Below are 223,146 nucleotides of genomic sequence, written 5' to 3'. Positions count from 1 at the left end.
ACACAGAGATGAACCCATACAGATAGACAGTGGACTCCATAGCTCTAGGCCAGATATAGCTACAGATACAAGCATGTAATCTGTGACAAAAGATGCCAAAATCACACATTAGAGAAATGACAACCTTTTAAACAAATGATGCTTGGAAAACTGGTTATCTATATGTAGAATTAAACTAGATCCTTATCTCTTAACCTACACAAAAGTCAACTGAGGGGCTGAGGATATAGCTCAGTTGGTAGAGTGCTTGCCTTGCATGCACAAGGCCCTGGGTTCAATTCCCAATTCCACCAAAAAAAAAAAAAAAAAAAAGTCAATTGAAAATGCATCAAAGACTTAGGACTTAGACCAGAAACTATGCAACTCCTAGAGAAAAAATATTGGATCAGCATTTCAACACATAGGTACAGGTAGCAACTATTTCAAAAGGACTTCTAAAGTTCAGAAATAATACCAAGAATTAATAAATGGGGTGGCATCTAATTAAAACATCTCCATAGCAAAGCAATCAATTAAGACTATGAAGACAGAACCTACAGAATGGGAGAAAATCTTGACTAGCTACTCTTCTGGCAGAGGATTAATAACCAGAATAGATAAAGAACTCAAAAAAGTTACCAACAGAAAAATCAAATATCCCAATCAATAAGTAAGCAAATGCTCAGATACTAAAATAAGAAATGAAAATGGTCAAATATATGAAAAAATATTCAACATCTTTAGCAATAAGGGAAATGCAAATAAAAACTGAGGTTTCATTTTACTCTTGTCAGGATAGTAATTATCAACAACACAAATAATAATAAATGCTGGTAAGGATGTCGGGGAGAAAGTTAACACTCATACATTGTTGATGGGACTGCAAATTATTATAGTCCCTCTGGAAAGCAGTATGGAGATTCTTCAAAAGACTAGGAATGGAACCACCATATGACCCAAATATTCCACTTTTGGTATTTATCCCAAAGAATTAAAGTCATCAATAGTGATACATTTATACCCATGTTTATAGCACCTATTTTGGAAATTCACAATAGCCAAATTATGGAACCAGTCTAGGTGGTTGGGAACCAGTAAATGGGTAAAGAAAATGTATATATACACAGTGGAGTTTCAATCAGCCATAAAGCCATAAAGAAGAATGAAATTATGCCATTTGCAGAAAAATGGACCAAACTTGAGAACATCATGCTAATCAAAATAAAGCAAACTAGAAAGGTCATATATTTTCTCTTAAATGTGGAAGCAAGAGAGAGAAAAAAGGGGGAAAAGAGGTGGTGGTTGGGATCTCATGAAAATACAAGGCTATCAGTAGAATAGAGGAAGGGGATCGGGGGATGGAAAAGGAGAGGGAAAGGGGAAATACTGGAGATTGATATTGACCAAATTATATTGTTATATTGTGTATGTGTGAATGTGTAACAACAGATCCCACCATTACTTATATTATAATGCACCAATAAAAATACAAACAAAAATTTTTCATTAAAAAATTTTATTGTGCGGGCTGGGGCTGTGGCTTAGTGGTAGCACACTTGCCTGGCATGTGTGAGGCACTGGGTTTGATTGTCAGCACTGCATATAAATAAATAAAGGTCTATCAACAACTAAAAAAAATTTATTGTGTTAAGCATGAGATCTACCCTCTTAACAGTTTTTTAAATGTACAATACATTATTGTTGACTGAAGTTACTATTGTTTTTGAAGCTAAAATATTAATGATATGCACCTAGTAGTTACAGGGTAGGGAGAATAATTGGAAAAATATAGAGCTTTTACAAATTTCCTATAATGGATGGGCTGTTTCCTATCTGGGTCCAATTTCAGAATGTAAACAAAAACTGCTATTACAATTCTAAAGTATTAATAATACAATATGTATGGAGTTTCAGTGTTTCCCCTGTCATTTTACCAGAAAAAAAAATTGAGTCAATAATACAGTTATTTCTCTTATTAAATGAAGCCAAGGAGAGATCACGTAGAAATTCTCTACCCAAACCGGAAAACACAAAGAAAATAATAAATGTGTTTTAGGGACAACTGAACTTGACTATTTTTAATCTTTGATTATTCTTACCAAAAATAACCATCCAGACTTTATTCATTTCACTGGACTTCAGGAAGAGAAGTTTAGTAAACACACATTCTTTCCTTCTCTTTCCCAGAAGCCCTGGTAGTTTCTTTTAAAGCTAATTCTTGGGTAAGTCCTTTTGATCTCACTGCTATCACTTAGAGAATTATAATGTAGTTTTACAATTCTGGCTCGAATGAGGAATGAGTGACCTTCAAAATAGAAGGTGTTAGATTTATGTTAATAATTTGAGTTTAATGATGGGAAACTCCTTACATGTTGCAAAAGCAAAAAAGAAAAAAGAAAAAAAAAACCCTCTTAAGATCTTTACTGTCGGAAGAAAATAACCAACTGCTCTTTAAATTACGGGGTTGGCCCTGTGTTTTGAAAGTTCCCATGTCAGTGGATCTCTTAATGAGATGTCTGTGCATCCAGGGGGAAGGCCGATAAGAACTAAGGGCTTCTCATCTCCTCCCTATTCATCTCATCTTTCCTTACTTGGTTAACCATCCAGCAGCTTCCAAAGACAAATTTAGGACCCCTTCCCTTGTCCACTGGTCCACTGGGCAAAGCACTTCCGAAAGCTGTTCTGAAAATTTTCTCAAGGTTTGTCTGTCTTTTCTCAAGGGATGCAATGTGGAATTCACCTTGTGTGTTTGTTTCTCCTTTTACTTTCAGGTACATCCTCACTTCCCCTCTTATGTTCATTTCTTCATCATTATCTGCAAGATTTTGGCTTCTTTTTTCCTCTTTGGTTTCTATTTCCAAACACAAAATTGGATTTACCTGTCTGAATACCAGTATGTAAGCACTGACGACATGACAATTCTATCATTACTAACCCTGAAGTTATTTTTTTTGGGGGGTAGACATGGAATAGAGATGCACTAAATATAATTATTATTATTTTTAACATTTTTTATCTACCTTCTAGTAGTGATTCTTCCTGCTAATTAGGGAGTCATAAAAACACAAGAAAAATACATGTAATTCAGATGTTCCTTATCTGTGAATCCATAAGGACAGACACTATTTTGAACAATGACCAAGCATAGTGCAAAATTTAATTCTTTGGTTAGAATAATTCACACTGTACCTGTCTCTTTTTTTCACTTCTCTCTAGCTTCCAGGTCCATCCTGCTTTATAATCTTTGTCCCAAGCATCAATCAGCACCCTCCTTTCCTCCTTTACAACACAGAGTAACCCTTTTGGCCCAATTTATCCTAATTTCTTTCCACCCTACCCAGTTCATTTGTTGCAAGAAACTTGGGCCTAAAGTACACTTCCTTTGAACCAAGGCATTTTCTAACAAAGCCAATCTCTCCTTGTAGAATAATGGCCCTCAATAGGGGGTGATTTTTGCCCCCCAAGGAACATTTGGCAACATCTGGAGAAAGTTTTGGTTGCACATCTATGGGGGCACTATTAGCATCTAGTTGGGAGAGGCCAGGACAGTCCCAACATGACAAAGATTTATCCCACCAAATTAATCAATTGTATTTCTGTTGAAAAGTTGAGTTATAAAGAAATTGTTGTATTAGCTGCAATAGTCAATGATGTTTACTACTTTGCTACCATCAATGCTTTACTCTGTACAGTGAGTTTAATTCATTCCCTCTCTCTTTCTCTCTCCCTCCCACTCCAATCAATACACAATTACTGAACACCATATAAGTGACAGGAACCAAGCCATGAGCTTGATTCAATGAGGAAAACAGATAATATAAATACCTTGGGAAACGGGCTAGAATTGCATAAAGAAGATATACTTAACCTAGCTCAGAATATCTGCCAATTTTGTTGTTGTTGTTTTTAAACATTTTTTAGTTGTAAATGGACACAATACTTTTATTTTACTTATTTATTTTTATGTGGTGCTGAGGTTGTAAATTCTGTTTCAAAATCAATTCAGTTACTTCAATGTTGCAAGTTTGTAACTCAGAAGACCCAAATATAATACTTCGCCTCCTAAAATCAGTCATCAGAGTGTTTTATCCTTCTGGGAAGATTTATATAGATCTATAATGAAAGGCACCTGCCTACAGTGCTGAGGATCAGCCCCAGTGCCTCACACGTGCTAGGCAAGCACACTACCACTGAGATGCAAACCCAGCCCTATCAAGGTTTTCTTGAAGAATTCTGGATTGAGCCTGGAAGAATAGGCAGGTGAAAGCCAGGCAAAGAGAGGGAGAGAAACACATTTCTGAAAAAAGAGAAGTATCAGTCAAGATGTGGTTAGAGATGTGGGCAGAAGCAGATCATGAAGGCCACCACTTACTGTGCAGACATCCATCCCAGGTCTTAAGAATAAGCTGTGAGTCTTATATGGAAGGGTTAATTGGTGGGGCAGGGAGTGTTGGTGGAATAATAAAATTTACATATGAGGAAGGTCATATGATTTCTCAAATCTACCTGAGAACTAATGATGGCCTGAACTAAGGAAGTAGAAAAGGTGATGGAAAATAACATCAATTGGAGAAATAATTAAGACAGAATTGATGGGACTTGGAATGAGGTGGACATGTGGGTGAGAGATGAAGTCCAGCATGAATCTAAAATTTTAGATATGATGCCATTTACCATGTCAGGGAAGGGGGAGGAAGTTTAAACTTGTAAGATGAAATACAAAGTCAAATTTGGAGATATCTTTATGTGTCATATAAGTTTTATTATTTATAAAACTAATACACACATTTGCAAAAAATCTTGGAAAATATGTATACACTTGTAAAAAAATCTCCATTCAGAAATAGCCACCATTAAAAATTTCCAATTTGTTTTATGTGGCAAAAATTATAAATTTAAAAAATACTATCCCAAAATGAAGGTGCCTCATATACGTCTTAAATAGTTTGTAATATATTTTAATTAATTAATTTGAGAAGGGATCTCACTGTGTTAACCAGGTTGGCTTTGAACTTGTGGGCTCAGGTGACCTTCCTGCCCCAGCCTCACAAACATGTGGCACTACAGCTGTGTGCCATTGTGCGTGACTCTTTGCAATATATTAAATTAATTTACTCATTGCAGTGTTGGGGGATCAAGCCTAGGGTCTTGTGCATGTTAGGCAAGTTCTGTACCACTGAGCTGCATCCCCAGTCCTCCAATGTATTTTAAATCTCTGTCATTGATTATCCTTTTACATTTAAAAAAAATGATTGAGAGTATCTTACTCAATGGAAGAACCATAGTTTACACAACTATCTCTTGTTGGAGGTTTTAATTGCTTAGGATTCTCATTTTTAACAAATCATGCTTGATTTCATCACAGTTTGAATATTCCAGAAACTAAAGCAAATAGTGTTTGAAATGCATGTTAATTAGAGATGCTCCCATGTGAAGGGCAGAGTGAAGAAGCAGAGACAGGCAAGGACGAGGCTGAACAGAAGCTTCAACAGATTGCAGGACCACTGAGAAGGCCCAAGTCACTGGGTGGAATGGCTGGGCTTTTATACCACAGGTCACTCATTGTCAGAGGATAGTTGCTCTGGGAGGGTCATATCCTTAAGGGAGGCTGCTTCTGATGCTAAGGTCAACTTTGAAGGGGCTGACCATTGTGGGTGTCCACTGACCACATTCCCCAATGCTGGGCAGAAGTCTTCTGATGAATAAATTTGGATGACAACTGTATTGTTTTACGTCTTTAAAAATGAAAAGGTACCTCAAATTATTTTGGAAAATATTGGTTTTTGATGTTTTATCATAGTGAATTTTATTTCAAACTCCATAGGCACATGCCTTTCATTATAGATCTATATAAATCTTCCCAGAAGGATAAAACACTCTAATGACTGATTTTAGGAGGCAAAGTGTTATATTTGAATCTTCTGAGTTACAAACTTGCAACATTGAAGTGACTGAATTGATTTTGAAACAGAATTTACAACCCTCTATAGCCCTTTCCACTTAAGTAGTTGAACAAAAAAATGAAATTTATTTGTTAGGAAAAATTTGATATACTACTGTTAGAGAAAGAGACCAAAGGGAAATCAAAATCTTTTATTGAATGCCTCCTCCACAATAAGCAATACCCTGGACCTTTACATCCGCCATCACATTTAAATCTCACAACAATTATTTGAAATAGTTATTATCACCCCACTTTTCTGGTGACTTGGTGACGTAACATGTTCAGACATAACAATTCTCAAGCCTATGTACTTAACATGTTGGGATGCTTCCCTGAGACTACATGTCAAGCCATATAACAATGCTTCAATTAGTATAATATATGTATTTATTTACTTTTTAAAAATTGTGTTATACTTTTATTTTATTTATTTGGTTTTTGGTGCTAAGGATTGAACCCAGTGCCTCACCCATGCTAGGCAAATGTTCTACAACTGAGCTACAACCATAGTCCCAATATATGTATTTATTAACTATAGTAACATTAAGCTTCATGAAGTTTGTAGAATGTCTTTCTACTGGGATGGAAATGTGTAGGACTTGTGTCCATAATTTTTAAATTTTTGTATCACTTGTAACTTCTAGCACTTCACATAAGGTATACACTAAATATTTAGCAAATAGTGATAGCTAAAAAAGAAGAAATATATTCCTGGGTTCTTTTATTATTCCATCTTCTTCTTGGGTTTGGCCTGATCAGAGTCTAGGTAGGATGCAGAGATGTTTCAATCAGTGGCCTCCACTTCAGCAGGAATGACTGTATTCCTGAAGCTCATAAAGTCTTATAAACAGACACACTGATTACATATGGTACCAAAAAAAAAAAAAAAAAAAAGTTGAACAAAAACAAATCTACCAAGTAAACAGAAACCATTAGCCTTATACAGATGGTCTTCATTCAGAAGAGTAAATGGGTTCAATTCCAGCTTTAGATCTAACTTCCAGAGGACAGGAAATATAAAGGAAGGAGAAAAATGTTGAAGACACCACAAAGGAGCCATAGTACAAATTTCTTCAACAAGACAGTCATTCAAAACAAATCAAATGCAATATATGGTCATTGATTGGATCCTGGTCTGAGTAAGTCAGCTGTAAAACTTATTTTGGAATGAGTTGGGAAAATTCAAGCCTGGATTGGGTATGATTTCGCAATTATTGTTAGCTTTAGCTAGGTGTAAATTTGGTATTATGGTAATGAAGTGTCTTTTTAAAGACAAGATGCATTTTGAAACTTTTAGGGGTGAAAAATGATATCTAACTTTAACACTTTTCTGTAGAAAAGGTGATGAAGTAAATAAGGCAGAGCGCAAACCTTTGTTAAATACAGATGCAAGGTTTTAGGTATTCATTATACCAGTCCCTCTGCTCTATCTTTGACGTTTTTCATCACAAAAAGTAAACACCCAACGAAGAAAACCAATAAGAATAAAGGGTTGCTTCCTTTTTAGGAGAGAGGAACCAATCTTTATCTTCCTCCAAAGGTCAAGACATCAACTGGATGGCCTGGATAGGGCTTCTGGAGCCTGGAACCCAGGGAGTCTACACAGATGAGCTAGTGGCTTTTGGATCTGATTTAGCCACAGGCAAGGAAAGGACCCTGGTTAATCAACCCGTGCACCTTTCACTCTCTGGACCTGACCACCTACGAGGGTCGCTGCGGATTCTAAACAATCTGTCACTCGGCTGCCTATCCTCCTGAGTGTACCCACATCAAGAAATGTGGTAGTATTGACGCTCCACCTGTGAGCGTGGTCAAACGGCCTGAATTCGGGTGAGTGGGCGGGACAGGGGGGAAATGCAAAGCTTTCTGCTAGCTCGAACCCTTGATGGCCAGCAGCAGGTCCCTTCTACCTTTACCCACCTGGAAGCAGGGTGGAGAAGAGTAGGCCTTGAGCGGTAGTGTGGGGTGTTGGGGGAATACTCTGCGCGTGCCAAGGCCACTACCCTCACCTGCCGCCAGGAGGGCCCCGGTGGCCTGGAGGGGCGGAGAGCTTGGGGGCGGGGCCGCGGGCTCGGCGGGAGCTGCGCGCCACCCGCCCCAGCTGCAGGTGAGGATGGCCAGGCCAGGCTCAGCTGCTACAAGTCCCAGAGGCCTCGGGGGAGTTTTTTGGCCGGGAAAGGTGCAATTGTGTGCAGCTATTCCTGGTATGTCAGCGGGCTCTGTGGCCGCGAGCCTAGGGCGCCGCTTTCAGGGGCCCCAGGAGAGGGAAGGCGGACAGAGGCAGGAAGGATGCGGGCGCGTGGGCTTATCCCTTCTGCGCGGAGTAGCTGTCCGAACCCCCAGCTCCGGAGCCGAGGGTCCCCCCCCCCCCCCCACGGCCCCTTGGCGGGAGGTGGCATCTCCCAGCCCAGACTGTCTGACCACAGAGGCGGCCGCGGCCGGGAACTCCCAGGAGCCGCGGGGGTGGGGGGGACGGAAGCGGCGACCCGGCAAGCCGGGGGTGGGCGTTGGGGTGGGGCGGGGCGGGGCCACTGCGAGGAGGGCGGCGGCTTCGCTGCGACTTTTGAAGTCTAAACTGTGGACTGGGCTGGTGCTGCTTGTGGTCCGCTTCTTACGCTCCTGCGCCTGCTCGGGTCCCCTTGGACTTTTGCGACAGCAACGTCTACAAGTTCTTGTAGATTTCGAAAACTTAAAACTACAAAGTCGAACAAAGGGGCAAAGAACCGGGAGTTTCGCAGCCGGAGCGGAGGCTGGGACGCCAGTTCGCGTCCCCTCCCAGACGCTGGGCCGAGACACGTGAGGGCACCCCAGCCACTCCACGCACCCACTGAGTCTCTCCCTCTTTTGCCCTAGCCATGGAAGGGATGGAGGATGCAGAGGCCGACTGCTCTGTAGCGTTCGCGGAGGCTCAGAGATGGGTGGAGGTGAGTGACTTTGAATGCTCTTCTTTGCAAATGAGTTTGCCATCCCCTGTTCTGCGTCGCGCGGCGACCGCCGCTCTTATGTGCATTGGCCTCCTCCAGTGACTTAGCTGGAGCGAAGAAGTGGCAGTTTGGGGGACTTGTTAAGTTTTGCCTGTCTTGCCTCTTACTGCCTAATTTAGGTTGGCGCTGCCCTACCCTGGCACTCTCGCTGACGTCCCCAGAACTCCTCGGCGCGCGCCCACCCGGTTTGGGGACTGCCCATCCCAGAGGACCAGCCTACATCGGCTCCGGCTGGCGGGGGATGTCTCTGCAGGCACAGCCCAGAGCGCGGGGCGCTGAGCTGGGCCAGGTCCTCTGGTACATTTATTTGGGGGTGCTTGAATAGGGATGCGCGACACATACCTGGACAGCCAGTGTAGTGTGTGTGTGTGTGTGTGTGTGTGTGTGTGTGTGTGTAGGAAGGGCAAGTGGAGGAGAAAGAGCTCACCTGGAGGGATACTTTCTCTGGGCAGAATCCAGCCCTGGAGTGCAGTTGGGGCACGTAGTATTTTCCGCGGGGATGATATTCTGAGGTCCCAAGATATAGTGAGGTCATTCACTGAAGGGATGTTGCTTTTCCAGCTGCGCCTCTCAGACAAGTAGACAGGATTTTCTGTTCCATTCTTTCTTGCTGAAAAGGAGATCATCTCCAGGCCACGTGTATCTGTAGAAGTGACCGCGACTCTTAGCTCTTATTCTCCTGGATGAAAGTGTTTGATTTTGGGGGGTCCTGGGGATGGAACCCAGGGCCGTACTCATCTGCGCTTCACCACAGAACTACACCCCCAACCCCAATTTGACTTTTAAAATGGGACAAAAGAAAAGAAGTCTTTCAAGCCAAGTCCATCAGGTACAAGCACTTGTTAGAAAATTGCTGCATTTTGCAGTCATTTTGGAGATATTGATACCACGTGCCCGTTTATTCAAGGTATTTAAAATTACATTTCAATTTAAAGATTATTTCATGAGAAAAACAATATATTCAAGGATACCAGAGTAAATAGTATTTTTAAATAAAATCTTCCCTTAAAGAAACACACATATGTAGGAAAAACAGAAAGAATAAACTTTAAATATCACATTTCTGACACTAACTAAAGGAATGTGAAACGTGAGTAGCATTGCCCACTAAGACAATGGCTAGGTCTAAGAAATCAGCTTTTGGTAACTTTTTGGACTGAAACCTTGAACTGGTCTGAAGGTGACTTAGGTGTGAGGGGAGGGCACTGGATGTTGACAGAAGAATAAACACTGCGACTTTGAATTGAAATGAGAGTGGAAAAATTCCAGCAATGTAGTTAAGTATCTTCCCTCATTCATAAACTTTGAAAAGTCAAGTCATCCAACTGTAATTTTCCATCAGTGGTGTTTGTTCCACATAATTTTAGGAAACAAATTAAACTCAGCATTTTCTATTTGAATGTTCAGGATAGAAGGAGGATGAAGGGAAGAAATATGGGGACATTCTGTGTGGAGTTTGGTCTGCTTTATGAAATCTGTGAATGTGGATCATTTCATACCCTTTTCTTTTTAGTATTTAGGTTTTAGAAAACTGAGAATTCCTTGTTTGTCCTTGCTTGCTCCTAATGTGTAGGGTTTCTGTGAGAAATTTGTATTCATTAAACCCCTGGAAAGCATAGTGTGATTCAAGATAATCATTGAGCTTGGAAATGTGCTCATCTTTCCACTCCCATCTTTTGTATCCTATACAAAGGTATTTATCAGCAATGATTTCATAACTCTGTATTGTGTTTGGCTCTATATTAGAAGAAGGCTGAGTCTTTCTAAAGGTATTGCCACATCTTTGTGGTATAATTAATGAAATTAAGTGATTATTTTCTCATGCTACTTGAACAACTGCAGAAGGATTATTGAAGGTACGTGAATAATTTACATATTCACATATTTCTTGAGAATCTTCTTGGGCACTTGAAGTGACAGCAATGGGCCAACTGTGAGGGTTATTCTATTTCTCCAGTTTGTGCCCACATTTCTTTCTCTTGTTAGCTATGTCTTTACAACCAAAGCACATATTTTAAAATATTGTTCTTGCCAAAAAAGGCAGAATGAATAACTTTCTCATTGCTACAACCTATTAATTTTCAGAACCCCTAATTTGAAGATGAAATGTTGATTCCAAAGTATTTTTAAAAGTATTTTGGCAAGTGAGGAAGATTATAGAGTGAATCTTTCTCCTGATTGCAAAGGCTCTTGCTCCATTTTACCCTGTCACTTTCCTCTGCATATACTGCAGCATAAGAGGGTCATTCACATGCATGCGTGTATGTACACACACACACACACACACACACACACATAATATATACTATGTGTGCTACATATAATATCTACTGCCTTTATTTTCAACTACAGTTTTAAATATCCCAAGGTCAAGAGATTCCAATAACTTTGTAAAACTTTGCATGATGACCAGATTCCATGTCATTATGTCCTTACCACTTCCATTTTTCTACTCTGATTTTATTTATTTTACTATTATTATTATTATTATTATTTTTTATTGCTGGAGATTGAACCCAGGACCTCCACATACTGGGCAAGTATTCTACCCCTGAGCTACATACATCCCCAGCCCTTTTTAAATTATATAATAATAAAATGTATATTATTTTATATAGTATAAGTTGTCCAGTCTGGCCTTGAAATTGAGATCCTCTTGCTTCAGCCTCCTGAGTAGCTGGGTTTACAGGCATGGGCCTCTACACTCTGCCTTCCACCTGTCATCTTAAAGAGCTAGTATGTTGTTTTTGTAATGAGTTAAAGTTCTTAAAATTAATTTCTTGGAGATAGGGAAAATATATAAATAAATATATATATATATATATATATATATATATATATATATATATATTCATACATAAGCATATACACACAACACACACATACACAAAATTGTATGGCTGCTCAGGGGCTAATTTTGCAGCCAGAACAAATGCAGGAATGCTGCCTTTTATGATAACTCAGCATAATGATACTGGATTATTATCTGGTTGGAAATGATGTTTGGAATATTAATAATGTAGCAGGGCTGGTTTATGATTAAACATCAGTTTAAAACCAAGTTATGTAATGGTTTGAGGGGAAAGGCCAAGGGGAAGCTTGATTCTAGCAAGGTCAAGAGTGGGTGATGAAGTGGTAGAAAATACAGCCTGGACTCTTCTAATTTTAGTTCTTGTCTGCAGCACCTTTTAATCTTCTCTACCTAATAGTTGCCTTTGTCTCTTTGTTTTGAGACATTGAAAAGTCTTATAGTAAACAGACAAAATACTGATGAGATTAAAAACTGGATAGGGGGCTGGGGTTGTGGCTCAGTGGTAGAGCACTTGTCTAGCATGTGTGAGGCACTGGGTTCAATTCTCAGCACCACATAGGGTAAATAAATAAATAAAATATAGGCATTGTGTAAAACAAAACAAAACAAAAAACCAAACTGGGTATGGTTGATCACCAGTTTCTAGTTTGTAAGTTAATGTTGCTATCTAGGTTGGAGTTTAAACACAATAGTCATTTTTACGACTGGAGCAGAACAGGCTAGCTTAATTCACCTCCTTCCTGCTCACCTGTCCTTCTTGTTATCTCTGGGTTTCACTGTTTCAGTATCACTGTCATCCTGTAAAGGACCTAAGAGATGCCAAGGTGAGCTCATTGTCAAGTCTGGTACCAAAATATGAGTCCTAATTCTGTTTACTTCCAATTGGTCTGGTTCCCCATCTGCCCCAATTTATAACCTTCAGGGATGTGCAGATCATTCTCTTTTGACTTGTTTTGTTTGCCTTTGGTGCTAAAGAATTTAAGGAATGTAGTGAATGAATTCTTAGGTTTTAAAGCATTGTATTTTCTGGGTCCCCTAGAATCCTTGTAAATGGTTTCTCTCTTTCTCCATGAACTGCATCCTTTCTAATGGTGGTTGCCAGACTCTGGTGTAAAAGAGTAAAAGTGTAAAAGGTGTACAGGAATGCTCAGTGCAGATTAGCATTCATTGTCTGTAGGCTAAATGAAGTTGTCACAAATATGTAGTATAGCTTTTCAAATGTAGATGGAGTGGCAAAAACATTTATTTGAAAATGTTACTAAATTCCTAGAAGTATTTTTGGTAATTATATGTAACTTTAATTGTTAAGTTGAATTAAGTTTGCCCTAAAAGTTTCTCAGTACATAGTGCATTGTAACCTAACTAGATGTATAAACAAATTGTAACCTAAACTTGTAACAAATAGCTGAGTCTCAGCCAATCACAAGCTTCCTACTGTTCCAACCATGTTCAAATAAGACAGCTGTAACCAATCAGGCTCCTCAGCATCTCACTTCTGTTTCTGTATGTTACTTCGTTTTCTTTGGCTAAATGTAATCTGCCTCTGTGGTGGGTAGAACATTCTGAACCCATTTTTGGTCCAGACTATTGCACAAATGAAGCTTGTTAATGTCTGCAAAACTAGATTTGTTTTAATTTTGTCTTTTAACACAATCAACAGATATTAAACTTGAAGATGCTATAATGGTAAAAATTTGTTATAAAATCCTAATGGGACCTAAAAGTGTAGCTTAATGGTAGAATGGTTGCATAGCATGTGTAAGCATGAGTTTTATCCCCAGCTTGAAGGTGTGGGGGAATCATAGTGTTAGAAAATAATTCTTTTACCAGTTCTTGAAGCCAAAACCATTTTTTTTTTTTTTGAGTCCAGAGTGTTAACCATTACACCATGGAACACTTCTTCAAAATAATTATTCAAAATATAAACCTGAATTTGATAGTTCTTTGTTTCCTGAGCAGCCATGAAAGCATTTTATTTTTATTTTTATTAAATTTTTGGTGAAAAGACTTTTTTTGATACTTAACTTTATTTTGGGTCAAAATTATCTTAATGTGAAAAGATGCTTCTGGGAGAATGTATGGTGAAGAGATTTTGAAGTTCTCAATCCTTAGTGTAGCATCATGGTCCTTTACAATCTGGTCCTATATATCTATCTGTAGTTTTGATTATTTTCTCCATACTTGTGCAGGTGCCAGATAATGTAGTGATGAAGAACACAGTTTTGAAATCACTGTTCACATTCTGTGTCTGCTACTTAAATTCTGTAGTCCTCAGTTTTCTTCTCCCAACCTCTTATAGTGGTTATGCAGTTAAATAAAATGCTGACTACAAAGCAGTTAGTGCCCCCTAATTGTTGCTCCTGTTGCCCATACATAGAATGCAGCACCACCCTCAGTGCTGCAACAGGTTGTTGAGTATGGTATATCTCATTAATTCCCTATTTATTATGGGAACTCCTCTCATTCTTCCACACTTGGGCTAAAATCAACCCAATGTGAAGTCTTTTCTGGACAGTCAAACCTCTACCCTCATCCATTCCTTCCTGTTCTCTGTTGCTCACAGAGATCTCTCTTTTTGCACTTGGTGGTATAATTCTTCCTATTCCCCCTCCCTCTACCCCGCATGAGACTAGTAGCTTAGGGCACAAATAGTATCCTTTGCTTGAATATTTGGCATGTGCCTGGCAAATGCTTGCTGAGTCAAAGTGAAATCTTAAGGCCATAACCTTAACACAATTTAAAACTAGGGTTTTGAGGGCCAGAACTCATTTCTTCTCCCAGTGGAAACTTGCATCAGGGTTTAATGGAGAGTATGTTCCAGTTATTTGGTTGGGTCCTGCTACAAGACATGTCTTTATCAGAGTTCTAGTGTGGAATTTGACATTTAGTCAGTATTTCCTTTTCTGTCCCAGTGCAGTTCTTCAGTCACATCACTGTACCTCTGATTTATACTTGATGGGTTCCCTTATGGGGATTTGCATTTAAAAAAAATTCCATTATTTGCCGACAGTGTGCCAGGCACTTTCAATTGCCAAATGCTTAGCCCCTTACCTGGACCTTCAGAGAGAGGCGCATCCCATGAGGAGCAGACATAGAAATAAACCCAACAATACCTCCAGGTAATTGCTCTAATGAGAGTTGCTCAGTGTGTAGGGGTGGTCTTGAGGAAGTGGTCTGAGTCTGCCTAATGAGTCTGAGAAGGCAGCATTTGAGATGAGGCTGCAGGGAGTTGAACATATTTGTCTAATGGGCAGGGGCATGGCAGCTTTTTAACTTGCTGTGAGATCTTGAGGTTGTATACAACATAACTTCCAGGAGTAGCTCAGAATGGTTTATTCTTACTTAGGAAATGTTTACATGCAGTGAAGTACACAGACTTTAAGTGTATAGTTGCAAGAGTTATGTCAAATATATCTATCCATGAAACCAGCACACCAATCAAGATGTAGATTTGTGAGTGTGTGTGTGTGTGTGTGTGAGAGAGAGAGAGAGATAGATAGATAGATAGATTCAGGAATGTTTCCTTCCAGAAAGGCCCATCCATCTCCATCCATTCCATTTAACAACCACTCTTCTGATTTCTAGCAGAATATATATATCTCCTCTATTTGGGAAATAAGAAAGGATCTAGGAAAGGGAGGGGAGGCAAGGGAGTTCCTAAAGTCCCCTTGGGAAGGAACTGATTCATACAAATAGGAACCATGGCAGCAATGTTGCTAGAACAGCCTGACTCCAGGAAGTATAAGCAGATATGTCGAGGTATTTCCTGAGGAACTGGGAGGGATCCAGCACAATGCCAGTCATTATGGATCCTTTCAATGTATTGATGCCTTGAAAGCTAGAAATGGACTTCTTTCGTAAAGTAAGGGAACAGCTAATTTATCCCTTTAATAAAAAAGTATCATTGAACTAGTTGGAGATGTGGATGCCCTGTGTCCAAGGGAATGAATGAATTATGATTGTTCATACACATCAACATGTTACCCTCTGGCAACTTGGAGCCAATTTGCAACCATGAGCAGGAGTTGAGAGCACCAATATTTTTCTCATTCTGGCCAGAATTAAAAATTCTCGTTTGTGTTTTCTCCTAAATAAGTACATGAAAGAGGCATGTTGTTTCACTTTTTCTCAGAATATTAATGATATTAAACATTTATGTAACAGATGACTCATTGAGTTTCCTCCAGTGAGAAGGAAGGTGAAGCGGAGACAAGGAGGGTTCTGTTCCTTCAGTGAAGTCACAGGAGGCTAACTAAGTCACAAGTGGCCACTGTGAGGAAGCAGAGCTTGGTGTTTCTTCAGCCATTAGTAAAGCCCAGGAAGCCTGGAAGCTTCTCCTAGCTGAGAGAGCAATCCCTGTGTGCGTGGCAGGGAGTGTGCTGGGTTATCCAGTCTGCTTTGGTTCTCATCCTTCTGTGCAGGGCTCCAGCTCTTCCTCTGGATGCCAGGAGTGCTGTGGGTAGTAAGGGCCTGCTGTTTTGTTAACTGGCTCCTTTCACCTCCTCCATTTAAAAACTGCTTCTTGCCAGGCATGCTGGTGCACGCCTATAATCCCAGCAGCTTGGGAGACTGAGGCAGGAGGACTGCAAAGTCAAAGCCATCTTCAGCAAAAGCAAGGTGCCAAGGAACTCAGTGAGACCCTGTCTCCAAATAAAATACAAAAGAGGACTGGGGATATGGCTCAGTGGTCAAGGGCCCCTGATCAATCCCCATACCAAAACCAAACAAACAAACAAATAAAACCTGCTTCTGAACATGACAGCATTTGAGTTATAGAAAATCACTAGCTTTGTGAATGCTAGCTATGAAAAAAAAAAAAGCAACAATATCTATAAATTTGCCCAACCCTTTTAAGTTTGGAGAAGAGGCATTTGTGGTGAACTGTTCTTCTAGTTACCAAGTACAACTGAGTTGTTGATATTATTCCATTACCCTCTAGTTTCTGACAGACAGATCTCAAATGCTTGTTGAATGAATGCATGTTTGTGTCCAGTCAAAAGGCTGGCTTATTTAATGGTCATCTGCAGATCTCCATGAGCCATGTAACTATCAAAAATGTGTTGGAGCCTGAGGAAATAATAAATTATGCATACCTGTGCTCACTCTTTAGTTTACAAAGGTAATTATTGGGTGTGTTTCTTTAAAAACACGTTTGATGTACTCAAAGCTCTTAATAAGGATAATGACTGTCATATCTTTACAACTTTGAAACAGAGGTTTAATATACTCAGTCTGCTGCTTTGCTCTTAACAGATGGTCATTAGTAAATCCTAGAAGTGAATCACAACAGCTGTGTAAATAGCCTTTCCAAAGATTGTAAAATATCCCCAATGGCATGCTCAAAGACTGGTTCTAGTTCCCGGGTACTTAAGTATATTTGATAATGATTCACAGTGCTAGACATTATGTCTGTCTTCAAGCCTGAGGAGGATGGTCTCATGAAGACAGGTTGGAAAAATCTTGTCTGTGTTCATGGTAAAGAATTGGTGATAACTAATTTTGACTCAATGCATTGAAGATCCTTCTATAAATCAAGAACTCTGTCCTATACCAGAGTGAGCTAACTTGAATCCTAAGTTATCCTTCAGTGACAATCTTACCAGAAAAGGTGAATAACTGACAATTAAAGGAACTAGTATTTTTGAGTTTCTACCATGGGTAAGACCTTTGGCCAGTGCATTATACCCATATAGTATTATAATGAAGGACAAGTATTGCCTGAGGATGTTTTTCTCAGATGTGGATAATGGGGGGTCAGGGGAAATAATTTACTTGCGGAAATTCTAGAACTAGCAAGTGGTGGTTGGAAATTCAAATTCAGGCAATTTGACTCCACAGCCTGTCCTCCTAACCCCTCAGCTGCTGGAGAGTGACACTGGCCAGTATGTGATGGTAAAGGGTATCTTAGTCTGGAAAAGAGTGTGTTCCCACCCTTCATTGCATCTAAAGCTGTAAGCGTTTTTTTTTTTTTTTGGGGGGGGGTACTAGTGAGTGAACCCAAGGGTGATTAACCACTGAGCCACATCCCCAGCCCTTTTTAATATTCGTTTTGAGATAGGGTCTTGCTAAGTTTCTCAGACTGGCCTCAAACTTGTGATCCTCCTGCCTCAGTTTTGAGTTGCTGGGATTACAGGCATGCTCATAAAAGCTATAAGGTTTTATGTGTTACAAACCCCATTCAACAGCACAGGTTCTATCTTATGATACTAGTGTGGAGAAAGTACATGATAATCAAATGTTATGTGTTCCAGAATTGCTGATGGACACTCTTGAGCAATTACAGATTCATCTAAGTGAATTGGTTAGTGCCCAGTAAGCCATTTAAAGTATTACACAAGAGGAACAATTTTATATGGTGGCCTTGAGTTATACTTTGAGTTAGAATGGGAGATAGATTGTGTCTAACTAGTTAAAAAATATATATGTATATATGTATATATATTATATATATAAAATATTTATATATATATATATATATAAAATATTATGTGGTGCTGATGATTGAACCTAGTACCTCAAGCATGCTAGGTAGGCTCTCTACCATTGAAATATAACCCTAGCCCCTAACTGTTTTTTTTTTCTATAAAACAATTAATGAAAATATCAGGTTCTTAAGTGGACTCTAGTTGGGTAGTTCATACATACCCAAAGTTGTGCAGACTCATTGTATAATGCTTTGTGATATAGGTCATGTTTTTGATGATATATTCTAGTTTGTGTTCTAGACTTGTAAACATTGAACCTGAGACAGTGATAGAAGATTATGCCTTCCTGACCAGAATGGGATGTGATCCAGATGTGGGAAGTGGGAAAGAACTACCTGAACTATTCATTGTATCATTGTTTCACAACACTTAGCAGAAGTGTTATTGTCAACCTCATTATAAACTTTGATTCTGGAAATGGTTTTTCTCATGAGTTTGAAGTATTGTTTTCCATCCAGTGAAAGGGAAATAAGCAAACATGTTGTCTTTGCTTCTTTGGCAGGAATCAATTTGGAATTGACCTTATTGACTGAAGAAAATATTGACAGTCTATCAAAAGCACCAGACACATCGGCTGGTCAAAACTTCCCTCTTAAAACATTCTCTTCCATTGTCCTTTGCACTCTTCTCCTTTTCCCCTTAACATTTCTTGTCCTTTGTGGGATCCTCTTCATTATTGTCATCAGTAAAGGCAAGAACATTCAAGGGTTCATCCTCCCCTGTGTCCTGTCTTCTGGCCATAGTCTCCCCCTGGCAGGTGTTACCAAGTCCATAGTTTCATAGTTCCTCTCTGTGCTGAAGACTTACCTATTTATATTCCTGACCTTGACCTTGTCCCTAACCTCAGGATTTGTATATCTAATTGGCTACTCAAGATTTTTCACATAAGCCAGACAGGCTCATCACACTTACTGTCTTCAAAACAAGACTCTGAGTTCCTTCCCTCCCATTACCTGTCTGTTCCCATGTCCTAGCAAAAGACTCTGCCTTTTGCCCACCAGTTGCTCAGCCCCCAGTGTTAAAGTCATTATTACTTTTGTTTTTATTTAAGAAATCACACCACTCATTCAGTCTTCTAGTGTGTGAAGAAACCAACTGGTGATATCTCCAGATACCTCCAGAGTCTGACCCCTTCTTGCCATATCCACCATCACCACTCCCACTTTTGCAATAGAGGGATTCCTGGTTTTAAAACAGCATCCAGATTCTCTTTAAGAAGGTACCTGTGAGATTGTATGTCCAATTCTGCCATCTCCCCAGGCAGTGGTTTTTCCATTACATTAACTGGAAAATTTAAACAGCAGTGTGTAGGCCCGTCATGTCCTCTTCCTTGCCACCTGTCTCGTTTCTGCCCCTGCTCTTCATCTTGCCTGCCATGTCCTGTCATGCTGGCTTCCTGCTGTCCCTCATGTGTACCAAGATGGCTTTTACTTTAGGGACTTTGTGCTACTGTTCTTCTCATGAAGACATGTTAAGGCACTGGATTAAGGGATGTGTCCTCACCCTGACCCTTCCCCTGTCAAATAGCCCCTGTCAAGCCATAGTCTCATACTGACGACATTCAGCATTACTGGCCTTTACAGGATATATAGATGCATACATAATGTGTGTGTGTATTTGTGTGTGTATGTGTGTGTGTATGTATGTGTTTGGTTGTTTGTCCCACTTGAACACAGGTACCTTATTTGCAAGGACAGTTTGTTTTCAGGCCTTGGAGAATGCCAGGCATTTAGTAGGTACTCAGTAAGTATCTACTGGGTAAGTAAACGGATGAATGAACAAATATCTTTATTTTATGTACTTGAAATCTTTTTAGCCCCGTGACATGACTTGCTTCCTGGATATGCTTCACTCAACAAGAGAAGTTGGTTTTGTTGTATTAGGCTCCCCCCCTCCTTCACTTTCTTCAGATTCAGTTCAAGATTGAGCAAGTTCCAAGCATGTTGTTTCATAAAGCAAGTTTAAACCATGAGATATTGACTTTGTTCCGTCAGTTCCACCTGCAGGAAAACAAGTATCTTAAGGTAAACATTCAAGAATGTTGGAGGTGAGGGTGAGCCTTCTTAACCAAGTACCCTGTGCCGGGGGCAATGCACCATCAGGAGACTTCAGGAAGTCACAGCTCACTGATGCTTTGTGTCCTGCAGTTTGAGCATGGGTCCTACCCATCACTCGTCCGAGACAGAAGCAGAAAATAGCTTTACAAATAAAAGAAAATAATAAAAAATTAGAGAACAGAAAGTTATTTTCCAACTCAGACAGGAGAGGCCCATCTTATCTTTCAGAGTGCTGCACTTTATACCTGTCTTTTCGGAATCTTTCTGTAATAGCATGTAAAACTGAGGGTGGAGGCTTTTAGTAGCTTGCTCAGAAGTGTGGGGAAACAGGAAATTGGACTGGATGATGCTCCCTGGCTGAATTTGTATTTAGTCGACTTCTCTTCACTTGCCTTTTCATTATTCCCCCATGCTTACACATAAATTGATATTATTATTATTATTATTATTATTATCATCATCATCATCATCATCAACAGAAGAGAGAGGGGTAGAGAGTTAAGTTTCTTCCTAATGCCACACAGCTGGTACTGGTAGAACCAGTATTTGAACATAGATTTGTCAATAGAAAAACTCGAGCTGTCAACCACTTGTGTTTCTCTTCCTCTTTTGACTCTACCTGCTGGATGGGCCCATATATAACTTATTGTGCTATTAGCTGCCTCATATATCTGTCATTGTCTTGCATATTTTTCTTATTTCATAATTGGAGCTAAATTAAAAAGCATAGAAAAAGCTGGGTGTGGTGGTGCACACTTGTAATTCCAGCAACTTGGGAGGCTGAGGCAGGGGGATTGCAAGTTCAGTTGCCTCAGCAATTTAGGAAGGCCCTAAGCAACTTAGTGAGACCTTGTCTCAAAAAATAAAAAGGACTGAGGATGTGGATCAGTGGTACCGTGCTGTGGGTTCAGTCCCCAGTACCAAAAGACAACAACAATAAGACAACAACAACAAAACATGGAAATGCTTTGACTTAAAAAAAAAAAAAAAGAAATGCTTTGACTTAATATGGGGTGTATTATAAATTGACACAGAAGTTGAAGTAGGTGCTATTAAGTAACTTCTTGATGTTGGGATAGGACAGGGGCTTTGAGACAGTGTGTGCAGTGAGGAAGGGCATGGAGGACACTTGCCATCGTGGTTCTTTCTGGGACTCATCCTGACAGGAGACAGTCACAGGGCAGCATAGGGAGAATGTGAATGTGTTGGATGAAAATATGCAGGAAGTTTGAGGGTGGGAAAAACATTTGGGGGGTGCTAGGGAAGATTCTTCTTGACCAGATGCCTGAAGACATTTGAGCTGGGTAGGGATGGGACTAGCCTGAGTGGGAGCCATTGGATATTTGTTTGGCAGGACAGTGGTGCTAGGAATCTTCTTAGTGAGGAAGATGCTGTTCTGAAGACAGAATTACAAGACAAAATTGTGGATAAAGACTTAGAATTCTGTGTGTGTGTGTGTGTGTGTGTGTAAATGCTGCATCAGGTGGTATCAGAATCCATGGAACAGAATGTCAGTGGATGGGCAAGACTGTATTGCATTGAGGATCAAGGACTAAGCCTTGGGAAATGCCTTCTGTTAAAAGAACAGGAAAAGGAAGGGGAGTTGGTGGCCAAAAACTGGGCAGAAAACCAGGAATCTGTTAGGGATCCTAAGGAAAGCATTGGCCTCATGAAAGATAAGAAGAAAGGCAGAGGGTTATCAGCAATGTTCAGGGCTAGAAAAAGTGATCAAGGAAAAAGCAAAAGGGAACAAGACTATTAAATTTTGCAAGAAAGTAATCTCTCACTTATTGAAAGTGTATCTTTGGAGTATGGCTAGGAACCAAACCAAGTTCAGAAAATCCTTGTGGAGCATCATGATCTAGGGGCAGGTATTTTATGAAAGAAGAGACAGGAAGAGCTAAGACATCAGTATTCTCTCCAACAATCTTAGTTTGTGTTAACAAAATCATTCCCTACCCTCAGACTACCTTATTGGATATGTTAGAGGTACAAACCCTTCATATTTAAGGGAATTATATTGTAAGGCAGCAGATCTAAAAGAATTTTCATGGTCTACTGCATAAGGTATTAAAGTTGAAGCACACTGTTCTATTGAAGTGACCTTGTTACATTGAAGAGTATGTGGAAGTCTCTTTATAATCTTTTTCTGACATTATTTCTCTTTTCCTAAACAGGGGAACATATCCTTCTCTTCCTGAGGATTTGCAATTTAGAACAATTTGATGAACATATTTTGTTTTCAAAATTTCGAATCGGTGTATGTGAATGGTTTTGGTTTAGTGACTTTTAAAGGCCTAAAATCATATTAATCAAATGTAACAAAGAAAGGAAATGAAACCTTTCTAACTTTTAAATATAGATCCACATAGTTGCCTTGTAACTGAAAATATACCCTTTTGGCATGTTATGTCCTTGTTTCTTTTCTGAGTTCTAGCATACTACAGGGGCAAGATTGGCATGGACCCCAGAGCAAAATATGTGACCATGGATAAGACAGGTAGCATCCCTAAGCCCAAGTTCCCACAGCCATAAAATGGGAATTGCAAGATGGTAATAAGGTTAAGGTGGGGGAAAAAAAGCAGGTGAAATACAGGTAGGCACTAAATAGATGGTAAGTGCCATTATTATTATTATTCTACTTAAATCTGGATAAAATAAAAAATAGTTCATTAAATGATTTTTTTTCCTTTCCTAGAATGGTTACTTTTCAAGTGTGTTTGTGTGTCTCATAAGGCATTTAAGTAACTTTGTTTATTCTAACCTTAGATTTGTAAGTATAGGTTTTCATTAAGTACTGTATTTTTTTGTTATTATTATTATTTTGTGGTCCTGGGGATTGAACATAGGGGCATTCTACCACTGAGCCATATTCCCAGCCCCCCTTTTAGTCTTTATTTTATTTATTTTTATGTGGTGCTGAGGATCAAACCCAGGGCCTCATATGTGCTAGGAGAGCACTTTGCTGCTGAGCCACCATCCCAGACCTTTTATATTCTATTTTGAGATAGGGTCTTGCTAAATTGTTAAGGCTGGCCTTGAAGTTGCAATCCTTCTGTCTCAGCCTCCCGAGGTGCTTGGGTTACAGGTGTGCACCACTCACTGTACCTAGCTCTTATCTTATATTTTCTAAAGTTGTGATAAAAATTCCTTTCATCTATGAGAATTTGAGGTCAGAATGGACATATGCCTTGAGAGTAGTGGATTTTCCTTCTTGATGGTACTTCTGCCATCTTCCTCTCCTTAGAGATCCTTCTTTGCTAAAGATTCTTTTATTGCCATTGGACTTACAAGAAGAGACCTTATGCTAGTTGATTTGCCTTATATACTTTACACTGCAAGAAAAGAATTTTCTTACTACACTGCTGAAAACATTATCATATATTCTTGTACTCATGTTCCCTTTATTTTAACTGCTATCTATTTGAAGTTTCACATGGGAGTTGGGTATATAGATTCCATGTATTAAGTTTCCCCTTTTCAAATAAATTGTTTTTTAAGGCTTTATACATTTCTATACAGACATTTATATGTCTTTGTTCTTTATGAGTATTTTTTTAATTTAAATTACTTTTCATGTTTTTTGGTCTATGTCTTTGAGTCATCTTATTAGTAACTTTTCTGTTGTATTCAGTTTGGAAGAGGTATCTGTAAGATCTTTCCATGAAGGGACATTTTATGATGTCTTATTAATGAGCTGTTTTAGAAAATAGAAGTGTTTATAATCCATGAAGAAAGGAAGCATTTTTAGATATTTTATTCAAAGGATTAAGTTTATACAACTGCCTGTTTTTAAGCCAATTTGCAAACATTTTTAGAATTGGAAAATGCTTGTAAGACCTGAAAGGTATAACTTGCCAAGTAGCTGATACTTTTGAAATTTGGCCTTAGTTCTGGTTTAAAAAAAAAATGTGGTTGACAGCCACACTACAATTTAAAGTAATCCTTTTTGTGGAAGGAAATGAATCTACTTGGCTTAATAAATTCCAGATGAGTTTCTGGCTCCTTGATTATTGCCAAGTTATTTAAAATTCAGGTTTTATTATTCAGTTTAGTTATGGCATCCCTCTCTGCACTTGTGATGGCTAGCACTATGTTAAACTACTTGGTAAGACTGAGCACTTTGGGGGAAAAATTGCTTTTTGGTTGGGTCACTTTGAGACACAAGCTTATGATGTGGCCAGTGCCTCAGCATTTGGCATGCTCTGGGATGTAGAAGTGTCAAGCATCCTTGGCTTGGGACTAGTCCAGGCTTTAAAGGCAAGTGACATAAAGAACTTTCTTAGAAGCCCACCCAGGTATTTCTACTTACTTCTCCTTGATTAGCTCTGTCTCCAAGGGAGTCTGGAAAATGTTTTTTTGCTGGGTACATCATTGCTTCTAACAGTACAGAGCTTCATTATTAAGGAAGGAGGGATTGACAATGTTGGGTTAATGATTAGTGTCTACCATGCTCATTTTCGTGTTTTCTCTTTTTTTGTGGTGCTTTGCTGTATTATGATTACAATTACTGTCTTGGATCTCTGAAAATATATTTATAAGTTTGTTCCGGCCCCCCCCCCCCCCCCCACTTTCCTGAGCTTCCCCCCACCGCTTTTGGCTTTGGACTCAAAATTTTAAGTTGAAATTTTCTTTTAAACTTCTAGCAATCTTTCTGGATTATCTACCAAGTTCGGTATACCTAGCCACATTCCTCATTCCTCCTCCCCTACCTGAAGAACCTGTTGCCACTGGACTCCGAGTCTTTCCTGGGAGAACTTGTACTTTGCTTCTGTAGTATACCTTTGTGGGGCCTGAAGTTTAATCTTCCTTCCTTCTGTTCAGTCAGGGCCACTTGTTCAGCTAATTTGCATCTTAGAAAAGTTTCTTCTACTGTTCTCTTTTCTGTCTCTTTGTCCTTGTGGTTTAATGCCTTAAATACCCATGCTGTTATTTTGGTGCTGAAGAGAAATGTGTAGGCAGTTCATTGCGTTTAAGCAGAAGTCATATGCTTTGTGTGTTGTGGGTGTATATTTTAGATGTACATAGAATGGAAAATATGTTGACTGAATGAGGGTGGCAATCATTGCTGAGCTGGAATTTCATTTAGGTTAAATACATGTCACTGCCAGGAGTGGTGGCGCATGCCTATTATCCAGCCTATAGTCCAGTGACTTGGTGGTTGTGGCCAGCCGGGGCAATTTGGTGAGACCCTGTCTCAAAGCAAAAAATAAAAAGGGCTGGCTCTGTAGCTCATTTATAGAACACCTGTGGATTCATTTCCAAGTCCCCAAACAAAAAAGTCATTGTGGGTTAATTTTTTTTAAAAAATATTACTTCATTAAAAAAATTGGGATATATATCAGGATTCTAGCAGGAAATGGATCACAACTTGTGTGATTCATGTGAAGTGACTTTAAAGAAGGGCACTCTTTCTAATATGTAGGAAGAAATTAGAGAGCCCATAAGGGATTCAAGGAATAGAAGATGGCAATGGTGGGATGGCATCTCCCTGACTGGTGGGAAGGTTTGACAAAGAAGTAGTGTTGCTAAAAACCAGAAATCCAAATCTGGGCCACAAGAAATCAGGGTAGTCTGCGATCTCAAACTTCTGTAACCAGGTAAGAAATCTTTCACCTCTCAGGTGATGATTTTTAGATATATGCCGATGGACAAGTACTCTGAAATTTTGTTAGCTAAAAAGAGACTTAAGGAAATATTTTAGAAATAAGTTTAAGCATCTATCAATTTTGAGAGAGAAGATGAAGAAGGGAAGGTGCAATGATAGACCAAGATCCTGGGTAATGAAACTGGGACATAAAACAAGGACATGTTTAGAGTTTTTCCCATTGTCTTCTTACTTCCAACATTGTAGATAGGAAGTCTGCTGTGACCTGTTCTTTTCTGGATTCTTGTTACATTTTTCCTCCCTCTCTCCCTTCCTTTCCTCCTTCCTTCCTTCCTTTCCTCCTTCCTTCCTTCCTTCCTTCCTTCCCTCCTTCCTTCCTTCCTTTTACATTGTGCCAAGAACTGGCTATTTTAAAAAAAAAGTATACAAGTTAATGTCTTTTTTTTTCCTTCCACATTTTTATTGGTACATTACTGTTGTACATTATGATGGGATTTGTTGTTACATTTTTGTACATGCACACACTATAACAATATAATTTGACTGGGGCTGGGATTGTGGCTCAGCAGCAGAGCGTGCACCTTGCACATGCAAGGCCCTGGGTTCTATCCTCAGCACCACATAAAAATAAATAAATAAAATAAAGGTATTGTGTCCAACCACTACTAAAAAAATAAATATAAAAAATATGTGATTTGACTGATATCAACATTCTCCCTTTTGTTCCCTTCATACATCCCCTAATTCTTTTCCTCTACTGAACTCCCTTTGATTTTAATGAGATCTCCACATCCCCTGCCTCATTCCCCCCCTACCCCCCAGCTTCTGCATATGAGAGAAAGTATAACTTCTGAGTTTGGCTTATTTCACTTAAATAATGGTCTCAAGTTCCATAAATTTTTCTGCAAATGACATAATTTAATTTTTCTTTATGTCTGAATAAAACTCCATTGTGTATATATACACCACATTTTCTTTATCTGTTCATCTGTTGATGGACACCCTAGCTGGTTCCATAGTTTGGCTATTGTGAATTGTGCTGCCATAAACATGGGTATGCATGTATTACTATAGTATGATGATTTTAACACTTTAGAATAAATACTGAAGGGTGGTATGGCTGAGTCATATATGGTGGTTCCATTCCTAGTCTTTTGAGGAACCTCCATACCGATTTCAATAGTGGTTGTACTAATTAACATTCCTACCAGTAGTGTAAAAGGGTTACTTTTTCTCCACATCCTCTCTGCTGTTGTTTGTATTCTTTATGGTGGCCATTCTGAGTGGTATGAGATAAAATCTCAGGGTTGTTTTGATTTGTACTACTCTAATTGCTAATGATGTTGAACATTTTTTCATGTATTTGTTGGCTATTTTAATTTCTTTTTTTGAGAAGTATCAATTTACTTCATTTGCCCATTTATTGATTAGGATATTTGGTTTTCTAATGGTAAGTTTTTTGAGTTCTTTATATAGTCTAAATATTAGTCTTCTGTCAGAAGAGGAGCTAGCAAATTTTCTCCTACTCTGTACGTTCTCCCTTCACATTCCTAATTGTTTCCTTTGCTATGCAGAAGCCTCCTAATTTGATACTATCCTATTTATTAACTCGACATCATTTCCTGAGCTTTAGGGGTCCTATTGAGTAAGTTGCCTGTGCTTAAAAGCTGGAGTGTTGACTCCACATTTTGTTCTAGGGGTTGCATAGTTTCTAGTCTACTTCCTAGATCTTTGATCCGTTTTGTGTTGATTTTTGTGTAGGGTGAGAGATAACAGTCTAGTTTAATTCTTCTACATATGGATAACCAGTTTTCCTAGCACCATTTGTTAAAAAGACTGTCTTTTCTCCAACGTTTGTTTTTGGCACCTTTGTCAAGATTCAGATGATTGTAAATATGTGGGTTTGTCTTTATATCTTCTATTCTGTACCATTGGTCTATGTCTGTTTTTATGCCAGTACCATGCAGTTTTGTTACTAAAGCTCTGCAGTGTAATCTGAAGTTGGCTATTATGTTTTCAGCATTGCTTTTTTGACTTAGAATCACTTTGGCTATTCTGGGCATTTTATTCTTCCAAATGAATTTTAGGACAGTTTTTTCTAGTTTTGTGAAGAATGTCATTGGTATCTTGATTGCATCAAATCTGTATATTGCTCTTGGTAGTATGGCCATTTTAACAATATTGATTTTGCCTATTTATTGTCACATGTTTTCTAGTAATATTTCTCATCATCAGAAAATAGTTAGGTTTTCCTGACTTTCCTGATTTTTATTCCTGTCTAATAAAATAGACCTTTTATTCTATTTAATTATCGTCTCATGTTTTCTTTCTTTCTTTTTTTTAAGTATTTTTTTTAGTTGAAGTTGACACAATACCTTTATTTTATTTATTTATTTTTATGTGGTGCTGCGGATCGAACCCAGGGGTTCACACTGCTAAGCGAGTGCTCTACTGCTGAGCCACAACACAATCCCAGCCCCGTCATCTCATGTTTTCTTGCATCTCCTTTTGTTTATATTTATGTCAGTTCTTCCCAAAGTGTTTTCATTATTTCTGTCTCTTTGTTGTTTTGCTCTGTGGCTGATACTTCTTTGATATTTCCAATCTTGGTATCTATCTATATGTAGATAGATATGGTTTTGAAAGACTTTTTTTCTTTTGATACCAGCTTGTATGTCTTGCAGTGCTTGTGTTTTGCTCAAGTTGTTATCATTGTCCTCCAGTATCTGATTCAATAAGAGTTGGGAAGACATTTCTTGTTCTTTCTTCTACTGCTGGATCCTCTCAAGTATGTGATTATTTTCCTTGTTTCATCACTAGCAACTCAGGTTATGGGCTACCTTGTGTGGTGGAAGCTGGTGGTTTCTACCCATTTGGCTGGCAGTGAATCTTCAGATGGGTCTTTGTCCCATCATGGGACAACAGAAGGAAACTCCAGTGCTCCTGAGTGTCTCTATGCTCTTCAACTTTGTGAAGAAGAGAAATATCCCCCTCTGCTCTCACCTTGGAGATCATGGAAACTGATGCCATTCCCCTAGGTATTAAGTTCTAGCTGTGGGTCCCATCTCCCTAGAAACCACTGTGGTCTGAGTCTTATCCTGGGCCCTTCCTCTGTTTTTCTCCGCCCCCACCAGTTCCCTCTTGCTGATGGGTGACAGTCCTGCCTGTAAGCAAGTTCCAACACTGTGCCTGGAACCATCAGCTCAGGGGAGGTGCTTCTCTTGAATTTGGAGTTGGGAGAGGAAGAATGGCTACATTTAATATGCTACTACTACCTATTATACTTAAAGATGCTTTAGGCCTTTTATTGGTATATAGTTTCATATTATCACATTTTTGACCATCTACTTAGCAATTTAGATTGCTCACATTTACCTTTGAAATAGATTTAAAATTTTTTTAACATCAGCATTTTCTTAGTATATAGAGATATTTTTATATTTTAAAACCTGGCTTATAACATTAAATTATGACTTTGGAATAAATGAGTGTATATTTTTTCATTACTAAAGGGTTGTCATAGTTATGGTTTCTGTGGTTAGTGGACTATAGAAGGTTTATAGTTAGAACCAGTGAAGAGATAAATCTAACCAACAAATTTCATTTGGATGTAAAATATGTGGCTCTTGGAAAGGTCACTTCAATCCTGTTGGCTTTGAAAAAGCTTAGTTGAGGACTGGCACATTGGCAGCCTCTATGAGGACTCCACCCTGTGAAGAGGATTAGACTTCAGGATCCTCCTTTCCTTTTCCCTTTCCCTTGTGGTATCAACAGTCCAAGAATGAGCCACATATCACTGTGTAATACTGCACTGCTCAGTGCTCTCCCAGAGATGTGTTAAAGTTTTAACCTTCAGTACTTCAGAATGTGACCTATTTGGAAATAGAATCTTTTTAATGGTAATCCGGTTATAATAAAGTCAGTAGAGTGGACATTAATCCAGTATGATTGGTCTTCTTATAAAAAGGATGAATTTGGGTGCAAAGATAGGCACACACCAGTGAAATGGTCATGTGAAGATGAGGAATTGAGTGGTTCATCTACAAGCAAAGGAATATCAAAGATTGCCAGCAAACCATCAGAAAGTTGGGGGAGGCAAGGAAAGATCCTTCACCTGTAGGTTTCAGAGGGAACATGGCTCTGCTGACATCATGATTTTAGACTTCTAGACTTTAAACTATAAAACAGTAAATTTCTAAGTCAATCAGTTGTAGTGTTTTGTCTGAACAGCCCTAGCAAGTGTATGCACTTACCTTCACTAATATCGATTTGGTAATTTTTACAAATCCTGTGGGTATAAAGTATTGTGTGTGTGTGTGTGTGTGTGTGTGTGTGTGTGTGTAGTGTGTGGGTACACATGTATTTTGGTGACATCAGCAGTCTATTTAATGGTTCAGCAAAGACCCACCTGATACATAGTTCTGATGTTTCCATCCTTTAGTCTTTGAATTAAACAAGAATTCTTAGATTTTATGATCCAGATTTCTGCTGGGTAGAAGAGAGAAAGAATACTAACCTATACAGTGTGTCATATTTCCCTTATTAGTGGCACAGCATCCCCCAGGCACTATCTCATGTTGTTTTAATAGGCATTTTCTCTAATTAAAGGTAAAGTTTGAACAGCTCTTTATTTACCTTTTGTGTTTCCCCTTCAATGAATACCTTTCTTGTATCATTTTTCTGTTGGTTACTGGGTTTCTTATTGATATGGAGACATGCTTTGTGTATCTTAGGCATAATTTCTTGTTAAATTTGCTTTAAGGCCTTCACCTGCCTATAATTTTTATTCTTTTTTTAAAATTTTTTTAGCTATACATGGACACAATATTTTAATTTTGCTTATTTATTTTTATGTGGTGCTGAGGATCGAACCCAGGGTCTCACACTCGCGAGGCGAGCTCTCTACCGCTGAGCCACAACCCCAGTCCCTATAATTTTTATTCTGCAGTGTCCTTTCTTGATCAGAAATTTTTTACTTTGATGTCACACTCATTCTTTTTTTTTTATAGTTACAAATTTTGTGGTTCTTTAAACCATGAAGATATTCTTCTGTATGTCTATATGATACTTTTATAATTTTACATTTACATTTGGGGAGTCAATTTGGCTTTTGTGTTTGTCTAGGATATGGTGTAGTGGTCAACTTTTACCAATAGTTTTTTTTTTTCCCCTTCTGTTTTTCTGGCACCATATACTGAATGAGCTATTCCTCTCCTCTTTGCTGCTTCCTTAGACATATGTCAAAGTCCAAATATAATGCAAGTGTGTTTTTGAGTAGTCCATTGCTGCAGCAGTGTCACTTTCTGTTGTCTCTGAGGTATGTCATATATCAGGTAGCATAAATCTCTTCTTTAGTAAATTTGTAATTTTCCATGTAAATATTAAAATTAGTTTGTTAAGCTCTTCACATAATCCTGCTAGCATTTGATTCAAATTGCTTGGTTTTCTATATGAATTTTGGGAGAATACTAACATATTTACAGTGTTTTATCCCATCTGCGAACAGGAACAATTCTTTATTTTTTTAGTCTTTTAAAATATTTAATATCTTTAAAAAATTCTGGCAAGTTTTTATTTAGGAGCTTCATGGTTTTTGCTGTTGCTGTGAATGTTATCTTATTAAATTACATCTTCTAATAGGTTAGAAGAATTTTATTGAGAGTTTTGTCTTCTGTTTATGAACTCAACTCTTATTAGGTTTAAGAATTGATTGCTTTTTCTCTGTAATCATAGTTTTATCTCTTTCCTTCCATTCTCTCTCTCATATATATATATATATATATATATATTTTTTTTTTTTCTTATTACATGTCCAGTATTATGTGACTTCTAAGACTTACTCCACATTTCATTAGGAACAGGTTTCTATTTTCTATTATGCTACTGAGTGCTGTGGTTTTAGATATATGCCATTTAAAAGCCAATTTATGGTATTTTTTTCCCTATTCTTGGTTTTGAGAATATCACAATTAGATGTTGAACTACATCATATTAATTTTTGGTCTTTATTAGAATTATGTGAGTTCTCTAATCCATTAATGTGTTGAAATATATAGACAGATGTTTTATTTTTATTTATTTATTTATTGGCCTCTGAAAATCCTCACAGTTTATGGGAAAACCAGTAATCTTTTTTGATACTGGGGCACTTAACTACTGAGCTATATCCCCAGCCCCCAGCCTTTTAAATTTTTTTTATTTTGCATTTTATTTAGAGACAGGGTCTCACTGAATTGCTTAGAGCCTCATTAAGTTTCTGAGGCTGTCTTTGAACTCAAGATCTTCCTGCCTCAGCCTCCTGAGGTGTTTAGATTACAGGTGTGCGTAGATAGATGTTTTAATATCAAGGTATCCTTCCTTTCTTGAAACATACCCTTTTTCATTATGCATTTAAAAATATTCTGTGTCTTTGTTATTTGATATTTTTCTGAAAATTTTTTGACATATTCTTAAATAAATTATCACTGTATTTTCTTTTTGGGTATTATTTTTGTCTGGAATCAAGATTTTTTTTTTTTTTTTTTTTAGCCTTATAAAATGAGTTGTGTTGCTTTCTCTCTGTCATGTGTAAAAACTTAAGTCTGGAACATATTTTAGGGTAGTGCTGATTAAAAGTGTTTCTAATGGCCTTTATTTTGGTATTTCATGAGACTGGAGATATGTCCTTTCTGTTTAGATTCTTAAATTTTAGTTACTAGTTTATTGTGTTATTATAAAAATAAAACTTTTTGTGCATTTTTTAAAAAATGCTTATTGAGACAATGTATTTTTTTAAAAAATGCTATTTGAGACAATGTAGATGCTAGGGATATAGCAGAGAACAAGTAGAGAGAAAAGTCCCTAGTGCTGGGATCTTGTATTATTTGGGGGAGATTAAAAAATAAACACCTAAGTGACGTTATATGTGGTACTTGTTTGTTGCCCCATTTTATTCTGTATTTTGTTCTATTGTAGTTTATCTTTTATGTTTAATTTTTAATCTCACCAGATTCTTTTCCAGAGATGTACTTATCTTATAGTCATTTCAAAAAGCCAGTTTTGGTTTAATTTACTTGTTTTTTTTGTATGCATGCAGCAAATGGAATCTCATTTCATTGTTTCTGTGCTTCTTGTTAATATCAGTTAATGTCAAATCTTCCTTCTTTTTGGTTTTTATTCTTTCTCTTTCCAGTTTTTTGATTGACTGCTGGCACAGCACTTCTAGTTACTGTGTGGGAGACTGTCTTGCCCCTTCTATCCTCTCAGTGTCTTTTTCTTAGTACTTTTGCTTTATTCAGCTTCTTCCACAGCCCAGTGGGTAGGAACACCCTGGTAGAGAAGGCCTTCTGCTGTGCCATGAGGAGAAGCCACCCTTGTTCTCAAATGTCACTTCTTTAGTTTGTCATGGTTTTTCGCCTTAGGAGTCTAGTCTCTCCATCTTTTGAGATTTTGTTTCTGAGTTTTCCTCCTGAGTAGTTAGAGAACTGAGATGACTTATCCCCTTGTCAAGAGTTTCAGGTGGTAAATAGAGTTGACTGGTAACAGGAGCTTTGGCAGTGGAAATTAGAATGTCAGGAAAATAGTATGCAGTCACCACAAATAGATTTAAATGATGCAGGTCCACAGCCAGTTTTGCAAAATTGATTTTGGCATTTAGTTTTCTGTTTGCTTTAGTTATCTTATCCTAAGAACGTTTGATAATTCTCTCCAGCAGTAACTCTTCCTTCTATATATTACCTTGATAATTTTTACCTCTATTGTATGTATTCTTCTTTAAAACAGTGATTTTTGCATGATTTGCCTTCCATCCTAATGGGAGAATGGTTGCAGGTTGAAACTAGTTTTTTCATCTTTGAGCACTGTATATATTTGGTAGATGAGAAAGTCAGGTTGCTATGTTTTTAACCCAAATATTGTCAAACACTACTTTTGAACAAACTGAAGGTAGCTGCTTGACACTGGAAAGCCAAGAATAAGACGCATCTATTAAAGTATTTTGTAAACTGTTAAATGTGTCTGTGTAAGTTAGTGAACTTCTTTGTGCTTTAGCTTTCTTTTGCAAAGTAAAACCTGCTTTGTGGGGTTTGTAGGATGAGATGAGGCAAGTAAAAAAAAAAAAAAACAGTTTCAATGGGAGCAAGGAAGGAATGTAGTAAACATGGACAACAGAAGTAAGGAAAAAGGTCAAATTCCAGAAAAAGTAGGTCACTGCTGAGGTGCAGGATGGAATAAGCAGTGACAAGTAAGTCACCACACCTGACTTCCCATCATGCCACCTGTTTCTAGTGTCCTCTTCATCTTACTGGCTGATTAGAGGAGCATGAGAAATGTCCCTTGCACCAATACTGGGATGCTCTGAGTGTTTTTGCACTTGAAGTGTTCTTGTCTTGGTGCTTTATTATTTATTTATATTTTGATAACTCTATTGAGTTATAATTCATATGCCATAAGATGCTGTAATAATTTTTTTTTAAAAAAGCATTGCTCCACATGGTCTTGATTATTTAGGGGTTGCTTCTTTTAGAGTTGCAGATTTTTTTTCTTGTTGTTAAATGATAGATTATTATTATTATCTGACTAGAAATGATAGATTATTAATGTCTTATAGAATTTGTAAAATCAGATTCTTATTTCTTATTCTTGCCATTTAAAAATTTTATTTTTATATTAAAAATTCCTTGGGCTGGGGATGTGGCTCAAGCCGTAGCGCACTCGCCTGGCATGTGTGCGGCCCGGGTTCGATCCTCAGCACCACGTACAAACAAAGATGTTATGTCTGCCAAAAACTGAAAAATAAATATTAAAAAATTCTCTCTCAAAAAAAAATTCCTTTCCTTGGGAGGGGAAGGGAGAGGGCACGGGTAGTGGTGGTAGTTGTGGTTAGAAATGAGGGTGGAATGAGATGGACATCATTACCCTAAGAACATGTATAAAGACATAAATAATGTGAATATAGTTTGTATACAACCAGAGATATGAAAAGTTGTGCTTTATATGTGTAATATGAATTTTAATGCATTCTGCTGTCATATGTAACAAATTAGAATAAAAATTAAAATAATTCTTTTTCTTGCCATTTGAATGTTAAGTAAAAAGTGACACAATTTAACTGAAAGGTGTTTTTTTTTTTTTTGGTACTGGGATTGAATCCAGGAATACTTTACCACTAAGCCACATTCCCCATTCCTTTTTATTTTTTATTTTGAGACAAGGTCTGGATAAGATGTGGAGGCTGCCCTTGAACTTGCAATACTCCTGTCTCAGCCTCTAGAGTTGATGAGAGTACAGGTGTGTGTGCTCTCAGCAAGGCTGATCACTCTTAACCTTGGTCATTCTTAGGCATATTAAACAATTTATTTTAAAATATATTTTAACCTTTAGTTTTTTTCTGATAATTGAGCTTCCAATTTAATTGATTATGCAATACTCCAAATTCTTCTGAAAGATATAATTATTTTCTCCCCTAAATGAACATAAGAACACATTTTAGACATAATTTCAGTGGTTTCACAAATCACATGAATCACATTTAGTGAAGTAAAAAACTCTCTAGAGCAGATGTTATGTCTTTTTCATTTTGAAATTAGGGGTCTTTTAATGTGATAAAAGTGTTTCTGTGTGGTTTTAAAGGAACTTTTAGCCAAGGTGATAGTTGTCTGCTACTTTTTTGCTTTTTCATTTACCTTTACATTCTTGAAGTATTAGACCACTTTTAGTTACCCAGTGAAAGCCAGTGAATAGATAGGATTAACTTTTGAAAGAGGACCATATGACCAAAGATGCTGATTTAACTACCCAAGATTCATCTATCTCCTACTGGTGGTTTGGGGCTTCTAAAGTACTTTGTGTTAGGAAAGGTAGCTGAAGTTCTTGTTTTGCAAATGAGGAAATTAAAGCCCACTTAAGGGACTTATATACCATTTTCAAATGGTAGAGCTGTGCATCTCTAATTTTAATCCTAATGTACTTTATGAATTAAACATATTTTTCCCATAGTTTATTCTAGTTGCTAATTAAAAGTAAGAGTAATGTTTTTAATACTCAGTGTAACTGGTGTCCTGTTGCCCCCTCCCCATCCCCTATGTGTTTTGAAGAAAGGAGAAAAATACATCCCTGTAAAGACACCACCTGGCCTTAGGGAATAAAACCAAACTCTGTCCCTGTTTACAAAGAAAGGGTACCTCTTCCTAGTTCCCTTTAATTACCCCACCATCATTTGTTTTCCTTCTGGACATTTTCTGACTTTGATTAATGCTGGAGAGTTTAAAGGAGAACCCACAGCCTCCTTTATCTAAATAATGTCTTTAAAGTAGTCAACATGCTGAGCTTTTCATTTGCTTTTGATGTTGATGATAAGTGAGATGGCTACAGGTAGGGGATAATAAGATTGAAGATTCATGGCTTTTGGAATGTCCTTCATAGTTGCTTGTGTTTGTTTACTCAGTTATGGCAAATGTATTATATGTGTTCAAATATATAAATCAAAGACTTAAGACATTTGAGAATTTCCTCTGAGCTGTATGTTATTTTATATTTGAAATAGTTAGTGTTGTGCTTTTATTTACTTGCCCTCAGTTAATGTTTTGGTGAGGCTAGTCGTTCAGATCTTAGCTTGGCTAGGGTCAAATACTAATTATAAGATAAAATGGGTTTAACTTTACCTTTACCATAATCTAATCGTTTGCAAATTGTTTTGCTGTTGGGCATAATGACATTGCATGCTGTTGAAAGTCAACAACAACAAATTCTTTTTCCTGAGGGGCAGTGAAAAAGTGTGACAAATTTATTGTACTACAAATTTAATTATTACTTGTTTGCTCTTTCATAATCCAAGTAAGACTTCCAAAAGTTGAAATGAATGCATTTTTAGTTTCAAAATCTTATAAAGCATCAATACTAATAGTGAATACTAGTATATGTAATGTTGGGGCCGTTTCTGGTCTTTGTCAAATGTTTAAGATAAAAAACATTTATGTATCACTTTTCATAAAATTGGAACAATTACAGGAGTAGAATTAAAAAATAAAATAATCCAGTAGCATAACATCAAAAGAAAAAAATACTACAAATTCAGTTTAAAGGCCTTAATTGGCTTTTACTTGAGATTTTAGAGTCAGGCTCATCGCCTCATTCCATATAGAGTAAGTGTTCTGAAGAGCTGTGAGAGGAGTTTGCCTTTATAGACAGAAAAATGCTGAGAGAGCAGAACAACCAAAAAGTGGATTGGTCATTTCAGTTGTTTTTCTTGTGAAGCTTAAAGTTGGGGACTTCCTCATTCTGATTAAAACTGACTTGCTTAGATTGGGTGCAGAGGCACACACCCATAATCCCAGGGACTCAGAGTGATGAGACAGGAGGATCACCTCAGCAACTAAGCGAGGCCCTAATGGGAACTTAATGAGACTCTAAACTCAAAATAAAAAATAAAAGGTTCTGGGGATGTGGCTCAGGGGTAAAATGCTCCTGGGTTCAATCCTAGTACCCAAAACAAAACAAACAAAAACAATAACAAAAAAACTGTCTTGCTTTGGAATGTGGCTATTATCTCTCAGAAGGTTTTTTAGGTCAGGTAAACAACATGGTTTCAGATTGGTGCTTTAGCATGGGGGATTCCATTTCGGTTGCCTCTCTTTGGCTTAGTGCAGGAGCTGAGCTGAAAAATGGCTTCCTATGAATTTTATTTAACTTATTTTATTTATTTATTTTTAATTTTTTATTGTTGGTTGTTCAAAACATTACATAGTTCTTGATATATCATATTTCACACTTTGATTCAAGTGGGTTATGAGCTTAACTTATTAATAACTAGGGAAAATTAGCACCTTTCCCCCTATGTATTCAAATTTAGAACTTAGCATTAACCACATGAAAAATTTCATTTTCTTTTTACTAACTCTGCACAATACATCTGGAATTGGATGAAAAGGTTAATTTTAGAAAAATTCTGGTTCTTGAAAGGATATTTCTAAATACCCTTATAAGGCAACAAAATTTATATTTATAGTCTCATGTTTCTGCTGAAAATTTATTGGGAAAAAATTTGTGTTTTGTGGTTGGGGTGGATAGCCACAAATGTATTCTTTTCAATTAGGAGAAGAATTTTTGCGTCTGTTTGTGTTTAGTTACTTTGGAAATCTGAAAGTAATTTATGATTTTATTCTTAAATTAGACACATTGATAGATGTAAATTTATCTACTTTATGTTCTTTGGAGATATGTATCTATTCTACAGGGTTGAGTGTTTTTCTAGACATTTTTCTCTGGATAGCCCTCTTTCTAGAAATACTTTTGATTCTTCTGCCAAGATTCTTTTTAATGCTCCTTTCTGAAATATTTTCTCTCTGCTTTTCAATGGTGCTTCAGTTTTATTCTTTATTTTTATAATCTGTAAATGGATTTTCGGATAGAGAAAAGTGAATGTAAGAAGTATGTCAGGAAATTCTTAAGTATTGTTTTTTACTCTAAAGGGGTGCCATGATTTTAATATTATTATTCAATAGTAATTATTAATAATATTTCTTCTTTTTTTTTTCCTTTTCTTTTTGGTACTAGGGATTGAACCCAGGGGCGCTTAACCACTGAGAACATCCCAGCCCATTTTATTTATTATTTTGTAATAATAATCCTGTAATCCTTCTGTCTCAGCCTCTCAAGTTGCTGGGATTACAAGCATGTGCCTAAGCACCTGGAAATGCCAGTGTATTAGTCCATTTTCATTGTTGTGACAAAGTACCTGAGACTGAGTACTTTAGCTCACAATTTTGGAGAAAAGGGGTTTACTTGGCTCATAATTTTGGAGGCCAAAAATCTAAGATATCCTGTTACTGACTCTGGCAAGGGCTCCCGTAGGAACATAACATCATGGGGGGGATGGCATCATTTAGGAACATGTGTGAGAAAGAGAGAGAAAGATGAGGTGAGGCAGAAAACCAAAGAGAGGGGAGGGGCCAGTCTTGTTTTTTTATCATAACCCTCTCTGGAGACCTAACCAGGGTCCCCTAAGAACCACACTAATTCCATCCCAGAGCAGTACCCCTGACTATCCAGTTGTTCCACACCTCTTCAAGACCCATACTACCTTCCAGCATTACCACATGGGGATTAAACTTCCAACACATGAATCCTTGGGGACATGTTTAAACCATAGCCAAATCATAGCATTTGGTTTTCAAGCTCACTATAGCACTACAAAGAAAAATTTTGTAGTTCTTCAATTCTACCTGAATGTATGTGAACATTTAGAAATATGTGCATTATATATTTACTGACTTTATAATCTCTATCTTATATACATCTGCATTCATAATACAACATCATAGTTTTAAATGTGTTTTAATACTCTTATTCTTGGGGAAATGTTATATCCTTTTCATAACTTATTTAGAAATTTAAATCTTTCAGAAAATTTTCAAATGTTTTGATTGAGACAAATTTTACAACCAGTTAAAGTTTAAGAACAAATTTGTTCTGATAGTTTATTCTTTTCCGTTTTCATAAAGCTACTGCTTTCTTTTCATAGTATGATTATTATTTTTCGTGTATTAATGACTACTTAAAAGTAGTAATTTAGATTTTTAAAAAAACTTTATATGGGGAAAGATCAGGTTCATCTTGGAATTCTTTTATTTTTATTTATTTATTTTTTAAAAATATTTTTTAATATTTATTTTTCAGTTTTCGGTGGACACAACATCTTTATTTTGTTTTATGTGGTGCTGAGGATCGAACCCAGTGCCCCGCACATGCCAGGCGAGCGCGTTACCACTTGAGCCACATCTCCAGCCCATCTTGGAATTCTTATTTTGTAAATTATTAAAGTTTTAATCTGAAAGGATTAATTTAACTTGATTATGTTCTAATTTGGAGGAAATTTCTATCTCCTTGGACTACATTCTATATGTCCTATAGCTGTATATGTTGGAGGGTAGAAACCAGAATAGAGAATAACTATATGTAAACATAAGAATAAATATACTAGAGAATAAATACAGAAATATAGAAATAAATATATAGAATAAATATAGTAAAGATTTCCATATGTGTTAGTAGTTACTCAATGTCTATTTTCTATCTGAGGTCATATTTTACAAGTTACAAAAAGTGATAAAGGATGTTCAGAAGATTAGGATTTTTTCTTCAATGACGTTTGGTATAAGAATATTCTAATATTTTCTTACTTTAGTTGGAAACAAAGAAAACTTTTAAACTTTTTAACCTGGTATTTTGTTGTTTTGTTATTTACTTATTTATTTTTTTTTTTGGGGGGGGGGTGGGTACTGGGGATTGAACTCAGGGCCATTTAATCACCGAGCCACATCCCTAGCTCTATTTTGTATTTATTTAGAGATAGGGTCTCACTGAGTTGCTTAGTGTCTTGCCTTTGCTGAGGCTGGCTTTGAACTCGTGATCCTGTTACCTCGGCCTCCCAAGCTGCTAGGATTATAGGCATGTGCCACCACACTTGGCTCATGATTTGTTTTGATATAATCTATGTTTTCAATTAAACTGAAATGAATATTTAAAGTTAATGGCAAGCTACTCTGTATGCTGAAGCAGGAGGATCACAAATTAGAGGCTACTTAGAAAGACCTTGTCTCAAAATTAAACAACAACAAAAAGGACTGGATATGTAGTTCAGTGGGTAGAGAACCCCTGGGTTTGATCCCCAGCATTGAAGTTGGATGTTATTATAACTGTTTTGTAACTGTAATCTTTTTTTTTTTGAAAATGATATTTTCCCAGTCTTAATTTTTCATGTGTCTAGATATAGAAATTTTGAAAAAGTGGAAATTTCTTCCTAAAATGTTTTCATTTCTGCCCTGTTACATCTAGAATGAGATATTTAATATCCTTGATTACATGGAATGATGTAGTCAGAGTTGTTGCTGCTGAGCTGGGGCCTTACTGTGTTTTCAAGGCCATGCCAGCCTTCTCCCACAAATGAAGGAAAGGCAGTGCCCGTGTCCTTCCATTCTCCCCTTTCCATATTTGTTTAGGCAAAATTCCCAGGCTGTGTTATCAGTAAATACTAATATATTAAACCACAGGAGTAAAAAGACCTTCAGTATGCTTTATGGGTAGAAAGGGCTTCCAAGACCCCCAAGTCTGAGAATTCATTCTGAAGAGTTTGGGTTTTATTTGGAATGTAGCAGGGAGTCATTAAATGACTTACAAGAACATAAGCTAATAAGTATTCTTGGCTCAGTGACCCATGCCTACAATCCCAGCAATTTAGGAGCCTAAGGCAGGACGATCTCAAGTTCAAGGCCAGCCCCAGCAATTTAGCAGGTCCTAAGGAACTTAGTGAGATCCTTTCTCAAAAGAAAACTAAAAAGGGCTGAGATATGGCTCAGTGGTAAAGCACCCCTGGAATCAACCCCCAGTACGAAAAAAACCAAAAACAAATAACAGCAACAAGGGAAAACAAAAAACAAAATAAAAAATAGAGAGCACAAGTTGTCCTGTGGTACACAAATTGTCAGCCTGGGACAGAGAGGAGTTCAGCAGCTACTGCTATAATTCAGGAGACATATGAGGACTCAGGCTGCTTTTTGTTGGGATAGAGATAGTGGCTAAATAGAGTTCTAAAGCGGGTAGAATCAATAGTCCTGGGAGGGATGAAGTATTAGCTCATGACAAGGTATTTGATGTGGCCAACTGAAGAGACAGTTTTTTTTTTTTTCTTTCAGCACTTTAACAGTAATATAGTTTTCTGGCTTCCATTGTCTCTGATGAAAGCTAACTTATATTTGAATCATGGTGTGCTGTACTCGGTTGAGCTAATGTCATTTTTTTTCTCTGGTTATTTTCAAGTTAAAATTAGTTTTTAGAAGTTTGTTTATGATGTGCCCAGATATAATTTTCTTTGCATTTATCCTGCTTTGTGTTTGATGATCTTCTTGAACATCCAATTTTGAAGGAAATTCCAGACATTATTTCATGCATTATTGTTTTTTTGCCCATTCTCTCTCCTCTTTTCCTAAGACGTCAGTTACATCAGTTACCCCATTATGCTAGACATTTCAGTGCTTTCCCATAGGTCTCAAAAAGTTTACACTTGTCTCCCTTTAATCTTTTCCCTTTAGGATTAAATAATTTCTAGTCATCTGTCTTCAAGTTTATCACTCACTCTTTTGACTGCCATTTCCATTTTGTTGTTAATCCCATCCAGTAAAGTTTTTTTAAAATTTTAAAATACTTTAATTTTCAATTCTAGGATTTTATTTATTTATTTATTTATTTTGGTGGCACTGGGGATTGAACATCTAGGGCCTCATATGTGCAAGTGCTCTACCACTGGGCCAGATCCCCATCCTTTGTTGTTCATTTTTTAAACTTGTATTTCTCTATAGAGGTTTTTCTTTCACTGTGAGCATATTCTCCATTCTGTACCTGGATATAAAAGTGATAGCTACTTTGGAAAACTGCTTAATAATTGGAATATTTTGGAGTCTACCATGATTGTCTTTTTCTCTTGGGAATGAGGCACTTTTTCCTGATTATTTTATGTTAAGTAATTTGGAATATATCCTGACTATTAGAAATGATAAGTTAGAGAAATTCTCAATTCTCTTTGATTATGCCCCAAACTATTTTTGTTGTCCTTTCCTTTGTTTTGTTGAAATAGGCACTTAATTTGGGTAAACTTAAATTGCAATTTCTGTTTTCCCTATAAATAGTGGCTTCTTAAATCTCAGTGCAGGTCCTTTTGCCTTAGCTAAGCTGCTTGGTGTCAGTCTATACATCCGCTGTTCAGGGCCATCTAGAGATTTGGGAGGAGTTTTGTGTTTCCTTTCTCCTGCTTGGCATTTTCTTTTCACTCCAGTAACTACTTGTTTTGGACTCTCTTTCCTATTTCTGAATGCAGGTGAGGGTGTGGGTTTCCTATCAGAATTTTAGCCACTTGTATGGCCCACCTCAGGCTATGCACCTGAAAAAACTGGACTCATCTAGTGCAGTTTCTCCTTTCTCCACATCTCAAGTTGCTTCCAGTAAGTAATTGCCTGCTTTTTTTGTTGCTCTCCAGTGCCTTCAGAAAAAGATTTGTTATACATTAGTCTTGAGTTTATAGTTGTTATCTGTAGAGGGTTTAATCTCTTAATCTGATGGGAGCTCCTAGACCATTGCAGAAGTGAGTTTGTGATATTTTCTTGGTATATTAACTGAGAGGAACCCAGGAAGGAGATTCAAAAGGTAACTGGAGTAGTCTGTAAGAGAAAGTTGCTGCTATAATCAAGAAGTAGTCAGCACTTTTTAACCTGGGATCTATTGACCCAGTTGGTCCAGGATTAAGTTTCAGGGGCTTCTGAATCCTGTGTGTGTGTGTGTGTGTGTGTGTGTGTGTGTGTGTGTATGTGTGTATGGTTTTAATTTTTTTTCTTTTTGAGGAAAGGTTTCATACCATTTATCAGCTTTCTAAAAAGGTCTATGATCTACAAATAAACATAGAAATAGTATCAAACTAGGAGTTCAGGAAAATGACTGAAAAATCTTTATTTAATTTGCAGATTGGGAGTTTACCAGTGGCTTAGAGCATTTATCTGGGTAAAGGGGGAAGATAAATTGGAGTCCCCTGAGAAATGAATTGGAGATGCCAAGGGACGGGCAGGGAGTATAGAATTCTCTTTCTGGAAGTCTGGACGATAAGGGGAGGAGAGATTGCCTGATAGAAGGGAATGAGATTAAGACGAGCATAGCGATGCCCTGCCTGGCCTCATCCCCGGCAGGCCATTTGCCATACTATCCCCTTTGTGCTTATGTACTTACACTGAATTTTTAGTTTGTGAAAGCTGCTCTGTCAGAAAACTCTAGAGGCAGTCTGTGTGGACTGACTGGCATGTGTGCATTTATAGCTTTTGATTGCAGTGAGGTTATGAGCTCCATGGGAACAGGGACTCATTTTTCTGTTTTGGTGTTCTTTCTTCATAGAACCTGTTATGGTACTTTACACATAGTAAAGGCTTAACGCGGCTCACTGGCAGAGGTTTCAGGATATAGGATAGGACACGAGCTGGTGGAAACAGTGCTGCCAGAGCCAAGGGTGTAGAGAACACCTCTGGTCCAAGGTTTCCCTTACAGCTCTGCCTGCATACTTGCAAGTCCCTGGGGGGACTGCAGGTTGCTGTACAGGACAGAGTTGGCTTTCTAAAGTTTACTTTGCCTGGGCTTGTCTATAGCAGGGAAAGGCCTTGAAACCTTTGTCCAGGAGTAGCAGGGAAGTATGAAATTGCAACTACTACCACCATACGTTCCCCTCTCCCTCTTTTTGACTATTAGTGTTTTTTTTTTTTTTGGTACCATAGATGAAACCCAAGGATGCTTAACCATTGAGCTACATTCCCAGCCCTTTTTATTTTCTTATAGGGTCTTGCTAAGTGGTTTAGAGCCTTGCTAAGTTGCTGAGGCTGGCTTTCAACTTGTGATCCTCCTCCCTCAGCCTCCTGAGTTGCTGGAATTACAGGCATGTGCCACCACACCTGGCTCACCTCTTTTCTTAATAGGAGAAAAATTTGATTAGGTTGTTTCTTAGTCCTTTTTCTGTTGTTATAGCTGAACACCTTAGATTGGGTAATTTATAAGGAATAAGGATTTATTCAGCTCATGGTTCTGGAGGCTGGAAGTCCAGGGTTGAGGGGCTTTAACTAGAGAAGCCTGCTTGCTGATATAGAGTCTGACTCCCCAGCAAATTTGGACCCACCTCCAAATACCATTAACATACAATTTAAGGATTAAATTTCTACATAAGTTTTGGAGGGGGCAAATAACCAGACCATAACAGATGGTGACACATCAGACTGAACTAGTATGGGAATCAGAAAGATAGACTTAAGTAGGAGAAGTTGAGATATTGAAGCTTACTGAACACATTGCAGTTATCATTAAAGTTGCACAACATGCATTGTGGCTCATTCCTATTGCATTATTTTCTGCCATTGAAAAGTAGAGTAGTTTCCTGCCTCTTGGTGTTCTCTTCTCACCTGAGCAAGTGAATAACAAAAATTCTTGTTCCTTCCGGTTCTCATGAAACTGCCAAGTGTCATTTTATTTCTAATAGCTGGTAATGGTGAAAATAGTTGATTAAAGATAACTAGGAGCCAGGGCCCCGCAGCACACCCCTATAATCCCAGTGGCTTGGGAGGCGCAGGCAGGAGGATTGAGTTCAAAGCTTGTCTCAGCAAAAAGTGAGTTAAGCAACTCAGTGAGACCCTCTCTCTAAATAAACAAAACTCAGGCCAAGTGCCCCCGAGTTCAATCCCCAGTACCAACTAACAAACAAACACCAAAAAACAATGGAGAGCTAATTTCCCACCATGTTGCAATAGAAAGTTGTTAAAAAATAAATCTATGGCTGGTTGAATTGGTGGAATAGACATTTTGGATTCTATTCTGCTCAGGCTCTTTGCTGAGGAGTAGGATATATCCTATCAGTTTTAGAGCTCAAGTTCCCTAGCCAGCTTGCTGCCTTCCTCCTCTTCTGCAGAAGCTCTGAGTTACCTCCAGGTGGCAGTGATTCGTCAGGAAGTGCAGGTCAACCGGGCGTAAAATATTCAGGTGGCTTTTGAGAAACCTAAATGCTTTGGGTAGTCTGTGTGTTTCATACATTGCTCAATTTTTAAAAATATCAATGGAAGCAGTAGAGGCTGCTCCTGACTTAATAGTTCGATTTAACAAATTTTCAACTTTACGGTGGTGCAATAGGGACGCCCGGTTCTGTAGAAACTGGACTTTGAATTTTGAATGTGGAACTCTTGGCGGGCTAGCGAGAACGTGGAGTGAGCTCTCGCGATGCTGGACTGTGGCGCAGGTGGCCGCCCCCCAGTCAGCCAAGTGATTAGGGGGAGACACAACCGATTCCGGCTGTGTGCTGTGGTGTACCCTTGTCTGGCAATTAATTTTAGTTCAGTGCTTCACACATTCATTAGGCCCACTGTGCTTTCATCTGTGTGCAGTAGTGGTGAGTACCCATCTACTCCCCGCCTGGAGTACAGTATTCAATAAGTCACACGAGATGTTCAACTTTTATTTTTTAAAATAATATAGGCCTTGTGTTAGACGATTCTGAACAACTGTAGGCTGAATCAAGGGTTCTAAGCACATTTAAGATAGACTAGGTTAAGCTATTATGTTCAGTTAGGTATAATAAGTGCACTTTCCACTTAAAATATTATTGGGATGTCACCTGGTTGCAGGGTGAAGCATCTCTGTGCAAACTATTATGTTCCTTGGTTTTGTTACTTTCCAAGGGAGCTTGAATGCTTATATATTGGCACACATAAAGGACTTTCTTAAAATTTTTCATTTATTTATTTATTTATTTTTTAGTTGTAGTTGCACACAATACCTTTATTTTATTATATGTGGTGCTAAGGATTGAATCCAGGGCCTCGCACATGTTAGGCGAGCACTTTACCGCTGAGCCACAACCCCAGTTCCCAATTAAAAAAAAAAAAAAAAAAAAAAAAAAAAAATATATATATATATATATATATATATATATATATATATATATATATATTTGTTATGGTCGACACAACACCTTTTATTTATTTATTTATATGTGCTGCTGAGGATCAAACCCAGTGCCTTGCACGTGTTAGGCGAGCCAGCGCTCTACCACTGAGCCACAACCCCAGCCCCAATTTTTTTCGTTTTTGATAGCATTACATATAGTGTGGACAAGCTAGAATTTATTTAACCTTTCCTCTTTTGGTATATATTTAAGGTTTCCCCTTAGTATTGGTAATTATAAGCATTACTTCAGGGAATACCATTGGGCATAGGTTGTTTTGCACGTTTGCAGTGATAACTCTAGGGTAAGTCCCAGCAGTCCAATGTTGGTTTTTCTCTTTACAGGCTCAGCCAGTTTGCACTCCCATTAGCCTCAGGAGAGGATCTGTTACTCTTGTTCATTGCCAGTCAGAAAGATGAAGTTAGTGTCTTAGAGTTTTGATTTTGTATTTGTCAGATAGGTGACATTGGGCATCTCCTGGTGTGTTTAGGAACAATCTGTGCTTTTTTGATTCACTTTGTATATCCTTTCTCCTCCTTTGTAGAGGCTTTTTGGAAAAAAAAAAAAAGAAATTGGCTCTTTCTGTAATATGTATAGGTACATGTGTGTGATGGTTTGTGTTTTTTCAAAAAAGAAACTTTAAAAATTTTATCTAGTTGATTTCATAAATCTTTTATGATTTCTGTGTTTTGTATGACAAACATTTCATATCGCTATAGTATAAAAATTCTCTTGGTTATTTTATGGATTCACCTTTTATGTTTTAAAATCATTTTTCCACCTGGAATTAAGTAGGAGCCATGTGCTATAGCTCTACCTGATTTTTTTCCTCATATGACTAACTATGCAAATTTACTTTTTAAAATTTTTTTATTTTACACGATCTACCTGTAGTAGATATTGCAGTCTGTTCACTTGATACCCATTCTCTTTTCACCATCTGAATCCTGACATTTATGAGAACGTTAGTAAATCCAGGTGAAAATAATTATTTATATAGGTATGCCTGCTGCTAGGGTGGCTACATGTCGCAGATAACTAATGAGTCTAACTTCCAGGAGAGTGTTGCTTTGTGACAGAGATAGACTCTTTGGTCTTACTCTACTTCTCTTTTTTTTTTTACTTGAATGAGCCATGTAAGGTGGTAGATGTCCAAAGCAGCCTTATGATCCTCAAGCAATGACACCTGTTGATGAAGGCCAACAAACAGTATGAAAAGGAGAGAAAGAACTTGGGGACAGTTTTGGTTAGATTTACTGTTGTGAATTTCTTGCTACTTGGAAGAAAATCAATCATTATCTTTAAGCCACATATAACTATAACATATAACATATAACTGTTGTTTGTGCCCGCATGTATCCATAAATGATGCACTATTTTTTTGTATACCTAGTTCCTATATAAACTTTAATTTGAAAAGTATTTTTTTTCTGGTTATAAATGAAGTACATGCCATTGAACACAATCCAGAAAATGCTAAAAAGGAAATAGAAAATCCTAGCTACTTATAATCTTGTGAATGTTGTAAACTACTTCGTTTGTATGTTTTAATGCTTTAACAGCTTTTTCTGTGATTTCAAACTGTTTATGGAGCATTACAATTACCTATTTCTTATATATGCTAAAGAACCTGTTTAAATCAGCTTTTTTGCTATTGTAACCAAAAGACCAGACGAGAACAATTTTAAAGGAGGAAAAGTCTATTTGGCTCACAGTTTCAGAGGTCAGTTCCATTGTTCTGGGCCCAAGGTGAGGAAGAACAACATGTGGAAAACTGTGGAGGAAGAAGACAGCTCAGGACATGACAGCCAAGAAGGAGAGAGAGAGAGAGAAAGAGTGAGCAAGTTAGAGCTAGAGCTTTGCTTACCAGGGACAAAATATAAACCCCAGAGGCACACCCCCAGTGTCCTACCTCCTCTAGCCACATCCTACCTCCTCTAGCCACATCCTACCTGACAAAGTTACCATCCAGTTAATCCAAGTGAATCAATAACTGATTATGTTAAGTTTTTCATAACCCAGTCATGCCACCTTGAAACTTTCTTGCATCGTCCCTCACATGAGCACTGGGGATATCTCATAGCTAAACCCTAACTAACCTGTGGTAAACTAACTAAGGAATATAAATGGTAGTCCTAGTTTGTTTTTTTGCTTTAAGTCAATTTTAAACTTTCAGTTTGCATTTTTTCAGAAATAGAAACTGTCCTCCTGCAAACTGGTCTCTTCAGTATCGAAATATAGTTTTATACATTTAAATTCATGACTTAATTTCCTTTTTGTTCTGAAATTCTTATTAATTTTTAATAAAGAACAATATAGGGAAATGATTTTAACAAAACTGACATTTTTATTCTTAAAGAAATCAACACTTGAGTCTGAAATTAACTATGTTGTGGATCAGTATTCTGACTTCTAAAAGTATACCATCTGACCTCAATTTAAGAAATGCTCATTCTTCTGTAAAATATCTTCCAATTTGAATTAACATTGCAAAAGAATTTCTTTTGCCTTGATAACTTGTACAAGGATTAGAAAGATTATCATCAAGGGAAAAATATGGTACCAAAGTAACTTCCTAGCATGTGAGTCTTCAAGGAAATAGCTGTGGATCACACTTTCAGAAACAGTGCTATAGATACTGTGAATTTTATAATAAAGAAGAATTAAAGTAAAAACACAGAAAAAGTTCCAATTTCTGGCAGCAGAGGTCAGAGTACTTCTGTGTATATCTATGTTGGCAAACTCAAAGCAGAAGGTGAAATGCAGTGGAAGAATGCAACCAAATGGACTAAATTCTTAGTTTTTTATTCTTAGTATGTTGGACTTCCTCAAACTGGACTTAGTGGATGGGACATACAACTCAAAATTATATTGAAATATGATAGTATCTCAAACCATATGTGCTGGTTTTCTCACTTGGGGAATTAGCGTGGTGTTTGAAAGGTAAAGAAAACCTGCTCAAAGGAAATGAATAATATTCATTTGAACTATGGTTAGAATAATGGAATAGTGGGATCCAGTCTTTAAGCACAGGGACTCTGTAAAGAAAATACAAGTGATAATATATTGAAATAACCAGATTAAATCTCCCAGCAATAGCAAGTAGTAGTTTGTAGTAAATATCTTGTTTCAGACTCAATTTCAACTCCCTAGCTCTGTTTATTCATAATTTTATCTTAAGGTTAAATTATAATAGAAGAATAATAGAAGATGATTAAACTTATTTGTACCCTATATTCCTTTCAGTTATTCTCATCTTAGGTTTTTTTTTTTTTTTGTTGTTGTTGTTCCAAGAAGAAGTTGAACATTCTTTTGGAAGATAGTTTCAGTTCTCTGATTTTGTTGGGATTTTGGATCAATGATATCCTAAGACATTTGATATCCTAAGACATTTTGGTGGAATAGGCCAGCTCTGAGGTGGTGGGTGAACTCTCTAAGAGCTCTATATCTAAATGTTACCAACTAATCACTGCTAGAATGCTATTTTTTGAGCAAAGAATGACAGTTATTTATTAAGTTAGCTGAAGAGGTTGATCAACGAGACACCATGCTTATAAACATATCATTGAGGAATATTTTAAAAATTTGCATTCCTGTTTTAAAATGTGCACACCCACACACAACAGTCTCTCAGTGTTTTTTAATATAGAAGTAAAGTAATACTTAAGATGTATGGAAAAACTTTGTAAATGTTCTTTAAAATTGTACACATTTGTAGAAGGCTCCATTACACAAAATCAAATTACTAATGAGTAAATATATATGTGTATGATGTTAGATGTGGTCACATTCCTGCTGAAAGTATCAGCATCCTGCCTGGGATAGATAGTGGACACTAAATAAATGTTGGTTGAGTGAATGAAATAAAGTATAGCCTATTAATGTTTAAGTACTTGTCTTTTTCCAAACTGAATTCTCCAGCTTTCTTACAGGGCTTTTAACCTATCCTGTATAAAATTGAAACTCAGAATTACAACTCTAAGTTGTAATTTGGCTGACTTGCTGAATTAATATTGGATGTTTCTGCTCATTAATCTCTGATCATTAATCTAAACATAGCTAATAGAAAAGATTTTTCAAAGCTTGTCCTTCAGCTTCTAAATTATATACAAGGACGTCAAGCATTCTAAGCTGGATCCTTTGTGTTGATTCAAATACCTTCTAAGTGTCTTTAGCTGCCAGGGAAATGAACCTTTCTAAGCAATAGTAGGTAAAGTGACACCCAGGAGGGGAGCAAGAATTTGTTAGGTGTTGACTCTCTTTTGAATTCTGTGAATGTCAGCTCTTTGTATCAGTCCACACCTGAAGATTAGGGTTGTTCTGCTTTGGATAAAACATTTCTTATTTAATGCATTCTCCTGCAACTACCAATTGAATGTGAATGTGAAATTCAAGCCTCCTTTCACTAGCTAACAAAGGAGAGAATGCACTGCATTATTAACAAAGCTTTTAGCCACTAAGAGGGGTGCTTGGTAAATACGTGGAGGACAACCCCCCTTCCCATTGTTTTTTAAGCCAAAAAAATTATTCAGGGGTAGTATCTTTCTGTAATCTTTGATGATTGCCCAGGGCTTTTAACTATCTAGTATTTAAAATTGAAACTCAGAATTACAACCTTAAGTCTATAATTGAACCTTTTACCATGAAAGCTATGAAATTTTACTTTTGGGTCAAATACTGCTGGTACAAATTTTGTTTTGTGACAAAGATCAGAAAAACTTACTTTTCTTTTTTTAGAAAAGGCTTTTCAGACTTTATTTGTGGTATGGAAAAAGCCAAAGTTTCCTCCTCCCATTCATTCTTCACAATTTTAATTCAGAAAAGATAGCTAATTATATATACATGAAGCATTTAGAGTGATGATGTGGCTCCTAGCCAGAGACGAATAGCCAGAGACAGACCATAGAAAGTCCTGTACAAAAATCTACTACTGGGGCTGGGGTGGTGGCTCAGTGGCATAGCACTTTAGCATGTGTGAGGCGCTGGGTTCAATTCTCGGCACCACATATAAATAAATAAAATAAAAGTCTATTGACAACTAAAAAATATTTTAAAAAACCTAATACTTTGGATTAGCTACCATTTCATTTACTTAATTGACATTCAATTTTTACTAGTATCAAATCAGAAGTTAATAAACAGGATATGTTGTATATTGATACCTATAAACTATTGATACATTTTGTTTAGATACTCATTCATTCAAGAAACATTTGAGTACCTATTAGGAGTCAATGACTTTTCTAGGCGTTTGAGATACACTAGTGAAAAAAAAATCAGACATACATACAGGATAACTAATAAGTGATAGGTTTATTTAATAATTTATCCAAATTTATTGAACTTATTGAAAATCTTATAGTGGAAATGAGCTAGATTTCTTGTATGCCCTAGTTGAAGTCTGTGCATTTGTCCTGGGAATCTTACTTTGGAGGAAAGTTTCAAGTGGGGTTCCACAGAGCAGAGATATCCATTGGTGACCCTTGGGAGATAGAAGTGGGATGGGCTACAGAGCACATGACCCTTAGTGATTTTCAGCACCTCTTGCCTGCCTCTCGAAACCTCCCCACTCTGCTCTACTCCTCTCATCTTGCACATGGGAATTTACTATAGTCTATCTGTTCGTCCTTCTTTCCTTCCTTCCTTCCCCAGGGTTGCTTAACCACTGAGCCACAATCCCAGCCCTTTTTTTGTTTTTTCTTTTGAGACATGGTCTTGCTAAGTTGCTTACAGCCTCGCCAAAATGCTGAGGGTGGCTTGAAACCTGTGATCCTTTTGCCTCAGCCTCCTGAGCCACTGGGATTACATGTGTGTACACCACTGCACCCAGCTACTGTAGTGTTTCTTTAAAAATAAATGTAGTAGTCTAGTTACAAATAGAATGATAAACGTTAGAAAATGGAAAATTATTTTTCTTTATTTGAAATGTGTCCGAAACACACTATTAAGATGTTCTGTGATTAAGGCTTGTTGTCAGATTGGTCTTTGTTCATAGAATTTAATTTCTTTCTTGTCTTTCCAGCCTGGTAAAGTGTTTCATGACACAAAACACGATTATTTGAAATTTGTAGCTTTTTGAGAATATGGATAGATGGAAAATATCCAAAATATTGGATATATGGAAAAGACCTTAGATAGCATTTGGTATTTGATCGTTAGTTATGCCCAACACCTTCAGTGATAGAGCTCTCTAATCTTCTGTGCATAGTTGTTTCTGTTGTCTTTTATACAGGCCATTATTCATTTTTTTCTCCATTCTTTTTGTCACACACACAAACAATTTCATTCAGAAAACATGTATTGAGCAGCTTTTATATAAAACTGGTTGTGCTATATTGACAAAATAGATTAGCTGCATGTGTTGCTCAATTTTACAAATATTTACTGTCTACTATATCAGGTGCTTTTTGCTGTAATGGTGAGCATTGCACATACTTCATGCACGTTGCTCAGCTAGAGGCAGTAGGGTGGGAAGAGCAATTCCAGAAGATGTATATACTGTACCCTGTAAATAAACTAGGGCTGCTGAGCCTTGGAAAGAATTGAGACAGATGAACAAATGGTGTGAAGGTGTTTCCATCAACTTTTGCCATGACAGTGCTGCATAGCAACCCAAAGTGTAGTCTTTGGACCTCCTGCACCAGACCCATATTGCTGCAGTCTGGCTGGGCACAAAATCACGAGCCATTCAAACAGGAACAAACTTTATTTTGAAACTCCCGCCAATGCCCTGTATGCTCCCGGGAAAATATATTGACCCACACATGCGGCTTTCTCCCGGACCCACACACCAACAGGAAATCCCTCCTCTGGAATTCCCTCCTACCGCACTTCCCCAACCAATGGGAACTCTCCAGGAGTCCCATAGCAGGCGGAGGTGGACAGCAGGGGTCTAATATCCATTTGAATGCAGATCTTAACATAATCATATCATCTCAATGGCTTGCTGGCGTCATCTTTCAACCAAAAATGCCATGCATCATTACTACTTGGCTATGGCTCTTAGCACCATATAAATACTTAACTACAGATTCTAGCTCCTGCCCGGAGTAAAAATAGAGACACATGTGGGCTTCTAAAATGTTAACAAATTGTCTAGACACCTGGGGTTGTAGCTCAGCAGCTATGAGTTTAGTTTCCAGGACCAAAAAACCCAAACCCAAACCAAACCAAAACACCCAGAAAACAAATGGTCCTAGTGATTAGTAATGCGCAGTAAATTTTAAGAATTACTGTCCTAAACTTTTGTTAATATGGGTTCAAATAATGGTAACATATCTAACAGATGTTTCGAACTCCTGACTCATCTCTATTTAATTGGAGTAATTTATTATAACACATTTCTTTGTGCATTCTTATAGTAGATCCTTTCCTCTCCACCAGCAGTCCCTGGCAACTGATCTGTTTTTGGTCCTTCTAGGTATTTATAGTTTTGTCTTTTTTTGAGAGTGTCATATAAATGGAATCATGCTATTTGTTGCCTTTTGGGTGTGACTTCTTTCACTTAGCATAATGCATTTGAGCTTCACCCATGTTCCTCATACCAGTATTTCATACCTTTTTATAGCTGAAGAGTATTCCTAGTATGGATGTACCACCAATTCTTCAGTTTCATTTGAAGGAGATTGGGGTTGTTTCCAATTTGGAGTAGTTTTAAAACTAGTATAAACATTCAGACATAGACTTTTTATTTCGGTTGCATAATACTGAGAAGTGAGGTTGATGGGTTATATATTTTAACTATTTTGTACATGTATGGTACTAGGGATTGAAAAACCAGCCTCTATCTCAGAGCAAAGCTGTCCAAGGAAGGGACAAGGCCTTTGTCCTTGGAAAAACCCACAGAGCACTCCTAGGCACATTCCCACCCTGCTAAGTTGTTTATCTACAGGAGAGATCTGCTGCCCCAGGTGTCCCTGACTCAGTCAGGCTAGGTGGGGATCCATAGCAGCCCCCTAGCAGCCACCAATCAGCATGAGACAGGGAAATACCTGGGATGCCAGATAACCCTCCCAGTAGTTTATGGTAGTTGATAACCTGTTGGGAAACCATGTAGTTCAGCACGTACACCCCTCTTGGCTTAAACCAATCAGTTCAAACGAATACCCCTTTTGTACTGACCAATCACCCCTACCTAACTTGTTCCCGCCAGTGAATGTGATAATCATGTTTTAGAGTTGTTGTTTGATTTTCCCGTGGCGTGAGGTGATTTGTTATGCTGTATGTGAAGTCCCTGCCCTTTTCAAAGAATGTATGTAAGCTCTGCTCAAGCTGTTCTCGGGGCTCTTTGCTCTTTACCTCTTCGAGGTAGGCTTGGAGCCCCAGCATGCTGGACCCCCAATAAACCCTTTGCTGTTGCATGAGACAGTCTCTTGGTGGTCTTTTCCTCTGACGTTCGCCTGACCTTTACAGGATCAAACCAAGGGGTTCTGTTATCACTGAGCTATATTCCTAGCCCTTTTTATTTTTATTTTGAGACAGGGTTTTGCTAAGTTGCTGAAGCTGGTCTTGAATTTGAAATTCTCTTGCCTCAGCAAGACTCCTCTCAAGTCGCTGGGATTACAGGCATGTGCCACCACAGCTGGCTCTGTTTAACTTTGAAAGAAATTGACTTAACTGTTTTCCACATTGGCTGCACTTCTGACAACTTTTAGGGACTCTGTTCTCCCCCTTCCTCTTTGGCCCCCATCTGGAAAATGTGATAAGAAATGTGTTGCATTTCTGTATGAGTGCAGTCCTTTACTCTTGTGAATGCTCTCTGTTGTGAATTCTTAAAAATTTAGCCATTTTCTCGCTCTTTTTTTGTTTTTTGCAGTGCTTGAATTAGAATTTGGGCCCTTGTACACGCTAAGCCAATGCTTCACTTCTGAGCTGTATTTCTAGAGCAGCCGTTTTTTTAAAAAATATATTTTTAATTGTAGATGGATACAATACCTGTATTGTGTTTATTTAGTTTTTTTAATGTGGTGCTGGGGAACGAACCCAGTGCCCCAGTGCCTCATGCAGGCAAGGCAAGCGCTCTACCACAGAGCCACAACCCCAGCCCCAGAGCAGCCATTTTTAAATGTAGCATTAGTTCATAGTAGTAATATGTTAGTAATTATGCAGTAGTACCTCTTAGTGGTTTTAACTTTCATTTTTTAATGGCTAATTATTTTATTTGAGCACCTAGCCATCCCTGCCTGATATTGGACAATAGTCCTTTCCTTCAGGAATTTCTGGATGTGAGAATGTGTGACACACTGGTACCGATGGATATGAAATAAAGTTTATAACTCACACAGTAAATAGCAAGGTCCATCAAGAAGAAGGGCTCAGGTTTTTTCTGGAATAAGAAGATGATGGCAGGGGGTTGGTGATTGGGATCTTTAAAATTGTTACTAAGGAAGAGAGGCTGGATGGGATGCTCCCTACCTGCTTTTTTTTGCCAGTCAGGCTGGGTAGTTTGAAATTTCTATGGGTATCAAAGGATCCATGGACTTTGTTATCTGATTGCCCAGATGTGGGTCGAAGAGGAAAGGGGAGGATGAGGACCTTAACAGCTGTCAGAAGTCAACATCAAACTGGGTCTTTCTTTTTCTTATATTAAGGATGTTGAGTGCATTTTTGTGTATTTATTTGCTGTCCATATCATCAGTCTTTGTTGAAACGTTGGTTCAGCTTATTTATCCATCTTTTAAATTGGGTTGTTTTTGAGACTTCTATATTCTAGATCTCTTTGTCAACTATGTTTTGCAAATATTTCTCCCAATGTTTTGATGATTTTTTTTCATAATAGTAGCTTTCAAAAAACAGAAGTTTTAATTTGGATGAAATACAGTTTATCTTTTTTTTTTTTTCTTCTTTTTTACCAGTTGTGCCTTTGGTTCATATTTGAGACATTTTTGCAGTGAAGTCACCAAGATCTCCAGAGTTTTCTTCTGAAAGTTTTATAGATTTATATTTTAGGTCAAAATTCTTTGGATCCATGTTTGTATATGGTGCCAAGTGTAGAATGTTTGTTTGCTTATTTTTCCAAGGTTCCTTTTTTTTCCTTGGCTCTTCTGAAACTGGAGTTTGAGATGAAACTAGATTCTTTGATTCTGCTGGCAGGTGGGTCTAAGTTGCAGGCCTCTGCAGGTCTTAAAGCCCCCTTTAGTTTAGCAGCTCATCACAGAAGGGGATGCCTGCTGGTTGCCGCAGTCTGGCTGGGCACAAAATCACGAGCCACTCACAGCCTTGTAGATTCAAACAGTAATTCTTTATTCCCGAACTCACACCGGCACTCTACAAACACGTTCTGGGGGAATTCACATTCTGGGCCCAAATCACGTTCTGGGCAAAATCCCCAAAACTCTCTGAATCCCACGGGAACTCAAGGAGCGGGCGTGCCTGAGGCAGCAGGATCCTCCCTATTCCCAGCAGGGTACACCTTAAACCTGGAACCGCCCTAAACCCAAGGAGCAGGATACTCCCTAATCCCAGCAGGATACACCCTAAACCTGGATCCGCCCTGGTCCTTGAGCAAGGTCACCTTACATGCAATGTCACTGCAAATAACCTGGGTCATGCCATGCGTCATTCTTACTTAGCAATGGCCATCAGCATCTCCCCCCTTCTGATTAATTAAACAACAAGCAATGTGGCTTAAGGACCGTGCCTGTTAGGTTGTCCAATTCAACATATGGTTCTTACCCGTCATGGGAAAAACTGACCTCTAGGCGTCAGCCTCCTGTCTTAGGTTGATACCACTGCAATTGGATTCTACCCGTCACTGACTACCGGTCCAGCATACAGCCATACTTGTGGATAGGCCTATGCACCAGTGGGGGTTGAGGTTCTTGCCTCACCTCTGTTGGCCCCCAAATTTGGCCTTGGTGCCAGTGGGGGGGGTGAGGTTCTTTGCCTCACCTCTGTTGGCCCCCAAATTTTAGACCATCACTAGCAGAAGGGAGGAGGATACAGAAATGCCACGACACCAAGCCAATTGACGGCTCCTTTGGAAAAATTGCATCACTGGTGACACCATCAGCAAAGATATGCCAGCACTACCACAATTCGCTGCACCAAACGATAGTTCACAATGTATACAAGTGATACATAGTCCAGGCAAGTTCTGCAAGCAGTTCAAAGCGGAGGGGTCTATCAATATGTCCATTTCCTCCCAAAGTAAATCGAGTCCTTGATTGAGCATTACTTGTTGAGTTATATTCATTGATGCATCAGTTTATACAGTTTACTGTGATAGCTATCATAGAAGCTGTAGTCTGGTTTTATTTTTGTCTTCACCGGCACTGGGATGAAGATAGGAATTCTGGCAATGATGCTAAAGAGACATTATCCTGAACAGAATTATAAAATATAATGAAAAGGAAAGGTGAAAGTAAACAAACAGATCTGTTAACCTCCTTTAAAAACAATCCTTAACAGCTGTTTACCTAATTTAAATTAAACCATTTAAATCACGTGAATAAAAAAAAATAATAATTCGAATCCATTTTTTCATGAGCGCTCCTCATATAAGATCTATGGACATACGCACACACAGACATAAAACACAAAACACAAATGTGCACACAAACGTACAACACATAAGACAATAGTAAAGGCCTTGTAGCTTTACCTAGGAGAAATCTCCATTGCAATATTTAAAAACTCCACAGTCAAAAAATAAAACTGATCAGAAAAACATTAACCTAGGTTTGTATGAGCTCAAAAAATAAAATAGAACTTTATGATGTGGGAAAAAGCAATAATAAAATAGATATTGAAAAAAAGCACCCTGGTTAATCACTGTCGCAGATGTAAGAATAGCCAAGCTGGAGCCCTGGATATCAGCTGTTATGGATTTGAGTCAAAGCATCTTCTTTTTGGTCTGTAGAAATTGCTTTAGTTATTCTCTCTGGAATCCAAACCGGCTGCTGTTCTCCCTGTGGAAAAACACAAACAGAACCCCGACTCCAGACAATCACTGGGTCAGGACCTTTCCATTGTCCTGTTAGAATATCTTTCCAAAGTACTTTAGGCTTATGTACATTTTTTGGATACATATGCCTTTCCGCAGCACTAAGTCCTGATGAATCCAAATTTAGAAAGTTTAGAGTAAAAAGTGTTATTTTAAGTTTATCTTTGGGGGATATATACCCCTTTCCAATTCCCTCTTTTTGCTTTAATAAGTACATTTTAATAGTTTGATGAGCTCTTTCAACTATGTCTTGTCCCTGTGGATTGTATGGGATTCCTGTTATATGAGTAATACCAAATAATGAGCAAAATTGTTTAAAAGAGGTATAGGTATAGCCAGGACCATTATCTGTTTTTAACTGTTTAGGAACGCCCACAGTGGCAAAATTTTGTAAGCAATGAGCTGTAACATCTTTAGTTTTTTTCTCCGGCATGAAGGGAGCCCATCAAAAATCCGGAAGAAGTATCAACTGTAACATGTAAATATTTTAATTTTCCAAATTCTAGCAAGTGTGTGACGTCCATCTGCCACATATGGTTAGGTATCAGTCCTCTAGGATTGACTCCAAGATTAACTTGTGGTAAAAATGTCACACAATTTTGACATTGTTTTATTATATGTCTGGCTTGTTCCTTAGTTATTTTAAAACACTTTTGTAAAGTATTAGCATTAACATGGAATCTTTTATGAAAATTTGTAGCTTCTTCTAGTGTAGAGAAAATATGTATGTCATGTGTAGTTTTATCTGCTAAATCATTGCCCAAACTAAGGGCTCCAGGCAATCCTGTATGTGCCCTGATATGTCCTATGAAGAATGGATCTTTTCTGTCCCAGATTAGACTTTGTATAGTGGAAAACAAAGAGAAAACAGTAGAGGAAGGAGAAATCCTACCAGCATCTTCAAGGGATGCTATAGCATTAACTATATACTGACTATCAGAAAATAAATTAAATACAGAATCTTTAAACATCACAAAAGCTTGTAAAACTGCATTAAGCTCTACCTTTTGAGCTGATTGTTTGGGTACTAAAAATATAAAAGTTTGATCAGGGGTAACTACTGCTGCTGTACCATTATTTGACCCATCAGTGAATATATTTGGAGCATTCATGATGGGGGTTTTTCTTGTCATTTTTGGAAAAACTACAGGATGCTTAGACTAAAAAGACAACAAAGGATTAGATGGTAAGTGATTATCAAATGTAACATTAGATTTACACATGATTATTGCCCAAGTATTTAACTCATTAGCTAACTCATCAATTTGATCCATTGTATATGGAGTAATAATTTTATTGGGAGAAATTCCAAACACTCCCTTCGCTGCTTTTATTCCTTTGAGTATTAATTGTCCTACAGCCTCAGGATACCTAGTAAGAATAGTGTTAGGAGAATAAGATAAATGTATCCACAATAATGGAACTTCTTGCCAAAATACTCCTGTAGGAATATTTTTTGTTGGTAGTACAATAAATAATAAAGGCAAACTTATATCAATTCTATCCAAATGCATATTTTCCATATATGTTTCAATAATTTTTAATGCCTTTCTTGCTTTAGGAGTTAACATGCGGGGTGAATTTGGATCTGATGGACCTTTTAGAATATCAAATAAAGGACCCAACTCTCCTGTTGGTATGCCTAGATAAGGCCTTATCCAATTTATGTCTCCCAATAACTTTTGAAAGTCGTTAAGTGATTTGAGTTGATCTACTCGTATTTGAATTTTTGGTGGACGGACCATGGTTGAGGATAATAGAACTCCTAAATAATTAATTGGAAAATTTAATTGTACCTTATCTATTGCTATCTCTAGATTATAATTTTTTAATAAGTTTGTAAGTGTGGCATAACATTCCAGCAATGTGTTTTTATCTTTATGTGCTAATAACACATCATCCATATAGTGAAATATTTGTAGTTCAGGATTTTGATTTCTAAGTGGCTGGATTGCTTTGTTAACATAGATTTGACACATAGTTGGGCTGTTAGCCATCCCTTGAGGGAGTACTTTCCATTCATATCTCTGATCAGGACCTTCATGATTTAATGCAGGGATAGTAAATGCAAAACGTGGACTATCCTCGGGATGAATTGGAATCGAAAAAAACCAATCTTTAATATCTATAGCTAAAACATATCAGGTTTTTGGCAAAGCAGACAATTGAGGAATCCCTGATTGAGCAGGTCCCATAATAACCATCTCATTATTAATGGCTCTTAAATCTTGCAATAATCTCCATTTACCAGATTTCTTTTTGATGACAAAAATGGGAGTATTATGGGGAGATACGGAAGGTTGTATATGTCCCTCCGCTAATTGTTGTTTGACCAGATCATGGGCTACTTGAATCTTTTCTTTAGTCAGGGGCCACTGAGGAACCCACACTGGTCTTTCTGATTTCCAAGTAATTTTGATTGTCTCAGTGGCCCTTTCTGAAAATCCAACCCATGTCTGTCTGTTCCTTGATCTATTTGCATTGGTGCTGCTATACCTTGTTCTTGTTCTCCTAATATTTTTTCTTTCCTAAAACCTTGTCTAGCCCTAGTAGTGGGCACATTAGGATTGATGTTATTTGTTAACGTCAAACCTAATTGATCTAGGACATCTCGTCCCCATAAATTTATAGGAAGATGATCCAATACATATGGCTGTATAGTTCCTTCACATCCTTCAGGATCCTTCCAATCTAATATCATTGAACTTCTATGGGGATTAGTCGCCACTCCTAGGCCTCGAAGCGTTTGAGTGGCTTGTTGTAATGGCCAATGTTTTGGCCATTCTTGACGAGATATGATGCTAAGGTCAGCACCTGTGTCCAGTAGACCATTAAACTCATGTCGTTGAATATTTAGTTTTAGCATTGGGCAAGAATCTAAATTTAAAGACAGCATAGCCCAATCTACACCTGTGGAGCCTAATCCCTGGAACCTCTTTCTACACTACGGCTGGAGAATTTATCATGTAGGCTGGGTGTTATTAACAACTGTGCTATTCTATCTCCTGGTGAAATTACTGATATACCTCTTGGAGAACTAGCTATAATTTTTATTTCACCTACATAATCGGGATCAATTACCCCAGGACTTATCATAAGTCCTTTTAATGTAGATGAACTACGTCCCAATAATAAGCCAACTGTTCCTTGGGGAAGAGGTCCTTTTACTCCTGTGGGAATGATTTGAACTCCCATCTCTGGAGTTAGTACTGCTCTGGCAGAGGCGCAGATGTCCAACCCTGCGCTCCCTCTGATTTGTCTGATGAGGGATTTAATGGACAATGTGTCCTGGGCACTACCCTGATGGTGTTGCTGGGTTCCTCCACTGCCCCGTATATTTGTGGTTGTGGGCCCCGGAGCATTGGGCCCCCCAGTCCGTTTTTTGGCAATGGAGCCTGATGCCTTTCTCCACGATATCCGTTTTTTGATAAGGAGTACCCTCTATGGTGGTTTGAGAACGGCATTCATTAGCCCAATGTCTCCCTCTACGGCATCGTGGGCAAATACCCAGTATTCTATTCCTTTGATACCTACTTTTGTTAAACCCTCCTCCTATGGGTCAATTCCTTTTAAAATGTCCTGTTTGTTCACAATTGTAGCATGTTTTTGGCCTGGCATCTAAAGCCTGTTGTACTGCAGCTGCCAAGACTTGCCCTTGTTCATTAATGTCTCTACATAATTTAATATATGTGTTTAAATCTTCATGTCTCCATGGTCTAATGACCTCTCTGCAGCAACGATTTGCTTGGTCATAAGCCAGTTGTTTTATTAATGGCATTGCCTGTTCTGTATCCCCCAAAATTCTGGAAGCTGTTTGAAGAAGCCTATCTACAAATTCAGCGTAAGGTTCATTAGTTCTCTGTATTACCTTAGATAGCTGACCTTGTAAATCTCCATGTCCTTGTAAAGTTTTCCATGCCCTAACTGCGTCTGCAGCAATTTGTGCATATATAGCAGGATCATATTCAATTTGTTGCCGTTGACCCTCATAAGGTCCTTTTCCTAACAACATATCTAGATTTCTTTGAGGGTAACCGGCTGCTGCATTTCGCCTAGCTGTCTCCGTGCAAAATTCCTCATTGGCAGCCTTCCATAACAAATATTGTCCTCCATTTAGCACAGATTTACACATGCTAGCCCAGTCTGCTGGCGTCATGTCCAAGTTAGTAATGGACTCGACCATGCTTACCGTGAAGGGTGCTTGGGGACCATAGGTTGTTACAGCCTCCTTTAACTGGTTCACTGTTTTAAAATCTAAAGCATGGTGAATTCGCTGCCCTCCTACCTGTTCAAGTACAGGGCATGCTAATCTTTGAGGTCCTGTCTCAGGATCCCATTTATCAACTACGGGGTTTGAGGGCCACTCAGCTGTCTCCATAGGTGGGGCTGTTGGTTGAATTACGCCCTCTGGTGATAAATCGGAGTTAGTAACAGCCTCCTGTTGTGGCCTTTTTCCTAATAACCCCTTTTCCTTTAAATTTTCTTCCCCTGTCTGACTGGCTCGAGAGACCTTCTCTTTTGCTTGATCTAAAATGTCTTTCTCCATGGTCTGAACCTCTAACAATTTACTTAATACCTTTTCCATTTGTTTTTTACTAATTTCTAATCTACTATAAAGATAACGCAACCCAATAAAATAACACAAAACAAAACCGAAACTGAATGAAACAAAAACGGAATAAAAAATCATTGTATCAATTTTCTCTTCCTCAGGGCCGACAAACTTCAAACCTTTAGCCAACCATTTTTCCCAGTTTGCCTGAGAAATTTCTAGGGATAGGCAGCTTGAAACAAAAACAAAATAAATCAAAACAAGAACACATTGTTTTTTGAAATGGTCACCCATTCTCTCGCCTTCCCTCAGGGGCAAGCAATTTCACTTACCTCCAAGTTTCAGATGTTCCGCGTACAGGCCACCAAATGCCGCAGTCTGGCTGGGCACAAAATCACGAGCCACTTACAGCCTTGTAGATTCAAACAGCAATTCTTTATTCCCGAACTCACACCGGCACTCTACAAACATGTTCTGGGGGAATTCACGTTCTGGGCCCAAATCATGTTCTGGGCAAAATCCCCAAAACTCTCTGAATCCCACGGGAACTCAAGGAGCGGGCGTGCCTGAGGCAGCAGGATCCTCCCTATTCCCAGCAGGGTACACCTTAAACCTGGAACCGCCCTAAACCCAAGGAGCGGGATACTCCCTAATCCCAGCAGGATACACCCTAAACCTGGATCCGCCCTGGTCCTTGAGCAAGGTCACCTTACATGCAATGTCACTGCAAATAACCTGGGTCATGCCATGCGTCATTCTTACTTAGCAATGGCCCTCAGCAGCTGGTGTCAGCTCCAAGGATTGTGAAAGGCAGTGACTCACCAGTGACATAGATTCAACCAAGAGACTTCATTGAGGGACTGCTTGAAGGGGAAGAAAAGGAGAGGCAGAGAGCCGAGGAGAGGAGGAAGGCAGAGAGAAGAGAGCAGAGAGGAAGAGGGAAGAGAAAGAGGGCAGAGAGCAAGGGGTTGCAAGCTTCTCCTTAAGAAGGGTTGCGTAGGTGATGTGGTGGGTGCTGAATGGCAGGGTGACTCAGGAACAGGGAGCTGACACTGTGTCCTGTGGGGATTGGTCAAGAAAACTTTTGGGGATTCCACCTCTTGGGTCCCCTTCTTCCTCCAGGAGAAGTCTTTTCTGCTGTCCTTTAATAAACTTCTAATTTCTACTCTGAAAAAAAAAAAAAAAAGGAAACTTTTGAATTTGGTGCCTTTTGGAGAGGAGGGGGAGGGATAAGGGATTCTGTGATGTTCTTGCAAGAAGGAAACTTAACTTCAGCCCAGCTGGGAGTCTCCCACACACTCAACAGATTGCATCTGCAAAGCCAGATTCTTCTCTGCTACCACCAGTGGGTGTGTTGCAACTCTTAATGGCAGACCCTAGCAGCTCACTGCCAATCTTTCTGGGTTCTTGTCTTTCATATTCAAAGAATAAAATGCATGGGCAACAGTGAAGGCAAGAGTGAAAGGAGTAGGATTTATTTAAGTGAAAAAATAAGTAGAGCTCTCTGTAGGTGAGAGGGGACCTGATAGCAGGTTACCACTTAAGCATACCAGTCTAGGGGCTTATATAGCAGCTGGGTAGTATTGGAAAAATGTCAAGGCTGTTTGTCAAAATCCATGTTAAACAGGTATTATTGGAAATGCATTAAGGCTATTGATTAGCCCTTCAGTTTGTAGCATTTACTTGAGTCCCTCTGCCTTTCCATTCCTATCACTCTGGAACAATGAAGCTGAATGGAATGTTTGGAATGTTTTTAAGGTTATCCTCATGGAGAGGCCTTTACATTAAAAACAAAACAAAACAAAACAAAAAGCCTTAATTGGGATCCATTAACTATCCTGTCTTCTTGAGTTCTTTTGTACCTATAAACCCAAGGGTAGTATCTGAAGTGTTTTCAGGAATATGAAGTAGAGGAAAAAATATTTTTCATGTATCCCAACTTTTTTATTTTGAAATTTCTTAGTCATTTTCTTGCTTTCATTCCCCTGCCCCCCAATTTTAACTGTATAAGACAGAAAGTCTTGTGGTCAGCAGAGGGTTTGGCTGACCTTCTTGTATAAGTTGGAATAAATAGAAGGAAAAATAGAGGGAGAGTTAGAAACTCTGTAACAGAGACTGGAGAACTGGAATGGGAAAGCAAAGGTGTCTGACCCAAACCTCATGCCTGTTACTTCCTGCTCATGAATACCCATTTAACTTTTTTGTATGTCTTTTAAGTGAAGAGCCTTAATTGTTTTACTTTATATGTAGTAACTTACACTTTCTGAGGAGCTTTGGATCTCACAGTGTTAGGCTGAATGTTATGATTTATTGGGTTAATAATGGTAAATTTCTCCTATCTTCTTTAGGTGTTTGTAAATTATCATGTAGAAGAGTTATACTGAAAACTTTAACGTGTTTTCTATAACTTTGTAGCCATCTATCATGCAGATAATTTATTAGATAAGAAGAAAAAGTTTTGCCTCTGAGTATCATTTGGTTTAGATTTACCATGGAAATTGACTGTATTTTATTTTGCATAGCAGTGATTCAGTAAACATCTTGTGAAAGGCAGACATGAACTTGGAGTAACTGGGTTGCAGTTTCTGTGACCCCTGCTAGCCTCTGAGAATGAGGCTACTCTGAACCATCTTTGAGTTTTCTTTCTGCCTTTTGGCTAGAGTTGACTCATGTTCCTGTGAAGTGGAGGGAAACTGAAGCTTCATCCCCCACTATTGTTTTCTAAAAGAATGCCAGAGAAAGAGACCAATTAAAAGATGAAAGCCTGGAAGTGCATTTCAATCTTCTCATCTGCCTGTCCTGGGTGGCATACAGGCCTTGTCAACAAGGGGAAGCAGTTGAGCCTGTGGAATATTTACTTGGATTTGTCCTATGGAAAGTAACTCAGTACTCATCTGTTCCTTGTTTGTACCAAAATGCCTCCTGGACAGCATATTGGCATGACACTAGTGCTTTCAGGCCTACCTTTGAATGCATAGCTCCCCGAGGCCTGCCATGTGGCTGACAGATCCAAATATGGAACAGTAAGAGAAGGTGGAAAAAGCTTTTAATAGCCTGCATAAATGGTATGGGTCTACCAGACTCTGAAGGTTGGATAATTGAATCCATACAAGAAACTGATAGTGCTAAGAAGGGAACACACAAATTGAAACACACATGCGTGTGGCATCACAGGAAAGAAAAGTGAGTACCCAATTATCCAGTGAGATTTAGAAGATTCCAAAAGTCTGTCTAGGTATTGTTTCTTCTCCTATGGTACAGGCCATTTTCCCTGGTTGAGGAGTATCCTGGGAAGGGGACTTACTTCTGTTAGTCAACTTTGTTATTTTTCAGATGTTAAAAAAGAAGAAAGGCTTATTTTGGCTTACAGTTTTGGAGGTTTTAGATCATGGTGAGTTGTTCCATTGCATTTGGGCCTGTGGAAAAATATAGCACATCATGGTGGGAGCCCATGGCAGAGGAATTACTTACTTCATTGCCAAAAGCAAGAAGGAGAAAGAGACTGGCTTGTCAGAGTGCCCTTTGAGGACATGTTCCCAGTGACCTAAGACTGCCTACTAGGCCTCACCTCTTAAAAATTCTACCACCTCCAATAGCCCCAAGTTGAGAACCAATTCTTTAACACATGCATCTTTGGGAGACATTTCATGTCCAAACTACAGCAAAACTCGAGAGACAGCTGAATTTCTTTTCTTAATTAAAAAAAATTTTTTGGTTGTTGATGGAACTTTATTTTATTTAATTATTTATATGCGGTGCTGAGAATCAAACCCATTGCCTCACACATATGAAGCAAGTATTCTACCACTGAGCCACAAACCCACCCCCTTGAATTTCTTTTTGATGTTTTTTTATCCAGATAAGGGAACATCTGAAAAAGCTGCCCGCCCTTTAGCAGGAAAGGGAAACCTGTTCTGAGACTGCTTCTGACTTCTGAGATATTTCAGTCTTCTCTAGTCCAGAGTGTGATTTGGCACACCAGAGCAGCATACATTGACATATTCTTTTCTGAGCTCCAACATTGGGATGTGTTCACGTGCTGTAATTATGTATATGAAATAAGAGGTGATAGATATAGAGAAAATGGTCACTTACTTTTTTATTAATTCACTTGGAAATGGAGCTCATTCAATGCATACATTTCCCATTTTACCTTTTCTTTTTGTCCATAAGGGAAAATACATTGGTGTTGGCTGTGTGTGTGTGTGTGTGTGTGTGTGTGTTTTAGAATTATGGAATATATACAGAAGGATCTAGGCAATGTTTGTGGAGACAATATTAGAAAACTAAACCTTGTAATGAAAGAACTGGAGGAACATTGAAGAGAAGGCATGTAAATGTGAAGTTAGTTCTTGCCTGAGTCATTTCAGGCTGTTATCATAGAATAGTGCTGATTGGGAGGCTTAAACAGCACACATTTTTTTTTTCTTTTCTCAAAATTCTGAAGGATGGGAAGTCCAAGGTTAAGGTACTGGAAGATTTGGTGTCTGGTGGGGACCAACTTCATGGCTCATACATGGTGTCTTCTCATTATGTCCTCACATGGCCGAAAGAAAGCTAGAGAGCTCTCTGTGGTCTCTTACAAGGCCCATTTATGAAGTCTCCACCCTCATAATCTGCATTACCTCCAAAGGCCCTACTCCTAAAATAATCTCTCTTGAGGGTTAGAATTTCAACAAATGAATGTTGGGACATTTAATCCTCTTCCTCCTTTTTTTTTTTTCCCTGCTTGGTTAACTCTAACAAAATGCGATTTTTTTTTTTCCTCTCTCAATCTTTTTCTTTCTCCCAACATTCAGTCCATTGCAGTCAAGCTATGGGAGAAAGAGGGGCTACATTACAGAATCTGCCTCCATGAAGGGTATTATTCCTGTCTTGGATTTATTATCAGATATTCTTCCCACTATATGTTTATGTAAAGTGAATACAGATTATGTCTGAGGGGTAAACCTTCACTTCATTAGCAGCTATTTTGTCAGAAATATTAGGTTGTTCTGTAAGAGCAGAGTCTGAGGTAATTGGACTGAAAGAGGAGTAAGTTTTGAAGGAAAAGAACTTTGGAAGATTCCGGAACACAGAGTACACATTTTAGTCAGTTTTTGCATTGCTGTGACTGAAAAACATATCAGGAACAATTAGAGGAGGAAACGTTTTATCTTGGCTTAGAGGGTCAGTCCTCTTTTGGTTTCAGAGGTTCAATCTATGGTTAGCAGACTCCATAGCTCTAGGCACAAGATCAAGTAGAATGTTATGCTAGAAGGATGTGGCAGGGGAAAGCAGCTCAGAACATGGCAACCAGGAAGCAGAAAGAGACCTCTGCTCACCAGGGACAAAATATAAACCACAAAATCATATCCTCAGTAACTTATTTCCTCTAGCTACACCCTTCCTGACTACAGTTACTACCCAGGAAATCCATATCAGTGGATTAATCCAATAATTAGGTTACAATCCTCATAATCTAAACATTTCACCTCTGAAAATCCTTGCATTATTTCACACATGAGTTTTTGGGAAACACCTCATATTTAAACCATAATAGTACCTGTGGATAATTTGGAAGCCCTAGTAGGGGCTGGTGCCTCTGTGCCACCAGGGGGCAGTATTTGCCAACCTCTATTTACTAAACTGGTAGAGCACACTGAGATCTGTGGGAAAGAAGGGCAACCTCTTCTGAATTTATGCTGCTCCCCTCCCTTTTTTTTTTTTTCCTGCTTTGTTAACTCTAACAAAATGTGATTTTTTTCTCTCAATTTTTTTCTTTCTCTTCAAGCAGTTATTCTACAAGATTGAATACATACTTCTATATAGTACTTGTTATAGTTTATTTCTGTTTTTATTGCAACAATTATTTGAAGATATATACACTAATTGATAGCTTTTATAATGTGACTGTAAAATATTAACTCCACTGACTCCCAGAAAAGATTTAATAATTACTTTCATAATATTAAATTAGTTGTAATTGTTTGTAAAGATAATGTCATAACAATTTTGGCACATATGACAATCCATTATAAACCAATAGCAATCTTTAAAAAATGCCATAATAAGTACTGCTAAGCTGAGTTAAATTGAAAGAAGTTTGTTGGCTATCCTGTGGCTAATGAGGAGAAAAATGGATTTTATACTGTGGATCTGTATAACGGAATCCTGTCATTTCTGCTCATACATATACTTAGAAATCTTGTACAAATAATGGAAAGATCCATTTCATTGTCTGTACTGGGATAAATGCCTTAGAAAAAAGACTGAAAAGATTAGCCAATTAACTTCCCAATTCTATGCTCATGTTTTCTACTTCCATCAATTTCCCAACTCATTTAACACAAGCAGGACATCTTTTCAGTAACTTGAGCACTAGGAGCCTCAGTATTGAAGAATGCTGGCCAAGAGGAATGTGTCCCATATTGTCTTTGATTTCCCATCTATTCCTTGAATCACTCTATTTCTTATTTGTTTGCTTGTTTTTAGTTGTAGATGAACACAATACCTTTATTTTCTTTATTTTTATGTGAGGCTAAGGATTGAACCCAGTACCTCACACATTCAAGGCAAGCACTCTACCAACTGACCTATATTCCCAGCCCTTGTTTGTTTATTTTTGAACAACTTGTGGATTTTCAGCATCCTTTCTGCCTTTCACGAAGTTGCAATAGGTAATAGTGTTGGCAGTTTGTTATGTTCTGAACTAGCAGCTCACTGATCTTCCTTAGTCTTCTCTCTTAAGCAAGCCCATCCACAGTCTTCTCTGTGTTCTTAACCTGAAGCCTGGATTTGTCAATTTTCTTTTTTCTGCAGTGCTTAGATTGAACCCAGGGTCTTGCCCATGCTAGGCAAGCACTCTGCCATTGAACCTTGACTTAACTCAAAAAGATTTTTTCCTTTTTCTTAAGTCTGTTACTAGCTCCAAAATATTGAATAAGTTCCTTTTACTGGGCTTTAAGAGTATTCCTTATTTGCTGTCTCTTCATTCTTTAATACATCTTTTGTAGTGTTCTTTCCCTCCCCACCCCAATCATGAGGTTGAGGTTTTGTTAGGAAATGTGTTTATGCAATTCTTGAATTAAGGAAATTCTACAAGGGCATCTTCATATGCATTGACATTGCCTCTACTTCAGCTTTTTGTCCATATACAGAGAAATCCAAAATGTGTTTTTCTTGTTATCCAGTCTTTCTTTATCTTCCTTGTAAGTCAAAGCTTCATCTTTTTATCATTATTTATTTATTTAATTTTACAGTGATGGAAATTGAACCCAGGGCCTCATTCATGCTAGGGGAGCTCTCTACCACTAGGCTGTACTCCCTGCTGAAGTCTTCATCTTTAGAATTTAATGCAGCATTATTTCATTTAGGCCAGGAAGAAGTAGCCCATTCACATATTTTCTTAGGGTTAAGTCTGCATGAGGATAGTTCTAGAAAGTATTCCTTCTCCTGCCTGGCCATATAGCCAGAAGTCCACAGGCTCTGGGATAGAGCTTCGTACTAGTTCCAGTGTGAGAACTCCTTCGTGCACAAGACTAAATGCTCAGGTTTAGGGTAGCATTCTGGCCTGCTGACATTTCCACAGACTGTTGCTGCTTTCCAGCATATAGCAGTTGGGAATATCGCCCATTTTCCCAGGGGTAAGCATTCTGCCTGGGGTGAACAGGGAAATCTTCCCACTAAAGGGCCACAAAGGCACCAAGTCACTCTTTATAAGGAAAGTATGGGCTGGGGTGTGGGAGCATTGTCTGGTTTGATATGCTCACATGGGGCTTCCTTCAGGACCATCTAAGTAGTCACTCTGAGCCCAAACCCATGTTTTATTTTGTGTTTTGGCTTGCATTTGAAAGATCCTGCAAGGCATATTGTATTTTGTGTATACTTGTATCTTTCCAGGTACAGGTTGAATATCCCTTGTCTGAAATGCTTGGAATTAGAAGTGTCTTGAAGTTTGGAGTTTTTGGATTTGGGAATATTTGCGTATGCATAATGAGATATGATGGGGATGGGACCCAAGTCTAAGTACTAAATTCATTTATGTTTCACTCACAAATACCTTATACAGCCTGAAGGTAATCTTATACAATATTTAAAGAAAAATATCCCCCCCATTTTGAATGTGACCTGTCACATGAGATTAGGTGTGGAATTTTCCATGCATCATGGCAGTGCTCAAAAAATTTTGGATTTTGGAGCATTTTGAATTTCAGGTTTTAGGATTAGGCATCCTCAAGTTACACTTGATTTGACACCAATGTATTTGAATGAGTGAAAGAACTTGGTAGTTTGTTAACAACAGCAGTTGGCAAGCTTTTTTTGTAGAGGACAAGACACTAAGTAGGTTAGGGTTTACGGGCCATGGATCTCTGGTAGGATTACTCAACTCTCTGACCATTGTAGTGAGAAATCTCATTGTAAATCATTATAGGTGCTATATCAATAAAACTGTTTATAAAAACAGGTAGCAGGCCAGGTTTAATCTACAAGGCTGAAGTTTGCTCTCTCCTAGTTTAAGATGTGGGTTTTTTTTTTTTGTTATTATTTATTTATTTATTTTTGTAGTTGTAGGTGGACACGCATACCTTTATTTTGTTTATTTTTATGTGTTGCTGAGGATTGAACCCAGTGCCTCACACATGCTAGACAAGTGCTCTGCCACTGAGCTACAGCCCAAGCCCCAAGATTTGGTTTTTCATAAGATTAGGCTTAAAATTCTTTTCCCATATTACTTTTAGCATAGTCTTGAGCAAATGCATACAGTTTACTGATAGTTGTTGAATGAGTAGATGAACAATTGTTTCCATTGGCTGAGTAATAATCACTCCTACTTCTTCCAATAATTCTTCAAGGAAGTTTTCAGAGAATACATAAAGAATCATCTGTATTTATAAAGAGTTATTTTAAATTGCAATTAAAACTGGAGATTTCATTTTAGTGAATGAAAAATTTTAAGTCCATTTGGAATGGACTTTAAGCAAAACTAGAAGATTTCTTAGTGTCAAACTTTGCCTCAAAAATGTGCTTTTTACAAAGCCTTAAAAAAAGTAGTTTTTGGCTGGGAATATAGCTTCGTTGGTAGAGTGCTTGCCTCAAATGCACAAGGCCCTGGCTTCAATCCTCAGCACCACAAAAAAAAAAAAAAAAAAAAAAAAAAAAAGTAGTCTTGCTTCAGGTAATTTGGTTCTAGCCAAAAGATCTCATGTTTATAGACCAGTGACCTAATGTTTGAAGTATTATTCATCACGTCAATCCTTGGGGTGTGTTTGAATAGAAGATATTTGTTCAGTATCGTTTCAAAATGTAGACTCCTTTATTAAAAGAAAATATGCAGGATTTGTATGGTCTTGGTCTAACTTAGTATCACAGGTTATTTACTGTTAAATGTAACACAGAAATGTTTTCTATCATAACAGCCTTCCTTTGCAGCCAGTAACTCACGTTAGCCTTAGTTACTACCTAAGATGGAGCAGTTGGGGTTATACTGCCCAACACATGGGCTTCCTGGCCCAGTTCCCCTATTTCCTCTATGAGTTTTCCTCTCTTCTGGGACAGTTGTTTCAAGGTGAACACTTCAGCATTTACCTTTTTCCTGTCTCTTTCCTTTACCTCTTTGACTTAGGAGGATCCCTCTGTTGTACCTGCAGGACATATCTGCAGTTCTGTTTTCTTACCCTCTACATCCCTCGGTGCTGAAAGAAGTATCTATTTCCAGTCAGTTATCTGAGATGTTCACATAGAAATACATGTGCCTTAATCTGGTTAAATTACCCAACATCCTTCCTCTTTACTATACTGGCCTTTCCTTACTCTTCACTCAGGGAAGACTGGAGCACTTGACCCTGCCATCATCCTAGTGGAAATAGCATAGAACCAGAAGGCCTGTCTTGTTCTTGAACCTCCCTATTCCTAGTCTCCTCTTTCTGGCTTTAGTTATATCCTGAGAGGCTTCACTTTTATACTGTTAAGTCACAAGATCTTACTCTAGAGCCTGCCTAACATCTTACCCTGTGACTTTAACCATGTGTGCTTCTAAAACCTCTTTAGTTTCTCCCTTATTACCAGCTTTCTGTCTTTACTTCCTTCTGCTTCTTGATCTGCATGGTCTAATTCGAAGCCACTTTTGTGAAAATATCTTCAAACTTTTTCTCCTGTCCTCTCTTATCTACCCAATTGCTGATAGTCTGCTTGTGTATTCTTGATCTGTACCAGCTCCAGACTGCCCAGGCCCTAGTTTTGTAGACTGTATCACAAACTAACAGATGCCAGTTAGTTTCAGGGTTGTCGGTGTGTTCAGTGTCTTACTTAAGAGTTGATTTACACATGATCTATAGGACTATCATAATTACCTATGTTCCTTTTCGGTTACTTGAGGATTTTGCATGCTTACCAAGAACTCATGCTTCTTTGGGGTTATTGAGTCAAAAGTTTTAGCTCTTTCAACCTGAGGTTCACTTCATAGCAGTTACCAAATGGCTGTGCTTTCTCAACCAGCGTCTTCCTGGAAAAGAACCTCTCTCTAGGAGATTTAAGGCTTTTATGGAAGGGAGATTGACTGGTGACCTTCACTCTTATTTTGACTTTGGATGGTAAAAGGGTTTTAGGTAAATGTGAAGGAATTCAGAAGCATCTTTACTATAGTTTGGATCTTGAATGACCCCAGAGGCCCATGTGTGAAAGGTTTAGTCTCCAGGTGGTGCTATTGGAAGATGGTGGAACATTTGGAAGGTGGGGCCTATTGGAAGTTCTTTAGGTCATTGGAGGTATGTCCTTGAAGGGGATTGTGGAACTTGGTCTCTTTCTTTTTCTCTTTTGCTTCCTGGCCATGAGGTGGGTGGGATTTTTGTTCCTCTACATGCTACTGCCATGATATACTGCCTTGCCACAGACTCAAAGAAATGGGGTCAATCAGGCAGAGACTAGAACCTCCAAAACTGTGCCAAAGTAAACCTTTTGTCATTAAGTTAATTATCTCAATTATTTTGTTATAATGATGGAAAGCCAACAATCTTGTTTAGCTAATACAGCTAGAGTTCATAAGCCCCTTTAAATACTCTTTTGTTAATTAATCTGCTCATTTTGAGGATTAAGTTTGTTGTTATAGAAGCTGTGACTTATTTCCTTAAGTTAGGATACGAGGAAATGGCAAGTATGGGTCTCAGTTAATGATGGTAGCTATGATTTTGGGTCAAGTGTGTGGGTAACTATATTATCTGGACTTTTTTGGGTAATATAATTAATATAATGGCTTGGAATATCATCTTAGAGTTCAAAAATGTAACATGAGTATTCATGATATAAAAACTGTCATTATTCTCATCAGTGAAAACTCTTATTAAACAATGACATTGAGAAATGTACATCATCCAGATGGGTAAATAATGAAGTCAATTTTAAGGGTTTTTTTTTTTTTTTGGTGTGTGTGTGTGTGTGTGTGTGTGTAGCACTGACATTTGTTATATTATTATCCTATTTCTGGAATAAGGGCTTTCATCTTAGAGCCATTAAGGAATTCATCAAAATTTCATATCGCCCATGTGGTCTCCATTGTCTGTGGCTGCCATCTGGCTCAGCTTTAGGCGGCGGTGATAATTATTTCATGTGGCTCTTTCAGTTCCCCTCCCTGCCTTCACTGAATCTGTTCTTTTCCTCCAGCTCTCTTCTTCTGCCTACATTCTGTGTTCCAGGATGTAGGATGATGGTTATTCTCTATTGAGGAGGGAAATATTAGTTAATGTTGGTTTTGGCCTTCCCTTTTCCCCTCAAGGTATCTGTTAGGTCTTTGCTTTTCTGTCGGAAGCTCTCAGAGTGTTTTTCCACATTGTAGGCACCATCTGTCTGATCTGGGACTCTTTATTTCTGAATTGTGGCTGAGAAGTAAGGCTGGCCAGGCAGTGAGGCTGGTTTGTGTCCCCATCTCCTCCTACTTTCTGTGGGCACCAGACAACTTCCTTATCTTGCTCTACCTTATTGTACCTGCCTTTCTTCCTTAAGGTCAAAATCTTTTTCCTGAATTATGCTATTTAGTCTCTGAAACTAAATTAAATCCCCTGTATCCCTTGAACAACACTTTGTTTTCTTAATTATTTTGCCTTTAGAAGAATTTAATAAGAATTAAAAAATGAACCCAAAATACTTGTGCAAGTTATACGGTAGGAAAAAAATTGTGTAAAACCTTTATGAAGTTTCCTGACCTCAGTAAAGTTTCAACCTAGGACAGTAGAGATGACCAAATAATGATGACATAAATGGTGGAATTGTTAACTTAGTGGCTTAGAAAAATAGTGTCACAAAAGATGGGGGTGTCGGGGAAGGACTTCCTTTGGGATAAGAGTGTTTGGGGAATATAAAAGAGAGATGTAACTTGAATTGTTAAGCTGGAGGAATGAAGGTATCACGGTTATTGTGTTCTTGTGTTTAGGTAGAATGAAGGATTCCCATGTGAGACTCTGAAGTGAAGGCAGGTGGGAAGGCTTACTTAGTAGGCCCAAGAACTGTTGGAAAGTTTTGAGCAAGTGTTTTTGAGAGCAAGACTATTTTGTTTTTAAGGAAAGAAAGACAGATATTGAAATGCAGAGCAGAGAAGGGGTTTAAAGCCAAGCAATCCGGAAGAGAATACTGAAGTGTTGTATCTGCCCAAGGTAAAGATTGGAACCAGATTGGGGGAAAATTACATGGATTTGAAGAGACAAGGAAGGTTCCTTCTAATGTTTTGAGTTTGGGTGGTTGGGAGATCGTTGGTCTGAGGATTTTAGCAGACAGTGAAGTGAGGTGTAGTTCAGTCATAGGTGAGAGGGCCAGGTCTGTTTTATGTGCTCGGTTTGAGGTCAGGGTGCTCAAGAAGAAATGCTCAACATGGACAGGAAGTGTGAGGCAGGAGGGAAGCCTCCAAGGAAGGACCAGAGCTATAAATTTACAACTGTCTTCTTGAAGTTTGTACGAATGAAGAAAGTCTATAAGGCAGAAGGAGGAGCAACTAGGAGGTGAGTTCAGGAAGAATGTGAAGGAGGGAGTGGTTGGCAGGTCAAGCTTCACAGTTTCGAGGAGAGTGAAGTAATCCTTGGAGAAGCCTTCCAGATTAACCCATGCCCTCCTTCCTCCCACGTGTTCTGTCACACCCAACAGCTTCCTGCCATGGGACCTACTTGGTTTTGCCTAAACATTCAGGCAAGGATTTTCCATTGATTGTAGATGATTTTCTGCCCATACTGACTCACTTTTTGGCTGTAGTGCTAGGTCTAGAGAGGAGAATATGTAACATAAGCTATAAATAGCCTTGGGGAACCTGGGTTCACAAGCTCCATGATGTCCTATTGGATGAGAGAAATTCAGGAAGAGTATTTAGAGAAATCTTAGAAGTCTCATTTAATCTAGGTAAATTCTATGTTTAGCCTCTAAATATTTTGTATGTTAGGGATATTTCTCCAGAAATGCACATCATTACATTTTGGATTTTTTTTTTTTGAGGGATGAGTGATGGGGTTTGAATCAGGGCTTTGCATATCCTGGGCAAACGCTCAACCATTGAGCTATGTCCCCAGTCCCATTTTGCAATTTTTTTAAAAAAAATTTTATTTTTGTGGTGCTGGGTATTGAACCCAGGGTCTTGTGCATGTGAGGTAAGCACTATACCAACTGAGCTATATCCCCAGACCAGATTTTAGAAAAATTTTAATCATAGAAAGTTGTACCATAGAGGGTCCAAAATCTATAAAGGTTGTATATCTTAATATGCACAATGTATTATCTAACCATATATATATATATATATATATATATATATATATATATATATATATATATATAGGTTGGGGTATAGCACAATGGTAGAGTTCTTGTCTAGTATGCAAGAGGGCTTGAATTCAGGCAATTAATCTTTTTCCCTGCAAAAAGCCTCAAATTGAGCATTCAAAAATCAGTTTTGAGCTATTATAATAGTTTAATAAAGGTGACAGACTCATGTTATTATATAAAAAATAATTTTCCTTTTCACTAAGTATAATTTGGCGTGTTTTTTACTTTGAAAGGAGTTGTTTTTGTCATATTTTTTCATTTGGATGTAGCCACTGGACCTTTGCAATACCAAGAATATGCCAGCAGGTGGTAGCAGAGAACAGAAACTGTTAAGACTTTTGGTTTTCTTAGACTTCAAGGAAGAACCAGAACATTTAGAATTTTGAGATGAGGTGATGATTTAGTAAAAATTCACTTTTTTTAAAAAAAAAAAATTTTTTTTAGTTGTTTTGGACCTTTATTTTATTTGCTTATTTATATGTGGTGCTAGGAATTGAACCCAGTGCCTCACATGTATGAGGCAAGTGCCCTGCTGCTGAGCTACAACTCCAGCCCAAATTCAATTTCTTATAAGGAAATCAAATCTTCTAAGAACCTGAGGTACCTGTTCAAAAGCAAACACTGGAAGAGTCAGGACTTAGTGTCAAGTCTTGCAAATTCTTTCCTTCACCAAAACAATGTTTATCAGAGACCATTAGACTCAGGGCACTCTGGAAAAGGTATACTTCCATCTGTCATCCTAGGTTTTTTAAATCAGAAAATCAGGATCTCTTAGAGAAAGACATGGTGTGCGTGTATGCATGTGTGTTTGTGTGTGTGTGTGTTTAATCAGCTTCACAGATGACTGATATTATACACAGTTATCTGAGTTGACCTTTTGAGCAAGTCCTTTCTACTGCACAGACATTATGCTAGGCCTGGAGGATATAGACAAAAAGCCGGAGGATTCTCGAACTGAAGTGCAGACAGTGTGCAAGAGTAAGGTGAGGAGGGTGTCATTGAGGGGAAGTGTGGGGATGGCACTCTTCTGGCAGTGTGTTCTCAACCAGTCATTCCCTCTGGGCGGCCAGTCGTGGCCATGAGGCCGTGCTGCCCAGCACTGACAGGCTGTTTCTTTTTTTAAAAGAAAAGCTTATAATTTGCATCTCTGACATTTCCCAATTTTGACCTATTGCTTGGGCCAAACAAAACATGTCTACAGGTTGTAATCAGCTTGTGGCCTGCGATATTGTCTTTAGGAACTAGGGTCAGCTGGGGAGTATACACTTGGCCATGTCAGAAACAAAAGCAGTATGTTTGCATCTTGGGAACAAAAAGCATGACCAGCAGATAAGATTGGAAATTTATTGCCTGCAGCAAGTAAGGAGAGCATTTGGGTTTTTCTCGAAGCAGTACTCTGGAGGAAGAGAAGCTGGGAATTTTATTTGGGGAGAATATATATATTTCCACATGAAGGCATTTTAGGGGCATGCTATTCAGGATGTACATTTTTGGGAACACAGCTCAAGGTCACAATATGTGTTAAAGTCAAAAGGGTGGACTTGAACACTTCTGGGCATGCTCAGTTCAGGTTCACAAAGATGGCGGACTTGAACACTTCCTGGCACACTTAGTTCAGATTTGCAAAGATGGCCGACTTGAACACCCAGGCTCAGGTTCAGATTCACAAAGACATGGGTAGCGCTACTTCCGGGCATGCTCAGTTTAGCTTCACAAGATGGTGGACATGGGTACTTCCGGACATGCTCACTTTAGGCCCCCAAAGATGGCAGACACGAACATCTGGGCATGTACAGTTCAGTATTATAACGGGACAAGTTTATCTGAAGATCCTAAAGGAAAGAGTTAAAAGAATGTTTCTGTTACCTTGGTTCTTCCTAAGTTTCAAAAAGTTTTAGCTGAAACAAGATGAAGCGACAATTTGAAGGGGTGTAAATGTAAGTGTTGGTCTCTAAAGGTTCCTGTCTAGGTAATAAGGTGATATGAACCTTAGGGATAGGCAGGAAGTGGTGCACTGGGGTAGTAGGAGCCGTCAAACTCTTGAGAGAGGTCATGCAGACTACTTGAAGGAGAGTTTTCAAGGGTACCAGCATTTTTTAGGAAAAAGCAACTCATTCATTTCTCTGGATGGAGTTTTTCATTTGCTGTCCTAAAGAGGGCTATATATTGGTCTTTTATGTGTCTCCATATACCAAAATAATGTTTAAAAACTATTCACAGTACTTCAATGTTAATAATAACCTGTAAGCAAATGATTCCGGTAGTTAACAGTAAAATTATTACTTGGTCCACAGTATTTTTTTTTTAATAGTTGTAGGTGGACACAGTACCTTTATTTATTTTTATATGGTGCTGAGGATTGAACCCAGTGCCTCACACGTGCCAGGCAAGCATTCTGTCATTGAGCTACAACCCCAGGCCTTGGTCAACAGTATTTTAAACTACTAATTAGATGCATTTTGGGGACATCAGCATATCTACTTCTGAGTTACACTGGAAACCTTGTTAAATTTTCCTAAAGGCTCTAGAAAGAGTCAAAGGGAGGGGCTTGGGCTGTGGCTGATTGGTAGAGTGGTCGCCTGGCACAAGTGAGGCTCTGGATTTCATCCTCAGCACCACATATAAATAAAATAAAGGGGTCTGGGGTTGTGGCTCAGGGGCAGAGCGCTTGCCTAGCATGTGTGAGGCCCTGGGTTCGATTCTCAGTATCACATATAAATAAATGAACAAAATAAAGGTCCATCAGCATCTTAAAAAAACATTAAAAAAATAAAATAAAGGGTATTGTGTCCACCTACAGCTAAATATATGTAAAAGAAAAAAAAAGTGCAAGGGGAAACATTGATCATGTAAATTATCCGAGGAAAACTGATTTCTTAACAATTCTGTTACTGGGAATGTAATGGACTCACAATAAGGTGTTAAAGGAGAGTTCCATTAGCCCATTTGCTCTGCCTTCTTTGTTTTACCTTCAGTATGTATTCTGCTTCGAAATCATATTACATGAATTATGAAAAGGACAGTAAATGCACTTGAGAAAATTTAGAATTGTTTAGATATAATGCAAAGATGGCATTCTTGGAAGGACAAAATATAATAATTTAACATTAAAATATTTCTAGGTGTGATGTAAAAGGGCTGGGAATTCTACTCTGTAAGATGTATTCCTATGGGGCGTATATATATACATATATATGTGTGTGTGTGTGTGTGTGTGTGTTTGTGTGTGTATGTATTTGTGTGTGTGAGGGTAGGCATTTAAAATACAGGAGTGACTTAAATATCTTCACTTACACTAAATTTCTTTTGCATATTGGGTATGAAATAATGGGAAGGATCTTTTGGAACTATCTTTTAGAAAGACATCTTTATTGATTTTGAATAGAATGTATATAGTTCATTGTGCTTTATAGAGATTTATTGATATAAATCACATATTATACAATTCATACTTTTAAAGTTTGTCCAACTATCACAATCTGATTTCAGAACATTTTCATCACCCCAGAAGAAACTCTATATGACTATTAGCAGTAACTCTCCTTCTCTCCTTCTCCTGAAAAACACTAATTTATTTTTTGTTTCTATGGATTTGCCTATTCTGGACATTTTGCATATACAGAGTCATATGTGATATGTGGTATTGTGCCAAGCTTCTTTCTCTTAGTCTAATGTTTGAAGGCTCATTCATGTTGCAGCATGTATCAGTACTTCATTCCTTTTTATTGCTGAATAATATTCCATTGTATGACCACACTGTTTTCTATTCATTCACCAGTTGAGGGACATTAGGTTGCTCCTATCTTTTTGGCTAACAAGCACAATGGTATTACGAACATTCATATACGAGGTTTTACATGGAGATATGTTTTCATTTCACTTAGGTATTTACTGGGAATAGAATTGTAATTATCTCTTTGCTTCCTAGGAATTCATTGTCAAATTGAAAAAGGTTGACAAATGGGTACCAAAGGGACTACTTTGTTGTTGATGTATAATAGGCATCCAAGAATCATTGTAAGAATTCCTGTGTAAAAGGGCATTTCAACTTCATCCCTTAATATTAAACTGGATAGTAAAGTATACCCATAGGTACCAAGGGTGTACCTATCAATTTAAAGCTCATATAAAATAAGTAGTGACTCACCTGTAATACAGACACACTGATTCCCAAAGTGAATGTTTCCCACAGTGATGACTCTGATAGTAATTCCCAGGGAGGTAAGAAGGTAATTGTTGAGACTTGCTAATGTGTATGTGAGACATTTCTGCAAAAAAAAAATCTTTTGACTCTTGAGAATCCATGATTATATTAGGCATTTGAGCTATACTTAAAATATCCTGATAATGGATGTTAACATCCACTTGTGCCTTGTGTTTTTGTTACTTAAATACTCCTTGATCTAGGAGGACAAAAAACCTTATGCACTAGACAAGGTTTTTGCTAGAATTTTTCTCTTGGGATATTTCCCGTATTTTGTGCAACAACATAAATTGGATTATGAACCTATATTTATAGATAAAATGTAATTTACTCTTCAGAAGTATTTTTTTTCTGATTGTTGACAAAGTATAGCTATAAAATGAAAACATTTTTGTGTGAGATATTTTCAATGAACTTAACTGGCTGCTAATAGGGCTCAGCTTGTCTTGGATTTTGAATCTTGTTAAATCTTGCATGAAAATTGTCAGCCCTGAAGCAAATCTTCTTTTCTTTCCTAGTTTTATTTAGTTCTTTCCGGTGTATTTCACTTTTGACTTGTGAATAATTGTGGTTTAGAATAATAATTTTAGACTGTAAGCTAAAAATTGATGGTACATGGAAGTGGGCTTTTTCTTTCTTTCTTTCTTTTTTGTACTCAAAATGTGAGCAGAGTTGGCATTTGGTCTGAGGATGAGTGAGTGAAATTTTGAGTGTATCTAAAGATAATTGGCTTTTAATTTTCTGAAGACACAATCTGTTGCTTTGCATTTTGTTGTTTTTTCTCTTCTTTCCTGGCAGTGTGAAGACTTGTGGGCCTTTCCCAAAAGAGTGAGATGGGAGGTGTGTAATTTACCCTAACCTACCCAGATGAAGGTCTTAAGGCGGGCAGTGGTTGAGGAAAAATGTTTAGACCACTGGGAGACTTCGGATTCTCTTAGATTGAGTGATCTGGGCAATTCTATAACCACTCTCTTGGAAGACTGTGAGTTGCTTTGGTTTTGCTATTGAATGATATTAGTATTGGCAAAAATAGGCCTAGGATATTCCAGAATATTATGTAGTACAATGCCAAATCTTAATAGAGGCTGGAGACTGGAGAATTATGCTCCTTAAAGCAATGTTATTTGCTGAATATACAGTATCATTTAACCAAGAACATGCTGTAATTCAAAGAGTTAACCACATTTCAGAGAGATGCCCAGGCTTAAAATGCCTTTTTGACCACACATTTCAAAACAGGACTAGACTTTTAAAGAGAAATTCCCAAGAATTGCTTCATCTTGCTTATGTGTTCTTAGTGCCTCCAACGATGCCAGATATGTATATAGTAGGGTGTCATTAAATGATTTTTGAATGAATAAGTAAATAAAATGCTTTTTTAAATATCTTAGTTAAAATGAGAACTGATTATTTTAGTGGAAAGTTAAATTCTAGCATGTTTTTTAGCCCAAGAAAACTTTTGTATGGCTTTTTTTTTTTTTTTGTTACAGTTGTGACAGGGACACTACTTGAAAGTTTTCAACCAAGATTATTCCCTTTTGCAAATGTGTCTCAGTAATGGACTCTTGCTGTTTTTTATTCTTGAGCTGCTGACAAAATTTGGATGTGTTCACTCTTGCGCAGTAAAAGGCTACTTTTTTTTAAACTTTATTTTATTTGTTTATTTATTTATTTTTATGTGGTGCTGAGGATCGAACCCAGGACCTTGCATGTGCCAGGCAAGCACTATACCGCTGAGCCATAACCCCAGCCCCGTAAAAGGCTACTTTAACAAGTGATTTCAGCAATTGAGGCACCAATATATCTGATCAGCCATCTTTTTGATTTGTTATTCCTTGTAAATTCAGATATTGTTAGAAAGAGAAATTTGATTTAACCTAAGTGACGTAAGCCGGATTTCATCCAGTAAGAATCTGGTTAAGATAGCCTGATGGCCCTTTAGAGCTATGTGAACTAAGATCCCAGGGGCTTATGAGGTAGGTGCTAGCTGCATCTAAGAGTTTACTGAGTGCTTTCATAGACACAGTCATTTGATGCTCAAGCCCTCTTATATAGGGACCTGCTTACTGACCTAGGCCTCAACTCAAGTAAATTTACTATAATTTGGTTTCCTCCTGTATAAACTGTGAGGGAGCGCCAACTACACAGCACCAACTACAGGGGTGTATATAGACTATCATAAACTAGTATCCTGTTTTATAGCTGAGGAAATAGGCCTGGAGAAGTTCAGGGATTTATCTTCATTGCCAAAAAGTTTACAAGGTCCACCCCAACCTCTCTGGCCCCCAAGTCCTTTTTTTTGGTGGTGTTGGGGTCACTATGAGGTCAGAGTCCAGGCTTTTGAGAATTGGCTTCTCTAATATCATGAATAACTTTAGCAAAACTTTTATTTTGTGAAAGGGGAGAGAGGCTGAAGATAAGACACTTGTTATATTGACGTCATGCTCTGTTTTTACCTAATGTGTTTACTGTGTGCCATAATCCTTGAATTTATGAATTTTTGGCATGTGTAACCAAAGAGACCTGTCAGTTATTGCATCATAAATAATGATATATGTGTAAAATGATATATTAATGGAATTCAGTATAACAATTGGACCTGCTTTCTGGAGTCATGGGAATCAAGTAATGATTACTTCCAAAATGAAGTTTCATGAAAGAAAGGAGAGAGGTGTGCTTTTAATTCATTAACAGCTATAGAGACAGACTGAAAAGCAAGCAGCTCCTTGATGTATACCAGCCCCAGGATTCTTCCTGTGGAAGCAACACCCTCTATGGACTATCTTATGGACTATCTTATGAACCATTTAGTTCTTGGCCTAACCTTACTAGATAGATATAGTTAGTCTCCATTTTGCAGGAGAGAAAACTAAATGGTTAAGCAACTTGTCCAGAGTTACTGGGAGGAAGATAGTTATCTCCTTGAATGCAAAATTAAGGCAGACCTATCTTTTGAGGATTGTTTCATAGCATGATTCCTTTTTATCACTGTGGTTTCTAATGTTAAACATTCCTCTGGATTTTTAAAACTTATTGCTTATGTTGAAAAGATTGTCTTGATGTATCTTAAATATCATGATCTTGCAGCTGATTAATCCATTAAGTGACTTAATTTGGAATCTACTGTGCTCATAGTTGAAGGTCATAGTGTAGTTATTTTTGAACTTAGGATTTACAGGGGGGGGGCTTTACCACTGAGCTACATCCCCAGACCTTTTTATTTTTTATTTTGAGACAAGGTCTCACTAACTTGCTGAGAGTGGCCTTGATTTGCCATCCTCTTGCCTCAGCCTCCTGAGTAGCTGGGATTACAGGTGTGTGTCACCTTGCCTGGATCATAATGTAGTTTTCGTCAGCAAACATCCCCTTCATTCCCTTTTAAAAAAAGCTCAAGCAGGAACTGTTGTTCTGTGATTTGCCCCAAAATATGTTAGCACTTTCAAGATTCTAGACAGTGTTTAAATGGACGTTTGTTTAAAAGGAAAGGTTTTAAAAAGCCCAGTGCCTGCTGATTTGCATTAGTGGGTATTTTGCTGATAACTAATCTGATGTGAAGTGGTCTATGAGAAGTTCTCAGAATGTGTGGGATTTAAGCCGTGTGGATTATATGGTCACAACTATAACTGAATGATGGCGCTTTGGGGAAACTTCTTGCTTATATTGATGGCAAATTTTTTGCAGTAAGAGGATGGAAAATAAAATAGTAAAGGTTGTGTAGGCAATTCCTATTTCTTTATTAAATTAATAACAGTTTATAGCAAAAGAACTAACTTTTCAGATATTTGTGAACTTGGCACTTAGTGCTTATATATTTAGCTGATAGATATTTTTTCCATAAAACCTGTTCCTAAAAACATGTCAGGGGCTTCTCTGGAGGCTGCAGGTGGCAAGACAGGTTTGGCAGTACTGTTTGTGCAGAATGTGCCCTTGGCTCCTGCTCCACCCTTACTATGCTCCATTAGTCTAATTGCATCTTCCCAGGATGCACTTCACCTGGGAGCCTCACTCTCAGCTCTATCACTTATAGCTTCTTCTCAGCAGCACATGAAGATGCATGGGTAGAAGAAGCACAGCTTAGACCAGAATGTGTGGCCTTTTATTCTAGAGGAATCAAAATATTTCACATGTCATTTGTGTATTCTGAATTAGAGAGAGCAAGTACTTTTTTCCTTTTATAAATTGGGGAAATGAGTGGCAAGTTAATAAGTGTGAGATGGATCCAGGACTAATCTCCAGTTCTTATCTAATGTATATCAACTCAGATCATTTCAGGTGGCAGTGATTTTATTTAATTGCACTAGGAAAATCTGGAAAGGGGCAAGCAAGAGAAAAAAATTGTACAAAAGTAAAGGTGTGGTTGTTTGACTACATGATGATCACTTCTGTTTGTGTTGACTTTTGATAACTTAAGTGGAAAACATGTGGTCTCTATTTAATTCCTATGAATCACAACCTCATTACGTAAAATGTATCACACCTTAAATAACTTGCTAATGAGTAAGCTTAAAATTTATTGAAAAGACCAAGTGAGCAGTTGTTAGATTAGAACTACTAGGCAAACAAATATTCTTTCAAAATTCTGGAGTATTCTTTCAGAATACTAAATTGTTCTTAATATGAGAATGAGTTTATATTTTATTTTTCTTTTGTCTTTCTTTCTTTTTGATGAGGGGAAGGGCCTGGGGGAGTAGTCTCACTTTGTTGCCTTGGCTGTCCTTCAACTCCTGGGCTCAAATGATTATCCTGCCTTAGTCTCCTTATTAGCTGGGACTTTTTAAAAAAATATGATTTAAAAACAAACAAATTGCCTTCACTATATTTTAAGGGTTCTTTATAGATGTTTATAATTTTCAAAATATTTTCAGGATACAGAAGCTAATTTAGTAGATTTTTATATTTTGGTAACTCAGATTCTTCTTTTAAGTAAAGGATTTTTTTCCCCCTGGCAAAACACATTGGTTTGCAAAAATGTAGCATTTATCTTTTTTTCTGCAGATGAGTAGTCATGGCTGATAATAATAGTGAACATAGAGGGGAGGGGAGGGGGGATAGTAGAGGATAGGAAAGGCAGCAGAATACAACAGACACTAGTATGGCAATATGTAAATCAGTGGATATGTAACCGAAGTGATTCTGCAATCGGTATACGGGGTAAAAATGGGAGTTCATAACCCACTTGAATCAAAGTGTGAAATATGATATGTCAAGAACTATGTAATGTTTTGAACAACCAACAATAAAAATTAAAAAAAAATAATAGTGAACTTTGTGAATGCTTCCCCTGAGTCAGGCAACTACTATTTAATGTATATTATCTCATTTAGTTCTTGGCCTAACCCTACTAGATAGATATAATTAGTCTCCATTTTGCAGAGAGAAAACTAAATGGTTAAGCAACTTGTGCAGAGCTACTGGGAGGAAGTGTCAGAGCCCGGGTTCAGACACTGGTACACAGGTTTCCAGAGCCTGACCTGGCCTCACCCAGGCAGTGGGAGATGTCAGGTTGTGACCTTAAGGAATGCAGCTCAGCTAAATAAACTTAGACTTCCCTCTGAACTGGCCCATCCATTACCATTGTCTGTTGCTCTTCACTGTTCGCCTGTGTGTCTGAAAGACACTGCCTTTGTGGTAAATCACTGCTTCTGATCTATGTTGATTTGAGGATGTAATTTGACGAATTATTTCAGTGACTCTGAGGGGCTTTACTGTGATGGAAAGAAGACTTTGACATCTGCTCTTAAGTGGTGGATAGGTGTCTAGGCTAGCTTGGCTGTCTGCTCTCCCCGTGGCTAGGCAGTGAGGCCCAGGAGCTTGTTGGAGTGGCTTTCCCCCACTACAACCTTCAGGAGTTTCACTGCTACTTTCCATAGCAAATCCCCTTTCCTGTCCCAAAGACTCCACCTCTAGAGACCAAATTTAGTTATTATTTCTAGAGTTTCACTAGACACATTGGTGTTGGTAATTGCAAGGGGCTGTTATATATAACAGTTCGGTAGGTCTGCTTAAAAAATATTTTTTATCTTACCTCTCTTTTTTTTGTGCTAGGATTTAAAAGTCTTTTTAAGATGTTTCAATAAGAGCTTTTTACACAAATTAGGGCCTCTTCATGAATAGAGTTAAGGAGAATCATCCCTCTGCTCCTCAGCTTTGTAATGAAACTTGAATTTAAAGATGGGGTTGAAGTTAATGTGCATATATAGATGATATTTCAAGTTTAGATCTTAATTTTTATGTACTTTTAGATCATCCATAGGGTTTTTAACTTTAAATAGAAAATGTTTAAAATTTAGTTTAGCTTTTAACTTATGTAGTCAGCCAGACTTAGATGATAAGTCCAATAAAATAATTGCAGAGAGTACTTATTGTGTTTTTTTCTGTGTATACTTGTTCATACTTAAATGGATGTAATTTCCCACAGTAAACAGATTTTGGTGATATAAGCATGTCCTTTAAATAAAACATTAGATTCATGTTAATTAATCTAATACTGATTTTTGACTAGTGTGTTATCCTTGTTTAACAGACAATTAACACCCAATTCTGTCTTTCAGGCAGTAACAGAGAAGAATTTTGAAACACGGGATTTTCGGGCCTCTCTAGAAAATGGTGTTTTGTTGTGTGAGTAAGTATTTAAAGCATTTAAAAAATAATTCAAAAGCAAATATGTGTGTGCTGGTCATGTATGTGGGTGTGTGCACATGCAGGTACGTGCGTATAGGGGGTGTGTGGGTGTGCATTGGTGTTATGAGATGTTCCTCTTCTCATAGTCCCCATCATCACAGATATGTGTTCTTGGTCACAGGTGAGATTTGATCCCTGCAAATTGACACCCCCATAATAGGAGACAGTAGGAAGGGGTTATCATATCAGTCTCTGTATCTACAGATAGTGTTTCTGAAATGTGTATTATTTTCAATTAGTAAACAAGAAAGATTCTATTATTGCTTGTAGGCATGGGTGGTTGAGGAGGAAGACTTATTACATTTCACTGCCTATCACTTACCATGAGTAGTTTAACATGCAGAACTGCCTGGTTTTGAAGTTAACATAAAACTTCTTTTCTTCATCAATAAGTTATGATGATTAGAGCAGTAAATTTTTCTTTCAAGTTTTAAGTGGAGCTATTATATTTCCCCAATCAATTTGAGTCATGGACATTCTCAATTAATAAATGTTACTGAGAACCACATCCCAGGCTGTGGTTACCATAAGTAAAATAGGCTGGTGCCATGATTGATATTTAGTTTTGGTTCCCCAGTGGATGCATAGTTCTTTTAGCCAAGTATTTGACCTTTGGGGGTAGGGGAAAGGCAGGCCTGTGAGGTGAAAGGATGAAATGTTGGAGGAAGGTACAGGCTGCAGAAGTGAGTAAATAAATTATAAGAATGTACTTGAGTACCCACCCACATTTTTAAAAGCACTTGATAATTCCAACTTAGACGCTTATCACACAGTTATGGAATCAGTCCACAAGTAAGCACTGGGAGTGTATGTACTGGCACTTAGATCATTTTGAATCTCCTTTTGAAGGATGTTGCTTACAGTAAAGATTCAAAGGGTCAGATTCCTTGCTCCATTACTTTTGTACATTTGAACTAGTGACTTCTGTGTACATTTGAACAAGTGACTTAACATTTGAGTCTTATTTTTTCCTCTCTAAAGATCAGGATATCGGACTTGTCTAAATCACAGGGATGTCTGAGTTCAATAACACATATATTGAGGTTTTTGTACATTATCAAGTTTTGTATAAATGCAAGTTATTGTTAGAAAGATGGCCATGTAAAATCTGCTCTGTTGACAGGTGTTCAAACTCCATTGTTTTAGAGTATCATTAATTGTTCCATATGAAGTTGCTGATATTTAACCATTTGTGACCTATAGAAATATATAATGTGCATATATAGATGATATGTGATTTCATCTAATGAGGGACAGGCATTGAAGAAGGGCCATGAATAAAGTTTAAAGAATATTTCTAGTTCTTTTCCAATGTCACATTCAGAATCCTTATTGAATAGTGTTCAGACTTACTTATGTAGGCCACATGGTCGCCCCAGTTGGTCACCAAGGGGAAATTATCTTGATTTGAAAACTGCATGATTTAAATGGGTTCTCATGTGTTCAGCAGATGGAGATGGGAAAATCTCCTAGAAAGAGGCATGTGACCTGCAAACTACCTTAACTCTAAGTATGGATTATTTAGAAGTTTGCAGTAAAAATACTTCACCAATTTTAAGTGCTATAACTCTGGATAGCTGGTGGGTATTTGGAGGAGGTATGCCTATAAGGTGCAGGATTCTTCTGAGATTGACAAGAGCATATAGCCTGCCGCAGTCCGGCTGCAGCAAAATAACCGGGGGGTGACGAACAACTTGTGTACGTTGATACAGCAGGAGTAGGAGCCGTTTATTGTAGGACAGGAGCAGTATTTATACATTTTACACAACTTATTTAAATTAGCATAAACTAGATACATCAGTCAACCAATAAGAAATCTCCACACTTAATGGCTCGCTGGAGTTACTTCACAAACCACTCCCTCTGGCATTTTGCCAGGCGCCATCCAGACTTGTTTACAGACCCTAACATTTCTCTGGCAAAATGCCAGGCGCCATCCTGACTTGTTTACAGACTCTAACAATAGCCCAAACAGATGATCTTTGCAAAGAAACCATTTTGTGGGTTATATGCTTCCAGTAATAAACTATTGCTCAGAATATTTCAGGGATTCTACTTTTTGGGCACTGCCTCCATAAATAGATCTTTAAGCATTTTTTACTTAAAATTTATGCACCAGCCTGGGTTCTAAATGATTTGAAAAGATTTCCAGAAATTCTACCCCATCTGAAAGAATGAGGATGTTTAAAGTTGATAAAAAACTGCTTTGACCAAGGCAGTACAAGTTAGAATAAACATATAATTTCTATCTTAGCTAATGGTGACAGCAAACATTTGGATGCATGGTTAGAGATATGTTGTTTTTTTTTAATATTTATTTTTTAGGTGTAGATGGACACAACACAATGCCTTTATTTTTATGTGGTGCTGAGGATCGAACCCGGTCCCGCTCTACTGCTGAGCCACAATCCCAGCCCTATATTGTTGTTTTTAATGAGTCACCTTAATTAAGAAAATTCTAAAAGATCATTCTTAGATTGTTTCCAAATTGGAATAATAACAGTTTGGGGTTTGAGGTATTACCATATAAATGTATCAGTCTGTTTAGTACTGATAATTGTTTAAATATTTTCCCATAGTTAGTTAAGTAAATACTAGGCCATGGCAATCAGTAATTGTGTAGTTTACTGTGGAACATCAAAGTGGTATATAATAAATTCTTCCTTAAATTGTCAATCACATTGTTCATAGCCCAGGTCAGTATAAGTGTAGTATTGAAAAAAAGCAAGGTCCAGGTAACTGTATTCTTTTTTTTTTTTAATATATTTATTTTTTAGTTGTAGTTGGACACAATATCTTTTACTTATTTATTTTTACGTGATGCTGAGGATCAAACCCAGGGCCTCGCATGTGCTAGGCAAACACTCTACTGCTGAGCCACAATCCCAGCCTTGGGTAACTGTATTCTTTATGAATCTATAAATGAAGAAAGTTTAGATGGGTCTCTGAAATGGTGATCAGGGACTGCTGTGTGGCCACATTACCTTCATACAATAGTGACAGAAAACAGCCAGCTGCTCAGAGAGGCCTGGTATTGTAGGCCTGACTTTTAAATTCATTGTGAATATAGTAAGCTGACTTGAAGGTTTTTTTCTCCCCCTGTTAGATATCTCATTTTTTGGCTGAAATATAATTAGAATGTTTTTAAAATCTTGATTTATTTTCTGACAAAAGCCTGACTTCTATTTGGCTTACTGCCAGAACTATATTTCTTGTGAAATGTAGGATCTGTTTGTTGCCTGTTTAGGCTTCCTTGTTCATTATCCCTATTAATGAGGTTTCTTTTTTTTTTTTTTTTTGCTTTTTAGTAATTTTATTATTTTTTCTAATATTGTTACTTTAATTTCCCATAGCACCTTGGCAACATTGAAAACAAATACAAATACAAGGATGTACGTACGTATTTTAACATTTTATGCAAGAGCATGTGTCACCATTTTTTGGAGGGACAATTCTGACAATAGTAACAAACCTAAGCAATGGACAAACTAGAAAGCCAGATAAATGGTTCTGGTCCCCCAACCCCCAACATTTAAGATATGCTTAATGAGGTTTCTTAATGTTTCATTTAGTAATTTCAATAGCTTTTTATCCTTCAGTAGTGCTTTTTTTCATATTTAAACTGGTGTTCTGAAATATCAAAGTCAAAAGAGTTGGAGAAGCTTATTATAGCTTTCATCCAACTGGCAGTGGACTGACATTTCAGAGTCTAAATTGGGTATAAACTCTGTGCTGAGGTTTCAGATGAGATGTACATCTGAATAGTGAGGGCAGTTGTGTGCATTGTGATCGGCTATTGAAGTTAGTACGTTCATATTAATCACTTTAGTTTCATTTAGTTTGTTTGGCTGTGGAATCTAGTGAGTTGATGGCTAAGGAATATTCCCTGGAAAAAATCCAATATAGTCTAATATTTTACACTTTACCTCGGATACCTGCTCTCTCATGAGGTGGGTACTAACCAGATTTTTTTCCCCTAATTAATAAAAGGATCAACAAGAATTTATTAGATGATTTCAGCTCTTTGTTATAATTTTCTATGAGTTTAATTATTATATTCATTAATCTGTCTATTCTCTCCAGTATTTCTTAATGTTAATTAGGACTGCCTTTATTATATATTTTAAAAAGTATAAAAGATTTGCCACTGCATAAATGTTTACAACCCCGTTTTGCTCTGGTTTCTGGCAGAAGTATTTCTCTTCTCTAAACATATTTGGGTGAAGCCTATCCAGCTTTCGATATCAACTAGTGATTTCCCAATTACTCATGATGGCAATCTTGGAAATACTGGGTGAAAACATTTGTTATTCCTCAGTGAAGTAAGATTTGTCTGAAGATAGTCTGATTGGGTGTGTTACTGGTTAGTCAATCTGTACTTCCCCTTCCTGGAATGGTCCCAAGTTTTTGCCCTGTTTCCTTTGACCATGCACTAGAAGCTTGAACCTTTTGGAACATGTGGCTCACATTATTCAGCAGCTTCTCACGCTGTCACCAGGTCTTTTGAAACTTTGCTTGCCACTTGGAAAGAGTGGAGCAAGATGTTCACCTATTGGTGCGAGAAGTCCTGTTCTATTTATATCTGCCTTGTGACTATCACACTGTTTTTAAAGTACCATAATATTTGATCAAAGATAAATTTAATAGAGAAAGAAAATTATTTACCATTACTGCTATTTACTGTGGGGCACTCAGGTGACTTTTTAAAGGCATTTGGCAACAAAGACAAGTCTGTCACTTGTCATTCATGCAGAGAGAACTCTATCCTTTTTCTTAGAGCTGGAGACTTCTATGCATGGGGTGCCAGGGATGCCAGGGACACGAGTGGACTGTTAGGGCTTCTGTACTTAGCTCCACGGGAGGCCCAGAGACTTTGTATAATGGCAGGGTGTGTATTTTTAGAGCTGTTTCTGGTTTTAGATTTCTAGAGGAGGATAACTGTTCAAACTAGAAGGTAGAAAGCTCAATCCTGTGCTTCCTGAGCTTGGGTGTATTGTTGATAGTGTTTTCTTACCCTAAATAAAAGTTACTAAGAGTAGAGCATACCATGTTTTAGTCATAGTGCCCCTGGGAAGTAAATGAGAACGACAGCTACTGAAAATGAAGGGAGTAATGTATTTGCTGTCTGTGATCCAAACAATTTATATTAAAGTTTCTTAGCAAGAATTTATTATTAAAATATGTGTGTGTGTGTACACACGTGTTTTATAGTATTAGGGACTGAACCTAGCCTTGCACATCCTAGGAAAGTGCTAGGGATGTCCTCAGCCCTGAAATATGTTTTTGATATAATGGAGGTTTTCAAGTGAATATGTGGAAAACTTTACATTAGTTATGAAATTGTAGAAATGTGGAAATTCCGGTATGAGAATTAGAAGTGAATTAAATAAAGGGAATAAATACTGTAAGAAAGATAAATATGTAATGCTATCACATAGATTGGAACTAGAATTATTGCCTTATATAAGAGACTTAAACTTAAGAATTTTTATATACTAGCTATTTTAGTCAGCTTTTTTGCTGCTGTAACTAAAAGATCTGATAAGAACAATTTTAGAGAAGGAAAGGTTTATTTGGGGGCTCATAGTTTCAGAGGTCTCAGTCCATAGAAGGCCAGCTTCATTCCTTAGGGCACAAGGTAAGGCAGAACATCATGGTGGAAGAGAGTAGCTGAGGGAAGCAGCTCTTATGATAATCAGAAAGTAGGTGACTCCACTCATCAGATACAAAAATATATACCCCAAAGCCACACCCCCAAGGATCCATCTCTTCCAGCCACCCCTATTCACCTTCAATTACCACTCAGTTAATCCCATCAGGGGATTAATTCACTAATGGGGTTAAGACTCTCATAACCTAATCATTTCTCCTCTAAACCTTCTTGCATTGTCTCACACATGATGTTTGGGGTCTACCACACATCCAAACCATAACACCAGCCATTATCAATCGGAAAAGTAGATAACAGCTCATGGATAAGAATGGTAAACTTAAAAAATGTATAAGTCAACATATAAATTAAAATTAATTTATAATTTTAATCTAATCCTCATTATAAAATCTATCCAAATTTTTTTGACTCTAGGAGTCGTTTCAAGGTTTACATGGAAGAATGGGTTTATATGTAGAACAGGAAAAATTCTAAAGATAAAAATTTCTGTGGAATTTGCCTGTCCTAATAATAGAACACTATGACAAAGTATAGTACTTAAGAAGTATGAATTGAAAAATAAATAAATGGAAGGAAGACCAATAAAGTAGACAAAGGAGGTCAGGGGGAAGAAGGAGAGGAGGAAAAGAGAAAGTACTGGGGATTGAAATATGGAACAATATGGTATATGTATTTATGAATATATCAAAATAAACCTAACTATTATGTGTAACTACAGTGCAGTAATAAAGTATTCAGTGATTTAAATATGTGCATGTTAATATAACAAAGTCAGGAAGAGAATTATAAATTCTTATATATAAGAATTTATGATATGGGAGATAAGAGAAAGTGGAGAAGAAATGCATAGGTTAATTATGGTATTGGGGTAAATAGTTGGCTAAGAATTAATTTAAAAATGCATCACATATTGAAATATGGTCTAGATTAAGGTAACTAAAGCTGGAAAAGCAACCTAAGAATTAAAAAAAAGATCTTTGGAGGTAAAGTTCTAAGCATTGAAAGGATAGAAAAAAGAAAAAGGAAAAATAATGTTCTTACAAATGAAATATTATAAGTAAAAGTGACTCAAATTATGTAGGGCTCCATTAAAGTGTTAAGATGTACATTTTTTAATCCTCAGTAGACAAATGAGCAAAGAATATAACCAAATACTTGAAAAGGAGGAAATATTATTGAATAAATAAAAAATATATAATATGCTATTATAATATGTAATAATAAATATAAAATGTTTATCTTCATTAGTAAACAGTCATACTACAACTAGATACAATGTTTTTGTTGAAACTAGTAAATAATATAACATCTGTTAAACAAAAATCATGGATCTAAGGGCATAGTTCAGCAGTAGAGCATGTGCTTAGGTTTGCATGCACAAGGCCCTACATTAGGTCACCAGCATTTAAGAGGGGAAGAGAAGAGATGGTCATATTTTGACAGCATGATATATAGTCTCAAAATGACCAGTCAGATATAAACTGGTACAACTCTCTGAAAAATAATTTGACAATACCTTTAAAGTAAAAATGTGATACTTTATTCATTACCATAATAAATAAATACTTTTATCATAAAAATTACAAGACATTCCTTGGTAATTCTTCTTTTAGGGATCTGTCCTAAGAAATAGATTAAAGTGAATGAAAAGATAGTTAGAAAGCCTATGCATGATTTGTAGTTGTAGTTCAGTGATTGAATGCTTGTCTTGTATGCATGATTCACTGGGTTTGATCCTCAGCACCACATAAAAAATAAATAAAACAAAGAGGGCTCAGGCCACAACTCAGTGATAGAGCGCTTGCCTAGCATGCGTGAGGCAATGGGTTCAATCCTCAGCACCACATAAAATAAAATAATAAAATAAAGATATTGTGCCCACCTATAACTAAAAAGTAAATATTAAAAAAACAAAGATATTGTGTCCATCTACATCTAAGAAAAAAAAAAGTTAAAAAGGAAAGCCTAAGCATAATTAAAAATACTAGGAACAACTTAAAGACTTGAAACGTGATAAGTAATTTGGTGAAAAAAAGTTTTTTCCCTTAAAACCAGTGATTATAAAGCTTGCAGCAATGTGAAAATTATAGTAAGAAGCTGACAGGTGGAGGAAACACTTGTTAAAGGTGTGAGTATGCCATGGGATAGCTGCCTGCAGGGGAAAAGGTAAATTGATTCTTGTTGCCAGATTCCTTTCCAAATAGGTATGTATCAGAGGTTAATACTGATGATTTCATTTTTGGGAAGTAGAATAGAAGAAATTAAAAGGAGGATGGAAAAGTATATACATACACATATACATCAAAGCAACAATTAGAACCTAAGTACAACTAAGAAGGACATATCATTTTCACATAAAGGGATAGAGAGGAGTTGAGTCACATTATTTGATGGTTATTGCAGAACTCTACGACAGGAACCGTAGCTCCCAGTGTGAGTTACCTTTTTTGTTTTTGTTTTAAACACTTATCCTTTTGAGTAATTTAGGGTTCAGAGCAAAATAGAGAGGAAGGTGTAGACAGCCCATATACCTCCTGCCTTATACATATGTAGCTTTCCCTATTATCAGCATCTTCCCAGGAGTGGTACACTTGTCATAGTTGATGAACCTGCACTGACACATTATCATCATCACAGTCTATAGTTTATATCTCGATGTTGTCCATTCTGTGGATTTGAACAAATGTATTTTGACATCTATTCATCATTATAGTATCATACAGGATAGTTTCATTGCCCCCCAAATCCTCTATGCTCTACCTATTCATCTTTTCCCTTAGCATCTTTATAGTTTAATCTCTTCCAGAATGTCATATATTTGCAATTGTTCTCTTTTTTGGACTGGCTTCTTTCTTTTTAGTGGCAAAAATTCCATTTTCTATATGTAACAGCAATGTGGAAAATTATAGTAAGGAGCTGACAGGTGGAGGAAACACTTGTTAAAGGTATGAGTATGCCATGGGATAGCTGCCTGCAGGGGAAAAGGTAAGTTGATTCTTGTTGCCAGATTCCTTTCCAAATAGGTATGTATCAGAGGTTAATACTGATAGGACATCTTGATTGCTTCTAAGTTTTGGCAATTATGAAAGTTTTCTAAACATCCACATGCAAGTTTTGGTGTGGATGTACATTTTCAACTCCTTTGGTAAATACGTAGGAGCATGACTGCTGGCTCATGTGGTAACAGTTTCTTCCAAAGTGATGCATCACTAGGAGTTCTTGTTGTTCAACCTCCCTGTTGGTGTTAGGTGTTGTCAGTTTTGTGAAGTTTTGCCTAAAAAGGCAAGAATAGGTATTGTTGTAATTTCCATTTCCTGATGTAAGCTTATTTGCCATCTGTATATTTTGTTTTGTGAGGTGTCTGTCTGTTAAGGTCTTTGGCCTATTTTAAAATCAGGTTGATTTCTTCATGTTGAGTCTTTTTAAAAAAATCTTAATTGTGATATTGCAAATGGTGGCATTTTTTCCATTATACCTCCTAACAAATTTTATGTGTATGTATATGTATAAACTATTGATTTCTATGTTAATTTCATATACAAGATAATTCTCTTAATTATTTGCATTAGCTTTTTAGTTGGATTTTCTTGGATTTTTCAGGTGTATAATTGTAACGTGAACATGATTTTGTTACTTTCTCTTTTCCCAAATTTGTTTTTTAAATTCCTTATTAATTGTGCTAGCAATTATTTCAAATAATATACTGATTCTGACATTGTTTTCTTATTCTTGGTTTTAGCAGACATGACTTTTGCATTTTTTACCTAACTTTTGTTGTGCTATATCTCTGCCTAATCTATTCTTACTGTTGAGTCTTAAGGGTTCCTTGTGTTATTAGGAATATCTTGAAAATATTTTCTCCCTCAGTCTGTTTCTTGTCTTTTGCAGAGCAGACATTTTAAAATTTAATGTAATCTTGCTTATCAATGCTTTCTCATGTAGTTTATCCTTTTGATGTCATACTGAAAAAGTCATCATCAAATCTAAGGTCATCTAGATTTTCTTATGTTCTCTTCTAGGATTTCTGTTGTTTTGCATTTTACATGTGTCTGTGATCCATTTTGAGTTAATGTCGTGAAGGGTGTGAGGTCTTGTGGCTAAATGCTCTTTGTTTGGATGTCATAATGGGAAATTTCCTGCTACTCAGTGAAATACATTAGTGCTCTAACTATTAAAGTTGCTCAGAATTAAGAGGAGTCAGACCACTTAAGCTTCTCTATGCACTTTAGGATGCTTACAGTATAACAAAGAGGCTAAATAAGAAAGTTCCACTGTAGTAAAATGATGATCATAATTACATTGTTATTGACTTGTTGCTGTCTCACACATATTCCCATTTTAGCATATATTAACTTTTCATGTATGTTGTGGGTAGTTTAGCATTATTCAAAAATACTGCCACAGGAATTCTAGAAATGAAATATTTATTTTCTTCCTAACCTTTGAACATACTAAAGTGATCCTAAATATTTATATTGAATGCTTTTAAACTTTTAAATTCTATATTGCACGTGCTGATTATGTTACCCATGGAAGTGTGGTCGTTATTCAGTTTGGTTTTATTTTCACATATGAATTTTAGATAGAAGTCATTAATTTAAAACCTTAGTAAGACATTTTCTTAAGAAAACTGGTTCAAATTAATGTATCTGATAGTGTACTGTCTCTATCACACTTGATAATTAGGAGAGATTATTAAGGTTTGACTTGTCTGGCAACAGAAAAAAATGGTAGAGGGAAGATGTTGCTGGTAAAAGCAAAAATTTCTGGCATTTCATTGTAATGAAAGATAATTTTTTTTTGAAATTTATTTTTATAAAGAAGACACATTTTGAATCAGAAGTACCTGAATGCCAGGTACTTTTCTGAATGCTGGGTGCTGTGTTTGGAATCAGAGATGGTATTTGTCCTGGGCAACTGTCCTATCTGGTTGCTGTATGACTGAACCTAGCACAATACTGTCTTTAGTAAGCATTTAAATGTTTAATGAGCAGAATCTGTGCTTACGAGAAAAAATAGGCAAATGAATTAATAACATATAGGGAATAAAACAAAGATCACTAATTTGTAAGGAGAATGTGATATCTTAATACTTATTTAAAAACTTACTAATCATAAGAGTTTGATAGTGTGATGGATATTTATTTATAAAATGTGACAGAAAGTTTATATATGTATATGTATAAATGAATAATGAAATAATTTATAGATTAAAAATTTATACTTTGTATTGATACAATGAACTGACTCTTCCATGTCAGTTGCTCAAGTTCATTTTGAAAATCTTTGGAAATAGGAAGTGAAAAGGTGTTCAAAATTTTGCATCTTAGCTGAGGAGCTTTCTGATAAAGGGAAAAATGAAGTTTGGCATTTGGAAATAGTTTCTGGAGATTATCAGAGAGTTCTAGTTTCCATTAAAATTAATATAGCTGAGCCACATGTCATATTGAACTGTATGGCCTCTTTTTCAGAATGTCACATCTGAGTTCTATTTAAAGTCAGGACACAACCACTGATAACAAGGCCTGTGAACAGAGCCAGCTTTACAGCATCTGTTGTTATGTAATTCAGCCCCTTTGGAGGGAGTAAATGTTATGGGCCTGTGGTAGGGAAAAGAAAAAAGTAGATACCTTGAAGGTGAGGTTAGACCATCAGGCCAAAATAACAAAATAACTTTAAACTGGGTGGCTTATACACCACAGACATTTATTTCTCATGGTTCTGAAGCTGAGAAGTCCAAGGTCAAGATGCTAGCAAATTTGATATCTGGTGAGGGCTCACTTCCTTTATAGGCAGACTCACTGTAACTTAACATGGTGGAAGGGGCAAGATCTCTTTACTAAGGGCACTATTCCCACATCCATGAAGTGTAGCCTTCCTGACCTAATCACCTCCCAAAGGGTTCCACCTCTGAATACTGTCTCTTTGGAGGTTAGGATTTCAACATAGGAATTTTAGGGGTGGTAAACATGAACTTTTAGACCAGAGCAAGGGATGTACTTAAGAAGAGGGCATCGGGGCTTATTGTATGTTCCACTGGAAGTATAAAACTACTAGGGACTTTCTGTTCTGGTTTTAATCTTACAAAAGAGTTATCCTCTAATGTGCTAAGCAAACACATGACTAGGTTTGTGCCACTGCCTAAAGGAAGACTTGTGGGTATAGAGATGAAATTCTGCTCAGGGATAGGGGGATGAGATATGGGGATATAGGTAGATAAAATTGCCGCAGAACTGATGATAGATTCTAATGCATGGAGGCACTAGAATCATAACCTCTGGAATGTTATCATGTTATCTGATTCTTGCTAGAGCCAGTGACCTGAATTCACTGTCACCTTTAGGAACATCACATGAGACATGAGTAATTGAAGAACTCTTATGCAAAGAAGTTGTATTTTTAAACAAAATATTTCCATAGATAACACCTGTATTTTTGATTTGATATGGGCCTTTGGTCCTTTGTGTAAACTTCAGTATACTTTATATATACTTAGATTTCATCTACATTTTTTAGATTTTATGAAACCTGGAAGAAATAGCCTAAAAGTTCTTTCTATAATTGTATGTGAAAATAATGATTCATAATTCATAATTTGACAGGATACTCAGTTTTTGCCAAAATTATATATGTATTTCCTCCATATTCTAGTGCTTAGAACCAATCATCATTGTAATGACTAAAATAAAAAAGCATTTTTTTCTAGTGACTCAGCTTTTTAGAGGGTGGTTTGTGTGTTATCTAGATGAGTGTTTTTTCCTTATGGTTATTTCCGGGTTTGCACATATACAGGAAGGTTCAGGAATAAAGAAGGAAGGATTAATCTATCGTGTATATGCTGCTTTTAAGTAATAAGCTCTGGCAAAAACCTGCTGATGAGGGAGGAGTCAGTAACTCATTATTGAGAGATAGTATTTATCTATACCGTTTCCTTTAGCTCCATCCCTCACTTTCCTTGGCTGACCCTAATTGAGAGTAAACTGTTTTATCATTCATTCCAGAAACTGTATTTTAAAAAGTGCTCTTGAAATTACTAATCCTGTAGTACAAAAATGGTAAGTGATATAAACAGGTAAACTGAATGACCTGGCCAAAGTTACCTGTGACTCAAATAGGTGGAGCAGGAATTCATCACATTCTTCCTCTAAACTGACAACTGTTGCCAGACTTCCCTGACATTTTATATCTTGCCCTGCCTCATATTGGCCTCTAATTTATATCATTGAAAGATTATATTTTAAAATAAAAGTTATCTAAGAAAGTCATTGCTGAGCTAGTGGTCAATAAATATAAATAATCTTTATTTCTTTCTTAAAAATTAGTTACATGCTTTATTTTAATTTTTTTGGTGGAAATCTATTTTATTTTTTATTTAAAAAATATTTTTAGTTGTAGATGACACACTACTTTTATTTATTTTTATGTGGTGCCGAGAATCGACCCCAGTGCCTCGCACATGCTAGGCAAGTGCTCTACCACTGAGCTACAACCACAGCCCCAATTTTTCCATTTTTTAAAATATTTAGTTTCAGTTGTAGATGTACACAATATCTTTATTTTATTTATTTTTATGTGGTGCTGAGGATTGAACCTAGTGCCTTACGTATGCGAGGCAATCGCTCTACCACTGAGTTATAGCCCCAGCCCTTATTTTTTCATTTTTATTTGTGCATTATATTTGTACATAATGGTGGGATTTACTATATATCATACATGGCCAAATAATTTCTTTATTGTTATATTCCTGTTAAGTAATGCTTCCGTTATTAGTTTTTCTGTGCATTGCAAGAATGCCATCAATAATGGAATTACGGAAATACCTGTTAATAGGGAACAACTAGAAGAATTAATTTGGAATAGTTATTTCTTATAAATTGGCTCATTTTTTTCTGGCTCAGTGATGAAAGAAAAATAATGTGATCATGAAGGGAGAAAGCCTTCCTTCCTATATAACTTTCAGTCAATCCACATATCAAAAGTTATGAATCAGGGAGAAGTAATTGAAGGAAATACTTAAAGGTGAAGCGCTGAGACTGGTATTGTAGCTCAGTGGTAGAACACTTTGCCTAGGATGTGCAAGACCCTGGGTTCAATCCCTAGCATTCAGGCATGTCCATGTGCATGAAAACACACACACACACACACACACACACACACACACACACACACACAAGATCAAAGCAATAGTTTTATTGTCTATACTAAGATGTCTAAAGATCTTTATGTGAACAAAGTATAAAAATGTAAAAACATCTGTTGTTTGCCAGACCAAATCTTCATGAGCCACTGTTTTAAAATTTTGAATCCTGTTGAACAGCATTCTGAAGGCTATTAAGTGGAGACTTTTGTCTTTTTTATTCTTAACACACTCAAGTGTATGTATAAATCTTTGGAATGTCAAAGCCACAAGCTTCAGCTTTTTTTTTTTTTTTCTGTTGCCATCATGAAGAGGAGACCAGTAAATTAGTAATGTTTGATCATTTCTCCTTTGTTTGCTTTTCCTTTGGAGCTCTGTTATAGAATAAAGAATTGGTTTTTTATAGATGAATTATTAAATAGGAAAATCACTTTTTAAAGATATTGTTTTTTTGACAGTGATTAATGATTAATTATCCCAGTTTGCACTGGTAGAAAAACATTATTATAGTATTAAGTTACTACATGGCTTGGCACTGTGTCAATGATCAGCAAATAAAAAAAAAGAATGCATAATAATTTAGACTTAAAACAAAAATTGTATTCTGAGCATGGTGTCAGACACATTTCTTTTTTAGTATCTTGGAGTACAGAGACACAAATATCTTTTAAGTATCTGTTACATTAACTTAAATTTATTCAACATTAGATTCTGAGGTAATTTAGGGAAATTTGGTACATGTAATTTTTACCCATCCTGCTAAGTTAATAGCAATCAGTTGGGTTTGAATGAGTTACCATAAGAACAGGTCAACTATTTGGATTAGTTACCCTGCACCCTTTAAATGTGGCAAAAACAATATGGTTTTGAAGCTAGCTTTTAGCATAAATATCAATCTGATGAAAAAAAATGAAAATTATCAATAGGAAAGTGTTCTTTGAGCCAAGTGAACTAAATCCTAATGAGTAGATTTCTTAAACTGGCTATTAAAACATAACCAAATAGTACCTTTCTTTAACAAACGTGAAACTATTGTTACGGAAGTGGCGTTGATATAGAAATGTGACTACATGGTCCAAGGAGGACCACCTCACCAATGTGAGTCAAGTTCTTTGTTTCTGGACCTGTTGTTGTTTACCCTCAGTTGGGGCTAGGAGTAACAGATTGCAGGATGGAATAGTGATGTATATGATTCTTAAAAATGTTTCAAAGAACACTGAACTCATATTGGCATTCTTATAATCGTTATGTTATTCATTTACTTTCAGTTTGATTAATAAGCTTAAGCCTGGAATCATTAAGAAGATCAATAGACTGTCCACACCAATAGCAGGTTTGGTAAGTAATAAATTATCTTCAGAATGAATTCCTTTTTAAAAAATGTTATTTATAATCAACAAATAATTATTGTACATATTTATGGGATATAATGCAATGCAGTTCTGGTGTTCTGTTGCACAGTAGGATGACTATAGTTGATAATAATGCATATTTCAAGATAGCTAGAAGAGAGAATTTTGAACATTCTCACCTCAAAACTAGATTTCTTTGTCTTTGAAATGTAAAAAAAGGTCGGCATAGATAGTTCTTTTATCTGTAGTTAACAGTAGACATTAAGTTAGCGATATTTTCCTGGAGAAAAGTGTTTTTGGTGATATCCTCTTTACACCTGTAGTTCTCTTTTCTATTTCCCTCCCACCAGGAGGTTTTTATTTATTTGTTTATTCATTTGTTTGTTTTGATTTTTGTTCTTAGAGCATCATCCATTCCCTTTCTTGGCTTCTTTCCTCCACGGATTGCCTTTGTGTAGTTCAAGTTCTCTGAAGCCCAACTCTGCTGGCTCTGCTTTCTAGTTGACCACATAGTTCCCTAGACTAGCCGGTGTTTACCAGGTGGCTCTGTTTCTACTGCTTCTTACTTATGCATTAATCCCACTCAGCACATTGATCTTAAGTGTATTTGTAAAATATTCCTACTAATGTCCTCTGTGATGCTAGACATGTTGGACAAGTCTTTGTCAGAGTCATATCATCCATAAAATGGCAGTGATGTTTCTCTAGATTTCTTCTAGCTTTAAATTCAGGATTTTTGTGTATGAAAAATACCCCTATTGTTATTTAGTTATTCTGATGAGAGACCAGTAATAACGTGAGCTCTGTGTTTGAAAATAATTTATAATAAATACCAATTGATGGATAATTTTCATAATGTTAAAAAAACAATGCTCATGATAGGAGTTGGTTAATTTTTTTTTCTCAAAACCATTAAGTTTAAAGCAGCTAATAATTGCAGTGTAGAAACAAACTGATTATCTTTGGGATATTCACTGTGTTTATATTACATTCAAGAAACTTCTCTTTGGCCATTCATGTATTTGTAGATGTTAATGGCATGAGTAATTATAGGTGGAAGCACCAAAATTTCTGAGTTTGCAGGAGACATGAAAAACTTGCCAAAATTTTAACAAGGATGAGTTTTGAAAAATGTTTATTATTGGAAAATATCTGCCTAGGAGAGAAGGAATGAAAAGGTTTTTTTAAAATAGTTTTCTTTTGAAATTATAGAGTACATATAAAGTTCCAGCACAGTTGGTTCGAATATTAATTCCTTCCTTCTTACGAGTTGTCTCTGTTGCTTATCTATTATGAATGGCAGCTGGCCTGACTTTTTTTTTGGTCTTAAATGTAGTTAGGTCAAAAACCTGTCATGGGTGTGTGTGTGTGTGTGTGTGTGTGTGTGTGTGTGTGTGTGTTTATTTATTTATTTATAGTCTTCTAATATATAGTGAGTCAGAGATATTTTTTTTTAATTTTTATTGTTGGTTGTTCAAAACATTACATAGTTCTTGATATATCATATTTCACACTTTGATTGAGATATTTGTTTTTAAAGGGATAAAATTAAAGAAATTTGGTATTTGGATTCTTTCTGGCAGGAAATATTCAGTGTAATAAAATAAAAAATCTTTATATGAAAATAACTTTTCTAAAGCACTGCTGTGCAAATTAAACATTTGAATTATATTTTTCACATGGTTTGAGTTATTGTTAGATAGTTTAATACTTTGATTATAAACTGTCATTTCTTGTATCAATTACATGCATTTTAAATGAAATTAGCCTTTACATATTTGTAATGCTTGAATTGTGATGGTTTTGTTGTTCTTGGCCATTGTAGGCTTTATTCAGTTTTCTGATTGTATGATTAGATGCAAGCACAAATGTATTTTATTTTTAAACCCAGAGATCTCTACAAGTATTTCTATTTCAAGCATCAGAAATTCTATCCAGTTTGGATCTTATCTTTAGTAACTAAAGTGGAATGAATTTCCAGTATACTAAATAGGATGATTTTCTAAATACAAGACACTGAATTTTCAATTGGATGTTAGAGCATGGAGTGACTTCAGCTGTAGAATGGGCTAAACTCAGTTGGTTTGAAGTTAGCCTCATTTGACTCATTCTGGTACTTGTCAGGATGATTATAAAAACTTTTGGAAGTCTTTGCGTCAAGTGTGAATAAAAGCGTCAACATCTATTTCGAAGGGGGTTGTTACAAGAATTAAAAAGAATAATATATATCCCAACATACAGATATTCAACAAACGTTCTTTATTTAAACAAACAAGTGAGGGCCTACTAGGTTGAGGATTTTTTTTAGTTTATAAGGATGTGTTGGAGGAACAAAGATAGATATGAAGTTTGACTCAAGTAAATTAGCAAACGAGCAAAAAAGCATCACAGAATAAAATGTGCCACAGAGAACTAGACTGACATGTTTTGGAAACTTGTGAGCACTTGTAATGGGACTGTGAATATTGATCTCTAAAATTCCTGAAGAAGGAGTATGTCAGAAGCCTTAAATTTTTTTAAAATATTTTTTTAGTTGTAGATGGACACAGTATTGTTGATTTATTTTTATGTGGTGCTGAGAATTGAACTCAGGGCCTCACACCTGCAAGGCAAGTGCTCTACCACTGAACTACAGCCCCAGCCCAGAAGCCTCAATTTTTGACCCTTATTTAAGATGAATGATCTGGCCAATACTACTAATTTTTGTGTTCACAACACACAACATGGGTGGCTGATTCATATAGGAGAGCAAAGATTTTTCTTTTCTTTTTTAAATATTTATTTTTTTAGTTGTTGTTGGACACAGTACCTTAGTTTTATTTATTTATTTTTATGTGGTGCTGGGGTTCGTACCAGGGCCTCGCACGTGCTAGGTGAGCACTGTGCCGCTGAGCCACAACTCCAGCAAACCGCCCCCCGTCCCCCGCAGCAAAGATTTTTCTGATGAATTAGTGAACAATATTTCCATTGTGAATATTAATGGGTTCTAGAATTGGGTAACCCCTCCCCCGCAATAAGACAGTTTTAAACCCCAGTACCTCTTAATGGGGCTTTGTGAATAGGATGGTTGCAGATGAGGTAATTAGTTAAGATGAGGTCATATTGGAGTAGATTGTGTTCTAATCTTATATTACTGATATCTTTATAAAATGATGGCCATGTGAAGACTTACATACAGGAAGAATGCCACGTGAAGACGAGGTATCGATTAAAATATCTCTAATGCAAAGAACACCAAAGATTGCCTGAAAACCACCAGAAGTTAGAAAGAGGAAAGAAAGACTCTGCTCTTTCAGGTTTCATAGGAAGCATGGCTCTGCCAACTCCTTAAATTTGAATTTCTAGCTCTAGAACTGTGAGACAATAATCTCTCTTTGTTTTAAGCCAGTTTTGGTTCTTGGAATGGCATCCCTAGAAAACTAATACAGATATTGTTATAGTTAACACTTCTTACATTTAAATAAACATAGATTCACAGGAAGTTGCAAAAAGCCCCAAAAGGCTTTCTGTACCACTTTCCCAATGTACCATCTTTTTTTGTTTTGTTTTTTTAAGCTGTAGGTGGACACAATATCTTTATTTTATTTTTATGTGGTGCTGAGGATTGAACCCAGTGCCTCACGCATGTGACATGATTGCTCTACCTCTGAGCCACAGTCCGAGCCCCCAGTGAATCATCTTGCATAACTAAAGTATAATATATCAAAACTAGAAAAATTAGATTGATAGAATCCAAAGGTTTTAATCACATTTCAACAGGTTTTACATAGAGTGTCTGCTCTTTGAGTAGCAAAGCACAGAGATGATTTCAAGCAAAGTCAGGTGAAGAGGGTTTATTTTGAAGATTTATCTCATCTCTCATCATGAATTTAGTGTTCTGCTGTAAGCATGGCAGCTGTATTCTACCCAATTACTTTTTTCTTCCCCACTTCAACAGGAGACATTTTTTTTTTTTTTGATGTTTCTTAGTTGGATCTGAATGGACCAGGTTCTTTCCAGGCTACACATATCACAGGTCACTTAAGATAATTGTCTTGACCAAATGGGCTGTGGTCAGGAGCGTTGGAGCATTCAGCTCAGTGTGTGGGTTGAAGTAGGTTCTGTGAAGGAAGTTTGTGTCGGGTAGATACACCAAGATTAAGTTAAATACAGTAAGAATTTCTGTGTAAAGTTGTAAGCTAGGAGGTTATGATGGTCCATATTCCCCCTTCAGTCACTCCTATCTTACTCTCTTTTTAGCTACATCTTTTAAGTTGTTCTCAACTACCTGTCATATGTATTTAACTTTTATGTTAGAGCAATGGATTTAACTTTACATATGGACCTATGAGAAAAGCATGGAATGTGCCTTGAGCAATGATAATATGGAGAAACGTATTTATATGCTTTAAAAATATCTTAAATGCTTTGCTTGAAATATTTATGTGATAATTTTCTTTGGGAGGGTAGTAACTATATTCTATTAGATCCTTTCTTTAGTGATATGGCTTTTCTTAGTTTTAGTTCATAAAGAAATACATTCTCCTTAATTTTTCTATCTTTTCTGTTCTTCACAAAACCATGTTTTAAAATTAATTAATCAATTTTATTTTTTAAGCCTAACCAAAGAGTTTGTGTCTTCCAAAAAATTAGCTGGTGCTACATGTGGGTGTGTTCATCATATCGAAACCTAAAACTAAAACTTTATTTGCAAGTAAAAAAGAAGTCCAGTGTCAAAACTAAATCCCGAGAAAAAAGGCAAGATACCCTGATGGTCAAAAGAGCTGTTGAAGCAGAAAATGTTTGCCATCTGATATGTTAGTGTGCATGATATACAATATGTGTGGAAATATCAAGGAAGTTAACAACCCTAAGACTTATAGTCATTTTGGACACCTGATGATTTATTTGTATTTAGGTAAAGCAGGGTTTCTCAGCCTCAGCGCTATTGTGATTTGGGGACAGATTCTTTTTTTGTGGAGTCTGTCCTCTGCATTGTAGAATCCTTAGCAGCATCCCTGACTTCTGCTCACTAGATGACAGTGTCATTCTCCTTCCCCACCATTTTTAACAGTTAAAAATGTCTCGGACATTGCCATGGACACCCCCCACCCCCACCAACCCAGGAATAAAATCATTGCTGAAGGATAACCATTTAGCTTAATAATTTAGAAAGTATTACTATGTTTCTATATGGGTCAGTCTGTTCATTGACCATAGATTGGTTTATCTACTCATATTTTCCATTTTAATTGTAATTTCCTTTTGAAAAAGAAACATTACTTCAGAAAATTTTGTTTTGAACATTAAAGAGTTAATCTTTTAGATTACTTTCAGGAGTGGAATGTGTAAGGTATGACCATAGAGGCTGGGAAGGTTGTCTCCTCAGTCAGGAATGCTGTGGAATGCAGGAAATGGGCAAGGATCTTGGTTAGCTTAAGCTGTTAGATGTGTCAGTTTTTCTTGCTTTCCTGATGGCTACTTGCAGATATAAGGCAAATCTGTGTGTCCATTCTTACTGCCATTTTCCAGAAGGTAATAGCTAATTAACGTTCTTGTACCTGTGTGAAGTTATTTCTGACTCTTTCACCTTCACGTGCTTGGGTGTCAGCAAAGTAGTGTGACCTATTCCATGCTGAGAGGTCACTGCTGAAATATTTGGTTGTTTCTTTCCAGCAGCTATGGGAAATCCACCTGAGGAATCTATGAAGTTGAAATGATATGGCTGAGGGTTAGTCTCTGTGTCCTCTATTCTATACACTGGTCTACCAGTCTGTTTTGCTGCCAATACTATGCTGTTTTTGTTACTATTGCTCTGTAGTATAGTTTAAGGACTGGTATAGTGATGCCACCTGCTTACTCTTCCTGCTAAGGATTGCTTTACCTATTCTTGATCTCTTATTTTTTCAGATGAATTTCATGATTGCTTTTTCTATTTCTATGAGGAATGCCATTGGGATTTTGATCGGAATTGCAGTAAGTCTGAATGGTGCTTTTGGTAGTATGGTCATTTTGATAATATTAATTGTATATTCAAGAGCAAGGTAGATCTTTCCATTTTCTAAGGTCTTCTTTGATTTCTTTCTTTAGGGTTCTGTAGTTTTCATTGTATAGATCTTTTACCTCTTTCATTGATTCCCAAGGTTTTTTTTTTTTGAGGCTATTGTAAATGGGGTAGTTTTCCTCATTTCCCTCTCAGAGGATTTGTCACTGATATACAGAAATGCCTTTGATTTATCCTGCTACTTTGCTGAATTCGTTTACTTGTTCTAGAAGTTTTTTGGTGGAGCTTTTTGGGTCTTCTAGGTATAGAATCATATCATCAGAAATAATGCTAATTTAAGTTCTTCTTTTCCTGTGTGTATCCCTTTAATTTCTTTTGTCTGTCTAATTGCTCTGGCCAGAGTTTCAAGAACTATGTTAAATAGAAGTGGTGAAAGAGGGCATCCCTGTCTTATTCCCGTTTTTAGAGGGAATGTCTTCAGTTTTTCTCTAATTAGAATGATGTTGGCCTGGGGCTTAGCATAGATAGCCTTTATGATGTTGAGATTTATTCATGCTATCCCTAGTTTTTCTAGTGTTTTGAACATGAAGGAGTGCTGTATTTTGTCAAATGCTTTTTCTGCATCTATTGGGATGATCATGTGATTCTTATCTTTGAGTCTGTTGAGACAAAGGTGCCAAAAACTTGCACTGGAGAAAAGATAGCCTCTTCAACAAATGGTGCTGGGAACACTGGAAATCCATACACAACAAAATGAAATTAAGCCCTTATCTCTCACCATGCACAAAACTTAACTCAAAGTGGATCAAGGACCTAGGAATTAAACCAGAGACTCTGTGTCTGTTAAGAAAAAGTAGGCCATAACCTTCATTATGTGGGATTAGTCCCCAACTTCCTTAATGAGACTCCTATAGTACAAGAATTAAAACCAAGAATCAATAAATGGTATGGACTCAAACTAAAAAGTTTCTTCTCTGCAAAAGAACAATCTGTGAGGTGAATAGAGAGCCTACATCTTTTTTAAAAAAAATATTTATTTTTTAGTTGGACACAATATCTTTATTTATTTATTTTTATGTGGTGCTGAGGATCTAACCCAGGGCCTCGTATGTGCTAGGTGAGTACTCTACTGCCAAGCCACAACCCCAGCCCCCCCTCCCTGAGAGCCTACATCTTGGGAGCAAATTTTTACTCTTCACACATCAGATAGAATATTAATCTCTAGGGTATATAAAGTAAACTCAAAAAGCTAAGCACCAAAAAAAAAAAAAAAAAAAAAAAAAACTAAACTAAAAAAAAAACCCAATCAATATATGGGTCAAGGACATGAACAGACATATGAACAGACTTCTCAGAAGAGGATATTCAATCAGTCAACAAATATATGAAAAAATGTTCATTATCTATAGCAATTAGAGAAAGCAAATCAAAACTACTCTAAGATACCATCTCACTCCAGTCAGAATGGCAGCTATTATGAAGACAATGTGTTGGCGAGGATGTAGGGGAAAAGGCACACTCATACACTGCTGGTGGGACTGCAGATTGGTGCAGCCAATATGGAAAGCAGTATGGAGATTCCTTGGAAAACTGGGAATGACACCACCATTTGACCCAGCTATTCCTCTCCTTGGTCTATACCCAAAGTACTTAAAAACAGCATACTACAGGGACACAGCCACATCAGTGTTTATAGTAGCACAATTCACAATAGCTAAGCTGTGGAACCAATCTAGATTCCCTTAAGTAGATGAATGGATTAAAACATGTGGCATATATATACAATGGAATATTACTCAGCAATAAAAGAATAAAATCATGGCATTTGCAGGTAAATGGATGGAGTTGGAGAAGATAATGCTAAGTGAAGTTAGCCAATCCCCCCCAAAACAAATGCCTAATGTTTTCTTTGATATAAGGAGTCTGATTCATAGTGGGGTAGGGAGGAGGGAGCATGGGAGGAATAGATGAACTGTTGATAGGGCAGAGGGGTGGGAGGGGAAGGGAGGGGGCATGGGGTTAGCAGTGATGGTGGAATATGGTGGATCATTATCCAAATACATGTATGAAGACATGAATTGGTGTGAATATACTTTATATACAGAGATATGAAAAATTGTGCTCTATGTGTGTAATAAGAATTGTAATGCATTCTGCTGTCATGTATTTAAAAAATAAAATCAATTAAATTGAAAAAAAAAAGAAATGATGCAGCTGAGGACTTGCCATGTGCTTTTCTAAAAACCATTCTTGCTGGTGCAGTGGTACATACGTGTAATCCCAGTGACTAGGGAGGTAGAGGCAGGAGGATCACAAATTCAAGGCCAACCTCAGCAACTAGCTAGATACTATCTCAAAATAATAAAAAGGGTTGAGGATGAAGCACAGTGGTAGAGCACCACTGGGTTCAATCCCCAATACAAAAACAAACAAATAAAACCATTTTGACATAATGACTTTGTTTATTTCATTTCCCCTTCTCTCTCAAGGGGAAAGGGGAAGTTTGTGGGCATTTTCCACAAATAAAACCAAAGCATGAGACCTCAGGAGAGAGTTTTTGTTTTTGTATTTTTTGGGTGGTAGAAACCAAATTTAGTTTCCTTTTCTTTCTCTTCTAAGTTGAAATAATATAAGAATTATGAATATAATTGCTATTTTCATTCAAGGTTAGCACTTTTCTGGGTAGGGTAGGCAGAAATTATGTTTGTATGGTTGAAGAGAAATTACTTATGAAATATTGGAATGTGATTTGGATGGTTACGGGAAGGAGGAGACCATGTATGTTTGCAAGAGACAGAATAGTGATATAGGTTAGATTTGCTCTGTGCTTGGTCACACCCAACCTATGTCTTGGAGGAGTTGCTTTCTAGTGGTAAGAAGCAAGACACTTTGTGAACACATTGGGGATTTTAAGACTACGGAAGACTGATAACAAGGGGAGAAATGGAAAGATGATGTGGAACCAGTTTTTAAAAAAACACCTAGGGTATCTTATTGCTGATTTTGTAGCTCAGTGTGAAGAGATTGTCTACCTAGAAGATTTGGGAAAAACTTCCACTAATTAAATTCTCTGATTCACTTACCCTGGCCTATTTGTTCTTCTTGGCTTAGCCAAGAAGAACACTATTCTTACTGAGCTGATTCTGGTTGCCATGTTCCCCATTTTCAGATGGATGTATATCAGCCCTTATGGGATAGAGAAGGGGGCAACTCCTCAAAAACATGCTTTCTGTTCACACTCAACTCTTTCATTTCTTGTTTCCAGTTTCTTCACATTTGATAAATAATGAAGATTGTATGTTTCTATAGACATAGAATTACCATGCTCTTTAGATTTTGTTTTCTACAGATCACTGTCTTGGAATGAATTTTTATCTATTACCTTAGATTTTGATGCTTCATTGAATTAAAAGAGAATTTTTATATTTTCTAATAGAGACAGTGAATATTAGAGGATATTAGTAAACTTGACTAAAATCGCTAAATTTGGCTTCATTATTAAACTATACTGAAGAAATGTTTTTTACCCCAAATGTGAGCCACTTTCACAAATTGTGTAACTTTTCCCCAAACACTAAAATTTAAATTATTCTTTTTTTTTTAAAGAGAGAGAAAGAGAAAGAGAGAGAATTTTAATATTTATTTTTTAGTTATCGGCGGACACAACATCTTTGTTTTGTATGTGGTGCTGAGGATCGAACCTGGGTCGCACGCATGCCAGGCGAGTGCATTACCGCTTGAGCCACATTCCCAGCCCCAAATTATTCTTTTTTTATATTTATTTTTTTAGTTGTAGTTAGACACAACACCTTTATTTCACTTATTTATTTTTTTATGTGGTGGTGAGGATTGAACCCAGGGTCTCGCATGTGGGAGGCGAGTGCTCTACTGCTGAGCTACAACCCCAGCCCCCAAAATTTCAATTATTCTTAATCTTACTAGTTTGTCAATATTGTTTTCTTTAAAACAAAACAAAAAACCTACCAATAACAAAACATGGAGTACTTTTTCTTCTAAACTATACTATATACTGTACTATAGATTTAACAATTTGTGTGTTGTTATACTTGTATCAGAGATTATAGCACAAAAACAAACATATACTAAAAATAAGGTTGTTTTCCATGGTTATATGTTAATGTAAATGAGTTTTTGTGATAAAAATTTTACTGGAATTTTTGTGACTTACCATCTGCATTTTAACAGTTTGTGATTATCCAATGTCAAGTCTGGCAAATAGACTGGGGATTGTGCATTGGCTATTATAAGGTAACAGATATTAGATAGTAAATATCTGAATGCCTTAATGCTCTCATAAAAGACACATAAGTAAGTCTATGACAATTGAATTATTTATAAAGTATTCTCAGTACATTTTATGGTGACTTCTTGACTCTCTGCTTCTCTTCTGCTGCTTATTAAAGGTAAGTGTCACTACAAGTGGAAACTTAAAAACAGTATCAACACTGAAATTGCTTCCAATACACTCATGGTGATGTAGTGCTATAAAGCAGGAAACTCCTTTTTTATTTCTAGCCATAATCTCTTAATGCTGATGCTGGCACATGTTTAGGAGCATTTCCCCAGAGTTCCCAAACCTTGCTTGTTTTTAAATCTAATTTCAACATTTATATGCCAAGTTTCAGCCTTGAGGGCAACTTTTTTTTAAATTAATGCATTAGAATTGCTAAAGCAACACTATAATTGTAGAGTTAAAAAATAATTGAGTGAAAAATTGATTCAGCATTTGAGTATTACATGACATATATCAGATAGGACAGTTTCATTCAAATAAACTCTGACCACCTCTCTTTAGGTCCCTTTTGTTGGTTAGGTTAGGTTTGGGGTTGTGGCTCAGAGGTAGAGCGCTTGTCTAGCATGTGTGAGGCACTGGGTTCAATCCTCAGCACCACATAAAAATAAAGATATTGTGTCCACGTATAATTAAAAAAAGAAAGTGCAAAAGGAGCAGCAAATCATGTTGATAGAAATAGTATTGAAGGTGTAAAGCTGTTGGGAGGGCACAGGTCACTTGATGTATCTGGGGCCTATTGCTATCCATCCCTTTCTAGAAATATTTATTGAACATCTGTTGTGTGTCAGGCACTATCCTAGGCACATGGGACACAACAGCAGGCAACACATCACTAATATCCTGACAGTGCCAGTGAAACTGGAGTTTTGAGATGAAACTCCATTCCCCACAGTTGCTGACAGGTGAAACCAGAGTTTCTCCCATTCTGCTGGCGGGAGGGGTCTGCGCAGGCGTCTGCAGACTAGAAGTGTTACAGCTCGTAATGGCAGGTCATGCTCACTAGTGTTGCAGCAGATCCTAGCAGCTCACTATCAATTTCTTCTTCTTCTTTCCTAGTTCTTGTCTTGTGAATTTGAAGAATAAAATCCATAGACCAGGATGAGTGAGTGTAACAGTAGGGTTTATTGAAGAACGGGAACAGAACTTTACAGTTCAAGAGTGAGTGATAGTAGGTTTTCTCTGTCCAAGTGTGCTAGTCTAGGGCCTTATATAGTAGTACTTGGTTCACTGCTGTGGGCCCAAACTTATGCTAATTAGGGTTTGAAAAAAGTGCCAATGCTATTGGCCTGAATTTATGCTTATTAGAGCTTAGAAATTTAGAAACTTACTAACACTATTGGTCAATTCTTTTTTTTTTTTTTAAGAATGTATTTTGACATTATACATATATGGAATATAACTTCCCATTCTTCTGATTATACATGATGTGGAATTACATTGGTCATGTATTTATATGTGAATATAGGGAAGTAACATCTTATTTATTTTACTGTTTCTTATTCCCATTCCCTCTCCCTTCTTTCCCTTTTGTCTATTCCAAAGTACCTCTATTTTGCCCTCCCCCACCCCCCCTTGTTGTGAGTCGGCATCCATATATCAGAGAGAGCATTCAACCTTTGGTTTTTTGGGGATTGCTTATTTCACTTAGCATGATAGTCTCCAGTTCTATCCCACTTCCATTTTCTGGTGGCAGGCCAAAAGTGCAGAGTGTGCTTCTGCAATAGGCATCCCCACTGCGTGTGGGCCATGCTTGCCACTTGTGCTTCAGTTGGTTGCTGCTCCACTGCTCCACCTCTCCGCTGCTGCTTCTTGGCAGGGCCAGTAGGCCTGCTGATCCTTGGCAGCCAGGGAGCTGTGTCACCAGTAATTACAGTGAAGGAAATATACGCCAGTTGCCAGTAGTTACACTGAAAGAATAATATAAATGGATAAAGAATGATTGAGTGTGTAGAGAAGTGGTTTAGAGAAGGTGCTAAGGACATCCCATCTGAGTTGACATTTGATTAGGGGCCTGAATATAGTGGGAGAAGTATACCCTGGGAAGATATAGGGGCTGGGGGGAGTTTTCCAGATCAAAGAATAGAGATCTTCAAGGAGGACTATGGGTATGGCTGAGTTAGGTAGGCAAGTGAAGTTGTGTGAAGCTTTGTGGACTTTGGTGAGTAGAGTGTATTTTATTTGATGTGTGATGAGGGGTGATTGGGGTATTCTGAGAAAAATTTAATTTGTTGGAAGATAATTGTTGCCTTTTTTAATGGAAGCACATATCTATTAATATACTTAAACACCATTGAACTGTATGCTTTAAATGGGTGGCTGTATGGTGTGTGAGTTAATTAAAAATTAAAATGATCACAGTTGCTGTGTGAAGATTAGATTGAAGGCAGTCAAGAAGAGAAGAAAGCCAGTTGAATATTTTCAGTAGGTTTGATGGTTAATTTTGTGTCAGAATTAACTTGACAGTGACATGGAGCTCTGAGATACTTGGTCAAACATAATTCTAGGTTTGTTAGTGAGGGTGTTTTTAGATGCAGTTAACATTTCAGTCAGTAGGCTGAGTAAAGTATATTGCTTCCCCTGTGGTGGGCCTTATCCAATCAGTTGAAGGCTTAAATAGTACAATCAAGCTGACTCTGCTAGTAAGAGGGAACTCCTCCTACCTGAGCTGAGATACTGTCCCCCTGCCCGCTTTCTTTTTTTTTCTACTTTTGGACTTGAATGGAATGATTGGCTTTTCTTAAGTCTTGAGCTTATTGGCTTTCAGATTGGAACACACATAATACCGTCCCCTCTCCTGATTCTCAGGCTTTCAGACTTGGACTAGCACTGCAGTGTCAGCTCTCCTTAGTCTCCTGCTTGATAACTCAAATCGTGGGAATTCTCAGTCTCCATAATTCCTTGTTATAAGACTCTTTCCATAGACATCCCATTGGTTCTGTTTCTCAGAGAGCCTTACTAACACAGTTACGCAGGCAAAAGGGAGGTGGCTCAGGGACAGTTGAGAAGTGGTTGGAGTTGCCAAATGCTTTGATGGAAGAAAGTGTGCAGAAGCTGCTAATAGACTGAGGGTGTTGGGGGTTTTGCATCAGTACTTTATTGAGACAATAAATTGGGGGTGGAGGAGTGTTGGTGGTGCCAAGGGGTGAATCAAGAGAAAACATATGGAGAGTGAGGCACTTGCAAAACATTATAGTTTGGTAAATTTAAGAAAAAAAGTAAACAGTGTCTATTTTAAATGATGTTCCCTGGCAACATCGTGGAAGAGATTAAAGAGACATTTTGTGATTTAAATTTTTTTTTTTTTTGGTCAGGAAACAAGGTAATCACTAGAAGCCAATCTTGTCTACAAAAAATGAAATGCTCAGTTTTAATGAATAAATGTTTAAATTCATGCAGACCTAAGTAAGGCTTCTGACCATTTGTCTTAAGGATTTATATTATCCTGTTTATGTTAAAAAAAAGAGTGAAATGTGGAAAATACTGTCTAATTTATAGGTGTTATAGCAATGAAGTTTAGCTGGTATACTAGGTATCAAAATCTGGAATTAAAAATGATCTGGATGGGCCCAAGTCTCCAAAAGAATATTTATCAGGAATAGATATTAAGTGTATTTTAGTTGAAAGAAAGATTATATGAGTCCATAATCTTGCAATTTAAGCCTTTATCTGAGAACCTCACTGATATGATCACATGATTTTCAATTCAGATTCTTCTATATTCAACTTATCTTGCTTGACTAGACTGTGGTTCATTTAAACTCATATGTAAAATCTGAAATCAGTGCCCCTGGGTATTGCTCCATAGGATCAATTAATCACAGTATAAGATAGATGCCACAATGAAAAGTACCCACACCTGTAACAAGAGAAGTTAGGTGACTTCTCTTAATTTGTGATCCACTTAGTCTATACTAGAAACTCTTAACATAAATCACCCTGTCTTTTTATCAGGAAACCCTCATGATAACACTTTTATCCTCATTTTATGAGCTCAACGTTAGTGAACCTTTGAGTGATAATTGGTTACATGCTGGAGGTACAGATGCTTCATACTAAGAAGGAAGAACATAACACACAGGACCTGTCTCTAAGGAGGCATTTATTTGTGGTGGTAGAACAATGACCTTCAAAGATGTCTGCATTATAAACCACAAACATCATGATTATCTTACAAGGTGAGGGAGAATTAGGTCACAGATGGGAGGGAGTAAGGTTGCTAATCCACGGACCTTCAGATGAGGAGAGTGTCCTGCATGATCCGAGTGGGCTCACTGTCATCTGAGACATCCTTATAAGACGAGGTGAGCTTCAGAAGAAAGAGATCCAGGTAGACAGCAGTGTGAGAAAGACTTGGCCTGAGGCAACTTGTTTTGAAGGTGGAGGAATGGAACCTTGAGCCAAGGAATGTAGGTGTTCTTCAAAAACTGAAAAAGCAAGGAAATGCATTTTATACTAGAATGCAACAGAAGGACAATAGCCCTGTAGATATCTTAATTTTAGCTCAGTGAGACTGATTTTGGACTTACAACATTTAGAATGGTAAAATAATATAATGGGTTGTTATAAACCACTAATTTGTCACAGCAGAAATAGGAAACAATACAGGGGTTATAAATAACACAGAACATATATTCAAGAGTTGTGCTGCTATATTTGAATCCCAGCTTCATAAGTTAATGTATGATCTTGGACAGGCCATATAAGCCTCAGTTTTCCTATGTATAAAATGGGGACAGTGAGACTTCACAATGTTTTTTGGATGAGAATTTGGAAAAGATAATTTGTTTACTCCCTGACATAAAGAACTCAATAGATAGTAGCCTGGGGGAAACTAGCTATTCAGTTGAAGGCATCATTTGAGGGACAAGATGTGTGGAGAAAATAAGGGACATTTAAAGAGATGATGTGAGGAGCAAGTGGAAGAACTGGGGCAGTAGCTGAGGGGATCATGTGAAGTGATTGAGTTGTACTGCTATATTTGAATCCCAGGTGGGTAGGTGGGTTTAGAATCGATCAGTGTTTTACATTTACAGTGAGAGAGTCTTTGGACTTTCATGACTTAGGTTTGAAAAATGATTGAAAAATGAGTCAGCCTCATGAAGCAGCAAGTCCCCAGGACTGGAAAAGTTTTAACAGGGCTGAGGATCCAGGAACATCATCTGCAAAAGTGATTCCTAAAGGGTGGGTGGAAGCTGCAGGGAAGAAGTGCCAGTTCCCTGCAAGCTCTCTAGTCTTGCCATGTAGTTTTCATTCCTTAAATATGCTTTATCGTTCATAAAGTCTGTTTTAACATCATTATAACATGGCCTTTTTTTTTTTTTTAATGGCAAATTGCTGGCTTTACTTTGGAGCACAGAATGTGGATAATTTGAGGACAGAGTTTTAAGGATCTGTTTCAATGCTTTTTAAAAGAGGAAGTGCATTTTTTAATTACTTCACTTTCAATGTAAGGTTTAATTTGAATAAACTAAAGGACTGTCACTTGGTTCATGTTGCAGTTTGACAAAGCCTGTTATTGCCCTTGTGTAGCTAGTTAAGTGTAATCTGAGTTAATTAAACATTTCAGTAACCAGCCTCTACCAGTCACTCAGCCCTTCTTTAGGCTTTCAGCTGCCCTGACTTGCCAATTCTCAGCTCTGCCTTGCTTGGTGTGGTGGTTTTTTTCTCCTGCTCTGCCAAGCACACTGGCAAAAAAATCAGTCGCCACCCTGCTGGCATCGTTACCATGCATAATCTCTTGGGCCCTCAGTGTCTCTTGGCAGTTCCTTTATGCTTTCCTAGTTGGCCCCTATTCCTATTTTTATAGGTTACAGATCTTCACTATTCTCCTGTCTTTGACTCCCTTGCTATCAGCAATGACCAGACCTTTTTCTTTGTGGAGAAATAGATAACCAAGGAAAGCCTTTTTGAAAAAGGATCAGAGTAGTTACTTATTTCTCTCACAGTTAACTTGGATTTCTGATGAATGTTTACCTGTATGTTATAGTCATCAAATGTAGGTGTAACTTGACAGATTGTATTTATTATTAGCTAAACCATAAGACAGAGGATGATTTTGCCAAAATAATAAATTAAAAAACAAGTGCTAACTGATCAGATTGTGACTCAACTGCTTTCTTAGTGGGAACTGTATAATTAAAATGCAAGTTGGAATATATTTTAATTACTTCTCTACTTATAAGTTGCTTTAAAATAACTTTGATTGATCACTGTTAATATCATGTGAATGGAATTCAAGTACTTTTGACAGTTTGTCTACTAGTGAAGTCCATAATCCCTAGGTGTTCACATGTACAGTAAAGAGAAACTCTCCTTGTTATGGTTTGGATATCAGATGTCCCCCTAAAGCTCCTGTGTTATGAAGAGATATTCAGAGCTGAAATTATTGGATTATGAAAGCTGTAACCTACTCAGTCCAGCCAATTTGAATGGACTAACTGGTGATAACTGTGGGTAGATGGGGTGTGGCTGGAGGAGGTGGGCCACTGGGAATGTGCCTTAGAAGGCTGCATCTGCGTGTGCTTCACCCCACAACCTCCCAGCTGCCATGAGCTGAGCAGCTTTCCTTTACCATACCCTTCCACCATGATGTTCTATCTCTCTTCAGGCCCAGAGAAATCTAATTGACCCACGATGGACTGAACCTCTGTAACCATGAGCCAAAATATACTTTTCCTCCTCTAAGTTCTTTTTGTCAGATATCTTGGTCATAGTGACAAAAAACTAACTAACATGGCTGTAAGTCCTATTTCATAATACTTACTCACTTTGTTTGCCAAAAACATTGTTGTTTCCAAAGCCTTGTGTCATTGGGGGATCTCCTTCCTGTGTCTTCCATGATGTAGTAGGTCTGAGATGGAGCTCAAGATTGTACATTTCTAATAGCTCCCAGGTGAGGCCAGTGCTTCTGTTCTGTGGACTTGGCATTCAGTTGTAGGTGCTAGTAATGCAGTTGTATATCATCAGCCTTACCTGGGGGATGACTGCATAGCCCCCCTCTCATGTTTGATGTGGCTAGTTGGGTCCAGTGTCTGCAAACCATTATTTTAAGATATGGACTCAGTTGAATTTCTCTGCTTCAGAGGTTATCTACAACCTCTTGATTGCTGACACTTAACTGCTAAGAATTTTAGCACTGTCAATTCCAGGGCAAGAGGCAGTGGCTTGGGTGATGCATCACAAATAGGAAAGAAATTGGAATCACCAGGTCTCTTGGCCTCAGGTTAAATTGATCTATATCATCATGTCCTCAGGTTCAAAGGGGTTAACAGTCTCTCTATTGAAATTTTTTTTGCGTAAAGTAGACACAGGCCTTTTCTGGGAATTGCAGGCCTAAATAATCATGAGAAGTATATTTGGTTGATTGATGGGGAGAATTTCTAGATAATACTCAAAACAGTCCTTGATCTTGTACACTCAGGAAACTTTTGCAGAAATGGATCTAACTGGTTCAGTCTTCTAAGTGGACATAGAATAGACTGATAAACAGGAAGGACACAGGAATTGATGGTATTGACATCAGACTCTTTAAGTCAGTAAATGTTGCTGGAATTGAGAAATAGTTTTCAGACATAGATCAAATTCAGAGCATTGGCAGGAAAACAAGTTCTAAAGATGAAATTGAGGGTGTGGTTGTAAAATCCTAGAAAGATCCAAGTAGCTTCCTAGAAGGATCCAAGGTGGTGCCTGGAAGATCTGTCCAACACAGCAGAAGGCTTCTAAGAAGCTTCAGGGTATTGTCCCTTCATCTTCTCAGAAGACCAGGTAGAGAAGGGCTTCTTCTCCAGAGATTCATGAGTGAGTGAGGTGTTTGTCTAATGAAGTGAAGTCTAGTAAGATTCACAGAAGATCTAGAGGATCTTTGAGAGAATTGTATTTGCAGAAACACTGCCAACTTAGACTGAAAGAGACAGGATTATAAAATTAAAACTCCTTTGATTCCCCCAAATCTCTGTGGGAAAGATAAGAAGTAGACTGAGAAAGCTACACAGCTGCAAATTCAAGCTACTTTCCAAGGAAAAGGGAAGATGATTTTTAGGGTGGAATGATGACTGTTGAGTGTGGAGCCAAAACCCATGGACTCTGCAAGACCCTGGTCTGTGTCCTAATAAAGGAACTTCCAGCCTGTGCCTTGTGGAATTTGAGAATTCCTGTTGGATCAGTGTGGCTCAGGTGTGTCTTTCATTTCTCCATACTTTAAAATGGACTATCTATCCTGAGGGTAGTACACCTGTCCCATCATTGTATACTGAGAATAGGGGAGGATAAGCAATTTCCTTTTTGTTTATTGACAGTCCGGTTGAGAGAAACTCAAGAGCTGTACTTAAGGAATAATACCTCAGGAGACTCTGCTGCACACCTGAATCTGACTTAGATAATAAGGTTCTGGACTTTGAACTCATCTTGTAAAGAGATGAGAATTTTGGGCACCTTAGGAGGCAGTATTGAATTTTATATCTGGGCAAGACATGGATTACTGGGTTCCAGAGAATGAAATGTGGAAGCCAGTCCTTGAGTATGCCCCTAGTGATTCTCACCTGGTATTCATGTTCTTGTGTAATTTCTGCATCATAGTGCTGACCTTTGTAACTAATAGAATATTGAGCACATGATGGAATGTGACTTTGAATGGTAGGGCATAAGACATTGCACGTTCATCTTGCTCTCTCTTGCATCATTGCTTCTATCAAGAGGTTCTATGGAGATGTCCATTTGGTAAAGAACTGAAGTTTCCTGTCAACAAGCAGTGCTGATTTTTCAGCCATATGAGCCAGTCACCTTGCAGACAACCCCAAGCCCCAACAAAATCTTTGGATGACTTCAGTCCTAGATGACATCTCAAGTACAACTTGGTGAGAGATCCCCCAAGTTAGAATGATCCAGTTATGGCCAGTCCCAAATTTCTAATAACTCTGAAATGATGTGAAATTATAAATGTCCATTGTTTAGGAGGTTAAGGTTTGGAACAATTTGTTATGCAGCAATAGATAACTAATAGAGGTACTATGCAGAACTAATACAAACCCAAGAGTCTTTGTAGAGTTTTTTGTCTTCCTTATAGTTAGTTAGCATTCAGTTCTCAATAATTAATCAGGAGAGATAATTGATAATGAATCAGGTGGAGTAGATTTTGGAGAGAAAATCTTGTTTATGTTTCTGCCTTTATTCATACTCACAGAAAAATTTTTAAATAAAAGGATTTAAATAGATAACTTTAGGATTTATTTTTTAAAAAATTTACTAAGAAGCTGCTCTTGGTACTGAAAGTGTAGGGATTAGACATGTTGGCTTTTGAGTATTTTATGTAAGTTGGGTTATGAAGTATTTATGTGACAGATTGGGTGAGGGAAGGGCTTCCCTCCCCTTACAGAGAGAAGTGTTTGTCCTTGTAATGGGTTACAGATCCACACTCTACTTGTTACAACACATAGGGAAGATGGGGCCAGAAAGATTAACTAAGATTTCCAAAGCCATGCAGTTGGTTAGTGGTGAGCTAATTTGGAGTTCTGGCTACCAGTCCAATTAGATAAAATTTGTTTCCACTTGTCATCTATTTTTACTCTCATTTTTGGTAACTTCAAGTAAAAATGGTTCCATCAAATGAGGACTAAATACTTTCCTGGGTATGACTAAGTAAGGCTTCCTGATGTTTCAACAGACATGAAAATTTTATACTTTTGTATATTCCCTGAGGCAGCTCTCTGCCTGGGTCTTTTGAAATAGCAAAAATAAATTAACAGTGGGCTCAAGTCTAGTAAGCACGATGTAGGTTAGTTCTGATCTAAGTACAGGCTGTTTCTGTTGTATAGGCTCTGTGTGACTTTATTTACCAGGTTTTCTGCTTGAAGTCAACCATTTAAAAGATATTCTGCTTTTTGGTTCAGATAGAGGATTTACATAAGACTAACATGTAATCGTTAATTGTATTTTTTTCTTGAATATTGTCTCGAGGTGTAGTCACTTTAGATTTTAAGTGGTTTCTCCTTAAAGACTTAGATGGGTTTTGAGGAATGTGTGGCTTTATTTGTCCTTGTCAACCTGTACATATTGTCAACTAGATGAATGTTGATAATACTTCTATAAAATATGTGAAGAATTGTTTTGACTTGAAGTTCCATAAGTTTACTTTGAGTTTAAAGTATTATAATATGTTAGTTAAAACAAAGTTTTTTTTTTTTTTTTTGCTGTGCTAAAGCCTTGCACATGCTAGACAGGTGCTCTACCACTGAAGTACATCCCCAGCCCAATAGTTTATAATACCTTAAACATTCAGAGCCAAATTAAGTTGATGGGAAGTCTTCTATCAGTTTATTTTTCCATTTATTATATGAAATTGTTTCCTGTAGAATTTGGAGTATTGGTGAACCAAACTATTTGTTTTCCTCTGCTCCTCAGTGGCCAGTTTTAGACCATAATCATGTATCATCTGGTAATTACAGATAGTATAGTTTCTAGAAATTGTGTATTCAACACTACAATTACCTTTTGTTTCTCCTGGAATTTTGCCAATAAATTATTTCTTCTTTTTTCTACATAAAGTCAAATTAAAGTCACATTCAGTGTCTCTCATTGAGTTACTCAACTTTTGACTTAAATTTTTTTTTTTTTAATCTTTGGAATCATCTTATTTAAAATGATTCATGGATTTCAAATTCTAGCTAGGTAGTTTGCAGTGCCTTTTACTAAGAACATACTAGAATGATCTACCACCTCTATGAATAGAGATTGATTTATGATGCCCCTTACTTCTCTAGCCATCAGCATTGCTTTTCTCTTGTCACCCCTCCTCCTGTACTTTCCCTAACTCCCCTCACTCTCCAGGAACCCAAGCTGTTCAGTTTGCTTCTTATCTCTCCTTTCTTTTTCTAATCATTCCCTCTCCCTTTGCCACACCATTCTTACTTTCCTTACTGTGGGAATGAGTATCTTCTGGTCCCTGAACTCCTGGGGAGGGAGGTGAGGTTTCAGGGAGACATACAGCTTAGAGGAGGTGTTGCCCGCATGCTGAAGTAGACCAGGAATAAGTGTTGTCTGGTGAGGGGAACACTCCTGTACCCCAAATCCCTGACAAAGCAAAGACCAAGAGCTTACATAGGATCATCCCACATCGGCCCCACAAAGTGCTTTCTTTTTTTAAATTAATTAATTAATTAATTATTTTTTTATTATTAGTTGTTCAGAACATTACATCTTTGTTAAGAGTAGTAGAGATGAAGCCCAAGCTAATTTTGGTAACCAAATGTGTGTGGTTGAAATGCAGCTGATTGTAAAATAGGACACATAGTAGTCCGTGTTTGTACAGCAATTTACATTAATGAGAAGCATTGGTTTGTGAGTGAAAGGTTTGGGTTTTGAAATTAGATATGAGGAGAGCCTTGGATAGATTTTCTTTCTCTCTTTCTTTTTCTTTTTTTGGAGGCAGCTCTTTAAACAGGTGCAGGGAGTGAATAATGTGCCACTCCTAAACTGTGTGATTTAGCCAATGAGCACCAGGCTTCTCCTTGGTCTTATAGCATGGTTTCCCTGTCCGTCAAGAGCTGGCTCGGCAACCAAACCCAGATTCCAGGTGTGGTATTCCACAGTCATTCTGTAATTTGTAATCATAGAAACAGAACGTTCCTCCTCTTATTTCTTCCTTGCCAACAGTTTCTGGGTGGGTGAATGTCAGTAGCTGGAGTTATTTTTAAAGAGGAGAGGTGAGGCTTGTCGTGCGAAGCTGGGAAGAGGGCGTTTGTTTGCAGAACAGAGCTGACATCAAAGTGTAGATTACTGCTCAGTGGCTAGGCACTTGTCCTATAACAGGTAATGTTTAACGTGCCAGTCACAAAGATCACAGAAGCAGTGTATGCTTGCACATAAGATAGCACTGCCTTTTATGCTCTGGAAGACTGAAAGGCTATTTGTGCCCATGTATTTTTTTTCCTGATATATGTTTGGATGGGTCTTGCTGCCGTCTCTTTTGCTGACTGTAATTGGACTTTGAAGCTGGGAAGTTGTATCATAAAAATTTGTAACCTTTGAGAACGAGCTCGGCTAAGCATTCACTTTCCAATTCTTTTCACAGGATAATATAAACGTATTTTTGAAAGCTTGTGAACAGATTGGATTGAAAGAAGCCCAGCTTTTCCATCCTGGGGATCTACAGGATTTATCTAATCGAGTCACTGTCAAGTAAGTTTCATTGGTTTGTTATATATTTTTTTAAACTAGGACTTGCAGCTTAAGTGAAATAATTGCTGAGAGCTTGTGATTACTGAAAATTTGTTCTTCTCTGTCTTCCTGTGTTCTTATTCTGATTAGACTATTTAAAAAATGGCTCAGGGACTGTGAATGTGAAGTTGTCTGTAATTGGTAGCATTTCATAGTCTTATTGTAAATCTCTGTACTGACCAAAGTGGTAGTTCATATTTTAATGCTTGTCCAATGTGGTAGTGTTTGGTTGCTTATGTGGAGCATATTCATTATATTTATCAAGTGTATTTAGAGATCATGTTATAGTTCACACAGTAAAAATAATTATTTTAAGATAGTTTTTCATATATTAGGAATTAAGATACATAAAAATTTTATGTTAACATAAAAAATTAGAGTGGGACAGTGGTGAAAAAAACTTTATTAGTATTTGGAAGGTAGAAGTGCCTGAGACCAACATGTAATGCCTGTGAAGACCTTGTCAGTTGTTGCTTTTTTTTTTTTTTTAAAAAAAATGAACTGTTTCTCACTTTTTCAGTAGTTTGGACAAGAAAGCCAAAGTGGGCTTGAAAGCATGTCTGTAGGTATACTCTTGAAATTTGGGTGGAAAATGGTGTTCATATGTGAGTGTATGGCTTCAGGAACTCTGATTTTAAGCTCTTCTGAGATTGTTTTTCTATAAATTTAATTTGCTTTCAAGAAATCAGTAATAAACTCATATTGCCAGATAAATGTGACAGGAAAATTGTTTAATTTTTTAATGATAACTACCTCCATACCAGGGCTCTTAAGCCTAACTAACATTTTTCCAAGTGAGGAAATAAATACTTTGTTCTATCTGTAGAGATAATGAAAGTAAAACAAATCAGTTTATACCGATTTGGACAAAGATTTAGTTTATGTAGTTAATAGTCTCTGGATAGTGGCTTCAGTGTTCATTAAAAACTGAGTATAAAAATCTTAAATATGGCCATTTTTTTAAATGAAGGAAAATAACTACATAAATATTTTTGATCGTATACAGTGTCTTCTAATAGTACAATCTAAAATCTCAGGTAGCATTAGCTTTTAAAGTCTAACAATACATATTTTTAAATGAGCAGTTTCAAACATACCTGCTTCTGTATCTGTTGAATGTTTTTCTGATTCTGTGGCAGCGCTATGTGCATGTCAGGGAAGAGTTTGCAGTTTTGATTAATTGAAAGGTAGTTGAGATATCCTAAGTTTTATTACTGAAATGTTTCCTTCTGTAGTATGTGAGGTTGAAAAAAATTTTCTAAATGCATTTGTTCTATTTTTCCTAATCAGCATATTCTTTCACAGCTGATAGGCAGAGAAACTTTAGATCTTAAAAGTCATCTTTTGCTTGAGTTGTTGGTGTCAATTAAGAATAAGATTGCTTTCCCCTGAAATCCTATTGTTTTGAAACTCTGCATCTTATATTTGAGTAGGCTAAGGAATAGGCAAAACATGTTTGTTGGTTCCTAATTTCAAGTGTGCTATGTACCAAGCTTTCTTGGAGCTTATTTCAGGAGCTATTGGGTCTGAAATGTTTAAGAAAAATCAGTATCTGGGTTCAGCCTTTAATGAAATTAAATTACTGGCAAAGTGAAACCGAGAGGTCACGTATTTACAGCTGTAGTAAGAAGTATGCAGAATAACTTGTTTCAGTGGAAACCACAAGTCTATCAAAGCAAGGTGTGCCTCAGTCTTTCCAGCAAGGATGCCTGAGCGAGAACTTTGAGTAAGAACTTTTCCCCTGATCATTGGGATGAAGGGACGACTGGTTGGCTCTGGGTCTGCCATTTCCAGAGCCCTGGAGCCTCCCAGCTGAGACACAAGAAAGCTGGCAAATGACTTCTTTAAAAATGTTGGCTAAACTCTTATGCCCTGAGACAGCATTTTTATTAAAGGAAGCAGGTTTAAAGGAAAGCAAATAATTGCTTACTAAATAGTAATGCATTGTAGTTTTTAGTTTTTGTTCTTATGTGGAGGCTCCTATAGGTCAAATATTGTCCTATTATTATTGTAGATTAAAGGACTTGATTAGGTCAGTAGTTCTCAATGGGAGGGTGTTTTGCCTCCTTGGGGACACTTGTCAATGTTTGGAGACACTTTTAGTTGTCATAGGTGGGGAGGGGTGCCACAGGCATCCACTGGGTCAGGGATGATGCTAAATACTCTTGAGTGCAAAGGACAGTCTCAATAATGAAGAATTTTTCTGATAATGCTGGAGTTGAGAAACTGGCTTAGAATTCCATACTTGAATCCTCTTTGCCAGCAAGATAGCCATGTGGAAATGAAGGATACTGACAGTGACAGACTTTTGACACACTATTAGAATGCAACTACTTGTAGATATATAGTAATTGCTCCATTTTTGTGTTACGTTTATTGTCTATTTTCTTTTGTTTTTTGGAGGGTGTATCAGGGATTGAACTTGGGCACTCAACCACTGAGCCAAATCTCTAGCCCTATTTTGTATTTTTTTTTTTTAAATTAGAGAAAGGGTGTCACTGAGTTTCTTAGCACCTCGCTAAATTGCTGAGGCTAGCTTTGAATCCATGATCCTCCTGCCTCCCCCTCCTGAGCTGCTGGGATTATAGGTGTGCGCTACCGTGCCTGGCTTATTATCTATTTTAATGTGAAGGCTTATTGTGATTTATCTGAGCATGTGTATAAATACTTTGAGATTATTTTGCTCATCTATACATTCAGTTGAACCAACATGTGTCAAGCTCTGATTATTTTAAATGGTCTGTCATTATTCAGCTACTTAGGTTGCACCTAACAGTGTATAGAGCCGTCATTGGCCTCATTGCAAGTGCAATGTAACCGTGCCATACTGAGAGCAAACAGGAATGGATAGTTGATATTATCCTCTGTGCTGGTGAACTTGAGGTGCTTTTTGTTAGTGTGTGGAGAGAATAAATATGGAGTGGGTGTGTGCAACCTGGGAGAGTTGTGTGTTGAGAATAATAGCAGAAGTTGCTAGTAGATAACTTCAATAATTCAGGCCCTTAAATAAAACTGTTTTCCAGCAATTTGAGACTTACAGTTTAACTTTTCGCAAGTGAAACAAAACCAGAGTACACTTTATATGTCTGTAATTATATATACTTACATATGCTTTAATTTTCTGATTTATTTTACATTACAGGAAGTAGTAGTTTGAATTCTTCCTATGTTCGAATGATTCCATTCATTTTGGTATTTCATCTATTCCAAGAGTCAATTGCCACTTTTAATTTTGAGATCTTTGATTTAATGGATAGGATCCATCTTTACATTCTTTCTTCCCAATAGCAAATTTGTGATTTATTCTCCATAGGGGGTAGATGAAGGTCTGTTCCATTCTAAGGGTGTGAAATTCAGCTTACATTGTAATAGCCATTTACTGAATTTAACATAGACATCCATACTGAATTTATCATACACAATCCACAGAGAGTAGGTGGTGTGACCTTCACAGAGCTGTCTATGCACACCTTCTGTAAAACATCTGTAGAAGATTAAGTACAGTGACCATATGCACATGCCACTGCATACTGGGGACCTGTGAGAGCAAATGTCATGGTCTCTGTAGTGGCATCTGGTCATTGATAGAAGTTCGGAGCAATTGCTTATAGGTGAAAGTAACTCAACAGGGTAGGTCAGAGGTCCTCTATTGGTGTACTCAGAGTTGGAAGAAAGCTAGAAACTTAACATTAACAATTTTATTTTTACATGTTTAGCAACTTATCTTAGAAACTATGTCCTGTATTGAAACCGTTGCTTTAACAGATTTAAATCTAAATTTTTAGGTTGAGAATTTGAACAGATTGTAAACATGTTTTTACTTTCCACCCCCTTACTCTTTCAATCCAGCTTTTTTAGCACTTCTTCAGATACATTCTGTTCATAATATAATTACAGGATGGCAGTTTTTTGGAGCACAATATATTTCAGTCATTCAAATAAATTATTTTCTGGTAGAGACTTACTCTCCACCATTATTTAGGGTATTAATGTTTTAAGTATAAAATGTAACTTTAATAAACATTGATATTGACTAAATTATTAAAATGTACTAAAGTGAGGGTACAGAAATTAATAATCTGTCTTTACATGTGCTAGTTGCCAAAGGAACAGTGGTTGGAAGCAAAATTAGTGTTGACGTTTTCCATCATGAAAATAAAGGAGGCTAAAAATGATATTTTAAAGATGGAAGTGTTTCTAAAGCTTCAAAAGGGTGCTTGATTTTTGTGGCAATGCTGTAAGTCATTTCTTAGGAGTCAGGTTCCCAGATGACAACCTTTTCTAACAGTTTCTCAAATTGAGCTTGATGGGTGTGAGTGTATTAAGGTTTACTCATGCAAGTAAAAATATACTTATTTTGAGTTCTTTAATTTCTGCCCTTTTCTGATTTAATCTAGATTTATATATATATTTTTTTATTTCCCAAATCTGTGTCTTTCAAATGAATTTTTCAACATTTTAATTTTTTTTTTAAAGCAAGGTTAATGATCCAATCTTGGATCTGTACCTTGAACATGGTGAATTCCACCTGCCAATTCATGTTATTATTTTCAAATGTTCCCTTACTATCATCTTGTGAGAAGGGAAAAACAGAAAGGAAGCTCATTGTACTGTATACATTTCTGTCCCATTCAGCCATTCTTTGGGGATAGGGATTTACTGGGAGGGGACATTAATTCTTCAGATGTCTGAGCTTCTGTTAAAGGCTAGTAGCAAAAATGTGTGGCCTAGTTTGTAAATGCTCTTTTAATTGCATAGTTTGACTGTCCAAGAGTCTTAGGTGCAAAGAAAAGTTGTGGAATATGAGGCAGGTCTGGGATAAGCTATAGCAGGACTGAAATTTTAATTGTGTCTGTTTTCTTCATTTCAAGTTCTTAATCTATTTCTCAGATACACAAGTTTCTAGATGGCACTTCTCCTTACTGAGCTCTCTGCTCCCTCAAACCCCGAAAAGCTTTAGGGTCTGATTCTTCCGCCTGCTGGGTATGACTTTATGCTGGATCTGGCCAGGTCTTTATCTTTAAAAGTTACCTCATGTGTATTCATTGTTTCAAAGAGTCTCACTTGGTGCCTGATCTGATTAGCAGTTGATATGAGTCAATTCATGAGCAGATGACAGGGTGACAACAGCAGTTTGTCACTTCCCCTGATCAGATAGCATTTGTTTTATATCAAGGCCCTTCAGAGACTTGTGGAAGATAATCTTCTTTCTCAAAATTTTGTCTGTAGGGCTGCTTATGCTGAATGAATCTAACTTTTAAAATTCCACGCTCTATCATATCTATAGTTCTCTCAGCTGTTTTTGAAAATATGAGCTTCGCTAGTAACTATAGAAGTAGTAAGCATTTATTTTTAATCTCTCGAGTTTCATTTTCTATTCTGGCCTGGTTTAACTGATCATTTGTGTAAGGATAGAGGTAGCAGGGTGTATATGCTTGAATTTCTTTCTGAAGCTACAGAGTACAAAATGACAGTCTGGGGAAAGGAAATTTTGGTTTTAGAGAATTCATGCATTTGTCATCTTCTATGTGACAGGTACTTAATGGAGAGCTGCTCTCAGTGGGATTCACATGATAGTTGGGGAGATAGGCCCATGAATTCACCATTGGAATACATGTGTAAAAAATGTATAGGGTTCTCTAGGAAGATAGAAATTGTATAAGCTTTTAAACAGGAAACTTTCTGATTGGTGACACAGTAGCTTCAGCTGGGTATCAAGCACTTTTCTCATCTATGTGTAACTTTTCTGAGACTATTTGAGGGCAGGGAGCACATATTATTTCCTTTTTCTCCTTGATACCTGACACCATAGGTGTAAATGCTTATTTAAAAATTGAATTTTAATTTGGAAGACTTCCTGAACCTTTTAAAACCAAGCTTTGAACATGGGGAGAAATTCATAAGTCTTCATCTATTTGTTCTTATCCTTCAAATGCAAGTAGGTCTGGCAAAGCAGTCAATGAACTTTTGGTTTCAATTGCCTTTCACTTATCATGCCAGAGTAATGATATGGCATATTACAATGCAATCCGAAACTTGTACAGTTTAAAAGAGGGTTGGTTTCCTCTTTGTGGTGAGTAATAATATAAAATATGAACTTTGCACCATGTGCCTTTCGAAGTAGTCGGTGGAAGTTTCAATGAATTCTTATGTTGATGTATAAATGACAAATACTAATTGGTTTAACTGACATTGGAAGGATGTATATTTACATAAATATGTATACATGAAGTACTAGAAATATTCTATGCCTTTTCTATCATGATTACCAATTATGTATCATCTTTTGAAATAAATCTAAAATCTTCAGAGTTTGGGTGGAAAAATGTGATTATATAAGTAGTTGGAATATTTTGTAGAAGCTGCATGGCAAGGAATAGAATTTTTGAAGAACAAGAACCCGTAATAGAGGTCATTTCTTATGAAGAGTCATTAGTTTTATTTTAATAAGACATTTTACCAATGATTTTACTGTAAGGCTTACTGCTTCCACAGTCAAGCTGGCTGCTGTGGTCCCTCTTACCTTTGTCTAGCATTAAACACTGAAGTGCACCTCTTACCCTAGTCATACTAGCTTTGACTCTGGCATAATTAAAAACAATTTGAAGAATATGAACACAAAGAAGCTTAAAGAGAGAAGTTCAAACGAACTGTCTCTATTAAACCCCAGGCTGGGTTTCAGTCACTTCTCCCTGGAATGGAACAAGAACATTCCATAGATGTGTAGCAATTTGTGGTGGACAGAAGCATCTTGGATGAGTGCAGAGGATTTGGTATCTCCTGATTTGAGTTTAATCATATCCTGTTCTTTTTGGTGGCTGAATGACCTTACACAGGTTGTTTTTCCTCTTCATGCTGGATTAATTTCTCTGTAAGTTCAATATGGCAAGTAATAGTTGTCTGCTCTGTGTCAAGTTCTGTGCTAAACCCTGGGAGTACTTCAGTAAATAAGACAGATTAAGGACTCTTTGCTTGGAACTCATCCAACAGTACCCCTTGGGTGATACCCCTACCTCATAAGAATGTTGTGGTGATTAAACAAAGTCATGTATGTAAAGTGTATGCCCCTGGAATTATAGTTAGTGCTCAGTAAATGGTATTGAGTAATTATTGTGAACATTTTCATAACTTGGCCATCTTTTTTTTTTTTTTTGATCCTGTGAAGGTATGTGTACCTGTAGGGAAATATGGAGTAAAAAAATCATCCCTGGTTACTTAAATTGTGATTATAAGCTACAGGACTTTATTTTTGAGAATGGCTGTTTCAGTCTTATGCCTTCTCTCTATTCGGGGCAGATATTAAAACAGATATGGGTTTTTTTTTTGACATTTATGTTTAGTTATCTCATTACATTTGTTGTTGTTGTTGTTAGAATAGTAAGACTGGAGACCAAAGTACAGACAGCTAAGTTTATTTGCTCTTGCCCCTGTGTATGTGGGGCCAGTTCAGTTTTATTAACTTTTTCGAGACTCAATTTTTTTCCTGTTTTTTTTTCTGACACATTTTATGTATTTTAACATGTCTTTAAAAAACTTTATTTCTGTATTTTCAAAAAGAGCATAACCCAAAAGTACTTTAATGAATTAAAAAAAGGCAATCTAGAATACTAATTTAGATTCAGAGCTTTCAGATTGATTGGCTTATTTTTATTATTGCCTGTTTTCTCTTTCACTTATGTGAAAAGTTTTTTGTTCACAAATAGGTGATCTTTTAGATAGATGAGATCAGAACTTATCTGAGAAGTTTTTGTAGGACTTATGATTATTCATTTTGGAATAGGTATTCATAATCTTGTCTTTGCTGAGCTCAAAGACACACCACAGTTTTTTTTTTTTTTTTACCCAGAAAAAAAACTTAGCTGATCTTTTTTGGACCTCTCATATTTGTCCATCAAAAGGCAACTATACTAACAGCATAAAAAGGCTTGATTAAATTAACCAAAGCATGTGGTTTTTGCCCTAGGTGTTAAAATTATACATAGCAATAGGCATTGTCTTTGACATGAAAAGACTTGCCCAGTATTTAGTTCTGGTTTTATTTGTAAACAACGAGAAAATGTCAAGAAACTAGGAGTACACTTTTATGTTGATGTGTGTTGACACAATTTGATTTTTTTTTCTTTTAAAAAGTAAAATCTTTCAAATATTAAATAGAATGGCATGAAAGATTTTTATTGGCTATTGTTTGTTTTTAAGAGTTTAGGTTAATGAAACAGTTACATTTTAGGGGTAATTGCCCTGGTATCATTTCTATCACGGTGATCCCCAGTCCTGGGTGAGAATGGTTGCTTAATCCTTCATTTCTCAGAGACATATACCTTTCTGAACATCTCTTCTAAACTGGGAAACAGAGTTGTATGTTATCACCTTATCTTCTGAAGAGCTTAGTACTGCTGTTTCAGAAACCACTGATACATAGGCTCAGTAAATTGAAGATGGCTTGGCCCAGGAGTCACCGAAAAACCTTTAATTTTAAGGAAAGGTAGTCTGCTTACCATGTAAATCTAAATGTCTCACATTAAAATTTAAAAATGTAAATGGTAGGTGTAATTTTTACAGTGTATTCTCTCCTTCAAAAAGGAGTAGGTTTGAAAACATAGTGTAAGTCAACATAGTTCAGATAAGCCAATTTTTCTGAAGGAAAAAAAGGAAAAAAAGGAAAAAGTGGAGATTTAGTGCACTGAGAGAAGCACCTGTTTTGAATTGAGCTCTGTTTGCTTTAAGTACTGTCAGTTTAACAAGGGTTTGCTCTGTGTGCTTAGAGCAATTTAGGGGAGGAATCCCTAAATAAATATCAAGTATATCTATTCTTATTACATTAGAATCTTATTGATGGCTGCCAGATTTTTTTTTTGAAATGCTTTTCAGTGTTTTTTTAATTTACTGAGATGTGGAAATAATCTTCAAAGGAATCAGTGTATCTGCATAAACAATTTGGCTGACATGTTGTTAGACATTTTTTTGGCTTAATACTGAGAAGGAAAAAATCATCTCAGTTTTGTATATAATTGTGTGTATTCACTTATCGAATGCCCAAGAATAAAGCACACACACACAAATTTCTGAGGCTGCAAAGGATGAGGCGAGGCTCCAGATCCTTGGAAATTTGGGTGATGAACTTTTTTCAACAAAGGGGCTTGGTGTAATGTTACCATTAAATATTGGTACAGGGCATGCCAACTTCCCCATTATTGGGAAATAATAACTTGATGTTCTTTCTCCCCATATTTTCTGTTCTCCTTTTTGTATTGTTGACAAGAAAGAGAAAATTTCTTTATTACAGATGTGAACATCTCCTGATGGAAGCCTAAGCTTTGAGTTCTTGTTGCCAGAAGCCATTGTTTCCAGGGAACATAGAAGCAACATAATTGTGTTGGGCTGACAGGGGCAGTGGCAGGACTTGGCTGAGCGACTGTGTGAAGTGTGGTTGGGGCATTAAATGCCCTCAACTGTGGACCTTTTTCTTATGCGTTGTCCACCATTCGTTGAATATGTAATATTCAGCATCAGGTCCTGAACCCTGTGGGTGGGTAAGGGAAACACCACTTACTCCTGTTTGATCTTAAAACCATAAGTGTAGAATTGGAAACTCATTTTTAATTGTTGCTTTTGGATCTTAAGGGACTTTGAACTGGTTTCTGTTGACAACTCTAAGAAAAATGCTGGATTTGGAGTGAAGAGTAGCAAGGAGATTGAGAAATCACTGTATTGGAGGGTCCAGAGCATCTCAAATATTCAATTACTTTTACTCAAATAGGTTTAAACAAACTGGATAAGAGCTATCTGGCACTGTCAGGTGTCTTACCTAAGTTATTTCCAAACTAGTAACTGCTCAACCAGGTGTTTCCCTTTGGCTTCAGATGCCTGAAGTGAAATGAGGCAGAGAAAAGACAGACTTCCTTAATTGTATGGCCATGAGCAAGTAATAAACCTAGGATTTTAATTCAAGGGCTATCTTTGTTGTCAAAGCCTGTTCTCCTTCCACTGTGTTGTGTAAACAGATTTAAACCCCTTGAAAAAATTTGCTGATATTTTTGTTAGTGCTGTGTTGCTAACATTGTCATGAGTTACTTTTTAACTAGGCCAGCTTTATTCAAAGTGAATTTGTGTATGTGACTGATACAACCTCATTTGATAAGTGGAAAATACCTTTGCATTATGATTTTAAGATTTTTTTCTTAGTTTTTGTGCTATGTAACTTCAAGGGGCTATCACAATATGCCATCAAATCTAAGATCATTGATTTTTATGATCTATTTTTAAGAATATTAAATAAAGATGTGTACTTTAGAACAATTGAGATATGGTAAAAGTGTGATCCTGTAACATTGGCTAGTTAAGAAATAATAGAGTATTTTAATTTCATTGATGGGGGATATAAATATCTTTATAGGTTTTATGACTTTCTTGCAGATATTTATGAATGTTTAGTTGTACTTGTTATGAAATGCACTACTTGTCAAAAGCTGTAGATTGTAAACCCTTCCTAATCTAAATTGCTCAGGATTATACTCTCATACTTTGACCTCTTTAGCACCAGCATGGGACCTGTCTTTTGGAACAAAACTGGTAAACATCTTTTACTTAGACTAATTCTTTTTTCACTAGTTTTTGATGCTGTGGTTTTCTTAATTTTGTTAAAAACTAAACTAAGCTATGATTCCCCCCCTCTGGATAATCTTGTCTGGGAATAAGTAGTCTTTGAGAGAGAAAATTTGACATGGGATTTTTTTTTTTTTTGGTGGTGGTGGGGGTTACTTTTTAGGTCATTGTATATTAAATTTTATATAAAGCTTTAATGATTACTGATTTGAAGTCCTATTATAAAACCCAAATTATAAGCAGAAAGATAACTTACCTCTTTTATTGTATTAAAGAAGAAAAATTCTTACAGTGCATTGCCCATGGTCTTGATATCTCTGTAGCCATTGAAAGGTTGAAAACAGGTGGTAAGCACAGCACATCAGTGTAACAATAAATAGCCTCCTCTAATTCCAGTAAGATGAAACTACTCTCTGGTTGCAGGAAAAGAAGTGGAGGGGATCAGACAGTGACTCAGAAAAGCAAAGTCCAAGAAATGACTCAAGTGCAGAAATACTTGAAGAATTCCTTTGCCAGGATTTATAATACATAGAGGGATCGCTTCTCTTACCAAGCTTTTAGAAACTATTTTTAAAGTTCTAAATGATTGACATTTCATTAATAGGAAGAAATAGTTACTGAACTTTCATTTTGTGAATGTGGTTTTAAATTATTACAAATACTTGAGATTAATAGTAACCTAAGATAAGAATATAGCAGAAAATTCTGACAAAAACAATTCTCCTTCAGATAACTAGTGGATGGGTTAGATGTGATACTAAATTGCAGCTTCAAGTTTACTAAATATGTAAAGGAAGGAGAAATACTCCTTTTGGGAGTATGTGGAGAATGGAAAGAAAATGTACGAATGTTTTGCTGCCTTGTGTAATCTTAGTTCTGCTTTAGAAGACAGGGTGGTTGTTCAAGTTTACAGGTATGGAACTTGAGACTGACACCTTAGTGACTTGCTCAAGGTCACATGCTTAGCAAGTGGAAATCCTTATTACAACTCCTAACCCAGTGCTCTTTCTGTATCAAATTCTGACTCTAAATGTGTTCAAATGAAAGATATGAAGATGAATTTCTTTAATATGAAGAAATTTAACATGTTAATAATATCTGTCAGACATGAGCTCTGTAAAGCTGGGTGAGTGGGAAGGAAGATCTGCATATAATGGAGGAGTTTGTAATTTTTAGTAGACATGTATGAAAAATAACCCAGACTTTATTGGGAGGGGGAGTGTTTTAAACAAGTGCTTCTCAAACTTCCCTTTGCTTATAAAACAAGAAGCAATTTGGTCACATGTGGCTCCATTCATCAGGTCTGGGGCAGGACTGGGATTCCATATTGTTAGCAAATGCCAGGGTTTGCCAGTGAGGACCACACTCTGAGTAGGAAGGGTTTTGACAAAAGTGATCACACACTCACTGGAGTGAAATTTAATGAAGATGTTGAGGATGTAAGTGTGGATCTCAAGGATAGATAGGATTTGCATGAGAAGTCAAAGACTACTACAAGAAGATTTACACAATTTTTCATATTTCTGGTTGTATATAAAGCATGTTCACACCAATTCGTGTCTTTATACATGTACTTTGGATAATGATGTTCATCACATGCCACCATCATTGCTAACCTCCTGCCCCCTTCTTTCCTCTCCTACCCCTCTGCCTTATCTAGAGTTTGTCTATTTCTCCCTTGTTCCCCTTCCCTGCCCGACTATGAGGAAGTCACCTTATATCAGAGAAAACATTTGGCATTTGTTTTTTTAGGATTGGCTAACTTCACTTAACATTATCTTCTCCAACTTCATCCATTTACCTGCAAATGCCATGATTTTATTCTCTTTTATTGCTGAGTAATATTCCATTGTGTATGTGTGTGTGTGTGTATGTATGTATATGTGTATATATATCACTTTTTTTTATGCATTCATCTACTGAAGGGCATCTAGATTGGTTCCACAGTTTAGCTATTGTGAATTGTGCTGCTATAAACATTGATGTGGCTGTGTTCCTGTAGTATGTAGTTTTTTAAGTCCTTTGAGTATAGACCGAGAAGAGGGATAGCTGGGTCAAATGGTGGTTCCATTCCCAGTTTTCCAAGGAATCTCCATACTGCTTTCCATATTGTCTGCACCAATTTTCAGTCCCACCAGTAGTGTATGAGCGTGCCTTTTCACTCCTCGCCAACACTTATTGTTGTTTGTCTTCATAATAGCTGCCATTCTGACAGGAGTAAGATGAAATCTTAAGAGTAGTTCTGACTTGCATTTCTCTAATTGCTAGAGATGATGAACATTTTTTCATGTACTTGTTGATTGATTGTATATAATATGAATTGTAGTGCATTCTGCTGTCATTCAAAAAAACAATACAAAATAATACAGTCATCTTTAATAGAGTATAGATAAACTTTCCTCATGAAAATATGAGTGTGGAAGGCTTATGAGGAAATGGTTTTATTCCTCAACTCATAACTATTATAGATGTTTCTTTTTTTGTTATTTTTATTAATTTGAGATGATTTAATATTTTTGTTTTTATCATGAAATAAATTGGACATAAACTGAGGGGGAAAAAAAAGATTGGCACATCCAGAGGCACAGAGATGAGAGGGTTCAGATCATACTTGATGTGAAGTGATGAGTAAAGTCGAGGCTTTAATAAAGTCTTGAGACTTATATTTTGGAGGAAGCTTGAGATATGAGTCTGTCCTATAGTTTGGCAGACTCTGGAGGCAGGACAACAGGTAGGTTGGGATGAACTGTAGTGGCATCTCAAGTATCCTGGTGAGGGAATTTAAACTTTATCTCAAGCGTTTGTAGAGTTAGGAACAAAAGCTTTTGATGGAAGGTTAAAATGTTAAAATCAGGGATTTGGAAAGATGGGATAATGAAACAGTCTCGTGGATTGCGTGAGATCCAGTATGGAGGCTAGCAGACAGAGAAGGAAATTGTTGCCCTTGGTGGGTGTTGTGATTAGGATGCCAGCTGTTGGAAGCAGTGAGTGTCAGTAAAGAGACAGATGCTCAGTAAAGAGACAGATGCCGAACATGTTTGAACTAAAAGTTGGTGGGGATTGTTTAGCATAGAGGAGCAACAAGAGTCAGCTTTTGAGCTGTGCAACCATTAGCACAAACAGGAAAGACAGTCGATTTGGAGACAAGATGGAATGTAAATTTTAAACACATTGTGTGTTGGATATTATGGCAGAATATTCAGATGGAAAGATAGGAGTTGTCAATATATTTAAGCAGAAATTAAGCCTGCTTTGCAAATTGGGAGTCACCTATAAAAAAGTAACGACCATTTGTGGGAAAACAAAGGCCAGCTCTGAGAAAGTGAGGATGGGAAGATAAGTATTCCTTTTTTTTTTTTTTTTTTAATAAAGAACACCTTCACTGGGCACAGTGGCACATGCCTATAATCCCAGCAATTTAGGAAGCTGGGGCAGGAGGATCACAAGTTTGAGACCAGCCTCAGCAATTTAACAAGGCCCTATGCAACTTAGTGAGACCCTGTCTTAAAACAAAAAATAAAAGGACTGGGGATATAGGTCAGTAGTAAAGCATCTCTGAGTTTAATCCCTAGCACCAAAATAAATAAATAAATAACAAAAATAAAAAGAACACTTTCTTGTATTACATTTTTTTTTCATGACTGTGCTTTCTTGTTGGTGCAACTTGATGACCTTGACTTCAGAACCAAGCCATACCTTTGTGCTGTTTTCTTTTCCAGGAGACCCTTCTCACCCATTGTATAATTTGCTTTAATTTTCCCCCAAGTTTAGTGTGTGTGATTTACACACAATAAAATTAATCCATTTTATGTTTTGGTAATTAAATATAGTTTGAATTTTGGTAATTAAATACAGTTGTGTTATGATCACTGTAATCAAGATGTAGAACCCTAGCAGCTTTCCTTGTGTCTCTTAGAAATCAAACCCCTCAATTGGTCTCTCACTACCATGCTTTTGGTCACTGTAGGTCACTTTAGTGTTGCCTTCTATAGAATATCATACACATGGAACACACAATATATATATATGCTTTGTGTTTGACCATTTTCAGTTTGGGTACTGTTTTTGAGGTTCATACATGTTAAGATTCTTGTATGTTGTGTAATTATTACTTGCATGTTGTGTAATTATTCTTGTATATCTGCATATATGGATTCCACATATGGATATGCTGCAGTTTGTTTATCCATTTACTGTTTGATAGATGTTAGTGTTTTCAGGTTTTGGCTCTTAAGAGTAATGCTGTTACAAACATTTACATGCAAATCTCCCTAGGAGTAGGTTTTTGTTTCTCTTGCATAAGTACTTAGGGATGTGACAGCTGGATCACTTGGAAGTGTGTGATCAGCTTCATAAGATGCTGCCATACTGCTTTTCAGAGTGGCTGTTGGGTTTCCAGCTGTAAGGTGGGAGATACCAATTGCTGCACAATCTCCCAACATTTATCATCATCAGTGTATTAGACTTTAGGCTCCCCACTTACTGAGTAGTGGTATTTCATTCATTACAATTTAATCGACATTTTCTTCAGGCTAGTAACATTGAGTGCCCTTTGTCATGTTTATCAAATATCTTCTCCCAGTCTGTTGCTCCCCACACACACTTTTTTTATAGTTTCTTAACTGTACCTTTTGAATTTTGATGAAATTAGCGTTTTTCAATTTCTTTTATGATTTATACTTTTTTTGTGTCACACTTAAGATATCTTTGCCTAGTCTAATGTTGCAAAGATAGTTGTCTTTTCCCTTCTCTACGTGAACTTATTTTTTTTTCTGGGGGGCAGGGTGGGTACTGGAGATTGAACTCGGGGCACTCGACCTGAGTTCCCTCCATCTGGCCTCATCTGAGCCACATCCCTAGCTTTATTTTGTATTTTATTTAGAGACAGGGTCTCACTGAGTTGCTTAGTACTTCGAAGTTGCTGAGGTTGGCTTTGAACTTGTGATCCTCCTGTCTCAGCCTCCCAAGCCGCTGGGATTACAGGCATGTGCCACCGTGCCTGGCTGAACTCTTATATTTAGGTCCATGATCCATTCAGAGTTAGTTTTTTTTGTATGGAGTGATATTAAGATTGAAATTCATTCCTGTCAGCACTCATGTGGGTATCCAGTTGTTCCAGTGCTAAGTTTTACAAGACGATCTTTTCTTGGTTTCATTATCTTAGCACCTTGGTTTGAAAACCAATTGCCCCTGTGAATGTGCATCTAGTTCAGACTCTCAGTTAGTTCCATTTAGCCATTCTGCAATGTATACATATTTTAAAACATGTTGTATGTGATAAGTAAGTAGAATTTTTATTTGTTAGTGAAACATTTTCTTCAGATAGGCTCAGTCACTGCTGAAGGTTGGAGCATGTTTGTGTGTATGTCTGGGAGCCGCCTCTGTTGCCATCTTGACCCTAGTCTGGCAGGCCACTGGCAGGGCTTATCTTTACATTTCAATTTTACTCTCACAAATGAGTGAACTTCATCTTTTGTTTTAAGCCTTTTGTATGATTTGAATTTGATCACATGGTTAAATGCTTTTGGTGTTTTTATTCTTGTTTTTTTCTTAAAGAGATTGGGTATCTTGCCTGTTCCTCTCCTCGAATCTTGTAGTGTACTTGACTTATACATTCTTACTCATGAACTTACCATGGCTCCCAATCACCCACCTTGTCAGGTCCAAACACACTCCTCTGACACACTAATTGCAATTCTGCCTGCTGATCAAGTACTTGTTCATCTGTTATTTCCCTTTCACACAAGCCTTGTCAACCATCTAGCCCAGCTGCCTCTTTCTGTCCTTCCCTGGACAGCCGTTTATGGAAGTTTCCCTCCATCTGGCCTCATCCATGAAGCCATGTCTTCCTTGGAGAGGAAGCCAGATTCTGGCTACTAGTCTCAGTTCAGCCACTACTGACTGCAGACTCTAGTAAGTCCCTCAACTTCTTTTTCTTCCATTTCTTGAACATAAATGGGAGATAACATGAGTACTTACTGCAAATAGACTATAGTGAGAAATGAGTTATTCAGGTGAAGAGCTTGGTTGTCTAACGAATAGCAAACTTAATAAATGTTAGCAATTTCACTACTGACACTTTTTTCAATGAAAGTTTAGACGTTTCTCTGTTCTCTGAACTCCCACGGTATACACAATCTCCATGACAGTTTTTTTCTATTTTTTTCATTTTCTAATCTTTATTTTATTAAAAATGTTTTCTTCTTTCCACATTTTTTATTGGTTCATATAGTTGTACATAATGATGGGGTTTGTTGTTACATATTAATACATACAGAAAATATAACGATGTAATTTATATTTTCTAAACTTTATGATAATTGGTTTCCCTTTTTTCTTTTTTTGTCATTGCTGAAGATCAGACCCACAGTTTCACACGTGATAGGCACGTGTTCTACCACTGAGCTATATCCCCAGCCCTGTAGGTAGATTTTTTTTTTAACTACTAGCTCTCAGTATATCCAGAGCTAGATTGAATTAAAAGCATTTGGTCAAAGATAATTGGGTAAGAGCATGAATGCCGTGGAGGAGGTAGGGAAAGTGTTGGGCTGATTCTTGCCCAAAGGTGTTATCCACTTGTATGACTTGTATCAGAGGAGAAAGTATTGCTGAGTTGCTGGCATTTTTCTGTTTTGGACTTTATTCTCAGAATATGGATGGATTTGTGGATTTTTCCCTCATAATAATCTTAATTTCATTCTGTTTATCTCAGTTTAAATCCTTCGTCTCTGATTCTAAGTAGTTTCTTACTTAATAAAATGCAGGTAAAAATGACTTTGTGGATAGGTATATGGCTGAATCTTAAGAAAATTGTAAGAGTATTTCTTGGTGAGCTAAGCAATATGATTTTATCCTTGGGGGGAAGAAGGCAGGAGGGAAAGTGGAGGATCTGTAATTTGGAGAGAAACCCTCCCAGGAGGGAAATATCTGCATATATGGAGAGAGGAGAGAATGGGGGTGACCCAGGTGAGCATCCTGTGGACTCAGTCCTTCAACATACCTTAATGGGGAAGAAGGGCCTCGGGGTACTCTCAGTTTCACATAGAAGAGATTTTCAAGAACAGTATTCCTGATAAATCTAAATCTTAAGGAACGAAAAACTATATATTAGGGAAACTAGTGAATTTTTTCCATAATATTTGGGTATTTTTTTAAAAAAATTTTACGTTGTTGATAGACCTGTATTTTATTTATTTATATGTGTTACTGAGAACAAATCCAGTGCCTCCCACATGCCAGGCAACTGTGCTACCGCTGAACCCTTGCCCTAGCCCCAACCCTTGGGTATTTTGATACAATAAGAGTTATAATCATTTGGGCTTATTTTACATAAATATAATGTTCAACAGTATTCTTAGATTAAAAAGGTGAAAGTAAAAGTGATTCTGCATGCTAAAGGACATAAAGGTAGGGTTGGAGGTGTAGCTCAGTGGTATAGCACTTGCCCAACATGCACGAGGCCCTGGGTTCTATGCTCAGCACTTCAAAAAGAATAAAATACATACAATTATAGAATAGTCCAGTAACAGTTCTTTATTTAATCCATTATTTAGGATTGATTGTTTTTATTATTTCCTTAAGGACTTGCTTATTGGTACATGTTTTAGTCCCTTAATTTCAGTAATAGCTATTAAAGAAAATAATTAGGAAGTTAGCAGTGAGTCATTATGTCTAAGGGTTAAAACTTGATATTCATTCATGAGGAGGTAAGAGTTAAACAGGAAGGATTTTTTTTTTCTTTCTTTGTAAATATCTTTAGTTGTAGGTTGACACAATACCTTTATTTTATTTATTTTTATGTGGTGCTGAGGATTTAACCCAGTGCCTCATACGTTCTAGGCCAGTGATCTACTGCTAAGCTACAAACCCAGTTTGGGAAGGATTTTTCTTAAAGTTTTAACTTAATTCCCCTAGTGCTAAGGATTGATCTCAGGGCTGCGGCTATGCTAGCAAAACCTGTACCATGGAGCTATGCCCCCAGTCGTGATGAACTGCTCACTTTCAAATATTCATTCCCCACGGCATAAAATACATTCATTATTCATGATTCTCTTCTTCATCCCCTACTCCTAAATAAATAACCTGACTATCTGGTGATTGATCTCTTTCTTATGTTCTACTGAAACTGTAAGAAGAAATTTGGGATTATTTGAATGCTTATTTTGTTTTTTTAATTGTGTCTCAGAATTGCTTTTAAGAAATGACTTTGATAATTTACTAGTTTTCTATTACCAATGACTGCAGTGGCAATTTCAAAAGAATTTTTAATTTCTGAAGACTTTAAAATAGGTATATTATGCACTTTGTCACTGAGCTACATCCCCTGGTGTACATGTAAGGGAAGATAAATGGCATATTAAAAGTTGTCAGTCTTCAGTACCTCTGGAACATGTTATCCTACAATCATAATCAGGGTAATACATGGGGACATCTATTTATATCCATTTAGAGTGCTTAGTCATGACAATAGTTGACACAGTGTGCATTGTTGTATTAGAACTTAACGGAAAGCTCTGAAGGGAGAAGGGTTCCCTAGGGAGACGTAAAGCTCTATGTTAACTTTCATATCAACTTTAAAATTGTAGTGGGAATTGGTAATTTGAAAAGACATGTACTTCTGAGAATTTCCCTTTATAAGAGAATCAAAATATCAGAGCAGGAAGGTACCAAAGAGACAATCTTATCTAATGCACACTTCACAGATATGAAAATGTGGCCCAGAAGACAGTGGTGCCTTTTGCTCTGTCAGCACTGAGCTGTGATGGGTGTTTGGACCTCCGTCCCACATCCCAATTCTGGGTATATTTATTTCCACTGTACCTAGCTGCCAGCTTAGCCAGAGCAGCAAAAGACTTGAATAATTGAAGTATTCATTTTGAATATTATCTAATATTAACCTCATTTCTTATTTCAACTCTGTATATTTCTAGAAATAGTACTTTACATATTATTTTATAACTGTTCAGATTTAGGGATCTGAATAAAATATGACTGGATTTAAGTTTCAATGACAGCTTACGTGCTTTAATCAGCAGACCAAAATATATTCACATTATTACAATTACATAATTTCAATATAAAAAGGATGGCAATTTATTAATTTAATTTAATAAATTAACATTATGAAAAACTTCAAACAAGGCAATTTGGCTTTTCTGTGTGGACACTATTCGTGTTTTGTACCTATTTTCAAAAAGTTTGAACATTTTCCTGTTAAGTCTGGACCTTGCATTTACATATATTTATACAACTATTTGTATACAGACTACTTTGATGTTAAATGTTCTGTATAGTATTTTCCAATAAGGCATATTTAATAGATGAGGGAAAGGAAGTCTAGTAGAGCAGAGGAAGGAAAATGAGGGAGGGGAGAGAAGACAGGAAGAAAAAGGAGGAGGGAAAAGGCCAGGTTGGGGAGAGATCATGAACTGAAATCTAATTCCATGCATGTGTGAGTTTGTTGGGATGAACCAAACTACTATGTGTAACTATAATAAAAAAAGTATATTTAATCTTGCATTACATTTAGATGAATTAGTCTAACATTTAATTCATGTTTTCATAATTGGGAAAAACAGAGATTAGGCAATTAAGGAGAAAAACATCTCTAGACTGGTTTCTTACCAATCACCCTTCTTCAGGGACTCAAAACAGGCTGCCTGATGTTTTAGAAAATTATAAAATGCAACAAAATAACCTAACCTGCTGAATAGCATTCCCTTAAAGCTGGCATTTGTTAATTTCAGAAATCTTAGGGAAGAAACTGCTTGGAACATTTTGTTCTGTAGACTCAAGATATGGTGTTGCCCTCCCCGCCCTTCTTCTTAAGTGTTCTTTTCTAGGTCCATAGAGTGTTGGGGCTTATGGGGCATTAAATAACCAACTCAATGACCTTCCCTGTCCTTTAGATCTCCTGGTCCAAGGCATCCTGAGTGCCAGCTTGGTGTGTAGTGATAGTAGCAAATTGAGTGCATTTTTATGGCGCTTTCTTAAGCATACCTAAGTACAGTGAAACATATTGAGGCTTTTTTAGTCAACACTCGAAAATCCTTGGGAGTCATTCCAGGCTTTTCACTTGGAGTTTCTTTGTGCTTTTTATTGTTTGTTTTTTAAATTCTACTTGGGTAGAGCCAGAGGAATTATGTTTAACTTTCCTTTTCAGAAAGCTAGCTAAACCTGTCAAAGCTGAGTTTTGTTTCAGGTCTTAAGTTTAAGTTGATATGTTTCTAGGGCAGATAATAATTCAATAATTATTCTTTGAATTATTAGCATGCATCAGAATCTACGGGATGGTTCATTAATTCATATCACTAGACGCTTCACCCCAAGGAGTATACACTTTAGGAAAGTTCTTGAGGGAAGCATCTCTATGGAGGAGGAGGTATAAGGGCATGAGTGAAAGCAGGCAGTGATTTACATTTGAGAAGAAGAAATGCATTCAAAATGTATTAGAGGCTAGAATTGATGGGATTCAGTGATGGAGAAGTGAGTTTGAAAGACAGCTGTTTACACAGATTGCAGAATCACATCAGTTACACATCCATTGATTTACAAATTGCCATACTAGTGTCTGTTGTGCTCCGTGTATGGGGTGAAGGTGGGAGTTCATAACCCACTTGAATCAAAGTGTGGAATATGATATGTCAAGAAATTTGTAATGTTTTGAACAACCCACAATAAAAAATTAAAAAAAAAAAAAAAAAAAAAGAAAGACAGCTGTTTAGCTCTCTTAGCTTTCTGTCTCTGAAACTTGGGCCCTTCACCAGGGCTGAGCATTAGGAATTAGGGGATGCATGCACTTAAAAAGAATTTAAGTTTTAAATTATAAATAGGTATAATGACAGTGGGACTATAAAAGACATAGCTCAGGAAACTCTTCTGGGAAGTACTAATAGAATTGGGACAGGACTAAATATGGGGAGTGGGAAAGTGTGGATGGGAACAGTATTAGAGTCTGTCTCAGCAGCTTTTGAAAGGTATTCATAAATAAAATGAGAAAATCAATTGAAATAAACGTAAACTAGCTTAAAGGCCATCTGGTTCAATTTGAACTTGAAGTTGACTAACACAGGCAGGGCAACCTGAACTTGAAAGCCAGTTAGGATATTTGTTTGAAACATATCCATTCTTTTTCAGTGGTTTATATAGGGTACTTGGTGATACTGATAATATTCTGAATTTCCAAATGTTGTATGGAAAACTAGGTAGTAAATGGAGTCTGTATGTTTGCACATGAATATGCACATAAAATCAAGGGTGGTATGTGTAAATGGAAGATTTTAAGTAATTCATTTTGGTTACTTTCTAAAGAAAGTTAGTTTTATGCACGTTAATTGGAAACAAAATATTGAGTTGAAGACAAATAAGTCTTTTCCCCTTGGACAGATGGGCAATTTTCCAATTTTATTTATTTCTATTCCTGAGATATATTGGATTTGGGAAGTTGAGGAAATGTGTTCACAAAGAAGAAATTCCCTTTTCTAATAGCATTTTTACATATTTGTCATTTATATGGGAAAGATGCAATCTTCAATTTTTTTTAAAAGCCTATTTTAAATTAATTGGAATTAAATAGTTTCATGTAATTTAACAGAAATTTAGTGGTTTTTTTTGTTGTTGTTCTTTTTTTTTTTTTTTTTTGACTCTGGGGATTGAATCCAGGTGCTTAACCACTGAACCACATCCCCAGTTTAATATTCTATTTAGAGACAGGGTGTCTTGCTAAGTTGCTGAGGCTGGCTTTGAACTTGTATTCCTCCTGCTTCAGCTTCCCAAGCTGCTGGAATTACAGGCTTGTGCCACTGCGCTGGCAACAATTTAGTTTTGAATTTGAGTTTCACTGACATAAATACAAACAATGCTGCTAGCAGTGGGGGGCTGTGGATGAGGGTAGAAATGGAAAATAAGGAGTAAATGTATCATTTCTCTTCCACTTGATACCCATGTGATAAGAAATTTAGGTCAAATAAATTTGGGTTTGAATTATAACTATGTAAGAAAGGTAACTTATGGAAAATTGCTTAATCTCATTAAACTTCAGTCTCACATCTATAAAACAAGGATCATGCACTATAGTACTATTGGTAAAATTAAGCTTCATGTAAAATATAGAGTAATATTGATATAATACTTGTTTTAGTTTCTGGTTGCCACTGTAGCAAATTACTCCAAATTAGTGATTTAAAACAATACACATTTATTCTGTTGTAGTTATGGATGTTATGTCCAAAATGAATCTAAAGGGGCTAAAAATCAAAGTGTCCACAGAGCTAGTTCCTTCTTTTGGGACTGGATTCGGGGGAGAATATATTACCCATGGACTCCATTGACTTTTAGAGGCTGGCCTTCCATGGCCCTTAACTGCCTCACTCCAGTCTCTGCATTTATGGTTATATCCTCTTCTCTACACTAGTCAAGTTTCCCTCTTTAATAATATTTGTGATTACTTTTCATATCAACTGGGATAATATAGGCTGTTGCTCTAAGATCCTCATTTAATCAAATCTGCAAAGTCACTCTTACCATATAAAGTAATATGCACAAGTTCTAGGACTTTAGAAGCAGAATACAACAGACACTAGTATTGCTGTATGAATAAATGTGGCTGTATAACCCCCAAAAAAAAAAAAAAAAAAAAGAAAGAAAAAAAGAAAAAGAAAAATATAGACCTTATATGAAGAAATTGAATAAAATAAAAATTCAATCTTGTATGCAAATATGATATATTGGTTATATGTAAATAAAATATGGATACTTTTGAAAAAAAAGAAGTGGGCATTCTTGGATAAATTATCAAGATTTTAAATAGAACAAGGAACAAAGAATTAATATTGAATATTTTTTCAAACTAGGAGAACCATGTATGATAATGTGATGTGGACTATTCAGAAGCACTAATTTATGTACAGATGCATTTTGGACAGCTGTTCTGGAATGTGTGAAAAATAGGATCTAAAATGTGTAAAGATCACGAAATGGCTTAAACAAGACAGCGCCAGAGTGGGGTGGGGTGGGGCAGGGGGAGCATGTAAGTTGATCAGACTTCCTAGGAATATATTACAGTGTTACTAATGGAGGAAAGGAAGATCTGATACCTCATTTCTTATCTCTTTAAATCCAAGACAAGTAAGCTTAAATGAGTGCTTTTCCAGGTAGCAAGAATTTTGAACTTGCCAGGAGTAATTCTTTCAGTGTTGAGTATAGAGTTCCTGGGTCTCTGTTATGATTCAGGTGAATTTGGGTCTTGTCTGTTGATCCAATAGTGTGTTTTCCTTTGACTTCTCAGGTCTATAGTCTTTGCTTGGCTGTTTGCTTTGTTCATACATTTAATATCTGTTTCCGGATTGCAGTCATTAAATGACCTTTCAGTTAATTTTAGGCCCCTGGGAACCTCCAGTATATTCTGATTAGAGGAATTAGTTCTCTACATCAGAGGTTCTCAACCATAGGCAATTTTGTCCCACGAGGGACACTTAGCAATGTGTAGAAACATTTCTGATTTTCATGACCAGGAAGGGGTGAGGCTCCTGGCATCTAAAGGGCGTAGAAACCAGGAATGCTGTTTCACATCCTGCAGTGCACAGGGCAGGTCCCCTTACGACAAAGAAATATGATATTCAAAATGTTAATATTGCTGAGATTGAGATACCTTGGTCGAAAACTATATTATCTTTATTAGCCTTTGGCATAAATAAAATTGTGAAAAGCTTAGTTTTTTTTTAAACCTTAGAATTGTTCCATGAAACATTAAAGAGAGGCATATGTAGAATAGGCAAAATTTAGACCATAGAGACTTATGATATTAAACTTGAGGGCTAGGAATTTCTTTGGGGGAAAGAGGGATGCTAATTTTTCCCATGGTTGAAATTAAAAATTTGAAACAAATCTCACTTATAGGCAAGGGAGAATAATTTATTAAGTTAATACAGAGATTTCTAAATGTGTTGCTTGAATAGTTTGATATGTGTTGTTTTGGCTATGGAGTTTGTGTTTTTAATTAATTAAACACATAGCATTTTTAATTTATTTAAATTATAGCTAAGGAACTGGTGTAATTATATAATACCTTACAAGTAACAATTTACATCATCTTATTCTTTACAGAGAACATCAAAAAGGAAATATATATATTAGATACTTTAAATATGTGTTCAAAGTGTAGGTTTTACAAACCTACAAGTAGATATTATCTTCATTTCTTAAAAGAATGTACCTTCAGGAAACTAACTAAAAGATCTTCCCTTTAATTTTGACCATGCTTGATTTATAAATCCTGTTTTTCCCCCTTTCTTTGTGGTGCTGTGACTCAACCCAGAACCTTGCACATGCTATGCAAACACTGTGCCACTGAGCTACACCTCTAGCCTCTGTAATCTTATTCACAGTTAATGGTTACTCTTCTTTCTGAAACCACACTTGTATAGGAAATAAATAGCTGGCAGATTGTCTTTCTGTCTGGGATTTGTTATGATGATGGTATTTCATTTACTTAGAAGGCTTTTAAAAAGTGTTTTGGCAATTTTCCATCTGGAATCCTAGAATGGATTGCATATGCAAAAATAGTATAATGCATATCTAAATTTTCTATTGTCATGTGGGAAATTTCTGCCATTGCCAAGTTTAAAAAGGAAATTATTGTTGAAATAGGTAGATTTTGAACCAACATTCTGAGAAAATATTGCAGCCATATTTTAGGGCATTATAAAGAGAATTTATTTTTCAGGATGAAGAAAAAGTAAATAATTTTGAAAATTATTGTAAAAGTTATTTGTGATTGCATTAATACTAAGATAGGATCTTAGGGAAATCTGTGAATCACATCAGATCCTTAATTTCAGAGTCTTAATTTCCTAATCTCTAAAGCATTATATTGTACTGTGGATTAAAGGTGATAATAATGTAGAATAGTCAACATAAATGATATAACATGCTTAATAAAGGCAATTGTTATGATATATTAATTATATACTTACAAGTAGTATAGTTTTAAAATATTTATTTTGGTTGTTGATGGATCTTTATTTTATTCATTTATTTATATGTGGTGCTGAGAATTGAATCCAGTGCATCACATATGCAAGGCAAGCACTGTAACACTGAGCCACAACCCCAGCACTCAAGTAGTATTTAAACAGAATACAACTGGAAAACACTTTATTAGTATATAATTGTTCTGCTAAAAATTAAAAGAAAAAGAATTTTTCAAGTATAAGTAAAATAGTCCTCTTGTTATAGGACTGACCATATTTTAATTTGCTATTAAATATATTCAAGAGGACAACATAGTATGTAACATCTAAAAAACAACTATTGCCTTGAAATCATGTTAACACTTGGCAAGTGTTTTCTGCTCCATGTTACACAGTTTGAGAAACACTTGAATGAAAGTATATTGCTTGCACAGATAGGATTGTTGTTCCAATGTCTTGAGCCTAAAAACAGAAGACTTGTTATTTATAGTTGAATTTCACATTGACTTTACCGAATGTGGACTAAAGCCTGGAAGGACTTCTCTGAGTTCAGCTAAATCATATCCTCAGGAATGTTTGTGGTTTTGATAAGATTTTTGTTTCTGACTGCTTCTCCTCAAAGAATAAAAATGAGTGATTGTGCGTGGGGTGTGTGTAAGATACCAAAAGGGGAAGAAAATAATGTACTGGTTACTCCTCAGCCCTCATATTATTCCGCCTCTTAAGAGCATTGTTGACCCAGTTTGCAACACCATCTTGCTTGCCTTCAGTGTGGTAGGCAGCTCTGTCACCTGGGTGGTCTTCCTCAGTCTCTCTGCCAATTTCTCCTCTGCTTCTTAACCCTTATGTGTTGGGTTTCCGGGTTCCATCCTCTTTGTACACTGTATTTATTTTTTTAGGTGATCTCATTCAGTCTTACAACTTTCCATTTCATTTAGATGCTGACAGTTCCCCAAATTATATCTCCAGTCTAGATTTCTACCTTGAGCATCTTACTTTGAATGTCTAAACTCTCAGTTACCGACTCATCATTTCAGCTTTGTTAAGTGTCTCAAACTTTGTACCTAAAACCCAAACCCACCATTTCTTTTCTTTAACCTTCCTTTAGTATTTTTCCCTTTTTAATAAAAAGATCAAAATTCCAAAACATTACAGAAGCAAAAGCAAATGCTATATCGCATCTTATTTTTTATTTCTTCTTCCTCTTCTTTTTTTATATTTATTTTTTAGTTTTGAGTGGACACAATATCTTTATTTTACATTTATGTGGTGCTGAGGATTGAACTCAGTGTTTCAAGCATGCTAGGCGAGCGCTCTGCCACTGAGCCCCAGCCCCTCTTTTTCTTTTTTTTAATATTGATTTTATTTTTTAAATACATGACAGGAATGCATTACAATTCTTATTACTCATATAGAGCACAATTTTTTATATCTCTGCTTGTATATAAAGTATGTTCACACCAATTCGTGTCTTCATACATGTACTTTGGATAATGATGTCTATCACATTCCACCATCATTGCTAACTCCCTGCCTCCTCCCTTCCCCTCCCACCCCTCTGCCCTATCTAGAGTTTGTCTATTTCTCCCATGCTCCCCCTTCCTATCTCATTATGGGTCAGTCACCTTATATCAGAGAAAATATTCCAAGCCCACCATTTCCATTGCTGCAGCAACCTAGCATGTTACCAAAAGGAGAAAAGTATGAGTAAGTTTCTTTGGTTGATATCCCCTCCCACTATACATTTTATTTGATCGAATGTCCCAACTTCATTTAATAAACAGTTCATAGAAAATGAATCTAAATTCTGCATTGTTGTTGTATTAAATATATTCTGTTTCTGGTTTAACATGTATCAGGATATGCATAAAAGTCTCAACTGTGAAGTCGGTTTTAAATGAAAGTGAACTTATTGCATAAAGTAAAAAGGAGAATTATAAGTCTCTGATTGAGAGAGCTTGAGATAAAACCCATCACTCAGCTCCTGGAACAGTGCTCTTTAATTTTATTATTTAAGTGGAATTGTGTGCTGTGTCTTCAAAATGAACATGGATATTTTTCTTCCTTTAAGTGAAACTGCTATTTTTATAGTGTGTGGGAGGGGTATGAAATTTAATAGCAAATTATTTTTAACAAGAGGGTGCTTATTCATGTCACGATTGGAATAAGCATTATGTTGCCAAGGCAAAAAATTATATTTCCAAGAGTTTTTTCTCACATAGGTAAGTATAGGAATTAAGTTTATATATTTGTGTTCACTAATTATCTCTAGGGGTGGTGTTATTTTCTCTAGTCTCCTTTTTATGGTTTCTACACTAATCAGATAAAATTGCATTTTTGTAGAAATGGCAGATTTAAACCTGTGAGTCATATATCTCCAGCATAACTGGAAGGTTGTCAAATGGAATGCAGTTTCATTTTTAGGATGAAGGTGGGAGGGAAAGAAGAATTTCAATTTCTTTTTTTCTTTTAATGCAGCTTGTTTTTTTGAGAGAACGAAAGAAAGAGTGAAGTATTCTAAGAATTCATCTCTGGCTTCTTTTATTCACAGCTCTTTGAGACAATGAGACAAAGTTGGTAGTATTTATTCTATTTTAAATGATACAAAGAATGAGCTTCCATTAATAGAACTTCCATTAATAGAAAATGAAGTCATTAACCCAAGAGATTTCTAAATTTCTAATTGAGTCCAACATTTTGAGTAAAAAGCTCCCTGCCCGACTCGCTTTTTGGTATTGAGGATTGAACCTAGGGGCACTTAACCACTGAGCTACATCCTCAGACATTTTTATTTTTTGGACAGTGTCTCACTAAGTTGCTTAGGGCCTCACTAAGTTGCTGAGGCTGGCTTTGAACTTGCAGTCCTCCTGCCCCAGCCTCCCAAGCTGCTGGGATTACAGACAAATGCCATCATGCCCAGTTCCCCTTCCTTTTTTGACAGTAGAGTTAGAAATTTTCTTGCTGTGTTTTAAAAAAAATCACTTAATATTCTGGGGTTGCTCATAACTCTTAGACTTTCCTTCCATTTGGAGATAGGCTGTGTTGTTGCATATATAAAAATAAGGCCACTTGCTATAGTCTGAACATGTTCCCCAAAATTCATGAGTTGGAAAGTTAATCCTCAGTGCAGCAGTATTGAGAGGTGGGACTTTTAAGAATTGATTAGGGCTCTGCCCTGATGAAGGGATTAATACTGCTATCACAGGAGTGGGTTCCTAGTGAAATGATGAGTTTTGTCCCATTCCCTTTCTCCTTCTATTCTGCTCTACCTTTGTCTCACTAGGTATAGGTCCCTTGTCCTGGACTTCCCAGCCTTCAGAACTACAAGAAATAAATTTCCTTCCAAGTTACTCAGTCTGTAGTATTCTGTTCTAACAACACAAAACAGACTAAGATGAGTTATCCTCTCATCAAAAGGACATCTGATTTGAGTTATCTGCAGTTCCCACTGCTGAGTGCATAGCTCTGCCCTTACCCCATACATATCTGACAGATTTAAACCAGTTACTGGCCCTGTAATTTTTGTTCTTGTGGCTATTTAGGAAATCATGATTCATGGCCCCTTTTCTTGATTTTTTTTTTTTTTTTAAGTTGTGAACAGGTGGTCAGTTGTGTAAGCAACAACTGGAGAGCAGAGATTACTTAGTAACTTGGAAAGGGACCAAGTATCTGAGGAGCCCAGCTTCTGTAATATCAACCCACTTTTCCAAGAGTCAACACCCAGGTCAGCTGTTGCCACCCAGGGCCTGGTCTCTAGGAAGATTCCATGCTTTGCTCTGGGAAGTGGCCTCAGGAAGTTGAGGGCTGGAGACCTAATACTCAATAAGCTTCAGTTATTCTGAGGAGCAAAGGAAGCAAGGTTTAATGTTATTCTAGAAGCAGGGAGAAGACTGAACTGCATAGTTAACTTTGCTGAGTCCCTTGTAAAATTCCATATTCTTTGTTAGCCAGGAGGCAGGACTGGAGGCTTGGAGTCATGGCAGATGGAGCCATACTTTTCACCTTTTCTGTTCTTCTGTTGTACTTGGGGCAAAAGTATTCCTTCTGTATTAGAAATTCCAGGATGAGTTTTAAGTCACGTGTTTTCCATGTACTGATTCAGTGAGAGAACTCTATTTTATCTTTTTAAAAATCTTTTTCTTTCTTTTTAAATATACATGACCATAAAGTGTATTTTGACATACGTACATGGAGTATAATTTATTCTAATTAGGATCCCATTTTTGCAGTTATACCTGAAGTGGAGTTTCACTGAACATTCATATATGAACATAGGAAAGTTATGTCCAGTTCCTTCTACTGTCTTTCCTATTCCAATCCCCTGTCCCTTCCTTTCATTCTCCTTTGTCTAATCCAATGAACTTCTATTCTCCCTTCCCCTTATTGTTTCAGCATCCACATATCAGAGAGAACATTTGGCCTTTTTTGGGGGGGGGGTTGGCTTATTTACTATATTTGATCTTGATCAATTTGGCTTGCACAGTGAAGGGGTTGGAATATGGGGAGAAAAGATGATTTTAGAGCATGGGGAATTGAACTCCTAGGGATTTGTGATATTGTGGCAGAGCCTGGGAAGATTGGTCTTTCAATGTTGCAAATGACAAAGGTGGTACTACCCTGGAAAAGACATACTGAGACACGGGAGAGAAACAGAGACTGGGATTTCATGTCAGATCCTCTGAAGCTTTACTCTTTTTGGAGAAACATTTTTCCTGTCACTTCTGGCTCTTGATGTGCTAGGTTGGCTGTGAGTGGCTTGAAGTAACATATATGAACACTTAAATGCTTGGACTTTCCCAGGCCGTGATTGGTTCTGAGAAAAGAGCCATGTGTCTCTACAGCCCCCAAGGAAACTGCTGGAAAGGCTGTGGCAGTGGCATGAGTGTGGGTCCAGAGTTAGCTCTTTGAAGATTTTTGGAAATATTTTTAGTGCAACCTTAGAACACAGCTGGCTGGCACATACTGGTAAATGTTAATCTTACCTATTAACACTTTGTTCTCAAACTGTGCTGTCAGATATGAGGGATAGCTTTTTGGATGTGCAGATACATATATTTTTTCCTCAGATGTTGGGCTTTTGGAAAACTTAAAGGGTCCTTGGTCAAGTCAGACTGTAGACCAAGGATGGGTGGGGAGGCTGGTTTGGTGCTAACATCAATGTTGAGAAAATGATAGCCATACCATGTCAATTTGCTTTGCCCTTTGCTTGACCTTATTCTAGATATATTTTCTTATTCTTGATTAAAGCCTTCAATGGCAAGAGAACAAGGAAAATATAACATGGAAGAGTGTCACAAATTGTTCCTCAGAAATGTCTCTTCTAAGGGAAAAATATCACATGTAGGGGAGAAATTGACCTCCTGACACTGCCCTTTCCCCCCAGTGGTTTGACTTAAATGTATAATTAGCGGGTAGCTGTGAAATGAATTATTTATTTTTTCTGTCTAGGTCAAATACTTTTAAAATCTTTTGTTGAAACTCAATGAGGCCAGCACTGCTCCTGTTTTACAGGTGTGGCTTTGAGGACAGAGTTAAGTGATGTGACCAGGTTCTTGGATGTTGAGCTTTTGGAAAACTAAGCTAGCAAGACTGGATCTAGATTTCACCTGCAGGAGAGCTGAACTCAGAGCCCTCTTAGCTGAGCTGCCTCCTGATGGCAGGACCCAGCATAGCATCTCTGGGGAGAGTCAGAGCATCTACTCAGACTATTTCCTTAGTCCTTTGTTGATTGATTTAAAAATCTTAGAGTTAAGAAGGAGGATTCCACCCAGTGTTTCGTGATCTTAAGTTTACCAATTAGCTGTTAGGATACGTGGCAGCTGGTTAAAGCACAAAGGTCAGAGGTCTGTGATAGACATGTCTTCTGGACCTTTGTCAGATAGCAAAAGGATTGCCAGAACTATTCCATTAACAGAATATATATATATATATTCTGTTATAATATATATATTATATATATATATACACGCTATATTTGCTATTTTGTAAATATTAAGTATAGTATTAAAAAGTTGGGCTGGGGTTGTAAGGCCCTGGGTTTGATATATTGTGTCTAACTACAACTAAAAAAACATAATAAAAAATCTAAAAAAAAAAAAAGTTAATGTATGATGCAAGCATAGACTAAAGGCTTTCAATATATTCAAAGTAGTCATTTTTGAATATTATTTTAAATATTACTCAACTATTCTATCACTTTTAACCTGAACTTTTGTGCCATGAACTGTGCTAGGCACTTTTAAACAAATATTTTTATTCCTTCTCAAGTGGGCATACCTTGTTTTAAGGTACATGGGAGATAGCAGTGAACAAAACCACACAAACTTTTTGGATTCTGTTTGGAAGAGAGAAAGATAAAAAATAAATGCGAATAGTAGATGGTTGTAAATACCAAGGTTGGGGCAGGGAAAGTCAGGGTGAAAATGGGAATAGGGCAGGCAAGTTGGAATTTAAATACCAGGGTCCACTAGGAGGCTCTATATGCAGAGTGGGAATAAGAGAGCCTTGACTGTCAATTCTGAGAACTGTTTCTTGATGAACTCTTCCTTGGGAGGCTAGGGATTCTACTAAGTACTCCTTAGCTATTGAAATAGGGGGCATTAGCCCCAGTTTATCCAGAAGGAAACTTAGTCTTTGAGAGTCAAGTAAATAACTCAGGTATAGCCAGAGAGACCCAGATCTGACTCTAAACCCCTTGCTCTTTAAACCTAGTACTAATCAGTGTAAACTATGGATGCATTTGCTATGGGAGAATTACTCTGATGATAGGACTACCTCATTTTTGGTTCTGATGGATTGGTTGTGCAGTAAATATGACTGACTCACATTGTCTTGTTAACCCTAAGCTTCTCCACCCTCACACTTGTTCTATTTAAAAGGCCTTGGGGCTGTGCCTCGGGGTTATCCCAGGCAAAGGAGTCTCCTGATTCCTGATATCATGCAGTGGGGTATTTGTTGTGTGTCAGTGTGAACTCTCTTTATTCCAGCAAATCATTGACTACTTGAATTCCTGGCATTACATTTCAGTGATAGGGCACTAATTTGGTTGGCCTGTGTATCACTGTGTTCAAGAGTATGTTGTAAATTCCTGTATTTAGAAGGAAGGTAAAGTGAATGAGGGCAATAATGCCAAAGTCACTGCTATAGTGAGTGTCTATAACACAATAAGCAGTACCCTGTACTTGCAGTGCTTGCTGTGTCATGACCAATAGCTCTAAGCAGATGAGATTGTTGGATTGGAAACTTTTATTGAGGGCTGTGCAAAGGAGGTCAGGGGTTTAAGAGGGCTTTTTGCTCCTTCTACTCTGATATACTTATGATAAAAGTGGGGCAACTTTTGGATTAGTACATCTTTGTACTGTGTTTTGATGGTTCTTTCATGTTTTGGATAATTTAATATTTGAGTTGGGTGTGTTAGTCATTAATCTAGTAAGGGGTATGAGTTTATAACTGTTATTTTATTGTCAGTTTCTTGTGACTTTCTCCACTAACTACTTCCAAAATGAACTGCTATTAATTTTTATAAGATGATTTTCTTTTTACTCAAGAGACAGTGTGAGCATTCAAGCCAAGAAATTTGTTCTATTTATTTACTTTTTTTGAAGTAGATATATATACAGAAAAGTATACATATGGAAATGTACAATTCACATGTTTATTTAGAAACTGAACACACATAGGTAGCCAGCTTTTAGAGCAAACTACAAATTTTTAGCATTCTGATAGCCCCACACTCTGCCAATGACTTCTGCCACTCTCTCCCACAAGGATAATCACTATCTGGTCTTCTAATAGCATATCTTTGTTTTGCCTGGTTTTTATTTTATATTGTTTCATTCATATAATCTGTATGGTTTTTGTGCTTGACTTTTTTTTTTTTTAACTTCCTGTTGTTTGTGAGATTGTACCAATTGCTTGAAAATAGTTTGGAGATTGTTTGTTCTCATTGTGTGGGTATTCCTTAATCCTTGCTCTCTTAAAGAGCGAATTCTCCAGTTTTTGCTGTTGAATATAATGCTGCTCTAAACATTCTTGTATATGACTTTTGATAAATTAGTAGAGGATTTGTTGTAGAAATGGAATTACCTAGAAATGGAATTACGAGGTTGTGAAATGTCAGTGTGTTTAGCTGAAATAGATATCACCAAGCGGGTTAAGAGTGTGAATAGTTGTACCAGTTTGTATTTATCTGAGAACATTAATTTTTTGTTGAGATGCTTTTTGGGCTTGGGTGGGAGATGTATATTATTCTTAAGATATGATTGTTTTGTGAAAGGAAATAATCACAGTTGCCTCACTTATTCTTTCAAAGATAAAGTTAAATAATTGTCTCTGTGCACTCCAAACTTACCTTTTTTTCCCCCTCTGTGTATATATTTGTGAATGCACGTTATATGTCTTCTACAAACATATTGATAATTGTATACAATTATCAATGTATTTTATTTTATAATTGTATTTTTATTTTATAGTTGTATCACTTGTAGTTTGGCTGAAAAGCCATTTTAGAGGCCATCTAGTTCAGGCTTCTGTGGTCTCTGAATTCACATTGATCCTGTGTGTGTCTGACACAAAGCCCATTCTTTTAGGGTGACCCTACTCTTTGTTCATAGTTTATCGCTGCTGCTTCCACATTGAGGTGATATTCTACTTCCTTTTAACTTCTCCCTTAAATATCATGTCCTACAGGTGAGCCAAACTCCCATGATTCTTAGTGACTTTTTTCAGGAGGAGGTTCATAGCCGTTTTCTAAACTGGACTTTCAGCATGTTTAGGGTCATGGTCTCTGAGCCATTTACTCTGGGGAACTTGAGTGCAAAACCTTGTGGACAGTGAAGGAGAAATGTCAGCATGTGCCTGCTTTTTCCCCTCGCTCCATCTTCCTAAGATTCTTTTTTTTCTTTATTTCCCAATTTTCCTGTCCTAAGCACACATCGATCCCCCCGCCATTGGACTTAAATATTGTTTAAAATTAGAATGCAAAAATCTAAATAACATTTTAAAAATAAGACCATACTGGGTAAAATGAAGAAAAATTACTTTCTATAGAAAACTGTTATATTTAGTAAAATCAATAAACATGGAAAAATTTTCTCATGTGTAATATGTGCTGTTAAGATTTCTGAATTACCAGGTGATATTAATATTCATAGAACTTAAGAATAAAAATGAATTTCTAGTTATAATTAATTTAAGGTTCATGGATATTACTTAATAGATACTTTATTTTTCTTTACAGACAAGAAGAGACTGATAGAAGATTGAAAAATGTAAGATATATTTAATGAAGCATTATAGTTTTTACTTTGATCATCCTTAGGGAAGTAATAGAACTAAAAAATACTCTGCATCCTTTTTCCAATTAAATTTTACATGGAAACCACCAGTCATAAACTGTAAATATAACTAAATATATGTATTGCAGTACATGGTTAGAACTTATATTCTCTGACTTCATAGTATAAGAGAGTAGGCTATATTTTGGAAGCTAGTTATTAAAAGTTACTAATGTGGTAACGGCAGACCCATTTTATAATTTTTTTAGGGGAGCAAGTAGGAAACCGTCATAACAGACTTTAGGGGAATACATAATGTTTAAGGATGCTGTGTTCAGTGTAGACTTATAATGTCCTTAATATTCTGCATAGAAGAATGTCTAAAGTGGCAGCTTTGTTTTTAAAAAGCTTCATAGTCTCATCACGGAAGCTGAAAATTATTGATTTTAGGTGTTCATTCTGTAGCTGCTGAAAAAAATATTGATGGATTTAAAAGTTTCTTATGGTTTCCTTTTATAATCTAGCAATAATAATTAAGATTTTTTTTTTGTTTTTTGTTATGGGGATTGAACTCTTGGGCACTTGACCATGGAGCCACATCCCCAGCTCTATTTTATATTTTATTTAGAGCCAGGGTCTCACTGAGTTGTTTAGCACCTCAGTGTTTGCTAAGGCTGGCTTTGAAATCATGATCCTCCTGCCTCAGCCTTCTGAGCCACCGGTATTACAGGCATGCATCACTGTGCCACACTATAATTAAGATTTTCAATGAACCTTTCCCTTCCCATAAATTTAAGGGAGTTGGACTTCCAACCATAGAGTAATATGAGCTATCCTTTATCTTGAGTATTCACCTGAATTGAGCTTACTAAATAGACTGATTTGTTCATGAAATTTTTTTTCAAAGGTTTTGATAACATTGTACTGGCTGGGAAGAAAAACACAAAATAACCCCTACTACAGTGGTCCCTATCTTAATTTGAAAGCATTCGAGAAGCTTTTAGGACAAGCTCTGACTAAGGTAAGGAAACTACATCTGTATAAAATGACTGCTACAGCTAATACTATCACTTTCTCCTCCTCCTCCTTTCTTTTGCTTCTCTTCCTCCCCTCTGACAAATAATGGTGGGATGTGTTTGCTCTAGACTGGGCTGAGTAGAAAGGATTGTTAGACTTTGCTGGCTTTATGTACTACCACCAAGAGTCAGTGAGTCTATTCCAGAGCACTTTTTGAGGCATAAATTTCTCTCTTAATTTTAGGTAGTTTGATGACATGCACATTTACTTTCTTTCTTACATATTGTATGACTTATTTCTATGCTCATTATGAATTCAGTCTGCAGCAGAAAGGCATTCCCAGGACTATTAAAATTAACGGAAGTAAATTTCTTTATATTAATGTATTCTTGGGCAATTAATTATCATTAATGTCCGTATTCCAGTATCACCATACTGCCTTTATTTCCAAAACAGTAGTGAATGCTAAGTGAAACTTGATAAGGTTTTAACGTTAGAATCCTTGGTTTTACACACATTTCTATTCCTTCATATCTGGGAACCTGTGTGACAGCCTTTTGAATGTTTAAGGTTTGTTTGAGAAGAATCAAGTGCCAAGACTGACAGTTGTTCTGCCAAGTCTTCATTTATAAAAGGTCCAAGTGGAAAACTAATTTCTTTGTGGGATATTTATTTAGGGGAACTGACAGGGGTCAGAAGAAAATATGTAGTCAAAATAAATAAAACATTAAGAGTAGATGCTTTAGGGGTTTTTCTGATGATTAAATGATGCTCTGTTAGTAAGGCATTTTTAAAATTAGTCTCTGACACTTTGTAAAAAAAACATAATAAATATTAGTTATGATTGGAAGATAGAAATTTTGGGTCAGGATAAAAATACTCACCTTTCCCTACATTTCTCCTTATCTTTAAAAAATGATTTTGCCTGAGTTCAGCCACATATATTAGAGAGAAATGGAATTTACAGAGTCAAAAATTTGGGGGTTTTATGTTTTTTCTTCTTATTATAAAGAGTTGATAGCACTTCACTCAAATTCCTTGTATCAGTTAATTCAGGGTGAGATATTATCATGTATACCTGTTGTAAGAGGGTTGCGAATACTCCCATAGCAAATAATCCAGCTGTCTGGGATAGTGGAGAAATTGTAAGGGGCTTTGGGCACAGGGAGAGCCTTGCTTTATAATTATTTCAGCTAAGGAAACTTTCAATTAAAAATGACGTGGAACTTCGGCCCATGAAGTAATGCTCTTTAACTTTTTATGACAATCTGACTCAGGTTGAATAATATTAATATAGTGTTTATGCTAGGAATGCTTCATTAAATGCTGTTTCCTGTTACCAGTGTCTGTCAGAGTGGGCAAAAAAGTTTTGGTAGATAGCTGTGGTTCTCTTATTCCACTCTTACTAAGTGGGAATAGGCATGAGAGGCATGTGAACATGTCACCTGTTTTACATTCATTCTGTTCCATCTAGATAGTGTTTAAGGCCAGTCCATTGTATCAATTAAAAAATAGTTGGTGTAATTTGTGCTAGTGTCATAACTGAAGGTGACTCATTTTGGGGACTTGTCAGGGTGAAATCCTCAAAAACCAAGCTTCAAGGGCTGGGAATGTAGCTCAATGACATATTGCCTGCTTAGAACCAAGCCATGAGTTCAATCGCCAGTACCACAAAAACAAAGAAACAAACAAAATGGTTTAAAAAAAAAAAACAACCAAACTCCAGGGTCATACTCAGGTTGTCTTATAACTGTGGTAGCCCATCATCAATAGCTTTAACTTTATGATGTTAAATTTCATCTTGCCATATGTTAGCTCTTAGGTTTCAAAGTATATGTGTTTTAAAAAAAAAAAAAAAAAACTGATGAAGCCATGCTTGCTGGTGTGTGCCTGTAATCCCAGTTACTCAGGAGGCTGAAGCAGAAGGATTGCAAGTTCAGAGCCAGCCTGGGCAACTTAATGAGACCTTATCTCAAGGGGGAAAAAAAAAACAAACGCTGGGGGTAGAACTCAGTGGGTAGAATGCTCAGTACAGCCAAACAAAGACCTTGATGGATCTGAAGATTTATTTTACAGTGGTTACTCTCATATTTTGTGAAACATTCTGGTACCGGCACTAGGCCTCATTTCCCCATCTTCTTGGGGACAGGGTATAAGGTAGGTGCTGGCGTTTTCATGACAGGATGGGAACTCATGCCAGGATGCCTGATATCTAAAGCTTATGAAATCTCTCTTAAATCGACTAGACCCTTATTGGCGTTTTAAACACTTGTCAAACATTTGATCCAGAAATTCATCGTTCTATTATTAGTCAAAAACATGCCTGAGCCACCTGCTAATTATTCTTTTATACATTTTCACCTTTTTTATGTTGAAAAAATAATACGACAAATGCCCAGGTAATCATCATCTGACTCAATTATTAAAGATTTTTATATTGGCTTATCTACCCACCCATCTATGTTTTTAAAGTAACCATCTTAATTTCGGAAATATCTCATCCCAAAATATTCAGTATGCATCTCCTAAGAATATTTTTCTGTATAGCCACAATGTATATATTTAAGGAATCTCATAAATATTCCCCATTATTTATTATTAAGGACATATTAAATTTCCCAATTGTCTCCTGTTTTTCATAGTCTCTTTTCTTTAATCTGAATTGTGATTTAATCAAGATTCGTATGTTACATTTGGTTGTTAGTTATTCCTAGGTTCTTTAAACTATTAGTAAGTAATATCTGTAAGTAATATCACTGATTTTTTTTTTTTTTTACTATAATGACAAAATTACCTTTACCATATTTAAAAATTGTAATTACTAGGTATTCATTGATTGCAGTGTCAGGACTATGCTAAGAACTTTATAAAATTTTACTTAAGTTAAATTCATATTTAAAATACCCAGTTGTATTTTACCATTAAATTTTATAAGTGTTAATTAAAAATGGTTATTTTGATTAGGTTCTGTATAATTTACAAACCTATAGGTTACAATAATTGTCATATTTCTATCTCTTAGATGAGCCAAACCAATGTTTAATTTAGTTCCAAGGAAGATAAATCTTTTGGGGATTGTGGGGAAGGTTGCGTACCAGGGATTGAACTCAGGGGCACTCGAACATGGAGCCACATCCCAGCCCTTTTTTTGTATTTTATTTAGAGACAGGGTCTAAGATGCTTAGCACCTCACTGTTGCTGAGGCAGGCTTTGAACTTGTGGTCCTCCTGTCTCAGCCTCCTGAGCTTCTGGGATGGCATGTACCACCACACCTGACTGGGAGATAAGTCTTACATGTTTGTGAATAAGTATGCTTCCCTTGACTCAGCAAGCGAGACAACCTAGCTGCCAGTACCTCAAATCTAGGTTTTATTATTGGTGAAAATAAATGAATTCTCTGATGTGGGCACAGCTAGACATTAACAATGTCTTTGTGATTCCTATTTATTTATTTGTTCTAAACCATTTATTTATTTATTTAAATCAGTTAATATATAACAGAATGCTCATTGTACACAAATGGAGCACAATTTTTCACTTCTCTGGTTGTACACAAAATAGGGTCACATCATTCGTGCAATCATACATGTACCTAGGGTAATGATATCAGTCTCATTCTATCATCTTTCCTATCCCATTTTCCCCTCCCCTCCCTTCCCTTTAGCCCATCCAGAGTTCCTCCACTCATCCCATTATGAATTAGCATCCACTTATCAGAGAAAACATTCAGCCTTGTGATTCCTTTTTTAAATCTCTTTTTGTGCATGTGATACTGTAGAGCCATAGTTCTTGTTTTTTCCCCCCTTTAGCTATTTTGGGTTGAGGGTGGTGAATGCACTTAAAGAACTTTATGAATTCTTTTATGTTTACCATAATCACTCAAAATATTTCCTGGAGATAGACTGAATAATTTTACTGACTTATCTCCATTTGGATTTTTAAATTAGAATTGGTTTTCTCTTTGACTACTTTCATGTTTATTGTCAGAACTGTAAATAATCATTGACTTCAGTGTTTCAGTGTTGTTTTAATGAACTTTTGTTCATTAAACTATACCCTCTTCCTTATTTTTAAATGGATCATACTACTTTATTAAATAATGCCTCCTAATCATCACATTAAACATCCCATACTTCCTTATCATATTAGTTGTGGGTGAAAATGTTACAGATGTCTATTCTTTTTTTTTGGGGGGGGGATTCAAAATTTATTTTCCAAGAGGTAGACAGCATCAGCAGGTCGTACAGGGGTTTCTCCATCCATCACACATTCACTAGGGGCTGTGAGCTCAGCAGTGAGAGCCACTGGTATGTTCACTGTAACAATATCTGTGTCACAGTATAAACAGGTGCTATGACTGTGTTTATTTACAATTCCAGAAGAAAAGGCACAACTTGGCAAAAGTCAGGTGCAATAACTAAGACAAAACTTTGGTAACAGTATTGATCCATGTTTCAATAAGGGCCTTCCACATAGCGGAAAAGAATCCCTGACCCCAATGTTGGGTCCTTCTTTCTCTTTCCTCATTCAAGCATTAGAGCAGTGTTTTAGCCTCTGCTCTACATTATCATATACAGAAAAGGCGGTTTAAAAAAGGAATCACAAAGACATCGTGAATGTCTAGCTGTTCCCACCAATAAGGCAACTCTTAGGTTTAAGACAGGGCCTGGGAATACTTCAGAGGTCATAAAATTACAGATGTATATTCTGATTTTTATCAGCTCTTTTCTTATGTTCAATAGGGAAATCACATTGCCTTATCTAGCAAAGAAGCAAAACATTTATGTTTTTGGAAGTTCATACTAGCTTACTATTTTTTTTTAAATAACTTTATTTTATTTTTATGTGATGCTGAGGATTGACTCCAGTGCCTTCCACATGTGAGTTGAGCATTCTACCACTGAGCTACAACCCCAGCCCAAGCTTACTATTTTTTATAAAATGTTTTTTTAGGCACTTGAAGACTCCAGCTGCCTGAAAAGAAGTGGCCGGGACAGTGGCTACGGTGATATCTGGTGTTCTGACCGTGGAGAATTTCCTGCTCCTCCAGGCAGCCAGAAGAGGGAAGATTCCTTTGAAAGCTTAGACTCTTTGGGGTCCAGATCATTGACCAGCTGCTCCTCAGATATCACATTGAGAGGAGGACGTGAAGGTGAGATATGTTTTTGGCTGTCAAATTATTACTTAAAAAATTGGAACAGGGATGGGAAAACAGAATAAAAACTAGGCAAAAATTTCACCAGAAGTAAATGTTAAGAAAGTCTTAAATATATTTGGGGTTTCATAATTTTTCTTTTCCTCATAGTGTTAATGGTTTCCAATTTTTTCTGCAGTTTTTGGACAGGACTGTGAGGAGACAGCTTCCTGTGATTTCGTTTTTGTCAAGCAATAATTTGCTCCAGGCCTAATAATATGAGGCCTATCAGCTGATATAATATAGTTAAACATAAAAGAAGAATATAAATAAGATTCTGCAAAAAAGTCTGGTTTCATTGCTGAGTAATTTTCTTTCTTTCTTTTACTTTACTAGAAAGGATTAAAAACTCAAGGAAAAAACAGAACTATTTTAATAATTATATTTCGATAGATTTTTAGGCTCCTGTTTAGAGTACCTAATGTGGTGGGAGAGAATATCTATCTCTTGGTCATGTCAGGGTCAGAGCTAACCCAGGACAGAGAAGGCATAAAAGGAGCAGTGGTAATGCAGTCTTTCTGTTGTGGGAGGGACCTTCTTGCAAAATTCTAAGCTTATGGTCAAATCAGTTATTTAAATGCATGTCTTATTCCTGTGGCTACTAGTTAGTGTCAGCAATTTTCTGACTAAATACTTAGCTACTCTGAATTGACTACTGGAAACTACAAGTAAAATTTCTTGAAATGCTGGGAAAATGAATCTCAGTGCTGAGGCTCTAGATTCAATCTCCAATACTGCACCAACATTTTTTTTTTTCTTTTAAGATATTTTTGTGCTTCCACCATCATGATGATGAAGGGTTGAATTCTGTCTGGGAATTTATGCTCAGTTGTTAGGGATTTCACTTTGCTTGTTTGTTATGAATATTATTTTATATTGTAAATGTTTTTTCTAAGATTTTATTATGAAAACTTTCCAACTCTACATCAAATGAATTTGTTTTTCAAAAATTAAGCATGGGAACAAAATTAAATTCTTTAGCACTTAAAGGAGTTGTGGTAATGGTAATAGTAGTAGTAGTAAGTAGTATTTAAAAAATGTGAGTGGCTATTTAAGCAGTTAACATTTATAATTATTAGTGCATTGTTGGCCGTTTGCTGTCTAGGTGTGACATTTTTTATAATCCAGATGATGATTATAATACCTTTAAGGAAATAAATTGAAGTTTATAATGCATCTGAATGATTAAAATTATAAATGCTGAGGCTAAAATTTTCAACCCACTAGATTACTTTGTCATGACTGAAAAACCTGCAAAACGCAGTATTTAAATTTGCATCTGGTCAGTGAAGAATAAAAGGGGCTTGTGGGCATATCCAGACTTCAGTCCTTATAGTGTGGTGTGGGCACTAGTGTAGGATCTAGGTCCTTTTCTTTAGTCAGGTGTGTGTAACCAAAAGCAGAGGTCTGCAGTCACCTTCCCTATTGCTGAAATGTGTTGCAGACAAACCTTGCTTATAGAGCTTGGAGGGAGTACCAAGATAAGAAACCATTTCTGAGATTGGTTTATTAAAATTCTACTACCCACCAGATTGTAGTTGATGGTCACCAAAATTTGGGATATTTTTAGGATAAGAATTGCAAAGTAAAATTTCCTAGTTTTGTATGAAAACTTACATCAAGATGATATTTAGGCAAATGAAAACTCTGCAGAACACTGAACTGAGCTAAAAAAAGATTTTAACTTAAAAAATTCAGAAGTAGAATAGCCTGTGATTTTAAATTTTCACATGTATATTTTAGTAGGATTCATTGGCACACATTTTTAAAATGAGAGAAATGTCTTTTTTTTTTAATTATTATTTTTTTATTTATTTAATATTTATTTTTTAGTTATCGGCGGACACAACATCTTTATTTTGTATGTGGTGCTGAGGATTGAACCCGGGCTGCACGCATGCCAGGCGAGCGCGCTACCGCTTGAGCCACATCCCCAGCCCCTTTTTTTTTTTCTTAAAGGAAGTAGTAAAAAAGCATCAGATTATTGGCTGACCCTCTTGGGCATAGCTGCCTTGCATTCTTCCTTTTCATTTCCCTTACCCTGTGACTTTGTCACAGCTGTAACCATTTCCTGTGGACTATTCTCAGAGTTATTCACTGTAGATTTCTGCTGGGCAGGGAGAGGAGAGTAGACTGCCTTTAGCTTTGGCTAACCTCTGCTGCTGTGCATGGCCGAGCCTGGAGATATGGGTGCTGTGCTTAGCCAGTTTTGGGAGGGACCCTGGTGGGAAGCAACACTTGAAAACCATCTTTACAAATGTTCTCCAGGCAGAATGAAAAGAAGGCAGGAAAGAGACTTCTGAATCTGTACTGTTCTATCCTCTCTCTTTTTTTTTCCTGTGCTTTTAAAAGAGCAGGTTTATGTTCTTTTTAAAAGAAGGTATATTACTATTTGTATTTATCTGAACTTGAGGTGTATTAAAGGGTATCCTTCTAAGTTTCTTTTTAAATAATTTTGAAGAAAATAGGAGACTCCCACTGTAATTTTCATGGTCACAAGAAGTAGCATAAGTTCTGTGCTCTCATTTGCATATGACCTGAGATTCTTTGGGGACTTTAGACATGTCACCCAGTCCATCCTCTCTTGTATTCATAGGGGTCTCATAGGGATTCGTCATGCTCCTTCACTATCTTGTATATTTTTACTTCTATTCCTGCTCCCCTTTTCTCTCCTCACATACATTGGAAAGATGCGTGCTTTAATTTTAAATTAGTTTCCCTAGAATTTCTTTTGTATCTCATTTTAAGCACCTGCAACTTTCCTGCTAGGTTTTATTCACATGTATTACTTCGACAAATTTGATGAAAGATCCTGGAGGCAAAGATGATTGGGAAGGAGGGGCTCAGCAGTGAATAGGGACTTTTTCTGCTTAGAATGTGCGACAGCAGAAGAGTGTACTGCATGTGCCTTCAGTATGCAAAGCAAGTTCCTCCTAATGGATCTTATCACAACTTCATGACAATTTCTAAAAATATTCCCCACAGTTCGCAGTAGCAGCACTGGGTTTCCAAGGGAAAGATAGAGCAGACAGGCTGAGAGGTTTTAATAAAGTGAATAATCTAAAGAATAAAACAAATTCTTGTGCTTTGTTTTATAGGTTGCGAAAGTGACACAGATTTGGAATTTACATTCAAAATGCAGGATTTTAACAAAGATGATATGTCCTATCGAAGGATTTCAGCTATTGAACCAAAATCTGCTTTACCATTCAATCGTTTTTTACCCAACAAAAGTAGACAGCCATCCTATGTGCCAGCACCGCTGAGGAAGAAAAAGCCAGACAAAAATGAGGATAACAGAAGAAGCTGGGCAAGCCCCATCTACACAGAGGCAGATGGGACATTTTCAAGGTACTGGAATGTGATGTGATGGTGGAGTTCTTTAAGCTTTGTGAATTTGAGTGGTATTTAAGAATGGTTCTTAAAATGTATTTCAGAGATAATGAATTTCACTAATGAGAATTTTTTATACCTGTTTTTAGTCATCTATATCTTGAAGATATTTGTTCTGTTAACATGTGTCAGCATATGATCTGCTAGGTCTTGTTTAGGTGTGTGCTTTTAGTTTATTGGTATTTTCAATGCACTGGATGACTAATATTGTTCATTGTGAGCTGCCGTGTTTTCTTCCATTTTTTTGTTGATCTTAGTGGACATGAAAAGAATCCTTTATTTCCCCATCAAATTAGCAGAGCAGAGTGTGATTTTTCATATCCAGCTTCCTGTAAGGAGGCGTGTGGTTCTGAAAGTGGTTCAGATACTGAGGATGAACGAAGGTTGCCTGACGTGATTTTGGATGACTTAGCCAACCGCAGATTCCAAGTGAAAAAGAGGCCCCCGAGTTTCATTTCGAAAACCACCTCTCTCCACTCTGGTCCGCAAATATTTTCTCCTGATACATTAGCCTATGGGCTACACACACTGACAAGGTCAGAAATGTATTTGTCCTGGATCTGGATATCTGTCATGCCATTGATTTAATTCAGAAAGTCATTCCAAACTGCAATTTGTCTTTCTTTTAACACAGCTTCTAATTAAGTGTCCTTAGCCATGTGTATCTGGCTGTTCTCTAACTAGGATGAGATGGCACCTTAACTTTGTTCTAGGAACTGTGGTGACAACAGTGGGAGTTACTTTGCTTTCTTCACACTGCTGTAAACTGTGAGGTGGAATGCGTGCCTTATGTGCTCTGGTTCAGATTGCTCATGCAGTATCTTAACCTGGTTGGATGTTTTGAACAGTAACCAGAGGAGAACTGGGAGCACCAATGCAGAGAATTGGGCAACAGTCCGAGAACCTTCAAACTCCTCTCATTACTTGGAAGAGGAAGAAGAAAAACCAACAAGGTTACCCAACATTGTCAAGGATGATCTGTATGTGCGAAAGCTAACTCAAGTCATGCCAAATCCAGGGAATTCTTTTGATCAGTTTCTTCCCAAATGCTGGATTCCAGAAGATGTGAACTGGAAAAGAATAAAAAGGGAAACCTCTAAACCGTGGTATAAAGAATTTCAGGGATTCAGGTTTGTCTTTATGTGTGTTTCTGTCCTTCCAGTGTTCATTCCTTACCCTGACCTGTGCATTCTTTGTGCATTTTTTTTTTGTGTGTGAGATGGAGAAAGTCTAATTTTCCCTCTAACATCTGTAGAACTTCTAAAATTGAAAACATGTGTTCAAATTTAAACTTTAGAATCTGGATCTTAAAAAGCTTTCCTGTATGTAGTCATAGCTTGACATTAATTTCAGTAGTCAATTCTTTTCTTCTCTCCCTCCTTCTTTTCTCCATGTCACTTTACAATAGAAGGAATTCAGACTCTGAGGATGAGGACTCGGGTTCAACCATTTTTAGTAGAATACAGAGAGAACAGTGTAGGCTAGATGGCAACTGCCAGAGATCTTCACTCTTGCTGGAACTAGCTACTCAACAGGCCATAAAATCACGGGACACACACACAGCGAGGAAAAGCAGTGGAGTCTCAGAGGAGCCCAGGTGCAGCTGTCTGCCTGAGTCTGCTTGGGGATCTGGCATCAGATACCTGCTGCTGCCTACTTCTGCTACATTAACCTGGGACCTGACTATGCTCAATCTTGGAAACTTAATATATTTAGTACAAAAGCATAACCTATAACATATTGCTTTCTGTGTGAGCATGTAAGCTTGGAAATCTGTAGGATTTAATGTTCTTTATTAGCACAATAATGTTTCAGAGAGTATATTATTTACATGTGACATAGTTCTTTTGGAAAGCCATTCCAAAAAGGCTTTCCAAAAGATTACCTAATTTTACAGTTGTGCTGTGTATGGAGATGTGGAGAAAGGAAATAACTTTAGAGACTGGGAAGGGTAAGTCTTATGGGAGAATGAAAAAAAAAATTCATCATGTTCTTTTATAAAACTTAAGAGCAATTAATTTTTTCTTTTCATTCTTACCTGTATCTATTGCATAAAGTACATGGTGACCAACTCTTGAAACTTTCCAAAGTTATTCTCTCTTCTCCAGTGAGAATATTAGGCCATTCTAATAGAATGAAGAATTGGACACAAAGGAGTTGTGTGTGTGTGTGTGTGTGTGTGTGTGTGTGTAAGGTGTACCCAATCTGAGTTTTAGGCCTAGGCCCATCACCTGGCCTTGATAGTGCCCAGCAGGGAAGTATACCCTGCTCTTGTTTCTTTAAATGGTACCCAGGAATGTCATGAGTGATGGCATTAAATGCTAGTCTGTCTTCTTTGCAAGAGTCCCTCCCCAGTCCCTAAAATAATTCACCCATGGAAACTCTCTACTACCTAATTACCTTTTCTCTTCAAACTTAATAAGCTTCTCCCTTCCTTTTTCTTTTCTGTGCTTCAGTCAGTTTTTATTACTTCAGGCCCTCCAAACATACTCTGATGACATCTTGTCTTCTGAAACAAATATCAGAATTGATCCCACTTCTGGCCCAAGGCTCATAACCCGCAGAAAGAATCTCTCTCATGCACCAGGCTATAGGGGAGATGACTTTGAGATGCCAACTCTGGATCCCGACTTAGAAAATGATGATTTCTTTGTGAGAAAGACTGGAGCTTTCCATGCGAATCCATATGTTCTCCGAGCTTTTGAAGACTTTGGAAGGTTCTCTGAGCAAGATGATTCTGTGGAGCGAGATATAATTTTGCAGTGTAGAGAAGGTGAACTTGTACTTCCAGATTTAGAAAAAGATGACATGATTGTTCGCCGAATTCCAGCACAGAAGAAAGAAGTGCCTCTGTCTGGGGCCCCAGATAGATACCAGCCAGTCCCTTTTCCTGAACCCTGGACTCTGCCTCCAGAAATTCAAGCAAAATTTCTCTGTGTACTTGAAAGGACGTGCCCATCAAAAGAAAAAAGTAGTAGCTGTAGAATATTAGTTCCTTCATATCGGCAGAAGAAAGATGACATGTTGATTCGGAAGATCCAGTCTTGGAAACTGGGAACTACAGTGCCTCCCATAAGTTTTACCCCTGGCCCCTGCAGTGAGGCTGACTTACAGAAGTGGGAGGCCATCCGGGAGGCTAGCCGACTTAGGCACAAGAAACGACTGATGGTTGAGAGGTCAGAGTGTGTTTCTGCAAGGATTTGGCTTGTAATGGTTGGTCTTGTGTAACTTTTTTTGTACAAAACAGCATCAGATTGTTCAACCTTGCATGATGTGTGCTATTTTGAAGCGTTGTGTTAAATATATATATATATATATTTTGCTCTAAGAAACTTGTCATTTTGTAGAAAAAGTGCAATTCCATATTTGCACATCTCTTAGGCATATTTAAGAAGGTGTATACATACATCTTACCTTCAGCTATAAGTCTGTGGTACTCTGCAATATGAAGTTTCTTAAAAATGTTTTCCAGTTATATTTACAGACTTTTATTTCCATGTCCAGGCATTTCTGTAGTAGTCTAGTGTCATTTGGTTCTATATGTTTCTCATATTTTGGAATGTCTGCCTTTTTGAAGTAAAGATTTCCCTTAAAATATGGCATTGCAAATTTCATTTAACTTGACTTTTGCTTTTGACCTAGGTTTCTTGGACTATCAGTTTGTGATATTTTTATTTATAACTTAAACTTCAGTTCAAACTTTGTTAAAATGCATGAATGTTATCTACTGTCTGCTGAATTTTACATGTATGCAGTTGTGGCCATTTTGGTAATAATCTATGTGTTAGGCAACTTGTTTGTTTTTTGAATTGTTGTTTGTTGAATTTAGGGATGGACAAATCTGATTAGGCTTAGTTAAATTAGTAGACTAAATCTAACTTGTCAGCTCCTGGCAATGGAGGCCTTTTCCTATGGATTTGTTTGCTTAGTAAGTTAAGCCTTTATTTTGCTTAATCTTAGCTTCTTGAGATATGAGATTGATGAGAACTTGGTACATGATCAAGAATATTGCTGAGGAAGCAGCCTTTTGAGATTTGCCCGTCTTCAGTTAGACTTGTTAAAGTTGTTAAACAATTAGAAACTAACAAGAATTGGCAAAAGTTACTCTTTTTTTAATTTTTGGTTTTCTGGTTTCTTAGACTCTTTCAAAAGATTTATGGTGAGAATGGGTAAGTTTTGTGGTTCACATTAAAAATAAATCTGTGCATATTGCTTGTTGTTTGTAATTTACCATTGCATTTCTGTCCTGTCATGTCACTAAATGGGGGTGTTGTATGCAGTGCATGAGATTTTAAAATGGGAAGTTTTTAAAAATTAACTTTGCAACCTAATGGTAATATTTCTGTGTCTGAGCGCCTATTGCATGAAGTGCTGTACTCAACAGTGTAATATCTGTTGTATTGAAAAATTTAAAATTAGCTCCATCTTCTTTTCTGTTTTTCAAATTTAGTGAGTTGCTCAAAAGTAATAAGAACATTTGTCTAAGATCGTTTTGGTATTTGATTGCCAGATAAACTAAGTTTCTGATTTCTAGTTGTTGAAACTCAAACAACTACATTTTAGAAAGTCTGTGATGGAAAAATATAGTATGTACTCAAGATTAGAATGCCTTCAATTGCCATAATTCATATACTCAGCTCACGGGAAGCTTTGTTAGTGGAGAAGTTGAGTGGCATTGATCATCCATTAGAGTATATAGAAATATGTTCAAGATTCCTGATCAGGGTAGAGAGTTATAACATGGCTATGTATAGTGTAAAACTGGACTTCCAAAATTGCAAAAACTAAAACTTTGATAGTTTTCAATTATTTTTCCAAAGACTGTATTTAAAACTAATTCTCGGTTTTTGTCCACTGATGTTTAATTCTACTTATTTGGTAGACATGATAACATATTATAAAACTAACTTTCCAGATTTTTTTTCTATTTCTAAAATAACTGAAACTTAAAAGTAAGTCATTCATTCTTAGTACAAAATCACCAGATGGTTATATCTTATATTTTCCACCAAACTTTCTGTAACTTATTGTTACTAGTTTTGGAGCAAGAGGAATAAAATTTAAGGATGTCAGATAGTTTAATATGAAAAATGTCTTCTCCTACCAGGATTTATTTCATGTCTAAGAATTGCTACTTTTGAGAATTTTGATAGTCCATAAATCTTGTTACGCTACCACGATTACCATTTCTTTAAGCTTCAGCTTATTATAAGTACTTCTTAGCCACTGATTTAAAAAATCAGGATCTCAGTATGTTTTCATGTGCCATGTAAAACAGGTTATCCCCTATCCAGATCCTTATGTGCTCAAAAACGTTTTTATCTGTGAGAGTGAACCACAGTCTTCAGCATGACACTTAAGCATCTGCTCTTCCCAGTTCATCGTGGGAAAGCTATTTTCACTTGATTAAAAATCTCTTTGCAGCTTCAAGAATTTTCAGTAACTTTCAGAAAGAATTTTCATTTGTAAATTACATATGATATTATAACATAAGGAAGTCTCAGGAAGAGTTATTTTTCTGGAAGGGGTTACAAATACCCAGAATTCAAATAATTGGTGGGCAAGTAAACATACCTAACTACCTCACTGACTACATGTTCCTCCTTAGTGTAGGGAATGTTATGTGGCTAAAAGGAAACCTTTGACTGAGGGTAGAACTCAGTGGTAGAATGCATTCCTAGCATGGATATGGCCCTGGATTTGATCCCCAGCACCAAAAATAAACAACAAATAGGATTTTTGTGAACTATAGCTAGCAGCAGCAAATGCTTCCTGTAGACAATTCCAAGATTATTGTTTGGCTAGGACAGTGTTTGTTTTAAAGGCTGGTCCGTATGCAGTTTAGTGCCAAGAAGGCTACACATAAAAAAGCAAGATAATCTGTAAATTGAGACTGATGAATAGTGCATGACTTGTCTAATAATGGGAAATAATGTGTCTTTAGAAAACTCAAGGGTGTTTTAGACCAGTTGAAGTAAAATCTGACATATAGGATTTTTTTTTTTCATTTTATTATTTTTTTTTTTATCAGCAATGCTTTCCTTGAGTTGTTCTCTGCAATGAAAATACAATGGAAATTCAAATAGATTACATGTAGGCTTTTAATCTACAACATGTTTCATGTTTATGCTCAATGATCTTTCTCTGAACATATGTACAATGTTAAACCAGTTGTATTTACCTAGAAAAGCATCATTATTATTCAACATCCTGTAATTGAAAACTAATTGCCTATAATGTAAATTCTTTTCTTTTCTATTTGGTTAGGACCTATTTAAAGAGAAGTAGGCAATGTATTTTGAGTTCTTAGGCAATTCAATTCTGGCTTGCTTTTTTTTTTTTTTTTTTGGTTGTTTGTTTTTGCTGGGGATTGAACCCAGGGCCTTGTGCATGTTAAATAAACGCTTTGTCACTGAGCCACACCTCCAGTCCTGTAGCTTGCCTTTTAGTTGGCATTTAACACTAACACCTGTCAGTATATTTTTAGTGAGATGCTTTATATGTGGCTGTCATGTCTTGTGTGTGCTTTTTTGTTGCATGCATTTATATTGGTCTCATTCTATGAAATTTGAAAATATGGTGAAAATTATGCCTTTTGGCATAAGTTGTTAATGACAGATAAAAATTTGTTATAAGGATATATGGAAATAATCTTGTAATGTGATTAAACCATTGAATCTCCTAGGAAATAAACACTGATTTAAGGTGAAGTTGTAGTCAACAACAACAGATTCTTCTTTATTTCAAGATCTGACCAGAAGATTTCTGTAGACATAAGACAGCAGAAAGGAAGGGAAAATAATGCTCATGTGGGTTACTTTCTGGAGATTTGTTTTCACCCCAGAGGATATCTTGTTAATGTCAGGAGACACTTTTCATTGTCACACACACTGTAGGTGGGTGCATGCTTTTAGAATTTGATGCCTTTGTAGCCAGGGATGCTACTAAATGGTCTGCCATATGCAGGATAGCACTCTGTAACAAATAATTTTCTGACTCAAATATCTGTAGTGATACTATGATTTACATGATAAACGTATAAATTAAAAATGTCCATTATGTTGCTGTATTCTAGTTTATGGTCATTTCAAAGACTTACATGGGTTTTAGCTTCCCCCCCCCCACAGGATTTCTATAGCACCTAAAACAAATACATTTAGAGGTACATAATAAGTATTTTCATAGCTCCCTCTGACAGTTGGGAATCCCTAACTTGGTATTTTGGAATTTCTATTTGCTCTATAAAGCTATTAGTGATTTTATATTCAGGAAAATTTTATTCATATTCATTCTTTTTGATCTCTTACTTCTTATATATTCATCTATAAGTTTTCTGAAATTGGTTTTAAAATAACATGCCTTAACACTAGCCATAAAATGCCAGGGGCATCTTAGGCAATTTGAGTAGTAAGAGAAGAGAATCATACTTTGAGTGATTTTGTTTCATGATTGATACTTTCTTACTTAAACTTTTTCTTTTCTTTCTGTCTTCCCCTTAAATGCTATTATGTATTAATGCTCATGCACATATGTAACATGTACACATATATAGTTTTTCTATGTAACTGAAAAAGGCAAGATGTTACACCTGTATTTGTTTTGAAAAAAATCCAAGTGCAGTTGTAAATTGGAGCCTTTCCAAATAAGGAAATACAACTGTAGCAGGTAGATGAATTATGAGAGAATTATGATTGTCTTACCAGTGAATAGTCCTTTGTTCAATAAAACAGACTAGATATGTGTAGTCCTTTATTGTTTTCCTAATGCTACCTCTGGTGCTTTTTTCAGTTCTTTGAGGTAGACAGGTAGTTGTTATCTGCATTATAAAGACATGGGAGAAGGAGAAACAGTGATTGCAACTTTCCCAGGGATGTAGACTTATGAGTGGTAGAACCAGACTAGGGCTTTGCCCCGTGAGATAATAATCCACAGAGACTGCTTGGCAGTGTTGCTGGCACATGGTAAGCCCTCAGAAGTTTAGTAATTATGCAGTGAATGCTAATAAGGACGGAAAGAGTTTCATGATCTGACTGAGAGTTCCTGTCCTCTAAAAGTAATAGATTTTATCAGTGTGGTTTGGGCTGACTTCTTTCATTTGAAATGGCTTGATGAGTTAGCTTTTAGGAGATCCCATGCAATCGTATTTGCTTTAATAAGAATTGGTATGTAGCACCCAGGTAGCTTTTAAAAATGCAACCAGCACAGACTTATCCAGTTATCATAACAATCGCCTTACCAGATAAGGAACTGAGGTTTAGAAAAGTGAACTGCTGCATGAATGGTGGGTGAAAGCTGGGCTGGAGTCCTCCCCTCTTGTCTGATTCATGTGCCTCCTATGGAGTATGCTTAGCTTTATGTGGGTAACTTGATAACCTTAGGGAACAAATTGTGCTCACATTTCTGCCTTTCCAGAAACTTGTCTACTCCAGACCATGTTTTGTCACCGTGTTCCTATTGAGGATGTCCTGGGTGCCATACTCTGCTTGGTACTGGGTGTACAGGGCAGGAAGGATGCAGCCTTAGCCTGGATGAGCACACTATACAGGAAGATGCATGTTAATGTTTGCAGCGCAGGAGAATGAGAGTAAAGAGACAGTAGCCTTGGGAGGTCCTGAGGGCTTACTGTGTGTCAGATTGCACTATCCAGCCTTCCTCCCCTAAATGATAAAGTATGAATTAACATTTCCATTTTTGTCCTACAGTGTATTTAACTTCATGTATTGGGTTTCCAGATTTCCTTCATGCTTTGGTTCTGAACATTTTTTTTCTGTCTTAGTGAGTTTGTAGTTGTGCTCGGTCAAATAGTGTCCTTTCTATTTGTGACTAAAGTGAATTTATATTCTCAAATTCACACAAATCAGTTTTATGTGTGGTCCTACTGCATTAGGTTTTCATTACTGTGACCAAAATACCTGACAAGAATGACTTAGAGGAACAAAAGTTTGTTTGGGGCTTATGGTTTCAGAAATCTTGCCTGAGGTGAGGCAGAACATCATGGTAGAAGACAAAGTGGAGGAAAGCTGTTCAACTCATGACAGCCTTGGAAACAGAAAGAGAGGAAGGGGTCAGGAACAGGTACAGTCCCCAAAGCCACAACCCCAGGGAAGGTGGCTTGTCCCTCTAGCCATGCCAGTAGTCAATTTGAATTATTAGTCAATCAAATGGATTAACTCACTGATGGGGTTACAGCTCTTATGATCTGATCTTTTTACCTCTGAACATTGCTGCGTTACCCAACATGAGCTATTTAGGGCAACATTCAAGATCCACACCATAACACATACCTACTGAAATACATATTACATAGATAGATTAATGTATTTTCACAAGTGCACTCATATGTATGTAACTTATTCTTTAATCCTTAATAAAACTTTGGAGAGCACTAATGCTTTCTCAAAAAAAATTAGAAGCATTTCAAATTTAGTGTATTTTGATTAATTAAACATGATAACACTTACCTCATTCTTACCACAGATATTAAATGAATGTATCCTACATGCCTTGTGCTGTGTCAGTGTGTTTTCCTTAAAGGCAGCATATAGCTTGTGAGGGAGATAAGCTAAGGATGCATGAACACATACTGTATAACATGAAGCTGAGTGTTAACTACCATGAAAGAAATATAAATAAAGCATTAGAGCATTATTCTCTAGGTAATAGTCTCCCACTTGGAGAAAGTCTTCCAATCTGTTCCATATCAGCACTGTCCTATCTTTCTTGCAGTTGCTCTAGTGCTTGAGCTATAATATCATTAACACATTTATGAAGCAATTAGCATGGATTGGCCTTCATTTTTAGTATCAGCAAACAAATCAGATATAATTCCTACTTTATAATCTTACAGGGAAAAGCAGGTGAAATGTAAATAACTATACATCTCAGGTGATAGTAAATGCTATGTAGAAAAGAGGGTAGGGATAGGTAAGCCTGGAAGAGAGGCTAAGTACATTTCTGCAGTTGACTGGAAGCTAGAGAGAAGCCATGTAGATGTTTAAGTGAAGAGTATTCTAGGCTGGTTGAAGGGCATGGGGAGAAGGAAGAGGCTTGAGCATGAGCAGCGAGGCCATTTGGCAGGAGGAGAGTGAGTGAAGTGTGGTAGATATGATCCTGGAGAGGTGGACAGGAGCACGTAGCATCAGACCTTGTGGGTCTTGGAAGAACCTGCTTTTAACTTGAGTTAGATGGGAAGAAGCTGGTGAGTGCTGAATAGGGTATGCCATTACCTGGGTACAACCTGAAAAGATCTCTCTGGCTGTTGTGTTGAGAATAAACTGTTGTGCAGGGAGGTTATTATAAATCTCCAGATGGGAGATGTATTGGCATGGTCCAGGTAGTGATGGTGGAGGAGGAAGAAGTGTTGGTATACTAGAGATATTTAGAGGGTAAAGCACGGAAGGATGGAGATGAGGAAAGTGGAAGATGAACAGGTTGTGGAGTGAGCAATGTTATTACTCTGTGACAAGTTACATTTGAGATGCCTATTAGACTTCAAGTGGGGAGCTGAGTTTAATCCAGCAGATATTTTGAGTTTTTTTTAAAGATATATATATCAGAGAAGAGCTTTTGAGTTGGAGAGAGCATTTGAGGAAAGGCTTTCTTTGGGTGATAATAGAAGCATCTCCTTTGGAAGTGTAGGTAAAGGTTGACTGTTCTCTGATCTAGGGCGTTGGCAGTAGAGATGGAAAGAAAGAGATACTGAATGAGAAGACTTGATAACTAATTGAAAGAGGGGAAAAGGGAGAATCAAAAGTGAAAAATGGTTCTTGGGTTTCAAATATTTGGTGGGAGGTACCACCTTTCACCATGGCAAGAGGAAAAGCAGGTTTAAATTTGGCTACATTAACAATAACCATGTATTCAGTGGGTTACAGTTTACAATATCCATTGAAGATATTATTTCAACTGGCCCTTTTACAGTTAAGGTGCTTAGGTGAGATCCATGCAGAAGTGATTATTAAATGAGCAGTTAGAAATGAGTCAAAGGAGGGGACAGATCCAAAGTTGTAGACCAAAGAGTCATTTGCATGGAAGTTATAGTTGAATTCCTGAGTTAGCTAAGAGCAAGCTATTATGAGGAAAGCGTGGTGGCAGAACTATGGGGAAGGCAAAGTTTAAGTGACCAAGATGAGGTAGAGTTACTTCAGTAACTAAAAGTGTATTCAATTACAGTGAAATGAACCCAGAAGCGCAATAGGAAAGGACATTCGGGGTACTGCACCTTTAAAAAAAAACCTCCCCCTCCCTCCCTCCTCCCCCTCCCTCCCCTCCCCCTCCCTCCTCCCCTCCCCCTCCCTCCTCCCCTCCCCCTCCCTCCTCCCCCTCCCCTCCCCCTCCCCTCCCCCTCCCCTCCCCCTCCCCCTCCCCTCCCTTCCTTCTCCCCCTCCCTCCCCTCCCTCCCTCCCCTCCCCCTCCCCCTCTCTCCCCTCTCATATTCCTGACTGCTTTTCAGTATTCAGACCTGACCTCTTCTTTCCTGGGAGACCTTTCTTACACCCATTTTTCCCTGGTGCAGTTAACAGGTATATACTGACAGCAGACATGTGCCTGTGACCTCCTCCGTTGTGCCCATTGCTTTCTTGCCTGACTGAACTCTTCAGAGCTAAATCTCAGCAAAATCTTGTGCAGGGGTTGCAAGTTAAACACAGAAACACTGCTTTAATCAAGGAGATGGCAGCTGAGGTGGTTCTAAGTGGCTACCAGAAACTACCCGTGGTCTTTTGACAGCAAGTCTAGTTCTGTGGTGGGAAGATCTTATTAGAATCATTGAGAAGTAGAAGCACATCTAGTCATGGTATTGAACTTGAGGAGAAAATATCAGGTAATCACTAAATTATTTAGTGAGTGCTCAGAAAATGCAGCCAAACCTTCATAGCTTATCTTTAGGGAAGGTAGAAAATAGGTGATTCGGGTGACTGGTACTTTTGTTTCTCAAGTTATCCATTTGTGCATTGATGCCTCCAAGTCTGAATGTTGGAATAATAATAATAATATTATTATTATTATTATTTGTTGTTGTCAGACTTATACAGGGTTAATTTGGCCATTTTGTGTGTGTGTGTGGGGGGAAGAACAAAAAAATTCACACCCAAGTTGAGTACTAGGCTCTTGTTTCTGCATTTTGGAAAAATACCATTTATCTCTCCAGAGATATTTCGGTGATACTATCACCGAAAGTGTCTAGGTGGTACAGAAGAAATTTAGATGGAATTTCCAAATATAAGCCCAGCCTTCATTTTGACCTTAAGACCAGACATGCAAACCTTCGTGACTGTGGGTGTTTTTGTTCTAGGAGTAAGTCCATGAGTGACGTCAGCGCAGAGGATGTTCAGAACTTGCGTCAATTGCGTTATGAGGAGATGCAGAAAATTAAATCACAATTAAAAGAACAAGATCAGAAATGGCAGGATGTGAGTATTATTAAATTGGGAAACGGAGAACATGCATTTGCTTTTCTTGAAAGAGAGTCAATATATTTGAGAGAGAGTTTTTCTTGCTATTTATAGCATTCAGTTCTGGAGAAAGTCGCACCAATGAGTTTTGAGCCTGTTTTACCTGTGACTATTGCATATCCTAAAGACCACTGGTAAAAGTAAGAGAATATTTAGTTCTTAATATTCTCTATGAGTTTTCAAAAAATACAAAGCTGCTTCCTTGAAGCAGAGTGGGTTTATTTTCTGGCTTTTGTGTTGAGTTGGGGTAAAACTGTTAATTATGCTTTTGATAGGAAAAGACCTTGCTCAAGGTTGGGATTGGTCTAACATAGCTCTTGGCATTAGTAGGGAGAGATGAAAGGGTTATTAAAATTTATTAAGGAGATTGGGGAAAAAATTAACCAAGAGTAATATTTTGGCTGAAGAAGGAATTATCTAGTATGAATCAAAATGAGATGTTTTAGTTTTGATCCTAAAGAATAAAGTATAATTTTTAAATTTTTTGAATTATAAATGGAAAGAATAATAAGAACAAAAACAGATAAGCTATACATAGTTTGAGGACAACTTTATGGTAAGAGAGTTGAATAGTAGCATGAACAAAATGGCCAGATATAGTAAATCTTAATTTTCAAAGGAATTAAAATATTTGTAATGATGATGAAGCCTGTTTTGACTTCAGTTTCAAATTCCAATGCCTCTTTTATTGGGAACTTAATTTAATTGTCAAGAAACAGTAACTCAATTTCACTTTGCCAAAATGCATGGTGAATATTTTGGTATGAAAATAAAAAGTATTGAGGGGTTTTTATCCATTAAGTCAGATGAAAATTCATGCCTCTTATTGTCTAGGACTAAATGCACACTCCTTTTGTTCTTTATGGGAATAATTCATATTGATTTCAGGCTGTTTTAGAAGCAGGATAGTCCTGTTTACCCCAAAAGGGTATAAATCAAACTTTGCATGCCTTAGGGGTGAGGTTTGGCTTTGTCTGAGACCTTGGATGCACTTCTGTTTGGACTGGAATGCCTCTTGCAATCCTTAGCATAGGATTTCTCTGTTTGGAGACATAGAAAAGTTTGTACTTTTCAAAATGTTTTAAACCCCTAAGTGTCAGAACTAGCCTAGGCTATTAGGGAAATTCTAGGGGGAACCAGGATTAAGTTGTCTGTCCTGATATTGCTAGCTTGGTTAAGCTTAATATTTCTAGGGATATGGGAAACAGCTATTGGCTTGTGGCTACCTGATCTTCCATATTCCCTTGATCCATTTGAAGTATACGCTCTTTGACATCCTATATATGAGTCTGCCCTGGCCAGTGAAGCAAATTTGAAGACTTTGCAAATTCTCCCCATATGGAAGTAAAATTAAACCGTCTTTATATAAGACCCTCACTCTCCCATGCAATCCTGTCACACTCATTACTGAACTTTATTCACTTGTGTTTCTCTCCCTTCCAGGCTGAGTTTCTTGAGGGGAACTACATCTTATTCATATGTGTTTATAGGGATGGAGCTCCTGTTAGTTAAAGGAGACTATTCTGCACCTGCACTTACCTGGTGCAGTTAACACATCTGTTTCCATTGTACTAGAAAACATATCCTTTCACATAACAGCTAGGTTTTTGGAGTAAGACAAAAATGAATTTGTAACAGTTCCTGATCTGCCTAATTTGACACCTAATTACACGCATTTAGCATTCTCTCTGAACTGGGCAATGAGGTGACACTTTCTGGGAAAACAAAACTGGGAACTATCTTATTAGGTCAGTTTTTTCAGAGAGATGCATGAGATAAAGGCTTGGTACAGAAACACCGGCTATAAAAAGCAAAATTGGGGCACCTTGGCACAAATGGGAGTGAATGGCTTCGGTGATGTAACAGGATCCTCTGGCGCACTCTCACTGCTGAAAAGGGTGTGTAGGAACTCAGGTATGACCCGGCTGATGTGATTTTCTGTCAGGACCTTGCAAGATGGAAAGATCGTCGGAAAAGTTACACTTCAGATCTACAGAAGAAAAAAGAAGAGAGGGAAGAAATTGAAAAGCAAGCACTTGAGAAGTCTGAGAGAAGCTCCAAGACGTTTAAGGAAATGCTGCAGGACAGGTAACAGGGCCGAATAGACAGGTCATGGTTGGAGATGCTGGTGTTAGAAATGGAGGTTTTGTGTAAGTGTGGTGTGGTATGTGTTTACCCATTTTAAACTTAATCATGTATGAAATGAAACATCTAGGATTTTGCTCTGTAGTTAAAAAAAATGCTAAAATAATGATTTGAATTAGCAAAATGAGTACTCAATATAGGTGGACAGTATTTCTTTTTTTCACATTGTACATTCACACACAAAGTGAAGCTATTGGCTGTATTTGGTGCAGAAAATATACTACTTTTTGCCCTTTTAAAGTGAACTTAGGAATGGAATGGGCAAATAAAATCAGCTCTCACTTTTAACTGAATTGTATAAAATACAACAAAGTTCTTTTTTTCTGTTTTAGTGATAGAATATAAATTTTATCTTAAAGGAAGTCTTATATAAGCATTAATGTATGTGTTTATTTATTCTGTGCATTGCAAAATAGCAGGGTAAAGGTCAAATTTAAGCTCTCCTGTAAAGCAGTTACTGTGTGAAATCTTAGGATATTTATAGGCTCTGGAGAAGGCAACTATGCTTTAAGAATAATGTCAAAGAGGAAATATGCTGCCAGGTGAAATTAAACAAAGCTCCTTTGTGTCTGAACAGCCAACGATTAACAGTTTCCTTTCCTTAAATGCAACACAATTAGCCTTACTAAATGTTAGATGAGCGTGTTTCATCAACGCTTTAAAAATGAATAGTTACTTTTAGTCTGTTATTGTTATCCATGGAATTTCTATCAAGCTGCATGAAACAATGACTGGATCTTCATTAAAGCTTGTGCTTTGTCCTCTTTTACTAATGTGTTATAAATTTTATATAGCAAATAGTTCACAATGCTGTCAAGGAATTCACAGATTTGGAGGGTTCAAATTGATTATTAGTCATTGATATATAGTGTTTCAAATTTGGAAACCTATAGCTTTTGGATAAAATTTTATGAATAGCCCCTTGTTAAAATTTCCTTGTTAAACTATGATCTCCCTCAAAAGTAATATCTTTATGAAAAAGTAATAGAGAGCCTGTTTAATAATAAAAAAATTCTTATAACCTTTGTTAGTTGGGGCATTAAAAAATTATACATCATCACACTCTGATAGTGTTATGTTGATTATTTTGTTAAGTGTCAGTGGTGTTTTTAGTCCTAGATGATTTAAATTTTAATTACAGCCCCTCCACTTCTGGTGTCAGATGCCTAACTTTGTTGTGATGGTGTGTTTCTCTCTGTGAAGGGAATCTCGAAATCAAAAGTCTACAATTACATCTAGGAGGATGTATTCCTCCGACGATGTTTTGAGTGATGAAGAGCTATCTGCTACGCTGACTCAGTCCGAAGCCAGTTATCAGAGCGAGAGAGTGGAAGAGGAGGGAACAACACATCCTCCTGAGACTCCTAAAGAAGAGCCTATAACTTTTATGGAAAGACAGGACAGTGTAGCATCTGAAGTTCAGTTTCCTTCTACAAGCTCTGCAGAATACCCAGCCTCTTTGTCTTCTCAGCGTTCCCTGAGTATGCAAATAGAGTCAACTCGAGTTTCATCTTCTCTCCCTAGAAGTTACCAGAAAACTGATACAGCCAGGTTAACATCTGTGGTCACACCGAGACCTTTTGGCACACAGTCAAGGGGAATCTCATCACTCCCTAGATCCTTCACGGTAAAAATGTCTCTTAGTGTATTTAGTCTATTCTGAAGAGCAAAAACTTGGGGAACTTTAAATTCAGTGAAAGTAGAGAGGATTCATTTTAAATAATGAAATAAGAGAAATGCTAAAGCAGTGCATTTATTCTTTTCAACTACTATTTTTTTTTTCAAATACAGTTTTTTGTGCTGAGGTTGTAGCACAATAGTAGAGTACTTGCCTAGTGTGCATGGTACTCTGGGTTCAACCCATCACACTGCAAAAAAAAGTCAGATACTGCTTTTGTAAAGTATGAGGTTGAACAATATGAAATTGCCAGTAGCTACCTCTTTTCAACCTATAAAACAGCAATTTTCTGGAGTTTAACCTAAGTATTTTAGGAGTTTATATACAGATTGCTATTTTATCCTGATTTCTCACATTAGAACTTGATATGTTTGAAAAAAATTATTAAAATAGTTTATTCCAAGATATATATTTCTGTTGGGATTTTGAAGGATAAACAATATTGCAGCATTTTTTCTCATAATGAATTATCACACATCCAGCATGTTTATCTGAATTATATGAAAGGAAACAATACAGTCTTAACATTAATATGCAAAGTCCTATTAGTTCTGCCAATGTACAGTCTTAAAATAGAGAAGAGAAAAAAATATATAACTTAAAACAATTGGAGTATTTGAGGTGAGGTGAACCTGCCAGGAAACCTGTGGTCATTATATTAAGGAAAATATAGGCATATTGACAACATAAAAATTAAATTGAGGGCTGGGATTGTGGCTCATTGGTAGGGTGCTTGCCTAGCATGTTGAAGCACTGGGTTTGATTCTCAGCACTGCATATAAATAAACAAAATAAATCTATTAACAACTAAAAAGAATAAATTGATATGATGGACGTCATTATCATGGTTAAGATGATTGAAGGAGTCAAGAAAACTATTATAGATGAAGGGTCAGTATCTCTAAAGTATAAAATTTTTTCATACTTTGGTAAGGGGAAGATAAATAATAGAAAAATTGATATAGAAAACATGGCAAATTTAAGGGCAAGGAAATTTAAATGGCTGATAACATAAAGCACATAGAAGCATGTTTGGTCTCATTGGAGCAAGAGTGAGATGTATAAACTTCTACCCATCAGACTGACAAAGATTTAGAAGGCTGAAAATGTCTAGTGCTGGTTAAGATGCAGAGAAACAGGCATTCTTACATGTTGTGAGTACATTCCTAAATTTCAGAAATTATATATATGTTCATATAAAATATATGATATATGCATATATATATATGATATATATGTAGATGCAAATTTTGATCATTATAATTAATCTAGCAAAATTGTGTGGGGGGAGTTCCCATTATAAAGACCTATGGGATTTTGTTGTGATATTTTTTAGAAGTGACAAAAAACCTTGAACAATTTTAAAGTTTTGAATTATTGCCATCTACACTATGAGATTTTCAACAATTTAAAGAATTAATTTAGGGTACTAGGGGTACCAGTTTAGAGTTTTGTCTGTTGGCCTTGAGTAATGTAAACAAGCAGAGCAAGTTTCAGAAATTTGTATGAAATCTTATATTATAACAATAATTCTTCTTTATAAAAATATGTATCTGTTGGTGTGAAAGAATGCCAAGCTTTTAGCAATTCTTTGCTGTGTGAGGTATATTTTACTTTTGTAGGTTTAACGTGATAAATGTTTTTTAAGCAGAAAATAAAGTAACAGAATATCAAGTTTAAAACAGTGTTTCCTATTTAGATGGATGATGGCTGGAAGTATAATGGAGATGTGGAAGGTAGTAAGAGAATCCAAAATAATTCATTGAACACACCTGCCCAGAAGCCTGACAATAGCCAGTTGGTCTCAAGCTTATCCAGCAAGAGCGAGGCAGCTGCAGGAGAAGGTGTGGTGAGGTTGCCCTCTCCTACACCGACCTTCTCATCTTTCTCCCAAGACCATACTGCCACTTCTAAAGCCACATTGTCTTTAATGTCAGGCCCAAACTCAGTGTCTGAGTCGGGAGAAGGAAGAAATTCACCACAAAGAGAGGTCTCCAGGTCCCAGGTGAGTTTGGGAAGGCTGTTTATCATTGCAGTTCAGGCACCTAAGGATTTATTTCTGGAAGCCATATTATTGACTGTTGAGTCTAGCTGGTAACATACAAAATGATGTTATGTTTATTTGTGACACTTTCAACTAACCCTTGTGATCTCTTTGTGTGAAAACCTAATGGACCAATCTCCTTGGGGTTTGTCTGATATTTTCTCTCAAGTTCACATTTCAGCAAGAGTAACTTGGAAGGTTTTAGATACAGATATGATGTACATGTGGGTAAGCTTAGCCTCTTCCCAGGGAAACTAACTGGCCAGAAGGAGAAATCTGTACGCATGATATATGCTAGCCTCTAGGAACATAGCAATTTTTTCCTCTTTTATCTTAACCTCCTACTGACTTTTAATATTAATTTCTACTTTAGAATGTGCAGAAGTTTGGGTTGTGCATTGTCTCTTAATGGAATATTGAGGCTTAGTTACAGTATAATATAATGATTGTGATCCTTAACATTCGGAGTCCAAACAAAATATGCCATCAGATGAAGATTTGTTGTTTTTCCTATTTAAAATCCTGATGGAGGGGCTGAGGGTGTGGCTCAGTGGCAGAAGAGCACTTGTCTAGCATGTGTGAGTCACTGGGTTTGATTCTCAACATTGCATATAAATAAGTAAAATAAAGGTCCATTGACAACTAAAAAAATGTTAAAAACCCTTATGGTTAACTTTTAAGAGAATTATGTAATAAATGCTCTTTTAGTGAAACATACTAAAAGTATTTGCAATCAAACAGAAAGCTTTTCTCTTTTAGAAAAAAATCTCATTAAGCAACTTGTTAGTTGTAAGAACCCTTTAGCATGGAGGAACTTTGTGGTTCTTTGGCTTGGTCTGGAACTCTCTTATCTAGCTGAATGAAAGACCAAGTATATGACTTGGGGTAAGTAAGTATTGTTAGATTTTTATTTGTATAGAAATGCTTTAAAAACTTAAAATAAATTTTCCTTTTTAAATTTTCTGATTATAAGGTACTATATGCCTAAGAAAAATTGGAAGTGTATGAAGAATAAAGAATAAAAATCTCTCAGGGGCTGGGTAGAGCGCTTGCCTCGCTCATGCAAGACCCTGGGTTCGATCCTCAGTACCACATACAAAAATAAATAAGTGAAATAAAGGTATTGTGTCCAACTACAACTAAAAAATAAATGTTTAAAAAAAAAACTCTCTCGGGGCTGGAATTGTGGCTCAGCTGTAGAGCGCTCGCCTAGGATGGGCGGGACCCGGGTTCAATTCTCAGCACCACATAAAAATAAAGGCATTGTGTTGTGTCCATCTACAAAAAAGATTCATATTCTCTCTCTCTCTCTTTCTTTAAAAAAAATCTCATAATTCCGTCATTAAGAAATAATCACTGTTAATATTTAGGGTTTTTTTTCTTTCAATTTTTCCCATGCATATTTACAAACATATGCCTAAAAGCAATTTCTTCAGCTTGCAGAATTATTAGTTGTAAATTATTTTGTTATATTTTTAAGTAGTTGGAAATATGTAATTAGCATTATAGATTTCAAGTGGAAAAGAACAATGGCCTGTATTATACTTGAGGGACATAAGGTACCAGTGGATGAATAAAAAAAACAGAGGCAAGGTATCTTTTGTTTTATGGACTTGTATGTTTGCCTCCACCTATCAAACAACAAACTGAATAGAACAGCCTGATTGATGTGTTGCATGCAAGGTGATGGGACCTCCCTCAGGGTGGCAGCTGACAAGCCTCATCCAGGGATGAAAGAAAAGAAGCTACATGTGGTGTGTGGGTATGTTCCAAGCTATTGCAGCTCAGAGGAGGCCAAATCCATGTGACATTGTTTCAGATTTCATTAATAATGGATTTGTGCTCTTTTGACACCAAACTCGAAATAGTATTCCACCAGGAAAAATTATTTTTAAAATTATTTTTAACTTTGGAACTCTTGGAATTCTTGAACATTGGTATATTTCATCTGGTGATGTACCCATGTATGATGCTTTGGGTATTCATTTTTGTCCTAATGGAAAAGTAGCCTATGGAGTTTACTAATTTAGAGGATATGAAAGCCTGATGAGGAATATGTAAAGGGCCTTGTACAACATTCTTCCAAACTTTCCTTCAAACTCCAGAACCTCTAGGTGTTCAGAGAACAGCAGAATCAAAAATAGTATGTGACTGAATGTATAGATATTTTGGTAGATGGGTGAAAGGGTGTTCTTCTGATCTTCTTTCTCTTTCCCATCTTGCACTTTGCTGGTAGTGTGCTTGCATGTCTTTCTCTACAGTCTTGATCAGTGTTTCTCCTGTCTATCCCAGCTGCCACTACCCTAATTCAGGTTCGTTTTCTGCAAATGCATATGCTTTGGAAGTAGTCAGATGGTTGTACATTTCATATAAGACTGTTGATCAGATTCATTTGTCCTGATGTCAGGCTAGACTTATTATTATTATTATTATTTCTGTGCTCCAGAGAAACTGTATGATGTCAGCACCATCATTGTTACCCCAATTTTATAGTTGTGAAATTTGATGCATGCAATGGTCGTGTTACTTGTCCAAGGCCATACATGATACCAAATGGTAGAGTTAGGATTTGAACCCAGGCAGTCTGATCCAAGATTGGTGACATCATGCTATGTCATAGGGAAGTGGGGGTGATTGAGTTACACAAGTAGAGCTGACATTTTTCCTGGGCACATCATATACTTTCTTGACACATTTTATTTGTTTTTATTATTACCCCATGTGAAAATGTTGGCCTCATCTATCCCTGCTGCTTTATGTCCTTTTGTTCCTTCAGAGCCTAGGAGAACTGCTTCCTTCATGAATCAATATGTCACATCTCCCTAGCTGGAAATTGAACTGTGCAGTCCTGAAAGTTTGATTTGTTAGATTCTTCCTTGCTCCATATATTTAGGTGTTCCCTTTTCAGGCATAATTCTCTGTGCCTTCCATATAGCCTTTGTGTATCACTGGCAATTAATATTAATTTGAACTGCATTCAAGGCCTTGATTACTGCTGAAGTATGAACTTGATCCAGATGGTAATTTAGTGTGGGAATTTAAAGATTAAGGAGTGTCTAAGGAATGTAAGCTTTGTGATGTTATAGAAAATTATTTTAAGAAAGCAGACTCTGCAGGTGAGACTTGTTAGGAACCCATCACAGAATTGTGGTTATAAGGTGGTTTTTGCCATAAAGAAGGAAAAACATAATGAAGGAAAGAACTTAATGTGGCCTCATTTACAGTTTGCCCACAGGAATTTCCTTTCCCTCTCCATTGCTGAGATGGGATTTTTGTTTTCTCCCCTCTGTCCCCCATCTCCCTTGCCAATCTGGACTGTCAGGGCCATTCTGGGGATGACCCAAGGAAAGAGAAGCGCGGGTAGTATGACTCTGAGCTGTTCTTCCTTCTTGAGCTGCCTCCCAGATATGGCTTTCATAATTTTTCCCTAAAACTGCTTACAGGTTTCCTTTTTCTTTTCTGTCCTTTCAGAATTCTCTTATCTTATATCCAACAAAAAACCACTGCCCTTCTAAAATCTCTGCTCCAGACATTTTAAAAACAGTACCTTAAAGTAGGATGGTGGGTATGGAAGGAAGCAAGCTTTATACACATCTCTTTCCTGATCTCAAACCTGTAAGTGCCTATTTTAAGTAGCCAGAGCTTTTCTTATCAAAGGCTTTGTACCCAGCATTTTACTTGTCTTGTCATTTCATGAGACCCTGTTCTGTAGGGTAGAAAGTAAGTCTGTCTTTCTCCCTATTAGCACTGTGCTTGCAACTGTAAATCGTTGTTGAATGCTGCATGAGTCAGCTGGGCTTTAGAGCTAAGTGTGTGAGAGTTAAATAGGATTTTCTTTAGTTGGGTTTTCTTTTAGTTTGGAAACTGTTTAGCCAGTGCATATGTCATATTTAATGTTGTTTCTATGGAAAAAGAAAATAATTACTAGGCATCAACTATGTGCCTTGGTACCTTTTAAATATTTTATTTAATCCCTTTAATAACCTTCAAAGTAGGTAGTGTTATCCTAGTTTTGCTAGTGAAGTACTTGAGATTTGAGTTATGTGACTTGCCCGAGGCTGGTAAAATGCTTAGGCCACATATATAATTTCTCTGATCCTAGATTTTTTATTATAAAATTTTTGTTTATTTATATATGACAGCAGAATGCATTATAATTCTTATTAACATATAGAACACAATTTTTCATATCTCTGATTATATATTCACACCAATTCGTGTCTTCATACATGTACTTTGGATAATGATATTCATCACATTCCATCATTGCTAACCCCATGTCCCCTCCCTTCCCCTCCCACCCCTCTGTCCTAGAATTCGTCTATTCCTCCCATGCTCCCCCTCCCTATCCACTATGAATCAGCCTCCTTATATCAGAGAAAATATTCAGCATTTGTTTTTTTGGGATTGGCTAACTTCACTTAGAATTATCTTCTCCAACTCCACCCATTTACTTGCAATGCCATGATTTTATTCACTTTTATTGCTGAGTAGTATTCCATTATATATATATGTATGCCACATTTTTTTTTCCACTCATCTATTGAAGAGCATCTAGGTTGGTTTCACAGTTTAGTTATTGTGAATTGTGCTGCTATAAACATTGATGTGGCTGTGACCCTGTAGTATGCTGTTTTTAAGTCCTTTGGGTATAGACTGAGGAGAGGGATAGCTGGGTCAAATGGTGGTTCCATTCCCAGTTTTCCAAGGAATCTCCATACTGCTTTCCATATTGGCTGCACTAATTTGCAGTCCCACCAGCAGTATATGAGTGTACCTTTTCCCCCCATATCCTTGCCAACACTTATTGTTGTTTGTCTTCATAATAGCTGCCATTCTGACTGGAGTGAGGTGAAATCTTAGGGTAATTTTGATTTGCATTTCTCTAATTGCTAGTGATGATGAAAAGTTTTTCATATATTTGTTGATTGTATATCATCTTCTGAGAAGTGTCTGTTCATATCCTTGGCCCATTTATTGATGGGGTTATTTGTTTTTTTGGTGCTTAGCTTTTTGAGTTCTTTATACACCCTAGAGATTAGTGCTCTGTCTGATGTGTGAGGGGTAAAGATTTGCTCCCAAGATATAAGCTCTCTGTTAATCTCACAGATTGTTTCTTTTGCTGAGAAGAAACTTTTTAGTTTTGAGTTCATCCTATTTATTGATTATTGATTTTAATTCTTATTTCAAAGAAGTCTTATTAAGGAAGTTGGGCCTACTTTTTCTTCTATTAGACGCAGGGTCTCTGGTTTTATTCCTAGGTCTTTGATTCATTTGAGTTAAGTTTTGTGTATGGTGAGAGATAGGGGTTTAATCTCATTTTGTTGCGTATGGATTTTCAGTTTTCCCAGCACCATTTGTTGAGGAGGCTATCTTTTCTCCAGTGGATGTTTTTGGTGCCTTTGTCTAGTACAAAATAATTTTACTTTTGTGGGATAGTCTTTGTGTCTTCTATTCTGTACCATTGGTCTACCAGTCTGCTTTGGTGCCAATACCATGTTGCTTTTGTTACTTTTGCTCTATAGTATAGTTTAAGGTCTGGAATAGTGATGCCACCTGCTTCACTCTTTTTGCTAAGGATTGCTTTGGCTATTATGAGTCTCTTATTTTTCCAGATGAATTTTATGACTGCTTTTTCTATTTCTATGAGGAATGTCATTGGGATTTTGATTGGAATTGCATTAAATCTGTATAGTGCTTTTGGTAGTATGGTCATTTTGACAATATTAATTCTGCCTATTCAATAGCAAGGTAGATTTTTCCATCTTCTGTGGTCTTCTTTGATTTCTTTTTTTTAGGGTTCTGTAATTTTTATTATATAGATCTTTCACCTCTTTTGTTGAGATGATTCCCAAGTATTTTATTTATTTATTTTGAGGCGAATGTAAATGGGGTAGTTTTCCTCATTTACCTTTCAGAGGATTTGTCACTGATATACAGAAATGCCTTTGATTTATGGGTGTTAATTTTATATCCTACTACTTTGCTGGTCCTAAATTTTTTAATTAAATATTTTTTTTTAGTTGTAGATGGACACAATGCCTGTTTTCCTACCTTTCTTCCTTCCTTTTAATGTGGTGCTGAGGATCCAACCCAGTACCTCACATGTGCTAATAAGCAAGTATTCTACCACTGAGTCACAACACCAGCCCTCTGATCCTAAATTTGAATTAAATATATATGAAATACTTATGAAAAATATAAAATGAGAACTGCCCTATATATTGTTAAAACACCAAATGTTGACTTATTTTAACTTTGGATATTTTTTAGAATTTTAGAACTAGTAGGCATTGAGATATCTTCTGGTCCATAAAGATAAAATCATTTTGAGGAAAGGTGGTATATATTTGTTGAAAATTAAACCATAACTGAGTCTATGTCTGAAATGCAGGATTTAAAATCTATCAAATAGGCAATAGGAGCTACCAGCAGTTTTAAAATTGGGTTTGATATAATAATCAACATGTTCTGAGACTGATATTCTGGCCACTGTGGGGAAGGTAGAGGAGACGTGCAGGGGGCTGGAGAGATAGTTAAGAGGTGACCACAGGAGATGGGGAACCAAGTCTGAACTAAGATGACAGCCGGAGGGAGGTTGGGAAGGATGGAGCAATTCAGGTGGATTTATGGGTTGTGAACTTGATATTACTTTATTAAAAATCATGTGTGTGGGGCTAGGGTTGTGGCTTAGTGGTAGTGCACTTGTCCAGTATGCGAGTGGCCCCTGGGTTTAATTCCCAGCACCACATATAAATAAATAAAATAAAGGGCCATCAACAACTAAAAAAAAAAAAAAGTTAAAAAAAAAATCGTGTGTGTGTGTGTGTGTGTGTGTGTGTTGGAAAGTGTGTGGTTTGTTGTGTGAAGTTTGGGGAAGCCAGAAGAACAGAGCCTAGGAAGAATCCAGTGTTTTTAACTCAAGCAACTGGCAGTTAGTGATGCAGTTACCCAAGATTTGAAAAACAAGAAGTGGAAGAGCCGGTTTGGGGAGGAAGATAATGAATTTTAATTTTAGAACTGTTGGATTTAAATCATGGTTGGATTCATGGCAGTTAATGCTTTTTCTCAAACATGTAGTGAAAATGGTTAGAGGGCAGTTGCAACTGGGGAACAACAGCAAAATGAAAGTAGGAGAGAAAGAAGAGGAGCAGCCTATGGGGAACAGAAAAGTGGCCACAGAGATGTGGTGGGGGAGCAAGAGAAACTGGGGTAGTGGGTGACTTAGAAGACTCTTTCCCAAAAATAGAGATCCTTGGCAGTGCCTGGTGTGAAGCCTGAGGTGACCTGGGATGAAGACTGAAGAGGGCTTTGGCTGGAGGATAAGCTTGGAGGCATTGTGTAAATTGGTAGGGGTGGAAACACCACCTGCCTCTTTGGAAGGAGAATGGTGTGGAGGATGGAGGAAAAGACTTAGATGTCTCTTTGAGAGAAATTAGCCCTGGGCCATAATTTGAAGGTTGTTTACCTCAGCTTTCTGTCATTGTGACAAATAACCTGAGATAACTGAAAAGGAAGAAAGGTTTATTTTGGCTCATGTTTTCAGTGGTTTAGTCTATGGTTACTGGCCATGTAACTTTGGGTCTGTGGTAAGACAGAATATCATGTTCGGTAGGGGTGTGTGGTGGACCCAAGTTGCTTACTTTGTAGCAGTGTGAAAGCCAAGAAAGAGAGAGGAGGGGCTGGATCCCTATTATCCCTCAAGGGGATGCTCCCAATAACCTAACTTCCTGTAGCTAGCCCCACCTCCTAAAAGCTCTGCTACCTCCCAATAACACCACAGGCTAATGTCCAAATATTTAACTCATGAGCCTTTGGGGGAACATTCCAGTTCCAAACTGTAGCCGAGTTGTATCCCACTAAATCCCTGAAAGACACTAAAGAACCACTTGGACACCAATCCAAAGATTGTGTTTCCTCTGTCATTCCTGACTTTACAATCCAAATCTATTTTTAGTGTTCATTTTCTCAAATAAATAGGCTTCCTTTAAGTCAACAAATTTGTCTAATTGAAAAAGTCAGAATAGTTTTGTACTTGATAAAACGTAAGATTGACTCTGTTCTTTATTAATTCCCTTCTGTGGTGACATGAGAATCTTAATTCAGCAGATCTAGGAAAAATAATGTTACTCTTATGCTGCAGATCATTTTGTTTTTCTTTAAAAATTTAGAATCTTCTGTTTCATCAGGCTAACGGTGGCCTAATCTTAGCTTTCATTATATCTGTGTGTTTAAACTGTATTTAATTTGAGGGAATTTGATTTTATTTTAGATGCTGTGATGTTGGTAGAGAACATCTCAGCATCTCTTTTCTGGCATGGAGAGCTGAAACCACTTGATAATTCTTCATCAGTCACAAGAATCTAGGTTTCCCCAGTAATTTATAATCTTGTTCCATCCATTGAAAAGATAATTCCCCCATTATCAACTTGTGACACTCAGCTCCTTTGTAAGATGCTTACCTGCCATATATTTTGTAGAGAAAAATAAGGAAGTAGAAATCCTACCTGAAATCATTGTTTAGTGGCTGGGGTTGTGGCTCAGCAGTAGAGCACTCACCTAGTGCATGTGGGGCCCTGGGTTCGATCCTCAGCACCACATATAAAAAATAAATAAATAAATAGAATGAAGGTATTGTGTCCATCTACAACTAAAAAATATTTTAAAAAAATCATTGTTGGATCATTTTATGTTTAATATAACCATAGATATGTTCACATGCAAGGCATTTCAGAGATAATCTACTGAAAGAAAGCATGTGCAGAGGTGCTTCAGGGAGTGTCACAAGGGAGAGGCTATACAAGCAGGACTCTACAAGCCTTGTCCTGAGCTGTAGTTATAATACTTTCTGTATATTGTTTTGGGGAGGAAGCAGCCTGAATAAGATTTTCATTTGAAAGTAGGGTTTTGAAAGTAAAAAATACTTGAAAACGATTGTCATAGTGACAGAGAGAGGCTCTACCAAGCTCAGTGACATACCTGAGATCACCTGGTTATTGACAGGAATGCACCTGTTATTGCCCACATGGCAAGGGTCAGTACAACAGTCTGCCAGACTGTAACTACAGTCTCCCCTGTTAACAGTTTGAGAGAGGTGGTTTTAACATGTTCAGAGACTTATTCATTTCCATAAGAACAGCCTTTAGTGGGGTGGTTCTTCTGATCTAATGTAATTGTGAATCTCTTCCCTCTGTGGCTCAGGCTCATTCTCCTTTAGCCTATATTTGGTAGAAAAGGCTAATGTTCACTTGCTGTCTCCCAGAGTATGTAGTTGGAGACTATTTAGTAAAACTCTATCCTGTTTTTTATTCTTCATGCTGAAAAACCTCAATTAGTGTTTTGAATATCTAGCCCATCGTTTATCTCTGTGTTCTTATATAGCAATAAATTCTACATTTTAATTGGCTTTAAGTCAGATTTTTTTTGTGTGTATAAGCATGATCACTTATTTTCATCACCACATGTGAAGATGACCACTTTTTTCATTTAGTCACTCTAAAATTTAAGTGTACGATGCTTTTTGTTTAGAATTAACCAGTAATTTTTTTTCTATTCTTAGTAAAGGTTTTTTTTTTTTAAATTCAGATTGGTATTCATGAGACTTATTATTAATGAATGTTATGACTACATCTGGACAACCCTATTTAAACTGCCTTTTGCAAAGGGCTTTCTGTTGAAAACTTTTCTATATTATTAGCAGCATGTTTTTTCTTGCTAAAAAAAAAATCCTGTACTCATTCTTGAATTGTTAGTAATTATTTCTTGAGAACAACAATTGTGCCTAACTCATCTGTATTTTCCAAAGTTCTAAGTACTTTGTCTTGTACAGAATAAAGGCACAAGTGTAGAAAAAATAAATAATTTTATAACACATTTATGTGTCCATCTGGCATAGCAAGTCATTGATTCTTTATTCAGTGCCTTCCTTGTTTTTCTTTTTTACTTCTCCTTGTTTTTTTTTTTTTTGGTCCTGGTAAGGGGTATTCAACCCAAGGATGCTGTACTGCTGAGCTATATCCCCAGCACTTTTTCATTTTGAGACAAGATCTTGCTAAGTTGCTGAGGCAGGCCTTGAACTTTTGATCCTCTTGCCTCAGCCTCCCAGGTTGCTGGGATTACAGGCGTGCACCATATGCCTGGCCCTTGCCTTTCTTTTAATTCTTAGATTCTCTTCCAAGTTTCTCCCAGAATGTGGTCACTTGAATTTTAAACTTGTTTTATGGGTGGAGAAACTTAGGCAAAAATTTTTATTACTTGCCCACTGGGCCCTAGGTTTGGATTTAACTGCCAAATTAAAATGAAGAATGAGTAGGTTATCTTCTTGAGTCAAATAGCTTTAGGAAGAACTTTTTAAAATAAGTTTATTATAAAATACAGAACTAAAGGACTACTCTGGTAAGCTCATTATATTAAAATCTATGTCTTTTTTACAGAGTAAAATATGTAAATCATAAAAGGTGAAGTTTTCGTAATTTACTGAGTTTACTATAAAACTGAAATCTGGTTTAGAAAATGATTTAAGAAAGTCCTGGGAAATGTAAGAATTTAGGATGTGTTTTTGGGTGGTGAACATGAAATTACAGAAGTGGAAATAGAATTCTGCCTTTTGCTGAACGGGCTATCATTCTTGGACATTTATAGGCTGATGTTATTTCTGTGAAGTCATGATCTGTTGCTCAGGATGTCGCATAGTGATCCTCTTGGCATCTTAGAGAGTAGGTTCTCTTGGATGATAGCATTGTGCATTTTGCAGCATGTGTAGCAGCTATGCTTTATCATCATGTCCTTGTGTGGCAGTTGAACAAACAAAAATGCCTTGTCAAATTTGAGATCCCAGCAAGGGGGATGATAGTAGTCCTTGATGGGACACCACTGGTAGATGAATTATGTGTCTATAAACCACTTGAAATTATTCAGCTAAATATGGTCAATATTGGAGGTATGTTTTGTTTTATTTATAAATATGTTATTATTTTAAACATAAATTTAGCTAGGTGTGATGGTTCATGTCTGTAATGCCAGTTAACTCTGGAGGCTCAGGCAGTAGGATCAAAAGTTCAAGGCCAGCCTCAGCAACTTAGAGAGAGCCTGTCTCAAAATAAAATAGGGATGTGTGGTAAAGTGATCCTGGGTTCAATCCCTAGTGCCTAAATAACTAAATAAATAATGCAGATCACTATGCTTCATTCCGGGACAGCAAATAAGTGGTTTGTAAATTAGATTTTAGGCAAAAACCTATGATTTATCAATGACTAAGTGAATTATAGTATTATACAAAGAAAAATATTTATTCTTTTTTTTTAAAAAGAGAGTGAGAGAGAGAGAGAGGGGGAAGGAGAGAGAGAGAGAGAGAGAATTTTTAATATATATTTTTTTTAGTTTTTCGGCGGACACAACATCTTTGTTTGTATGTGGTGCTGAGGATCGAACCCGGGCCGCACACATGCCAGGCGAGCGCACTACCGCTTGAGCTACATCCCCAGCCCAATATTTATTCTTGATAGATTTTTCCCTTATTTTAGCAGAAAAAGTAATAAACTTGGTGATACTTATATAAATAAGTATTTTATTATATTTATACTTTTATGAAGGCCAAGGAAGAAAGGATGAAGCTTTCGGTTTATGATGAAATAATTCAAGTGTGCTTTGTGTGCAGCTTCCCATCTTGCCTGGATAGACTTTCCTCTGTGTGGGTGCCAGTGACACCTGATACCAGCGTTTCATGTTTTGTTTTCAGGATCAGTTCAGTGATATGAGAATCAGCATAAACCAGATGCCTGGGAACAGCCTTGACTTTGGGTTTACAATAAAATGGGATTTTTCCAGGATCTTTGTGGCATCAGTTGAGGAAGGTAAATCATAGATTTTACTCTACTGAACTGTCTTCTCCTTTGTTATCCTATCCTGGGGGGGTGGGGGTGGGTGGGAATTGCAGAAATTGATTTGTTTGTTATAAGAGAAAAAAATATATTTACTAATTCATTTTACTAATGTGAAAATTCATTAGTAAATAAAGATGTATCCTCTTCCCTGAGACTGTTAGCTGGGGTTGCAGATTCATACATTGTTTATTCCTATTGCCTAATTAATTTTAGTTTTGAAGAAGACTTTTTACAGAATTTTTCAATTTTAAGCTTATTTTTTTGAAATGCTAACAAATAGAATTTATTTGCAGATTTTGATTGAAATTTTTATCAGTAGCCATTGTGTTTGTTATTTAGTGGTTTTGGGGATTGAACCCAGGAATTGGCACCTGCTTGGCAGGCACTCCACTACAGACCTACTTTCCCAGCTGAATGTGGTGTTTTTTGCGCATACTAATATATCTATTGTTTATGGAGGCAAAAGGTCTTGAGATATTTGTAAAGGGATTACCTCCTCCACCCAGGGTCATAACAAGTTAAACCCAGAAACTTTGCCAATTATTATTACAAGGCCTAAAATTAAAATGAGAGCTATTATATTTAAGAGGAAACCCTTGTTTATATACTTTAGCTACATAAAATTGCATGTCAACATTGATTTTTCTTTTGATTGCTTCAATTAGGTAGTGGTATTTTAGTTATGGTATTAATGTTATATAATATTAAGTGTCCTTATTTCTTTCTGCTCCCTTCCAGAGAGTATCAGATGTGCAAACTCAAAGTATAGTACATGTCACATTTAAAATTTTTTTAAAATAGTTGTACACAATACTTTTATTTTATTTTTTTTATGTGGTGCTGAGGATCCAACCCAGGGCCTCGAACATGCTAGGCAAGCACTCTACCACTGAGCCACAATCCCAGCCCACGTATCACATTTTTAACCTGAAAATAATTAAGACTTTCTTTGTCCTTAGGAGGTTAATAAATTTTATTGGATAGTGAACTTATCATTTCTCCTTTCAATATCAATGAAGATGCATACTACTAGAATTAAAAAAATGCCTTTGGTGCCTTGTTTGTTGCAAATACTCACCCCAAATATTTGATAGCTTAAAAAAAATCTAGTGACTCTTCTGCATCTGAAAACAATGAGAAGTTGTTAGTTGAGATTAAGATGTTATTTTTCCTTAATTTAAAGAAACAGTGACTAATAGACCATAAAGGATTTTAAGACAATTGATTGTTTAATTTACTTTACGTTAATTTTAGGTAGCCCAGCAGAATTTTCTCAGCTACAGGTAGATGATGAGATTATTGCTGTTAACAACATCAAGTTTACATATAAGGATACAAAAGAGTGGGAGGAAACCATGGCTCGTGCTCGAGAAACTGGAAACCTAGTGATGGATGTCAGGCGCCATGGGAAGTCTGGTGAGTGAGTTTTACTGTGTCTGGCTTTCTAAGTTGGGAAACTGGTCTTTGGCAAGTGGTTGTAACAATTTGCTTTAATAATTTTGTGTTTTTTCATTTTACTTTGTTGCTTAAAAGCTTCTTGTTTTTATGTTGGAACAAATCTTGTATAATACCTCTTTCAGTATGCTGTCTGAAAACTCTTCATTAGCAAACTTACTGAATTCTACATTATATGACTAGTTTATATCCTGATTGGACTGAATGCAAACATCAATTCAATGCAAATGTAATTGCATTTGGAGTCATTTGTAAGGATGTTGAATATTAAGAAATACTGTGCTTTAACTTTCTCTGCAGTAGCGTAACTGAACTGGTATAAAAGCATGATTGGTCATATTCCTATTATTGTTCTCAAAGAACTTTCAGTATACATTTTCTATCATTGTATTTCTGAGTTCCCAGTTGAGGTTGGATGTGAAAGGGCATACCTACCATCTTATTACATAAAAATATAATATTTAGTCTTGGTTTATAGAAAGATTCAGTAAATTTGCTAGTCTTTTCATGACTAACATGATTTAACTTTTGTGTTTGGGAAGGTGATTCTTCTGCACACTACCTGATATGTCTGTCTGTCTGTCTTATATATGTGTGTTTTGTATATGTGCATTTCAGTAACTTTATTCTTTCCACATCATCATTTATGTGTACTCATTTCTTGATCTTCATGTGCCAATCAGATTGGGGCAAAGACCAGCCTTCCCTGCCATTTATACGGCATAAAACCCTCAATCTCACCAGTATGGCTACCAAAATTATAGGTTCACCTGAAACAAAGTGGATTGATACAACTTCTGGAATTTACAATTCAGACAAGTCTTCAGATTTATCAGTAACAACTGATTTCTCCGAAAGCCTTCAGAGCCCTACTGTAAGTATTTTGAGAACTAGGAGTATACTACAGAGACAAAGCCATGATATAGATTATATCTGCAGAAGAAAATTTATTTTTTAAGCAATTTAAATACCACATTTAAAACATAAGTAATTGAATAAGGTAATGTATAGTAAAGAGAATAAAATGTATTTTTGAAAGTCATAAGGCCTTACCCATTAATGGGGTATTATTAGTGACTTATGTAATGGTAAATCAAAAGATCCCATAATGTTGTTTTGCAGGTATTTCTTACCAATCTTTCATCATTACAACAATCTCTCAGATCTCATGAATGTGAAGTAGCAATTATGTAAAATTATACACTAAAACTTCTATATGCTCTTTAGTCTTCACTGGCAAAGGGAATGTAGTCATTGTGTGCAATATAAAACCTCATCAAGCATTTTTAGTTCTTGTGTGGGTGTATTTGATAGGTAGAATTATGTGTGTGATTAAGATATAATCAGTTCCATTAATTGATTCTAAAATTATGCAGAATTTTTTTAGGTGTCAAATAATACTTTTTTATATAGGCTTTGAAAACAGTGTGTCTATTTAGAGTATGAATTGTTCATTTAAATTAATAATTTAAATTTGTAACTAAAACTTTTACTTAATAGAGATCTTGCTACATTCTGAAGCAACAATTTAAATGTTAGAGATTCCTATATGATCATTTTACTTAGTCATTAAGTTAAGCCAAATGGATTAAAGACTATTTTGTCCACCATATTTCTTAGAATGTTAATGTCTGATTAAACTTAAGGTCATCCTTGCCTGAAGCTAGTCATTAATCTTTCCACAAATAATGAAGAATAAGTCTCTACTACATGTAAAAAGCTTTTGAGGATCAATAGCCTTAAAACCAATCTTGTTAAAAGTTACTCTCTCTGATGAGAAATGAATTATTTAAGCTCAAAGTCCAATAGAAGAGAATATTAATTAGCATGTTTGTCCTTTCTAGTACACTGAATCCAAAGAAATCAATGGAATTCATGATGAAAGCAACACTATTGAATCAAAAGGTAAACATCACATTATCATTTACATCTGTAATGTAGAAAAAGTCATAGCTCCCAAGTTCTGCTATTCTAAAATTAATTTCATTGAGAGAAAAACTGATCCACTGCAAGTTGAAACTAAAAGGTTAGCACACAGATCCAATTGCAAACAGGTGGAAGGGCGTTTGATTCCAGCGTTAAATAGTTCAGGAATTGCAAACAAAACTTTGGCAGCATGTTCTGGGTGCCTGTGTGCCTAAGCCAAATAAGAACAGGTTTTCCTGAGACCAGCAGCTTTCTGGCTGTGGCATGCTGGCAAAGGAAATCTTCATTAAATAAAAAACAATGAATGAAGTTTCCTTTTTCCCTTTATTGTTGTGAAAGAGACAAACTTGGACACAGCTAATCTTAATAGAGAACTGCCAATTGTAGTAACAGTTGTTAGTGGTCACACTCCTTATTTTAAAAAAAAGGCACAATATCTAGGGAATTTGGAGTTATCATTCTCTTTCTTTTTCTGCTCAGACACAAATAATTTATCTATTGTATACCATGTACCATTCTTCAGGCATACAAAATACACAACAAAGATCTCTCTGATCAACATGACAGGGAAGGATACCCAAAGAAGATGAAGCTTCATTTACCATAAAATCAGGCTGCCAAGAATGGGATGGATTTGTATAGTGTTTGTTAACTTTCCCACTTTATTGTACACTATGTCAAATCCAACCTAAATTTATAAATTTCCTTTCCCTCATTGATTATTTCTCTTTATATTTCATTTCCAATAGAAATGACTATATTTTAATTTTTTTAAAATTTATTTTTTAATCAAAGGAAGTTTTAAAACAAGCATTTCTTATTTTTCTTCCTGATACCAAATCTCTAAAGCATCTTGGTCCTCTTCTGCCAGTGGCCCAGGCAGAGCCAACTGATAAAGACATCTAATGCTTTAGTGACAGTAGGACTATACACAGGCCCTGCCATTTGAAGATTTTGTTTAGAAAAATAAACAGCAACCAGTATGAAGTAATAATCACATTTATATTTTATGCCATACTCTTGTCACAGATATGTGGGAGAAGTCACTGTTTTCTAATTTTTTTGATTGAAGTTCATTTTGTCTAAGTTAGCAGCTACAAGATCTTGAAAACTAGAGCAAAATATTTTAGATTGAAAAAAATCATAATTTCAGCATTTGTTTTCATTTGATCTTCCTGTAGCTATTATTTATTTTGTTGTCCTCCTCCTCCCCAATAATTTTCAGTTCTTATTCATCAGTGTTATGAAAATTCTTTGGCAGAAAAAATGTTAGATTGATTAACTTAAGCAAAATGTGTTAATTTTTATTTCCCTAAAGCTTTGTGACCTAGCACGGACTGTATGACTTTCACAGCAGTGAAAGTATGAATGTTGTCTATTAAAATTTATTAATGAAGATATTTTTTGTTCCTTTTACTAATTTAAATGTAATATAGACTACTAAAATATATGTGTCTGTATCCCTTGAAATAATTCATGTTTTCTGTGGCTGTTAGTTTTGTCATTAAAAAAAAAATTGATACAGATTTGAAAGGTGTGTCAGGTATCATTTAATTTACCAGTGGTGAGAAATTAAAATGAATGATATGATATGGTATTTATTATTATTATTATTTTTATTTTCCAACTAGCATCTGAACCCATTTCTTTGAAAAACTTAAAAAGACGATCACAATTTTTTGAACAAGGTAAACCACAAAGCTAATAGTATGTTCCCTTTCATGGACTTGTTTTCATTCTCCATTCTTCTGATGGTCTGTGGTTCTGGGAACTGAGCCTCTTCAGTTTGGCTGTCATTATGACCCAGCAACATAACCCATTTCCATTCTTTCCCTAGGCTCATCAGGCTTTTCTTACAGTTCATGGGTCTACCTCTGTGGTAATGGGTCTTTGTGTGTCCTTTGTATAGCTATAAAGGTTTTTTCTCTTTTAACTGATTAAAAAACAAATAAAAACAAAAAACTGAGATGCTGTTAAACACACATGTCTTTCCACTGGGTGGTAACAGTAAGAAATGAGGAGTTTCATTTAAATCTTACTACTTTCTACAAATTGCATAATGTTACACTACACCAACATACAATTGACCAATCTTTAAAAACTGACCTGTTTTTGGTTGTGAAAATGCTCTGAATAAAGAGTAGAATTATTTGTTGCTATGGGATGGTGGCTTTGGAATGTCAATGTGACTTCAAAGTAATAAATTAATTTGAGTTGCATCTGAGGACAGGTGCATTTTGGGCTTCTTGATGTTGGTGTAGGTTGGGCAGGGCTGTTTCACAAATACGTGATGCATGTGACATTTCCTCCCTTTCACGATTGTCGGTTGCTCTGTCTCATGAATGCAATTTGAGCTCTGTTTTTTGCTATGAAGAACTTAAAAGTAATGTTCAACATTCGAGATGCAACAGCTGGAGCAGATTGTGCTGTTGTTGTCTAAAATGTTATTCTTCCTTTTAAGATTACTGAAACACAAACCTGTCTTATAACATGATACTGGACTTGTGTATATTGTGTTAATCACCTACTGTTCTTCCTTTGGTGGGTGAAGGTCACTTTTTAACCAGAAATAGCTTGCATGTCTGTTTGTGTCAGTATCCTTAGTGTTTTGGTTCATCTTTTAAATTAAACTATTGTTTTCTATGGTTATTTAAGTGAAATAATATTATACTCCTACTCAAATTGGCCAAAATAAAATAATTTCTTTTCTATCTTGATTCTAATTTTGATTTTATTTTCTTCAGTAAACTATTCTGGGAAGACCATTTTTCTGTCTCAAAGCAGTTTTCTTAAAAAAATTACAGAAGGAAATACTTTAACAACTGAGGTTTCAGGAAAATTTACAAATAGCATATACTAATATATTTTCTGAAAGTTTACATTTTTATGATCATTGTATTATGTACAGACACATACTTATGTAGGCTTCTAAGGATAAAAATAATAAGAATGTGCCCTGAAGTTCAAACATGAAACTTGACTACTTGTTTTGCAAATGATAGTAAAGTTACATGTTCTTGAATATGTTGTAGTGGCACGTTTTTTTTTTTGTTTTGAATGACTTGTAGCTGTCATACTACAATTACACAGTTGCAAGTAAATAACTGAATTTGTTATATGTTGTAACATTTGAGATTCTTTTTTTTCTGTTAGACCAAACTGTGAGATCTTTTATTCTTTTAGTAATAAAAGAACCCTAAAATGCTTTCAGGATGTCCATTGATTCAGCTCTGGTATCTGGAGCTAGTGTGTGCCTTTGGCACCCCTGGATAATCTTCTTGTTATTGGCTTTGAATTTGAAGAATAACAAATGAAACTAAAGGGAAAAAAGGATATATTGACTTGTTTTAAAAAAGTTTATGTCACTTAGTATACTGACATAGGGATAGTTAGGATGTAACTTTCTGAAAGGAATTATTTCATAGAAACAAAAAGACTAATATTGTATTTTTTCCCTCCTTGCCCACATGCTGCAAAGCAGGAAGCTCTGACTCTGTGGTTCCTGATGTAAGTAGTATTCATTTGTAGTTGGGAATAAGTAAGGTGAGCTGGTGGGAACAAACTCATATGCAGTAGCTTTGCTTACATTATTTTCAGTTGCATAGGGTATATCCTCCAAGTTGAGAAGAGTTACTTTGAAATATTAAGCTAGTTCTTCTCTGGTACAGTACAAAGCAGAGTGTAAGATGAATAATTGATATTTGTGAAAGTGGTTCAATAGATGACTTAATGAAACTCCATTGTTGTTCTTTGATAACTGGTTAGCTTCCAGTTCCAACCCTCAGTGCCCCCAGTCGCTGGGCATGGGATCAAGAGGAGGAGCGAAAGCGGCAGGAGAGGTGGCAGAAGGAGCAGGACCGTCTACTTCAGGTAGTGTGGGATGGCATGAGTGAATAGGAATTAGGCTTAGCTTTCATGGCTTCTTTCTGGTCCATGTCAACCAGTATAGAAAAGCAAATTTTAAAAAATAAAACCAATAGTTTCATCTCTATTGTTTTGTAGGTAGCACATTTTGCGTTAATTAGATTTCCATTTTGAAGATTTCCAGAGTTATCCTTTTAAAATCATTTTTATTAGCTTTTATATGTACTTTCAGAGTACATGAGGGGTGCACTCAGGAAAGGTAAATAGTCTTTGTGAGGACTTAGTTCTCCTCAGTGATTGAGTAGGTTCGATACGGAATAATTTAGTCTTTCTCACAGCTGGAAGCTTTGAGGAATTATGTCCATGGTAAAGGGTAGATATGCATCTAATTTGGTATATGCACACTTTTCTGACATCTGCATTTAGTTCCTTAAAATTCTCTGCTACTTTAGGGACTAAAATCTGGTTGGTTAAATGAAAATAAAATCATGTATTTAAAGGTTGAGGTTAGGGAGAACCAAAGTATTAATGAAAGATTCTGTTTAAAATGTAAAGTTATTAAAAAAATGAAAAGTTATTAATACTGATTAATACACTGTGTTTTCTCACAGGAAAAATACCAACGTGAGCAAGAGAAACTGAGGGAAGAGTGGCAAAGGGCTAAGCAGGAGGCTGAGAGAGAGAATTCCAAGTACTTGGATGAGGTATCATTGAAACAGGCTGCTTACTTCCTTCTCTTTACCTGGTTGGTGAAACTAGCTGAGAAGTAAGGGACTCCTCATTTCCTCTGAGTTTGGCCACATGTTCACCTCTCTAGTTTTTTTGAAAAAAACTGGTTTAGAGTTTGGCCTTGATGTTTCAATCTTTCTCTTAGTTTTTCTATTATATCATTAAATAATTATATTAATAGAACTTCAGTGCTTCTTCCTCCAACTTATATCTCAGTCACTTGGGAGGCCTTCTTTAGCTATTATCCTAGCTACTCAGGAGGCTGAGGCAGAAGAATTGCAAGTTTGAAGCAATTGGGCAACTTAGCAAGACCCTCCCTGTCTTAAAATAAAATGACTGGCGGTATAGTGCAGTGGTATAGTGTGTGCCTAGCATGTGTGAAGTCTTGGGTTCAATCCTTATCACCACCAAGAGGAAAAAAAATCAATGAAATTTTGGGCAACTACAGTTAATACCTAAAAATTAGTATCTATGTATGTGAAATTATTGATATACAGATTGAGATGGATTTCTCTTTTCCACTGGTCACATAGGAACTGATGGTCCTAAACTCAAACAGCATTTCTCTGACCACACGGGAACCTGCCATTGCCACTTGGGAGGCCACCTGGAGTGAAGGGTCCAAGTCTTCTGACAGGGAAGGAACTCGAGCAGGAGAGGAGGAGAGGAGACAGCAGGAAGAGGATGTTGTTCATGAGGACCAAAGACAGAAGCTGCAGGAACAATTCATTCTTGAGAGAGAGGGGAAACTGAAGGAGCAACAAGCTCAGGAAGAACAGGAGAAGAAACAGCGGGAGGCTGAGGCTGAGGCGCAGAAGCACCGTGCAGAAGAGCAGAAGCGCCAGGCAGAGATAGAGAGGGAAACTTCGGTCAAAATATACCAGTACAGGAGGTCTGTCCCCACCACTGAATGTTGCACAGGAGTTTAAATAGGATTGGCTTCACTGTGTGCATTACACTTCAAAGCACCTTGTTGGTCTTCTGCTGCTACCATCTTTTCTCTGCACAAGTGAATGCAAGAATCCCAACAGAGCCTTTAGATCACAAATCTAATCATGTCACCATAATTCCCTGCTCAACTCTCCAGATGGTTTCCTGTCCCCTTAGAACACTGTACAGTCCTCAGCATGGTACAGAAGTCTTATCCAAGCCATGTCTTGGTCCCTTTGTCTACCACTTAATGCCCACCACTCTTGCCCACATTTGTCTGCTGCAGCCATACTGGCCTCCATGTCCAACGTACTCTGCATCTGGACTTTTATATTTTCTGTTTCTCTGCCTGAAAATGTCTTTCCTCACCTATTTGTGTGGCTTACTCATTTTATTCAAATCTCTGCTCAAATGTCACCTTCTTAGATTTTCCAGAATACCTCATTTAAAACATATGACTCTTTCTTTCTTGTCTATGTGCCCTTATCCTGCTTTCTATTATGATGTTGTCTCTCTGTTGGCCTGCCTGCCCCAGTAAAGTATAAGTGCAAAGAGGCCAACAAATTTGTTTTGTTTACTTCTGTAGCCTAGCCCTAGAGCAGTACTGGGGCATGGTGGGCACCCAGTACTTACTTGTGGAATGAGTGATGTATGAGTAACCAATGTCTGTTGGCAGCAGAAGGAAAGTAAAGCTCAAAGTGATAGGTTGAAATACTTTATCTTTGGTTATTAACCCATAGACCATTTACATAAAGAGGCTAGAATAACATTATTTTGGAATCCTTGTCTTAAAGTTTTATATTTTGATTGTAAGTTTTTATTTTTTGGTCAATCTTTTAGGCCTGTTGATTCTTATGATATACCAAACAAAGAGGAAGAATCTTCAGGTTTTCTTCCTAGTGACAGGTGGGTAAAACATTTTATTTGTAGTAATTGGTTTCACCTAAATGGCCCCAGTTCTGCATAGAAACTATTTTGTAAAACTACTTTGCCCTTTGTCTTTTGTGGAATACAAATAGAACTTGCTGGTTAATCTCTGTTATCAGTTAGCTTTTGATGTGTAACAACTTCCCCTAAACTTAGCGACTTATGATTTTGTGGGTCATCTTTCTGGATTGAGCTAATCAGGCAGTTCTTTTAGTTGACTGGGCACCCTCATGTATCTGCTACCAGTTGGCTGGCAGCTGGGGCAATAAGAGCAACTGGGGCATGTGTCTTTCAACATCCAGTAAGTCAGTGGGGTCTTAAGTACATGGCATTGGGCAGAAAAGAGAGGCTTAAAGAGAGAGGAAGCCTACAAGGCTTAGGTCTATGCTATTGTCTATAAAGTTGCAAGGCCAGCTCCATTTCATAGAGGGGAGGAGTCACATTTGCAAAGAGAAATGGACATGGGAAGAATTGTAGAATTGTGTCCTTTTACTTTCCTTTTTTTTTTGGTAATATACCATAGCTTTAAAAAAAATTATAAGTAATGGCTTCAGATTACCTAAAAATAGGTTGTATAAGGGCATATACAGTGAAAATTGTGATCTTTCTTTTAGTCTGTTTGGAACCAGTTGCTCAGTTTTGAGGAATGAAGATAAAATTTCAGATAAGTTTCTGAAAATGTGTTTTAAAACTTCCTAAAGCATTAAGTTTTAATGTTTAATGTAATTTTTATTTTTATTTATTTATTTATTTTTTAATGGAATTTTTAAGGTGCTTTGCAGTTATGAAATCATTAAGGACTTCTGAACAGAATTGGTCAAATATCTAATGTAGGACCAATAGCTTATTATTGAAGAGATGAAATTCCTCCTTGGGGAAATTTGATTTTATTTTTAGATATAAGGGAAACTTATAGGCAATCTGAATGACTGAAAAGGACTCAGAGTATAAAGGAAAAAGGAAAGGAATGACTAGGTAGGAATGGGCCAACAATAACTATAAAAAATTATCTAGTGATAAAAGACCTTATTTATAATGAATCTGAGTGTAAGTCATTAAAATGTTGATCTATCTTTTAGAACTATGTATATTTAAAAAGCTTTATTTATATAGTTTGTTACCTTGGGGAAAATAATTACAATGAAGTGAAAAAACTTAATTCCAGAAAATATGAAATCCTCTAGACATTGCTGATAAAGCCCTAGAGATATCAAGAAGTGTGGCTCTATACCTGGTAATAACTGGTTTTTCCTTTGTAAATAAGTAAAGTTTTTCCAAGAATGTGTGTGTCTATCAGTTGTGGTACATTATTATGTATTATAGATTATTGCACTGCGTACATAAGTATGTTGTATTCATATGAATAACACTACATGTTATTGTAAAATACTCTATATTATTTTGTGTTATGATTACTATTATTTTTGAAGCTCAGTGTGCTTAGTAGAGTGAGAATAAAATTAGCATTTGTTGATTTCTAGAACTAAAGTTAAAAATTTTCAGAAGCTGCTATGCAGGTTGGGCATGATGGCACACGCCTGTAATCCCAGCAGTTCAGGAGGATCACAAGTTCATAGCCAGCCTCAGCAAATTAGAGAGGTCCTAAGCAATTTATCAAGACCCTGTCTCAAAATAAAATATTAAAAGGGGATGGGGATGTGGCTCAGTGGTTAAGTGCCCCTGGATTCAATCCCTGGTACCCCCCCCCCCCAAAAAAAAAAGAAGAAGAAGAAGAAGTAGTAGTTGCTATGCAGTAAGTTTCAGTACCTGTTTGGAGTGCTAGGGTAGTGTTGGGTGAATTGCTGTTCTAGGGTAATCAGTGGTCTAATGCCTCAGAAGTTGAAATCATGATGTTGGGGCAATGTGGAGTGAGCAAGATAGTCTGACTTTGGGTGACCTGATGGCAGATGCTTGGTAAGCCCAGTAAAATTAAGGTCTGGAAGAGTGAATGTTGACAAAATCTGATCAGTAATTATATTCTTCATTTTTGTATTAGAGAAGTATTATCACTTATTCACCTCTTCTTATCATTTCATTTTTCTGTTTTCTGCTAGTACACACAATATAAAAAATTCCTTGGTTTAAAATAAATATAGCTCTCAATAGGAAATAAATCAGCTTCTTTAAAAAACAGTCTTTTTGGTGTTCTTTATAAATATGAAAAAGATGTTCTTATTGAAACACATTTAATATGTTCTTTATTTTTAGGAATAAATCCAGATCTACTACTGAATTGAATGATTACTACACAAATAAAAATGGTAAATGAGATTTTTTTTTCAAACTTCTTCAGTTTGATTGTTTGTGCTATCACATGCAATAATCAGTATTTTTAAGGGCAAGATATTTCAGAATTCATTAAGATTACATGATTTAAAAACTATTTTCAGTGTCTGCATATAATAATAAAACAACAACCCTGTGTTTATTGTGGCTTTATTTATAGTAGAAAACTACTTGGAGATTAAAATGGTTTTTAAATAGCTATTTAAATATGTGAGATTTTGGTAAAATGATGCTGATGCAATTTTATTTAGTAAATTTAATTGCAGCTGAAGAAATGGCACAGAAAAGATTTGCAGAATAGATGAAAAAGTTGTATACAAATTTGAAGTTGTGTATTGAAATGCTAAAATATGAAAAAAAATTCCAAAATGATAATGATTTCATTGACTCCACAAAAATAATTTGGAATCTGATCTTATTAGTATAAAGTTTTTTTTTGTTGTTGTTGAGGTGTGGGGCCCCATCCTAGTTCCGGCATATTGCTGACATGTGGGAGCATGCAAGGCTCTCATTGCCAGCTTTTTCTTTTATCAAAAAGAGAGGGAAAAAAAAAAGATCTGTTTTTTTACGTGTTTTCTTTTAAGCATTGATAAGGAATTTTAAAAAATTTTAGATTCTCCATGAGCAAAACAACAATATCTAACAAGTCAGAATGTTCTGGTGGCATCTAATTTGTAGCCCCTGGTAAGAGCTTGTAGAATTTATAATTTCCATTAGGGGCTCTGTCATCATATTTTCCCTTGAATTTGTAGGACCTTCTAATATCTGGTCCTAGCATACTTTTCCAGTCTTTTCTGCTCTTTTCCCCTTTAGGAACCCTTAAACATAACCAGATTGTCTTCTCCTAATTCTGAATTTGTCAAGATACTTTTTGATATGGTTCCTCTGGTCTTGGATCTTTTCCTATTTGGATTTCCCATTTCTTCTCCCTGAACTTGCCCCTAGCCACCATTAAAGTTATAGTTTAATCTTCTCTGAAATATTTTTTTTTAAAGTTTTAATTACTTATACATGACAGTAGAATGCACTTTGACACATCATACGTAAATGGAGTATAATTTCTCATTCTTCTGGTTGTACATGATGTAGAATTACACTGGTCATATAGTAATATATGTAATAGGATAATGTCAGATTCATTCTACTAACCTTTCTACCTCCATACCCCTCCCTCCCTTCACTCCCTTCAACCTAAGTAATAGCTGTATGCTTTCCTGAGTGAAACTCATGATCTGTTAGTAACAGCAGATCTGACTCAGAAATAATATTGTTTGTGATTCTGGTTCGTGTCTCATCCTGTGTGTGTGTGTGTGTGTTCTCTTTATGAAGTTCAAGTTCCTGAGTGGCATGCAGTGGAAATTATTAACTGTTTAGTGGAATAACTTGATTATACCAGTAAGGTTCTTTTAAAATGGAAAATGTTTTCTTTAAAATTCAACCAAAGTGATAAGCTATGTTAAACTTAGGAGTATATAAGGGTGGTTCTGCTCATTGCTTACTGGAAGATGAAACTAAGACATAGATAAACTATGAATTTTGAAAGAATGACAATAGCAGTAAATACAGAAAAATAAAATAAATCCTTGGATAAAATTTTCTAATTGATATTAAGGCACAGATGATACTTCAGTGGATGATACTTTAATCTTAATGTTTTACCCAAATCGTAAATCAGTCAGCAAACCCAAGAGATAAAGCCCTTATGATAAAACCTGACTTAATGATCATTAATAAATGTGATAATCCAAATTATACTTCTGTAAGTTCCTTAGAACAGAAAGAAGCATAACATTTATTTGGATGGTAACTGTCATTTGGATGCCTGGGCTGTTTTTCCATTTCAGAGACTGAATATGTTCTTAGCCCTGCAGTTTGGTGACATGAATACTCAGGTCGGGTCAGCTAGAAATTCGTGCCTCTGTGGGCTTTCTTTTCCCAAGGGAGTGCAATTTTTTTTTTTTTTTTTAAAGAAAACTTCATGTTCTTACACAGAGTTGTCATAGCCAGTGATCCAGTGATCCCATTCTGGCTCTTCCCTTCTACAGGCAGCCCCTGGGTGTCCCTAGTATGTTCTGTGTTGTGCCTGTGGGTAGGGAACTGGCATCTTCAGAAACAGGAGACAGGTGCTTTCTGTGTCATTGCAGCCACCTCATTGGAAGTTGATAATATGTAAGCATATGTCAGATGTTAAGCTGGACTGTCTTTGGAGATTTATCCACTGTCCTTTCTTATGTACTAACCCTGAAGCTTTTTGTGTATTTTTAATTTAGGAAGCAACAAATACTTGGACCGAATTGGGGGTACAGGCTTTTCACAGAGAAGCTCCAAGAAAGATTCAGCCCCCTCAGAAGCAGAGCTGGAGAGACAACAGATTCTCCAGGAAATGAGAAAGAGAACATCCCTTCACCATGACAATAGCTGGATCCGACAGCGTAGTTCCAGCATAAATAAAGAGCCCATCTGTCTGCCTGGGGTCATGAGAAGGTGGGAGAAGGTTTGGGAATCGCTGCTTCTTTGTTGTGAGGCAAATGCTTAATTTCTAGATGTGCTGGTGATTTGTTTGGACAGAAGAGATATCATAATTTCTTCTACTTACCTGAGGTCTGGCAAGAGGAAGACAAGTAGGAAAAAAAACATTGGGCTCTATCCTATGTCGACCATGAGCCAGATGCTTTGCCTACGACATCTCATTTAATCTGGAGAAACTGGTTTGAAGTAGGGTAGTAATTCTGTGACTCAAGCAGGTAATATAGTTGGACAAGACGACATGGTTAATAGGTTACAAATCTGGTTCTAGAACTCTGAAGTGGGATTGGGATAATTAAATAAGCACTTAGTGCTTTCTGGGCTGCCAAACTTTAAAAAAGGTATTGAAACTTCTGTTTATAATGAGATGATGATTAGATTGGAATTATCAAAATGGGATTTGCAAAGTGTGAAAAATCTAAGTTTTCTAACTTTAAAAAGTTAAGTATACAGAATAAATTAGAGATGAAAAGATGAATATTTTAAAAGATAAATCTTGGTAAACAAATCCTGCAGCTACTTTGAGTCAGTATTTCCTTATTTGACAAACTGGGCAAAGTTATTTTTAACACCCTAGAGACAAAAAGTTCATTTTCTCAGCATACAAATATCTTCTTAAAAATCAGTAAATGAACCTTAATGACTATAAGAAAATAGGTGATTTGAGCAGGCGGTTTATAAGAAAAAGAAACAAAAAGCCAATCAATGTATGAAGATCAACACTATTCCCAAAATAACAATGATATGTCTCTTTTACTTAGGAGATTTGGAAAGAATTATATGATTGCTTAAACTTAGTAATTGTATAAGCAAATAGGAATTCTTCCCAGTTGGGTGGATAGCTTTTCAGTGTGTATTAAGCAAAGTTTTATACATCTGAATTCAGTGAACAATTAAGTTTCTAACATTCTTATCTTCTGGATGTATTTGGATAAGTCTGCACAAATATATCCAAAATGATGAACACTTACACATTATTAATAATGACTGAAAAAAATCACCATGTCCTCTGTGCAAAGGGTACTTAATAGTTGTTCAATAGGTAGTGGTATACCAGAAAGATAAAATACTATATAACCATTAAAGGAAGAGAAAGACATTGCTGCATAATATAGCACTTCAAAACCTAGTGGGTTAAAATAACAACTCGTTCTTTCTCTCAGATCTGAGGGTTGCCTGGGAAATTCTTTGCATGCAGTTGACTGGGGCACTTGAGCAACTGTTGTCATTTAGAGTAGGAGCTGGTAATTTAAAAAAAAGTAGAATAACATTTTAAAAAGAAAAAATAAAGGACTAGACAGTAAATAAGTTTTGTTGGCTGCAGGGGTCTCTGTCACCTATTCTTTGTTTTCTTAATGACTCTTTGAAAAATGAGCTATATATATCTTGGCAATGGGCTGTAATTTGTTGCCCCTCATGCAGAGGGCCCTCTGAAGAGCTTAAGCCATATCTAGTGGTTAGAAATGTCTGTTCTTACCTGTGCTGCTCCACATAGCTGCCTGGGCTTCCTCATGGCATGGCACCTGGATTCAAACAGGTAGACTGGCAGAAGGACATATCCTAATATGTAAGTCTTCTTCCATTCCATGTGCATCATGGCTGCTGATGCCTGTTGGCCACAGATCAAGCCTAAAGTCATTGGCAGGGACTACACAATAGAGTGGATTCCAGAAGGTATGGTTCCTTGGGAACCAGCAAGGTACCATCTGCCACATAAATAGGCATGAAGTTATATGTTAAGTGGTAAATGAGTTATTGAAGACTGTGTTATAGCATTATCCCACTTAAGAATGTTAACAGGCAAATACCTTGCATGTGTATATAAACACATTTGTACTTCTGAAAATTTGATTGTATATGTAAATATTTGCACATGTGAGAAACGTGTGAAGGACCTGTAGTTAGCACAGGTTAGGTTAGGGCAAGTGTGGTAAGTGAGGGAAGGGACCCTTGAAATCCCTCATATACTGTTCTGTGTTGCGTGAGTTTTTCCATGTGATATATTACTCTTATAATGTTAAAGTTAAATGCATATTTTAAGCTTGACATATGAGAATATTTAAGAGTAATAGCAACACAATTGATAAGTGAGGAAAAAACTTATAATTTGCAATTAATATTGGTTGATCAGTATTAATGTAAGTATACAACTTTAAAAGAGATTTTTCAGAAGGTGTCTTTAAGTCAGTTTGTGAGCTAAATGTGTTTTCAATTTAAGGGATTGGTTGGCAAATGCTTCTGGTAATGTGGACATTAAGCAGTTGGAATTTAGGGTTTTGGATGGTGAATTATTGAGCATTTCATGGAAGGCTAGTCTGTGTTATTTTGAAATCAGGGTGACTGGGTTGAAAGCTGATTACCACCCTTGACTGGCTCTAACTGTGGTCTGCTTAACTTTGATGAGATTTAAAAAATCTTTTATAGAATTGTGGAGACTAAGTTTAATACTGTTGTGAAAACATCTAGCCTAATACTTATCATATTTAAGTGCTTAAATATAGTTTTGGATTGAATTTGAAAGACTGTAAAATTTATATGTCTAAACTATCAAAGATAATGGTTGTCTGTCTTACTGTTAGCTTTTATCTTAAAAAATACTTTTCTTTCCACTTTGGTTGTACTTATTTTATCTAAGCACCAAGTGAATGAAGTAAAAGTGAAGGTTGATTGAAATGTGAAACCTCATGCTAGCTCTGATGATGAGCAATTTACCTATTCAAGGTAATTTTCTATGTAAGTGGATGTAAATTAATACCTGCTTTAGAAGTACACAGAATGGACCTTTTAATGGTTGTAATGATGTGTTGAATAGGTTTCTAGTTGGATGCCTAATGCTGTTTTGATGAGTCCTTTACGTGTTTCAGAGGTGAGTCTCTAGATAACCTGGACTCCTCCCGATCTGCTTCTTGGCGACAGTCCCCTTGGCTTGGTCAGCCTGCAGGCGTCTATGCTTCTTCCTCTGTTCAAGACTTCAGTCGCCCACCACCTCAGCTGTTGTCCACATCCAACCGTGCCTACATGCGGAACCCATCCTCCAGTGTGCTGCCTCCTTCTGCTGGCCCTGGGAAGGCCACCACGGGCGGAGTCACCAACCAGACCCCTGCCCCTCGCAGCCATTCCCCTTCCACTCCACAGCCACAGCCACAGCCAGGCACTCAGCCCCGCAGCAGGTGAGGCCCTTTGTTTTTCTCCTCTCCTTCTCTTAGTCTCAAGGTTTTTTAAATCAAAATTTCCCCTAAATCTTGTTCAAGCTTTCAGTGAAAAAAGAACAGCACATTTGAATATGTCACAGTCAGATTGAGAAGACTTTCTTAATATCTCTTCATGCTACCCTAATAGTATTTATAGATGTCTCAGAAGTCAGTGGAGACCTTGAAGATGTCTACCAGTTGCCAGGGTTTTCTTGGCCTGAGCGTGTGGTCAGTGTCTTGGTGTAAGACATATCTGAATAGTCCTCCATGTGGAATCATAAAAACATATACTAGATCACAGATGCTTTTCCTGTTTATGGGTAAAAGCAGTATTGTAAAATGTTTGGCTGTTTTAATGACACTGCAATACAAACTCATTTTATAGGAACTGAGTATAAGAGAAGACATTATAATCAAGTGTTCATAGTCTGGTGAGCTTTAACAACCTGGGTTTAAAAAAATATTAAGTAGGTTAGGTCTTTGGTTTTGGGGTTTTTGATTGCCAGAATCCTTGCTTAGATGTTACCTGGTTTGCCATCATTTTGTTCAGGCTACATCAACTGAGTTCCATAGTTCACATGGGGTGGGAAGTGTGTGAGAGTTTAATAGCATCACTAGCCACGTGCCTTGTGCTGTGGAGTGAAGCTCAAATGTCAGAGTGGGTTTCTTTTGTGTTTCGTGTAAGTACATGCTTCTGTTGTCACCCCAAGGGAATTCTGGCACATGCTACATTTTTTTTTTTTTTTAAACAAATGGAACAATTTTTAAAGGTAGAATATACATTGATATTAAGATTTTTTTAACTATCAAAGAAGAGACTTTTATAAGGAATCTTTTTATAATCCAATATAATGTTGCCTATGCCAAAATCTACAAAATGTATCTTAAAGAGTTTGAAGTAAAAGAAAAGGGGTAAGGATTTATGATCAGTTTGTCAGCAGAGGCGAAGTTTGTGCAGAGGAGAGGATCCATTTATTTACTGGGATCCCCACTTACCACATGCTAGAAGAACAGAGGTCAGAGGGATGATCATTGAGCTTCTCTTCCCTGAGAAGATCTCTATGGCCTTCAACATTGGACACTCAGCAGCTATGCACTGCTCAGCACCACTGAAGTTCTGTGCTAATCCCTAGGGATTAGAGGTAAGGAGGAAGTGGCTGTCACTTCAGCACTGCAAGAGATGAGACCTACATCCAGAAGTAAAGTAGAAACTCCTTCTATATGGAAATGGTAGCTGCCTGGCGGTATTTATTTTATTCTCTGCTGAGCCAGTTGTTTAGGCCAGAGACACAGGCAGGAAAGCACTGACACTTTGTTTAATTAGAAAATTGGGCAAATAAGAAAGAAAAGTAGAACTCCCAATGCCTGTTGAGGGAAGTTGGGGCTGCTCTTCAGTCTGAGGTATGGAGTGACATGATTAGAGTTGCATGCTTTGGCAGGTTTAACTGGCATGAAAATGTAATGGATTAGAGGAGGGGAGGTATTGCTAAGTAGGTCTATGATCTAAGGAGAATGGTGTCATACAGTGCCGAGTGGACTAATTACACTGGAACTGTTCATGTAGGTGAGTATTTGTCCGGGGTCCCAGAGCTGCCATGCAGATCATTCACAGTTACAGTATAATTGAGGCATGCTGTGCTTGTCTGGTAAAATTTTTCTCCCACAGATACAAACAGCCTTCCTTAAGTTGCTATTATGGATGCGAATACCAGAGTGTGATTTTAAATATGAATCTCATGTGTGCAGGTGAACGCTTCCATTCCGTTCTTGTTCTGTGTCTAGGTCAGTCAGTGGGAAGCGAGTGTGCTCCTACTGTAATAACATTCTGGGCAAAGGAGCTGCCATGATCATCGAGTCCCTGGGTCTTTGTTATCATTTACATTGTTTTAAGGTGAGACTGAGATAAATAGCCTGCAGGCCTGCAAAGCTTTGCTTGGAGAGCGCATGGCTTCTTTGAGCCGCTGGGTGTGGATGTGCCACTAACAAGCTAGGTGCTATATTTGTCCGTCTGTGCTTTGTTGGAATCAAAGATTGCTTGCTATTACTTAGTTCTCAAATTTTGAATCTAGTCATAAGTGAATCTGGAAACACTATGCATTTCCTATCTCTAATCTCTGAGAATTCTATAAATAAAATTTACAGTGCATAAATGTTTAACATGCTATCATAGGCATACTTAAAATATAATTTACCAATGTTATTGAAGACATAGGGACCTGAAATTATGACAGGGTCTAAAAGCTTACCTTGGAATAGGGAGAACACAAAGGAAAACCATTGCAAATATTTAAAAAATTGCACAGCCTGCTTATACCTGACAGGTTTTTGTACACAAAAAGTGCTAAGGCTGTGACTGTTTAGCATTGTCTGTCTCTAGAGACAGACAATCTATTTGATTCTTAGACTTACTTTGGGCCAGAAGAAAGGCCCCCTGTTGATCCTGGATTCCTACAGACCATTGTTGGTTGAAATGTGTCCATAGCTGGCTTGCACTGTTCCTAGGCAGAACAAAATGACTCAAAATAATTAGTGTTTGAGCCTTGAAGAGAAGAGCCTGTGGAAACATTTGCCAAGCTAGTGTGGCAGGAATACTGGAGGTGGCTTCCCCCAGAATGGAGTGCCAAAACCCGAACTCCATTCACTTCAGCCAGTTCTTTTATGTGGTGATGTACCCTCCATTCCCTGGGGGGCTATGAAGACTAAATCTCCTTAAGCCAATTAGCAGATTATTTCTACTTTATTTGGGGCTCTATTTAAAATGGTCATCTTGGCTCTTAAAATTGACTTTATGAATTTTTTAATGTCCTATCTGGAAGAATTGATTTTAATCTACTAATCATTTCTTGCCCCCCCTCACTTTGCTTTTTCTTTGTTTGAAATGTATTCAAGAGCTTAGAAGCTGCATTTTGCTTCTTTTTTTTTTCTTTACTTTTTTTTTCTGGGTGCGCCCCAAGCTTCCTTGAGCTAATTGTACATGGGTTGTTTTTTCTTTTTCCTTTCTCTCTCTCTCTCTCTTTTTTTTTTGGCTCCCAGTGTGTGTCCTGTGAGTGTGACCTCGGAGGTTCTTCCTCAGGAGCCGAAGTCAGAATCAGAAACCACCAGCTGTACTGCAACGACTGCTATCTCAGATTCAAATGTAAGAGAGCAAATCAGAGAGAAAATTTCTTGTCTTTTAAGGAGACCGCGGGTTCCCATGCATTTCCCTGAAACTGTAGCCATGTCCCCTTCAGCTTCACTGCCATAGGGATCTAGATTTTAGGGATCTTAGTCTATCCCCTTCGAAGAGGGTGTGTAGTATATGGTTCACTGCTTGGGGTCCAGCCACAAGGGTGGGTTATAGGGTAGTGGAACTGGAGAGGAACTTGTACCCAAAAGTCCAGACCCTGCATCTCTTGTTATCTGCATAGGGTCTGAATAACTCAAGGGGACAGTTAAACCAAAACAGACAAAGTGACTGAGGGTTGATCTCTCCCCAATGGCTTGTTTTTATTGTTTAACAATGAGCTTTGTTATGTGGTTTAGAATATGACCAAATTTGCAAGTGATCATTTAGAGTACTGGAGAATATCAGCTTATTCTCCATGTTACTGTCTAATCAGATATCATTACACATAACATTTAAAAGAGCCTTAATTCTTATCTGACTATATAGTGTTTAGGTGTCATTTTTTGCAAGATGCATTTTCCAAAACTTCAGATGCTAGTTGTGTCTAAGCATTTGTGTGTTATAAAATATAGGGTAGCATATTTGGGTTGTGTGTTGTTTATAGCTACAGCAAGACAAACATTAGTGCTGTGTATATTTTGAACCTTGATGCTGGTAACATGTTTCTTCCTTACTGTGAAGTGGTGTCACAAGTGGTATCAGCAAAACCATTTGCTTTTGAACTCTGAGGTATTTATATGACCCCTTATGTGAAGAGTGCTTTGGAAATAGTTTAAGCCCTATCAACTCTCTCTTATCTGTTGGTGGCTTCTGAGCCTTCTTTCCCCAGCTGTTCAGTCAGTCCTCCCTGGACACTGACGCTGAGGTTGGAGAGTGGCAAGGCTGGGCATGGCTGGGGAGTGTGTGTATGTGTGTGCCCTTTTCTTTCTTTGCTCCAAAGCCAAATATAATTGATTTTTAGAATCATTATTATAAAATTGCCCATGCCTTTTTTTTTTTCTCCTTCAATGCAAATAATAGAGAGTTGAGTGTAATTTCTTTCTATGTCAGCAGTTCATTTTTATTCCATTTTTACAACTAAGGAATTCTGGAGCCCAGAGGCTGCGATTTGCCCAGCTTTATCCTAAAACTGAGTGACAGGTTACTCTCTCTACCTCACTGGGCCACTGTTTGAGTGATGACTGCTATGTAGCCCATGAAGCGATATTCACTCGTTTCTGAATCTAAGCACTTTTCTCTCTTCTCTCCTTACCTGATCAGCTGGACGGCCAACTGCCATGTGATGTAAGTCTCCATATGAAAGCACTGTTGCAGATAGAAGAAGAGGTGCTTGCTGCTGATGTAGATCTATAAATATGTGTCTGATGTCTTTTTTGCTCAAAAAAAGAATAACTCTTCTCCTTCTTCTTTTTGCTTTATTAGATTATGTAGGACCATTATAGTCTTGGTAGACCCTATATTTTTGTTTGTTTATTTATAAGAAGGTAATTTTGTGTGGAAAAAGTGCAGTATTTACTTTTTTGAAGACAGCATCATAAAAGCACAAGGGAAAAAATAAGAACTTAAAAATATTTTTGAGGCTGATGATGATCAAGTTTTGACTATTTAGTGGTGTTTTGAAGAGGGTATTTTATTGTTTTTTTTAAAAAAGTTCTTAAAACATTATTTGAAATAGTTAATATAAATATATAATTGTACTTGCTCTGTTTATTGTATACTAAGTTAATGTGGAAACACATGAAAATTTTCATTTAAATCCATCCCTAAATTTGCTTTCTGTATCCTTTTTTTCCACCTATGTAATATGATTGAAAGAAATTTTTAGCTTATGTAACATTTTATTTTGCTTGATGAGGAGAGCTCAGTTTTCTTCACCAGAACTGTTGCTAAGCAATTCAGTAGAAAGCTGCTTATTTTCACTAATGAAAAATAACCATGGTTTGTATCCTAGAAGTTTTCTTCAGAACCTAATGAGCCTTTCTGTTCAGCTGCATTTGTAAATAAACTTGCTGATGCATTTAAGGAGTGGTCCTCTTTCTTGTGTGTATGTGTCTCCCTTTCAGTCCTTTAGATCATATTTTGGTATATGGTCTTTCTTGACACTTTTATTTAGCAGCTTTACAAAGATATAATGCACATATAATAATCTACACATATTTTAAGTGTACAATTTGACAAATTTTGATAGTGCGTAAGCCTGTGAAACTATCACCCATAGTCTCAATGGTTTTACTGAAACATTTTAATGAGGAATGTTTTAGTCAGCTTTTTCATCACTGTGACCAAAAAACCTGACAAGGACAACTAGAGCAG

General features: G+C 36.8%; 1 protein-coding gene across 2 annotated transcripts; it reads left to right on the top strand.

Moving 5' to 3' along the window:
• The first annotated feature begins 8,735 nt into the window (after positions 1-8,735).
• On the top strand, positions 8,736-222,855 carry Lmo7 (LIM domain 7). 2 transcript variants are annotated; one of them, XM_027938081.3, is made up of 31 exons: positions 8,736-8,847; positions 87,385-87,455; positions 102,591-102,660; positions 125,037-125,143; positions 159,992-160,022; positions 160,936-161,049; positions 165,999-166,197; positions 169,338-169,590; positions 170,481-170,762; positions 172,089-172,808; positions 173,772-173,801; positions 181,925-182,042; positions 184,030-184,172; positions 185,433-185,856; positions 187,607-187,912; positions 199,689-199,803; positions 201,088-201,249; positions 202,053-202,162; positions 203,133-203,193; positions 204,846-204,902; positions 206,696-206,721; positions 206,980-207,084; positions 207,690-207,782; positions 208,341-208,699; positions 209,578-209,643; positions 211,873-211,925; positions 214,221-214,434; positions 217,341-217,646; positions 219,450-219,558; positions 220,701-220,803; positions 222,094-222,855. In XM_027938081.3, the coding sequence occupies exons 1-31, from the start codon at positions 8,779-8,781 to the stop codon at positions 222,114-222,116; spliced, it is 4,899 nt and encodes a 1,632-aa protein (XP_027793882.2). In that variant the 5' UTR covers positions 8,736-8,778; the 3' UTR covers positions 222,117-222,855. The 2 variants fall into 2 exon arrangements, with proteins under 2 accessions (XP_027793882.2, XP_071467548.1); XM_071611447.1 differs by lacking the exons at positions 170,481-170,762; positions 172,089-172,808; positions 173,772-173,801.
• The last annotated feature ends 291 nt before the right edge of the window (positions 222,856-223,146 follow it).

Source organism: Marmota flaviventris, chromosome 4, assembly GCF_047511675.1.
Source record: "Marmota flaviventris isolate mMarFla1 chromosome 4, mMarFla1.hap1, whole genome shotgun sequence".
NCBI classification, from domain to species: domain Eukaryota; kingdom Metazoa; phylum Chordata; class Mammalia; order Rodentia; family Sciuridae; genus Marmota; species Marmota flaviventris.
The sequence above is the reverse complement of the archived record's forward strand: the minus strand, read 5'-3'. Positions and strand labels throughout refer to the sequence as shown.

What these genes read in the sequence shown, in the direction of transcription:
- Lmo7 (XM_027938081.3), top strand. Translation starts at nt 8,779, where the DNA reads ATGGAAGGGATGGAGGATGCAGAGGCCGACTGCTCTGTAGCGTTCGCG. An exon ending in TGTGGCATCAGTTGAGGAAG is followed by an intron (nt 199,804 to 201,087) that starts GTAAATCATAGA and finishes CGTTAATTTTAG; the next exon opens with GTAGCCCAGCAGAATTTTCT. An exon ending in ATCATTTACATTGTTTTAAG is followed by an intron (nt 219,559 to 220,700) that starts GTGAGACTGAGA and finishes TTTGGCTCCCAG; the next exon opens with TGTGTGTCCTGTGAGTGTGA.